Below are 288,358 nucleotides of genomic sequence, written 5' to 3' on the forward strand. Positions count from 1 at the left end.
GGTCATTTCCTGAAGTTTGGGGCTAATTTCGTTAAGAATATCTGAGGTTATTTCCAGATAGTCGTTACATTATCCCAAGTATAAATCATGTGAGATAACACTGCTTTAAAGGCACGTCTTCCTTAATTTCTCAAAACAGAAGTAAGAAAGGTAATCACCATGTGAAGCAGGAAACATCAAAAGAGATTGGGCAGCTGTGTGCCTTCAAGTTAACCATCCCTGCGTCAGAAAAGCCACAGGGCGGTCATGCAAAGCCAAGCCCACAGAGGAGGGAAGAGAAGGCAGGACAGCCATGGGACAGACTTCTACGCCACATCGCCGGTCAGGAGCAGGTGGGCCTCCAGAAAACAAAACCAAATCAAGAAAAACACAAAGTCATGACTCCAAGGGCTAAGCTCTCTATCCAACTCACTAAATAAGAAACACCAAACGACAGTTGAAAAAAATGCATATTTAACACCCGTAATGCTATGAGCATTCTACAAACAGGAAAGACCACCCTAAATGACAGGCAGTGGGGTAGCTTGGACATAGCTAACACACCCGCAAGGAAACGCACAACAGGATTCTGTGTTCCAGCGTCACTTGCCGGTACCATGTAGCACGGCCGGCACAACACCAGCGATTAGTGGAGAATGGAAAGGCTGATAAATCGAGGCAGACATTTGCACATAGTTATCCTCCCATGATTCACTTTTGAAAGCCAACAAACATGAAAGTAAACCACAGGTGGGAGAGACGAGAGCAATTTTGCAAAATTTATGGTCAATCCAGCTCTGTCAGAGATCTCAGAGAGAGGAGTGCTGCATAACGATCACGCAGCATCGCAACCGCTTAATCACAGGGCGGGGTGCGCACTCGGGTCAGCGGAGGGCAGTGTGTGCCTCTGTTTCCCGCTGGGGGAACGGCCCGTCCGCCAGGTCTAGAACACCACCACTTCTGCACATAACACTGCTTTACAGCTTTCGCTTGCCATGACTTGCGCTCAGTTATTCGATACATATGGGTTTGAAGTCTACGACGGGCTCCCCATTGTCCATTCATGCTGTCTATACCTCGTGCCTCTGCTCAACACTGGTTAAGAGCATCTCAGTGGTTTTAACCATACGTATTTGGCAGTCAGTTTTGGGGGGCCAGGGTAGCTCAGTTGGTTAAGTGTGTCCAACTTCAGCTCAGGTCATGATCTCACGGTTCGTGAGTCCGAGCCCTGCGTCCAGCTCTGGACCCCTGTCTCTCTCTCTCTCTCACTCTGCCCCTCACCCCTCTCAAAAGTAAATAAACATTAAAAAAAATAATAAATTAAAAAAACAAATTCAGCTGTAAGTTTTAATGCTTTTATTTTATTTTTTAATGTTTATTTTATCCTTGAGAGAGCGAGTGAGCGGGAGATAGGCAGAGAGAAAGGGAGACACAGAATCCGAAGCAGGCTCCAAGCTCTGAGCTGTCAGCACAGAACCCGATGCGGGGCTCGAACTCACAGGCCGTGAGATCATGACCTGAGCCGAAACCAAGAGTCAGATGCTTCACCGGCTGAGCCACCCAGGCGCCCCTTAATGCTTTTGAAGATCCATGTGAAAGCTATATTTTTCCTACCTGCAGAATACTAAAACTCTGTTTTTGAAGAACATTTAAACATATAGCACCATCTCCGGCTGCAGCGCCGGGTGGGAGTGCAGGGGGCAGGGTCTGGAGGGTGTCCCTGCCCCCCTCTGCAGAAGTACACAGAGACCCCCGCACAGCCTGGAGGAGTGAGGGGCTCATGTCTGCTTCCTCCGAAGCTGTGTCTGTAGTGTATAATTCTCACTGTGTGCATTCCTGTCCAATCAGCACAGACATGCACGACGAAGTCTCTCTCCTCAGCAGCCGCAACACTTGTGCATGTGACATTACACCAGAAACTAGGAAAAAACCCAAGAGCGTTTCCAAAATCAAAACCCAATCCTCTCACCGCCTACTCATTCTCAGCTATGACCATTAAAAACTCATGAGAACGCGCCAAGAACCTTTATTCGCAGTTAACCGTTCCCTGAAATAAAGGCAGAAAAGTACAGAATTCTCAGCTGCAAGCCTTTGGGGTGACTGGAACACGGTTTGGAGAAGCTCGGATCGGGGCACACCCATCCACGAAAGGCCGCCGGGCCTGCTGAGTCCACACGTGACCCACTCAGAGGCTCCCGGGCCTCGGTGGCAAATGCTCACTGCCATGTGGCCCCGTGAGAAGATGCACATCAGGGCTGATGCATTATTAAAAGGCACCTCATTACGATGGAAATGATGACCTTGTCACCAAAGCTATAAATGTCAAGAAATACCACTTTAAAAGACTATATGTTCTCGATTCTAAAAAGAAACCTCTTTGCTTTAAAAGGGGGGGGGGGCGGGACATGCTTTTGTTTTCACTGAAATCTTTTTTGTAAAAAGATTTGTGATGCATCATGGCCACTTTGTAAAGCGTCTTATGACACAGGCTTTCTTGAATAATTGAAAGGGAATTTCTTGTAATTGAAAGGGAAATTACACACACACACACACACACACACACACACAAGAAATTCAAGAAGATATTGGGGAGTCTGAATCTTCCTGAGTGAGTAATTGTCAACAGCATGCATAAATTACAGGACAACCCACTGCATTCCAACTTGTGTTAAAGATCTGTGTTATCTGCATAAAATATCACTCTTTCTCGTACAAAAGAATGCTCCCCAACTTTATCACTTACATGATTTGTAGTGGATTGCAATAACACCTATATTATTAGTTTTTAGTTCCTTAAAACCGATCACTTCTTCAACACCTAAATGCCCACTGCAGCCTCAGGAATGATAGTGGCATAATTGATAAGCTGACGGTCAAATAATATCGGGAAAATCCTGGATTTTATATGCTGGTTCCACATTTTTCCTAATGTATCTGAACTCTGTTTCAAAATCCGAGTCCTGAATCCGAGAAGGAATTAGACTAACATATACGCAGGTTACTGATAAAGAGGGCTTTGCAAAGACCAGCTATCACGTTACACGGGACGACGGAAGTGCCTACCCGTGCTCTCTCTTGCATGTGACAAGAGCCACCAGGGCCCTCCTCACTCCAGCGCTCCGTCAGGGGCAGGCCGATGAGGAAAACAGGCACAGGCCTGCCCTCAGGACAGATGCTCATTCATTAACAGCTCACGTGCACCTGACGGTCAATACCATCCCTCACTTAACACTGATGCTGTTAAGTTTTTATTCGAGGCGCGCCTGGGTGGCTCCGTTGATTAAGCCTCCGACTCTGGCTCAGATCATGACCTCACCGCTGGTGGGTTCGAGCCCCACGTCGGGCTCTGTGCTGACAGCTCAGAGCCTGGAGCCTGCTTCAGGTCCTGTGTCTCTCTCTCTAGCCTTCCCCCACTCTCTCTCTCTCTCTCTCTCTCCCTCAAAAATAAATAAACGTCAAAAAATGATGAAGATTTTATTCAAACATATGCCCTTGATTAGAAAGACAGTAGAAAAGTAATAAGTACCTCACCTTTCTTCTGACTGTCTTGTCTTCGCTCAGACTGCCCTAAAGGAACGCCGTGGACCAACAGGCATATAAACAACAGAAACTCCTTTCTTACCGTCTGGAGGCTGGGAGTCCGGGATCAGGGTGCCACCACGGTGGGGTTCTGTGAGAGCCCTCTTCAGGCTGCAGACTGCTGACCTGTCACACTCTGGTACCCCCAGGCAGAGAGGGGAGGGGAGGCTAGCTGTTCCGGGACTCGTATGGGGCCACCGACCCCATCACGGGGCCCTACCCTCACGAACTCCCGTAATCCTAACGACCTGCCACAGGCCCCTCCTAATGCCATCACATGGGGGTTGGGGGTTTGACATGTGAATCTTAGGGGGGACGTAAACATTCAATCCAGAGCAGCACTGATTCAATATCTGATTTTCGCCTGCGTAGAACAGCACACCTTCGTCGGCTACATGGATTTAATGACACTCTTGCGTCCTTCCTACGCCTAGCGGTATCAGAACAACAGGAGGTGCTAATTGAAAACACGATGGTGCCCCATTTCTGCTGAGCCAGGATCTTGTGGGGAGGAAGATTCACTTTGGACGGTGTCCTAAAAGAGGCCCCAAGTGACTCTGTGATTAGCTCTGTTTAAGATGGTAGTTTTCAGGAGCAGCTGGGTGGCTCAGTCGGTTGAGCATCCAAATTGTGATTTTTGGCTCGGGGCACGATCCCAGGGCCATGAGATTGTGCCCCACGTTGGCCTCTGTGCCGAGCGTGAAGGCTGCTTGGGATTCTCTTTCTCCCTCTGCCCCTCTCCCCACCCTCCCCCCCCCCCGCCCCCGGCACTCTCTCTCTCTCTAAACTAAAAAGAAAAAGAAAATGGTGGTCCCAGGAACAGCTGCATCAGTATCACCTGGGAACTTACTAGAAATGCAAGTTATCAGGCCCCACCCCTACTTACTGAATCAGAAACTCTGGAGCGGGCCCAGCCTGCTCTCCAGGTGATTCTGGTTACATGCTAAAGTTTGACCACTCCTGGTTTAGGGTATACTATAAAACTATACTTAAGCACACAGGATGATTACTGGAGTTGAAGAAATACTACATTTTTTTTCAGATAACATATAAAGCTCTAACACACTAGATCTGAGCTTTGCCACTGGGTGAGAATCACCAGGGATGTCTTTGAGCCTCTGGACGCAGTATGACACTGCAGCCCAATTTATATCAGGAGCTCTGGGAGAAGAACCAGGCATCAATATATATATATTTTAAGGTTTATTTATTTATTTGAGAGAGAGAGAGCTCGTGGTTGTGCGTGTGCCCGCGAGCAGGGAAGGGGTAGAGAGAGGGAAAGAGAATCCCAAGCCAGGAGAATCCCGACCCAGGGATCGAACTCACGAACCACGAGATCATGACCTGAGCTGAAATCAAGAGTCAGATGTTTAATCGACTGAGCCACTCAGGTGCTCTCCAGGCATCAATGATTTTTTAAAAAATATATATTTTCCTAGGTGCTTCACCCAAGTAAAACAATTCTGATGTTTCATTCAAATAAAAAAAAAAAACACAAAATAATACAAATATGTCGCTTTTTCCTCTGGTATCCTTGTCCCAAATGCATAGAACATGAACATCCACTCAAGATGGTTTATGTTTTATTATGAATTACATATGCACCATATCTACATGATATATTTGCAAACCTGTTTAGAAATGGAGAGGATCAAGCTTGCATTTTTGAAATTCGTTCTAAGCCATCTAATCTTGAAGCCATTGAACCGTACTTTTGTGATTACAGAATGTATTTCATTTACACAAACACGCATTTTTGTCAATAGGATATAGGACTTTTATCTTCTCAAAGAGGTCAAACGTTAAGTCAGAAACATCTTTCAAAGGAAATGTGATAAAAGTAACGTCAGATTCAAGCAAGTGATCTATTCCAGAACAAAGCGCCCCATTTTCTCTCTTCAAAGGTTTCTAACAAGTAGGTATTAAACTTCATCTTCACGTTTAACACACAAATTTATTTTTCAAACTGCTGCTTTGAAAGCGAAGCCTGTGAATCTGTAATGTGTGGATTCCACCCTGCGAAGGCTACAGCGGCAGTAACCCCCGAGAGGATTTTACCTGGGCGAGAAGCAAAACGAAACGCCGAAAGTGATCCCACGGTACGTTAATCTCAAGGCTAATTTGTCAAATCTGCATTTCGTTCGTTTCCCTGGTGTGGTAGAAGTTTATTGATAAGCCATTTTTGTCATCTGCCCGGGAATTAGATGCCGATCGATGCAGTTTGCATCCCCGACTCTTTTGTAATTAGCGACCCGTGAGTCTCCCACAGGAAGGGTAAATTCGAGGACCGGGTCTATTGAGCAGCTCTCGGTGTAAACGGTCCGCTTTCTGGCTGGTTCCCGGTTGCCACGTTTTGAGGGTTTATCATTTTTTGCTTATGAATGTGATCGGCCTCCAAACATCATAAAAAGCGACGTCCACCTTTTATTTACTTCATTTCTGTCGATTGTGGTAGGGCCAAGGGATCCTAAGAGATAGAAAACATCTGTTCCTGAGAGATCCTTTTTATGAAGATGGTGTTGAAAGCCAAGAAGGAAACCTCCGCCACCACACCCCTCCTCTGCAAAAATCAAAGCCAAAGCAGTCTTTGAAGGTCAAGAAGCCCGTGCTGAAAGGTGTTCCCAGCCGGAGAAATCCACGGTCGCTCACTTTCCTCTGCACAAGCCCCCCCAGGACTGCAGAGGCAGGCCCACGACCCAGGGGAGAGCCCTCCACGGGGAGAGAATGTCTTCCGCTACGACTCCATCCAGCTCCCCAACCACGGACACGGTCACGGAAAACATGGAGGGCAACACCCTGGCAGTGTGGGTCAAGGACATCAGGGTCAAGCAGCTCCAGATCAAACAGCCCGAGAAGACGTTCAGTGCAGGATACGCTCAAGGTGGCCCCAGCCTCAGGGCCTGGTGGGGGAAAGGGTGCCCTGCGACCACCGCAGACGGGCACGCTTTGTGCGCCACCTTCCACCTTGGCCATCATCTGCCCCGCGTCCAGCTGGCCGGTTCTAAATCTTTTCGTGTTTTCCCACCGTCCAAAATGGAGGAAGAGGAGAAGGAGTTCTGACAGGTCCAACAGCATCCATCCCCGGTGTCACCCAAGCTGTCCTCGCAAACTCTCCAGGGACGCCTCCTCTAACACATCCTGGCGGGGAGCCGCAGAAAGTCTCAGTTCAAAGTCGCTCACCTGCTGTTACGCCTCTAACTTCCCTTGGCGCCAGCCGCCTCCCAACCACCTCGTCCCTCCTCACCCCTCCACGTACCGAGCCCGGAACTCGGACTGGCGTTGGAGTCAGACCAACGTGACGTCGTGTTCTGTGGCTGCAGCGAGGCACTCCCCCTTGAGGAAGTGTCTCGAGCTATAAAATTGGCAGAATGAAATTTATTTGCGGGAACTTTGAGGTAGGAACAGGAAGCACACCGTGCCTGGACACAGACTAGGAGCTCAGGCAACAGTTTCTATTAGTAGACAGAGGAGCTGAAATGGAAACCACGGAGGACCAGAGAACAAACTAATGAATCGTTTTAAACACTTAGATCTGGGGTCATTTTCGAACCTTTGGGCGGGTCCAACTTGCAACTGTTTAGGGCTAATAGTCAGCTGATGAATCCTGGTAGGAGAGGAGGAAGCAGGTTGGGCTCCAGGGACAAACAGGCCGGCGGTGTGACCCTCTCCCAGGCTGGCTGCAGATGGGGAGGGGCTGAGAATCATTTAAAACTCCTCTCACGAAATGACTCAGCCCTTTTGGCACCTTCCTGGGCCTTTTTGGGTCACGTAAGTGGATCGCCTTACTCAAAACAGGGAGCAGTATTCAAAACAGCGCTCTTGGATTAGGTCAAGGGATAGGCAGGGAGGAGGCAGGCGGAGGGGAGAGCCCCCAGCAGAGCAAATGTTGCCTCCTTATCATTTCCCCCTGGAGGCAGCCGGTCTTCTGCTGCCTGCTTGTTGACCCAGGATTGTTTTGTGAAGTCACACACCTGGGCTGGCCCTGCTCACCCAGGAATCCCGGCTGAACCCAGCTTCTGCAGAACATCAGGCTATTTCCTTATCTGCTTTCTCATTCCTGTCTTGCTAAGAGAAGCAAGAAAAGGTAAAAAGGTGAACTATTGAAGACGATTCACGAGTCTGCTTTTCATCGGGCACCCTTTTATCATCAGTGGATCCAGGATCCCAGGACCTGGAGCTCCTAAAGAATCCTCTTGTAAATGCCAAGAATTCGGCCATCTCCTTTCTCCAAATTTCGCACATGAGTAACTGAAGAAACGTTTTCATCATTTAATGCGTGCCATATCATTTTGTAAGGCATTTAATTCTCCATCCCCAACCCCCCACTTTTGTAGGATAACCGCCCTGTGCCGGATACTGGGGACACAAAAACAATTCTAAGATAACACAGCATCTTCCCTCAACAAGCCAAGTGTGTAATGGAAGATAGGATAAATAAACTGATCATTAAACAGTATTTAAAATCCAAAAGACAAAAACAAAAACAAAAACCATTGGTTTAATTCGTGGTAACTGTAAAGCTTGAGATGCACTGTGTATAAGAAACTATGAGAGCATGGGGTGCCTGGGTGGCTCAGTCGGTTGAGCGTCCGACTTCAGCTCAGGTCCTGATCTCACGGTCCGTGAGTTCGAGCCCCGCATCGGGCTCTGGGCTGACAGCTTAGAGCCTGGAGCCTGCTTCAGATCCTGTGTCTCCTTCTTTCTCTGGCTCTTCCCCACTCACTCTGTCTCTGTCTCTCTCTCTCTCAAAAATAAATAAACATTAAAAAAAATGATATTACGAGCGCAATAGGACATTAATAGGAGAGGTGAGGAAGGTTTTTGTAAGAGGCAGAATAATGCCCTTCTAAGATGTCCGTGACCCAATTCCCCAGTTCATGAATATATCAGGTCATGTGGCAAAGGATAAGGAGGAAGGCTGCAGATTGAGTTAAACTGGCTACTCTGCTGACTTTAAAGTAGGAGGATTATCCTGGAGGGTACATGTGGACCCGATGTGATCCCAGGGGTCCTTAAAAGTGAAAGGGGGGAGTCAGAAGAGGAGTTCCGTGTGATGTGATGTAAGAAGGACTCAACCTGTCGTTGCTGGTGGAGGCGGAGGATGACGCTGCGGGCCAAGGACCGTGAGTGGTTTCTAGAAGCTGGAGAATGCAAGAAACAGGCTGTGCCCTGGACCCTCCGGAAAGCAAAGCACACGTGCCGACACCTTGATTTGAGCCCAGTGAGACCGTGTCAGGGTGTCCGACTGTAACCCCCACAAGTGTAAGAGGACGCTTGTAGTGTAAGGGGTTGTCTGGGGCCACCAGGTCCGTGGTCCAGCCTTATAGGAGCAACAATGGGAAACTAGCACAGGTTTCTCCCGAGGAGCAGATACCCGAGCCGAGTTTCTACAGAGGAGGATGGATGCCGTGCTGTGCGGGGGGGGTGATATAGCACATCCCACGGGAAGACAGTCACAACTAGGTTTCTGGCGCTGACACAGAAAGGAGAAGGCAGTGAGAGGCGGAAGGAGCGCTGGAACCGATGGGCAGGGCTGCCCCGGGAAGGTCTGGCACACCCTCCAGCCATTCCCCGCCCCCCCTCCCGGCCCCCTGACCACCATGCCTCCATCAGACGGCGTGACTGCCCTCCCCAAATACCTGTGACCTCTCGGAGCTCTGTGCCTTTCTTCACACCAGCTTTCCACTTAGAGGAACCCTCCTGCCTGTGGCCACTTGTTCGAATCTTACCTTCAGCCTTAAAAGGTGAATTCAAACGTCCTGTGGTCACGTCCACGAAAGTGATCCCACCATCCTGAGAGCTCCTCAGGACTTTATGCTCCAATTATGACTCACGCCACCGCCTTGAAGGGGAGTCATTTGTGTGTCTAACTCACATCACTTACCGTTGGCTTCTTAACACCAGAACAATAACATCTATTCGTTCTGTCCTTCGTGGATTCTCTCGTGGTGCCATGAGGCAGGGGACCCACGGCACGACACCACACACGGCCCTTGACGAAGCGTTTATGAACAAACAAAAGAATAACCCCAAGCACAGTAGATGCCCTCCAGTCTGGAGGAAAGCACCCGTGACTGCTGTATTAATCAAAGCGGCAGGCGGGCAGCTCATCATGTCAAATAATAGCTACGTGCACCTGAGACACGCAGCGTCACACGTAAAACCTCCTTTCCCCAAACTTTTGGGTTTGGGTTTTCCGTCTTGCCTCTTCGCGTCAATTGCCCCATAACACGCCTGTATTGGTCTGTTACGGCCGCTGCAACAAAATAGGACAGGCTGAGTAGCTTAAGCAGGAATCGATGTTCTCACAGCTCTGGAGGCTGGAGGTCCAAGATCAAGGTATCAGCAGGTGTGGTTTACTTCTGCATGTTCTCTTTGGGGCTTGTAGATGGCTGTCCTCTCGCTGCCTCTTCACACGGTCTTCTGTCCGTGTTCACACATCCCTGGTTTTCTCTTCCACTTCTTAGCTGGACGCCAGTCAGATCAGGGCCCTACCCTCTCTACCTCATTTTATCTTAATCACTTTTATGTATTTATTTAGAGAGGAAGGGGGTGGGGGAGGGACAGAGGGAGGGGGAGACAGAGAACCCCAAGCAGTCTCCACGCTCAGTGCAGAACCCAATGCAGGACCCCATCCCACGACTGCGAGATCCTGACCTGAGCCGAAAACAGTCAGACACAGAGGCTTAACTGACTGAGCCACCAAGATGCCCTAGCTTAATCACTTTTTCGACATTGATCTCCAAGGAAGTTGAATTGGGGGGGGCGGGGCAGGGAGGACACATGACAGCCCAGAACAATATCACATATAATTTTCAATTTCATTCGTTTTAATGTTTTTTATAGTTTTTATATTTATCTTGAGAGAGACAGAGATAGCACGAGTGGAAGAGGGATAGAAGGAGAGAGAGACGGAGACACCCAAGCAGGCTCTGAGCTGCCAGCACAGAGCCCAAGCGGGGCCCGAATTCGCGAAACCAAGGGATCATGACCTGAACTGAAATCAAGAGTTGGACGCTCAACCGACTGAGCCACCCAGGCTCCTCTCAATTTCATCTGCTTTAAAAATGGATCAAGAGGGGCGCCTGGGCGGCTCAGTCGGTTGAGCGTCCGACTTCGGTTCAGGTCCTGATCCCACAGTTTGTGAGTTCAAGCCCCACGTCGGGCTCTGGGCTGATGGCTCGGAGCCTGGAGCCTGCTTCGGATCTTCTGTCCCCCTCTCCCTCTGCCCTGCCCCTGCTCATGCTCTCTGTCTCAAAAATAAACAAACATTAAATCAATCAATCAATCAATAAAATAGATCAGGAACTACAATTTGGGTGCAGAATCCTAGATTCTTATGTTTTCTCTCCGTGTCTCATGAGTCGTCTTTTCCGCATCGAATTCAGCAGGCCATTCTTCACCCTTCCCCTCTGGCAATTTTCCAATACAATCTTTTCCATTTCACAGAAATAACAACTCCCTGCTCATACACAGACGTCATTGGTTCACCTTCTAGTTAATTAAGACATGTAGTTACAATAGGAAGTCAAACTTGCATAAACAGGTCTGAGAACAAATAGAGCTGACTCTTTGCAGGCTAACAACCCAACTTTTCAGAAGCCCAGAATGCTAGCAGAGGCCAAGCAGACAAGAACCACTCGATGTTTGGCGTATGGTGAGCCCGTCATGTGTTTCATGGCACAAATGGAGAGCCAGCCAGTGGGTGCATTTGAGAGCTTTTATAGTAGCGAAATCTGGGAATCGGACAAGACCATGGAGTTTCGCTCTCCCAGCTCCTCTGTCAGTAGCATTTCTAGGCTGGGTTTGCAAAGTTCTTTTTAATTCTAAACTCTAATGATTCGTTGTAAATGCCGAACAGTGATTATCTAACATCTGTTGGATTCGGTCCAGCGAGGGAGCTTATCTGCTCACAAGCCAAGCCTTTTCCTTTTCCAGATATTCTAATCAGTGTGAAGTGTCTGCTTCTTTTAAGACTTCTTCTGCGTCCTTGCAACTTCCATCCATCTTAGCCCTCGGGAATTTTACCCCTCTTCCAAATACATAGCTTAACTGTTATTCATCTTCAAACATGTAGAGGTATTTTTCTTAATCTTTTGTAGCGCCCTTGTTCTTTCCCTCATTCCTCATGTGATAAAATCTCCATGCCATTTTCCATCCCGATGGCCTCACTCTGAACACACTTTACTTTGCCTGTGGTCTCAAACTACAGCACCCGGAACTGTCCTTCCACAGATCTGCGCCAACAAACCCAAAATTCACCGAGACCATTTCCATCCTTTAAGGAAGGTGTAAGTATAAGTGGACAATTTTCACTTGACCTAAACTGGACTCTGATCTCCCCCACCCCCCTCACCACTACCACCTACCAAAATCTCTTCTAGAGCCAGTTTTCCCATTCCAGAAGGAGGTCAACTCCATCCTCCCAGCGGCTCAGGCAAAATCAAAAGACAACAAATCAACGTACCTTGGGGTCGTCCTTGACTCCTCCCTGTCTCTCACGAGTCCCGTTGGTCAGAAAATCTTGTTGGCCTTGCCTTCAACATACAGCCAGAATCTAATACTTCTCAAAAGCCAGAGGGATCCTTTCAAAACCTACGTTGGTTTACATCACTCCTCTCCTCAAACTTGTCCAAAGGCTTACATATCACTAAGAATAGATATCTAAGTCCTTCTAATGCCCACCAGAGCCATCATGCAATGCCCACTGCAATTGGCTACTACTTTGCCTCATCGTCTACTATTCTCCTTCCCTCCCGTCTCCTCCCTCCCCCCTCCCCCGCCTCTCTCACTGCTCACCCTACACCGGCAGCTTTTTCACTATTATTCCTCAAATAGGCCAGGCATATGTTCATTTCAAAGATGTTGCCAGGGCTCTGCTTCCTGCTAGAACAATCTTCCCTGAGATATCTTCACAGCTATGTCCCTGATCTCCTTAACATCATTACTCAAATGGCACTTTCTCCCCGACTTTCCCTGACCGCTCAACTTTAAGTTGTAACACCCCCCTCTCCTGTTCCCAATCCTTTTTACCCTGGCTTCCTTCCTTATTTCCTTCTGTAAGACTCATCTTGCTCTAATGTGTTGAGGAATTTACCTATCCACTTTGTCATTTATTTTACCCCCTCGACCAACTAGGATGTAACTCCACCAGGCCACAGGTCTCTGCTCTACTCACGGATATACCCTAAGCACGTAAAACCACCTAGCACATGGCCTGCCCGGTGGTATTCTTCACCTTAGTTGAGCCGAGTGGTTCAACAAGAATCCTGATCTGATTTCTGCCACTTTTGTATCACCCAGAAGACAGCAACACCAACATCACCACTACGAGGAAATACGGACACAGCAAAGAACCTAGATGACCTTGGGCATGGCAATGCCTTTTTTTTTTTAATGTTCATTTATTTATTTTGAGAGAGAGAGAGAGAGAGAGAAAGAGCTCCAGCAGGGAGGGGCAGAGAGAGAGGGAGAGAGAGAATCCCAAGTAGGCTCGACACTCAGCACCGAGCCAGACTCAGGGCTCAATCCCATGAGCTGTGAGATCATGACCTGAGCTGAAATCAAGAGTCGGATGCTTACCCGCCTGAGCCACCCAGGTGCCCCTGCAAGGACTTGTTAGATTACAACACCAAAGTTATCATCTACGAAAGAAATATTTGATGAGCTGGACTTCATTAAAATTAAAACCTCTGCTCTGTGAGGTTCAATGTCAAGAGAATGAAAAGATAAGCTACAGACTGGGAGAAAATTTTTGCAAAAGGCACACAAAGGACTATTGTCCAACATATACAAAACACTTTTACATCTCAACAATAAGGAGACAAACAACCTGGTTTAAAAATGGGCCAAAGGGGGGCGCCTGGGTGGCGCAGTCGGTTAAGCGTCCGACTTCAGCCAGGTCACGATCTCGTGGTCCATGAGTTCGAGCCCCGCGTCGGGCTCTGGGCTGATGGCTCAGAGCCTGGAGCCTGTTTCCGATTCTGTGTCTCCCTCTCTCTCTGCCCCTCCCCTGTTCATGCTCTGTCTCTCTCTGTTCCAAAAATAAATAAACGTTGAAAAAAAAATTTAAAAATAAATAAATAAATAAATAAATAATAAAAATGGGCCAAAGACCTTGACAGATATGTCACCCAAGAAGATATACAGGTGACAAATAAGCCTATGAAAAGCTGCTTCACTTCTTACGTCCTAGGGAAATGCAAATGAAAACAATGAGATCCCACGACACGCACATCAGAAATCCGAAATATTGACAGCACCACTGGTTGGGGACGAGTGGACCTGTCATTCCCAGTGGGAGTGCAACATTCCCGGTTGGTTTCAAACCAACCATCCTCTTACCAAAGATCCAGCAGTAGCTCTCCTAAGTATTTACCCAAAGGTATGGAAAGTGTACGTCCACGTGAAAACCTGCACCACGGACATTTATAGCCGCTTTATTCCTTGTCACCAAAACTTGGCAACAAGCAAGATATCCTTTAGTAGGTGAATGGGGAAATGAACGGTGGCACGGCCAGACAATGGAATATTATTCAGCACTAAAAAGAAGCTATTCAAGCCATGAAAAAGCAAAGGAATCCTAAATGCATGTTACTAAGTGAAAGTCGATCCGAAAAAGGTTACATACTGGATGATTCCAACTTGGTGGCATTCTGGAAAAGGCAGACCTATGGAGACAGTAAAAACATCAGTAGCTGCCAGGAGTTGTTGGGGGTTGGGGGATGAATAGGGGATTTTTAGGGCAGTGAAAATACTCTGTATGATACCATAATAATGGTTAAATGTAATTATACATTTGTCCAAACCCGTAGAACATATAACACTGAGAGTGAATGCTAGAGTAAACTATGGGCTCTGGGTGATAATTATGTATCTGTGTGGGTTCATGCATCCTAACAATTATACCATTCCAGTGGGGGACACTGATGATGAGGAAATGTGTGGGTCCGAGGGGTATATGGGAAATCCTGTAGGTCCTCCTCTATTTTGATATGAATGTAAACTTCTCTAAAGAAATAAAGTCTTAGGGCACACAGGTGGCTCAGTCAGTTAAGCGTTCGACTTCAGCTCAGGTCATGATCTCGTGGTTTGTGAGTTCAAGACCTGCATCGGGCTCTGTGCTGACAGCTCAGAGCCTGGAGCCTGCTTTGGATCTGTGTGTGTGTGTGTGTGTCTGTCTCTCTCTGCCCCTCTCCTGCTCCGTGCTCTCTCTCTCAAAAACAAATAAACATTAAAAGAGTTTTTAAAAATAATAGTCTTAGGAAGAAAGAAAGAAGAAAGAAAGGAGAACGAACAAAGAAGAAAGAAAGAAAGGAAAGGAAAAGAAAGAGAACGAAAGAAAGAAAAAAGGTGCAAAAGGTAGAAAAGAAAGAGGAAAGAAAAGAAAGAAGAAGGAAAGAAGAAAAAGAAAACAGGAAAAGGAGGAAATGAAGGAAAAGAAAGAAAGAAAGAAGAAGAAGAGAAAAAGGAGAAGAAAAGGAAAAAGGAGAAAGAAAGAAAAGAAGAAAAAGGAAGAAAGAAAGAAAAGAAAGATAAAGAAAGAAAGAAAGAAAGAAGAAAGGGAGGAAGAAGACAAGACAGAGAGATCACCTATTTTAGGTACCTCTCTCCAAAAAGCGCAAACCCAGGGTAAACTGACTAAACCTTTTGTCTCCTCTGCTTACCTCAGGCTAAGATAGTTCTTTGAATAAGGTGGTAGGATACAGTACATTCCTGTGATATACAAATATCTTGTTTTTATTATAGAGTTGGCATGAAAATAAATTTTGTTTAGGGCTCCGTATTTTCCTGATAGATATATGGCCAGTGGGTAGCTGTTGACTGGTGCTCAGTGCTAGCGACATAAGGAATAATTTACCAGATGTGAGGATGTGATGTCTCCACTCCACTGTTTCTCTCTCAGATATCTTTAGTTTCACACCTTCCTCACTGGAACAACTCGAGTTTCTCATGTATTACTCATCAACCCAGTAACTCTCTTCAAAGTATGAAGGAATCGGATTAAATTTTCCTCTTGCCTTAGAATATTTTTCTAAAGCCAACAGGAGGATTTCGCTGGAGACCAGCCGTAGAGAATCAGGACACAGGCACAAAATGCAGAATCAAGCATGAAAGTGTGTGTGTTGGTCCCTTTCCGAATCTACAAGCGCCCTCTTATAAATAAAGGAAAATAACTTGAATGAAGGATCGACAACAACAATAAAAACCGTGGCGATTAGCAAACCGCACCCCCGATGTCTGGGAACCATAAATATCCGTCCTTCCTCATGTGGAGGAATAAGCCTGACTGTTTGCAACAACTTACTGTTCTCATCATGGGGATATTGGGTTGGGGACTTACGGTAACTTACAGCTTATCTTGGGTTGGGGACTTACGGTAACTTACAGCTGCACGTTGTTGGCTGGAAGGCCATATGTTTTATGATTCAACCAGATGTAGGCCATAAAACTGTTCTATCTGTTTTGTGGTTTGCTTAGTACTAATAAAATAAACTGCAAATACCTAACTTAGTGGCTGTGCTGATATGGTAGCACTTAGGCAAAGGACAGCTTTGCTGTCTGCTACACTCAAAATGTCCTGAGATCCGAGTATATCTGAGAAGATGTATTCCCGCTCCTAAAGATTTCATAAAGACCCCTTGCAATCTGAATGAATGGTGCTTTGCAATGACTTGTTTTTCTATTGATTTCCAGGCTGATGGACCGTAACCTTCATTGATAGTTCATTTTGGCTTCCTACAGACTGAAAAGGAAATAGCTGTAAGTCTGTTCTCTTCCTTGGAGCCTACATTATTGATATTCTTTAATCATTGAACTGGAACATAAAGCTTCTGTTATGTTGCAATTATTATGTGTCCTTACTAGAACGTAGTTAGGGAAACAAAAATAGACAAGGCAGGGCGACACAGGGCTGTCCCGCTGTTCTCTGCCACACTGAGCACAAAACACACAGCTCAGAGAAAACTCCCCATTCATGCTGATTTTTTGGCAACAGTTGCACAAAAGGAATCTTTCTAAAGTTCTCACAAGTGAAAATATCATCATTTGCATTTTAACCCGATGGGGGTTATGCTGAGGAGCTGAGTCAATTTTCACGGAACAATGTATTTTTGTTTTTTAACTCACTGCTCTCTTTCCCCGGAGACTTTTTGTGGATTTCACAGCATTTTTAAGAACTGGAAGGATGCAAAAAGATTATGAACTTTCGACGCGGAAAAAGCTGACAAAAGTGAGCCAGATTTTTCAACATCTTTTGAGATTTCTTCCACGAGGTTTTATCTGAGTGCCCGCAAACTACGGAAGCAGTGCAGGCAACCTACAGCCACTGAGATTTCTTAAAACACACCCGGTTTAACATTCCTAAGATGCTTCTATGCCTTTTTTTTTTTTTTTGCTTTTGTATTCATTAAAGAAAAACAAGATCTAACGTTCCTGCTTACCAGATATTTACATTTCTGAGAATAACCGTGGCGAAAGGCGGCATATGTTAATTCCAAGTCTGAATGGATGGGGAGGGTGGGCTAACTGGTTTTGTCATCTATGGTTTCCTCCTGTGACAGCAATTACCTGCTGTTTACAGACTCTTTCTGATTTTCTCCCCCTTCCCCGTCCCGAGACCATGTGACCAGCTCTGGCCAATGCCTTGTAAGTGGAAGTAATGGGTCCCCCTGAACTGAGTTTTGAACTCTTAGTGCCAGACCCTCCAGATGTACCCCCACCCCCCACCCCGTCTCTCTCTTGCACGGCAGCTAGGGGCCTACTTCACCTGCCCAGCTTCTGCCCAGGGAGGGGACATAAACCAACCTTTGTTGTTTGAAGGCACTGACATTCTGCGGTTGGCTAATATCAAAGCATAACCTGGGCGACTCTGACAGATCTTTAAAAAGAAATATTTGCAATAGTTGAACCACTTCCACATCTTGCCTTATAAATACGGTTGTCTGCGTTGAAAACAGTGTCGCTTTCAAAGGGCTTCGTATCCCTGGGTTTCTGGGCAGTGATGAATGGACCGTAGGCAGGAAAGGACAGTGGCCCTGAAGGTACTCTTTTTTTTCTAAGTCACGGAGTTCAAAATGCCTGGAGGTCCCGTAGAACAAGAGCTCAGGCTAAGAGTTACCTATCCGCCCCCCACCTTTTTTTTTTTTTTTTACAAGAGAAATCTGGTTAAAATGAACTTCAAAAGTTGCTTTGAAGAGAAAAAAAAAGTGTTTTGGGTGGAGGGAACATAATACACAGTTAGAACCAAGTAAGTAGGCAAAAGTACCTGGTATTTATGTACTCATTATATGTATATGAATTTCAGAACTTTGATTGTTTTTTTTTAAAGTAGCAGCTGTGACTGTACGTTCCCCCACCTATTGCCCGCTGGTCACGGAAACAGATCACAGGACCGAGGGGTGATGGCAGTCTGTTCTACCCTACGGGACTTCAGGAGAAGCAGGTGTGGCCCAAGATGAAAAAGTACGAGGTTCCTTTGCTCTCTCTGTCACCTCCTGGCCTCACAGCTGTAAATGCCGAGCTTTTTACTGTCTCTGCGTTCTGACCACAGAAACACTCACATTTCACTTGCTTGAAATAACGTGGAAGTCATAAGCACAGTGGACTTGATCTTTTGAACTTCCAGAAGACCCTAACTTGAAGCAGGTTATCTTTCATTTTGAGGACACAATGCAATGTAGAACCTTCTATGCACAAGCTCTGTGCCTTCCATTAGCTACTCGGACAGGTTTTCTTTTTCACCCGTGGCAATGTGAAAAGGCATCTCCCTCTCTCTCCTCTCTCTCTCTCTCTCTCTGACAGTATTGTGAACATCTGGTTTGTAGCCTTCTCCACAAAGTTCGTTCTGCAGGACCATTACGTTAAAACATCTGTCATTTATATCAAGCAGTTGACAAAGTGCTCCGTGTTGCACCGCTGCACAGGGCATCACAGCATTAAATATCTTTTTTGGAAACAAATGGAAACACAGCTCATTGTCTCTTCTGCAGGGGAGTGGGTCCCCATCACCAAGGTTGTCTGCGTTCTTTACCAAATGAGAATAGGTATTCAATTTATGCTAGTGACTTCCCATATTCTGTCCCACTGACTACTATATTTAATAACTCTGAATCTCTCCCCACTTAAAGACAACGATGTGCTTCTGAGAGCCCTTTGGACGCTATTGTTTTGTAAATGTGTTCGGCTCTTTAAAAAGCACTGAAAGTTTTCAGCAGCTTTGAACTCGCTGGCTATTCTCACCAGGCCAGATAGATAAGTCATTGCTTAAAATAAGACCCAGTGTGTGGACACTGCAGCCTTGACCCCCCAGAGACCGGAGCGCCTAGCCCTGTCTTCACATTCTCCAGGAGGGGAGAAGAACCCGTAAAACATAAACGAAAAAATGTCATTAGCTGTTTAAGCGTAAAGTGACAACAGAGGAGTATCATTAAGACCCCTGGACCTTTTGAATCCAGCAAGAGGATAAGATTTGATTTGTAAAGAGACTGGCAGATTGCCCCTCGGTGCCTCTGTGCGGCTGAAAAGCTCAGCCATTACGGAGCAGGTAATACATGATTGATTACATATAAAATATCTAGATGGCCTGGTGCCACTCACGAGGCTTTGACGCTGATGTCTTTTTCAAGCAACGGGATACAGCAGCTTTTTGTTTCCAACGGACTAAATGTATTCTTTCTATTCCGTAAGTTTAAGACCGTGTCAGGTATAACGCCTATGAAGGATTAGATAATGTGAGAATGTTTATTATGTTTGAAAAACATGGGGTTTCAGTCAAAGTCTTTAAGCTGATCTTGCTTCTTCCTTTAAAACATTTTTTTAATGTTTATTTTTAAGAGAGAGAGACAGAGACAGAGCGTGAGTCGGGGAGGGACAGGGAGAGGGAGACACAGAATCCAGAGCAGGCTCCAGGCTCCGAGCTGGCAGCACAGAGCCCGACGCGGGGCTCGAACCCATGAACCATGAGATCATGACTTGAGCCAAAGTTGGATGCTTAATCAACTTAGCCACCCAGGCGCCTCAAGTTGACCTTGTTTCTTAAAAACTCTAGTAACCATAAGAAACTCTACCATTTCTGCATCAGATTCTTTTTTGTCTGGGTAAGACACCCTGTGTGTGTGTGTGTGTGTGTGTGTGTGTGCGCGCGCGCGCGCGTGCGCGCGCGCGTGATGGTCCTTAAATTACTTATAATGCCAAGTTCCAAAGCATAAAAAAAGGGAGAAACAAAGTAAGAATAAAGCAGGCACACTGTTTTATCTTCCAGCTCTCTGTATTCCCTCTGTCCCAACCGTGGTGATAAATCCTACCTCGTCCCCTTGTTCTGGGAACTGAATTAGACAATGCAGATAAGGAGACTGGCAGGCAAGTTGCTCAGGAAAAAAGCAGCTATTCCAACCACTTCCAGTAATTTCAGAATATCTGAATAATTTCTGAATATCACTGGATATCAGAAGTTGTATTTCTTTATTGTTCTTGTCAAAGAATATGCGATCTTGGCCCAGGCTTCCTTTCTCTGGGTGGTTTTGAGATTTGGCTCAAAATGACCTTTGGTTTTCCATTATTTATAGGAACTAAGTGTCTTGCTTTTGTTCTTGGCTGGTGGGGTTTTTAATGAAATAGAGAATCAAAGCACCTCCCCAGCTAAAGAGGACAAACCAGGCACATGAAAAGCCTGCATTTTTCAAAGCCTAGAGCCAGCCTGAACCTATCAGGTATGTGGACGCTGTTCCAATCAAAATGTCCTGTTTTGCCCACTCAGAATTAGCGTTGAAATACAACCTGGTTAGGTAGACACTTTTAAATCTTTTTTCTTTTTCTTTAAGTTTTATTCATTTTCTTTTGAGAAAGAGGAAGAAACGAGCAAGGGAGGGGCAGACAGAGAGAAAGTATCCCAAGCAGGCTCCGGGAACCCTGACACCATGAGATCATGACCTGAGCCTAAATCAAGAGTTGTACGTGGGGCAGCTGGGTGCCTGAGTCGGTTAAACATCCGACTTCGGCTCAGGTCATGATCTCGAGGTTCACGGGTTCAAGCCCTGCATCGGGCTCTGGGCCGACAGCTCGGAGCCTGGGGCCTGCTTCGGATTCTGTGTCTCCCCCCTCTCTCTGCCCCTCCCCCACTCGTACTCTGTCTCCCTCTCTCAAAAATAAATACACGTTAAAAACAAAAAGAGTTGGACGTTAACGATTGAGTCACCCACCCAGGTGCCCTAACAAACACACTTTTAAAGCAAACCTCAACGCTGTGATGAGACATGGCAATATTTTGCATCCTACTTTAAAAAAAAACGAACAAACAAACAAAAAAACCCACTAGCTCCGATCCTAAATGGGGGGAATATTGTTTAAATATCAATAGTGTTTAAATATTGTTTAAAATTGTTTAAATATTGTTTAAATACCCACCGAGTAGTACAACAGGTTTCTAGAATTCAGAGATTCCACAAAGAGCAATTTATTACCAAAGGCGTTAGGATGGCCTTACCACCTCTAATAAGCAAGCAGCTTAATTTTTATCCAATGTATGAAATTATGGTCATATCTGTGATTATAGAAATATAGTTTGGGTGTGTGTAGCATTCATAAGCCCTTCCTTAACTTTCCTGGAATAGAATGTGTCCATAAACTAACCAGATAAGACACAGATACAAAACCGGAGTCTGCATTTTAAACTCAACAAGCCTAACTTTCAAACTGTATGCTTCTCCAAGCTAAGGATCAGGAAAACATCACAAAATAGACAGCGTTTTTGCATTGACGCTTGAAATTTTCAAATGAATTCAGCTCTTTTGAGATTTGTGTCCGAGTTGTTTTGGGCAAGATGCCACTTCCTGGAATTGCAGCTAACCTGTTTTTGAGGCCGTTTATTGGAAAGCCTCCCAAGGGGTCCAGGACCTCAGGATGCTTTTCAAGGCAAACAAAAGCCTGAAGAGATGAGTGAAAATTAAGCATCGACCTTCTGCTGGGATTAGCTCCACCTGACCCGAGTGTCCCAGGAACGGCCCTGGCAGGTGTGGCTGCCCGGGTCACCAGCCCGTAACACAAACAAACGAAGGAGAACTCAGTATGTTTTCCTTCGGTCGAGAGAAGAAAAGGCACGAGAGAGGAATTCTGGTTTCCCAAATAACTTCAAAATACTCTTGAGTATTTGAGTCAGGCGGGTTGTTTCTTCACCGCACCTACGTTCATGATGGCAGCTGGAAAACATTTGCCCTACACTCTTCGGATTTCTATAGAGGCTTGGTGGAAAATAGCATATTGTCCAAAGTGCATCAGAAACGAATGCGGAATTATACCCGGTATCCCATCATTACTCTCTGGGCCTGGACTCTGTGTTCATAAATAGTACAGATGTATTGACAATCTGAGACAAATGCGCGACTGTAAACAAATAAATGTAGGTACCGGTGGCTTCTATTTAGTTTAATAGATGTACAAACACAGGAAAACTTGCAAACAGCAAATGAAAGTTACGAAGGGGCTTGCCTAAAGGATAGATAAAACTCTCAATTTTCTTTTCTTTCGTATAGTCATTTTTTCCCCCTGAATTCCCTAAATATATTCAGTGGAAGAGGTGGATAGAGGAGCTGATTTAAAACAAGGTCAGAATTAGATTTAATTTAAAAAAAAACATATGCGGAGAGAAACCTCCACGTTGGGAAAACACACACACACACACACACACACGTAGAAAAATAAAAATACACGAAAGAGGGACGCGTGGGTGGCTCAGTCAGTTAAGTGTCTGACTCTTGATCTCGGCTTGGGTCATGATTTCGTGGTTTCTGAGTTCGAGCCCTACATCTGGCTCTGGGCTGGCAGAGTGTAGCCGGCTTGGGATTCCCTCTCTCCCTCTCTCTCTGCCCCTCCCCTGCTCATGCTCTGTCTCTGTCTCAAAATAAATAAATAAACTTAAAAAAAAAAAGAATGTGATATAGTTGGATGACTATATTTCTTCCGTCCATTTACTTCTCAATAAGATTTTCCTTGGGAGAGACCTCGCTGAGGCTTTTGGGTATGTCTCTATCCGAATATCTTAGCACGACCTCAAACTCGACATGTCCACACCAAGCTATAATTACCTTCCCACAGGCAGACTCGCTCACACACACATACCCTAACTTCACAACTCCTAGGAATAGAGCCACCATTATGCCGCCCTTGCAGATTCTGGAATTATATCTGCTTCTCCCTCCCCCTCACCTTATACAGTGAGATCCCACCACCAGAAACTCTTTTCAGCTCTCCTTTTCCTTTCCATCGCAACTGTCCCAATTCCAAATTCATCGCCCCCCCCCCCCGACTTGAGAATTACAGGGGCCTCCTTGCTCTCGTTCCTTCCACTGTCTGACCCTCCCTCACATTTATGGTTCCCGCTCTTCACCCTTTGACAGCCTCTCAGGCGGTTAATATCGCCAGTCAACAGCTTTGTCCGCCTCGATTTCTAGATCCTTCGCTTTAGGAACCCAACCTGGTCCACCGCCAGTCTGCCACTGCTCCCTTACACATAGACCGTGCTCCAGAGAAACTGGCTGACTCATCGTCCCCCCAGTCACGCCTGGGGCTTCTCACCCAGTATCTGCCCGTTGCTTATGCCCTTCCAGCCTTTAAAATCGCGCGCCCCTTCCATCCCCGCCTTTTGAAATCTCTGCCGTCCCAAAGCTCTGCTGCCCCTGTTGCCTCCTCTGTGCTACCGTGTCACATCCCAATGCAAGTCCCTTGTCTTTGAACCTTCCGCCCCACCCACAGCACTTTGTGATTCCCTCATGACACTTGTCAAAGTCCACCTGCCTTGTGCAATAGTTACCTGCAAACTCATCGTATCAAGCTTCCTTAGACTAAATACTCAGAAAGTGACTCAGACGTCCCCTCTTTGCACTCCTGCTTTGCACAATGCAAGCCCTCTGCCCAGCTTGGTTGGTTTTTTTTTTTTAATGTTTATTTATTTTTGAGACAGAGAGAGAGACAGAGTTTGATTGGGGGAGGGGCAGAGAGAGAGGGAGACACAGAATCCCAAGCAGGCTCCAGGCTCTGAGCCGTCAGCTCAGAGACTGACATGGGGCTCGAACTCACGAACTGTGAGACTGTGACCTGAGCCAAAGTCAGACGCTCAACCGCCACCCAGGTGCCCCCAGCTTGGTTGATTCTAAAATACTGATTGCTGATTGCCATAATACTTGAAGACCCTGAAAAACCGGAGAGGTGGAGGTTTCCATCCATACGTTGGTATGGTGAAGTTCTCGGAACAATGCCAGGCCTGCCACGGGCACCGTATTAGTCCTGTTAGCTCTCGGTCAGTGCTCAGACACAGGCAAGAGCAGGGCTCCAATGCCACGCTGCACTGAATGAATGGAAACTAGGTGGAACCAATGTAAATTCTAAATTCGGAGCCTACCCCACAAATCACAGGGCCAGACACCAGCCCCGAGGGCCCTGCGCAACTGAAACAAAGGTCCCGAAGTCCTCAAGGCAAACAAAAGCCAACCTAGAGCCTGTGGAAGGAAAGGTGACCTGGAACATTCCCTGTAGGGGACATTTCTAACCCCACCTGACCTCTGACCTCCGACTTACGCCTAAGGCTTGGAAGGTCACCCAAGACCCTGTCTCTTATCCAGATTGACCGCTGGGGCCAGCAGCCAAGGGGAGACTGGCCTTTTTACCTGTTTAGAGGGAAACATAAAGGAGGAAGCTAAAATACGTTCCGAAAAGGTGACTCCCGTTCAGGCTCCTTTGCGTGCTTGCCAGAACTTGTGGCCACCACCCAGGAGGAGACGGTGCCTTCCTTCTGGAGACCGGCTGTCGTCCCACGCCCTTATTCTCTGCTGCCTGCAAAAAGGCAGCTAATGAGCCCAGTGGGCCTTAGCCGGCCATGGGGAAGGATCTGCTTGAGAATATGGAAAATTTAATTCCCAGAGGCCATCACTGAGAGTTTTAATTTCAAGAAAGGTGCTTACACATAAATACAATAAATGCTTTTTCATCAGGCAGAGAGAAAACGAAAGTAATCCCACCCTATGTACAAGGTAGCCACCCATTTCTTACAGGAGGGAATTGGTCTCGTGTACCTTATCTGAATCAGAAGTTTAAACACTCATAGAATACTGTGCCTTGTTATGAATCTTAATACCTGTCAGTCTAATATTTATTTATTTATTTTAATGGGTATTTATTTTTGAGACAGAGAGAATCAGAGCATGAGTGAGGGAAGGGGCAGAGAGAGAGGGAGACACAGAATCCGAAGCAGGCTCCGGGCTCCGAGCCGTCAGCGCAGAACCCAACGCGGAGCTTGAACCCACAAACTGCGAGATCATGACCTGAGCCGAAGTAGGAAGCTTAGCCGACTGAGCCATCCAGGCGCCCCTCAGTCTAATATTTATGAGGAAAAGGGATAATCACATTAAAAAAACGCTCATTGTTTCAGAAATCATAACAGAACCTGACCGACAGCAGCAAATAAAGCTCTGAGTTCTGAGAAACAAGGATTCTCAAGAGGAAGTGAAGAGACTGTATCCCAGGACACTGGCCGCTGACCCACCGTCATTTGTACTCAAAACATGGACAAGGTCCCAGGCCATTTGCTCTCCACACGTCATCTGATGTAGTCAGTACAACAATCCTAAAGAGGTAGAATTGTGTGGCATAATAAGTCAATACCTGGAGTTTAAAGTAACGTAACCATTAAAATAAATAAATAAACGAAGTGGAGAAAGACAATATGTTAGAAAACCAGCGAGGGGAGAGGGGAGAGGGTCATCAGTCCCCAGACTATTAACTCATCAAAATCTCAAGATTTCTTTCATTCCTTCCAAGAAATAGTTGCTTTTGTTCATCCAGGAAGGATTTGTCTCAGGACACGGATAAGGGAGAGGTGACCTCATGATAATCAGTATGAGAGGGGGAGGAGGGACCTTGTGTTGATAAGTTACTGAATTTCAGGAAGGCTTTTTACTGATAACATACCTTTTAAAAGGGTCTCAGTATTTGTCCAGTAAAATATTTCGGATGCGCGAAACAGTCAAGTATTCATCCAGGAACATAAAACATTAAGGATCTCTTGATTAATTGAGACTTTAACTTTCTTTTTCGCGCTACAGACAAGACGCATTGTCTGACTATATATAGCAGACTGATCCTTCACCAAAACTCATCCTTTTTCTTGTTATAAAGCTCAGAGTGAAAGCAACCTTGGCCAAGGTCAGGTAGCCTGCATGGAAGGGTGGACCCCGTTAGAAAGCCCCAGATCGTGGTACCTTTCTGTTCTATCTCCCTGATTCGTTTATCTGCAAATAGCAATGATATCATTTCCCCTGGGAGGGTTTTATAAGGAGTAAATGAGATAATGATGTATGTAGAGTATTTGGCATAGTTTATGGGTTGAATTGTGTCCCCTGAAAATTCATATGTTGAAAGGTTAACCCCAGTAGTTCAGAATGTGGCTATATTTGGAGATAATAGCCTTTACCGAGGCAATTAAGCGAAAAAGGAGGTCATAATTCAATCTCACTGGTGTCCTTATAAGAAGGGATTAGGGCACAGACACACACAGAGGGAAGGCCACGGGAAGACACAGGGAGAAGACGGCCACCTACAAGCCAGGGAGAGAAACCACAGAAGAAAGAAGCCTGCCGACACCTTGATCTGGGACTTCCAGCCTCCACAGCTGTGGGAAAATAAATTTCTGTTGGTTAAGCCACGAAGCACGTGGCACACTGGGCTATGGCGCGATCGTGAACTGTTACAACGTATGTTGTGCAGTAAACGTGAATTTCCCTCACGTTGGCAACCTGAGGGCTGACAGCTCCCATAATGAGGTTTCTCCAGTCCAAGACCCAGGCAAACTCTTGACCGCTCTGTATACACATTCTGTGCTGCCAGGATTGTGTCTCATTTCTTGTTTTATGTCCCCTCCCAGGCCCAGAGCCCAGCACTTGGCTGATAGCAAGAATCCTTTAAAAGATGAACAGAAGACGAACTCCGCAAGACCCCTGGCTGGCCGCAGGCCCCCTTGAGAGAGCGTGTGAGCCTCTAAGACCACCGGGCCTTGCGCCCGTTAGCCCCATGGAGTAAAGGAAGCAGTGAGAAAATCCCGTTCATGGATCAGTAATAACAAATATTTAGTGGTTGCTTCTAGAAGAATCATGATTCGAGCCTCTCTTTTTGCAGGTTATCGTGATGGCAATAAAACCGACAGATAACCAGTTTCGTGTGCACGGTGAACCAGATTATTTGCCACACTGATCGGTAACAGGTGAGCACACGCTGTTGGAAGGACCCTGGTCACTCCCTGAAGCACGCAGGAATTATCACACAAATAAGTCACTGACAGTAGGAGTCTGAGGGTGAAATGTTCTTTGGAAACCGCCCCAACTAATGGGAATAACCCTACCTACCCACCCCGGGTGAAAACTGTCCTTCCTTTGTTCCCATTCAATAATCCTTGAAGGCTCACATTCATAACCAAGAGAAAAAAAGACACTGATGTCCTCGTGAGTGGTTATAAACCTACCTTGGGATGTGACAGACGACCAGTGAGGCTACAATCTGCAAGGTGATACGTTTGAATCTTGATTTAAGGAAAAACAAAAACATAAACAAAAACCAATATTTTAAAGCACTGGGATACGCCTAACAGCTTATCATTCTACAGCTTATCAGTTGCTCTGAGAACGAAGAATTGGCTCTTGGTATCTCCTGAGCAGGACAACGCCCTTAGCAACATCACCAACTTTTTGTGTTAACTCTTTACTGGGTCTGGACACTTAGCAGCAGAATATGAAACTGATTTTTCTTTTTTTCCTGATCACATATTCCATCCAGGTATAACGGAATGTAAATGGCTTGTCTAAGAAAATGGTAAAAATTTTATTGAAGCGCAATTTTATTTAAAAATTCATTGTAAGCTGGGGGCGCCTGGGTGGCTCAGTCGGTTAAGCGTCCGACTTCAGCTCAGGCCATGATCTTGCGGTTCGTGGGTTCGAGCCCTGCGTCCGGCTCTGTGCTGACAGCTCAGAGGCTGGAGCCTGCTTCAAATTCTGTCTCCCTCTCTCTTTGCCCCTTCCCCACTCGTGCTCTGTCTCTCTCTGTCTCTTAAAAATGAATAAATGTTAAAAAATTTTTTTTTTTTTTTAATTTCATTTTAAGTTGAATATGTCATTCGTGCACGTAGCGGTTTGGAGCACAGACAGGCCCTGGAGTCAGACCTCACGCTCCTAACTAACAATGCCATATATTCACCAGCTTGGGGAAATTATTCTCCCTCTCCCTGCCTCAGTCTCCCCATTTGGAAATGGGGGATAATGATGGCACCCATGTCAAAGGACTGATGCGAAGGCCAACTGAGCAGAAACATCAGAAAGACTGAGAACTGTTTGTGGCACGCAGGAAGCACTCAAAACCTTTTAGGTGTTGCTTTTCCACATCCTGCCAACGGCAATAATACTAACAGGTTCATAACTTGGAAATCTCTCTCTTGAATGGTTTTCAACGAGATGACCCTAAGGTAGCAATGGAAGCGGTGGGTACAAACACCTTGATGAAGATTCCAGCGCACGGGGGTATAATCGCGTTCATTCAATATAACGATTAAAGAGCTTTGTAGCAATACAGCGAGCCCATCTAGACAGATTCTGATTAACCAACAAGAGGTGTGAGGAAGCGATTACACAGCAGAAATTGGTAAGAAACAGTCAAATAGGTTGTGGAAAGCTGTAAATATTACTTTGTCACCCTAACAAAATATACATAATCATCAAACACACATTAGTGGAAAACAATATAGAACCTGGCATGTAAATGAGGAATTGGAAGAGAAAAGAGAATCACAAGTCGAGAAGAAAAGTCAGCATTTTGTTTCATCTGCGATTTGACCGTCAGGCATTTTTCATTATTATTTAAGGTAAAATTCTTTATAATCACCTGCTACATTTAATTGCAATATTCACATACAGATACATAACTCTAGAACATCTCAAACTTTCACAAAGCCTCTGAATAGAAAAAAAAAAATACTTTGAACCAACACCCACCTGCCCTTTTTATAGCAAGCAGAGAGTCTCAATCCACACACGCACATCTGAGAACACTAGCCTTACACGATGGGTCTTGAGCTCTGTCCTGCAAAATAACAAAGTGACAAGTTCCAGAGGGCGTAGCACCCCACAGTCCAGGGAAAACGCACACAACCCTGAAAGGCTTTGAAGAGTGGCCAGATTCCCCCAGACATTGATTGCTACCACCTAGATTAGGCACTTGGTAGAATTTTTCCAGGAGAAAAAAAAAAAAAAGAGTATGCTTTTCGTAACTACTTTAACACAGCCTAACTGAGAAATAAATATCTTCTCTCCAGATCTCAATTTCTTCAGGGAGGGGGTTAGTATCTGATTATCTCTGAATTACCACCTCAATTCCTACATTCCCGGACTCTTTGGAAGCACGTCATATATCTTGCTCTATAAGAAGCTCTCAATAAATGAGTTTTACGGGTGAATGAATATATGCTATGCTCGTCATTCTCTGTGTAATGTACAAAAGTCTTTCTAAAGTCCAGCACTTAAGCAGGAATCCAACCTTAACTCCTCTTGACAAATCGGGTGGATTTCGCGTCAGAATAAACTTCTCATAAAACAAACTATTAATGTATGTATATATATATATACACACACACACATTCATTTCTTTGCTTTGATCCCTTGAATAAATTGAAGCTTATTTGGTCTAAGCATGGCACAGTCCCTTCAAGCTAACTGTCCATGGGTCAGTCATACTTGGTACATGTCGCCGAAACCGTATTTTATTTTCCTGGGTTCATTTATTTTTTTTTTAAAGGTGTTTAAAACATTTCAAGGTATCTTAAGTTTGCCTCGCATCCAGATGGGCAACTTGCAAAGTTCAGAAATTCACTCTTCTCTGCCTTTGAAGGCAAGAACAAGTTGGCAGGGAACACTTGGCAGCAAAGAAGGAGACGCTGGCCTGCACAGGATGAGAAGTAGATTGAGAGAAGGAGCTATATTGGGCGGTAGGTTTCCATTAAATGGATGTCTTGGGCTTGCCATCTTTCACTGTAATTGCTGGTCCGGGAAGTTGACGGTCTCTGGAGATGAATCTATTTTAAGTTTAATGGATCAGTGGAAGCTATTGAGAGACTGGTACGACTCTTTCTCCTTGACTTTTCCAGTCCAAATGAAGGCATTGCTATCTATAAAGCTGTGCATGGATGTGCCAACACGCCCCCTCATCGCACCCAAAAAGAAACCACCTTCCATGGACTTTACCTATTGAAAATCTTTCATGCTGAAAGCACTAGGTCATTTATATTTATTAGCAATTATATATGTGTTTTCCTGTATGATATACATTTATCGTAGATGATAGATAGATAGATAGATAGATAGATAGACATAGATAGATGATAGATAGATAGATAGATACAGAGAGAGAGAGAAACCCTTCTGATCACTGTGAAATTTTTCGTATTAACAAAATGAATTTATATATATAATGCCCAGGAAAAGCAAAGAAAATTCACATGCATTCAGCCTATATATGTATGTTTTGGCCTCATTGCAGGTAAGTGTGCAAGCTTCACGAACCTTTATTTGGAAGAGCCTTGGCATTCAAAGATGTAACCTTTGTGGATTAATAAAAAGCCCCCTTCAATGTTCATGGCACAGAATCGTTTGTTATTTTCTGAAGGGCAGATATAAATCATGCACTGGTGTGTGCTACAAAGTGACTTAGCTCTTGAGGAACCCAAACGGTTCGCCAGCTTCCACATACTAAAGTCCTGAATGGGTGAGGAGGGGTGTGATGGGTTGAACTGTGTCTCTTTGAAATCCATAGACTGGGGTCCTAATCCCTGGTACCCGTAACATGACGTTACTTGGAAACAGGGTGTTTGCAGATGTATTCAACTTAAAATGAGGTCATAAGGATGATCTCTAATCCAACATGACTGGTGTCTCTATAAACAGAAGGAATTTGGGGGATGGACACACATACAGGGAGAACATGTAGATGTCCATCTAGAAGCCAGCGAGAGGGGCCTGGAGCAGAGTCTCCCTCCATAGCCTCAGAAGGAACCAACACTGTCCACACCTTGACCTCAGAATGCCAGCGTCCAGAACTATGAGATAACACGTCTCTATTGTACAAGTCACCTGATCTGTGGTACTTGGTCACAGCAGCCCTACACAGATATAGGGGTATCAAGAAATATAACCAGAGAGGAATGATGCAGACCAAGTTGAGGATTTTAGGGCTTTCATTCCAGGTGCACTGGGTCCGTCATGGTCCCATCCACATTTGTTATAGGTCCACCCGGCTACTGTGTAGAGAATGGATTAGAAGCTAGAATGGATGGCTGGAGAGAAGTAAGAAGGCAATTCCAGGAATCCGGGTAAGAGGTGACAGAGCTGGGACCGGGGTGGTGGCGGAGAGATGGATGGAAATGGCCTGAATCAGGATGTATTTGGAAGGTAGAACCAACAGGACTCAGTAAAGGACTGGATGTGAACCGATGGGAGGTGGAGATGATAGCTTGGAGAATGGCTCATGGGCCTCTGGCTGGCACAGCTGTGTGGATGGTGTGAGTTCTTCCGAAAGGAAGCAGAAAGGAAGAGGAACACATTTAAGATGATGGGCCAAATATATTTTGGAAAGGAGTTTGGGATACCTGTGAGGGATGTAAATGTGCCTTTCAGCTAGACGGGTAAACATCTAGATTTGGAACTCAGAAAAAATCTAGTCTGAAAATATAAGACGGGGATCTGTTGGCAGAGAAATGGCATTGACAACTGTGGAGACAGTTGAGATCATCTAAGGCCAGAGGTAGAATGAGAAGACAAGAAGGCCCAAAACCAACCCCTGCAGGACGCTGTTAGAATTTCACTCTAGGGTGACATTTCTCAACCTTTGGTCTGCAGACATTTGGGGCCACATAACTCTTGGTGGGCGGGGGGGGGGGGGGCACTGCCCTGTGCATTATAGGATGTTTACCAGCATCCCTGACCTCAACCCACTAGATATTACCATCACCCCCTCAGTTATGACAACCCAAGATGTCTCCAGGCATTACCAAATGTCCCCTGTGAACCAACTTAACCCCTGGTTGAGAACCAATGGTGCTAGACCAAGTGTACATGGTGTAGACCAAACAAGCAAAGTAAAAGTATACGGAGTGACTAGAGATTGAGGAGGAAGAAAAGAAGCAGGGCACAATGTGTCGAAAGCCAAGAGAAGAAACTATCTCAGGAATTAACGTGCAAATCAATGCAAAATAGTCAAGGAATATATGTACTGGGAAGTGCCCAGCAGTTTTAACAACATGGAAATCATCGGGGGCTTTAGCAAGAGGGATTTTGTTAAGCAACAGGAGCACATGGCAAATTGGAGTAGACTGCTATTATATTTTATTTGTACCGTTGACCACATATATCCATGTAACTGGTTTGTAATAATATTTGTGTAGGGGGTGGGGGAGGTTTAATGCCATTAGTCGCCCTGCTCAACAATCCCTCTTTGTTAACAGAACTTTCATTTTTTCATATGCTCTATAGTCTATTCATGGGAAACCACTTTACAATGCCAGTGGTGGTGACCTCATTCTCCTTGACGGGTATTGGTTTAGGACCAGTCATGCAATAGAAATGTAGTCAATGACGACATCACAAGAACTCTGAAGGCTTTGGGTCAATGTTTCCTTGCTGATGCAGACAACCCAGAAGGGACATTGGTCTTCCTCTTCGGGGGATAGCCTCTCAAAATTCCTGGAGGATTTGGGCACTTTTACCACAATTTTCCTCTGCGCCGCATAAGTAGAATTAACCTGAGGGCAAGCTAACCAGTAAGTGCAGCAAGAGGAAAAATGGGAGGGACATGGGTCCTTGAACGAAGTGGTGACAACTTTGAATCAACCAACCTGGAAGCCATCAGTCGCAGATGTCTTAATGGAGTCAACCTAGCTTCCTTCCGCCTCCCATCTGTTTTCAGCAGTTTTAATTTGCTTGTTTATCGTCACCTCAGCATCTTTCCCTTGGGAATCTTCATTCTGTTGCCAACAACCTCTGGAACAATATGATCCTTTGCTTCTGATACTCTGTTCTCTTACTAACCTGAATGGAATTCTGAGTTCCCCATTTCATGGTTTTCCAAAATAAGGCAAATCAACCATTGTCACCTCTTGGCCCCTGAGCTATTGTCTTCCACAACTGGTTTCTTGAAGCCAACTCAGGTAGCTCTTCCCTCCCCGTGTGGCTGTCGCCCACTGGCTTTCCCTGCTTCGGCCACGTGCCTTGAGGGTTTGCACACTTGGTCCGTCACCCCCTTCCCCACCCCACCGGTGCCGTTTATTTTGATGACTCTTGCAAACCCGTAGCTCCACACTTCAGTGACCTCCAGTGACCTTCAGCTACCCCCACCTTTAGCACCCACATTCACGGCCACACCTTGGACCTCATCATTACCTTGAAACTGTTCCACCTCCAAGATCTTAAACTCAGAAATTCTTTCCTCTATTACAACCTCCTACTGCCTCACTCCTGGGAAGCTTCCTGTGCCCTTTGATCCTCAGCCCCTCCCTAATCTTTCACGGGTCCCTTTCTGGATATAAAACCTAATTGGAGGCCCCTTAGGAACTGAAAAGGGCAATCAATTATAACGTATTAGGAGGTTCACTTCATCAGTACACTTTTCAAACAACTCAGCCTGGAACTACATCTGTTTAACTACTTCGATTAAATTTTCACCTGCACTCAAAATTCCTGCATTCTCTAAACCCATCTTATCAGAAGCCAAGTCAAGGATAACCTGCCATGAGTTTTCCCTACTCTTGACTCTCAGTTGTAGAAACTACAAAAGGTAATTAAATGACCACATGTAAGCCAGTATTTCTGCCCCAAATGTCTAAAAAAACACGCATGGGAAGGCCATTTTAAGAATGACAACAGAAGTCTTCCAGCTAGCCGAAGAGGGAAACATCCATAAAGAAGATGCTACAGAATGTGTCTTCTGTTTTCTGTAGGGTCACCTTTCTGTCCATTCAGAGTGAGCTTTAGTTGGGTTCCCAGGTGCTTCTTTTCCCCCTGATTGCCCTTCTTCCCTCTTCCTTCACCCTGGCTGTCCCTTGAGATGCATGGTTAAGGCCATGGAACAGCCACCATTTGGGAAATGACGGCAGGTACTGTGATCAGCGGGCTGTAATAATGCTGAATAGGAGTCGACTTAGGTCCTTCCGATTCTTCAGAATAGAACAGCTTCCCACTCTCCCCAAAAGGCTTTCTTGAGAATGCTGGGCTCTTAACAACGAAACTTTGATGCATTCCGTTGGAGATGCATTATTAAAGCATTTAATTGACACATATTTACTATAACAGCTCGAGGAAATAATAATACAATTTCATACAAAATGATACAACTTTATGCCCACCATTCCACTCACTGAGCCTGGCTGGGCGACGACCATGATGTCCTCACTTGCTCAACCCTAGAAACACTGCTCCCCTTCCATCTCAGAGACTCTTGTGCTTATTGAGAGAAAGTACGGAAGCCACCAATATGGCGTCATCACAAAGGATTTTCAGGAATGAGTTTGACCATCAGCTCTTTTTGCCCCACCAGCTGATTTGACTCTAACCTTGACTTAATTTCTGTCTTCCCTCTACCAGTTTTTTGCTGCCCTAGAAGACTCCTTTTCCACTGGGAGTAAGGATGAGAAGCTTCGGAAACCATATCATCCTGGAGACAAGCTTTTTGACATCAACTGGACCACCCAGATAACTCAGCAGCCACTCGCTCACAGGGAGCTGGCTTGCTCTCTGACTTGCCTCGGTTCCCCCTTCCCATCTTCCCTGGCCCAGAGTCTACTGCCGTCCCTCCATGGTCACCCAGAAATCTCATCTCTTTTAACAGAGAAAACAGTGGTCATTAAGCTCCTCAAATTCCTCTCAGTGCATCCCAAGGAACATTTAAAGTTCTGTTCGTTTTTCACGTCAGGTCTGTTTCAGAGGGTATCTACCTTTCCAACACCAACCATCCCTCCCTATGCTTGTGAAAAAATTGTCTTCATGTACTAAAATATACAACGTAAGATTTGCCGTTTTCACCATTTTTAACTGTACGGTCAGTGGCGTTAAATACATTCACGGTGTTGTGCAACCGTCACCACCACCTGTCTCCAAAACGTATCACCCCAGACAGAACCTGCGTCCCCATTAGACAATAACACCCCACTCCCTGTGCTTTCGAGTGCAGGAAATACTGTGATGCCTTGAATCCCCCCACAAATGTATTTTCCTCAATTTATAAACATTTTGACTCCTCATCTTAGAGACACTTTGCTTGGATTTGCTCTCAAAAACCTACCCCCATTTTTCCTGACAATTCTTTAAGCAGAATTCTTCCATAGCCACTTCTGTCCATCATCTGCCCATCAGGCCACCTGCTCTGCTTACTCCTCGTCTTCATTAAACTGAAAATGCCTTGAGGGCCAAGACGATGCCTTTCACACCTGCATCCTCAGTGCTAGGCAGGGTGTATGATGCAAAGCAGACAATAAATATTTTTGGGACACGTGGCTGGAGGAAAACAATCGCTTCAGTTGTACGAGTACTTGCTGAGTGTGCTGCTGGGCTGTTTGGGTGGATTTTTTTCGTTGTTGCCAAGTTTGACTCCTGAGACTGTGACTCTAGAGACTGCACTCCACCCTTTTTCTGGTCTGCATCTATCTAGTCGATGACATAAATGAACCTACCCCTGATGATAATCGCTACCTTCCAAAATCTTTGCAGGAAAGATACTTAGATTACTAACCAATCTTAGCACTTCCCTAACATGGTCTATCGAGTGTTAAAGGTAAGCACCCTTTGGTGTATCTATGCAGATCGAGTTCAATTTCCTAAATTAGGAGCCAAAGTAGAGAAATAATGGTAGGTGAACTAATGCTGAAGGGAAAACATGGAGGAAAGCTATTATTTCTGTGCATATTTTAAAAATGCGTTTATACATTATGGTAGATTACGTTTATCAGTTTTTTGCTGCCCTTCTTAGGAGAATACATTCCTCCCTCACTGAGATCATGGCCTTGCCAGAGCCAATGAGCAGTATGTCCCAGAGGGTGGCCACTTCTTCAGTCGGGGCTCAACACGAAGGCATACAGAATCTGAGTCAACCTGCAACAAGAGTAAGAAGTAAGTCTTTGTTCCAAGATTTGGGGGCTGTTTGTTACCAAGCAGAACCTAACAATGGCTGACAAATAGACACCTAAATTCATCCCCACTTATATAAAGTCAATGAGAACATAGACAGAATTTAAATGTACCCGTTTAGTTGAGTTACTGATAGTCTAGCTGAATGTAAAATTCCTAGGACATCTAACTTGTGTTTAGTACATGACTTTTAACTTGTTTGAGAAAGACGTGATAAAGGGAAGATTCAAAACCTCAGGCAGAAGCTATGATCTCCAGAAGCTATTGATTTGTAATCAAATGTATTGGTTAAAACAATGTCGATATTCTATGGCTTTTCTTTTTTGCAGGTAAATGGTAAATGTAGTATCTCAAATTCTGTCTTTTCTTCTAACATTCACTCCAAATATTTAGTATTTATGCATTTTTTTGTGTAATAAAATATAGCTTTCATATTGATATCTTTTCCCCTGAGGGTGAAAATTCATTCTCAGTAGGTCATGTGTTATATGTGAAAAACATACAGTCCTCATAAAATGCTTTAAAGCCCAGGTGAATGCCACTGTGAATTGGTCTAGCTTCTTCAGCCTCACTTTTAAAAGGTCTATAAATCTATCTGTGTTGTACCTTTGGCCCTCTCAAAGCTGGTGCTGTGCATGGGCTGACTCATAAATGAGAGACTACGTATGATTTGAAGGGCACCACGGATTTCTCACAAGTTGCTCTGCACCCAGTGCAAGCGTGATCCTCAAGGACTGAAGTGCATCATCTTAAAGCGTTGCATATTTGAGCTAGTAAAGTCAGGAAGGCTGAAAGATCGATTCTTTTTTATTAGACAAAGCAGATTTCAGTGTATCAGATTAGCTGAGTTCTGCAGAGGATATTGGTAAGTTGTTTCCCAGGTGGAAAGGTGGAAAAGGTATTAAAATTCTTCAGTGTCTCCCCAGAGCCTTGAGAAAAAAAAAAATTCTTCTCAAGACAGACTGAAGTCCCCTGAGATCTGGCCTCTGATTTCCTCTCCAGACTCATCTGTCTGACTCTAGCTACACTGAATTATTTAAAGAGGACGCTTTCGAGTCCCTTTCTCCTGGATAACCCTAGATTTCCTGATTTACCATTTGGCCTATATTTTATTTAGGAAAACTAATGTGAGCTATGACAATGGAAATACCCCAAAGACTTTGATGGTTTACACAAAAGACCCAATGTGGGCCTGGTCACCAGCCTCCACATAAAGGAATAAAGGAAGGGAGAGGCATCCTGATCCCATAGCCCATAGCCCGCAGTCCCTAGGCTAGCACTGGTCACAGGACCCCAACCTCACTTCAAGGAAAGCTGGAGGGACAGACATGGGCCTCATACCCAACCACAGCCCGTGCTTTGTCTAGGCCGTAGGGCACACCACGCTGAGCCACCAACATCTGCTTGCCCATCTCTCCTCCTCATTCAATAAGGAGCACTTGAGAGTCATGTCTGCACCTTATTTCTTTGCACTCAGAGCTCCCCGTACCTTCTCTGTCCCACAGCAAGTGTTTAATAAATGTTTATTAAAATAAAGAATAAATGGGTGGGTGGATGGATGGATGAATGGACGGATGGATAGTTGGATGGATGGATGGATCATTAAGAATGAGGAATCATTGTTTGAATATTTGTTAGGCCCGTACCTTTGGAAACTCTTGCTATGATTGGGAAAGTTTCAAAAGTGAGAATCCCGCCTCCCCCAAGTACAGCCCAGAAGACTGGATTTTCTCCAATCTCCTGCACCATGAGATTGAGAGGTCACAGCCATGTTGCCTAGGTTTCTCTGGCCAAATAGACCCACACAGACTCCAAAGCAGATGCAAGCCACACGGGGGAACATCGTTGCAGGGCTGTAGGTAACAGAACTGATTTCATGGCCTCAGCAGAAGCCATAGTGACTTCACCATCGTTGAATGGAGTTCCTGGTGCAGAGGATCAACGGGCGGCGACGGTGTGCGTAGCAGACCAGCAGAGGTGGTTTCTCATTAGCTGCCTCTGTGCTTGTGGTTTTGGGCATTTTTCCATGGGGTTTGGCCTTGGGTCTGGTTTGGTAGCCCTCCCAAGACGTCTGTGATCTACTCAACATTCCCTTAATTAAATATCTTTTTATGTAACTAAAAAGAGTCAGCTTCCATTACTTGCAATTAAGAGCCAGTTAAGATCCAAGAGAAGAGCATGAGGCCACAGGACATTGGAACTGAGAGAGAGAGAGAGTGTGTGTGTGTGCGCGTGTGCGTGTGTGTGCTCCCATACGCGTGTGCATGTGTATGTATGTGTTTGGAATCAAAGGTGAAGAAAGCAGGTGCACAGTGAGGCAGCAATAAAGGCATAAAGGGGAAACCAGAGCGGCAAACAGGCATCACAGGTAAATTTTGCTGACTTCATTCTACATTTCTTTTGCTCAGGCTGGTTCCTTACACTGCAAGAATTCAGGTCGGTGGTCCCGTGACAGCCCTAATATTTGTCTGTTAAATTCATGTCTTGTTCCTTCAATCCACCATTAAACCTAATATCAATTACGTTCATAAAATTGTGCCCTATGTAAAAGCTGTTACGGACAGCTTCAAGTGGTAGGTAACTCCGTGGTCTTGCTAAAAAGTGTACCTTTGAAGGCAAGTTCAGATTAACAGAATTTCTGAGCTAAAAGAAAATGAGGCCCAGAAAGCTCGATTGCCTTTGCTCCAAGTAGCAGAGTTTTGCATAGTCAAAGGGTCTAAAAGGGTTTGGAACAGCAAGAGAGTCTTTGTGATAGAACTGCAAGAACATTCTGAAGCAAAGAGCGCGTCTACCCCATAACACCGTAACATTAGGCGTGTACTAATAAATATCGACTCAAAAGGAGGGACCTGTCATAATCTTGGAAGGAACACTTGAACAAGAGAGAATTTGGAGTTTTGCCCAAGAAATTTTAACTGAATGCGTTTGTTTTCATAAAATATTTATTTCCACTAAAAGTTCATCGAAAGACTATCAAAAGACAGCTTCCTAGGGGACTGCTTTTTCTAGTGGCGATACCTACAACACATTCACGTGTCAGTTGTTTAATTTTGAAAACCGGTATTTCAAGCAACCCACCACGGCTTGCCCATCTGCATCCAAAGGGCCCTCTCTGAAACAAACCAAAAAAGCATTAATGTTCAAAATGCCTTGATTTAGGGTTTTCCAAGTTGGCTCCTTCGTGGACGTGAAGGCAATTGACTTTCTCTTGCAATTATGCTCCCAGTTGAGAGAGGTGTAATTGAGGCTAACATAAGTGCTTCTGGATGTTTTCAAGGTACTGAAAAGACTGGCTGGAAATGAAGGGTTGACCCTTTCTGAAGCCTGAATAACCGAAGGTTTACAGTCATCCGGGACAGCAAAGCCAGCTCTTGTTTTCAAACAAGACCATTTTTCAAGCTGTTGCTGAGATTGCTATAGATCCTGGGGGCAGGACTGAAAACAAGATCATAATTGAGCAGTAGGAGATCTGCTTATCTCCCTCTGCAAAGAGCTGGCCGAGGACAGGGGACCCAGACTGTGTAAATGCAGGGAACAACGCACCTGCTTGGAGCCCTGCATGATTTTAAAGCTTGTTGGAAAAAGGTGAGAAGAAATGGGTCCAAATGCTCTTATGTTTGCTGACTTAAGATTTGGTGTGGGGGTGGAGGCCTGGTGGTGCTACGGGGTAGGCAGAAAAGACATAATTAAAACTATTCATTTCGTTTAAAAAAAAAAATCTGCTCTATCTTCCCAGCGGGCCTTGATCTCTTTGTCACACTGTATTTGGAAAGTTCTATTGAAATGTCATTCAGGAAGTGCCACTCGGTGGCCTAGTAGAAAAAAAAAGAGAAAGGATAGTTAGGGAATAAGAGGCAGTGAAAGATAAAAGCATGCATCTTTTAAAAGAGTAATATTTCATTAGAAGCCTCTTACTAAGTGCCTGCTCGAACCTAAGCACACACTCAAATCATTTCTTATAAAGTGAGATCTTAAAGAATTACTAATTTTATGCAACTACACGTTTGATTTGTTTTCTTCTGAGCTAATTGATGTGAACCTTCAATTTGATTTTCTTATTCCTTTTTCTGCCTCTAAATAACCTCTTTCTGCTGCTAAGATCTCCCGTGGACATCAAAGGGAGGGTCTTGTATACAAGAGGAGACACCAGGGGACAACAGAGGAGAAGGAGGGTTAGGGTTGCGGGGACCACATTTGTTGGAGCTAATTTTGAAAGAATGCGCACACAGTATGAATATATGTTTCGTGTAAATATGTGATTATGCAGGACAAACACGACAACCTCTCCACCCGCCCCCCCATCCCTAAAAGCTGTATCTATCAAAGCTAGGTATTCCAAGAGTGGGGGCAGTAATATCAACACAGGCATTTAAAATTGTCAGTTGTTTTCCTTCTCCGGAACCATGTGAATGCAAAGCCAAAGCAGTTCTGCCAATTCAGAATAATGAGTCAGCTCTTTAGGTTATTAACCAGAATACGGCACATCTTCATTACAACGCGGCAGAGGGGACAGGGGATAGCCGGGGACGGGGTGCGTGGGGAGGGGATGATCGTCTTTTTGTCATGAATTTGAGCTTTATTTTCCAAAGTTTATCTGTGTTCTGCACTCGTGCTGAGACACGGATGCGAGCTCCCAGCCAGATAAATGGCAGCATAACTCACTTGCAACGCTTTCAATTATGATTATAATTAGACACGCGAGTAAATCAAATATCTTGCCTGGAGTCTCTCTGTATTCCACAGAAAGAATAGCATTTCTTTTTCTCAAAGAAACTAATTTTCTGTCATCTAATCAATGCATTTAAGCAGGGAGGAAATTAGAATCATTTCCTTTTCTAACATCGATAATGTTTGTCTGGCTCTAAAGAATGTGACATCGCCTAAAATCGTATTGATTACTAGACGCAAAAAAAAGGCAGAGAAATCATTTTTACCCTTTTACCAGGTAAACAGAGGAAGAATTTGAGCACAACTTCTTAGAACTTTTGCAAAACGTGTTTCTCATTAGCAACAACTGGATGCTTCCTTCAAATAATCAAAAGTGTTATCATGAATTCACTTTTAAAGTGACCGTCGAAGTTCCAAATTTGTTCGGAGAAATAATCCTACTGGCATTTCTATATACAAATGAGCCATACATGTGTATTTCACCTTTGGTTTTGCTTATAAAAAATAAGTATTTAACAATATTTGACCACTTTCTGAGATAGTCTGTTCAGAAAACCCGAAATCTTGGGAAACGTCAAATCCTTGTGTTAAAAGAGAATAGCGTTTTATGTGTTTCTCACATGGGTGCCAAAACACTGCCGGCACTAAAAAATGTAAGCAACTATTTAAGAATGTTCTATACCACAGTGCATGCAGCGCTAGAGCAATTGGAAACAACTTAGTGAGGGAAACAGAGTAAGAAGATGAATAATGATGTCTTGTGTACCTCAAAGATGGCCTCCATTTATAATCTGAAAGGTTTTGTTACAGCAATCAAGTTGCGTAATCCCACTTCGAAATTAAAACCGCTCTCTTATAAGCCCATGCCATTAGAGACTATGATGTGGGGGGAGACGATTCTTTAGAAAGGAAATACCATCTAGTTGTCTAGGAAGACATTTTGCGGAAAGGCATCAAGACAGGGTTTCATTGTAAGTTGTGAATCCTTTCAAAGGGACGGTGCCCTGAATGTTAACATCATCTCATACATTCCCAGGATGTGTGCAATTACCTCAGAGAGAAGAGCTGGGTAGTGAGGTCTCAAGGGTTTAGATAATGACATAAAGTATGTCGCAACGATTATCCGTGTACTTTTCCGGGAGATGCATTATTTAAAACCTACCCGGGACTTCAAGAATGAAAGACAGAGGAACGTCCACTTTATGAAATTGCCATTAAAGTCTTATCTGGAGTTGAAGACAAGGCTAATTATTGGTTTTTAACCGAAGTATCATTCCAGTTTAATATCAGTGCCCGGGTCTTAAATATTGAAGCAAGTCACATTTTTCAGGGACAATTGCCTTTGAATGAAGAATGACAGGGCTCTGGTCTTTGCTGACCCTTACGACTCCTGCCGCGCAATCCATGGCAACTCAGTTACTACAGCAACCCAGGACCACGCACAAGAACAGGATAAGACCGTGAAATCTGATGTCATACTTTCACAGGATAGAAATTGCAAAAGATATTCTGGAGTAGATTTGGTAAGTATGTGATCTACATTACCAACTAGTTGGAAGTGAATATGGAGCTCTCACTGGGGCCGAGAAGGAAGGATCTTGTGTTCAAATGTGGGGCAACATCTCCCGACCGTCTACTATGTGTGACCTACGAAAAGGAACAAGAATGGAGTGTCGAAAAGCTCTTTTCCAGCCTTGTCCTCACCGGTCTCAGCTAGAAGCTCAAACTTAGTTCGCTGCTTTTCTGAGAGGCTTTGGGGCCAAAAATAAAGTGATTTACTTTGAAATGCTTCCATTGGTCGGGTCAACATAAAATCCATAATCAGGTCTTATTAGAAATTATCCAGATATTTGCCATATTTCCAAGTCCCCTTCTGTAATAGAAGTCAGCTCTCCTTTTCTCTTCCCCACCTTGGAAAACTAACTTCAGCACTTAAGACTGGGTCTTGCGGGGCACCTGGGTGGGTCATTCAGTTAAGCGCGTGACTCTTGACTTCAGCTCAGGTCGTGATCTCACGGTTCGTGAGTTCGAGCCACACGTCAGGCTCTGGGCTGACAGCGTGGGGCCTGTCTGGGATTCTCTGTCTCCCTCTCTCCCTGCCCCTCCCTGCTTGTGCTCTCTCTCTCTCTCTCTCTTAAAATTAATAAACTTGAAAAAAATTAAAAAAAAAAATTGGTCTCAGGCCCCATTCTACAAAATAAATCTAATTAATTCTGTCAGAGTTTGGGTTCATGAAGTAGTCGTAGCGACTTTCATCCATGTATTCCTGGCACTTCATCATTAACACATATTTGGACAAAACCAGTGAGAAAGAGAACGATTTTGGCCTCAGGTTATTGGCGTTCTACAATTAGAGTATAAAAAGTCCATTTTCCATGTTCTGCTTAGACACACCATGGAACCTAGAATTGACTTTTGTGTTAGGACTCTGTTAAGGCTTTTTAAATTTTTTTTTTCAACGTTTTTTTATTTATTTTTGGGACAGAGAGAGACAGAGCATGAACGGCGGAGGGGCAGAGAGAGAGGGAGACACAGAATCGGAAACAGGCTCCAGGCTCTGAGCCATCAGCCCAGAGCCTGACGCGGGGCTCAAACTCACGGACCGTGAGATCGTGACCTGGCTGAAGTCGGACGCTTAACCGACTGCGCCACCCAGGCGCCCCTGTTAAGGCTTTTTAAATAAACCCGAGATTTATGTGGCAATAATCGCAATGATGTGTGACCCTAACCCCGCCATTGGCTCTGATTCAACTTGTCTCAACTTCAAGACTCATAGCCAGCCTCAACTTTGTAACGCTGGAGACAAATGTCATAGCCAGTCCTTCAATTTGTAATCTCTACAAAAGGAAACACCAAGACTTTGGGGAAACAGGGGACAGCAAAATTAGCACCCATGAACGACTACACGTGATCATGTCTCCATGCTTGTTCACAGATTCAATGTAGGTAGTTTTAACTGTTGCATTTTCCCCGCAACCCTGAGCCCATTGTTGGCCTGACTAGCATGCACTCCCACCCAAGTACCATCAGACAGAATGCTACAGGCCGAATTGCTCTGCACCAGCCTGTTTCCAAGTCAGGTGACCCGAAACAGCTCCTTCCTCTCCTTTCAGATCTGTCCCATTGCAAGGGGAGCCCTCGTGTCACATATTAAAAGAATAGAAAGGAAAGCATATCTGCACTTCGTAAGAGGTTGGAGGCAGAAAATAATCCTGCCATCCAAGCTCTGGAGGCATTCCTTCGTTTATTGTAAAAATATTTCTGAAGTACCACTTGGCCAAGCGCTGTGTGCCTCGGAGAGACGCGGCTCTCCAACAGACTCAGTTTGCAGAGAGAATCAAATCCCGGCCGTGCTGAGCAACAGTGACCAGAACTGTAATGAAGGGTGCACGGTCTGCCAAGAGAGCGAGAGGCCCCTGACTTCACGTCTGAGGGGAAGAACGGATAAGGCCTCTGACAGCGGGGGCCTGAGTGCTCCTTCGAGGAGGTGGGGGAGTGACCACACGGTGCGGAAGGTATGCAGTGTTGCAAGCAGATAGAAGATGTGCAGTGTGACCAGGGGTTCTGTGCACCTGCAGGAGGGGGAGGCGTGGGCCATACTCTGAAGGGCACACTGAGGAATTTGGTCTTCTTCCCCTCAAAGAACCAGGGAGCCTTTTATAATACTCGTCATCTGCCACCTCTGTGGCCAACGGTCCAGGCCCGCAACACGGCCCCGGCGTAGCCCCAGCTCTGGTATCGTGTTAGTTAGCCATTGCTGTGTAACAAATTACCCCCAAAACTTAGCATCTTGAAGCAACAGTCATTTATTTTTTTTTTATTTTTTTTTTAACGTTTATTTATTTTTGAGACAGAGAGAGACAGAGCATGAACGGGGGAGGGTCAGAGAGAGGGAGACACAGAATCCGAAACAGGCTCCAGGCTCTGAGCTGTCAGCACAGAGCCCGACGCGGGGCTCGAACTCAGGGACCGCGAGATCATGACCTGAGCTGAAATTGAGATTCGGACACTCAACCGACTGAGCCCCACAGGCGCCCTCAACAACCATGTATTACGTCCCACTTCATGTGGCTCAGGAACACAGCGGTGGCTCATCTGGTCACCTGTGGCTCCAGGCTGCAGTCTGGTTGGGACCGAAGGGACAGTGCTAGGAAGTGACGTAAGGATGTGCCCTCCAGCTCAGTCCACGAGTGGAGTCGCTTCCCCCGCGTGACTAACCCAAGGGAGAGCGAGACACACCCCAAGATGGAAGATGCCCAGGCCAGAGCTTCCTACGCTTGCAGCCTATTCGCCAAAGTGATATCCCATCACTTTTGCCACCTTCCGTTTGCTGGAAGTGAGTCACAGGTCCAGCCCACAGTCTAGGGGACAGTAGTCCAAGGGTGTGAATACCCACAAGGCACAGGTCCCTGGAAGCTACCTAATGGGCTGCCTAGCACAGGGATGGTCCCAAGTTTGCCTATGTGGCTGGTGACACAGGGCCACACTGCTGGAACAGAGAGGACAGCAGCACGACGCTTGAAGCACATGCTGGATTCCAGTGACATCCGTCACCCATTGGCTAGAACCCAAGAGGTATGAAGCTCACTGCTTACTCTAATTCTCAGAATGACCATGCAAGACAGGAGGTAACGTGTCCATTTCACAGCTGAGAACGTGTAATTAATTTACCAAAGGAAAGCCCCCCGCAAATGTTAAGAATGTTGCTGGAACTGGGGTTCAGACCTGACTTAAGTCTGTCTGTCTCCCGACCCACCTGTTTATCTGCTGTGCCCACGGCGTCCGGTACCCTATCTCCTTCTGTGAGCTTGTGTTCAGCTGTGGTCCCCCCCCCCCAAGCACTGCGGAACACGCCGTATCATTCATGACGCTCTACAGAGGGAACCACAACATCCCAAAGAAACATGTCAAACAGGACCTTATGACAGATGTTCCAGTGCCCTCAAGACCAGACATGCAGCTCTGATGGTTTTATCATCGCTGAAGAGTGCAGGAAGTTACACATCCACAAACTGAACCTCAGACCTAAAGTACTAACCCTGCAATTCGTGATCTCTTCCGGATTGAAAGCACCATCGTGTTGACTTTCTGTGTCCCAAGTAGCACTGTGAATCCTGCAGAACGTGCGGTGTAGAGAAACGAGTTGTGGACGGATGCCAATTTTCGGGAAAGAAGACCGACAATTAACACACAGAAATTTCATTCAAGATTCTATACGAAAATAGAAGCGGCAACCACATTGAAGACACATGGAAATATGTCGCGTTTCCCCCCAGAAGATCCTAGTTAATGAGCTTAAAGTAACTTAAAAAAAATGAAGGTTGAGTAGTTATGAAAGCACTTAGTAAAAAGCAGAGAGACATTGGCTCCGTCTGATTGCACGGTTCAAAGATGAAACATGTTTAAATATGTTCTGTAATAATAGCTTTTATTTATATTTATTCCAAGGAACTCAAAGTACTTTGCGAAATGATTTCATGCCCAAGAGGTAGTAGGAGATAGGTATTATTATCCTTATTTTGCATGAGGAAGCTAACACTTCTGAGTGTCCTGGGCTGAGTATTCAGTCCCCGGGCAGACTGGCGAGGCACACCCACTCTGTCCCAGGTGCCTGTCTGGACAGCCGGGGCGAGTTAGCCGCTGTCTTTGAGCTTTGAGCGGCTCGCCACCCGAGAGGGGAGACAGGGCTGAATCGCAAAGCTCTGTGGGAACACAGACGTGAGGATGACTAATTCTTCCTGGGCTGTCAGAAAAGGTTGACAAAAAGAGACAAAAATCTAAACTAGACCCCGAAAGATGAGTAGGTGGGAAGGGAAGTCAGGGAAAGGGAACAGGAGGGGCCAAAGCACAGAGGAGGGGAGCAGGTGGGGAGCGCTGATAAAGGACAAGGTCAACAGCGGCTTCTTTCCACTCACCACCACTTCTTTCTACTCCTCTTAGTGCAACATACACGTTGCTGCACTTTGCCTTTTGCTTATTTACTACTGTTGTCTTCCCATTTCGTTTTTAGATGTAAAAACCTCTTGCCTATTAGAACTACACACTGAAGTCCCCCAGAATAGCTATCATATGCGGGCTTTTGGTCAGACAGCTCTCATTTCCCCCAGAAAAGACGTTTTCCAGAATGTTCTCTATTCGGCTTCCTGATACAAGAAGTCCTTCCTGGCCTTCACACCACCACCTTCTGTAATCCTACCAGGAACGATTTCTCCCATGCTGGGTGAGTCCGGAGGGCTCCCTACCTGGACTGCCCACTCACACCCCCCCCCACCCCCCCCCGGGCACCTCCATTACTCCTCGTGCAGGACACAAGACGAGAGGTCTTCAGAGAATACCCCAGAGGAGCAACCTCTTTTTTTTTTTTTAAAGGAGGTTATCTAGGGAAAAGAAAAAAATCCATCAAATACAAGAAACGTTTCTCAGCAAAATGTCTCTTTTCCCTGAAAAAGAAACAGAAACTGGTCTATCGCGAGCCATCCTTCAATCTGGGGTCATTTTGCAATATAGAGCTTCAAATGATTTTCTCTTTCTTAAAACAGGTCTTATCATTAACTTAATGCAAAAAAGAAAAAAGTCTGAAGGACAAAATTAGATCTACTGGTGTGCATCAATGGTCCCCCCCACCCACCCAGTTACGGATTTGCTACATTACCAAAAAAATCACATGAAAGTCAAAGAATTTAGACAATATCAAAAACGTTTCCAAAAGAACTCAACCTGACTTATGTACTAACATGGAAAGTTGCCTACGTTATTCACTCAAAAAGGCAAAAAACAAAACAAAACAAAACCCAGTTAGAGGATTCCATTGCGGTTTAAAAACGTATCGCGTGTCTATGTAAATTTACTTGTTTTAAAATCTGAGGAAAATAGATCTAATTGTTAACAGTGGCCATCTCTGGGGAGGAGGTTATGAGAAAAATCATGCTTCTTTATATTACAAATTTCTCTATTGTTTTAAGCTTTTATCATAAGTATGACGTTTTTAACAATCAGAAACCAAGAAAAAAGAAAACCAAGGTGGGGAAAAAAATCTGTTTTAAGGTTTTGTCTCATAAATAGTTCTTAAAACTTTGGAACCTACTTGCCTTTCTTCGATGTTTCATAAAAATCTGCTTTGTTTGTTAAGCTTCATCTGTGAATATTTTATGTAGTTTTACAAAACACAGCAGGGGGCCTCCTGGGCAGCTCAGTTGGTGAAGCATCTGACTCTTGATTTCAGTTCAGGTCATGAGCTCAGTTTGTGAGTCCAAGCCCTGTGTTGGGCTCTGTGCTGACAGCGTGGAGCCTGCTTGGGATTCTCTCTCTTCCTGTCTTTCCTCCCTCCCTGGCTCGAGAGAGCTCTCTCTTTTTCTCTGTCTCTCAATATAAACTTAAAAAAAAAAACAAAACCCAGTCTGGTTCTTCAGCACCTGACTGTACTTGAGAATGTCCAACCCAATATCCCTAGTAACGTGCCGGGGTCCCTCCCTCTCTGCCCTCGGTGCTCAGCTTGGGGCAAGATGAGGGCAAGATACAGGCTAACAGCATCCTCCCATCGCCACCCCCCCCCCCAGGTGAAATATGTGTGATATTCCTCAGAGGCTCCCACCTACCCACGAACAAAGGAAAAGGGTTAAAGTGTTTGCCATGATGATGTGGGAAACTAAGGCAAATGAAAAATTCAATTCCCTTACTGCCTGCAGCCCATTGCAAGTCCTTGAAACCCGCAGAGTGACCTCCCTCCAGGAGCTCAGCTGCCTCCATGATGACACTTTGCTGGGGGCGAAAGAGAATCTTGGCTTCACCTTATCCCAACCTCGGGGATCCTGTAAGTCTACTTCCTTTATCTAAACTGCCCCAAGATATACGCAGGCAGTCCTACTCCAAGTTTATGGCCCCGATATGCATCTGAAAGGTCTCATGACTGAGGCTTTATTAAACGGTAATAAGTGGCATTTCCCTGGCAACAGCTAGCCCCTTGCTTCCAAAATACCTTAGAGACTTAACTCTATCCCTGACCCCCTTCCAACCTGAGGGTAGATAATGAGTTAACCCGTCAGGACCCAGTGCAGCTCATCCTGCCCACCAGTCCTGTCCCCGAGCTTTAATAGAATCATCTTTTTGCACCAAAGACGTCTTCAAGAATTCTTTCTGGGCCATCGGCTCCGGACCACCCCACCGTCACCCTAAAACTCCATCGCTCTGGTCCCGAGGAACCCAGCAGTCCTGCTTCTGTGCATGTGGTTCCCTCTGCCTGGACTCCCCCTCCACCCTTCCCTCCTCACTTTAGACCCAGGTCAACGTTGGCCTTCTTTGAGACACTTTCTCTGTTCTCCCCCCCCCCAAATACTAGGCCCTCTTCCTAGTATGTGGCACGTGCCTCTCTTTTGGAGACTTTTCACACTGTACACATCTGTACTTACTTTTTCTCTCTCCCTGACTAGATGGTGGCTCCCTCACAAACAGGCACAGCGTCCATTCACCTTTGTCCCCTAGCACCGCAGCCACAAAAGGGTCCATGTGCCTGTAAAGTACTGATCACTAAAGTAATTTCATAATGGGGGAAATGTTGAACCCAACCCTGTCTCTAACCCTAGCTAATCCAAACCCCACCCTACTAGTATCTCATTGGGAACTCAGGAAGAAGAGAGGAAGGGAGGGAGGAAGGAAAAAGTGGGGGGGATGTATCCAAAGCATCTTTCTATGCCTTTTAAAACCTACCCATGTGAAATGACCACTAGAGTTTACTTAGAAGCTTGTGTGATAATGTCCCCTCCCCCCGACCTCCCCGCCAGGGTATTAAGGTCTATTTTGCAAACATTTATGGAACACCCATCCTGTGCCAATTACTATGCCGAGTACGTGGTAGGCCCTGGTCTCATGGACCAACAGACATTGATCAATGGTCACACATGCTTATAAGCTATAATAATTGCCACAAATAAAAAAAATATGGGGGCGCCTGGGTGGCTCAGTAGGTTGAACGTCCGACTTCTGCTCAGGTCACGATCTCACGTCTTGTGGGTTCAAACCCCGCATCCGGGTCTGTGCTGACAGCTCAGAGCCTGGAGCCTGCTTTGGATTCTGTGTCTCCCTCCCTCTCGGCCCCTCCCCTGCTCGTGCTCTCTCTCTCTCCCTCTCTCTCAAAAATAAATAAACATTAAAAAAATTGTTTTAAATATGTATAAGAGGAGGTTGTGGCCTGGACTGGGAGCATGTTGATGGGCCTAACATGAAAGATGAAAGGAGTTTGCCATGCGGCAAGGCTGGGGTGGCCGCATTCAGAGCAGGGAGGACATTGTGTCACAAAGCTTCAGAGTCCCCTGGGCCTGAATGTGGACCCGGAGGTCAGTGTGCCTGGAGAACAAAGATGAAGGGGCCTGAGAAGAAAGCAGGGGCAGATGACCGTGGGCCTGCCTGGCCACCTCAGGGGCAAAGGGAAACCACAGAGGGCTTTGCACCTGAGGGTGACGCCATGAGATGAGTATTTTGAACATCTCCAGCCACTGGGTAAAGGCGCAAAGAAGGCAAATGGGTGCGGCGAAACCATTTCAGGCATCCAGGCAACAGAGGGGGACCGCTTGTGGGGAGAAGAGAAGAAAATAGGTAATTCCTAGAAGCCAAAACCAATAGGACTTGGGGAAGAGTTGGAGGCAGGGAAGTTAGCGGGCAGACAGGCTGAGACTTCTGGTCTGAAAGATGGACAAGTCCTTAGTTCGTTTACTGAGACAAGGGATCCTTGGAGACCCTCCCTGAGTCGTTTGGGACGTGTTGAATCTCAGGGTGTTTCTAGACACCCACGTGGGGTTTGGGTGTCTCTCATAATTACTTGCAGGAACGCAGAGGAACCAAATCCGCCGTTCAGGCCTCGGCAGGTTGAGTCTCAAACCAGGAAAGGTTTGGGAGGAGATTGGAGGAGGAGAAAGGTGTCTTTCTTCAGGCCTCGCACTTGAGCGAAAGCCCGTGTTAGCCTTCTTTGTCTTCTTTGTAAATCACGTCTCTGTGGGAAGTAATACAAACAAGTAACTGCCAAGGCCAGTCGCTGTGAAGATGCAAAGGGTAGAAGCTTCGGAGGTGGGAAAAGCCAAAAATTCACTCGATGCACCAGCCAGCCACCTATCACGCACCCCACCATCACACCTACGTGCGCGATGGCACCCTCGGATCTTGATACTCTATCACACGGTATTATTCAATTTCACTTCTTCCGGTTCTTAGGTATGTCCACTTTTCCTTACCTGAATATACGTTTTTGAGGGTCAAATCCTTCTTTTTAATCCTTACTCCTCACAAGACCTAGAAAAATGCTCCACTTAAGAGTCTCTCAATAAAGAGCTGTGGAGAGAGTTGAAATAGGGACAGCGACATTAGCTAAACATCCGGCGAGAAGGGGCGTTGCGGGGTCCTCCGTGAGTTGTCAGGGTGCGGTCATCAGCGGGTCCGCGCGTGGCCTTTATGGCTCTGCAGGGGTAAACGTTCACGCACTGAGACGCTCATCCCTCCGTCCGACAGGCACTGTACCACGGCCATAGGCAGGACACAGAAGGGGAAAGATGCTTTCTCCCAGGAGTGACCCACGACAGGACCTGCCGGGGGTGCCGGCTTGGCCTGGAGAGTCTCTCCAAACTACACAGAAGCCACAGCTTCTGCTGACCCAAAAGCAAGAAGAAGGCATCGTTCGTCTTTCAAACACCCTCGCTGTTGCTCTGCTTTGCGAAGACCCGGCTCCCTGCCTTGCTGAATGTCAGTATGAGAGATACTTAAACTATGCAGAATGATGGTTTGGGAGGAGAGGCAGCATAAAAGGTGAAATGGACAGGAAGGTTCTTGTCCAAAATTGTTGTGAAACCAAGAAGAGGCATGTGCCCCTCCCTGACTCCTGAGAGCCCTGAGATCCTCTACACGGCCGTTTCGTCATCCTTCTGTGACTAACTCTCTGTCTGGCAACACAACGCCCTCACCGCCACCAGACCTGGTGCGAAGATTCAGACACCCCCCCCCCCACTTTGGGGCAGACTTGGATTCAAGGGGGCTGGGGAGGGTTCCCACAGCAGCCGCAGGGGGAACATCTCTCCTGGATACTTGGGGGACTCCTCCGTGTAGACCACACACCGATCCACAGTGTGCCCTCCCACCCAGACGGCAGAGCTGGTCCTGGCTTAGGACCCCCTGGCCGTGGACCTTGAGCACGGGAGTGATTTCCTCCCTGCTCGGTCTCCTCGGCTGTTCCACAGATCTGGAAGTTTCGCCCAACGCCAGAGGGCTGCGAGGAGAAATAATACAAGGCTATAAAATCCTTCCGAGTATAAGAGCATTTTGTAGTGTATAATAATTTCCATGGTCATTAGCATTATTTCAAAGTTGCGTAGGAAGCAGTGGTCTACCAAAATTTCTGAACTGGGGATAATTAAAGAATAATGAGAGTCTTGCCCCGGGCACCTGGGCATCTGCGTTGGACGCACACTGAGCTAGGTGCCCCTGAAGGTGCTGGTTTACTTTGGAGAAAGACAGACTTGTTTTTCAAGGTGGGACGGTTTGTGGCGATAGACGGCGGAAGTGAGTTCCGCAGTGACGGGGCAACCATTCATCCTTCATCAGCTTGACACTTTGTCTTTCAGGCTGGATGGTTGTTAAAATGAGAGTCCACGCTGGTCCAGGAATGTGGAATTCTTCTCGTGTGTGTATTGTTATTTTTATACTTTTGATTATTTTCTTAATCTACTTTCCAGGCTTCCTTATTTTATCAGCTGAAAAGCTGGAAAATATCCTTGTGACTAAATACTTTGCTGTTTATTATTTTACTTATTTTTTTTAGCCAAACCCTATGATAACATTTTAATTTGATAATGTTCCATTAAACACATTACTAGGAGGTGGAAAAATATAACAATTAAGGAATGTTTTAGCAATGTTTAGTAAAATGCATCCTCGCACATAAAAAAAAATCATATTTAAGTGCATATAAAAATGCATTCCCTAGCATAAAGACATCATCCTTTTTGAGCTTTAGGATCTGTGACAAATGATTTATAGTAACAAGCTATAGGTACGAGTACACACACATTTTGTAAAGCACAAACTAGAAGCAATAACATGTGGACAATGTTCTGGGATGTAGTGTGAAGATTAAAAGCTTTAATGTTTGGTTCTAACACTGTTTGTTATAATCAGCAAATCATTGACCTTCCTTCATTGACTCCATCAAATGCGTAGTGGAAATTATGTTACTATGTTACAGTGATGTCATCACGAGGAACTAAGAAGCGCAAAGGTATCCCATAAATGCTGCAGAGGGGCGCCTGGGTGGCGCGGTCGGTTAAGCGTCCGACTTCAGCCAGGTCACGATCTCGCGGTCCGTGAGTTCGAGCCCCGCGTCGGGCTCTGGGCTGATGGCTCGGAGCCTGGAGCCTGTTTCCGATTCTGTGTCTCCCTCTCTCTCTGCCCCTCCCCCGTTCATGCTCTGTCTCTCTCTGTCCCCAAAATAAATAAAAAACGTTGAAAAAAAAATTTAAATGCTGCAGAAAAATAAGCATTCAGGTAGATCTTGAGTTTAAACACATTTTGTCCAGAAGTCAAGCTAACGTACAGGCCATTTCAGATATAACTTTTAGGATATAGCTAATAAGCAGACTGAATCTCATTAAGTATTAAGATATAATAAATGTTCTCCCAAGAAAGGGAATAATCGTGTTAGAATTTAGGCTCATATCTTCTCGACGGCAAAGATTTCAATAAAGAAAAGAGGGAAATTCAAAGAGGTTATTTGCAAGTGATGTTCACCCATGTAAGGAAATCTTATTAGGAAGATAATCACGTGAATCCATCTCGAACAAGAATCCGTATTTTTGGACTTTACTAAAGTCGGTGGTATTTCTGTTGTAAATCTGTATTTCCTTCTACACGTTTTTCTACTACTCAAGTTTTACATTCAATTTTTAGAAAGTAGTTATGGAAGCAATCAACATCTGTGGTGGTATCTGAAAATAAATATCGAGCAGAAAGCCAAAAAACAATAAGATTAAGTAATATTTACACAATGGGCCTAAATTAACCACATGCACAAATGTCTTAAATTAAAGTAGCAAAAACTTGAAACTAGATGTTGGGATGCTTTAGAAAAGCTTAACATTCCTTTACCCCAGACATTTTTTTTTTTTCCTAAACAAGTTTGTTTAAAATAATTAGAAAAGGAAACAAATCCTTATGAGCCATATATACGAGTACAGACATGCACACACACACACACACACACACACACACATACACACACATTTTAAAAATTTAGCCTCAATTTATTTCTCATGTGGTAGTATGCAATCATTATCCTGCATTATAAAAATTTATTGTGAGCAGAGCTTAAATACATTTTGTTTAATATAATACCAACTGTTATAAAAGTTTCACTTTGCGTTGGGTATGGCCTTGCTTCCTTGCCTTGTTCAGACTAGTAACATACACAATACTGGAAAAGGCACAACTGTGGAGACAGTAAACAGATTGGGTGATTTCAGGGGTTAGGGGAGAAGAAGGGATGAACAGACAGAGCATAGAAGATGTGTAGGAAAATGAAAGTGTTCTGTATGATTCCACAGTATCAGGTACCTGCCTTTGCACATCTGTCCAAACCCCTAGAATGCATATCACCAAGAGTGACCCTCAGGTAAAGTATGGACTCTGAATGATGAGGACACCTCGATGTGTTTTCCTCGGTTGTAACAAATGCACCCTTTGGTGGGGATGTTTGGAATGAGGGGCCTAGGCTAGGTGTGTGGGAGTGCAGGACGTTTATGGGGAATCTCTACCTCGGCTCAATTTTGCTGGGAACCGGAAACCACAAACTGAAGTCTGGTCAAATGTTGAGCTATTACAAGTGTATGTAAGTTACAATCTCTACATATCCGACCTCTAAATCTATATTTCTTTTTTATTAAGGACACAAGTACAAATAACCGTCTAACCGAGAACAGCTGATAATGTTTTTCCTCACGTCTTTTTCCCTACTGACCATTTCAAAAAACTTTTCTTTCTGACGTCAAATATCTTGAAATACTGAATTTTCTGAGCCCTGTGTTCCTGTTGACCGAACTCCCCTTCTTGGTGGGCTTATGTTTGCCGTGGAAGGATTCACCCCCTTTGCACTTGATACGCAAGCTTCTTGGGAAGCTGCTTTCTTCTCTCACTTCCTCCTGGCTGATCCTATCCAGGGTCAGCTTGCATTTCCAAGGGGAGTCAAGCAAGGAGAAAGAAGGACGCACCATGCACCTGTCACGTGCCGGGCACTCACTGAGAGCATATGTGTCGAATGAACGAACAAATACATGAACGAATGAACTGGTTTCTTACCTGTTCACATCCAGTCCTGCACTTCTCGGTTAATCTCTCATGCTGAACTAATCTTGGGCAAGAGTATGAAACAAGCAGCATGAGTAGCATGTTCCACAAACCTCTTCCTTCCCAATGTTCAAGGCCACAGGCGCTGCCTTTCTGCTGCTACTCCAGGTCACAACCATGCTGTGTCAGTGTCCTAGGGCTGCAGTGCCACAAACGGGGTGGCTTAAAACAACAGAGATTTAGTGCCTCGCTGTTCTGAAGGCCAAAGCCAAAACTCAAGGTGTCTGCACGGCCACGGTCCCTCTGGACTCTGGGTGGAACCCTTCCTTGCCCCTTCCAGCTTCCGAGTTTGCTGGCCATCCTCAGTGCTGGTTGGCTGCCAGCTGCACCGCCTCGTCTCTGCCTCTATTGTCACGTGCCACCCTCCCTGTGTGTCCTTGTCTTCACCTGACATTTTGTCTTTTTATTAGGACAACAGTCATACTGGATGAAGGTCCACTCCGATGACCTCCTCTTGACACGTTTATACCTGCAAAGATCCTATTTCCAAATAAGGCCACCCATCCACACGTACCGGGGGTTATTAGGGCTTGGGCGTACCTTACTGGAAGTGCCCATGCCTCAAAATGCTTCCTAAAAAATCACGACGACCACTACGACAGTGGCAGCTGTGCGGACCAACAGAATGAGAACAAACAGCCACGCCTTGGTGATGATTTAGTACAGCTTAATGTCTCCTTATTCCAGAAGTGCTCATTCCGAACAAGTGTGTCGCAAACAATGGGACACACATCTCTACCTCTTGATTTTACCAAAGGTAACAACCACGTCTTACGTAAGCCTCCAATTCCCTAGCGTTAGCCGCCGGCTGCGGAGGAAGTGATCTCATGTTCAATCAGGCTGAAATTTGGGGAAATTGGTGTTTTTGTCCAGTGATGTGAAACGTAGTGGTAAAATGCTCCGTCTTGCAATAGGAGGCTGGAAAAGGGTCTAGGCTACGCGCTCGGCGATCTGCACGGTACGCGTCGGAGGCCATCGTCAGATCTGCCCGTAACCGAGATCCGTTTTTGCAGATCTCACTGGCTGCTCGCCTCCGAGCAGAGCAAAACTCCAGTTTCTCTCTCACTGGGCTCACCAGCTCCAAGTTCCTCAGCAAGTTTAGGGGAGGAGGTAAGACGGCTTTGGGTAGGCTCATTCTAGAAGCTTGGGGTAAATGCCTTACGTAGCTCCCACGAAGACAGACGTTCATCGTTTACAGTGTTCGATGGCATAGTTTCTATAAACTGACAACACAGAGAGAAATAAGACGATGTGTCCGAACCCACCCACGTCTCTGCTGCATCCGACAGTCACAGAGACCTGGTGGATCCCCGTCCCGAGTGACCTCGTCTTAGCTTTTCTGGAGTGCACTGTACACGGAAACTTTCCACATTAGCTGGCTTTTCATCCCCGATGAACAGGGAAATCTAGGAAGAAAACATTTTCTGTTGCTTTAGGAAAATCCTAAACAAACTTAGCATGGCTTTAAAAAGGTATGAGCGTCTACAAGATTGAGAGCCGCATAATGACCTGTAATGAAGTGCCCTTCACCCCCATCTCACTCCAGCCCCGTGAGAGTCAGGAGAAAGGGTCCGCTGGCAGTTGCCGAGTGAGGAATCCCCACCAGGTTTGCTCGAAGGCTCTGGAGTAGCGAGCTCTTGCTTAGGTGAAATCGGGGGCGGGGGGGCGGGGATCGGGGGAATCAGGGGAGTAGATCGCACATGACTATTTCTAAGTTGAAATCGCTTACCGCTTTTGAAGGCGCTGACCATAAACACCAGTGGGTTTTTAAATTTTCGTTTTATTTTGTTTCGTTTTTACCTGTTTCCTCTGCGCAAGGGGAGCACAGGCCGATTAGTGTATGAGAAGTAATGTCCCTGCACCAATTTAATTCATTCACTCATTCATTCCCTTGATGCACATTTAAGGACTGACACACAACGGGCTCCAAAGCTCCAGGCAGGGAGGAGGCGATGGGAACGTGTGCTTCTCAGGGGACACCTCCAGACACTCCAGACATTCCCCCGCATCTCACGATCACAGCCACGTCATGTGGCCATCCCCAGATGCAGGGACGGGCAGGAGAGACAGCTGTTGGCTGCAGCTCCTACGGTCGAGGCGGGAAGCAGATGTCAGGGGTCAGGGAACAGAGCCTAGGACAGAGCACTTCGAAGGGGCAGGTGCCTGAAATAGACCCGGAAGACACGAAGGAAGCAACTGACTAAAGACGGAGAGGAAGAGAGTTCTAGGCAGAAGTCAAAGCAAGGATGCAGCCCTGGCCTGGGACTGAGCTTGGCCAGATCAAGGAATGTGGTGCGGCTGGAGCTCGGTGACTGAGGGGAGAGCCGAAGGCGCCGAGGTTCGGCAGGTGGTCAGAGGCAGATCAGGGAAGGGCTTGCGGGGAATTTTGGATTTTGTTTTTCTCAGTATAATGGGAGACAGGTGGCAGACTTTAAGGATGGGGTAAACTTATCCTCTCTGCATCTGCAGAAGTCATTCTGGGAAGCTGCTGAGTGGGTCGGATTGTCAGGGAGCAAGACAGAGGAGGAGCAAGCGATGAGGGGTCTCTCTCAGGAGGCTGGCAGGAGATGGTAATTCCACGGGCTAGAATAGTAGGGGGAAGGTGCGGAGAGGTAGACGGATTGGGGACTTAATTTAGGGGCAAATCACAGAACTTACTGGTGGGGTGGAGTGTGTAATTTATCATCCAAACAACGATAATTTTGAGAGGGAAGGATTAGCACACCTAAGTGAGTGTCCCAGGCAAACCGGGACATAGGGCAGAGGTGGGGAATAGAGGACCAGCCCCTGATGGGGGCGGGACAATGGCACAGGTGACACGGAGCGGGCAGTGGGCCAGGCTGTGAGCGTCTGAGCTAGGCTGAGTTTGAGGCAGCCATTTGTCAGTCAGGATTCTCCAGAGAACAGAGCAGAAGGAGGGAAATGGATACCTGAACGGATGGATAGATACATAGAGAGGTACATTTATTTTAAGGAATTAAATCCATAGGGCAGGTTAGTGGACTGACAATCCAGGCAGGATTTCTGTGGTACTGTCTGGAACAGAATCCTTTCCTCTGCGGGAATCTTCAGTTTTTGCTCTCAAGCCCTTCAACTGATTGGATGAGGCCCACCCACGGTATTGAAGGGAATTGGTTTCACTTACAGTCACCTGATTTGTAGGTGTTCACCACAACCCCAAAATCATTTACAGACACATCTATGTAAGTGTTTGGTTAAATAACCAGGTACCTTGGGGCACCTGGATGGCTCAGTTGGTTAAGCGACCGACTTCAGCTCAGGTCATGATCCTGAGTTTGTGAGTTCAAGCCCCGTGTCAGGCTCTGTGCTGACTGCTCAGAGCCTAGAGACTGCTTCAGATTCTGTGTCTCTCCCTCTCTTTACTCCCCCCCTGCTCATGCTCTGTGTCTCTCTGTCTCCCAATAATAAATAAACGTTAGAAAAAATTTTTAAATAACCAGGTCCTTTGACATATAAGGCTGCCCCTCAAGTAGTGAGGTCAGTGGGAGAGGTGGATGTGCCAATGAGGAGCTAGGTCACAGACAGAGCCTTGGTGAAAATACCCAACCTCTTCTAAAGCCAGGGAAGAGCATAAGACCCTCGAGAGGCAGGGAGTATGAAAAGAGAAAAGCTTATATGATTACATCCCCCACATTCGATGTTCAAGGCAAGAATCATGAACCAGCAGATTAGACGAAACTAAGACTAAAGCAGAAGGAAAACCAGGAGAGTAAGATTTCATGAAACCAAGGGTAGAAATGGTTTAGAGAAGAAGGTGGTGGACCACTTTGTTAAATGGCACTGAGAGGTTAGTCCAAGTTGGGAAATGGCACCAACCATTGACTTAGCAACCCGGAGGACAGAGAGGGAGGAGTTTGTCTGGAGGGAAACAAAGAAGGACTCAGTTATGGGAAGGGAAAAAAACTGACATCCGTGCCCAGACTCTGAACGAAGTGAGATCTAGAAACAATAGAAACCCAGAGGGATTTTCATGACACGTAACTGATCACACACCTCAGCCCCTGGACAGTGGGGACCCCGGGAGGTACGCTCGCTGTGGACAGATTGGAGTTTTGATTGAATTGCTGTGGTGACCGGGTTAGTATGGACTATGGGGGCGGCAGGCTGGGGGAGGGCCAGTTGAGTTGGGCCTCGATGGCCCGAAGGGGCAGGGGGATACAAACCTGTTTTACAGAGCTAAAATGATTACGTGCCTGCTTGAGTTCAGGCGTAAGGGAAAGAAGAGTGATGGCAATGCCCCTCCAGGAGCTGGGGAGCACAAAACAGAGCCAGCTTTGTTCCTTCGCTTCGCCTCTCTGCCGGGTTGGGGCGGAAGGCTGAAGTGAGTCTGGGCCCTCTTGAATTTGCAGCACCGGTGGGGCGGTTAGATGAAGACGTTTCCAGCAGTTTGTATGGAAATCTGAAGGTCTGGAGAAAGACGTCTCAGCTCAAGTCACGTGCCTCAACAGGACACGTGGTGCCAGCGTGGCCAATGGCTCGTCCAGAATGGTGAGGACACAGCCCTAGCTATTTCTAGGCGGTTCGAAGCCTCACGGGGAGGTTCTGTTTTGCTGCTTAATGGGAAAGGTACCCGTAGGGGAAAGTGATTTCGAATAAGCCAACAGCTCACATTTCTCACTCTTTTCGTCCCCCAAAGCTAGCCAATGTGTGAAGGAAGCATCTTTATTATGGTCCTTTTTTATTTCTGGCCGTGAGTCTTGAGTTACTAGTGACCGCCAGCTGTTTTCTGGAGCAATGTCAAAGCCAAAAGTGTTAGCGGCCGACTATAATGGGTAGAGTGTTGCTAAGACTCATCTATTAGGCAAAGGACAGTGGATCATCGAGTGACGCACTCATTTCATATTGCCAAACTAAGAGCAGCTGGAGAGTTGAAAGACAAACTCAGAGATTTATCAGATGGGGTGTTGTTCACTAGCCTCCACACGGGAGGAAAAATGATTTTTATTAAACTGGCCGGTAGCACTTAAGCCTTGGTTCTCACCAACGTGCATCCCCTCCGCTGCCTGTACAAGCCCACTGAGGAAGCTACATGTGTCCAAGCACGGGGACGCTTTCTTGGCATGGATCCCAGAACCTTCCTGCACCATGTGCCTGGTGGGAAGGTTGGGGAGTGGCTTCGTTTACACGTTGGGAGGAGTGATGTGTATGAAAGGGATGAAATCATTTCTTCACTTGAGCCATGGGTGAATGCATCGGACAGCTCTTGATGTCTGTCACTTCCGTCTCTGGAAGGTAGCTGTGGATTTGGGGGTAAACACAACGCAGTTGGGTGATGAAAGGCGGGTGACCCTGAGGGTACCCCACTTGCCAGCCCCGACTGGGGGGTGAGGTCCTCAAGTGTCAGGCAATGGAAAAAAGGCAGGTGATACATTACAGATAGCGCATAGGAGTGAGTCCCCTGATGACGCCAAGGTGAAAAGTCGAAATCCGGGGAGAAAACCATAGCCGCCTGCTTGGAAAACAACTTCAGGTGGAAACGGCCACACAGAGGAAAGACACTATTACAAAAACATGTGGAATTTCTGCAACTATAATAACCTGTCTTGTATGTTAAAAAAATAAAAACTTCAGGAAGTTACCAAAAAGAACGAAACACATACGGGTAGAGCCACTACTCAGAATCCACAAGAGCCAACACTCGCTGCTTTTGATATTTTTTAAGGAACTAATCGAATGTTTCGATAACGTGACCTCTCCCTTCCCTTTTGCATCCCCAGTCGGATTCACAGCCTCCGCAGAGATGATCGGTTCGGGAATTTGATGTGTGCACTTCCCTCCCGTGTTACACACGCGCACGCACACGTACGTGTACGACTTGGATGGTGTTGCTTTCCTCAGCATACATATATAATATTGTACTGGGCTATGTGATCCCACACCTTGCTGATTTGGGTTCAATAGTATAGGTTGGATATCTCGTTGCAGTGACACACAACCGTCTTATTTCAATTGTTCTGCACCCGTTTCAACCGCGTTACACGAAAGTACCAACTCCAGTTCCGTCGTTTGAACTGTTGTCCATTCCTTTTCATTCCCTTATGTGAATACATTAAAGGTATTTTCATCCATCCCCAGGGCTGTGGTGAGTACCTTTGTTCGCGTCTCCTTCTGAACGTAAGCCTGAGTGTGTATACTCCGCAGAGTAGAATGTTGTCTCTGAAACTTTAACAGCAATTACCGGTTTGCTCTCTAAAATGATTGGATCCATCCGTCTTCCCAACAAAATGCATCAGTATTTTGGGGGGCTCTGTACTCTCTGGAAATTCAAAGGGGTATCCGCTAAACAATAGGCATCGAGTAAGCTCCTACTCCAGTAGTTTACTCAAAGAAAAGTAAACCACGGTGCCCCTCTTCCTGGACCTCAAAACATACATGGGTGGAGTGGATATAAACACACAGAAGACCATCCTGATAAAAAGCGGAGGACAGGTACAGATGGGGAGGATTCCCCGGGTGGCCGTTGTCCTCGGGCAAGGCCGGACAGCAGGTGGCAGGGACCAGCGCCGGAGTTGAGTTCTTTCTCACAGGCTCCGAAACACAGCTCTGGAATTTCAAGACGCAAACAGGTGGCCTGGGGGCCACGGGCACCCCATAGACACGTTTTCGTTGTTTTTGTTTGCTTTTTTGTCTTTGGCCCGCACAATTTCATACATATGAGGCAACGTGAAGTAATAACTGAGAGCACTCCTATGAAAATTCCTGTTTCTGGGAACTCTGAGCATCGCATTGCCGGCGGGGGGCGAGGGGAGGCCCTAGCAGGCTGGGGGGGAGCCGGTGACCGCAGCAAATGGCGTGTGCGCGGTCCCATCCACCAGCATCGGGACTCACAGACGGGACGTTGCACAGGCGGTCACAGCCCTCCCCATTGATCCTTTAGTCAGTCCTCGGGGCCCTTTCTGACCCGCCAGCAGAAGGATACAGTACAGATGTTATCTGGTCCCAGGCTACATAAAAGAAATACCCCACTGGATGCCTTCCACTGGCAGATTTAGTTCCCAAACTGTCAAATGTCACTCAGCCCGCACCTGGCTCCTCGTTCCATCTCTGCGACCCCCTCTGCTACCGCTCTCTTGGCCTAAGCTCTGTTTATGCCTTCCCTTGTCATTCCAATTTGATGCACGATTCCCCTTCTCTCCTCTGTGACCTCAGCTCTCCTCCAGCCTCTGGCTTTCATTTCTTTCCTCCGACTCTTTGATAAAACAAACAACCTTCCCGTCAACACCTGTCCCCGGCCGCCCCCCCCCCGGGGACCCAGGCTCCCATCAACGAGGCCTCAGGCAGGAGGCCGAACCCCCTTTGCCGCCCAAGTTTAATGTGTATGACTTCATTCCTCCTTAATTAACTTACTTATTTAGTATTCTTGTCTATTTGCAGTCGTGTTCTGAAATAAATATTCAGAAGAAACGCGCAAATACGGTAAAACAATCAAAACCAGAAAAAACAGTGTGAAAGTGAACTAACGAAGAGGGTAGGGAATGATCGTGCCATGACACTAAGGCTGACCCGCGTGTATCCCGATGGCACTGTTAACAGTTGTGAGCTTCGTAGAAACAGTGGCAAAGACAAACAAACAACAACAAAATATAGCTACGAATTAATGCGGGTGATGTGCCTTAACTAGCAAACAAAAGAAGCGTATTTGTCCATTTGGAGAAATGAGTTTTCCTGCACAAGAAAAACTGAAAGACTTCAGGAAGAAATAGTTTTTTTACAACCATGAACCTCTTCTCTGAATATTAAAGATAAATAAAGCAGACCCTTCGCTCTAAGGGCCATTTCAGCCCTGCAAGAACGGAGCGTTTGGAGGAAATAAAAAGATGCCTTCCCCTTTACAGCCTGAAACTGTCGTCCGGCGTGGTGACTATCAGCGAGGCTGGAATGTTCCATCCATGGGAACGAACGCTAATCCTGACCCCTTCTGTGGGCTTTGGCATGATCTAATTTCACTGAATGCTACTATAACTTGCTAACTTTAATTACCACTTAGCACCTGAAAATTGATACTTTGAAGGCCAGGAGAGCTTCCAAGCTTTCCTCTGAAGCGACACTCTTTTTCTTGACAGGTCCATTGTGTGAAATAGACTCATCATTTCATGACTCCTGGACATCAGATTGCTGGGAGCCCAAGCTCATCCCCTCTCAGCATGTTCCGGCCTGACAGTTCCCTCACAATGGTTTTGAAATTCCATTATCGCCGGTGACCCCTCTGACCCGCCCTTTGCTGGGCTGACATCTCCCCTCTGCGGGTGTGGGGGCTACCTTAAACCTTTCCCTTTTGGGGCCTTTCAATCTGTTCTTTTAGAAGCCAAACAAGCGTTGGGAGCCAACGAGTGAGGTACGGAGAACATCTTCTTTCAACTTTCTCTAAATTATCCGAGAAGACAGGTCAGCCACCTGGGTCAACGATTCAGCAGGAAGATACAGGTTACAGTCAAAGCGTTTTCCTCCACCCAGGAACCTGTCAGAACTGGATCACGAGAGAAAATGCCAGAGTCTCAGTGGCCTCGGGCACAGGCCAACTTGCCAGCGTGAACATGGGGCTTCATTTGCTGGGCCCCAATTTTTCCATCTGGGCCCGCAGCCTTGGCTGGTAACATCAGCAGAAGCATCGGCCGTGTGGGGAGGCCCCTGGGAGTCCCGGGTGATGATGCAGCTTGGCATTGGTGCTCTGCTCTAGCCAGCCTGTCAGGGGGCATGGGGGGGCCACCTGTCAGCCACCTCAGAAAGGGTGACACAGCCAGATCTGTGAAAAGGGACAGCAGCTAAGTTAACATAAACGAATCAGATCAGGGACAGGGAAGCAGGCAGAGTGGGGGCTCTGACAAGGCCCGAGGTCCCTCAAACTCCCGCCTCCGGGGACAGGCGGAATGTGCAAGAATATAGGATGGCAAGTTCACATCCAACTTGGCTCTAAAAGTTGCAAAGTCACCATTCTGTGCCCCGATCTTGATCTTAAAGGTGGCTCCCTGCACTTGCCCTGTATGTCTGTTTCTGAAATAATCATGTTGCCTCCTTGATAGTTTGGGATCCAGGACAAAATATATTTGAGACTTAAAAACCATTGATGAATTATTTTTTAAAAATTGCCCTGACAGCTGCTGACATGATTCTCCTCAATCTTCTTTTTTACATGTTGCCTTGGAGACACAACAATATGCAGTTCAAGCTCCCCTTTCTCTGGGAAACCGGGAAAGGACTTTTGTCACTTCTTATCAAGCCACGATGGCAGATACAAGTAATCCTCTCATCCCATAGAGGAAACACCTATTCCCTGCAGGTGTGTGGGCAGAATTCACAGGTGCTTCTGGAAATCCAGTCTGGGCACAGGGCTTTATCTCTGCAAAGCACGGAGCCCTTCACTGAAATCCAGTGCCGGTCACGGTCCAGCCCTTGGCAGCTGCCACGGTTAGGGCATAGCCACAACACGAGATTTTACTGAGGAGGGATCACTTTGATAATAATTACTGATCCCATGTCAGGGCGGAAGCCCGTCCTAGAATAATATACGGAGAAACTCATGTTTCTGACTTGGGGCAAACGGGGCTTTTGAAGCCCAGCATTCAGCTCTCAAGGTGATACCTTCTACAGGCTGCCTGCAGAGACAGAGCCCTGGGGAAGGTAGAGGGATCCATCCCGTGATGGGCCGCAATGAGCGTGAAGAAGACGCTGGGCACGGGGCGGGCCTTGCACGGATCAAAGCCATGCATGAGTATTCAGGTCTTCATTTTGCCAACAGACTGAAGAATTTAAGGGGCACCTGAGTGGCTCAGTCGATTGAGTGTCCCAGTTCAGCTCAGGTCATGATCTTGCAGTTTGTGAGTTCGAGCCCCGCGTCAGGTTCCGTGCTTCAGTAAATAAACATTAAAGAAAATTTTAAAAGAACTGAAGAATTCAAAGGTGGAAAGCAGAAAGTTCAAGAGTCGTAGCACTTAAGTTTAAGACCGGCGAGCGCTCTGCGTATTTGAGTAAAGGCCAGATTTTCCCTCCAGGTTCTACATACAAACACGGATTTCATGTTTTCCTTCAGAAAGCCCCAACATGCAGAAAATAAGTCTCTGTTTGATTGATTGGCTTTGAGGTTTGTTTTTATTCTTTGGAAGAGGACAGTGGCACGAGCCTCGCTGGGGTTTACTGGGCGGTCAGGTGGGGGTGCGGGATAGGTGGGGGGGGGGGCAGAGGAGCCCAGACAAGCTGGGGAGACAGAACCGGGGCACCCAGATGAACGGGGAAAGGCAGGAACAGCTTGCCAAGTTTTTAGGACGTCAGACTTGCTAGAACATAGGAAATACCTGAACAAAGGGAAAAATCAAGGAAGAATGTTTTCACTTATTATATGACATTTCGTACATATGCAAAGGTAGAATAGTGCAAGGAGCCCCCAGAGTCAACACAGAGTTTACTAATTATCAAGATTTTGTCATATTTGCTTTGTCTGTACTTTTTTTTTTCTGCGCTCATGTATTTTATACGAAATCCAGAAGAGCACATTGTCGTACTTTTGAGTCTGACAGGCACGCTGATGCCTTATGGGACAACAATGCCATTACGACAGCCCACAAAATAAACAACAGCCTCTTGCGTCATCGACTGCCTCCCTTGTCCATAAACCAGTTTCCCCAACTGTCCCCAAAATGTCCTTTTACAGTGGGGTGGTTCAAATCAAGACCCAAACAAGGTCACTGCATTACATTTGGCTGTTAGGACTCGTCATCACGGGGTTTTTCGTTTGTTTGCCTGCTTTCTTCAAATTCTTGACTCGTGTGGAAATCCCATCACTTTGCCTGTAGAAGGTCCCACATTTCGGACGCGTGTTTGCTTCCCGGTGCTGGTTTTTTTATTACAGTTTTGAGCCTGGATGATTATAAGAATTTTAAAACCACGGGCAGAAATAAGGAAATTTCAAGGAGAATGTTGCAGGACAAAACAGAAGTTCTATTTTGTTTTGTGCTTTAGAAACTTTATTTTTTTTTAAGTAGTTTTGGGGCAGCTGAGTGGTTCAGTCTGTTAAGCGTGTGACTCTTGATTTCGGCTCAGGTCATGATCTCGTGGTTCGTAGGTTCGAGCCCCGCGTCGGGCTCTGTGGCGACAGTGAGGAACCTGCTTGGGAAACTCTTCCTCTCTCTCCACCCCTCCCCTGCTGACGGTGTCTCTGTCTCCCTCTCTGTCTCTCTCTCTCTCAAAATAAATAAATAAATATTTTTTTAAAAAGTAGTTTTAGTTTCAGAGCAAATTTGAGGGCAAGGTGGAGGGACTTCTACAGCGCAGATAACAGTCCATTAGGAGATGTGTCTTTTGCAAAGGTTTGCTCCCAGTCTGTGCCCTGCCTGTTCACACTGCTGACACTGTCCTTCACATAGCAGAACTTTTCCATTTTAGTGTCATCCCCCTTGTCAGTTCTTTCTGTTACGAATTGTACCCTTGGTTCTGTATCTAAAACATCCCGGACAAACCCAAGGTCATCCAGGTTTCCTCCTGTTATCTCTTAGCAGTTCATACTTTTGCATTTTACATTGATGTCTGTGACCCATTCCAAGTCATACTTTTTTTTTTCAACGTTTATTTATTTTTGGGACAGAGAGAGACAGAGCATGAACAGGGGCGGGGCAGAGAGAGAGGGAGACACAGAATCGGAAACAGGCTCCAGGCTCCGAGCCATCAGCCCAGAGCCCGACGCGGGGCTCGAACTCACGGACTGCGAGATCGTGACCTGGCTGAAGTCGGACGCTTAACCGACTGCGCCACCCAGGCGCCCCCCGAGTCATTTTTTTTTAAAAAGGCGTAAGGTCTGTGTCTCGATTCGTTGTCGTGCATGTGAGTGTCCAGCTGTTCCTGTGTTCTTTGGGGAAAGCCTGTCATTTCTCCACCATATTGTCTTTGCTCCGTCAGCGTGCAGTCGGCTGTACTGTATGGGCTGTGTATTCTGTCCCACCGGCCGTTTTGTCTACTCTTTCCCTGACATCCGAGCCTCGATTACTGTGGCTCATAGGGAGCCCTAAAGCCAGGTAGGCTCAGCCCCCCAACTTTGTTCTTGACTACAGCAACAATGAACACAGACAAATAAACAGATAAGGACCCTGCCGCATCTCACCCTATCTTAACGCTGTTGCTGTTCTCAGATGGCTCAGCCCCATGAATATCAGAAAGCAAGAGCTGAGCGGGGCAGGCGCCCCCTCCCCCCTCCCCCGCCCCTTCCAGTTTATTCCCCGCTGTTTGTGCCCAACTTCTTAACATTTTATGAAGTGTTTTGAGGAAAGTCCAACGAAAACACTTGCTTTGAATATGTTAACGTGAATTTGACAAGAAATGGTTAACGCATTATCTTCACAAGCCTCCTTTTTGTCCCCGTCCCCAGAGCAAACCTTTTCATTGAAAAATAAAATTCCTCCGATTTCCAGGGATGCCCATAGTCACGCGGTTTCTGCTGTGCCCTGCGTTGTCGCGCTTCGGGCCCAAGTGTTTCTGTGCCCTCCCAGGATCCGGGGCCCGGTCTCTGACATTTACTGGGCGTCCTTCCTCAAACTCTCTGTGTCCTAAAGGCCCCTGACGCGTGCCGATGTCCTCGTTACGAATACTCTGACACGGATGTTCAGCGCATTTCCGTAGGGCGACCACGGAGGAGTTCAGAAGCGCGTGACAAGCCCCTTCCTTCCAGTCTTGCTCATGTCAGCTCAGTTACCTGCATACAGACAGAGCGGTAAGACCGGCTGGGCCTGTAGCATGTGCTCAGTCCTGTGCCCGGTGCCGAGAGGCGTGGCCTCGAGCTCTCCGCCGAAGTCTCGCGGGGTCTGCTACGACAAGAGCAGAAACTGAGGCTGGTGGGCCGGGAGGGGCTCACCTCTGGTCACAGGGAGCGGTGGTCGAGCCGGGATCCCCGCAGCCAGTCTGACCGCAAAGCCCCTACGCGTCACCAAACGACGCGTCCAGGCCACGCTGTCATATTGCCACCCGGTGACTTTCCTCCTCGTAGTTTCTGACTCGGGGACTGGACTGTTGGCCTCTGCTACATGCATTAGCGGCATCAGTGAAACCTCCCCCCGGAAGCATCATACTACCTTGGGAAAAGCAGGCAAACCCATCGTCTCTCTAGAAGAATGTGTGTCCAGTATTCAGATGACCGTATTTCACGATACTTGGTTTCCCTTGATGACTCAGTTTCAGTATAATTGGTTTTTTTTGTTTGTTTTGGTGTCCTGCATATTTTATTTTATTTTTAATCGTAAGATATTAACTTATTCTATAATTTTACATCATCCTGTTATTTTCAGGTGTATGTCGTGGTGATTCGATATTTTTGTCCTCTGTGTATTTTATGTCATGGGTTTTAAAATACTGTTGTGGGTCAGGCTCCTCAGGCTTCACCGATTGCTGACGGAGTTCTTGGCTCAAAAATTGCTTAGGAATCCCTCCTTCACTGCCTGTCCTGGACCCAGAACTCATGCCTCCTGGGCTATGAAGCAATCTTCTTGAACACGGGGAACCTAGCTTCCCCCTCATGAAGGCGAGTGCCTGTCACAGAGATGAGGCATGGCTTTGCGGCTGGCAATCAGTCGGGTGTCACCTGGGAAGGCGCCCCGCCCGGCCTGAGTCACTGCGCCCAAGGCCGTGGGAACTGACCAGGTAGGGGCACCCACATCCTTTTACAAAGCCCAGACTCCTGGTGCATTTCTCATTCTGACTTCCGGTTCCCAGACTCCACTGGACTCCCTGGCCCTCGTCCCCATTTCTTATTCTCGACTTTCCTTCCTGCTTTGACTCCTCTCCTGGAGCCTGACTCTTGGCCACCAGAACTCCTGTTACCTGCTCTTGATGAAGCCATCTCTCTAGAATGCACCTGTCTGACCAAGCCCACCCAATCTGACAGAGAGGGGCGCTAGAATAAAGGCATCCGGCAACTGAAATTTGCATGTGATAATGAGAATGCTTCTATTCACAATGGAAGGAAATGCTAAGTTTCTTTTTTTTTTTTTACTTGACCCCTTTTACCCATTTCTCCCACCCCCACCCACGGCCTCTGGCAACCCACCAATCTACCCTTTGTATCTATGAACTTGTTTTGTTCTTGCTTTATTTCCCATGTAAGAGAGATCAGACGGTATTTGCCTTTCTCTGACTTATTTCAGGAAATGTAAGTTTCAATTAGACGTTAGTGAAAATAAAGATATAGTTTTTGTTTGGTTTTGTTTTCTTTTTAGGTTCAAGGATCCCCAGATAATATCCATAAAACCACCCGTGGGCCCAGGTGTCGAACTCCAGCCGTGGATGATTAGAAAGGTAACTCATGTTTCTGGGATCGCTAATCTAGGGCAAACAGGTTCCCTGCTCTGCTCACGACTCCGTATTTCTCTAGCATGGCTACCTCCCTCTCAAGCTTCTTTAAACCCCCTGAGTGAGTGTAGAAGTTCTCCAGGATGGTGTGATGTGCATTTAACAAATTCCTCCGGACGACCTGGAGATAGTCACCATTCCCTTCCTTTGCTTCAGCCAATTGTAAAACAGGTTCCCGCTCCTGCTGAGTGACCCAGCGTCCAGCGAGGTCCCCGTCTTGTGACTGTCTTCCCCAGGGTGGGGCCGCTGTGACTGCTGTCTGGGGTGGGCCCGCTGGTGCTATTGGCCCCCAGCACGGAAGGTTCTACCGCTGGTCCCGGTAGCCATCACAGCAGGTGCCAAAGCTGGGAGAGCCTCACGTGGGACCTGAATTGGAGTGAGGCCTTGTGCTCTCACCAGGCAACAGAGATTTCGGTAAAATCGCTCTTCTAATTTGTACATTGCTTTGATTTTCGTTCCTTGTCCAGGCAGGACTCGGATGGGAGCATGTGAACACTAGGCCAGGGGACTCCCTGGGGGCAGAGCGCTCTGGCCTGAATCACCCCTCCCTGGCACCTTGGCACATAGCCTGAATCAAATTGGGGAGCCCTGTGTCTTTCTGGTTTTCCGGAGATCCTTTCCCAGGGACTCCTCAGCTCCTCACAGACGCAAGCCTCGGGCAGGCCAGCGCCCAGGTCCAGCCCCGTTCTGCTCCCGACCTTTCTGTGCCGCCAAGTTCCATTGGCAGCCGTGACCGTGCTTGTGTGTTTAGTTCTGTGGCTAAACGGACTGTCTCTGGGGCCTCCGCATCCCACCTGGTGCCCCCTCTCCTTCTCCCCTGTCCCGGCCACCCATGGAAGCACCATCTGGAGTGCATCCTGGGGGGTGGAGTCTGGGCACAGGCCTACATCCTACCCCACGCGAGAGCGACAAAGAGCCACCCTGAAACTGAGCCTCTAGCTGTCTTCGAGAGAACAGCATTGACTGAGTCTGTGGGGGAGGTCTTCGTAACAGAGGGGGATCTTGCGGTTTCTACAAAATAAAGCCTTGTCGGTGTTCTCTTCATTGGCTTGTTGTGCTAATAATAGATTAGTCGGAAATGGGGTCAGTTGTAAGTAACCGGTAAAGATTATGAAGATAAACCCTGTGGGGGCTGCTAATTTTCTCTTATGCATTATAATTGCAATTTTTAATGGCTGCCCTAAAATGGCTGAGACTTTTAGTCTCGGGTACGGTTTTTAAGAAAGTAAATTCTCGTTGAAAAAACTGTTTGGTGTGGGGGCGCCTGGGTGGCTCAGTCGGTTAAGGAAGCGTCCGATTTGGGCTCAGGTCATGATCTTACGGTTTGTGGGTTCGAGCCCCAGGTCGGGCTCCGGGCTGACAGGTGGGGGCCTGGAGCCTGCTTCGGATTCTGTGTCTCCCTCTCTCTCTGCCCCTCCCCTACTCGTTCTCTCTCTCTCTCTCTCTCTCTCTGAAAAATAAATAAACTTGAAAAAAACTGTTTTGCAATATGTGCAAATGTGGAATCATGACGTTAGATACCCGAAACTGGTTAAATATTACGTGTCAGTCATACCCCAATTAAAATAAATAAAAACTGTATCTTTACGTACATACAAGCTAACGGTCTTGCCACAGACAGTATTGTTTTATGCACTTTATTAGCCCTTCAAACCATCACAACGACTCTATGAGATTTTCACTATTAGTTTCCTCGCTTTTACAGATAGGGAAACTGAGGCCAAGACTGTTAGAAAGCTGTACTCATCGTGAGGCGAGATTTAAAGAAGTATCACCACATGGATCCAAGAACATTCTCGCATGGTTAACTGCTTCAAGACCTTAACTTGATGCCCATATGACCTTGAACTCCTTTGGGGAATCATAAAACTCCTCTTTAGTGACTTTTAGATTGTGGGCTTTGACCCCTAGGAAGTTGGGGGAAAACTGTGAAATAAATGTAATGAGTTAGTTTGTTTCTTTTTTTTTTTTTTTTGAAGTATCCAAAATACCAGAAGACATTGCATACCGTGGTGGTAAATGTTGTTTCAGGAAACTCTTGTATCAGTCGCATGGTGGGGGGGCGGCGGGGGAGGGTGCACTAGGTCACAGTGTGGCACAAAACCGGGTTACATTCAAGAGAACTTGACCAACGGCGTCTCCAGGGTTTGAGCTCTTGCTGCCTTACCTGGACCCTGAAAACTCTCAACAACGTCCTCATCCAGGTCTGAGCTAAGGTGTCCTGTCCCCTTGCCTTTGAAGCACGGTGACAGCTACCTTTCGTGGTGAGAACAAAGGACGTATTATCTTCATGGCATGAGTCAAACACAGACCCCAAGATGTGGAGCCGCACACACCTCGTGATCCACTTAGGAGGATAATCACAGGGCAGCTATGGCAACATGGCCGCCTGGCCCTCCTCCCTCGATGGTTCTTCCCGAGCAGATCTGCACAGGCGTTCCGCCCAGAGTAACCTTGACTCTCCTGGCCGTGAGACAGCGGCTGTGTGCGAGCCTCGGTAGGAGTCACTCACCGAGCAACAGCCCTAACAGGGTCCCCACTCTCCACCCTGCCTTGGGCACCCAAGCAAGCCCACCAAGAAGTTTGAAAGGCTCTTGGTGATTGGCCAAACTACCTTCATCCTGTGTCCCTCCTGCTCCTGGCTTAGTCGTCGGCACAGTTGCAGATCATTGCCTGCTTACTGAATTTGCTTTTGGTGTGTGCAGACCTTTTTTGGAAACACAATTTGAACAGAATCGTTTAAAAAATAAAATTAAGAATTGCTTCCAAGAGATGCATGCAAAGTGTGTAGGTCTTACACAGCGTGCTTTGGGACTTGATGCAGAGATCCGAGCTGAGAAATACAGAGCGACCCTCAAGAAGACAAAACTTCTGGCCTCATGAGCTCTATTGTTTCAGCCTGATGTGGCAATCTGACCCTCAGGCTCATTCTGGACTCAGCAGTTTCCCCGGCTGTGCTGGGTGTGCAGAAGATGGCCTGTCCTCATACCCAACACTTGGCGACAATGGCTTCATGACGGGGCGTTTTTGTTTCCAAGTTAGCATAAAATTCTCAAGTATGAATCATTGGCAGAAAATCTGCAAGGAAATTCCCGGCTCTTATCAGGTTGGGAGACGTGAGAGTGTTGGACCTCTGGCCATGGCATCACTTTTCTGCTCGACAGCCCTCTCTAGACACGAGATGCTGCTACCCAGACACATTCCGGGGGAGGGCAAAGCCTTTCCTCGCTTTGTCACATACGCCCGCAAACTCTGTGTGTCTTCATTCTTGTCTCTGTAATAATGACTGCCTGCATTTACTTAGCTAACGTGTGGGTTAATCATGCTCTTATTAAGCTGCAAATCTCGGGGTGCCAGGGTGGCTCAGTCGGTTGAGCGACCGACTTCGGCTCAGGTCATGATCTCACGCTCGTGAGTTCAAGCCCCGCGTCGGGCTCTGTGCTGACAGCTCAGAGCCTGGAGCCTGCTTCAGCTTCTGTGTCTCCCTCTCTCTCTCTCTCTCTTTCTCTCTGCCCCTCTCCCACTCACCCTGTCTTTCTCTCAAAAATAAATAAAAAAAAAAAAAACATGAAAAAAAAAAAGAAAGTAAGATGCAAATCTTTCGTTGGTATTTCGTTTGATTCTTCTCACACCTCCTGTGGGTACTACCATCATGCCCATTTTCTGGTGGGGAAACTCAGGACTGCAGAGCTCATGGGAGACGCCCAAGGTTGACCAACAATGAAGGTTTCATCTGTCGTGAGGGTCGAGGTCTGTTGAGTTCCAGCTGCTTGTGCTAATCTCTGTGTCACTTTGGCTGCCCCGTTCCCACCCGGCACCCATCAACCCAAGACAAAGGAACGGCCGGCTCCAACGGCCGGCTGCATCAGAACTCTATTACTCCCTGCCTCATACGCCTGGGCTTCTCCGTGTTTCTGTAGGACAACATCATCAGTGTCTTAATCAGCCTGGATAACGTAATCCCCTCCCCCAGGCTTAAAGCACCATTTTCTCAAAATAGATTGAATCATGACTCTGATTATATGAAATCAGATGAAAATGGACACGCATTAAAGATTGTACTCAAGGGGCACCGGGGTGGCTCAGTCGGTTAAGCGTCCAACTCTTGATTTCGGCTCAGGTCATGATCTCATGGTTTGTGAATTTGAGCCCCGAGTCGGGCTCTGCGCTGACAACATGGAGCCTGCTTGGGATTCTCAGTCTCTCTCTCAGTAAATAAATAAATACACTTAAAAAAAAAAAAAAAAGAGTGTACTTAACTCACTAATAAGGGAACCGGTAGGATGCACAAGATCATACAAAAGACAGACACAGTTTTACATCAGGAATATAACGCACGTGCCGACTCAGGCAAAGCCAGCCTCTTCCGCAGCCTAGGAGGAAATTGCACTGAGCCCCTACCTCTACCAGACAGAATGTATTTCCACGTGCTCAGACGGGCTTGCAATGGCGTCAGTCGTCTACACCTTACAGAGTTGCACACCAGTCAGAGGCATGGAGAGGCCGGAACGGGCTAAGCTGAATGATGTGCTCTCCTCCAGGAGTCTGCAGACCCCAGTCATGCTGCTTCTGTAAAGTTTACTGGGAGGGAGCCTCTCCCGTTCATTTACTTGCGGCCCACAGCCACCTTCATGGTACATCGTGAGGACAGCAGAGAGCTCATGGCCAACAAAGCCGTCATGTTACCTGTCTGGCCCTTCACAGAACATGGCTGCCAGCCCCTGGCCGACACCGTGCCTGGTTTCCTGCTGAAGCATCTTTCTCCCTCATACTGGCTGAAGTTCACCGCTTGGGATGTTATAGGAAGCAGGTGACGAGCAGTCTAGGAATGTCTTTCAGACCAATAACTAACGGCAGGAGATATTTGGTGTGTTAGTTGGCGAGCGCTGACGTAACAAAATACCAGAGACGGGGCAGCTAAACAACAGATATGTATTTTCTCACCGTTCCGGAGGCTAGAAGACTGAGGTGAAGGTGTTGGTGAGAGTTGGCTCCTTTCTGAGGACTGAGAGGGAAGGGTTTGTTCCCGGCCTCTGTCCCTGACCTGCAGACGGCTCTCTTTTCTCCACGTCTTCACGTTGTCTTCCCTGCGTGCACGTCTGTGTCCAGATTCCCTCTTCTTATAAGGACCAGTTGTGTTGGATGCGGGCCCGTGCTAATGGTTCCACTTGAAACCGGTCACCTCTGTGAGGACCCTGACTCCAAGTATGGTCACATTCTGTGGTCCTGGGGGTTAGGACTCAACATCCGAATTTGGGCGGGAACACAATTCAGCTGATAGCGTTTAGTTAGAGGGGAATTTGTGCCCTCAGGAAGTATACCGTGGAGATGGTCAGGTCATCTACCAATGTGTGAGAATCGCACTCCTGGGGTTGCGTCCGGAAGCCGTCACCAGCCCACTCATTCTGGGACTCAGTGGCTGTTCGTGAACACCTCCCGTCACCCCGCACTCTCTTCTCTGGCTGCAGCTCCAAATGTAGAATACTAGCGTATGAGCGGGAACCTCAGCAATGATACGTTCGATGCACACCTTTATATTATTATATTTTGACTTAGTGTACAAACCAAGAAAAACAAGATCTTATTTTTGGGTCCGATTCAGTAGCACCTTAATATGAAGCAGATGTTGGCTTAAATAACAGGCATAACCGTGAGGGGCAAAGAAAGTTTGTTCTTTCTTTACTCTGGAAAAACTTTCTAATGGGTTTCCCCTGTGTTTAAGAGACATCTAACTATACTGTACGTATAACGTAATGTTAATATTAACGCTTCACGTGTCCAGTAGGGGGTAAAGATTTAAAAAAAATCAGCAACCTAGAAGGGCGCCTGGGTGGCTCAGTCGGTTAAGCGTCTGACTTCGGCTCAGGTCATGATCTCACGGTTTGTGGGTTCGAGCCCCGCATCGGGCTCTGTGCTGACAGCTCGGAGCCTGGAGCCTGCTTTGGATTCTGTGTCTCTCTCTCTCTCTCTGCACCCCTCTCTCTCTCTCAAAAATAAATAAACATTAAAAAAAATTTTTTTTAAATCAGCACCCCAGGATCAAGCATGGCCATAGTGAAATGTATCACAAAGCCAAGACTTCAGATCAGCTACTTAAAGTACAGAAGCACCGTTCCAAGATCATTATTGAGCGCCTATTATCTTCCAGGACTATTTACGCAGGCTATTTCCACGAAGCTTCACAATAGCTCTTCAAGGTGGGTGTTAATAGACCTCTTTTCATTGATGAAGAAGCAGAGGTTCCAGGAGGTTAAGTGGCTTTCTCAAGAACCTGTAGTGAGTAAGCATCAGGAGTGGATTCCCACCACCACCCGTCGCCAACGCAAATGCACAGTGTCTGCTATCTCTCGTGAAAGCTGTGACGTGACAGCACTGCGTTTTTGAAGGACCCCCTTTACGCATCAAACCCTGCGCGCTTTGGATGGAACAGGAGGGCCACCGCTTGTAGATTTTGCACAGGGAGCAGGACAGATGTGCTGAGCAACATGGCAGGGAGGTGTGTCCCATTAGATTCCCAACTCAGGGTGGGGATAGCTTGGGCCGGCCAAGCCTGCTCTTCCTTGCAATGGGATCTTTCCTAACGTGTTTTGATAATGCTCAGGGGAAACCTTTCGTGGCTCAGATCCATGGAACACAAGCCCCGTGAGCTATTTCCCTGCATGTGGCAATTGGCCAACAAGAAAGGGAAAGAGCCTAACAGGAAACAAGTGGACTCCATCTTCTCTCTTCATGGTCGTCAACCGTTAGCTGTCGATTGTGTCTTTTTGCTGAAATAATTAAAAGCCTCGCCCAGTTTCTCAGTGCCCGTGAGGCGAAAAAAATGAAAGTATTCGTGGCGTGAAAAAGAAGAAGGAAGAAAAGAGAAGCCAATCATGTTTGTCCTTACTGCTCCAGAAAACGACAGCCAAAGCCTGTTCTACATCTGGACAGGGAAGGCATAGGTTGAATGTTACAGAGAAGTTTTTATTGCCAAAAAAATAGTTGTGCATTGACTTGCTATAAGCTGACATTTTATCGGGGAAAACAAGAAAAATGGGCAGTGTCTTCAGGAGGCACGAGTTAAATAAACCAGATGTTTCCTGAGCAAAGCCCTCTAACCTCTAGAACCTGTTCGTCAGATGAGACCGTTGAAATTTGGGGTCTACTAACCAGGAAGCCTGCAGCGGGTGCAGTTCATGCCAGTGGGATGGGATGTAGGGGACCAGCCAGGAGAATGTAAGCTCGGGGGGACCCGGGACACGTCTGGGAGGGCTGGGAGGGAGGAAGAAACAGAGGTGCCCAAAACCCACTCAAAAAACAGCTGCACCCTTTTCTTAAGGGCTCAGGCATTCGCCAGCCCCTCTGTGCAACGCCCCTGATCTGTTGGCTGAATCTCTATTTCTTAACCCTCCGTAATATGTGCGGACAAGTGAGGGTCAGATGGGCATCGTGGAGGCTGAGAGAGCGGGTGTCCATCCATAAATGGAGACTTTCTGAGCCCCATCCAAGACCAGGTGGGAAACCATACGTGCTGCCTGACGTAGGGAGTCCCAGCCCCAAGTTCTAGTCCCGTCTCTAAACGTTCTAAATACTTATCCCAGAAAAACAATGTACTAGAGGCATGTCTCCTCATACCCGTTGCTCCCTCTTATCTGATACATGGAATTATGTTTGAGCATTTACCTCCTTTAACTGGAGAGACTGAGCCCATAAGAGAGAAGACGTCAAGCTGTTATCAGCCATGTATTTGTCAGCAATCTTGCGTGCGTGTTGGGAAAAAGGGATTCTTGGGTCACTGTCCAGTCCTCATGAGATCTGGACCTCTGGCTTTGGGTACAGGAAGTGTTATTTTAAAATGGAGAATCAGGTGCTTGGGTGGCTCAGTTGGTTAAGCATCCAACTCTTGAGTTCAGTCACATGGTGATCTCACAGTTCACGAGTTTGAGCCCCGTATCGAGCTCTGTGCTGACAGTGTGTAGTCTGCTTGGGATTCTCTCTCTCTCTCTCTCTCTCTCTCTCTCAATAAATAAATAAACATTAAAATGGAGAATCAACATTTATGGAACGGCTTATTAGGCAGTTGTAATTCTTAGAACACTTCTTTACCTTCCCCCCAATTTTGTTTTTCTTAAGAAAACAACATTTATTTTCCTAAAAAGAATATGTTCCTTTGGAAAACTAAGATTAAAGTCCCAGGTTGTGATTGCTACACCAATAGAAGCTTTTTATCTTTGAGCTTTTCCGTTTCTCCTTCCAAGCTTCCAGCACATTTTAGGCAAAATGAGGAGTCATTCGAGGGAGTCGGTCCCTCAGTACCCAAAGCCCATCCCTGGCGATTTTTCCATAGAACAATTAATGCCACCTCTGGCTGTTTCCACGTGCACATAGTAAAAACAAAGACAGGTCACAGAGCACACGAAATTCACGAGGGAATTACTGCCCAAATCTTACTAGTTGAAAGTTATATTAGATCCTGGATACTCAGTACAGTTTGCAAGAGAACTGCTAGCAAGTAGCTTATACCACGGTCTCTTCTCTATTGGAAGCAAAATGTAAGTCTACATCGTGATCTCAGCTCAAGACCATGAGTCTGAATGCACGCACACCCTGGGCCCCGAATTAGTTTCGAATACGCTAATGAGCACTGATGTATATATATACACCATCTCTCCTCCCCTCCCCCTCTCTCTATCTCTATCTCTCTTTCTGACATTTTTCATTCCCAAAGCCTGGCACCAAAGCAATACAGTGGCTTAACAATTGCTACTTAAAGAGATGGTATTTTCTTAAAAAATTTTTTTAAAAATATTTATTTATTCTTGAGAGAGAGCAGGAGAGGGACAGAGAGGGAGGAAGACTAAGAATCTGAAGCAGTCTCCAGACTACACTATCAGCACAGAGCCCAACATGGGGCTCGAACTCATGAACCGCGAGATCATGACCTGAGCCGAGGTCGGACGCTCAACTGGAAGAGATGGTACTAACCTTTTTCATCGCATTTGCCTCTTGTAGCTTTTAAAGGACATCACAGAGCAAAAAACGCAAACAAACTGGAGAAGAGAGGCCGTGGAGTGGAGCGGTTATATATTTAAACCAGAAAAAAATTAAAAAAGGGGGAGAGAGAAAATTGGAAGGTAGTCCAGGTGTACCTATCAAAACTCCAGATGTGCAATCTCTTTTATACAGCAACTCCACCACTAAAAATGTTCCTTTCTGGGGAAAATACCGTAAGATGTTAAGCACATATAAAGTAGGGTCGTAGGCACATGCTGGGGCAACAGACGAGCCTGCAAATCTCCTGTCATAACGTGTGAATTTCAGTTCTCTCTCTAGAGCCCAGAAAGTAGCACAGATCAGTGGGGGCCTCTGCTCCCCTCAGTCATTCTGGACCCAGGCTGACGGAGCTCCCACCGTGTTTGAGCTCTGTCCTCTGGAATTTAACCACAAGTGAGGCTGGGGAAAATAGGAGAGCGCGTAAATTATCTGATGAGCTCCACTGTAAATACTCAAGATGTATTGCGTGTAGGAGCCTAAAAACCAAACTTGGCTAGCGGGTGATGATTTAAATGAACTGTGGTATATTATGTTTTTTTTTTTTTAAAGTAAATTCGAATGTGCCAATGAGGAAAAATCTCCAAGATGTATTATTTATTTTTATTAAAAAAATTTTTTAATGCTTTTTATTTTTGAGAGAAAGAGAAAGAGAGAGAGAGAGCAGGGAGGGAAAAAGAGAGAAGGAGTCACAGAATCCAAAGCAGGCTCCAGGCTCTGAGCTGTCAGCACAGAGCCCAACTCGAACCCACGGACTGCGGGATCGACCTGAGATGAAGTCGGACGCTTAACCGACTGAGCCACACAGGCACCCCAAAGATGTATTATTTATTTTAAAAGCATGATGGAGACTAATGTGTATAGTGTAATCTCTATAGAGATAATTTTTTAAAAACATGCATTTATATGCAAGTACGTGCAAACAATGGTTTTCTGAACAGATAGACAAGATTCTGTTTATGACGGTCACTTTGAGGAGTGGAGAAGGGGCTGGGAAAGGAAATAACCTTTTTCAATTTTTACTTTATTATTTTTTTCTAGGACACATACTTTTTACCAGATGCAAGTACAGTACCGTTTTCATCCAAAATAAAAAAAAAGCTAAAAAAGATACAGGTAACAGACTAGCTGATTATATGATGAAATTCTTGTTAATTGCCCCAAGATCAATAAAGGCATTATGGTTCCTTGAGGCGGATTCCTTTATCTCAGATGCTAAGATGCGAGAAGGAGGTGTCATGGGGTCTGTGACTCCCTTCAAATACCTCAGCTAAAGAACCACGCATGTCAGGGAGTGTGTGCGTGTGTCTATGTGTCCACAGAGCATGCCCACATGTGCAAAACATTGGCCGTCGAATCTCCATAGTAGATAAACGGGAGTTGGCTGTTCCGGTCTGTCAACTTTTCCGTGTAGCTTTTCCCAAGTAAAAAGCGAAGGAAAATAAAATGAAGGAAAGCGATAAAAAACATCCCGCCTAAGAACAGAGAGCTTCACAGATCTCCCGTCTTCCTACCTTGGGGCTGATGTAGATGAAGTCCAGAGGTACTCACATTAAAATGTCAGAAATCAGACATCAAAAATCTGAAGTCAAGACACATGACAGAGAACAGCGGTGACAATGGTCTGTCAGAGAACAAGTTCTTGAAAAGGATTTCTGTTCGGGCCTATAAAAAGCCGGGCGACCTTATTAAGCATAACCAGACTCTTTAAACTGCTTAATGACTGTCGTAATCACGGTACCTGCCTGGCTGGCTTAAAAAATTCCGCTGCCACATTTGAAACACTTTTCCAAACTCTGTTCTCCAAGTTAGCGTAAGTGAGGCTCTTAAAAACAATGCACAGGGGGACGCAAAGCCATCTGACTTTAATCCATTCTCTTGCGAGCCTGTGAGGTGGTGGTGACTCAGGGAGAAAGTATGTCCCTACAGGTCATTCTTCAGGAGGTGAGGTACGCTGCCATTTCGGTGGACGGCCGCCTCTCCCTGTGTCGTTAATGGTCACCGCACACAGAGGTTTATGAGTCCTGCTCCCTGCATTATACACAGCCTCCGATCCGTTTCCCACGCTCTGGCAACTGTCTGCAACCAGACCCCAGTCCCCACGGGGGGGAGGGGGAGTCACGGCGCTGGAGTGAAAGGGCCCATCGAGGTGTATTTTCCATTGTGGGACAAGGTAGGTCATAGCTTCTTTGGAAACGGGGAAGGGTGCCTCGGCCACGTCCAGGAGATGCCTTTAACAGACCCGTGTCTGTCTGCGACATACACGGCGAACCTCGGACACACACGCTCTCGGCGAATGGCGTGTTCTAGTCTTTTCCTGACCCTTAGGCCACAGTGTGGAGGAATGCCTTGGGTGCGGTGAAGGCGAGACTAGCACCGTCCTTATTTTTCTCGGAAATATTGAAGGGAGCCGGCGGGAGCTTATCTGTCCTCTTCCCTTCGCAAGGGGGACCCTTGAAAGGCAGAGACCCAGGTTCCTGCAGGAGCAGCCCCGCGTCTGCGCGTCTGAACCGCGTATGTTCCATGTACCTTCTAGGTCACTCTGGCAAACATCCCAGACGCTCAGACTTCATATTTTCCCCCTGCTGCTTCCGCGCTCCGTGCTAACTACCGTTAGCAGACATAAAGCTCCCTGCGATTCTTTCCTCAGAACGAGCTAGAGGAAAACTACCAATTATAGCCAAGAAGCAGTCCTTCAAACACACGTACACATTGCAGTGTGGGCTGGAAACCAATTGGAAATGTTTTGATTTGCCCTTTAAGGCCAGAGGCAGGCACTTAAGGCAAACTCCTGAGATGTTTGGAGGAACAGTTATACTAAATTTAGCATCCTAACCAGCCAGTTGGCATAGATGTAATGAAAGATTTAAAAGGAAAGAAATTTAACCCGCGGGAACATAAAGAAATTTAACCCGCAGGTGATGAAAAGAAGTCTACTAACAGACTAATACTTTTTTTTTTTTTAAGAAGATGCTCCAGGAATACAACCCCCAGGGGTTGTAACTGTCACTCCTTCCCTTCGGATGGCGTGTGAGATTCCTAATTGTTATTCACGGAAGATTTGGGTTGCCTACTGGGCTCTGAGCTCCCCATTGGGAGGGATTTCCTCTTTCATGTTGCCCCTCCTTACGTGAAGTGCTACGTAGATGCGTGTGGGATAAGCAAATAAATTGTGCGTGTCTGTTCACTGGACAGAAGCTTCTAGAGTAGATGAGCGTGAGTCTGCTTGCCCACGTGGGCTCCCGGGTAGTGTCTTGGGCCAGTCTGATGAAAGGTTGGTCCCACTGAGGCTGGTGGCCCCCGGTGCTCTTTCTGTCCCTCCGTCATCATTCTCTCCCAACCTGTGGGTGTTCGTTGCTGATGAGCTCCAGGGATACTGTTTCTTGACCTGTTGTGTTTTATAAGCTGCACTCCCAAACCAGGCACGTATAATTGAGCTGAAGCATGGGCAGTCCCCCAACGGCGTCCAGAGGAACCCACATCCCAAGGGTCGGCCTCGGTGGAGGAGAGAGGCTGTGCCTGGGTTCCCGCAGGGAGCCAGGAGTTCCAGACAGAGGCGTCCCAGCGGACACGGCTTCGGGGTCCCATGGCACTTCAGCCAAAGGATATAACGCAATCCAAACTGCATTAAAACTACACACGGAAGACACAGAAATCGGGAGTTATGTTTACGGAAACCTGTCGCATCTTCCTTAGCGGCTTGAGTAACACACAGACTCACCAGATGGGGAAGAACCGGGAGACCAGATACTTACCCAAGTGGAGGGCGTGGGAAGCCACGACCAGCTCCTTCTGTAGCGTTTTGTTGGCTTTTGTTTCATTTTAGTTTTCTCCCCTTGGTGGATCTTAGAGCCAGACGTTAATTTCCACCACTCTCTTGGGTCTCCCTTTCAGGTTGCATTATTGACGCCCTTGTATACAAATGAATGATATACCTGAAGGGCAGTCTTGTTGGGTTTTGCTTAAGATTTCAGTTGATTTTAAGCGATTGTCTTTGATGACATTTATCCCCCCCCTACTGTCCTTGGACTTTTTAAGATAGAGTCCCCATGGCTCTGAAAACAAAACACACACATAGAAAACTCTTGTCATGTATGAAGTACCAATGGTGCTTGGGAAAGAATGGCTCTATTATCAACTAAAAGATGTTTCTTCAGTCATACAATTCTTTGCCCTAGATAACAGAAGCGGAGGTATAAACAATAGAGGAGGTATACCTAACAGGGATGTGCTCCGGGTCCAGCATGGAAAGAATCAAATAGTAAGCGAGTGAGTCTGAAGTCTACGAGGAAATGGAGCAAGGCTGGTGGAAGAGACTGCCACCAACACTGCTGCTTGGCCCGAGGTGGGTCCCCACGAAGTATGCACGTATATACTTGAAAGTTTATTTATTTTGAGAGAGTGTGCGCACATGCGTGTGAGCGGGGGAGGGGCAGAGAGAGAGAGGATCCCAAGCAGGCTCCACACTCAGCGCAGAGCCCGATGTGGGTCTCCATCCCGTGAAGCGTGAGATCACGACCGGAGCGGAAATCAAGAGTGGACGCTCAACCGACTGAGCCGCCCAGGCGCCCCTCCCACGAAGTATTTAAATAGAAGCTGGGGGGGGGCCTGCTTGCAGTGACCTGAAAACGTGTGTAAATGAAGAAGAAAAGATCTAGTTAACAATTATGAGTAAAAGGCTGCAAACCCAGGAGCATAGCGACCAGCGTGCATCCACTGCCAGTTAGTGTCTCTATTTGAATTTTCCTTCCTCGCCAGGAAGGGGCAGGGGACAGCAGGGCCCTGAGCCCCGTGTGGGATCCTGTTGGAGGGGGTGGGAGGATGGTCAAGGGCAGCCCAAAGTGGGCGGGGTGCGACTGTGAACCCCCGTAGTTCTTCAGAGCTTTGCCCCAGGGATGCCGGGAGAAGGAGCAGTTTACATCAAGGCACTTTTGTTCAGCTGAAAGGCGGGCGGCTTGACTGCAAATCGTGCAGAAGTTACAAGTGACCTTCAGCGCATGGGAGTCCCACCCTCTCGCTTTGCAGGTGAGGCGGCTGCGCACAGAACGTGTTGGGACGCTCTGGAAGACCGAGGAAGCATCAGTGGCAGAAACACAGCCGCAAGCGAGGTCTCCCCTTTCCCGCATTTAACGCGTGTATCGACCATCTATGACGATTGCTCATAAACTGTGTTGGTATTATTATTTCCCTCATACTGTGTACGTCTACAGATGGGCAGTCTTCTCATGAGGGTGTTGGTTGTTTTTTAAAATGTAATTAATGTCAAGAATTGTTTTGAAGAGATTTTGTTAATGTATCACAGCATAAAAATCTTAGAGTGGCACGATCCTTCGCTTCTGGGGTGCGGTTTAATCACTCAAAACTTGATTCCTCCTCCTGGTATGCTATGTTTTATTACAAATAAATACAGTATCTCAATATCCTCCCCATCACTGATGAATACTTCTCTACCTAGAAAAATAATCAGTAGGATAGGCAAGACTCTGCCATTACAATGCTGAAAATTTGCCTTCAAGGGGCGCCTAGGTGGCTCAGTCGGTTAAGCATCCAAATTCGGTTCAGGTCATGACCTCGCAGTCTGTGGGTTCAAGCCCCGCGTAGGGCTCTGTGCTGACAGCTCAGAGCCTGAAGGCTGCTTCGGATTCTTTGTCTCCCTCTTTCTCTGCCCCTCCCCCACTCACCCTCCGTCTCTCAAACGTAAAAAAAATCGCCTTCAAGTACATCTATAGCATAAATACCACAAACATTATCCGAAACCAACTGGAAACCAAAACCAGCGGAACACACAGGTTAATGTCCTTTGCACAACAGCAGCAAGTATGTTTCCTTTTGAGGCATCTGACGCCGTATTTGCTTCCCAAGGAAAGAGTAGGGTGATCATCCTTTTATTACACACTTTAGAGAAAGGACTTTTACTTCTCTGGGTTGTTTTTTAACTTTCACTGATTCTTCTCTGGGTTAGGATCAGAGACTGACAGCAAGGTGCACAGCAGTTACCTGGTGACTGATAGTTTGATTTTTTTCTGATTTCCACCGGGCACCTTTATCACAGTGTTCGAAGGGGCAACTGTTGTGCCAAAAAGGAACCTGACAATTGAAGAGTGGGATGGAAAAGTGGCGGGTGTGGAGAGCACAGGGAGTTTACAGCAGCCTGCGTACCTTTCAGACAGAACTAAGAGCACCTGATTGTGACAACCTCCGGGAGAAGTTTCTGTAAGTGTCCTTCCCGCCAGTTAGAAAGAATACAAGTGGGTGCATTTCACTTCTTAGTGGAGTTCGGCTTGCCCAATTTGGGAAACACAGTTTCGAAAAGAGGGTGGAAACAATGAGGTGGGGTGTTTGGTAATTTAAGCTGTAATCTCGCAAAGGCCACGATGTAAGTTGCAAACGCAGTACTTACTTGGCTGTTGTTCTTTCATTTTACCCAGACCGCTCATTAGTGATACTGGCATGTAGGGTGGAACTTTCTGCTTAGTCACTTGGCTGTAAGTTGTGCCCTGGAACTTGGATTTGCCGTGAAGGGGCAGGTAGGCGCCGCGGAGGAAAATGACGGAGTGGATGGAACTATTATTCCAGCGCCACCTGAAATCGTGGGCTCCTGGAGAAGCCCGGGGCGGGGAGGAGGGGGAAGGAAAGCATTTATGCCACAAACATTTCTTTAGTACAGGTACGCTAGGAAGATGCTGCTGAGATCGCTGCCTCTAAAACCAGCCTTTCGTGAGGTGTTCTTGGGGGGAGGGTGGGGCTTTTCAAACACTGGAATTCTTCACTTGGCTGGGGCTGTGATCTGTGGCTAGACAGTCTGGAGCATCGGGCTCCTCTGTGCTGGGGCCTTCCCCATCCGGACGCACCCCCCCCCCCAAGGTAAGGAGGGGCCCGAGGTAACGCAGCCAGAGATCTGAGCACTTTCTGGTCACCGGTAGCTGCTTCTGCCCTGACTGCCGCTCTGCCCTCCACACCTGCGGGTGAGGAAGGTCTCCCCAGAGGGTGGGGAGTCTGCAGATCAGTCTTAAGACCCCAAGCCCACCAGCGCAGGGGAAGACATCCCCAACCCCCGGCCATCTTCCCCAGGAAGGCCAGCATTGAAAACGCGGTTAAAGTCACCACTGGCCTCTGGCTTGCTTCAATCTGGTGTCACAAAGCATCAGCGCTAACGTCGTACAAAGAACATTGGACTCCTTCCTTCCTTCCGGGATCCTGCTGTGAGGAAAAATGAAGGCTTCGACAGCAAACTGCTTTGCTCGAGTGGAAACTAGATTTGGAATTAGGCGTTGAGATAACTAAAGTCCATTTGCCTGCCTCCCTTTCCTCTGGTCACTTACTTAGGTCACTACTCGAGACTGGGGGATCCAGGGAGACTAGGGAGGTTTTCTGTTCAGGGTGGTTAGGACTTTACAAAACTTTATGATCAGATGATTTTGTGAAATGTGAGCTCGAGTTTTATGGGGAAACCAATGGGCTCCCTCGTGGCCCTCTGCAAGGTTCACATTCACGTTATGCGAGTGTCCTGATTGGGAAAAAATGGGCACACAGGTGCCCATGGGCAGGAGGCTCTGGATAACTGTTAATTATAGAGAAACAGAGCAGAAAGCAAATTAAAATAAGTGAAAAAAAGAAAGAAAAAAAGAAAAGAAAAAGGAAGGAAAGGAAAATACTTTGAAGGCGCTTTTTCCATAGGAAAAAAATATTTTATTTTTTTAAGAACAAATTCAGTTTGAAACAGACGTGGAATGGGACCTCACGGATTCCGTTTCTGGGGGCTGACTGCAATGTGGAAGGAGGCTGGAAACCTAGGACAGGCCATTAAAATAAAATGAAGAAAGAACAAAAATATTTATAACTCAAGCATAATACTGTGTTACTTACAAATTGGACAACGAAATCTTAAATAAATATCCATGGTACATAATTACGGCACAAATATGCAGCAATTTGGCAACCTTTTATACCGTTTTTCTTTTCCTCATTACAGTGCAAAGGGGGGAAAGACACTGCCGTTTAACAAGCTGTAGCTAAATACATTGCAAAATTCAGATTTTATACAAAACATCTTGCTTAGACTTTATAAAAAACCAACATTGCTCTATGTACACAATCTGGGTAAGAAAAGCCATTTCTGTCTTGTTTTCATGTGTATTTTTATTAAAAAGGTGAATAAGGCTACTGTAACACCCCGAATCCATATACAGTAAAATCTGAACCCTATTTACAGCATCTTCAGTTAAACGTTATGGTGCAAATTCCAAAGTCAGGTGACTAGGGATGAGAATACAAGCAAGGCATTTACAGTAACTTTCCAAAGCGGCACCAACTTCAAATAAAGGGAGAGTTGGTAGATTGTCATATTCTGCACCAGACACAAAACAGACGCACAGAACACTTTTCCATTGGTTGCAGGTAACTCTTCATCGAATTCATCTGATTTTTCACAGTTTAGCATATAACCAAAAGGTAGCCAACCGATGAGACACATTTGATTTCATTAAAATCAGACTATTTCCCATGTTTCCCCTTCTTGCCCCTCTCCCCCATCCGAAAGGTAATTTTTGATGGCTTACAAGAAAATCTTGTACGAATGCACGTAAAGGAGAGGGTGGGGTGATGGAAAGAATTACATATGTACTGTGGCTGGTCACCATGGCAACCCTCCACAGAACTATGATATAGATATATATAATATATATTGTAGATATATATTATACATATATGTACACATGTATACCACTCACCCACTCACACACACACACACGCACTTTGGACCAACATCATTTTCAGGTTCAGGAAATAGAGAAGGAATAATTTCTGTGACAACTCATTTTTGCAGGCATTCACTGGAGGTCTGAGAACCTTAAAATGCTGTTGCTACATTTTTTTTTTCTCCCAATTCAGAAAGCAAAGTGTTACCATAGTAACGGGACTATGTTAAAGATGTCTATTTTGCATAGCACATAAAAAGTAGGTTTCCTGTTTACTCGTTTTGTTTCCCAAAAGGGAGGGGGTGGGGAGGGGGTGGGGGAAGGGGGCCGGAGCTAAACTTTCAGCCCTAAGCCCCCTCTGAGGGGACCCGGTGGATTTTAGCGAACACTTCAGCCATAAGGCAAGGGAATACACAACACAGAAATGAAATGCCGGAACATCTTGCCACTGTTAAATATACGATGCGGTAACATCCATTTCCTGGTATGCAGGGCTTGTATTTCCTAGTCTACGGTTACGTGAGATGCCTTCAGAGGACTGGGTTATTTTTGTATTTACTCCCGTTATTGTTATTTTTGGAGTGATGTTGTTTTTCCCAGATGGAGCTGTCCAATTTTTCTTTTTTTTAAGCACTGAGCGTTGGGACCACATAATTGCCACAAGTGAATTTCACGTCTTTCTGGTGTGATTTGTGTGCAATCTTAAAATATATATTAGTACAAATCTGTCAGTTTCTATCCCTTGTGTTCTATATACCTGTTATAAATACGTGCCATCTTCCTCCCCCCTCGACATCATGATTTATTTCCGTCTTAAGGACTCAAAGAAGTTCGCAGTATGCGTCACCTGGACACAGCCTGCGGGCTGTGGCCTCGCTCAGTACCTCCGCGTCCGCCCTTGCAGCCGGACAGGACAGCACCGCCATAAACCAAAGTGTCGTGAGGCTCAAGTGGGGGTGCGGGGGGAGGGCACTGAGGGGGGGGGTGGGGAATCTGACCTACCTTTCACATAGGAGAATGCCTCAATAACATGGATGATGATGGAATCACAGCCTGTTTGACCTTTGGCTTGTAAACTTCTAGGTCAGATCCGGCTCTCTGCTGTTCTCCTAAATGCTTTCCCTGTGTTTCATAAAATGTGATCAGTATAGCAGCTGAGTCTGCTTCAGACATCATCCAAAGCCGACCGACTCTCCTACAGCGCCGAGGCCGTGCGCCTTATTGCCAGTACGACAACAGTCCTGCCCAGATCTGTCATAGGCGGCCCTCCCGGCCCGCCCCTCTACGACAATGCCCCTTTGTCCTACCCAGCGGAGAGAGACTGTGCTCCTCCTGCGCGTTGCCATTTGATCGGCGGATCCCTTCCAAGGCGCCCCACCCCACCGCGTGCGTGGTGTCTCCTACTTGCCTCTTAAAACCTCAGCCAACCAAAGTGCTGTGCTACCTAATTGGGGTTCCCCCTCGACTTTCTGCTCCCGACGCACCAGCAGCAGCGTTGAACTGCATTTGCAGACAGCCCTCCCCACCCCCACCCCCCATCCCCCATCCCGGCCCGCCCCCTTCCATGAGCTCCTGGTCTTTCTGGTCTTCCGCAGCTGAAGGCTCCTTAGTAGCAGACGCAATTTCTAGAAGTGTAGGACCCATCGGCTCCAGCTGCCGTGGCGCGGGGGCAGGAGACTCCCAAGGTGAGTGTGCCAGCAGTGATGCGGGGTGTGGAGTGAGGGGCTCGCGCTGCGGGGCCCCGGAGGTCGGCAGGGGTGTGTGCAACGGTGAGGACTGGGCGCGGGACCTCTGAAAGCCTCCCCCAGCCAGAGGTCTGTGTGACAAGTCCGGACGCTCCTCAGGAGGGACGCCCAAGGCAGAAGGCGGCGTTTCCAGGCCCCGCGGCCCCCGGGGGACACCTGCCCGGGATGCTCACGGCTCGCCCAGTCCCCCCCACGCCCGCTGCCGCTCTGTCGCCCTCGGCTTCCTGCAGGCCCAGGTGACCGCGGCACATGGCTTGGAGGTGGAGGGGGGAGGCGGGCGCTGCGGTCCCATCGGGCACCTTCCACGCCAGTCTCCCGGCCGGCGGTGGGCGTCTGTCTTCACCGCGGTCCGGGCGCTACAGACTAGGTAAGCTGTCCAACTCAACAGGGCTCTTCCGAGAAGGAGTGCTCCCTCTCCCCCGCCGTGCTCCGGTCCATTCGAGACACGGGGGGGTCATCAAACCCTCCTCGGGGCGGTGGTGGGACAGTGGGCTTCCTCCGGGAAAGCGAAGGCACTGCCGCGTCTCAGACCTTGTAGTAAATGTTCGCCGGGCTCTGGGGAGGCATCTCCTGGACTATGTACACGGGGTGCCCGTAGTCCCCGCTGACCTTCTCATAGTGGGGGCAGAACACACTGTCCGCAGTCCTCAGCGGGATGATAATGTCACTGGGCTCCGAGCCGCTGTTGTTGCCGCTGCGCTTGGGGGTGGCCAGCGTGCTGAGCGACAGCGTGGCCGTGTGCTGCGGCGAGTGCTTCCTGTGTCTCCTCCGGTACTTGAGCAGGAGCACCACCAGCGTGATGATGATGACGATGAAGATGATGCATCCTGAAGCAATCCCTGCGAATAAGGCCACTTCGGAACCGAGGATGTTGTTCCCCGAATGCCCGGCACTGCTGCCGTCTGTGCTGGAACCTGCGGCCGGGGACGGAAAGGAGCAGCCCAGTTACTGCTGTCCCTGCTCGGATGGCAGCCCCCCAGCCTCGGTTCCCGGCCGCGCACACCCGGCAGGACGCGGCGATCGCCCCAAAAGGGGACGCGGACGGGACCCGGGCTCGCCGGCCGCTCTCAACCACAGGTGTCCCCATCCGTCCACCCTTGGGGACAGGAGGGGACAGGCTCCCACGCTTCCGCCCCAGGTCCTAAACCGCCGCCAGCCACAGCAGGTGGACACAAAGGAAGCGGCCACCTCTGGGGCCAGGGCTGACTGCCGTGCGCTGCCCCCCTTGCCCCTCTGGGCGCCGGCCTTCCCGAGCATCTCCCGCCGCCTGCTTTCTATAGACAAGCCCTGCCTGCTGCGCGCTGAGGGGACCCTGGGGCCCTGGGAACACATGCCGCTCGTAACTCGCTTGTATTATTTGGTTTACACCTAAAATATATTGGGAAGGCAGCAGAAACACTCACGCTGAACACGCTGCCAACCCAAATGGGAAGCACTAAAAACTTGCCTGGCATCATTAGAGTATCCATTTATCGGAGTGTCACAAGAATTTGACACATCTTGCCATTGAAAATTAGAAACAACAGCCTCCCTCCATGATGCTTGTAAAGCGGGGGAAGTGGCCTGCAGATGCTGACTGCACACGCCACCAACAGGCACGCTGGTCCCTCACACGAGACTGCTGACGTCGGGGAGCAGCTACCGTACAGAAATGTCATTAGCGTGGAAATAAATACGTAGCTATCTGCTCAAGGACCGGTACGAAAATGAAATTCAATGGCGGTCAACTTTATCCTGTATTCTAAACTTCAGCCAGTGATCCGACTGGTATTTTATTTTACGCTGAAAATGTGAAACAAAAATGTCAACAGTAACCACTCGAAGAACACGGCATTATGCGATATTTTAAGATGCCACCACCTAAAATGTAGAGGAGGATCAATCAGGCTCTTTGTGGATCAGACATAATTAGGCGAGGGATTAGAACATTAATTACATACATGTGAATATCGGCTCTACGCTACTGTTGTAACAGGCACGATTAAGTGTCTCCAATAAAAATAACTTTGGTCTGAGTGAGTAGTGCTCATAATTGGCACTTGCATCTGATAAATTCTACTCTTCTGAATGGGAAACTTCCGTGGGAAGGCGCAATTCTGTTCTTATCGAGCCGTTAATAACAAGTACCTGTGAGCAAAGGTTACTGACTTGGGGAACTACAAGTTAATCCCACTAGTATCCAAGGGCTTGGACTCTGTTCTGCCTCTTGCTCACGGGACCCACGGACGCATCCACACACACTCACGCTGCCATACCTGGATTTGGTTTGACAAAGGGACTTGTCGTTGAACTTCTTCCATTTGTACCGGCTTCTAGTTCTGGGCGTCGTGTCGGATCATTATGCCTGGTTGACCCAGCGGAACTCGCATCTATACGAGGAACAAATGATTACTTATAGCCCAGACACCTAATGAGATCTAGCTCTAAGAACTGCCGCGTGTCAATCTCAAGAGGCACAGACAGCAATGAACGTGAGATTCTTTATGCAAAGTGCTGTGACATACAATAGAGTTCTCCTTTTAAAATGGAACGGTGGTACTACTTATGTCAGAGGTTCAGATCGTGAGGCCATCTGTGGAAACTATAGGGATTCTTGCATTTGGCACGCAGAGCATTGCAGATGACATTTCAATTTAAATGAGCAAGTTGACTGACTACTATAACAATTTCTAATTAGAAGAATAAATCTTTCTGCACAATAGGTTATCTGTGTGGGAAAAGGCTCAGTGAACTAGTCTTCTGTACTCGAGATGCAGAAATGGGCCAAGTGGCAGAAACCTAAGTTTTCACTCCGGGTAGTGTAATTTTTTTGAACCAAAGAGGTGTTTTGTTTTTAATAAGAAAAAAAAAAAAAGTGTGTATAGAGATACACGTACACACATATATGGCGATGGACGTTGTACCTGGCTGACCTTAACTGTGAGAAGAAACTCCAATAAAAGAAGTTTGTTACACCAACTTGAGGAAATCTGTCAGTGGCTCAAGGTGCAGAGAAAGATGTGCTTTCGAAACTAGGCTACGAGTGCGTGAAGGTGGGCGTTCACGGCATTGGTGCCACACTCGTTGGGGACTCAACCAGATTATGGTGGCTTCATGGAGCAGACGGTCTTTACCTTGTCCAACTTTCATGAGGATCTTCATGGCTCTTGTCTGGCACACCCCTCCCTCCTGGTTATCCAGGCCCTCCAAAGACCCATTTGATGTAGCTGATTAAAAATAAAATGGACAAAACAAAAAAATAAAGAAAAATCAGGAAATCAATAAGCCAAGTTTACATGAACATGAAATGTCTGAAAACAATTTGAAAAATAAGAATTCACTCTTAGTCACAAGTTTTCGGAAAGTATGGGATGCTGAAAGCCAAAAAATAAAAAATAAAGAAAATAAAGAAAAATGGATCCTGTCAACACCGCTGCACGTGTGCTATCTGGTTTCAAGTTTACTTAAGCGCTTTCTCCTTCCTTCAGAATCAACTGATTTAGGGTCAGTCCATACATAAAAGGGACAGGACCTTCCAAAAAGCTTACTATTTCAGGGTCGGCCTCAAAAGAGCAAAGTAGTTAATACAGTAACTTTAAAATGTGGTAATCATCGCACAACACCTGTTTCCTCTACTACAGATTTCCTGCTTCGAGAACAATTAGCTCGATGCTCCCTGTTTGCCAAGCATCCAAGTTCGGTAAACACTAAAAGAGGAGACTCCCACACCCCCTCCTTTTCTTTCCCCGCCTTATGTGAGATGAAGAAGTATGTTAGGATTCAGGTCTTCCACTTCTGAAGTTTTCTCTCCATCATTTTGCACTGGACTGGAAATAATAAGTGTGTTATCATTATCAAGACCGACCTTAGACTCTTCAACCAAGCTACCTGCTGGAGCACAGCTTGACCGACAGAGGGGACCACACGCGCCCTCTGCTCTGTCAGGGCCCTGGGGCAACCCTGGGGTATGAGGGGAGATTGTGCAGTACCCACTTGCCTCCTGTTTAGCTCGATTCCCTTCCCATTTCAAGAGGGAGGAGGAAGGACAGGACATTTGACCACTGTCAGTACTTTTAAACAAACAGCCTATGCTCCACTGTGTGTAAACACGTTGCTGTTGCGTCTCCTTAGGACGGTGAGTTCTCTGAATAGCGTTGTGACTAAAGCTGTAAAAAGACTGCCAGGTACTTTGCTAAGGAAGAGGACTTAAAATGCAGGTCAAGTTCCAGAAGAAAAAGAAGGTGGAGGGTGCTAGACGTTTCCATTCTTCCAAAGTTCAAGGGGCAAGGAACAGAAGTGTTTCATATACATTTCTGTGCGGTAAATCATTCTCTACTTTGATTATCAAAGGCTGGTCTACTAACACTGTACTTTTCAAGGCACGGAAACAGGGACAGAGTTTCTGGTAAAAATACATCCAAAGGCACTCTTTCAATGGGTTGTTTGTTTTCCAAATGGTGGACCGGCCAGCAAGGTCTACATGCACACATAGAAATACGTGGGCTACAGAGTTACAACTTTTACTTTCACTGCTTTGAAAAACAATGGCTGCTTCTTGTGTGTATAAATATCTCTGTGCTTATCTGAGTGCTTCCTTAAAGTTTACAGTCTTACAATCAGACCTCACTCCTCCGCTGACACTGGTGCCGAGTTCCTCCTGGGAAAATGGGCAAAATGGCCATAATCATTCTGGGGGTAAAAAGTAGACAGTCTCCTCTTGTAGATTATTGAGAAAATGTTTGGCAGAGAAGTTAAAACAAATACCTAAAAACTTTATATGCCTCTGTGAATCTAATAAAAAAAAAAAATCGTTTTTTCCTTCCCCATTTCTCCACCCGCTTTCTCTTTTCCCTCCTCCAGACAGTTTCCTAAATATCGAAGTGTCCTTTCCTCCCAAAGCCATGAAACAGTGTGGCTGTCTACGTGCAGGCACTGTTTGAGGGCAGGTGCAGAACAATGCTATCATCTCTATTTAATCTTTCTCAAAAATTAGGATATGTTTTCATGTAGAAACCCTGGAAAGCTGAGGTCTAGCCAATGGCTTCAGAAGTTTACTTAATTCAAATGGAGTCTCAATGTTTTCTATGCTGTAGGCACATAAATGCACTTTCATGCAAAAGTGCACCCAAATGCACAGCGAAATGACCTCTTTCTGACTAACGGCTTAACAAATATGTTAAAAATACGATCTGAAGGGTGGTGCACAGAAGAGGCAGGGGTGGGGTGGGGTGGGTAGAGCTTTGTTTGTTTGAACCTGGAGGTCAAAAGGTCAAAGATTCAGATCTGAAGGAGAAAACACAATGAATACCAGAATGGGTAAGACAAGACGTGGTAGAGAAGAGTCACCCTGGAACAGAATTCAAACCTGCGTCCTCCAAGATAAAAGCTTCTGACTGCTTCTACCAAGTCCATTTGGAAGCAGGAGGGCTGCACCTCATTTGGGTGATTTTTTCTTTTGATTTTAATTTGTAGGTCACCGCCCTTTCTGAATACCAATGCTTCCGTGCAGAGTGCTTGTGGGTGTGCCCTGAATGCTGTCCAAGTGACCCCCAAATGTAGAGAGCTCCAAGAATTCAAATTAAACTGCAATCTGTAATTTAGCATCCACAGACTGTAAGATGGTAGGAGGAAAACCGTGTAGCCGGAGAATGAATCTGCTCTCCATTTTTAACAGTCGAAACTTTTTTTTAATTCCTTGAGGGAGGAAGAGCCTTCAAGCCCTGAGCTGCACAGAGGGAAATGGGAGCTTGTGCCTTTGCCTGGTTCTTGGAGATCAGAGGCCGATGCTGGTTTGGCGGCGGGGCAGGGGGGCTGGGGGTGAAGGGGGAGGATGGGCCAAGAGGGAGAACACTGTGATGTGCATTCCAGACGCTTGCTTTGTTCCCCTTTAAGTCAACTTGCAAGTTGCAAAGGTGACTGGAAGATATTGGAAAATTCATTACTAACGTTAACACAGCATCCCAGATACCTGGTTGTTTAAAAAGGGAATGAACTATAAAATACAGCTGGATGTTTGCTGTGAAGGAGTTTTGCCCTGCCGTATGGTAGCCATGACCAGAGCGGTCCCAGAAAGCCTGGTTGGAAGATGTCAGCAACCAACTGAAGCTTCAGAAGGTTAGCTTTCTAGCAAGCATAGAATAATTTAGAGTGACTTGAACTTACTTTATATTTGATTCTGTAATGAAAATTACCCTCACTCTTCCCTATGACCTCCTCAGCAGGAAGTGTAGGGAGCATCATTCTCATTCTAGTGGTCCTCCTGTCCCTTGCCTTGAGCAAGGACACTGACAAGTGTCCTGTCCTGCTAGCACCTCCTTATGGCAGTCAGCTCTGAAATAAAGCCACAAGATTAATCCTCTGAAGGCATAGTAGTGGCTCACTCTGAAAGACAAGAAAGTGCTAATGCTTGGGGAGAAAATCTAATTCCATTTCAGGAGACAATTTGGCAATATTTTTTATTGTTGATCTGAATGTATTAGGAATTTTTGACTTAGAGAGAGGGTAAAAATAAATTGCTACCTCATTATCCTTCGCTTTTCTTTGTATCTACCAACATTATCTAATGCTGCCACAATTATAGTATTCCTAAATAGATGAAATTGCATTTAATCATTTGGAGACAGAAAAAATAACCCTGTTATACCTAAGCTTTTAGTGCCCATTTTTTTGTTCTTGGTCTAGAGAAAATATAGACTTTATAAAATTAAAAATTACTAAGCAAAGTTTCTCCATCCAGTTAGAAAATGGGCTTAATAAAGATACATGGGCATTTTATAGCCTGCTTTTAAAGGCTTCTGCTTCAGGGATCTAATTGCATGTAGTAAGTATACTGAAATTACCAGATTGTTCCCCTGGGGCCTGATTTCCAGTGGGTGGAGATCATTACTCAGCAAAAAAGTACCCCGAGTTCTCACTGCCTAAAAGTTCTTCACATCTGAAAACTGCACTGCCCCACATCTGTGGCTTCCCATGAATTTGCACAGGGACCTATATCTGCAGCTCCTACTCCCTGAGAATGGTACACTGGTTATCCAGGGAGAAAAAAGAGAACCGGTGAATAAAACAGACTAAAGGGGCAAGAATCTTTCTGGCCGTGTCTTCTAGACTGTGCCCACAAAGAGGAAGTAAGAGTGCATTTTAACATGTCTTCATCTGATGGCCACTGCCCCACGCCCCGGGAGGCTCCACTCTGTGGCACTGGCTTTGGGCGGTTTTCAGTCTATCACTTCGGTAACCTTGTGCTAATCAGATGGAGGAGTCACTGCTGGGTTGGTACCGTTATATGGGTCTCATTCACAAGGAGGTCAGGAAGGAGGGCAACACAAAAAAAGTCTGCAGGATAATATAACATCACTAGGAAGGAATTCTTGGCTATTCTGGAAAGGATGAAAAAACACACTCATACTATGCAGGTGATTTCAAACTATTCTCAAATGTAGCTTCCTGGGATGGGGCAGGGAATGGACGGACACTCAAAAGCAAACCTTTTTATCCACTTTATCAAAGCAGTCTACCAAAGGAGAGATAGATAATAAGCGCAGAGGATCAGGAAAGCCACAGAGATCAGTTTCCTAATAAGAATAGAAACTATAATGTATATAAAGCTGCACATATTTGCTCTTACTTGATGATGAAACAAATAGCACTTTGTGACAACTCTCTATCAATATCATCCTCTTTGCACGACTCTCTTCCATGCATGTCATGATACGCTGGCCCTGGTAATTCTGATTTCTTAGGGCCGGTCTTCCTGCACGTGGGTCTTTCTCCTTAAGCTCAACACAGACTCAGAAGAACCAGAAGCCTATCACCTGACAATCCGAGGAACCCAAAGCAGCAGAATCAAGTAGGAAACAGAGAAAGCCATGACCTTCAAATAAACATGATACACAAACAAGCTTACTGTCTTCTACCAGGGCTTGCAATTCTTGGAACGTCTAAAGGCTAAAAAAGCTGGAGTGAGATGTGTAGGTTGAAAACTAAGGAACCCGATAAAAATGTAATCGATGACTGTGAACATATAAACCCGGGAAACTTAGAGCATTGTCCTTAACACCCTGACAGCAATTCAAAGTCAGAATGTCTAGTATCAAAACAGTGATTTAATTTCTAGATCTCAAGGTAGTTCGATGCCTTGGATATCACAAGGGTCCTTTCAGATACTGAGGAGAAAGATTCTAAACATGGACATGATAGAGTTCAGTGAGTGCCAAAAATAAATGCCTTTTTCTGTAATTAATAAAAACTTCTGAAACAGAAACAACTGTATAATGTGCCAAAAGGAAGGAGAAAACATCCCTTTTTCTAGCTTCTTTTCACGTGTTTTTCTTTGTGGATTTATAGTGTAAGAAATGAGGAATGTGTCATCATCATTTTCCGAGGGCTTCGTTATTTCTCCTTGCCAGAACGTTCAAGAAAATTCAGCATGATTTCAAGGCAAATGGCATTTCATCCCATAATACCAAATTTGCCTTATCTTTGCTATATAAATAAATGCTTCTTAAAATGGCCTCAATTTGAAGAAAAAAAAATACAAAGGAAGATATTTTCAAAGTGAAATATACATCCACAAAAAAGGTTGCTTTTTTTTTTTTTTTTTTTTTTTTTTTAATCTCTACTTGATGTGACAGCTCTCACGGGCATTTGATTAGCTGATTTTTAGTGTGTGGGGAACAGTTCACAGTTCAAACACTGTATAAGCTACTAGTGAGGTAGGATGTGTGTGTTTCTCCCCCAAGGAAACATTGTTCCAGTATGATAAGAAGAATCACTTGAATTAAAACCACATCACTGTGGTTGTGTTTTGAAATTTTAAGGCAGTAAATCATGCATTAAGAATTAATAACTGGCTTAGCCCCAGTGACTTCTACCCAACACAATTAATTAGTTTCTCTGCTAGACAGAACGATTTGGAAAAATGAATTTAAAAAAGGAGTCACAACTTAGACCCTCCCTCTTGTATTCTAGCATTAAAATAGGAGTGAAGATACCAGGTATCAAATTTAAATGGATGCTCTTGAATAAAACAGTATAATTTTATTTCCTTAGTTTCAAATGTTCATCATGAACAATGATAGGATATTCTATTGACAGCTCAGGAAAAAGAGGTGGTTTTAAAAATGTGTTAACAACCTTGAAACAGCTTAGTAAACTTTGTGCGTTCACTAGAAGATTTAATGACCGATATTGCCACTTTATATTAATTTGGGGGGAAGAGGGGAGGTAAGAGGTTACTACGTAAACTGAGTATGAAGGTGCCAGTGTATTTATTATATCTCGTATCTCATATACCGCATGAGACTTGGACACTGAGGGAGGTCAACCTATTGAGAGAATCGTAACAGCATAGAGTCATCATATCTAGAACATAAGAAATCCTATCACAGCTTACTCAGAAAATCTTTTAACCATCAAGAACTGTATACAAAGATCAAGTTAGTGGCAATCATGAAAGATGCTAAGAGCCAGTTAGTTACCTTTGAGAACACAGTCCCGAAGAGTCACTGATTACATATGACCAGACTGAAAAGGAGAAGCAGCGACCATGTGTGAGTGTGCGTGTGGGTGCGTGCATGTGTGTGCGAGTGCATACATAAGGGGTATATGTTAGTGAAAGGAATACCCTCCGGGTTCCAGCAGTGTACTGACGTTTTTCTGACAAAGATCAAACAGTCCCAGCAATAAATTAAGTGTCCGTATTTTTACTAAAGGCCCACTAACCACATGAGACTGACTATGGGGTTGTTTACTCTGTTTCCCCTTAAAAATACTGCCTCCAACACCTTAGTGCCTTGATTTTTAATGGAGAATTCCGTGGAGAGAAAACACCCCTTTCTAGGTCTAGGATTTTATGGCTAAAAGCTAGGATGATTTATGTATGGAATCTTTCATTAGGTAAAAAAAAAGTTTCAATAAGATCTCAGAAAACAAGTTTTCATTTAGGTATGCTTTAAGGGGATTTATCTTATTGTCACAACAATTCAGACAAAGTTAACTTTCTAAGGATGTGTCAGTCAACAGTAAAATTACCTTTATACACGAGAGTCAACCTGAATATGGGCCAAAACCCACTAAAAGGAATTATGTCTTATTTATTTTTTAAAAGTTTATTGATTTATTTGAGGGGGGAAGGGCACCAAGAGGGAGAGAGAGAGAGAGAGAGAGAGAGAGAGAGAGAATCCCAAGAAGGCTCTGCACTGCCAGCACAGAGCCTGACACATGGCTTGGAACTCACAAACTGTGAGATCATGACCTACGCGAAATCAAGAGTCAGATGCTCAAATGACTGAGCCACCCAAGCACCCTAGGAATTGTTTTAAAAATAGGTGGCCAGGGGGCACCTGGGTGGCTCAGTTGGTTGAGTGTCTGACTCTTGATTTTGGCTCAGGTCATGACCTCACGGTTTGATAGTGTGACCCCACATCAGACTCTATGCTGAAAGTGTGGAGCTGCTTGGGATTCTCTTCTTCCTCTCTTTGCCCCTCCCCTACTCACTCTCTCTCTCTCTCTTTCAAAATACATAAAATAAACTTTAAAAAAAAAAAAGTGGCCAGATACCCATTTCAATAGACTGACCAAAACTCAAATTAAAAAAAAAAAAAAAATGGCAAGAATGATATAAGAGTTCAAAAGATAAAACATTATTCCCGGTTGCCTACATTAGCCTTACTTAAGCACTCAGATTTGTAAAACTGAGAACTCCCGGTCAAGACACTGTGATATCATCTCATCCAAACATTCTGAACCGTGGAGACGCATGTGTTTGAGTGAATTATTTCTAGCCCACAATCCGCTGCCCACTCCTGGGTTTTTGACAGTCTTAATCATTAAGGTATCTGTGTGGAGATATGGAAATGTCTAGATCGCAAAGGGTCGGAGTACAGAGTTCATGGTGGGGAGGGCGCACCTCCCCCCAACTTCTTGCTCATTCTACTGTCACTAATCGGATGCAATGATATTAATGGCCCAGTAATTGGGAGTCTGCAGCACTGAAGTGGAAAACATCCATCTGAGGCAGAGTTCATCTCTGGGTGGTAAGACTTCACTAGTGACTGAATTAATGTTTGCTGACAGTTTAGAATATAGCCCTGCGGATGAGAGAATGTGCCCCTCTCCATGGCACACGCGTTTAGATGGACGTGATGTTATTTGCTTTGACCATCTAGAGACCGCTGGTAACCCCAATAAAGTGCCCTGTCTGAATCTGCCCTACACCTGAACCTTATTCCATTCAGGGAACACGTTCTATACTCTGGGAATCCAGAGCAATTTTCCACATGTTTGCTTCAATAAAAGAACACCTTCGTCTCTTGGTTCAACATCAGGAACAATGAGACTAGGCTACTTCACTGATGCAAAAAGCTGTTTTCAAAGCAGAGCTGTTGTTAGTAACACACAGCCTGGCTCCCTCCGTAATGTAATCAATTATGTTTCTTCCAGAGGTGCTGCACACCCACCCATCCACCCACCCTCCATCCGTCTGTCCGTCCGTCCATCCATCCACACTGCAGCACTTGTACTTGACTAAGGAAATTTAAAGTCTCATTGCCTCTATTTGTATATTTGAGAAATTAAAAAATTTTGTAATTTTACTATTTAGCAATTTTCCATTGAGGGGCACAGCGGCAAAGTCTGATTTGATTAACAAACGGAACTGACGGGGTGCCTGGGTGGCTCAGTCGGTTAAGCGTCCCACTCTTGATTTTGGCTCAGGTCATGGTCTCACGGTCTGTGGGATCGAGCCCCGTGTCGGGCTCTGTGCTGACAGCGCAGAACCTGCTCGGGGCTCTCTCTCTCCCTCTCTCTGACCCTACCGTACTCAACGCGCATGCACTTGTGCTCTCAAAAGAAATAAACTTCTTAAAGAAAAGGAATGGAGTTGATTAAAAGATCTACAAACAAAGAGGCCACGTGGAAGAATTGACACACTGTTATTACAGCCGCCTTTTCTCACTGGCCCTTTTTCCTTTCCTATTGCTCATGGGATGGTCTTTGTTCAACTCTGGGGCCTATGATGGAAGTTAGTTCTAGTCACACGACAGACCACAGGGCACAGGCCCTACACGTTTGAACAAGCACAGAGATCGTTCGGTATCTGGATCGTGCGAGCTTCTTGGTACCGCTATGTGCCATGTGCACACATGCCCTCTCTCTACTGTCCCTGTGTATGTGGCGTGCACACAGGCATAGTCTCTTTACAGTGCGTGTGATGGCACGCGTACGTGTAAGACCTTTCCTCTCACTAGGCGAGAGACCCAGGAGCACCGTCGCGGACCAATGACGCTGGTCTAAGGCCCCCCAGCCCTGGTCTGAGTTTGGACTCTGGCATTTCATGGCCTTGGGAACTGCCCATACCATTGAGAAAGTACTCATACTTTCCAACCTCTGGTTTTCTCATGGCGATAAACATTTCTCTGCCGCGTTGTTTCTGAGACTGCAAAGTGACACAGTATGTGAAGCCACAACGCTTTCCTTTATGCGACCAAACACCTGGCCAGGGATCTCAGAATTCGGGGAACATTGTACGACTCATAGGAACTGCACAGGTTTTCTCAAAGTGATTTTTTTTTTTTTTAATGCCTGTCTAAGCCTCTTGGCTATTTTTAAAAGTGCTTTAGTTTGCTTTAAATTTTGATCTTCAAGGTGAATATTTAAAGGCTGTTAAGAAACTCGTTCTCTCTCATGCTTGTATTAGGTCTCCAGTATTACTCAGTTATTTATAAGGCTAAGTGAACTTTCAAAAAGCTATAAATACAGGTGTTAGATATTAACATGCATTTTATGAAACTGTAAAGGCAGTTTTATTCTGAGCGATTCCTAAAGAATTCCACTTTTCACATGGAATCTTCTCATCTGCTCTTGTTCTGCTTATTTTGCACATGAGGTTTTTCAGCGTCTACCACCCCCCCACCCCCACCCCCTTCAACGCCTTCCCATTGCTTTAAGAGTCGGTTGTCTTTTTCTTTCCTTAGTGGTTTTTGGGGGTAAGGAATAGTGTTCACAGGACTCTCTCTGTCTAGCTTAAATGAGATAACCTGTCACGCCTGCCCAGGTGACACCATTGGATGTGAACGGAGTCCCATTCCATGCTAGCCCTGTCCTTCTGCACCCTGGGGGATCCATCGGGATAATTATCCCAACGGCCATGACTCCATCAGGCCCATGAGCCCAAAGTTTCTCAGCACAATGTCCAGTTAAGCAGAAGCTGAGACTTTATTCCTCAAGTGCAAAGAACGTGAGCTTTGTTCGTCTGAAATCCAACAAGGAGTCTTACTGATACATTCTGGAAGAGCCTTCAGTACAGTCAGAAGACGATTTCACATTATGTTAAAAAATAATAGAAACAACACTTCTAATTATCCGGCTAATGAAATACCTTTCGCAGCCTGTCTCAGTGACAAGGCAGCCCTGACACCCTTCTCTCTAGGAGGATACTTATACCACGTTAGAATGTTGCCGAAATTATCAATAAAAACACAGCGTTTCCTTTGTGTGGCAGGGAACTGAGACAAAGCCCTGGCAAGGTTGGGGAAATGCAAGTAGAGAAACGATTCCATGGACAGAACAGTCCTCCCGCTCTGTCTCTTCTGGGTCTTACAGAGGATCTGCTAACAAGCTCAGGCAATTCCACCAACAGAAAGATACAGAAATGCATGTTTCTTCGGAAAGGAAGCCCAGAGACAAAAGAACTTTTATGACACTCCAACAAGACGAAGAGAAGAGATCTTATAATTAAGTTACGCAGCATTCCTGAAACTTGTAAACTCTCTGGAGTTTCATTTTATGGATGGTTTGCAAATAACTTATACTTTGTTAGCACATCTTCCCCACCCGCTAGCTTGCAGGAAAGCCTGGCTTCGCCCTTGGGCTCCTGCCTCACACACTCTGCTCCAAGGGGACCCCATGGGTTGTACTTACTGGGAGCCAACCTTGGAAATGAGCACTTTATATAGATCATGCATTTCAATTCCTGTGACCCTGCGCAGGCAGATACAGTCAGCATCCCCAGTGCACAGATGAAGAGACTAGGGCAGAGGGTGGTTAAGTTACCCGCTGAAGGGCATTCAAGAACCCACATCTGTCTGACTCCAGACGCACACCCACCAAGCTGATCTGTCGCTCTACGTGGCATGTGTAGATAATCCTCCAGACACCCAAGGGTCTGATGGACAGTCTATCACAAAGATGACAGTTGTAGGGGCGCCTGGGTGGCTCAGTCGGTTGGGCGTCCAACTTCGGCTCAGGTCATGATCTCACAGTTCGTGGGTTCGAGCCCCGCGTCGGGCTCTGTGCTGATGGCTCAGAGCGTGGAGCCTACTTCGGATTCTGTGTCTCCCCCTCTCTCTGCCCTTCCCCTGCTCACGCTCTGTGTCTCTCTGCCTCTCAATAATAAATATTAAAAAAAAAATTAAAAAAAAAAACAAAAAACAAAAATGACAGTTGTAGGTTAGAAATAAACGTGTTTAAATGCTGGAATTTGGCAATTATATACAAGGTATAAAGATAAATCCTCACCCCAAAGTCAGGGGCTTGAGTGACAGGCTGATACGATCATGTCACTGAACTTGATGGAAGCATAGCTTTTGCTACGTTTATCATATAAAATAATTCATGAAAGAAAACCCATAATCATTTTACACAGACCACACATTCTCACAGAGCTGAAAAGAAATCTACATGTACAAGGATATTCGAAAGTTCCCACAACTTTTGTGCTGGCGAAAGGTTACAGTACACCCAGTATATTTTAGTGTCAGCTGCCAGACCTACTATTCCCCGAAATAAAGAAGTATGTCGAAAACCCAAAGGGAAAACAAACCCAAAAGGAAGACAAATATAATGAATATAAATACAAATGTAATAAATGCAGGAAATGGAATCTGCTGTTCCCCTGCTTTGATTTCTTTAAGGACAGTATTCTGTTATATTTGTATGTAAGCATTTTGATTTATTTTGCAATTTTGCTCAGAAGTGAAGTCTATGCCTAAAAAATAGCAAGCAAAGCTGACTGTGGAACCTTCCAATTTTATATGCTCTGATTTAAAAAAAAAAAAAATTGCTTTAGAGAACTAAACCAATGGCCTAGGAAATGGTGACTCCTTCAGACTTGTCTACTGCTCCCTAAGGAAGACCTTCCCAAGGCAAAGAAAGGGAGAGGCAGCTTTGGGAAGGACCGCTGTGAGTACGGCAGGGTGGACGTTAAAGAACGACCTTTGATCAAACCATCGTTGGAAATGACGACTTTCAGACTATTCCACAAGTCCAAATCTTGGCTACGGATGTGAAGTAAAACATCGTGAAAGTTACATAAGGCCAAACTGGGGCAGGGGTGGGGGTGGGGGGGGCTCGCACACGTGGTCTTTGTCACACGGCTCTGCTGCGGCCACTGTTCACTTAAAAAGTATTAACACAGCGGCACTCACTCGTCATTCATGTCTGACTCACATAATTTTGGAGGTGGGGTGAGAACCTCTTTGTAGGTATTTTGCAAGGTCCTGTGCTGAGCCTGGATAACCAACCTGCGGAACCTTCGTGAAGTCGGATGTGGCCTAGGGCCAGAAAACTGCTGACTCATTCGGCTCTGGGTTGTCATCTCTAAAAAGAAATTGGAAGCCAAGCACAGAGAGTATCTACAAGAAAAGTCTAGAACACAAATATGGATGAAGGCTGAGAATACAGTCAGGGAGGTTTTCCTTCTGCATTAATTGGACTGTTTACCAACAAGATAGAGCTTCCCTTAAAAATGCACACTTGAGAACAGATGGTTATTACACAAACTTTAAAAAATGTTAAAGGCAAAATAAAAGTATAGGTTACACAAAATAACGCGTACTATGCTTTTAAGGCAATTGAGACTCGGAATGTAACTGGGGTGCCTGGGGGGTTTGGTCGGTGACGGGGGTCCAACTTCAGCTCAGGCCATGATCTCTCAGTTTTTGAGTTTGAGCCCTATGTCAGGATCTGTGCTGACGGTTTGGAGCCTGGAGCCTGCTTCGGATTCCGTGTCTCCCTTTCTCCCCTCCCCCATTTGTGGTCTCTCTCTCTCTCTCTCTCTCTCTCTCTCAAATTGAATAAAAAAAGAATATGAATGTGATAAAGAATAGGGGGCTTTTTCAGACCAAGTGGCAATAACACCCCCCTTTTGAGTCATTTAAGATTAGGAGATTTTTTGATGCAAATTAGGCCCTAGGCTAATTACTGAAATAGGTCACTTGAAAAAGTCAATTCTAAACATTTAGAAAACCCACATATATCATTTTGCCACATGTCAAAGCAAATAATCATCTATGAGAAGAACTAATGAGGAAGCGTATCATTTTGTCACTTCCTAAGGGAATTTAGTGGATACTTGGTAGGTTTAAAAATACACATCCAATTAAGAATTAATATTTACTTCTAAAACTCCAAAGGGTGGTGACTACATTCTATATCCGGTAACACTGTAAATCAAATTAAGTGTCTTTAAAGAATTCATAGCAGATCCCGTCCATTTCTGTTGGAGGAAAGGCACGTGGACAAGAGACCCTACCCTGGATGTGTGTTTCCAGCCCTAAGATGGTTTGGAACTGCAGCCCTCCATCATGGGCCATAACAACAACAATAAAGGAACATTCTAGAAAACAAATCAAAATTCAAAGAAATAAAGGGACTTTCTCCTTAAGCACAGGTGGCAGGACTGGAACCCAGGTCTCTGGGCTGCTGGTGCAGTGCTCCTGGAATCAGTTTACCTAGGGAATTAGCCAATACCTCAGGACCCCACGGGCAATCTGGACCCGTCCCCTCTGCGGTAACTCGACTCCCAACTATCCCTTTCCTTTTCCTTCCCCTGAAAAGGAACCACACACAACGGTGATGGTGTTAACACTACTACTCTTAGTTATGAAGGTTCTGAGACACTAAGATTTGGAGCTGAACACACTGTCCACATGACAGCATCCTCCACACCAACATTATTCACTGTCTCAAAGTGAACCAATGACCTGAAGTGTCAAAAATACATTTGTAAAGCTGAGTACTTTCCAGCCCGCTATCTTGACTGGTGCTATTTTAAGTCGAGTGGGACTCCTGGGTGTGTGTGAGTGATCGTTGGAGGTGGAAATCAGTGACTTCTAAAAATCCTGAAATTCTTGAAGAAGCCATGGAAAGTCAGCACAAACTTTTTAAACTATTTTAAAATGTGTGCCTCTCATCTCTCACCTTCTTTCCTGGGAAAGCTGTCTATCCATGACCTCTGCTGTGGGGGTGGGATAAGAAATGAGCTTCTGGCTTTTCCCAAGTCTCTGCAGTGCCTTTCTGTGTGTGCGACTTGACAGGAGTCCCTCAGCTGCCTAGTGAGGGACAGTCCCCCAGGTTGGCCTCTCAGCCCCAGGCCCTTTCCCCAGGACCCCCCACAACCACCCAGTGCCAGCGCTCAAACAGCCTCTCACGGGTTCCCACTGGAAACCCTTCACTCTATTTTAAGAAAGATTCTTTTATCCCAGGCTACCACGTGGTTTTATACAGCGAAACTTAACTCTGAGGCGAGTCCTGGAGGCCAGTGTAGCTCAGCTACCTGCTACTGAAGTTAATGATGAGTTTTTATCAAAAGAAAAACAGTAAGAGATACCATGGTTGCATAGATTAATAGTATAATTTTAAATTAAACTGTGCTTCTAATGTTTGTTTTTGAGAGAGAGAGAGAGAGAGAGAGAGAGAGAGAGAGAGCGCGCGCAAGCAAACATGAGCTGGGGAGGGGCAGAGAGAGAGGGAGACACAGAATCCGAAGCAAGCTCCAGGCTCTGAGCTGTCAGCACAGAGCCCAACGCAGGGCTTGAACTCACAAACTGTGAGATCATGACCTGAGCCCCCAGGAGCCCCTAGACTGCTTCTAAATACACACCTGTCATGTGTTGATGCCAATACCAAGCATGCAGTGTTTGTGTTCCCGCCTCGGACCTCAGACTGAAGGCTAAATCCCACCATGTGTGCTGAAATCCCACCTGTGCTCAGGGGGGGACGCAGAATGTACAGAGCCATCTTTATGAAGTCATCATTGAAAATAAGGGGGCAAAATCTGGGTCTGTTGGCTTATCTCCATGGAAGAGCCAGCTCATGGACTTGGGCTGCACACACAGTTCTAGTGACAACTCAGGAGCAGTGGGCACTCAACGGTGCCCCCTCTCAGGCACTGCACCTGCCCTCTCCCACCTCCTCTGGGCACCAGCCTTCTGTGTGAATTCATCTGAGGTATGTTTCGGTTCCCTGCACTAAAACATTAGGGTCCTTGGTAAACAGTCTTTAAAAGTATTTTTTTTTTAAATTTTTGAAAGCTTATTTATGTATTAGTTTGAGAGAGAGAGAGAGTGCAAGTGGGGAGGGGCAGAGAGAGAGAGAGAGAGAGAGAGAATCTCAAGCAGGCCCCATGCTGTCAGCACAGAGCCCGATGCAGGACTTGAACTCATGAACTGTGAGATCATGACCTGAGCTGAAGTTGGACGCCTAACGAAGCCACCCAGGTGCCCCGTGAAAAAGTCTTTAAAATAAATAAATAAATAAATAAATAAATAAATAAATAAATAAATACGTAAACTGCTAGACTTCCAATAGCTCCATTTATGTTACCTAATAACTTTTATATTTTCAAAGATTTCTCTATTGTTTTGTATCATTTACCACCCCACCTGCTTGTTTCTTCCATCGGAATGCTTTTATTTTCATTTTATGATAATCATTCTTTGAAATCTATAATTTACCCCCTTTCCTTTCTTCATGGTACTTACTATTGCTAAGCTACTCTCTGGGTGTCACATTGGCTTAAAGATAGGCTTTTAGTCTCTAGTGTTTCAGGTTTGCACAAAGGACAGGATAATTAGACGGCTATGACCATCTTCATTTTAATAACTAACGTGGTAAAAACTAGTGTACTCTTGAGTACCAAGTAAGTCAGGGAGTTACTGACTTTGCACACTAAAGAGTGAGTGGCTGGCAGGTTGAGAAAGCCAGTTTCAATGGGATCGAGAGAAGACGGTGGGCGTGCCCAGCGGAGAGCAGTTCTGCATTCCCTGACGGACTGAAGCGTGGTGACAAGCGAGCAGACGTGCGACCCAGCTCTGAGCAGAGCTTTAAACCAAAGAAATTAAGAAAAACATATTTCATTGCTTGAGTGATGTAACCAGCTAACTAACCTCAGTCACCCAGATTGCACTATGACAAAATCCTGGGCCGGGAACAATCCTGCCTTTGTGCCAACATGCAATCTGCCCCTAGGGGGCATGTGTTTGGATGTGTGCCGCCTCGGCCTTCACAGCTTCATGAAGGGAGTGCTAGTTCAGATGCGACCCAAAGGATACACAGTATGTTTCCTGAAACAATGTCATTTTACTATGTAGATAGAAAAAACCAAACCAAAACAAAACTAATTCATTGAAAAAACCCAAGTTTTTGTCTTATTCTTCTAATCGTGGTTTGCCTAAAACACCCTTCCTTTGAATCTGGGAGTCCCATGCGGAAAGGGTACCATCATCCCACCTTGTTTATTGTTGAATCCCTAGTGCTATGCAGTTTCTGGTGCAGAGTAAATACTAAATGCATGAATGAACAGATGAATGGATGGTTGGATGGATGGATGGATGGATGGATGGATGGATGGGTGGATGAAGAGAAAAGTCATTGCACAAGATTTACCTATCAGATCTCACCAATGGTCCTTAAAAATGTTTTTGTCAGTAGAGATGCTGAGAATATTCATATATATCCATTTATTTCAATACTATAAAAAGTCTAGGAGGTTTTTTCCTCTTTGGGTATTTATATTATCGAGTACTAGGAGTATAGGGTCCCTCATTCAATTAAGGTTTCTTTAAAAATGGACAATTTTCAGCAAAGATTCTCACCAAATTATTTGCCATAATAACACTTAAAAAAATTGATACAAACCTATTTAGCTTATCCTATATTCTGTAAAATAAATGAATACAATTATACTTACATATAATGTAATAATCTCTGTTCTTCTGAAATTCTAGACCCCAGAGGTTAGGGCTGAACTCTTGAAACTTGATGGTGAATTTTACATCTTGGTCTGGTCTGGCACAGTTGAGAAGAGGGGTATTTTCCTTCTTAATAGTGCATCGATCTGCTTGCTCTTTATCAACCATATAAACTTTATAATATTCATACTGGCCAACAGTTTTAGAGTCCACTTTGGGGCAAATAATATCCAATTTGTCTCCTATCTGTGGGTATAGTACCAGTCCTTGTCCAGGTAGAAATCTAAAAGCATTAAAAAGAAAAAAAAAAAAAAAGCCACTGAGTTGATAAACATGAACAGTATTCACAATAATTACAATACAGCCACGCAAGGCCAGTAATTCCAAAGCATACTTTTATAAATCCACATTTGTATTCATCCAAAGTATCTTAGTTCAGATCATCACGGGGTGAATGTATTTAGGAACCAAGCTTTAAAGAAAAACAGTCAAAAAGAAACCACTCTCCTTACTCCCGAGTAGGATCAGTCAACCTCCTGACACTTCTTTTTACCACCTCCTCGCTTGTAATATTTCAGGACTCCTTTGTATAACTTCACAATAACTTTTCCTCGGTGGTGAGTCACACCTTCACACCTGTTTGTTATTTTTTAAACCATCGGCAGCTTTAGTTTATTGGGCATGCCACAGAAAGATGGCAGGGATTCCAGGGAACAGTGGGTGCACTCACACTCTGTTGTCCTGTTAGTTTCCATTTGCTGTTGATGTTAATTAACAGACAAGTTTCATCAAGAATGTTTCAAATTACTTATCGTAATTAGTGAGCCACTGATCAAACAATGGGGTTTTTATTACACCGAACAAAAGAACTGTCTTACAAACCCATAAAAGATAACCAGAAGTAATTCCCTCGAGTATTGATTCAGCTGCAAGATGAAGAGTCCCCAAATTACAAGGACAGCCACTACGGTCCCTGCTTCACAGACCTTTTTTTCTGCCTTGAGATGTATTTGCTCCAATTAATTCTTAGAAGCAAATCTTCAGAACTAAGATGACTGAGACAATATCCCCCTGGTGCTTACAGCTGAAAGCTTACAGCTTCTCTCCTCTTTTCTCCCTCTTGCTTGCCATGCTGCTGAAAGATCTTTCTTAATGGGGAGTTTCTCTGAGAAGCGGACACAAGAGCTTTCTAACGAACATCCACCTACAAGTGCTAACACTAACAACACACTTAGAAACCCCATCTCGTTCCTCCCTCCAAGCAGCCAAGCCTGTAGGCTCATTAAAATACTCAAGCCCAAGAACAAAGCATCACGTCTGAATCCTTCCAATCCAACCCTTTATTTAACCAGGGAAGCCCACCAGCCATGACAATGAACAGGTCATAATTCACAGAAAGAGAGAGAGAGCGAGCGAGCGCATGCATACCTGGATGATGAGGCACCCCAATTTCAAATACACAGGATACAGGTTATGATTTATGCTAATGAATGGTATTAATTTTTCTGAAAGGCACATGAGGTTGTTATGAAGCATCAAAGAACATAAGAAATTGTGGTATAGATTTATATTAAAAACCAATACTCTTTATGGCAGGAAAAACGCACGCTGCACACGGTTTATCACCTTCCTCGGGAATGTGTTATTTACAATCCCTAAGAGAGTGTGTGTGGTTCCTCCTCCCTTTCTTTCCCCCAGACTCCTTTAGCAAGGACATGGCATTCATAGAAAGAAAGAAAGAGAATCTAACAAAATCTTTCTCAAAATGAGTATTTTTTAGAACAATGACAAACTTCAAACAACCATGTGTGCACCTTGAAGAATTTCTACAACTTCTGACAAATGAGGGTCACCACTAGTCAAGAGCCTCTCTGTGACTTTTTTGGCCATTTGTACGGTTTTCTGGGGAGATGCTTTGAAAATTCAAGTCCCAGGCTATTGCCCCCGCCTCCTAAGTGCCAGTGTGCTCTCTTCTCAGCAATTCTGTCTTTCTTGTGGGTAAAACACAACTCTGGGTTCTGGGGGGCGGACTGAAGGGCTGAACCAGAATTTACTCCTGCCTCTCACAGCGATTCTCGTGTATTCTTGTGGTCACGCAGTGGGGGCAGGATGCCTGGCAGTCGGTACGAACGAAATGTGCTTGCCTTCCTGACACATCCTTTTCCTCCTCTTTTATTCCTTGACCTTCTTAGGAAATCTTCTCTGTGTCCAAGAACCAGGGGCCAATTCCTGCCTGGGGGTGCCCACCGCACTCCAAACTTTTTCTGTCCTAGGTCTGCTCCTCGGGGAGCTGGCAGAGAGAGAGAGCAGCACATGTTAGCTGTGTTAGAAGTATTCCTAAACCACAGCTAAGGCCTGCAGCCTGCAGGCCTGGGTCTGCCTCCTCTCAAAGCACTGGTCTTCACCATCAGCTGTGACCTGGGACTATCTCCCCAGGGACTCGCCTGGGGCTTTAGAGACCAGGATCCTTCGCGGCCAGATGGACCCACCTTCTTGTGCATCCAGTCAATTACCTCCAGGAAATGGTTGGCTCTGCCCCCTCCCCCCCAGCCTCGGATCATGGCCACTTATCAGAACTTGCCTGCATCACACCCCGTATGTCACTAAGCTCTCTCTTCATTCAAAATGCTCCCTAGATTGTGTATCCTTCATGAGAGGGCTTTTTTTTTTTTTTCCTGGCTTCACTAAAGAATCACTGCAGGTTTCCTCCCTGCCATGTAAGTAACTGCTTATGATGGTCTCTTCACACTCCCCAAATGCGAGTTCCAGCTTGGGCTGTGGCTGACGGGCCGAGGCCACGAACCTACGACACACGGGCCGGTCTGGCTGTGAGGACCAGCATGTTTTAGACTGTATTCTCAGAAGGCACAAATCACCTAGAAACTGGAAACTGTCAGTGATGAGGGAGTGACGTACGGGGAGGGTTAAGCCATGGGATGGCCTGGCAAAATGAAAGAGAAGGGCAGAAATCTCGAATTTCAATAAGCCTATCTGATATGCTCATAAAAACTAAATCCCGATGAAGCACCCTATTGCAAACACTTTGCAAAGTGTCTGTTTGCTTTTCAGAACACATTGTGGCAAAAAGTAAGGCGACGATTTGATCCTTTTCCCTTTCAAGAATCCCTTAAACGAAAAAAAAAAAAAAAAAAGAATCCCTTAAAGAAAAAAAAAAAAAAAGAATCCTTTAAAGAAAGGCCCAGCACTTCAGTGTTTTAAAGGTATACTTATTATATATATATATATATATATATATATATATACACACACACACACACAAATACATATTTGCACGTAAACTGGTTTATATAACATGATTTATATACAATATAGTGTATGTAACATAAAAAACATATAATGTATATAAATACACGCATACATACTGATGAGACTATGGTTTCTCAGCAGAAACTGAGAGCCTGAATCATACATTTCTTGCCTACATTACCCACTGTGCACCGTCAAACCTCAGAAGCTCCTTTGCTTCCCAGGAACCCTCAGTTTCTAAGGCAACACGAGAGCAAAAAGAGAGTCAAGTGAGTGTAACAACTAAAGCAACCTATTTTGTGCCAGATACGCCGAGCGACAAAAGTGTAAGGCTCTCCTCACCAGCAGGGCACAGTCTAGCTAGCTCCCTGAGGGCAGGCAGGTCCCGTGTGTCTGAATACTGAATGCCCGAGGGCCACATATGGTAAATGCTCAATAAATTACGTATTCATTGACAAAATACGTAAGAACTAGTGGAAGCTAAGAAAATGCACAAAGAAGTTCAAGTCCAATTACGTGCCATTGTCTATTTGTGGATCACAGGCATGGAAGAATTCTGTAGACAGGACCCCCGGGTGTTGGGACAGGGATGGACTGAGATGAGAGCAGGGATGGGATTTCCAAGACCTCATTCCAGGCCTGGCGGTCTTTCTGGAGAGCACGGAGCAGTGCAGACTGAGCCTGTGATCCATTCTTTCTGGAAGGATCTGTCAGCATGGCAGTCTTGTACAATCCCTTCCCATCTAAAATGCAGGGCACTTAGCCCCTCCAGAGCCACTAACAACAAAAACGCCACTGCTTTGGAGAACTTATTCTCGGCTATGCACCGATCAAAGCCCTTTACATCACATTATCTTCATTTAGTCACTGCACACGTACATGACATGCCAAACAGATGAAGACTCGCTGTGCCAAACACGCGACACGACAGGAAAAGCCCCCTTCCTTTGCACACTTTTCAGTTCTCGCTGCATCACATTACAGCATAAATCTGGTTTTGCGAGCCGCAAGTTTTTCTAAATTGAGGTTTGCATAGATAAGCCACGAGGCTAAGCAAAATGAAGAGAGAGTCAACGGGACACACAGGCTTGCAAGAGCCACGTGGGGCCTAACTCCATGCCAGGCATGTGCCTGAAGCCTGTTCCAGATGTGGTCAGCTGAGACCACGGCTCACAAAGGCAGCCATCTGGTAACCCTACCTGGCCCAGGAGGCTGTGAGCAAACAGGTGGGGAAGAAACCGACCAACTCTATGAAATCTGTGTTTTGATTAGAATGCCACGGACGGTCTCCTGACAATTCATGAGAATCCAAAATGTAAATGAAAACAAAATGGGGTGAATTTCTTAATACCACTTTTGAGTGGAAAACAATGCGTCCCATGTGTTAACATCAAGTCGGTAACCGTAGAGTTCTGCTTTTGAAGCTGGGTCATTTATATTTGGATTTTACTACCCCAAGATTGAGAGACCTTAACAATAAGTCAGACTACACAGCATACACAATGCCCTGAATATTTCGTAATATTTAGTAATACATTTCTCCTATTTTGACTTAGGAAGTGTTCAAAAAAACCCACAGAATGATGGGGGTGGCAATGGGCTAATTTCAAATCACTAACCTGGCTCTCCACGGTGGGGATCAGATACAGATTTCTTTTTGTGTGATGAAATAACCTTTACCTTCTAACCAAAAGGAGCACAGAGGAAAAGCCCCAGAGGTACAAGCCATACCACGCAGGGGAGGCGGTTTTTATTAAACTATACGCAAACAAAAGTAGGTATAGGTGTCACTTAATAAAGTCTGCCGATTTCTAATCCCAAACAGAAAACAAAGACCTACAGGGTTTCGTGTCTTAGATAGGACAGAGACGGCTCCCTCTCTGAGCCAGGCTACTCTTCTTGTTGGGAAGAAGTCACATCTCCTGTCCATCAGGAGACCTGGGGCTCAGGGCTGCTTCCTGGAGTGGCGCGGGCTGGGCGTGTCAGTGGAGGGTTCCCCAGAAGGCTCTAAGAGGGGAAGGCTGGGCATAAACAGGCAGCTTCCATGGTTTTCCCCAGTGAGTCATTTCCAAGCAAGACAATAGACGTGATGGCTTTGAATCAAATATAGAGACAATAACGGAATAAAACAGAAACCCTACATAGGGTTTCCAAAGTTAAGCTGCATGAAATGAAAAGGTCTGATAGCAGAATGTTTTTTATCTTCTGATTACCTATCAAATATAATCCAAGTTTTTTTTTTTTTTAAAGTTATTCAGCAAACCAGACTCTAGTATTTCCCATAGGGAATACTTTGAATCAATCTAATAACTGAAATTAGACATTAATATTTAGTAATCTAAATTAGATCTCTAATAATCTAAATTAGACATTTCAAGTTCATATTCATTATTGTAGAAACTATTTATAATACAGCTCTCATGTGACATGATATTCCTTAATGTATTAATAATCCACACTGGGGGCACCTGGGTGGCTCAGTCAGTTAAGCGTCTGACTTCAGTTCAGGTCGTGATCTCACGGTTTGTGAGTTCAAGCCCCATGTCAGGCTCTGTGCTAACAGCTCAGAGCCTGGAGCCTGCTTCAAATTCTGTGCCTCCCTCTCTCTCTCTCTCTCAAAAATAAATACAATGTAAGAAAAAAAATGTATTAATCCACACTAGGTATCCATGCTTAAAAAACCAAAACAACAAACAAAACAACAAACAAAAACCCCAAGCATAATACATTTGAAGTATAAACCAGCTATTTCAGAGTTCAAGGGTCACAACATGCAATTTTCTCTGACAGACCAGAACATCACACATGAGACCTCAAGTCTGGATTCCTCTGTTGACCCCTGTTATGTTACCAGGACTCAGAGGTGCCTGGGAAATAATCGGATGGAGGCAGGGGGCGCCCCATCAACTTCAAACCCTGGCCAGATGGAATGCGAGGATCCATGGGAAGCCAGGAGCGGAGATACTTAGGGATAGCTGTGTCGGGGAACCACAACTGCACCCCTAACCCCACGACAAATGCCCCATTTCCTCCCCTATCTGGTCCCGTATTTGTCCCTGACCATGACACCCACACCTCAGGACAAACATTCAATGACTTCCTACACTTTTCTTTGGAGTAACCCACCCAAAATTAACCTAGAAGAACGGCCAAGTTGTGGGATGGCCCCTTGATGCTGCTACAGTCTGTGAGAATCTCCATGAAAACCAGAAGGCCTGGTTCTCCTGGGGGAAGCAATCCTGGGAAGGTCGACCGAAGACTATGCCAAACTGCCGTATAAACAAGGGCAACTCAGTACATGGGAGCCGAATGCAAAAGTACCACGCTGACACGGAATAACAGAGATCAGAATAAGATGTAGACAGGACTGACCAGTTTCTGTGTCCAAATAACTGGGTCGGGCAAACCCCCTCCAGCCAGACACGATGACAGTGCTTCTAATGTAAAAAAGTCTCAGTCCCGGTCCAGAGTCGCTTGTATTTGCTACTATGTACCTAAGAATCTATTTAAACATCTGATCTTTCTGCATAAGTAGGGCAGGTATCATCCACCTGAGAACAGGAACCCTGTCAAATCCTGCCAATGGGCAAACTGGGAGACTGGGGACCCACCCATGATGTGCTTGCTACCTCAGGAGCACGCGACTGAGCGAAATAAGATTCATAAATGAACAGAGGTTACTTTTTTTCACGGAGGACTGATCTTTCCTTTCGTTTCAAAGTTACCTCAGAGTATATGGTCGCGGCCAATTTCAGCTGCAAACATGCACGCTTACACAACGTGCCTTACACCATTCTGCTTACTCTGCTGACGACACAGAAAACATACACCGATGATCCAACTGAGGGCCTTTACCTGAGACTGCTTTGAGCTACTGGGTGGTAGATTTAGGGTGATTTTCAGCTTTCTGCATTTTTCACAATTTTCTGCAGTAAACATTAAGTGCTTTTGTGATCAGACCTGGGACATCACATTCAGCGTACAGAGAACAAACTGTAGCCTGTTCCTGATCAGTCTTTCCAAATGCTGGTTTTAAAAATAAGCACTTAAAATATTTAAAGCCTGCAGACGTTTTAACCTTTTTGGTGCACTTCCTTAGAAAATAAAGTTATTATGGGGGGAAGTGTGGTCTATTTAAGAAGTCAGTTCCTGAGTCCACAAAAGCTTAGTAATTAGTGCACAACCAGTGTATTCACATGAATGAAAAATACGGGATGGGTATGGTTTATGCTGAATCATTGCGCTGCAGAACTCTGTCAGTTGGCTAACATTTGAGGGAATCTGAGTTCCAGCTTCAGAAGCAGGTTTGGCCCAGGAGCTGGCACCAAAAATCACATCCGATCGCGGAATGGGTTTATTTGCACGCCAGAGTTCTTGATTAAGTACGCTTTGCATTTACTACATTTTGGAAAACGTGCCCTTTTCCCAGAAGATGCTCCTATTTTTAATTAAACGTCAAAGACTGCAGAGAAAAGGAGCGGGTCTGTTTGTAAATTAGTCCCTTTTGAAATCTGAATGAGAAGGAGCCCTCTGTAGCTTGGCTGGCCCCTGGTGGGGCTTTCTGGTCACCCCTGACAAACGGCTCTGGGTTAGCCCAGACCCACGCGTGACCCAGAACGTCACTGTGCCCTGGGGGCCTCCCACGTCCACATGGGCTATTAGAGCATGGACACAGCAGCCCAAGAAGATCCCGTTCAGAAACACTCTGTGCACCAGAGGATAGAAATCCTGCAGAAGCAGGACTTCAGTTCGTATGTGGATTTCATCAGCGAGCAGGATATACTCCTCTTGTATCACTTTGTTTAATGCTAGATTGCTGCCACGGTTTAATAAGACCAGCTCTCTGAGTGCCCCGCACACAAGTGTTTCTTACAAAGGGAATAAATAAAAGCTGGGCCCATGGCAGACAGAGGCAACATGGACCCGGAGAGATACTTGGAAAAAGTTTCCTTTTTGTGGATAGCCCTTTACTGCCCCCTTTAGCACTTTCACATCAGAACAAGATTCTGCACAAACTTTCTCCGAAACCAGAGAGAGTGGGGTGTAGCTGTGGGGGTGTCAGCTTTATCCAGAATTAGGTCACCAGATACCATGGCTTGGAGTAGCAGGTTAAAGGGCGAGTGCACCACGATCGTGTCAGTGGCTCTAAACCTCCACGAAATAAGGCAGTCATTGGAGGTCTTAATTGACATTTTCTGCTTTAATTCGAAAGTGTATGGGTGCTGGGACAATGGCTTGTTTTCACAGGTGCCCCTTCTTTCACACTTTTCTCACACAAATATCATCTGCAACATGAACCTGATTTATTCAAGGAAAAGAAAAGGGGAATAAAAGCAGGCTGTACAATCTGGGACCATTAAAGTGTTATAAATCTAAAAGCTGAGTTGGGGGGGAGGTGAGGGGAGGGGTGCCTTTCAAGCTTCACACCAATGACAAGCAAAATCTTTTCCAGAAAAAGAAAGATGAGAAGCAGAGAAATCGCAATGCGCTGTGAGCCGGTGGATGAGCAAACCAGTTTACCAACTTTTCAAGGTGAGGAGTGTGCCTCTTTGTCTCTGTACACGCTGGAGAAAAAGCATTCAACTAGAGTCTAAAGGAGAAGTTTTCTTTCTAAAATCCTAATATGCAAAGCCAGAGGCCTCACTCTGGCCAATGACCTCAACTGGTGCTGCTGAGTGCTTTTATTTCAACTTAATCCACTTCCCTGTCGTCCTACAATTACTGTACGAGTCAAAATAATATTAAGTTTCACAGCCTGCAATGCTGCACAATTGAATGAAAACAGACTCCTTTTGATGTTAATCTTGTTTTTTATTTGTGACATAGTGCTCAAACATTGGTGGCTAAGGTGAATTTTATTTTAGAATGTTCAAATATTCTCATGGTTTAGGTTTCCATTCAGGAAAATAGCGCAAGTTATTTATTTAAGTTTTATCTGTCCCACTGTAATAAAAACTTCCAAGTCAGAGGCCAGTCTACAGCAAGCTGGGGTTGAAAAAGATATCTTCGCACACTTATGATGAGCAGCGAGTACTACAGACAACTGTTGAATCACTCTGTTATACACCTGACACTAACGTAACACCATGTTAACTATACTGGAATTAAAATAAAAAACTCAATAAAAAAAGAGAAAAAGATAGCTTTGTCTCTGTAAGTCAGACGTTGAGCGTGTCACTGTTTTCCTTTCCCAGGTTCACAGAGAGGAGCTGATCTCTGCAATGGAATTAAAAACAAAGATCGGCCACTTGCAACAACAGCAACAAAACAATAGAGGTTTTTATTTATGGAACAGATCTAAGCTCCCCCGTTCTCTCAAAACTTTCAGAAAAGCCACCCCATGAAGTCTGTAGCTCGAGAAGGCAAAACTGGGGTGGCTGGGAGGCGCAGTGGGAAAGCAAGAGGGAAGTGAGTCACCCAGGCCAACTCTGTCCTGCTGGCTCATCCACTGGTCCCATTGGCGAAACAGGTATTTCAGAACCCTCAGAGGCAAGAGACGCTGCGAGCGTCTTTCCCAACTGGGATCTGTTTGCACCTGTAAGGTCTTGTTCCAAACGTGCTATTAGCAAGAGTCTATAAAGGAAGGTGGGACTCCTGCTATTTATAGGTGAGGCACCAGAAAGAAAAGTGGCTTTCACATCCATACAGAAAGAAATTCAAGGGGCATTTCCAGATGGTTCTCTGTTGTTTTAGAGAGAAGTGTGTGCATCCCCTTGCTCATCTACTTGAGTGGGAACATCGCAGACATGAAAGGCACATGTAAATCACAGAAGGGAGTGGTTTGGCATTTTAAAAACTGGAAGGAATGGGATTAAGATCTCCACGCACAGCAACATCACAGTCTAGAGTGTGGGTGTCTCTTCCTTCCATCTCTTTCTTCCCCATCATCACAGTTTTTTTTTTAAATTCCAAAGAATCTTGCCTATTTAGAAAAGCAATTCACCCATGTTTCACGGGTGAATGAAAAACCTCTCCCGTTTGGTGGGGAAACGGCACTAAAAGAAAGAGGCACACCAAGAGGGTCCAATTCCTGCTCTTCAGGCTGGGGTGTGACCCCAAGAGTGAGCCTGTTGTGTTTACTGAGGGATGCCCAGCCCTCCACCCCACGGCCTTGCACAGAGTGGGCTGCTCAGAATGAACACTTGGATAAGTAAGGTTTAAGAAGAGACAAAACTCGCTTCTCTCCTGATAGAAGCCTGCCAACACAGCTTACAAGGCTGTGTGCCATCGCTTTACAACCAACCACCTAAACGCCTGCCTCCTGTGCCCTTCCTTCTTCCCGGGCTCCGGAGGAGGGTCAGGGACAGGTGTGCTGGGGGCACTGGGCAGGACACAGCCCAGAGTGGGGGAGGGGGGAGGGAAGGAGGAAAGCAGGTCCCAAGGCGGGCAGGTGGGTCCTGCTGACATCACACAGGAGTCAAACCTGACCGGCTGGAGACTTGCATGCAGATCCCCCCGAACGGTATTTTATGAAAATGTCCTCGGCGCCCTGCTCTAACTGTGCGCAATACATTTCCTGCTCTGTCGCCACAAGCAGCTCGGATGCGGCTTCACCAAAACACAAAAGTGCACAGGAATTCAATACTCTTAAGCTATTCAAGCAGGCCGCGTGACTGAGTTAAACCGAAGGACACGGGACACGGACAAACGAGGAGGACGCCCTGGGCCCTGAACTCTGGCCTGGCTGAGACCTGTAGCCGGCTGCGGGGTCCGCAGGTGAGCAGACGCCGAGGTCAGGTCCTGGGGAAGTTGAGGAACCTCCTTCTGGAGGCAGGAGAGGCCCAGGCTGCCTGGCTTCCTAAAACAAACTGCTCCGAACTCGCAGAACATCAAAAGCCAGATGGGATATACTGAATGGATCCACAGGCAAGAAGCCAGAATCCCAGTTTGCTGTAGAAATAGGCCTGGACTTGATTTGAGTCTTCTCAGCTCTGACAAGCTGGAAGCTGGCCCGGGTCCCAAAATCCAAAATAAAATGGCATTTAATTGTGACTAGACTCTAAAAAAGATGTCATCCTATCTCCTTAGCCTGACACACACCCGCGGCACCTTACCAAATGCAGCCCTCCTCGGGAAGCCGACCTCTTCTCCCAGCAAAGAAATGATCAAATATTTAAAATTTTTAAAAGGAAATGTTAATAGTCAAAGGAATAGTACTCGATAAATGCATTAATATTACATACTTTCATAACGGTCTAGTTTCCATTGGGTAGGACCATGTTATCAAAGATTCAAAGGATCCATTTAGAATTGTAATAGCCATCATGGGAAAGGTTATAAATCAAGATCGACATGGAAAGGATTATACCTCAAACTTTTTTGTTTTTTTTTTAAACCCACCATGCATGCACTGTTTTTGGTAAACGTAGGCTTAATTTAGTTACACGATTTCTAACTACTCCGTGCCATCACATGAGAGAGAGAGAGAGAGAGAGAGAGGCAGAGAATTAAGAGAAAGGGTCCCGGAAGCAGAGGAACCAGAGGAACCAGGTTCAAACGCAGACGGTACCACTTATTAGCCGTATGACTTTGGGCGAGTTAATTAATGTGCCTTGGTTTCCCCACCGATATCACAGGAGTCATCAAAGCACCTCCCTCAGACAGTTACTGTGAAGGTTTAATGAGTCAGTATTTGTCAGCTGTTGGAGTAGCATCTGGCACATGGAAGGAGCTCTGTACCACTGTGGTTAACACCAACTGTGTCCACCAGGTGAGTAGGTTTCTAAAGAAGTAACATGTAACATTAATGCAAAAAAAATGCTACTCTTCTGCCCATCCCTACAGGTTGCATTCACGTATGTGTTCAACAACACGATCTCTTACTCCATCCTGTACTAGGATCCACAAAGCGGATTCGGCCCAGGCTCTGCTCAGTCCATGGTGGAGAAACTGATTTCTTCAGTGTTATAAATGTTACAACAAAGCATCAGGGGTCGGGTCGGGGAAGAGAGGAGAGAGCGCCTACTTTACGGTAGAGAGGAAATAACGTGCTTCATATAACAAAAAAGTCTTGAAGAATGAGTAGAAGTCTGGCAGGTGAACCCAATACAACACAACAAACCTTGAAAGGTGAACATGGCATTTTGTAATCTTTATTCACATGTCATTTTTACGTATTCTGCATTTGTATACGGTAGGCAAAGTAAACCATAGCCAGGCGCACAGATATTCAATTAGTTTTTATTAACAATAGTTGACATTTATGGCTTCATTGTGCCAAGCACAGAGCTAAGCTCTTTTAATCCTGACCACAATTTTATTACTCTTTTATTCAGCACTATTAGATTACCGCCTCCATTTTAGAGACGGGACACGGAGGTTACTCCCCTAGTTACACAGTAAAAAAACAGCTGCACTGGGACCGGCCCCAAACAGCCAGATTCCGAAGCGTGTACTCTTAGCTCTTAACTTGGTGAAAACAGCACTTGCCTGGTTGTCTTTGCTAAATCAAATCGCCAGACCTTTCCGCTACCATCACATGCGTCTTGAACCAGGAGGCACTGCTAATTGTCCTATTAGGAAAGGTAGCTGAAATCACTGTTGGCATCCCCCCATTTGCCTCATTTGTAGGGTCCGTCTGAGCTACGCTCACATGTATGAAGTGCTGTGGGTGCTTCACGGATGTACCCTTGACGGACACACACACTCTTGAGCTGTGGTGTTACTGCTCTGACTTGCTTCCTGCGTATTTCAGAGATCTCCTGGGACGACACCTCCACCACGGCTTCCCTCTCCTTGCCTCAGAATTTAAGTCTCTTGAGGGTAGAGACAGTCCTTTCTCTCATCAGTAACGGGGCCTCAGAGTTAACAAATGCCTGCTGACTACATCAATGCTTTATCCACTGGGGATGACCGAGATGATCCCTATGGCCTCCAGCAAGGCAAGGACCACAGATTTCTTCGAAGATTCCAAAACAACCTTAGAAAATGATGAGCTAATGTTGAGCTGTTTCCAAAAAAAAAGAAAAAAAAGAAAGAAAGAAAAAAGGTGATTGAGGGCAGTGGTTCTCAAGGTGTGGTCTCAGAGTGGCATCAGCATCAGCTGAGAGCTGGTAAGAAATGTAAATTTCAAGCCCTGCCCAGACCTTGGGAAGGTAGAACTCCCGGGGTGGGGTCCAGCAAAACCCTGTTTTTTTTTTAACGTTTATTTATTTTTGAGACAGAGAGAGGCAGAGCATGAACGGGGGAGGGTCAGAGAGAGAGGGAGACACAGAATCGGAAGCAGGCTCCAGGCTCCGGGCCATCATCAGCCCAGAGCCCGACGCGGGGCTCGAACTCACGGACCGCGAGATCGTGACCTGAGCTGAAGTCGGACGCTTAACCGACTGAGCCACCCAGGCGCCCCGCAAAACCCTGTTTTAACAAGCCTTCCAGGTGACTGTGCCACTAGGGCCACTGCTCTGGAGGGTAGATCTCTAGTAATAGGTGCCATTTCAACACAACACGAGCAGCCATAAACACACATCTGGGTTGTGTCTGGCCATCAGACTAATTCTTATTGGATGTCACCGCTAGCTAGTAGTAGGTGGGGGGATTGCCAAAATGAAACAGCTCTTGCTCCCACCTCTTAGGGATAGAGAGGGCCCTAACGGGGATTAAGGCTTGCAGTATGAATCATGACAGCACAGTGTACAAGGTTTTCTATACCCTAGTTATTTAACTAAAGTGCTGTGGGATTATGGAGAGAAGATTTAAAGAAATTATGTCTGATCTGTCATAAAGAGGGCACTCATCTAGGGGAATCTGTAAGCTCTATTAGACAGTCCATTATAACGAAGATCCATCTATAGGAAGGAAGATCCTTCCTATAGGCAAGGGGAATTCGGGGCTAACAAGAGCTTGTTTTTATCTAAGATGTACCCCCAATTTAGTTCTGGTAGTTAGATAAAAACTGGCATTTTCTAACTTCTTTGGCAGGGAAGTTACATTCTGAGCTGGCCCTGAACACGACCGGCCTGGGCCCACTCATTCATAAGACAGTTGTGACTCAAGGCAAATGTTTCAGGCCACTGTGAGCCAGCTCAACTAGTGGAAAGAGCAAAGGACCATGATTCAGAGGCATTTCATCAGGTGGTGGAACCACGCTGTGCCTCAGGTCACCCGTGGGAACCATACAGACTGCAGAGAAGCTGGAAACTCTGATACGCCAGAGGTGAGGCGTCCTGAAGGGAGTGTGGCTGGGGAGTAATAGAGTGGGCAGACGGCAGGGTGTTGCACCTGACACACACACACACACACACACACACACACACACACACAGGCGTTGCATTACAAGCACACACCCCGTAAGTACCACCCAAGCCAAAGGCCTGTCCACCATCACTTTCCTCCAATACAAACACGTTGCCTCTACTGGTGTCAACAATGAAGAGTGGCACTCATTATTCTGGGGTGACATGGGAGGAATCCGTACACTCTCAGCAAGTACTGGAAGACCTCTACAAGGACTGGAATTAAAACTGGACGTAAATGAGCTTACATTGGGAAAATAAACTGGACCATTCCGTGGTTTCACACAGAAAGCACGAAGCCTCAATAGCACTGGAGAAACCAGAGCTTTCAAAGCAAAGCACGTCACCCGTGGTTCATTCCGAGCGTCCTGAACGTCTGCCCGCCACTGAGCTCTTGGAACCTTTACCTATCCGTGCTTTTAGAGAAAGAACATAGTAAACTATTAATACTTCACTGCAGCCATTTCCCCCTTCATATTCTGGGTAGAGAATTACTAAGGGCTTGTTTTTCCTTAATGGAGTGTTCTCCTACCAGTTTTTTTTTTTTTTTCCTTTTTTTAATTCAGCAGGCACGCACTCACCAGCCACAAAATGCTTTGAACTAGAATTACACGTTTGAGTTTATACAGGAAAAAGGAAAATAAAGAGGCCCTGCCAATTCTCTACAGGAGCAGCAGGAAGAGGTTCACCTGGCACTCAGCGTGCGTGGAAAACGTGTCATAACTGATTACCTCCTTTTTTTCACCAGCACACCAGATCCAACCATCCTTATCTCTAGGATTGCTGAAATACGCTCATGCAGGTAGAAGGAGCGGCCTGAACGCACCACATGTCGGTCAGCGGACAGAGGCAGGGCTCCCCGGTTCCATGTAATCACTTTAACCCCCAGTTCCTAGCAGAAAGCCCGAGGCCAGGGCAATTCAGCTTCTCCTTTTGTCATTTGCCTGCCATAAATATGCACCAGTCTGCATATGAAAAGCTGAAGGAGGCCGCAAGCTTGCTGGACATTTATCATGCTCTGTTCCCTGTTAACAAGCAAATACTTTAGCTGAATGGGCCATTAGCAATCATTGTCAAACGTAGAATGCAAGGTGCTTGGATGTGACCAGCTTGTAAATTAGGGGGTGTCCCTTCTCTTTGGCGAATCTAGACAAGTGCAAAGGATCTTTTGATATGGATTACTGAATTAGACTGGAAAGGAAGGTAAAGTCCGCAGGCACTGGACCTGGGCGAGTTCAGGTGCAATAATTTTTAAATTGTTTGTGACCTATGAAAGCTACATAGTAATGACCAGAACAAACAGGCGACAAATCCCAGCGCCAAGCAGAGGGTCGGGTCGGCTGAGCATTAGGAACCAAATCAACCCAATGGGTCTGGAATAGAGTATTTAAGATTTGATGCAGATCTCAGACGCTCACAGGAGGAGTTAGTTAGTCTAGAAGGGCCCCATGTTGCTGTTAAAGGGAACAGCATGGAACCCTCTTCATCCACTCCATCAAGAAAGGCACTGGGGGTGTTTGTAGCTTTTGGGATTGTCAACGTCTTAAGGGTTCAGACTCTCCTAAAGAAATGCTGAGACTCTTCTAAAACGCCAAACAGGAGGCAATAAAGCAAATATTTCCTCTCTGGCCCGACCCGACTGGCGGATGTCACTCCGCTTGTAACCCAATCATTGTTTTGTGTTTTGTTTAAGGACTAAAATGGAAAGTGTGGAAGGCAAAAACAAAAGTCCAGTTTACTCCCAAGATTGTTCAAGACAGAAGGCAGTAAGACCCTACAGCACAGCGATTCTTTTTGTGTTTGTTTTTAACTTTCAAGCGGAGCAGTGCTAACACTTTACAATCCTATCCTTAGGTGAAGGGCAACCATCCCATTCAACTCTAAGGTGAAAACTCACATCCATGAGTAAAACATCCTCTAGATAGAGCCCATTGGTTTGGTCCTATTGGATTACTGCTGATTTGAATGAAAACGCCCCCCACCCTGGTACTTATTGTATTACATATTCTTTTCCAGGGTGGGAAGGACCAACCTTGGAGGAGAGCTCTCTGGCTGAGGGAGAGGGACAATATGGAAAGTTTACCTCTGCTTCTCCCATGCAGGGGGATGTGGCACCGGGTCTGAAACATGGCTACAATCCAAAGGTCTCCCTTTCTTTGCGGGTAGCACCAGCCTTACCTTCCCCTCTGGTTTCTGAGCCTTCCCAGCATGGCCCTGCCTCAAGCCCAGACAGATGTAGGCAAGGACCGCCGATGGCAGTTAATCCTACAGAATGGCTGCCGCTGTCAGGCCAGGAGTTAAAAGGGAAAATCTTGCAGGCTTTCACCGCGGCGCTGATCCGAAGTTTTAATCAGCCCCGTATCTCAACCGCTAGGAAAAAGGGCGGCCAATGAAATCTACCTTGGCCATATTATCCACCATCAATGAGCAAGAACTGAGCAGCTTTTCTTTGCTGCTTGAACCATCCCGGGCCACAAGTAGGGCTTTCATACTTTCTAATCCGAGTTTCCAAGTCTGTGTGGTTCTCACATAATAGCCAACAGCCTGGAGCAAGGGCCTGCGCTTCGACACCCTTTTCAGGGACGTGTCATTTCCAACATCAAGCTAATCTATATGTTGCCATGGCTTCACCCTTTATCTGCCTTTACATCTTATGAACTGCATGGATTTACCACATTATTTTTATCTGAAAGACAGAAAATGGTGGTTTTATTGCCATACAATCAGATTACTGCCGCTGGTTTCTCTATGCCTTTTTACCATACTTCAATCAAAAGGGATCAGTTTCTTTATACTCTGCCCTTGATTTACATTACATCTGTAAAGACCTAGTCTGGGTTGTAATCCCCTTATTAACTATGACCAGGGTTGATTTGCCTAAAAATAAAAGCAAATTGTGTCAGACCCTTTCACTTTGTTTTTGATTCGGAACTACAAAATGGATTACTGAAGAAATCTTCAGAGTTCACACGGCTAGCATAGCACTGAATTTAAAACAAGAATTAAACAAGTTAAACAGGGGGCCGTGTCAACGGTTTACATTTTCCATCATGGGAGAAGGACTGAGTTCCTTATGTCTTTGTATTCTCTGGCTTTACAGAGACAATGAAGCCACAGGAGTTTTCCCAAGCTGTTCGGAACACTGTCCCCTTCGCCATCCTTCTCTTCGCTTTTCTTCTATCCCTCTCCCAGCCCCATTCTAATCCCATCCCTAAAAAAAAAAAAAAAAAAAGGTTGGGGAGGGGGGAGCTCTTCCCTGAAAGAGCTAATTCCTGCCTAGAAGCTTATAGCTCTATGGGTTCTGCATATTTTAATCAAAATATTTTAAACAGTTGAACACTCCTATTTAAGGCTCTCCTCCACTGCACAAAGGCTGAGCTCATAAGCAAATCTATGTAGATGTATGATAAGTGACCTGAAAAACAGGCCCTTTATGTCAGCAGCCAACGAAAGCAGAGATTAGACAGACAGAAGTGCCATTTTCATCACTATTTTTCTTACAAGAGCCCTGCTTTTTGTCTACTTTGTGAAGGAACGGTTTAAGAATAAAGTTTTCATAAGACGGTAAGGAAATATCCTTCCTACAACAACAACAACAACAACAAAAATATCCTTTTTTGCCGAGGGTCCACAGTCTGTATTTCCTTTCCCTGCCACTCCCATTCCTATGACGCATGGCTGCAGTCACGCTGGGATCTCAGATAGTCCCCATTAGGCAGACGCTCTGGGAAACATCACACTAAGGTAGATGTCACCCTCAGCCTCCTGCGAGCCACCCAAAGCGTTTCAGGGGAAGGCAAGGTGGCAGGGATTGACTTGCACCCGCTGCTGCAGTGTCCCTCTGAGGATAATTACTGCACTGATCCACCAAGCAAAGGATTTCTCTCAGGAAATTTACAGACAAGAGGTTTTACAATAAGTAATCGAAATGCACTGATGACTCTTCAGCCAACTCCACATGGAGAAACCCTGCCCATCTATAGTTTTCAGCTGGTCCGGGGGATGGTGGCTAATCCACCTGTCCTTCTCCTTCTGCCCAGGACTCAGAAACGTTCGAGAAATTTGCAGTCATTTGCATTTCTTTACATCCATAGGACAAGTGTCAACAGCTACGCTTTGTGAAAGATTTAGAACCGAGTGCTTAACAAATCATCTTAACCTCCAGCTCCCGTTTCTGAGGCTTGAAGCTGTAATTGGCGAGGTTAAAAAGTGCAGTCCCTAGACACACGATTCCCAAATAAATTCTCTTCTCGCCTGAAAAGGAGGCGACCAGGCATGTGGTGAGATATCGCTTTAGCTCCGTCTTTGTGCTCGCCCTGGCTCAGTTGTCCTGTGGAACAACGACAGTCCATTACCTATAGTTTATCATCCTGACAAAACGTGAGGAATGTGGATGGTAAAGCACTAACAATTTCACCCCTGGTGTTTTGTGCTTTTTTCTCTCTATATTAAAACCGACAAGATTAACCCAAACGCAAACTGTGGAGCATAGTTCAAGGGGCTATTCAATCCGTGTTGAATGTGCATTTGTTTATCTACAAAAATAAGAATTTCAGACACAATGGAAGGCAGGCTGGCTTATATATGGTATTGAATGGACTGTTTAAACAGCACTATCCTTTGTAGTTTATTTTATCAATCTCTGACAGGTCCGTATTTATTCAGAGCCTGACTGTGGTGGGGCCCACGTATCATAGGTTATCTGGATATTATCCAGCCATTCTTTTGTATCAAGTCAATCAATACCAGGAATTCAGCATTCTGCAGGGAAAAATGACATGGGAAAAGAAAAATGCTTTGCTAACTAACCAGTATATGGTGCACAGGGAACAGTCCCCCTAGCCAAAAGAAATTAATGCTCGGCTGAAATCTTCAACAAAGTCAGTGCAATTCATTGTAGAATGCCACACCAATACAGCCTTGCCTCTGACGTGGGCATCCTTTTAGAAGAGGCAACTATTTGATTCTGGCAAAAACATCACGCTCCTTAAAGCTGTTCTGCTGAAATGTTAATTGTAAATGAAAGCTAGGCTTTGCTATTCTCTGCCGAGTTGGGGTGGGGGGTGGGGGTGGCGGAGAGGCTGAAACAACCTGATGGGCAAAAACTGAGGCAAGCCTACCAGTGCCTGTGCATGAGATGTGGGTGACCCACCTCGCAGGGCGGCCGCTAATGTTTCAGCATACAGAACTTCTTTTGATTGCTGTATAAACTCTCGGGGATGGGAGCAGCAGACAGTGTGATTCAAGTAGTTATGGAGACAGTGAACTTACAAAGGATTTTCTGGACCCTGCATCCAAACAGCTGCTCACACTCCCTATGTCGACCACCTGCTAAAAAAGCTGACCTCCGAATGAAACAAATCTAATTACTGATGGCTGCTTCATTACAAATGAATTGTTCCACAGTTCATACGAACTGATGTGAAACTTCCATGCATTTGATTACCTTCCTGCCACATCGCATCTACTGACTGAAACTTTTCCCTGGAAATAAATACGCAACTTCCCCAAATAAAGCATCCCCTTGGCACGAGGGGTTTTTATTCATTCTCCAACTGAGAAAAGGCTCTTTCATATCATTCCTCCAGGAAGAAATCTTTCTGACCTCTCAAGCTAGCATTCACAGTTGCATACTTTCTTAAGTAGACCTTTTCCAGGGACAAATTATCCAGTCCTCCAGGCAAGGCATTATCATGACAATTTTAAAAGAAATTCTACTCTTAAGGACCGGAGCCGTCATAGCCAACAGAAACCTCATCAGGGCAGGGAGGCAGGCTTCTCCAAAATGCAGGCCTCCAGCAGGTCTCCACATCTGTGGCCAAAGCACAGAAAAACAGTAATCCTCATCATCCGGACGGTGGGTAAAATACCAGTCGCCTGCCCCCACCCCAAATACAGCAGGAAAAGAAGATATTGATGTCCATGGTGGGGAATAATCATGGTTCTACATTTTTTTCCAAGAAGGTTATTTCTAATCTTCCTCCGGGATACACACCAAGGAGTAAACACGGAGACACATAGATACTGAGCTGAGCAATGGACGGCTTAATGGGAGTTTCTTCCGACGAGATTTAAATGTAAATACTAAATCCTGGTGGAGGGGAGCGGGGGAGGGGAAGCAGCCTCCCCAAACAATCCGTCAGTGAAAGTGCAAAGTGGAGCGGAGCAGACAGCCCGGGGGAAGAGGTGAGGGCTGGCGCCGGCAGCATTGCGCGTGGAAGAGTGACCTCTGTAGGCGCAAAGCGAACACTGGCTGGCCTCTTCCCTGCTCGCCCAGCCCCGGCTCCCGGACCGCCTGGCCCGGACGCCGGCTGCTGCACGCGGGGCTGAGCCCGGCGCCTCCCCGCACCACCCGCTGCCTCACCACTCCGGATCTGCGCGAAGATGTCACCGCGACTACTTTCTCAACAAATACAAATCTTATGTTAAGGGAAAATAGCAGTCCCTACAAGACCAGGCGGATGGAAGGGGACCGCACGGAGTAACTTTTAACGGGGAGCAGTGTTGCAAAGTGCCATCTAGCATCATGCAAGAATGTGTTTAATCCGATTTATCGCTGTGACGTTTCTTGCCTTTATAATGGGGAACTCTTGGTAAACATGTTGGCAGATTTGAAATTTATCACTTTTAAAAGAGTGGATGCAATTCTTTAATTAAAATGTGGTTTGTAAATCAATCCCTCTTCTCTTTACTCCTAAACCCATGGCCAACTTGCCTGTCTTCAATTAGGCCATTGGTTTTCCTTCTGATCTCAAAGACTTACTCCAGGAACCGGCCAATGTTTCCACACTTTCCCCAAGTTTCCCAAGGCTAAAATCCCATGATTGTGTAAGACATTTCTGGATCTGATTCGAAATGTATCCCAAGGAGGAGCTAATACGCAGAACTGAATGTACAGGTAACTAATTAGGAGTCACCGCCGGGTATATTTAGGGAAGAATCGCCTTTTCTAAATTCTAAATATGTCGTATGCTGGTAGCTCCCACTGAAAGTTAATCTTCACGAGGCCTAGCTTTCTCCTAGCTACACTGCTTGATAAAACCAAGTCGGATCCAAGGACCCCATTTCTACACAGGCTTCCCAAGCGCCAAGGCTTCAGGGGCCGTGTCGACTGGGCAGGGCCTTAAGCTTTTGCAGAAAGCGCCCTTAAAAATCAAGTCAACTAACAGGACCGCGCAGAGTTCGGGGCCACTGGTTTAGCAACGGAGGGAGAAGCCGACGTACAGAGAGCTCTCCGGGAGAAGCCTAAGGCACGTCTCCCCGGCGGGGAGGAGAGGGCTCGCCGCCCGAGTTCTCCGGTGGAGCTGGCGAGCTCCCCGCGCACCCTCGGGCAGGCGGCGGGGGGCCGAGGCGCGCGGGCTCCGGGGCGCAGAGGGCGGCGGGGGACCGCAGGCTCCGTCCCCGGGGGCGCGCTCCTCTGGCCCGGGCTCATCGCCGCCGCCCGCCTGCGGGGATCTGACCGCGCTCCGGCGCTCCCGGAGAGCGCAGCATCCCCTCCTCTCCCCGCAGCCCGCCAGCGCCTGCGCGCCGGCCAGCCCGGTTTGTGGCCATGTTCTCCGTCCTCGAAAAGAAGTGAGGGTCAGGTACCGCCATCGGATACTTTCCCGGACGTGACAGCCTAGCCGCCGAGGGCTTTTTAGCTCACCCCCCCCCCCCGCGGGAGCTCATGGGGGAAGGAAGGCGGGGAGGGCGCCCCTTAGAACCAGAGCTCCGGCTGGAAAGCCGAACGAAGAGTTCCACCAAGTAAAATGTGGCGAGGGTGGGGGCCAGGGAACTTGGGGTGCGGGGAACCGGGGTTCCAGACACAGGCTCCGAGGCTCCGCGGCTCAGCCCTTCCTCCCGCCCGGAACGGCGCAACGCGGCGAACCCCCAGGCGGGGACCGAGGGGGGATCGCGGACGCCACTTACTTGGAGTTCGAGGAATTCCAATAGATGGGCTCTAAAACTATCGACCTGGAAATGGCAGTTCTGCATAAAACCATCAAAACTCCCCAGCAGTACTTCCACACGGAGTCCCTCCTCGCGGCCATGGCCAAGCCGCTCCCAGCTCCGCGCACTCCGGACGACGGAGGGAATGGGCGCAGGCCGGAGCCCCAATCCTCGGGGCACACAAGGGGGAGACGGCAGGCAGCTCCGGGGCGCGCCGAGCAGCTCCAGGCGTCGCCGAGGTCGGGGGGCGCTCCGCTCGGGGCCCTCAGGGCGCGGGGCGGGAGCGCACGCGCGGGGCGCGGCGGCGCGGCGGGCTCGGGGCTCCGGGGCGCCGCGCCGGACGCAGCTCGGACGGCAGGCTCCCGTGTGGCTCCAGGGTGCCGGGCGCGGGGCGGCAGGGAGGGCGCGCGGCCGGGACACAAAGGCGGAGAGACGACTCGCGCTGGCGGCGGACGCTGCGCTCCGAGCGGGCCGCCTCGCACTATAGATCCAGGGGGGTGGGCAGCGGCCCGAGCGCGCGGGCGCCGCGTCGGCGCGGTTCCATGTCCCGGAGCGCGGAGCGGCGAGAGGCGCCTGCGGGCGCGCGGGAGCCTCCTCGGTCTTCGCGGCTCCCGGCCCGCGGAGCAAGCAGGAGGGCCTCGGTCCCCGCCGCGGGCGCCGGACGCGCGCGGGCCTTTGTGTGCGGGGAGGGCGCCGGGACCGCTGTGCGCGCGGCTCCTAGCTCCCGCCGGCGCCGCCGTCCCCGCCGAGGAGAGTCAGCGCGGCCGGCGCGCTGTCAGAGCACTATAAACGCGGAGCCCCGCCCCGCGCCGCGCAGCCCATTGGCCTGCGGCCCGGCAGCCGCGCGCCGGTTGGGTGGCCGACCCGTCCGTCATCCACCCCCGCCCGACATTGGGCGCCGCGAGGCGGGGCGCCGGCTGACAGGTGAGCCCCGCCTCCGGCTCCGGGCGGTGGCGCAAGAGGAGCGCAGCCGGGCCCGCCAAAGACCCGGCCCTGACGCTTGCACCGGCGCCCCTCCAAGCGGCGGGGTGGGGACGCTGTTCGGGACGGTAGAGAGGGGAGAGGGGACAGCACGGGGACACCTGTCCCCGCGCCCAGCACGCGCCTTCATTTGCCGGGCAAGCATTCTAACTTCAACAGAGAGACAACGTCGAGGGCGAAACTTTCCCTGCGGAATGGAAGGCTTTTCCCGCGGGTCTCCGTGTTTTACACGGAGTGTGCCCTCTGCGGGTCCGGCTCACACCCTGTACGCGCTTCCCTTCGCTGCCCCCAGCAGCCGTCCGAGCGTTGTGTTTCACACCTGACTTCGGTACCTAACGTCAGCTCAGGCCCGACCAAAGTCAACGGGGGCCAGGGATGCAAACGACTCCTGGGGACGTGGCGCCAGCGGGGCGGCCGACGATGGGTCCTGGCCCCGCACCCTCCGCACCTCGCTCTGGGAGTTCCCTGCAAGTGTCGCTGGCCCGGCCACGGGACCTTCTCCTTAACTAGTCTCTGGGACACACTCACGCCTCCCCAAGGTGACCGAGAATTTAGGGTGACGGTGACAAATAACGCCCAAATGGAGAGGTGGCAGGAATTCTTTGGTTCTCGGCAAGTGCTTTCCCAAAGAACGCCTTGGACGCGCGCCACCGCGCCGACGGCTTCCACGGACCCACAGCGCCCACTAGCGACCGGCCTGACTTCCCTGCGGGCGAGAGCGCGACGGCCCGCCCACCCGGAACCAGACCGCCGGGACTCAACCGCGGAGAGTCCGCGCCGGCAGCTCCTGAGGAGACGGACAGCAGGGAGGACTCGGCAGAAAGAAGGCATAGTACCCACGTACAATTGTTTGAATAAGAGGAAGATACGCCGTATGCCCCCAACATGCTTTAAAAAATTCTGTGTACTCCAGGATTTCTTTAATGTTTCAGACGCAACGAACCGGACGGTATTCCTGCAAGATCAGTTTCTTTAGCTAAATTATCTACACTACATTTAAAAATATACATGGTAAAACATCTTGTTTGGATATTTACCAGTATTTCCTTCACTCTTCTTTATGACCACGTTTGAGAATGTTTACGCCTTAGTAAGTATTCCTTTTTGGCAATACTAAACAAAAGTTGATGTACGTTTCCACTGGGAATGTAAAAGTTTTGTTAAGACTAGTTTGTTAAGATCGAAAACACTATGGCACGCGAGGTACCGAATACATTCATTCATAGTATTCCGGGTAAATCTTTGAGACGAAAACTATTTTATTTTCTCTAATTGCTAGTTTTAAAATAAGCCTCCAATTTGAGGATTTTTTTTTTTTTTTTAAATGCTCAAATACTGCACACCGATTTGAAGTCACGGACTGATTCCCTTGAAGACTAAAAAACCAGGAAGGGGCAGATAGTATTATTCATAACTTTATCACAAGGGTTAAAAAAGGAGTGGTTTTAACAAATGTCCTAAAACATTTACGGAATTCGTTTGAAATTTAATGTAAAGCTCGTGATTTTCTAAAAGAACTAAAACCGAAACAGTACCATCCGTTTCATATTTAGCAAAGTTATTTTGTGAAATTTAAATGGTGACCTCTTCGCTCCCACATCCTCTCTCCAAGTAAACTAGAGGAAATAAAGGAAATTTGCATGGTCTGAAAATAACCCTGGCTTCCATTTTTAGTAAATCAGATATTCACACGTCCAAAGCATTTTACCTTGGGTAAAATGTAACGTAAAACTTGTTTTTAAACAAAGTGAGTATTTGATCAAAAAAATAAAATCCTACACAAAGATTACCACTGTGTAACTAGGGTGTGAATATTTATCAATTTATTTTCAGTAAACACGGATTATCTGTAGACTAGGTGAAAAACATCAACAGTAACAATTTCAAGGTGAAAATGTTCCTCTACTGTTTACCATAATTTCAGTTCCATTAACCTGTGAAGGAGGAGAGGGTCGGGAGCCCCTGCCCCCCCATCAAAAATCCTTGTGTAACTTTGGACTTCCCAAAAACTTAACTACCAATAGTCTTGTTACAGAACCCTTACCAATAACATAAAATCAGTCACCACATATTTTGTTGTTATATGTATATTCTGTATTCTTATAGCAAGCTAATGTTAAGAAAAATCTAAGGAAAACACATGGAGACCACTGTATTTATTGAAAAAAATCCCTGTAAATGGAACCACGATTTCAAACCCAAGTTGTCCAAGGGGCAACTGTAATTAAAAGCATCATCTCAAGCCATTTGTGTCTGTATCTGTACATATATGCCAGGCAGAAACTGTTACATCAGCATGTTACAAGACAAAGTTCAAACTTTAATGGATGCCAAACCAAAAAGAACCTAATCACATCAATTTGATACATGTTTGTGTTTGGATTTCACTTTATGATTAAAATTGTAGGAAGAAACAGTTATTCCTGAAAATCCATAATTTTACCAGCACATATTTAACCCCACCAAAAAAAAAAAAAAAAAATGGAAGTTTTATTTCAGCTGAGGAAGTAACTTCAACTACTTCCAAAGTTAAAGAAGAAATTTCTAAAAGTCAGGTTAAAACTTGGGGCATTTCAGATAGTCAATTATAAAAGTCAATAGAAATACAAATTTGAATATGTAACGAGGTAGCAAGTGTAAATTTCAGTTTAGAAGATTAAGTTGGCAATCAAGTTTGCCCAAGTAAATGCACCTTGGTAAAGTCATGTTCCTGCCCCCTTGAATTCCTAAACATGCTTTGGTCTTTAGACCTTATGGATGTTTCTTATATATTCCTTGTATAGTAATCCATCAATTTTCAGATGTACTTCAAAAGACATCTTTAACATAACTTCTATAAAAACAAAGAACAAAAGCCTTATCTAAATGTAACATTACAGAGAAATTACTGAAATTTGATATACATGTTGATTAAACGTCGTCCAAGCCATGAACTTCCCGTGTAGCTGTGAGCCTCTACTACTGTTTCCTGGCATTGCATGCGGTTTATTTCATAAAGGTCACTGAAATTTTTAGGACTCTTCTGCAAATGATACAGCTCAAATTACTCAAAGGGAAGACCTTTCAAAACAAGAGTAAAATAAAAGTCTTTTCTTAGTAAACTTTGCATACACTCCTGTGTCATCTTTCTGCTTCTAAAATTCAGTTTACACACATTGAAGCATCTTAAATTAGCATCTACTTATGAGTTTGGTAGGCAAAAGTATTAATTATTACACTGGGCTCTTGGGCCCAAAGAACATTTTTCCCAAGTTTAGTGACAACTGACCTTATAGACTAGAACAATATATTCCTTATGGAACTAAAATACTTCTTTCTTGACTACAGTAGTCATTTCAATTTCTAGTTTATAATCTATCACTGGTTTCATATTATTAATGCAAAAGCAGCTTATGTGGAAAGAGTACCATTATGGCTCCAACTAACTTGGGCACTTGGCATGAAATCTCATTTCCTTATTTGCAAACCAACAGGTTTAGAAAGCCAGCCAAACTCCTGTCAACCTTCCAAGTTGGTTTAGGAGTTTGGTGGAGACAGATAGGTAGCAGCTGTGCTGTTTTGGTCTTACCACTCACAAACACTAATACTTTAACCTCTCCAAAGAGGATTCCCACTTCATGGACTGATACAGATGTACTGTATATTACAAGTTAAATTCTGCTCTAAACACAGAAGTGGTATTACTGACAGCAATCATAAGGAGATTAACATCTACTGTGGCTCCATAAGATCATTTTTGCTCCCTCCCTAACCCACTTTACAGTAAGATGTTCAACAGCACTTAGAAGAGGCTGCATTATATATTCCTTTGTTAATTCCTTGCTACTTGCTTTTCAACCCATAGTGCAGTTCCAGAAGCCTGGAAAATGAGGAAGGAAACAATCATTATCCAAATGTATATAAAACCACAAACCTATTTTATTCTAACGCTCAAGGACCAGGTTTAGTAATCAATTGTTGTACAGACCCTCTTACACGCACCCACAGCTGCACCCCTTAGGAATTCCTGAGCGACAGTGAAAGCTGCTGACCACTGAAAATTTTACTCCTTAACTTACTGGTTTCACATTAATACATCTGAAGAAAATATATGTGAAAAATACAACTGTTCGACATCCTCTGGTCCAACCACTGGAGGCTCTGGAAAAGAACACTCTTCGGCCTATCAGTTATATACAATATATAGATCAAGACCATGGGATCTAGTCCTCTGAAAACCAGTGACCAATCTGCTTCAAAATGTATTGTGCAGGCCAGGAGCAAGGAAGTGCAGATCTTCTGGATTACTGCACCAGTAGCAGCTCTATGATCATGCAAAACTGAATGCTAAAATAACACAAGAGTAAACACAAAACAGAAATAACAAGTATGATAAAGACAAGTAGGCAGGAAAATGGCAATTCAACAAATGAAAACGTAGGCCCTATTCTTTGGGCTTCAACACCCATTCGAGATTCCTAGATTGAGGCCCTTCTCCCTTTAGTAGTCCTTTCACTAATTAATAACATTCTGGTATTTGAGTGTTCATAAGACTCCTTCCTGGAGCAAGTGGCAAGTCTCAAAAATTAAGATATCCTATCTTCAGAAATTCTCATGGCCAGTAATCCAAAACAGATGGACGGTTCTGGGTGTAAAAGAACAGAAAATTAAGGTAACTGAAATGAGAAACTCTAGTTAATAACAATAACAGCTTTGGAGAAATTTTAGTTAAGGGGCAAGTGGAGGTGCTTAATATAAAATGAGGGATCAGAAATGATACGTAAGAGTTCAGCAAGCCAGGAGCCTATGCTTATTTTACTTTGGAAAACAAGAGGTGCAACATTACTGAAAAAGTTTAAAATCCTGGTGGCCATACAAAATAGCTGTGGGCATCTATGAGGCATGACTACATGGCTGGGTCGTTACCTTGAGCCGACTTCGCTACGACTTTGTAAGGGAAGCTGGAACAGTCCATCTTTAACTAAAAACCCCTTTCCCCTCTTTGCAAGCATTAAAGAGTCCTCACACCAAGCTAATTTAAAGGTTTCGTTTATACAATTGATAATTCTGCAAACTCCACAATAAAAATTGCAATAACTACATATTTTAAATACTGTAATAAAAGTAAACAGTCATTAGTTACTGCTATAATGCATTAATAATAACCTAAAAAACAAATTATGAATAAAGGCGTGTTTAATAAATTAGGGAACATCTGAACTGCTAATTGGGAGAAAATTTGAACTTTTATAATACGCACACAAAGGCAGTGGAAACAAATGAAGAAAACAAATTAGTACACATTGTTGCAGCACAGAAAAGATTGGGTGTATTTTATTAACAATCACATCCTCTTTCCTGTAGCCTGGCACAGGAACAATTTCAATATCTGATGCGAATCTCCCACAGCCGGCAGATATGGCGGGGTGTCACTAAGCAACTTACTGTGATTTCACACCATATGTGGCAGTAAGAGATTTTCAAAAAATTAAAAGGCACGCATAAGCTAATTTAAAAATGTTAAGTCCAGGCTACTCTCTTAGATACAATGTTTATAACACTTGTAGAGCAAAACAATTTTTAAATAAACATTTCCCAAAACTTGAATATACAACCTAAGAACAATGGATCTGCACCAAAAAAAAAAAAAAAAAGTTACATTAAAAAAAAAAATCATGAAATAGAGCTAACCTATATTTAAAGGTTAAAAAAGGATTCATAAATCAACCTATATTCTTTAGGTAAATAAAGTGAATGTTTTAGAGTAATAGGTATCATAAGTCAGTTCTCACTACAGTTCATGCCTACTTAAAATTCTATCTTTAAAGATATTTAAACTGATAATATTGTTCCTTACCACAACAGACTCACTGAAGAGCTCAAACTAAAGCAATAGCATTTTTCTTAGCATGCACACACAAAATAATCTACCATTTAGGCATCTCATTAACTTCTGTTTTCACTTTGAAAGACTGATCAAACGGTCTCAAAAATATTGGAGAACATGTTCTCTACTTTGAAGACATGTTTATGCAGCTCAGGTAGCATTTTTAGATCCATATCCTTGTCTTGAATAAATGTTTTAATACCAGTAGACTTAAACATACGTAGATAACTGAGGCAGATTCTAGTGTATTAAGAGTCATCCGTAAGGTATCACATGCAAAAACAAAAACTTATAAGAAGTTTAAATGTGTTTGTCCCAAAAATAAACGTGCAGGCACCCTACATCAAAGAGGATTTGACTACCTTAGCCTTTAGTCAAGGTACAAAGCTAAGTTCTTTCTGATGGCCCACTTTGAAAATAATCTAAGGTTCTATACATTTTTAGAAGCATTTTTCTTGCCTTCATTAAGTATAATTTGTGATCGTAGCATTTTATATCCTAAAACAGAGGCACAGGATTGAGAATTTAAATCTTTTTCTGGGTGCTTACTCTTTCTTAAAGGTAATACTGACGTCTTAATTGCCGTAGCAGCATAAGTTAGGTATTTGTAAAAATAGCCATTAAATACTAATACGTGAGGATATTTAATGTACATATAAATCCTATTTTAAAAGTATGAGGAAATATAGCATGGTTCTAGGATTCCTAAATTGTTGACCATCAAAAAGTAAACCACCCTCTTTAAGACTTAACAGAACTTTAAAAAAAATTGCTTCAACATATGAATTTAAGACTTTACTTTATTCAGCAAAATCATTTATTTACACAATGGGGAATGCTGGTTTGATTTTGTCAATGAAATAAAAACAAACTGAACAGAGACAATACTGAACTGTATATATAGTTTGTGCCAGAGCTGACCAACTGTTTCCTTACCTGTATCAGGAGCATCAAGGACACTGGTTTAACAATACACCACACAGGTCCAGTAACACCCTGGGAGCTTCCAATGCAATTACCAACTTTTTCTTTTTTTATAAATATATAAAAAAACAAAAAGTCAGCAAAACCAGCATTATGACGTAATAGACAGAGTAGAACTCTGAAGTCAATGGGTCAGTAAAAACCTTATCAGACCATCCAGTTTACCAAGTGATCTGCTCTCCTTCAGACCATACTACAGAATCCAAACAGATGAAAAATAGATCCCTCTTTAGAAGACAGTAATGATCTGATAAGGATTTGACTTAATGGAAGTTAAGGGGGTAAAAGGAATGCAGAGCAGAGCCCCTATTAGAACAAGCTAACTTTTCCAGATTTTCCAAATTAAAAAAAAAACAAAAAACAAAAACAAAACAAAACAAAAACCACTTCAACATGAAGCTACCATACAAAGTTTTTCCATTTTTCTTTGTAAAAAGTTCAGAGTTTGCAATTTAATCCTGTGTTTTTAGTGAGAAGGACAGTTTGGGCCTGGACTTCCCTTTGCCCAGGATAATTTTTTGTTCTTCTTTTTGTTGACGTTGTCGCTCTTGTTCTAGTTTCATCCTTTCCTCATGAATCTTTCTTTGCTCTTCAACAATTCTCAACTGTTCCTCAGCCTGAAAGTTAAAAGTAAACATTAAAACTTCCAAGAATTTCAGGTCTTCCATTAGTAATATTGGGAAATCAGGTGACACAGGAACATACGTACTACAGTATGCTTAATAAAACTCACACAAAAAGTGATAAAGGAAAAATTATAGCGCAATTAGAAAAGAACTCCTTATTAATTCTGCCTATTCTTTCTTTTTATGAAAAATATATTTAAAAATTGTAGAAAAGCACTTGCACATTTTGAAAATGGAAATTTCTAAAAATCGTATCTCGAAACCAGTATAGATTTTGTCCTAGTACCTATTTTTATCCACATCTTCAGTGAATCAGATTAACAGATTGTCAAATTATGAACAAAGGCACCGATTTCTTCAAACAGTTAAGTTCTCTACCAATTACTAGAACTAGATTTGTAGTTAGAAAGACATATAAAAAAGTTACACGAGGGACACCTGGGTGGCTTAGTCAGTTAGGCATCTGTCTCTTGATTTCAGCTCAGGTCATAATCTCATGGTAGTTGAGTTCTTGGCTGAAAGCTCAGAGCCTGCTTGGAATCCCCCCACTCCCACCTCTCCCCTGTTTGCATGCTTGCTCTCTCTCAAAAAAAATAAATAAATAAACTTAAAAAACAAGTTATAGGAGGGGTGCCTGGGTGACTCAGTTGGTTAAGCATCCCACTCTTGGTTTCAGCTCAGGTCATCATCTTGCAGTTTGAGTTTAGGCGTCGAGTTAGGCTCTGTGCTGACAGTGCGGAGCCTGCTTGGAATTCTCTCTCAAAAGAAATAAATAAGCTCAAAAAAAAAAAAAAAAAGTTACAGGAAAAAAAAAAAAAAAACCTCTACTGGGGCTACATTATATTGTCAATATGCAATCAAGAAATACTAAAGACCCCTTTCTCTGGAGTGAAAAAAATTAAATACCCTTTTCACCCGCTGATTATAACATGCTTTTCGGTTTCAAATGGACACTGGAATAATTAACTTTTGTGGTGACTTCAACTCCTTCAGTCTTAAGTAACCAACTCCCTTCCTGTGTTGTCTATACGTTTCCCCTCTTTACCAAAAAATTCCAGCCATTCCAATTCTCCCTCCTCATGGTCTCTCTCCTTCAGGCCTACTTCCTTACTCCCCCCCACCCCCCCAGGTGCAAGTCCACCCCTCCAGCACAAGGGACATTAGACCATGTGTGCTGGTGACTCTGGTGGTCACGAATGGGAGAGTGGCTCCTGGCATTTAGTGGGCAGAGGACAGGCATGCTGGTAAACATCCTACCACGCACAGGTCAGCCCCCCACAACAATTATCCACTCCCAAATGTTAATGTGGCCAAGGTTGAGAAAACCTGCTCTAACCCTTTGACTTTTTAAATCTCAGTGATCACTGTGGTCCCTTCTTTCCTATTTGATCTTCATCCTAAAACACTCACTGCATCCTGTGAATGCTTTCCTATTTCCAAAGTCAAGTCTTAAAGTCACTACTTCTATCTCCATTATTCTACTAAAATTATTTTCTAGATGGTCAGAAACTCCAATTCTCAATGACTTCCTTATTCATTCTTCTGTTCACTTGAAGTCTTTTAAAATATTTTTCTCTTCCTACATATTCTTTCATACAAAATACAGTGGTTCAAAACATACATTAAGGCTCCGGGTGTCTGTGGCTCAGTTAAGCGTTTGACTCTTGATTTTGGCTCAGGTCAAGATCTCCTGGTTCCTGAGATAGGGCTCTGCACTGACAGCACGGGGCCGGCTTGGGATTCTCTCCCTCTCTGCCCCACGCACGTGCACGCTCTCTCCCTCTCTTTCCAACTGAACATTTTTTTTTTAAAAAACAAAATATTTAAGGCTCTCCACCCTGATCAGTTCTGTCTCCACTGATAGGTTTTTTTTTTATCCTGAAATAGTAACATTCAATGTGACTGAATTACAGGCTTTTCAGCAGAAGACCGGAAAGATGATGGACTCTGGTATGCAGCATAGAATGTTTAAAAACAAAAACAAAAACAAAACCCTGACATTTAAATACATAAGTAACACAAAGAGGTTTGTTTTACTTTAAGATGGTATGGGTGTAGACTAAAAGGCAGAAGATAGATGGTGGGACAAATCCACTGAAATCAAGTGAAGGGCAAATGGGAGGAAGATCAGAATTAAAAGGTGGGAATTTGGGGACACCTGGGTGGCTCAGTCAGTTAAGCGTCTGACTTCAGCTCAAGTCACGATCTCACAGTTTGTGGGTTCAAGCCCCGCATCGGGCTCTGTGCTCACAGCTCGGAGCCTGGAGCCTGCTTCAGATTCTGTGCCTCCCTCCCTCTCTGCCCCTCCCCGGTTTGCACTCTCTCTCTAAAATAAACATTAAAAAAATAAAAAATAAATTAAAAAGTGGGAATTGGGTCAGTAGGCAAGATGGAAAATCCAATGGAGAGGTGAAATAGATGTCTCTCTCAGACCTTTTCCCTAAGCTCCGTTTCTTAAGCTACAGCACACTACAGGACAGAGACAGAGCTCTTCAACATGTCCAAGATTTAGAATCCTTGGGGCGCCTGGGTGGCTCAGTCGGTTAAGCGTCCGACTTCAGCTCAGGTCACGATCTCACGGTCCGTGAGTTCGAGCCCCGCGTCGGGCTCTGGGCTGATGGCTCAGAGCCTGGAGCCTGCTTCCGATTCTGTGTCTCCTTCTCTCTCTGCCCCTCCCCCGTTCATGCTCTGTCTCTGTCTCAAAAATAAATAAACGTTAAAAAAAAAAAATTTTAGAATCCTCAAAACTAACCCTAAAATAAATCAGCCTTCTCTACTACCTTCTCTATTGCAACCCATATTCTGTAGCTTTATCCTGTCTTCCCCGACACAAGCAAATAGCCAACCAGTTTGTTAATCCTCCCCTTATATTCTTTTCCATTACGTTCTCTCATCTAGAGCCTGTCCTCCATTTCCACTGCCACCACACCAGCACAGGGCCCCACATCTTCTTAGAGACCTGAAATGGTTTCCTCATTCTCAGTCTTTGCCCTTCATCCACCATCCACCCTACAGTACACTACCAGTTTTGGGAACATCTTTCTGTTCTCTCATGCTACCAAGTGATCTCCACCAGGTGTGGAATATGGCCTAACTTCCCCAATTAGCACACTATTTAAGACGTTCTATAATCTGGCTCCAACTGTGTGTCTCTGCTAGTATCTCAAATTATGCTTGCTTTCTATCTTGCCTCCGTTTCTCCTACACTCCTGCCATTCTCTCCTCCTACTGAAGTCCCACCTGTACATCCATCTCAAATCTCCACTTTCGTGCTTAGACTTTCACTGATGATTACAAGAGAAAAGAATTACCTACTTCTGTTCATCATCAGTAATAAATTCATATGCCAATTACTTTGCCCAATTTTAACAAATCATCACACATTTGGGGTAAGAGCCTGGCAAGTACAATTCAATCAAAGAACAGTAAAGAATCTTACTTTGTGTCCATGTGCTTGGGAAACCCTTACCAATATAAACACCCAGATTCACTGCTGCCTATGGTTCTAACTCAGCCCTCAACGAAGTAGATTAGATCCTTAAAGAGCGAAGAGTTTGAACATCACAGCTTCACCCTTAAGAGAAATCTAATTAAAATTACACACTATTTTTCACTGTATCATACTGACAAACTCAAAAGTGAAATACGAAATACTAGCTTATGAAGAGTACTATGGCACTACTTACCAAAATTTTACCTTCATAATACTTTTACCCAGAAAATTAATTTTCTGGAATATCCTATAAATAACACTTGCAAACATGCTAAATTGAACAAGGTTTTTTAATGCAACATAGCTTGCTCAAGACTGGAGAAATCCAAAATTCCCAAATATGGGACTATTAAATTATGCAAAATCTATGTAATAGACACTGTGCACGGGCACCTGGGTGGCTCAGTCAGCTAAGTGTCAAATTCCTGATTTTGTCTCAGGTCATGATCTCACAGTCATGAGATCAAGCCCAGGCTCTGAGATGGGGTGGGAGCCTGCTTAAGATTCTCTCTCCCTCTGTCCCTCCCCCACTCACGAGAGCACATGCGCACTCTCAAAAAAAATACTGTGTGGTTAACAAAAAAACACAAAAATAGGAATCCCTACATACTGAAATGGAAAACCCCCCAAGTTATACTGTTAAGTAAGAACAGCAAAGTCCCAAATAGTTATGTATAGTATGCTATTTCTCTGCAAAAAGGGGAGAATAAAAATACATGTGTTTGTATCTGCCAAAATATGCATTTTAAACTCTGGAAAAATAGACAAAAACCGTAATTGAATATATATTTTGGAGATGGGAATGAAAAGTAGGTGGATGGGGAAAAAAAGAGACAGAACCATTTATTTTTCTAAAAAATAAATCTGAATGATGTGATCACATACCTAAATTAAAATGAACAAGATTTTTAAACTAGTTTCCTTCATTAACAGGAAATACTGATTCTGCACTGAAATTGACTTTATTTTTTAATGTTAATTTATTCTTGAGAGAAAGAGAGACAGAGCACAAGTCGGGGAGGGGCAGAGAGAGAGGGAGACACAGAATCCGAAGCAGGCTCCAGGCTCCGAGCCGTGAGCACAGAGCCCTACCTGGGGCTCGAACTCATGAGCCACGAGATCATGACCTGAACCAAAATCCAAGACTGTGCCACCACCCAGGCACCAATGAAATTAGACTGGGTAAAGAAAGTTTCAATGTCATCCAGGTTTACAAATACAGGAGACGGAAGTGCATGTGTGCAGAAGAGGGGCTGCAGTCTCTCTGGTTCTCCCTTAGTGCTGAGCATATAGTGCCTACTGGAAGTACCTGATAATGAAATGACTTTTAAAAATGAAGTGAGCAGGTGAATATCCTGTCTTTACATTCAAATGTTTACACTTTGTTCCACTATAGCTTTAAACTAAGCATAAATGTTATTCAATTACACCAGAGCAAAACAAAACAAAACAAAAAACAAAAACAAACAAAAAAAAACACCAAAACCAAAAAAACTAGTCGAACAAAACCCAAAACCATCAATTTTAACATAGTGGTTCTCAAATGATGAAAAACTGGTTTCCTACCCCATCCATCTGTGAGGTTTGGCCCTACACCTTATTTGCTAGGTATTCTAAACCCTAGCCCCCTCTGCAATCTGATACGCCATTTCCTTCCCAATGCCCCTGGAATATCCACTCCTCCTCCACCCTTCTGTTGTTTCAAATGCATGCAAAAGAAAGAACTATTCCAGGGGGGCGGGGGGATGTACTCGTGTATTCATACAGAAAAACAATACCGAGCTCTCCTACAAGGATTACACATGGACATCATGGAGGCCCAAGAGAAAGCCAACATCCACCATACTAGAGCCATGAAAAGAGGGTGGGCCTTCTTAGCCATTAAGTCCAGGACCCTCACAAAGGTGGCTTTCAACCCTGTACCTCACTGGGAAGAGTGACGGGTGAGATAAAATACATAAAAGCAAAGTATACCATTCTAGAAGAGTCTATTTACCCCTTCCAGTACCTTTTGTTCCCCCCTCTTCTACCCAGAGGTCCCAGTTTCCTTATTACAATTGCACCTTTCTAAGCATCCCCCACCTACATGGTCTCTAACTGTACATTGGGGTGATCCCTAGCAGCAGTTTCTCAGCAAATAAGGATGCTGAAATCTACTAAAAATACATATGAGATTTTACAAAATCTTAAAATTACAAAGAGAGAATTACTTGTTATCAGCAGTGATTACGGGAATGACAGGCAAGAATGAAAAAATATTACAATTAGGAAATCATGCCACCACTCAGAAATGTGGATTTCTGCATTTTAAACTTCCCAGACACACATCCTGTTAAACTCTGCCATTTGTAACTTTAATTCTTTGACTCATCTTCCCCCCTGTAACAAGTGTAATAATGTTTATCCCACTTTAGATAAACAATGCATAAAAAAAATATTAAAAAGAAATTTGAAGTAATTAATTCCGACCCTTAACAAATTACGGATCAGTAAAGTTTTCCGAAATTATTGACGTACAAGGTTAAAAAAAATAACATACCAGGATTTTTTAAAAAAAGTAATCCCCCCCCCCACCAATGGCAATTTGGTTATTCTGTTACCTAATGTTTACAGTGTATGCTGTAGGATATTGTTAGCTACCATATAAAGAGAATTCGTATCACTCCTTCTAGCCCCTTTCCTTTGCAATTCCTCAGTTGCTACACCTTTATAATCTTCAATATATTTTTGGAACGTCAACATTACAGAACATCTCCCAAGATCCCGTATTACTTAAAAGTGGACACAACTGCTTCAAGAGGGAACTGACAGCCGAGACTGGTATGGGATACTCGACACAAAAATCAGTGTCCTCCAGGGCTCAGCAGAGACCACTCTAAGAATACTGCCCAAACACCAATCTTGTACCTTCAGGATTTTAGTATTTGTGTCCTAACGTGAACTCATCCAGATGTGGTTCTTTTAATCTTCTATACCCTAAGTTCTCTTTTCTTTCAAGTCAGTGCTTCTGTCTGCCTTGGTCACTCATTCCCTTTTGTGGAGGTTTTCTCAAGTGCCTGCTGATACCTGGCTGTCAGCATGAGATCTTCTCTGGTTCCCACACCACATTTTCTCCTCTTCCTCCCTCCGGGCACTTTTATCGCTCAACCAGGTTTACTCTCTTTACAGTTTCTCCTGCCACCTTACCAATTCCAGCCCCATCTTCTGACAGGCTTTCAGTGGGTTTCTGGTTGACTTTCTGTCCTTCACTCACACTATATAAGGCCAATTCAGTAATATCCAGAACATTTTCCAAATACTGTTGCCCAAAATACACTAACACACTCTTAAATGAGCTTTTTACCTTATCAGTTGAAAACAAGCCTCTCCCTGACTAAACATTCTTCCATTAACTCCCCATCACTTCGTTACAAATTAAAATATTTAATTGACATTTACATTTGGCGCCATGCCGTCCCTGTCTCTCTTAAAACGTGTAAATACATCACTATTAACTGAATATATCACTCAGTCCTGTGCTCTCTCAACTTAGATGTGCTCACTCTACTTACTATAAATGCCCCATTCCTTTTCCATTTGTATTAGTTTCCTGTAACCACTGTAACAAATTACCACAAACTGGATAGCTTAAGAGAACAGAAATTTACTCTGGGAGCAAAGGAGTCCAAAGTCAGTGTCACTGGAACTAAAGGTGTGGACAGGGCCACCTTCCTTCTGTAGGCTCTCGGAGGGAATCTGTTCCTGGCCTCTTCAAGCCTCTTCAAGGCTGCCAGGGTTTCTTGGCTTGTCTATGCACTGCTCCAATCTTCAAATTTCTCTCTGTGCTGTCCTCAAGTCACCTTCTCCTATACGAGTGGAGTCTGCTGGGAGTCTGCGAGCCCTTCATCACGGTGTCCTCCCCATGTCCTTTTCGGTCCAAGTTGGCAGTGTTTCTGCTGACACAGCATCCTCACAAACCCTGCGGGTCTCCCAAATCTGGCAGGCCATTGGACAAGATGCTCCCCAACAGATCTTTCCTGGATAATCTCATTTACTCCTGGTGTTTGCTACTAAAGTGCCTGAAGGAACTTATGAGTCACAGGCATAATCTCTTCAGCCCTAGCAAATGGTTGTCCAGCCACAGCCTTGGCTTTGTTTGCAGTTTTTTAACAGGAAGCCTCCTGACTTTATAGCATCTTTTGTAATCTAGATGGGCTGAAATTTTCTCCAAACATCAACTGCTCATTCCATTTTACTTATCTGTTCTTTCCTCTATCTGTTCTTGAACTTTACTATCAACAGCCAGGGGAAGAAACCAAACTGTACCTTCAACACTTCACTCAGAAATACCTTAGTTAAATATGCCAGTTCAATACGGAGAAGTTCCACCTTCCACACAATTGTAGGACACTACCAGGTTTCCTACCACTATACAGCGAGGACCTCCTTCCCTCTAGTTTAAAGTAAACTCTTCCTCTGCTTCTGAGCCTTAACCAGAAGCACCTTTAAAGTCCCTATTTCTACCAACGGTCTTTTTTAAGGCCGTCCAGGCATTTTCTATCATGTGCCTCAGAATTCTTCCAAACTTTAACTGTCCAACTCCAAAACTACTTCCATATTTTTAGTAATCAACTGGGTAGGTCCAGACAACATAAAACTATTCTGGAGGCCAGAAGTTCGAAATCAGTATCACTGGTCCAAAATCAAAGTGTCAGCAAGGCCCACTCCGTTAGGAGGCTCTAGATTGAGAGTCTATTCCTTGCTTCTTCCAGCTCCTGGTGGCTGCCAGGATTCCCTGTCTCCTGACCACATCACTCCAATCTTCAAGGCCAGAATCTTCAAAGCTCTCTCTGCTCTGTCTTCAGCTTCTCCTGTGTGTACTGTGGTAAAAGCCCCCTCTGCCTTCCTCTTACAATGGTTATGTGGAATGGCTTTTAGGGCATAGTGGATAAACTCCCCAAGATTTTTAACTTTATCATATCCACAAAGACTCTTTTTTTGGGACCACACAAGGTAACTAGTGTTACTAAAGTAACAGGAGATCAGGACACAGAATACACAAATAGCTTTGTGTATGTGGTGGGGGGGGGGGGGGGGGGAGGAGCGCAGGGAGGTATTTTCCAGAGATATCTCTTAATTGCAAAGCGAGCTCTGGTTTACTTTAAGTATGTGGAACACATTTCACATATAATCAACTTCCAAACATGGTACAATTTTTTCATTTCTCAAAAGAGAGAGGTACAAAGCGTTAAGCATGATGAACATGGTAAATCTCCTTATTTGGCAAGTGGGTAAGGAAAAACTGTTTTTTTCTTTGTTAATTTGAGAAAGAGATCGAGTAAGTGCGCGTGCAAAGGGGAGGAGCAGAGAGAGAATTCCAAGCAGGCTCCATGGTCAGCATGCAGCCAGATGCAGGGCTCAATCCCACCACCCTGGGATCATGACCAGAGCCGAAATCAAGAGTCAGACACTCAATCAACTGAGCCACCCAAGCGCCACAAAGAAACTGTTTTTAATATTAAAGAGAGGAAATACACTGTAGATCTCAAACTTATGATTTGCATATATTTTAAAAATTCCAAACAATGTTTCCCAGTTAAAATCAATTTTTCCTTTTTATCAGCATGTTTATAATTTTATTAGAAACTGTCCGTCTGACTCTTATTATAGTTTCAGTATTTACTCACAAATTAACCAGATTACATTTGACTACCACTTTCATTCACCCACGGATAGTCTGAGAGTCATGTTTTTCCTACTGCTCTAGCCTCCTGCAGGGACACTGAATTCCACAGCAACATCTATCGCTTTTCTTAGTATATTATTTCCCTTTCTAAATAAGTAGGATTCATACACATTTCAGAATAATATCTGGGCTTTTCCCAGGCACATCACAAAAAACTTTTGTGAAGAGTAAAAAGAAATTTTTTTAGTACTATTTTTAACATTTTTAAAAAACATTAAAAATCTCCATTGTACTAACAATACCCTTTCAAATATCTGAAGACAGTGGTGCACTGCCAATAGTCAGGCAGAACTAGATACCAATCTGCCAAAAAGCCAAGTCCAGGCAAGCCAAGACACGTGTCAATTCTTCCTTGATTTTATTCATCAAGCATGTCTGTTGGTTAATATGCTTTTGCCTCCTTTTGGACAGATAAAATCAAATATCTTGACAAACAATTTGGAACGGACGTGAGCAAAAACTACTGGTCTAGAGTACCTAACATGAATTCTACATGAGAGAACCCATGGGGCTAAGCTAATACATTCCTTATTACAGTCATTACTGTGATCAATCTTTGAACTTTTGTCATAAGGACCTACTTAAACGTTAGTCAAAGTGTGGCTTAAATTTACTTTCTCTACTAATTATTTTTATGTGATCATGAAAGTGATGTATGTTAGTTGTAGAAAATATAGAAACTAGAGAAAAGTATAAAGTTACATGTAAGTGTACCAATTACAGATAACGATTCTTAGCATTTTTTTCCCATCTACTAAACCGTGCAAATATACTTTTCAAATTAGCAGGATCATAATGTACACGTAAATTCTGCATTTAGCTACTTCCCCTGGATTAACAAATACTTTGACTAAAGAAAAACCAACTATATAAGGGACATAAAAACCTGTGAAATTTTCACTATTCTAAATAATAAAGGGAAAAGTTTTTTTTCTTTATTAGTTTACTTGTATCTGAGTCACTTTTCTCAAGATAAAATTCTTAGACACAGAATTAAAGGCTCCTGATATTTACTGATTCACTGTTATTTTCTAAAATGGTCACAGCCATTTAAACTCCCCAAATCACCACATAAAAAGGTCCCTTTATACCTTATCCTTGCCAATAGTTGGTGCTAATGAGGGAAAAAAAAGTCTTTTTCTACTGGTATTTAGCATTAGAGGAAAAGAAAGGGGGGGAGGGGAGTCCTTTGTTTTGCTACATTGTCAAGAATTTATGAAGGCACTTTTCCATTCCACTTGTGTGAGTGAATTCTCTTTTAAGTCTCTTCTTTTTCTATTAGGGAGTTGGTCTTCTTTACTGACTTCTAAGAAATCCTTGTATTATTCTTTCAAGATTACAATGTTTAAGAAATACCCTCTGGGGAACCTTCTCTCCCCACCCTCCTTTAATCTGCTTTCGAACCTCATCTACCATCACTTACCTCACCACCTTCTTGACTACACAAAAAGCTGGTTCACTGCTCCGGCCCATCCCACTATCCCAAGAGCACCTACACACTCTTGCCTTTATTCTAAGGCCCCAAAAGGCCTTTTCCCTGCTTCATTTCCTCACACTCCTGTCCCCATCGTAAGTGCAATTTCTAACTATCCACGGAGGCCCAGCTCACACGATCTCTTCCAGGAAGGTTCCCAGGTCTCCCTAGAGACCTGGGCAATGATGTCAATTATCACACATCACCCGTTGCACTACTTAGTATTTTCATATTATTAACTTTTCTTGGAATTGTCCTTGTCTCCACAATAAGTACATTAAATACTTTAAGAGAACTTAACATCTTATCAATTGCTTTTTACACCTAACAAATTCTCAATATGGATTATGGATTGGCTGCTCCCTCTTCTCCCCTTGCCTTCTAGAAGCTAAGAAGGCATCCCATTCTTCTTGCTATACCATGAACCGGTCCACATTTCTAGCATATTTATTAGGTCATAAAAACAAACAGAACTGTTGCTTCAACAAGATAAACCAGAACTACTGACACACTCAGGAAAAGTCCCGTGCTATCTACAACATGGGCATATTTCCCTAAGTATCTATTCTTTTAAAAAGAATATATTCCAGTAGTATCTCCCAATAAATGTGTGAAAAGATGAAAGAACTTGCTGAAAACTGAGAGGATGAGGAATGGACAAGAACGAAAGTCTCCGTACGCTCCTGGCATCTTTATGCAGTAACATTCTGTCTTTTCCTACACAAAGGATGTGCTAGTTTCCCTGCAATAGATGATGCCCAACAGAAACAAAAATTTTCTCCAACACTGACAATTATTTCTCGAGCTTCCAACATTATCATGCACAGGAAACAAATGAGTTATGTGCAAATTCTTACCAAACAGTCTCAAATGCAAACTCTTTTTTTCTCCAAGATATCTTTTCACAAAAGTTGTACTGATAACATGCAATGCACAGTCTATTCTGCCAAATCCCAATGTTCCAGAACAGTACTGGTCTAGGTATGATCCATGAATCAGCAATAGTCTGCAAACCATAATGGATCCATAACAAGATATGTAGAAACCAGGAGTATTTTAGAAGCTTTTATAGCCACTTGATGTCATTTTTCTAGTAATTCATCTTAATTGTATTTTGCAAACATAGTCTGAGACAAATTAGGATTAAAAGACAAAAACAAAAACTGGCCAATTACCACCACTTGAGAAGCACTGCTCTAGAATAAGCTTGCTGATCTTTTCCCAGTAAGGACACACCGAAAGTTATGTTTTTATGGTTTGTGTGCGGGTAAACAAAGAAAACTGCCAAAAGAAATATAAAGCGCCAAGTTTCCCTAGGCACCAGACAGCTACCTCGGGATCAGAAGGGGTCCTGGCAGGGCATAAGCGGAGGAACTCTGTTCTAGGAGTCATAATCCGGCATTCCAGGCCACCCAAAACCGAAGTCACCATGCTATCCAATCTCTTACCACGGTCTAAGAGGGATTCCCCCCACTTCGTGATGCCGGTACATTTTCAATACCAGCTATACTGTTCCACCCTTCTGGAAACATCCAGGCCCTACAAACCACACTATATTTACCTTTCAAAAAAGCTCAACGTTCAAGACTCAAATGAAGGTTCATACTTTCCATCTTCCTTCTTCCTACCTGAACTGAGACTTTCTTCTTAGCATCACTAAAAAAGCACGATCACGTACTCATTAATGAGCAGGTAGGGACAGACCTCAGAATGACTCCTCATCCATTTCACTTTCATAGTGCTTGCTCTACCTTAACAGATTTTAAGGCCTTTTCATTGGGAAAGGCAGGATTAAGTCCCTCCCTTTCACTATGACCTTTACAATAACCAGGATGGCGATGTGCATGAAGAATCCTGGTGTCATCCTCATTAAGTTGCTTAGTTACTTACTTAAGTTGCATTAAGTTACTGATATTTCTAGTACTGGCTTTTATCTGGGGCATACCACCTCTTAAAAGATTATGCCTTAGAACCAACTGGACCATAGTTTTAACTTTTTACATTCTTATCAATTACGGGACACATTACTTATGATCCTCCTTCACCCCTACTCTCATTGGGATCCACTGTCAATTAATTACTTAGACCAACTCAGATCTTTTTGTGCCTTTATAAACAGTCACAAAATTTGTTTTTTCTAAACCACTTAACGAGAGCTTACAACTTGCTTTTATCCTTCATGTGACAGTATGACTTCGCAGCAAATGTCTTCTCAACACATTTCTAAGTAAACAAAACTTTTCTAAGATGTCTAGAAGCAAGAGTCCCTCCTGGGTCATGTCTCCATTCCTGGGCACGAACTAGCACTCATTCTCCGTTCATCCTAAGTAACTTCCCTTCCACCTGATTTAGATTCTTACTTCAAAGAAGAATTCCTATATGCCACTTTCATGAGGCAAAGAAAGTTTTTCCTTTAATGCCTGTCTCTTCCTTTTGTTTCCTGGATTTTTTTGTATCCACAGTCATTTCATTCTGTTTTCTTCCTCATACTGAGACTGCTTCAGAATATACATTTTTAATGGAAATCCCTAGGCCACCCAAAACTTTATCCTACTTCTTTATTCTACTTTAAGTGCCAGTCTGTGCTAAAAATAAAGAAACATAACAAACAAAACCTCTGGATTTTTGTACTAAAAGAAAAAAAAAAAGAATTGGAAGGAAAAGCAGAAACAATCACAGATTAGTATTTTTCTATTTTCAAAAGATGACCTCAATGTTCTTACACTGGCTTCTTCACTAGTATTTCCAAATTGTTCCTCACCCCCGTTTAGATCCGTATGTCATGATTACTTAAGTCTCTGTATTCCTTGCTGGATTACAAACTTGGAATAGGAAAAATAGCTTACGAGTCTGGCACACTATCAAATACAGACTCCCTACATACTATACCCAGTAACTGGGTGGGAACAAGGTCACTCATGTGAAGTGAAATGCTGCGTTTGAGTTTAAATACTTCCAAGCTTTTGTTTTTACTATCCAGGCAGAAAAATGTAAATGAGGTGAAGAGAGAAAAACTCTGGGACTGGGGATAGTACAATTCTCCCAGGAGCCCTGTTTTAAATGCAAATTTCAGAATGTTCTCCAGAGTTACTAGAATCTCTGGATTGCCCCCAAATGGATTCCTCTGGAAGACACTAGCTAAAATCTCATGAACCATTCCTGCTCTTGCCTCAAATCCCTGCAAACAGCCCTGAAGACTAAAAAAATGTGTCCATGATAAAGCACAAAATCATCCCACAAAATCTGAAGCAGCAAAGCAAATAAAAAATGCTTTTCATACATACCAGTTTGGCTTGTGCTTCTGCAATTTTTCGGTTATTCTCTTCCAGTATTCGCTCTAGCTCCTCACGTTTTGCACGTTCTTCCTCCTAAAGGGGAGGACATGTTAAGATGTTAGAAAAACAAAATGTTTATTTTTACTGATAAATATTTACTAATCTTCCTCTGAACTTTTTTGAGCTGACTTAGAGGGCAGCTTTATAGCTACCTTCTGTCTGACAAATGATAAACTGTGCAGCCACTAAAATTTGTTTCTAGCACTAAATTTAAATCATCCCTCCCAGTCCAAACAGCAACCGACTAAACCCTCCCTAATGATAGTTTCCTGGCAATTATTACTAATACTTTAATATCACACAAATCAACAAGGACAACTACAAAACTGGATAGTATTTACCAAATTAAAAAAATAATATATAAAATATAAATAAAGTGAATATTTGTCTCACCAATTATGTATACCTACGTATTCTTTACCTATACTCCTTTAATCAGCATTAAAAGTTGAATATTTACTGTCTTGTCCAGTGTCCTGCAGAGTGTGCTCCTCGGCTGCCATACGCGCCAGCTTCCTCTTTAAAATGATTTGTACTGTTAGCTTGGCAATACCTGCATCAGCAGCTCAACCATTTATAAAGAAACAACATACAAGGAAGGCTGAGCTGAGGAATGCAGATGTTTATGGTAAGAAGGAACAAAAAATGTAATTCATCATTCCTAAGGCAAACAATTAATAAGAAAAATACATTTACTGTTAGTGAAAAATACAAATGGTAATCCATACTTCATGGAACTAAGGGCTTCTTCCATGGGGAAAATGGACTTAACATTCAGATGTTGACAATTTCTAAAGGCAGCTTATCTTGTCATCTACAGTCTGAACTGAAATTCAGGAATCCAGGGGGTGCATGGTCCGGAAATAAAATTCTGTAATTTATTTTTTATTGGAGAATTTAATGAGATTTTATAATGCAAACTATATGAAGATTGCTTGATGGTTTGGGCAGTGTTCAGATCACAGCATACATATTCAAATGATTTTAATATTTGGAAAGACTGTCAGAGGGTTGTGTCCGTGTAAAAAAAATTGTTAATACGAAACAAAAAGCAAATGAAGAGAAAAAAAATCTTCCTATGATTAATAACTCGCTACAAGACAGCACCATTACTCCAAAATTATCTCCATTATTAAAAGCACTGATATAAGTAAAATTTCATACATTCAATTGCACAGTCTGTGATAGCTACCAAATATAGACACGTGTATCTAAAGACAGCACAAGGGAGAATGCACTTGAAAAGCTAAGCTTACTGGAAAACAAGAGAGATTTAGTATGATGCCAACTTGCCCATACTAATGCCAAGATTAACAATGATATGAAACATATTATTTTGAGTCAAATATTTAAGTTCGAGAAAATAGAACCACAGGATTTTCTATGGCACGCACCAATGGAATTCGTATTCATTACACAAACTATGTCAAGGGACACTCAGCACTGTAAAGTAATTTGCCTTGAGTGTTTCAGTGACTTTCAACAAGTTTTAGGAACCTGGAGTAATCAGTGCAAATAAGCCATAAAGCTTCAGTAGCAAATTACTGTCTCACAGAAAGACATTTTCAACTTCTGCTCCAGCTGCTGATAAAACAAATCATGTGTTTAGCTTGACTCCAGACAAGGACAACCTGTTCCTTCATAACTCTCTAGAGAAAAAAAGGAGTTGTTAGTAGATACTAAAAAAAGTGGATGAATACTCTGGACATTTTTCCTAAAAAGATTCTTTGAAACACATTAGGAAAATGGAGGGAGGGCCTTATGATCAGAATGCCAGAATTAGTCCATTGTGTTGAAGCAGGATTTGGGGGAGGGGGTGAGGGATAAAAGAAGGAAAAAAAGAAGAGCAAGAAAACCTATTTATCAAAAGCAGGTGCTGTCACTCAATGTTAGGCCCTGCTCTTTGTAATCTGACTGAAGGCAAAAAGCCTCTCACAGTCTAGGCAGTAAGAATGATAAACAGAAAAGAAGAATACGTAACCACAGGTGGATTTTTAACCTTTTCCCTTTACCACTCCCTGTCTCCCGCCACCCTCCCAAAAAAGAATGTAAGTCCTGCAGCCATGGCAAAAGTTTCAAACACTTCTCAAATATGTAAGCCAGTTCCGTTAAATCAAAAAGTATCCTTGAATACGTTTTATGAAAGTAACTTTTAGATGTCAGTCAGCACTTCTGAACAGGCTAAAAAATTAACTTTCGCAGCAATGTTAAGTTTAGATGAGAAAGGAATTAGTCTGTATTCCATCTCTTTCTGAACTGAGCAGGAGGCACACCCAACACTGAAAGTTTTGCCATGGACTGTCTCTACTTTCCAAACGACCGAGCGTTACCTCTCTGGCTTTTTGTGCTGCAAGCTCAGCTTGTCTCTGTCGCTCGAGTTCTTCGAGCAACTGCTTTTCCATGATGCGCTTGGCTTCCTCCACCCTTCGGAGAACTTCTCGCTCAATTTCATCCTTCCTTTTCTCCAATTCTTCCTCTACCCTTTTGGCCACTAATTCTTCCACTCTTCGTGCTGTTTCTTCCTCGATGAGTTTTTCTTCTATTTCCTGCTGCCGACTAGCACACAAAGTAGAAAAAAGTGACTTAGATGACAGAAGTAAACGTAAGAATTAAAACTAGTTATACGTCTGTAAAACATTCAGCCTGATTCTATGATTTTATAATTCATCTGAGTGCAACACTCAAGGAAATACTAGATACCAAGATGTTCAGGGATACAGAAACTCGAACAAATATGAAATCATGTTTTTGTTAGCTTTCACTTTCTAAATCCAAAATGACTCAACGAAGAGCTTAATTCATTAGTTTTAATTTAAGAACTGTTAAGAAATCTGAAACAAGAAGTCTACTTTTTGTTACCAACTTTATAACGAAAGGACAAAGTGCATGGATTTACTCATTTGCCAATGCACTCAGTCTAAGGGTTGAGCTTCAAGAGAAGTCAGGAGAAAATACTATGTAGCAAGCAATTCAGACTAAGTTCATCCCCTGCCCCCCACTAGCAAAATCAGAAGAAATACAGACTCAAAGAGATTCAGACTGTGAAGGCAATGAAGCTTTTTCTGAAAATACAGACCAACTTAATTGAGGTTCTGAACCTTTCAGCATACCTTCTTTCTTTGGTTTTTAATTAAAAGCTCTTCAAGATGTGGGAGGGTAGATGAAAATATATTGCCAATTCTAATAAAAAAGTTTAATGACGCATGATACGGTTTAAATTATTTTAATCCCATCTAGATATTATAAACCAACTTATTTACTCAAAATCAAATTCTGCACTGAAAATACTGACATTTATCAAGGCACTGTAGTGGACACCATGTACATTTTATACCAATGACCTCCAATATGGTCTACTGGGAATGACATCCCAGTATAAAATTGGTCATTTTATACCAATGACATCCAATATGGGCTACTGGAAAATTTCATTGTACATATGTAGCTCACTGTATTGAGACAATAATTTGTACTGAATTAATAATAAATTCAGAGGCTCTGGAAGTATATCTAAATCCTAAGAGGCCAATTTATTATTATTAATGCTTCAACTTTCTCACAGCCCATAAAATTAAATACAACCTGTAACCTTTATATCTTTTGATGACTCATAAATATGTATGAGCCAGTCATTCAATTTACGTGTTTAGTAAAGACTTTATAGTGTCTAAGTGACCTTTAAACACCCCAATCCACTTCAACTAAACTGTATTTTGGGGGTGGGGGGGGTAATTCAATTCCCACTCAAGTGCTTTTATTCTCAACTCCTGTTACTTATTCACAGTGATACCATACTAACACCAATGTATCTTTTAACATTCTGATTCATTTCAGTTTCTGCATTTATAACCTCTTATGTTTTTCTGACCAGGAGATAGTAACTACTTGAAAAAGCACAATTATTTATTCTAGGTTCCAGACATATGCATCCCATTCTGAAGACTCTGTTGCCTGTTTCTTAAATATTTCCTCCCAACACTAAATTACTGATTTTTATTTAAAAAGATACAAAAGCCTAACATATACTCTAAACAATGCTCCTTTTCCTATTCAATAACTTCGAATAAAATACAGTTTAAGGTAGTTTCAATAAGCCTTTACCTATAGCAGCTCAATAAAAGAGAATAGTTATCTATCCTAACACTAAAATGAATTGCCAGACATACCTCAAGGAAACCAGGCAGGGATTTTAGTGGAAATTAAACTACATTTCAAATATAAAAATTTTGTTTCTTTACCTCATCCAAAGAGAAAAATATTAGGCTGAAATAAGCCTGATAACTGTCAAACCTAGATGATGGGTGTATTAACGTCATAATATTCTTTCCACTTTTACAGAAGTTGGAAAGTTTACACAATGCAAAGTTTTAAAAGTACACACCACTCACCACAAACAAACTTTTGCTAGTAAATGTAAAGGAGCCTAAGAAGAAGTTCTCTTTTAAGATGTCAAAAATGGTGCAATTCAACTCTAAGGACAACGTAAAACAGTTTCAATTAAAACAGTCCAAAGTAAAAAGCAGAGAGAAGAATGGAATAAGGCTTTAGGTTAGCTCATCACTAGAAAAGTCGCCAAATAACTTAGGAATTTTGGAAAGATGGAAGAGACCTGATACATATTCAGGGTTTTTTGTCAAGCAGTCTGTAAGTAATAGCAATAGCACAATGGCTAATGGGGTCACATTTCTGGATTTAGTACGGAGAAAATAAGCCTAAATAAATTCAGTTTATTACTTACAGCAAAAGCCAGATCAGCACAGTGTCAGCTGTTTCTGGTCCCACTCATGGACACCAAACCAGAGGGGACAGGTGACATGCAATACAGGCATAGGCAGTGGGCTGTTTTGCTGCTAAGGAGTCAATTCTAAGGGCAGCTCAGCGGTTTTATAGCCCAGAGGGGAGGGCAAGTGGAAAGTCCCAAGCTCAAATGAAACTGAGAGGATGAGAAAAGGCCTCGTGGAGTTTCTCACAAGGCTGCTTATCTCCCTTTGTTCCTGGAGGAAGCACAGGACACACCACTGTGACTGTAATTAAGCCTTGCTGCTGTGTTCCACGTGGAGACAGGCAAGGTCAGGGCACCACAGCAGAACTGTTCCCCTACAAGAATTATCAACAATATAATTTTTTGTTGTTGCTGCTATTCTTAGTAGCAACAATCAGAAAAAAAAAAAAATTTAAGTGATTTTTCAGATTTAGCACTGAAAAAATTACTCTCAATGACGCTTCAATTCCCCTCTCCCCACATTGAATTCAGAAAAACAATGGGCACATGTACAATTGAATTAAGCAGTTCATCTTTACTGATGACAAGTTTATTATCATTATCAATGATAAAGAGGTAGAAGGCTAACTTTCACCAGGGGCACTGAAACTTTCTTGGGGAAAAAAAACCAAATACTTTTGCTCATTAGTATCTTATAAAAAACATTTCATGTCACTGCCTTTCCACTCCTTAAAACTTTAAGTTTTTATTTATTTGAGAGAGAGAGAGAGAGAGAGAGAGAAGAGGAGGGAGGGAGAGAGAGAATATGGGTGTGTGAGCAGGGGAGGGGCAGAGAGAGGGGGGGGAGAGGGGGGGATGAGAGAGAGAGAGAGAGAGAGAGAGAGAGAGAGGAGAGAGAGACAGACAGACGACACACAGAGAGAGAAAATCCCAAATCCCAAGCAAACTCTGCGCTGCCAGAAACAGCCCATCGTGGGGCCTGAACCCAAGAACCATGACCTGGGCCGAATCAAGAGTCAGATGCTTAAATGACTGAGCCACCCAGGTGCCCTACTCCTTAAAACTTTTGCCATAGGAGTTGTCACTTTCCTGATGTTCTTTAGTGGCTCTAATCTCTTCCTCGGGCTCCTCTGCTCAATGTATTCCCTTGCCAAGAATTTGTGCCAATGTTGAAAGGGCTGAATCACAATCTTCAAGATTTCGATGGTAGTATGTATAACACTAGGTCCCCATTTTCTCCATGCCTCCATGCTTTCAGGTATTTTAAAAACTCCAGTCACCACCAACTTTAAAACGGTAACTATTAGAACAGTAAGGACCCAGCAATACAGCACTGTTAAACCAGAGTATGACTCTGAACATGGCAAATGGCAATATTATTTAAAATATTATACGGAAATATTTTAATGTGTATGAACTCAACCCTAGGAGTTTCCTTCTAGGAAGTGCTTCATAACATCACAGCAAACAGCATTAATTCAGTACTGAATAGGCACCAAATACTGGGCCAACAGCTTTATACACCATGTCATCAGTTACACCTCTGATGATTCCCAAGGCATAGGAATACTTTACTAGCTGGGCTCCAGGTCACTGCATTTTGCTAAGAGAGGACTTCCTAACCTAGGTAGACTCCAAAGCTCATGATCTAAGCCCTATAGTACCCTACAAAGGCAAAGGCATGCAATAAAATTTACCCAAATCATTTAAAAAATTTATAAATTTCTTATCAACATCAGCTAGATCTTATGCCCTTATCCTTTGTCTTAAAGCCCTAAGTGTCCCCGAAATACAGTTCCACATACTGAATTTGCTCATAAAAGCTGTTCTCTACTCTCACAGTGAGCTCGTCAAGTACTCTAAGGATCACTCATATAGATCCCAGTTCAGCTTTAGATACTTTAATTCAGAAGGCTCTCAAACCTGTCATGCAATTGACACTAAGCATATTGAAACCTAGATTATAACAGGCTACAGTAAATTATTATAGCATTAACATTTTCCGGATTTGCTGCAAGTTATTTTACAACTGCCTATTTTTTCAACATGCACAGTGAATACAACATGCACAAAGCCATTTCAAAAGAATACATATGAAAATGATAAGGAGAGAGAACCACACTAAATGGTTGGGACACAGGGAAGAGGTAGAACTTCTGAATTCAATTTTGAAACATGTGAACTAGCTATTCAGAAATGAGAAAAAAATTAATGCTAAGGTCTACCTTTACTATATTAATATAACTCGTAAGAGCACTTCATAAACTCACCAGGCTCAATCTGGCTGCATTTCGTAAATTATATTACATTATGTACGGAGGCCCATTATATGCCAAGTATGTCTAGATACTTTAAATGTGCCATTTTTTTTTTTTTAATGTTTCATTTTGAGAGAGGAGAGAGGAGAAGAGAGAGTATGAGCGGGGGAGAGGCAGAGAGACAGGGAGACACAGACTCTGAAGCAGGCTTCGGGCCCGGAGCTGTCAGCACAGAGCTGGATGCAGGGCTCAAACCCGTGAACTGTGAGATCATGACCTGAGCCGAAGTCGGACGCTTAACGACTGAGCCACCCAGGCGCCTCATAAATGTGCGATTTCTAATCTTCATAACGAAGACCAGTATCTTCATTTCACAAATAAGAAATCAAGCTTACAGGTACGTGATTTATTCAAGGCTTCACAATTGTAAACAGCAAAGCAATCTGGTTTCCATTATTACCACAAAATTAGTTAAGCCCAACAGAGTATTCAAATTTTGCAGTCTCTCCCCTCCCACGGACCCTTTTCCAGGTACAGGGACACTATGCTCTGTTGTCTTCTCTGCTTCCAGCAAGCACTGGTTTCTTCCAACAACATTCCCTAAGGTCCTCTCAGTCCCGTAAGCCAACTGCTTTTTTGCCTTCACACGCTACCTGGGTCGTTCTAATTACTCTCAAGGTTTCCTCCTCAAGGCTTCAGTCTCCCATATCAAACTCGCATAAACTCACTATACCCAAGTGTTAAAGTGCCTACAGTGGAAGTGCCAGTTGAAACTCCCCTCGACCGTTCCCTGTCCGCTATCTATCAGGTTTCTGCCGTTTTAACCACCGTCTGCCACACAAATAGTTCCTTAAACATTTGGTGCAATAGCTACAATATAAACACGAGAACCAATATTAATGCTTTACTTCCCTTATGCTCCAATCCAGTTTTATTTGCACTGTTTCCTAAATCTGTCCTTTCCCATTCCAACAACCGCCCCCTCACTACTCCTGTGTGGTCTTACTGTAACTAGTTATCTATCCTACACAGCATTCAGTGCTGTTTTGGGGGGGGGGGTGGGGGGGGAGAGAAAAAAAAAGCTCATCCCATTTACCTCCTCAAAACGTTTCCTGTTTCTAGGATGAAATCCAAGCTCCTTAACATGACTCCTTTATAAGATTCTCAGCCTCTGTTTACCTCCCCTGACTAAAGAGACTCCATGATGTTAGTACTTATAGAACTTCCCGTGTTTTACCTCACTTGTAAGCCATTCAGCCCCCCTCCCTCCCTTTTACTCTGGCAAGGGCTGAAGGGACTCTGTTTTGGTCCACATGTACCTTCCTATGCCTTGCCGGACAATCTCATTTCTATCTACCACCCATTCCTTAGGAGGACGAAGGTGTTTACCCATCTGAGATGCTTCCTTCTTAAAGTCACATCACTATCACTGAATTACCACACTATTGTTACGTACCCCTTAGCAGTCTTTAAGCTTCTTGGAGAGGGGTCAATTATCTTTATCTCAGCAGCACCTAGCACAGTGCCTGGCACTTATTAATTGCTCGAACCGTATTAGCTGAATGAGACCTGTAGACACACAACTACTTAGGCCCATTTCCAAGGCTCTAAAACCTAGGTCTTTCCATGGTTTCCTTTGTGTTCTAAGACATTACACCGTACTGAGGAGTACCTACTGCATGGCACACAGAATTCAGTGTACAGGTGGCTGCTCGCTTTGCCCCTCTTCCCTTCATAAATGCTAACGGTAATCTGCTGCTTCTGCCAACTTGGAACTATATGGCTCTCCTATTTTCTCTTTTAATCCCCGGTTTCTGTCCCTGCTATTCATGTGCAGCTTGCTAAACACCTCTAATTATTCTCTGCATACCAAGTTCCCTTTTATTTTTCCTACAAGTCATAGCTTTTTAGAGAATGGCAAATAACTTCTCTTTGGACACCTGTTTTCACGTGGGAAAATTATCTGAGACATGACTTAATTTTTAAAATGTTCATCTGTTGACATTTATTTGAGAGTTCATTTTTACAGTTAAGGATCTTGTTATATACCAGAAAAACCCGGATTCTATATAATCAAGGTTTGTTGCAAAACAATTACTTGTATGTATCTGATGTTAATGTATGTTATCACCGACAGCTCTACATAAAGGAAAAATAAAGAGACACAGCAAATAGCTCTCCAGGTACTGCTTCCTCTGTAATATTAGTCAGTGCCCCAGTCCCGTAAATCTTAAAAACTTTGCTCCTTAGAAACACACTCTGCTGGAAAAATCTACATAACGCAAAGCCAACTGCAGAAAAATTTAAAGCCCCTAAACAATCAGTACATATATCTGTCTCAGAAAATTCAGGTAATTCTCCTACCTCGTGTGCACTTTCTAAACACTGACGGGCTGAGGAAGATGGCCGGTTAAACACAGACAGTTCACATCTAACACTACCTTTCCAACTGGCTTTGAGAAATGAATACCTAGAGCATCAGGGTACTATGGTCTTAAACCAAAACCAAACCCAAACCCTACATTTTAAAAACAAAAGATGATCAATTTGGAATTATTTGTACCTACTCTTGGATCTAAAGATACTTGAGAGGTGACTCTCAGAGATACTTTTACCCCAACAGTATTTCAAGTTGGGGACCTCACTGTGATCCTGATTTTCCCTACATTAAGTTCCATACGTGAGCAATGCAAAAATAAAAGCAAATATTCAAGTGTCCTCTACCACAAGGGAAAACAAAACGCAGGATTGCACCTACTTTTGCTGCAGAGGAATATAAAGCCATATAAATGAGAAGTATAAGGACGGAAGCAACTTTGATAGGGATGGATGGTTATGCAGGCGAATTCAAGTATCAAAATTCATCGTACTGCAGGCTCAAGGTTTGTGCACTTTATTTTTGAAGCTCCAAAAATAACAAACAAACAAAACCCGAACAGGCTCGGAAAAAAAAAAAAAAAAGAAAAGCAACCGCGACATCTTTAACAAAAGGAACTCACTAACATAAAATGCATCTTTGGCTGTACTGTTGGGACCACCAACAGGGTCTCATTTCCCGAGAAGCCCTGTCAAATCGAAGCCCCGGTACTAGAATGCTCTGGCCAGCTGCAATTTGCATCCCAAGGGTTAATTCTTTCCGGTTGCCCCCCCCCCCACCAGCGGGCCCCAAACGCTCTCCATCCCTTCTACGGGCTCCCTTATCCCACGCCCTCACTGGCCGAAGCAGCGCCTCTACCCCACTCTGAACTCCACCCCCTACTTCCGGCACTCCGCTCCGCTCTCGCGCCAAAATCGCTTTCTCTGCTCCAAGCCCTTCCTGCGCAAGCCCCGGTATTTCCCAGCCCAGCCAACTCGTGGGTCCGTCCGGCCCCAGGCTCTCCACTCGCGCGGGGCTGCAGCCCTCGGGCGGGTTCCTGCGACCCCTCGACCCCCCGCCCCCCCCGCCCACGATCCCCCCACTCGGCCCACCCAGCCCCGCCGGCCCCACCCGCCAGCTCCCCGCCCCTCCCCCCCGTGGCCGCTCACATTTTTCGCTGCCGCTCGAACTCCGCTTTCTTCTCCTCCTCCTCTCGCTTCTGCTTCTCGTCCAGGCTGCTGCGCTTGCTCACCGTGCGCCCGAAGATGTCGATGCGGTCGGGCGGGGACGAGGCGCGCTCCCGGTCCCGCTCGCGCCGGGACACGGCCGTGTTGGTGGAGCGCGAGCGGGACCGCGACTCCCGCCGCCGGTTCCGTTTACTCTCCCGGGACTTGGAGCGCTTCCGCACGCGCTCCTTGTCCCGAGACCGCGACCGCGACCGGCTCCGCTTCTTGTTGTGTTTGCTGCTCTTGGTGTGTTTGGAGCGGGACGAGCTCCGGCTCCGAGACCGGCCCATCCTTCCGGGCGACGCTGTGACTAACCGCTGGCCTGGGGCCCCGCACGCGTCCCACTGCCCTCGCTTCCGCCTCTGGACGCGGGCTGGCCGTCCTATCGAGGCCGGAGGAAGGAAGGCCGTCGGCCAGCTGACTTTATACCGCTCTCTGAGGTGAACGGCCGCCACGAAGGCCGCCTCCGACGACCAGGCCGCAACGCCAGGAGTTGCTAAGATGGCAGCCGCGGCTGCACCGGCCGCCCTTCCCACAATGCCCCGCGCGGAACGCGCCGCTGCGCGAGCCCCGCCCCCTGACGATTGTTGCCGAAGGCGTAGCGAGCGCTTCCGAGCTCACTCGGCTCCTTCCGCCTGCCCCGCGCCGGCCCGACGTTCTCGGGAGCCGTCGTCCCCCAGCTCGCTTTAGTGCCCTTCTGCTTTCCGGTAAGAGGCCAATGCCATAAGAATGAACCTGTCGCGTTTTGGTGAGCAGGAAGTCGTGCCTCAGCAGAAACCACTGATTGCATTATTTTCTAGGAGCTGGTTTTGTCAGGCAGCCCTACATTGTATCAGAGTGACTCTGAGCAGATGCCTTGCTTCTCTGAGCTTAGCTTCCTCGTTTGTACAGTGAATGTACCCACACTTCACCAAGTGGTTGTGAGGCTTACGGGAGATGACGTGGGCTTTGATGCGTGAAAGCCAGTGCTTGATACGGGGCTCCGTGTGCTTTGCGTTTTGTGAACTGGTGGTCCATTCTCATTTTCGGGGTGGGGACGCTGAGGTCCATCAGGTAAAGACCTTAGCTGCCCAGACGGCACAGCTAGCAGGTGGCAGAGCAGGTGTGTGTGTGCGTGCGTGCGTGTGTGTGTGTGGTGCGAAGCCCTTGCACATCACGGGTAAGACCCACGGTGGCAACAACAACAAAAAGTACTTAAGAATAAACATTAACAAGTTACAAGATCCTCCTGCTGAAATCCCTCAACTTTTGCTGAAAGGCAGAAACAAGACCTGAGTAAACGAACAACATATGCCATATCTTTGGATGACAAGTCAGTCTCAAAAGCATGCCAATTCTTTCCAAGTTAAATTACAAAATTAGCGCAATTCCCGTCAGAGTCCCAAGTACTCTTGGGAATGTGTTAGAACTAACTAAATAATTTCAAATTTTATACAGAAGATCACCTAGTTGTGAGTTATGAGGAAGCCCTTTAAAAAAAGAGTAGTAAGCATTTGCCCTATAAAAGATTAAAATAAACGGAACGCCAAGGTATTGGCACAGCAATAGGAAAATAATCAGAATAGAAGGGAAGATTTATTATTTTTCTTGAGATACATTGGAGTAAAAACACTTAATAATCTAGATTGTATAGAATTACCCGTTGTAAAGTAGATATTCCTGTCAATCTAGTCTGTACACACACACACACACACACACCTGAGATGATGCCCATCTAATGCTAAAGATAGTTATTTCTTTTTTTTTAATTTTTTTTTTACATTTATTTATTTTTGATAGAGAGACAGAGCACAAGTGGGGGAGGGGTAGAGAGAGAAGGAGACACAGAATCCGAAGCAGGTTCCAGACTCTGTCAGCACAGAGCCTGATGCCGGGCTCGAACTCACAAACCGCGAGATCATGGCCTGAGGTGAAGTTGGACACCCAACCGAGTGAGCCACCCAAGTGCCCCAAAGATAGTTATTTCTGATTCATTGATACATTGGTTTTGTAGAGCACCACAAACTCATGGCATGAAACAAAAGAAACTTATTCACTTACAGTGCTGGGGTCCAAGAGTCCAAAATCAAGGTATTTGGCAAGCTTGGTTCTTTTGAGATCTCTGGAGGAGAATCTGTTCTGTGCTTCTCAACTCCAGGGGTTACTGGCAAAACGTGGCATGCCTTGGCTTCCGATCATTGTTGCTGTCTTCACATGGTATTGACTGTGTGTCTGTCTTCTTATAAGGGCACCAATGATTGAGTTTGGACCTATCCTAATCCAGTATGACCTCATCTTAATTATAACTACAAAGACCCTATTTCCAAGTAAGACCCCGTGTCTGGGGGGGACATGAATTTTGGGGGACCCTAGTCAACGTACTACAGGTTGGATTTTTTTTTTAATTTTTTTTTAACGTTTTTATTTATTTTTGAGACAGAGAGAGACAGAGCATGAACGGGGGAGGGGCAGAGAGAGAGGGAGACACAGAATCGGAAGCAGGCTCCAGGCTCTGAACCATCAGCCCAGAGCCCGACGCGGGGCTCAAACTCACTGACCGTTAGATCGTGACCTGAGCCGAAGTTGGACGCTTAACCGACTGAGCCACCCAGGCGCCCCCAGGTTGGATTTTTAAAAACTTCTCCTAAGTGTTTTTCTACATGTTGTGAATTCTTTATAAATACATAATATTTTAGAAAAAAAATGTAAGATGTTTCTTTCAAAAACTACAGGAATGTGAGAAACTCTACAGTAAATGATAAAGACGATGTTTTAGTGGAAAAAGAATGGTTTATTAAATGCTGTTCCTATGATGAAAGTAGAGACACTTAAAAATAAGATACAGTTGGGGCACCTGGGTGGCTCAGTCAGTTAAACATCTGACTTTGGCTTAGGTCACGATCTCACAGTTTGTGAGTTCAAGGCCCGCCTCAGGTTTTGTGCTGACAGCTCAGAGCCTGGAGCTCGCTTTGGATTCTGTGTCTCTCTCTTTCTACCCCTACTCTGCTTCTGTGCGCTCTCTCTCTCTCTCAAAAAATAAATAAATGAACATTAAAAAAAATAGAGACAGTTAATTAAAAAATTTGTGGCATCATAACAGGAACAAAAGTAAATTTAAGATGGATTGAAATCTATATTCAAAAGCATATGCTTTTTTTATAATCATGTAAGACATAAAAATAAGAGACCCTGAGCCAGTGGTTATACCACTTGGAGATTTGATAAGACACGCAAAATCCTGTGTCATGCCAGAAATTCTCGTACAGTGCTTGGGCCCCAGAACCCCCATTTTTAAATGGGACTCCATGTGATTCTCTTGTAGGTGTTCCACCAACCACAGTTTGAGAAGCACTGGTACAAACGAGCAGGTTAATATATTTGTCTATGTAAATAAAAGACAAAACTTTGGGAGAAAATATTTGCAATATTTAGCATGCAAGGCATTAATATCTCTACTATAGAAAGAGTTTCTAAAAAAAAGGGGGGTTTCTAATCATAAGAGAAAGACAACCCAATAGAAAAATGAGCAAAGAATATACATCTGCAATTCACAAAGGAAATACAACTGATTGAAAAAAAAAAATGGAAGAAAGAATCTAAACCTCACTAATAAACTAGGAAATGCATATTTAAATAATAATCATTTGTGTGTGTATTTTCCTTTTAGATTAACAATTATTTTAAAAATTACTGATAAAGTGTTATGGCAAAGGGTTGATTTGGCCTTGCCTATCAGCATTTTAAGTTTTTACATCCCGTAAACTGGCAATCTCACTTCCGAGAATTTGTCTTACAGATACAACAGCACAGTATATATGATATGATGATGTATAAGAATACTCACTGGGGCATTGTTTGGATGTCAGACAATTGACAACAATCAAACATTAAAGGTTGAAAAGTCTGTGGCATCCACAAACGTAGCACAACACAGATTTATGTGGACTGACTTGCAAATGTGTTCTCGGTATACTTATGGCTGGTGAGTGAAAAAGAAAGTTGTAGAAGAATGTGCAGGTTGCCATCTCATTTTTTTCCCCCAAACACAGTTGTGTGCTTATATTTCTCTGTGTGAATGATAGCTACAAATTACATAGAAGGGTCTGGAATTGGAGGAGTAATCTGGGAATTTAGGCTGGTTGCTTGCAAAGCACATTATCTATTTTGTTTAGATGACATGTATTCTGGGGTTGGCTTAAAGGTAACTTCTGGAACTTTTAAAGGAAGATGATATATATCCTCACTCAAGCCATGTCTTTTGCTGCCCCTGTGGGAGAAAAAAAAAAAACCCTAGAAACAAAAGTGCATCAAAGACCGCCCTCCCTGCCCCAAATCACTAGGGATTTTCTCTGAGGGTGCAGCAAAGAAATGAGGGACACATATATTTCACCCCTCACTTTATAGTATAATTATCAAAGTCGCAGTGTTTCAAGCTCCCAGAACTTACTTTGTTTTCTTATATACTTACTTATTGATTGATTCTCTCCTGCACTGGAATCCAAATTCTAGGGCCGTTTGCCATTTTGGTGTTCAGTGACACCCACGGGTTAGCATGCTAACGCAATAAATGTACACAAATACATGTGAAATGACGAAGATTTGAGTGGTTTTTACTTTGAGTGTGATTTTGTTTTTGTGTTTTGCTTTCGCATTCCTTGTTTAACTTTCCAGATGCCCAGCCCCTTCTCCATTCCCTTCTCCCAAAATGTTTCCTCAGTTCATCTTGGAATAATTACAATAGCCAATGTAAATAACAGATCCTTCCAAAAACAGATCATTCTGAAGCACAATCTCCTAGTTTAAACAAAAAATACCAAGGAGATGCCTGAATATATCTCTCCTCCTAATTCTTTATTTTTATTTTGTTTAATGTTTATTTTGAGAGAGAGAGAAGAAGAGAGGGAGAGAGGAGAGAAAGAAGGGAAGGGATAGAGAGGGAGGGAGACATAGAATCCGAAGCAGGCTTCTGGCTCTGAGCTGTCAGCATAGAGCCCAACGCAGGGCTCGAACCCACAAACAGTGAGATAACGACCTGAGCCAAAGTCAGACGCTTAACCCACTAAACTACCCAGGTTCCCTAATTCTTAAATGAAGAATCCTCAATTTCTTTTGATAGCTTTTAAAATTTGAGGTGTATCCTGTAATGTGCCGATGACGATCATTTATTCACGCCGTAAATATGGAGTATTTAGTTCACGCCAAATACTGTACTAGTTGCTCATAGATTCATACCCATGCTTACCGTATAGGTGGAGCCCTTGGGCACCAGGTGCGAATGTCTCCATAGCTCACTTAACAACAAAGTGGTTTTCTTTGCCTGGAGCTGTCTGACACCCCAGCCATACTCATCCCTCCCTGCCCCACTCAACTCCTTACCCCTTGGCGGGTTAGTTCTCCTTGACAGAACTTGTCAGATTTGTAATATAAAAGTGATTTAGTGAGCTTCTCAGGAGGGAACCATGTCTGATTTGTTTGCTGCTGTTTTCTTGTTGTGGCCATACTACCTGTCATATGGGAGGCATTTAACAAAACATAATCTGAATGACTAAATAAACATGGGATATGCATTGTCTGGTTTTCCTGGCAACCTTAAAACATGGCCTCTTTTAAAACTGCTTGAGACATCCAAAATTACAGGATATTCCATAATTTGAATGTAGAGCAAGCCGATTTCATCACAGCCCTGATAATAAAATCAGCAATACTCACTTCCAAAAACTATTTTTTGATTTAATTAAATATGTTCAGTTCTCTACAATACATACAACCTTTTTTTTCCCTAGCAAATGTTACTCTCATTCTCCACCTCAAAGTATTGCCAGGAGGCCCTATGCTAGGCAAGGTTAATTGTAAAATTTTAAGCGCGCTTCTGTGAAAAAAAGAAAATCCAATGTTTGCCTAAGAAACAGGTAAGGAATTTTTTACTCAGAAAGAAAGAAAAAAAAAAAACCCTTCAGACTGTTAGAGTACATACAGATAGAGCACAGCAACAGATGCAGAGATCTGTGTCTTTTGGTTCAAATGCGTGAAGAGCAAGACAGCCAAAGCTCTTGGTGTTGTAAGCACAGAAGAGCAAAGGGAGCCTCTTCCAGAAACTTGCTCAGACTGGACGGGACTAGAGCTGATCTCTTAGGGATGGGAGAGTGAGCTTGGCAGGCTCTGATGTGGAGCCAGTGCAAAGCAGAAGCCAAATTTCATGTCGAATTAGAAACAGGTCTGGACTTAAGAGAGACTTTATTCAAAACGATTATCGCAAGGGGTAGGGTGTCGCATGAGGGGGATGAAGCTGTTGCAATAGGGGGATGGAGACTATGGAAATGGGGACACTGTCATGACCATAACATCTGCAAGTGTCTCCAGAATGGTTGTCTTTGATAAAGAGGGGTAAACAAGGTGAGAAAGATCCAGGTGTGGGGGAGTGAATGAAAGGGGGAGCATGATAGGATAGTACATCAGGGAATGTTTTCCTCTGAGGTCAGCCTAGTTCTCAGGAGGGGTTGTCAATGGGCTCAGGCTGAGGGTGGGCCAATGTTCAAGCACCTGGGGACAGGAGAGAAGCTCAACCAAAGTTTAATAAACAAGCATTTTGTTCCCGTTGATCAGTGGGGACAAAATAATTCAGCTCATTTATGAGGCAAAGAATGGGAATTTGGAGGGTCTGTGTCTGGAGTCATCCTGGGTAATCAAAAGGGAGTTCCTGTGAGTCTTACCTAAGTCATAAGTGGAGGAGGGGTTCTTTGCAGTGTCATCTTCCAGAAGTTAAAGTACGGGTGGGATATCTCTTATTCTTGCTGTTTCCAGGAGCATGGGGTTCAGTTCAAATTCAACACTGTTGGCAGGAAGAGCTCTGAGGACAACCTCAGAGTCTTCATTTATTCCTTCTCTGACTCTTTACATAGATCTGAGTTTTCTGATCCCTTTATCCTTTTTATCCTTCTCTTTGGAAGAACTTTTCCCATTCTTTCAGTGTGGGGTCTACCAGTGACAACTGCCCTCAGGTTTTTATCTGAGAAAGTCTTTATTTTTCCTTTATGTAACTGGAAGGATAATTTTGCTGGGTACAAAATTCTGGGTTGGTGTTTTTGTTTTGTTTTGTTTTTCCTTTCAAAATTCTGAATGTTTCTTTCCACTCTCTTGCTTACATGGTTACTGATGAGAAATCTGATGTAATACTTGTCCTATATGTAAGGTATCTTTTTTTTTTCCTCTCTCTTCTTTCAAAATTTTGTCTCAGTCTTTGGTTTTCTGCAGTGTGAGTACAATGTGCCTACATGTAGATTTTTTGGTATTTATCAGACTTGGTATTTTTTTGAGCTTCTAGAATCCATGGTTTAATTTCTTTCAGTAATATTGGAAAATTCTAAGTCAGTGTTATTTTCAAATATTTTTCTGCTTTCCCCTCTCATGCTTCTCCTTCTGGAATTCCCATTAACTTATGTTACATCTGTTGTAATTGTCCCACAGTTATTAAATATTCTGTTCAATTTTTTTCATTCTTTTTTCTCTTTCATTTCACTGGGAAGTTTCTATTGACAGATCTTCAAGCTCACTGATTCTTCTTCACCTGTACCTAGTCTACTTCTGGGCCTGTTAGAAACATTTTTAGGGTACCTGAGTGGCTCAGTTGGTTAAGCATCTGACTTCCACTCAGGTCATGATCTCACAGCTTGTGGGTTTAAGCCCCGTGTCGGGCTCTGTGCTGACAGCTCGGAGCCTGGAGCCTGTCTCTGTCTCCCTCTGTCCCTCTCTTGCTTGTGCTTTGTGTCTCTCTTTCAAAAAATAAAAGAAAGTATTTTTTAAAAAGCATTTTTCATTTGTTGCACTTGTTTTGATTTTTCAGGTTACCTTTGAGTTTTTCAAGTTCCATCTCTCTGCTTCCATTACTCATCTGTTCTTGAATGTTATCTACTTTTTTTTTTTATCAGAATGTTTAGCATCTTTATTGTGATTATTTTAAATTCTCAATATGATAATTCCAACATCTCTGCCATATCTGATTCTGGTTCTGATACTTGCCTTATTTCTTCAGATTTTGGGCTTTTCTTGCCTTTTGGCAGGCCTTGTAATATTTTGTTAAAATGTAGATATGGGGCACCTGGGTGCCTCAGTTGGTTAAGTGTCCAACTTTGGCTCAGGTCATGATCTTGCAGTTTGTGAGTTCGAGCTCTGCATCAGGCCCTGTGCTGACAGTTCAGAGTCTGGAGCCTGCTTCAGATTCTGTGTCTCCCTCTCTCTCTGCTTCTTCCTAGCTTGTGCTCTTTCTCTCAAAAATAAACATTTAAAAAAAATAAAAATAAATAAAGTTAGATGTGTTGTATTGGGTGATAGGAATTGAGTAGATCGGCCTTTGGTGTGAAGGTTATTTTTATGTGGCTGAGAGTCAGGCTGTGTTTACTGTGCTTAGGTATCAGAGACTTCAGTTTACGTGAGTGTCCTGGTTTTTGTCTCTCCATTTTCTTTGGGTTTCCCTAGGAGCTCCTTCCTGGGTAAAGTCTTGCAGTTCTTTTAGCTGTAACCCTCTTATTATACAAGGAGCCTATTGATTTGGTGGTAAGGGAGTGGGAGGGGAATCATTGTATAATCCTGTAATTAGGTCCTTAGTGTTTTAGTGAGTCCTACCCCTGGGCCATGACCTTCATAAGAGTTTCTCAGCTTATTTTCCTTCCCCTGAGGTAAGGCAGGAAGGCTAGAGGGGGCTGGAGTTGGCTAACATTCCTTTCCCCTGGAAGGCTCTAGGGAAGTTTTTTCTCTTGCTGCGTAGGTGTTTGTGACGCATTTCAAAATGGCTGCTCTCCCCAGCCCCCACCCCCAGCCAGACAGGAAGGGATTTTTCTCCTATCTTCACCGTAAGAACCTACTGGGGGTCCCGAAGGTAGAACTCTGTGAAAATGTGGGGGATCCTTACTTACGCTGGGCCTTCAGGAGCTCTTAACTCTCAGGTTAATCTATCCTCAGCTTCCAGCAGTTTCTGAGGCACGGGCATGTCCCTGCCTGTTCTGGCTTCAGCGGCTTCTGGTTCAGGTCAGCTGTTTTGCGGTCTCTGTCTTCACCTGTCCCTCTAGTTTTCGGGGTAGTGGTTTATCCCGTGACCTCGTTTCTCTGGTAAATGTAAGAAAAGTCATTGTTCTGAGGGAGAGAGACATGACTTCCAAGCTTTTGGGGTTTTTTTGTTTGTTTGTTTGTTTGTTTACACATTTAAATAATTTTTTAAATTCTCACAAGAATTGCATACCAGTAATCTCCAAATTCACTGTTTCTTTCAGATAACACAATCTTAGAAATGTATCTGCACTCTCTCCCCTCTCCGGATTTCTTTCTCCCATTTAATGTGAACAATATACTTTTTATGTTTATTTTTCAGAGAGAGAGAAAATGAGTGTGAGCGGGGGAGGGACAGAGAGAGAGGGAGAGAGAATCTCAAGCAGGCTACACGCTGTTAGCACAGAGCGTGACACAGGGTCACGAACCCATGAAATCATGACCTGGGCTGAGATTAAGAGTTGGAAACTTAACCAATGGAGCCACCCAGGTGCCCACGTGGGGCTCGAACTCACGAGCTATGATGACATCATGACACGAGCCAAAACCAAGACCCGGACGCTTAACCAACTGAGCCACACAGGTGCCCCAGGACCCTATTTCCAAATAAGGTCACATTCATGGGTACCAGGGGTCAGGACTTGAGCACGTCTTTGGGAAACACAGTTCACCCCACAGCAGTGTCCTAAACAGAGATCTAAACAGAGGGCTGTGGTTGTGGGGATGGCAAGATAATTAACCGTGGGACATCCCTTTGCTACCTCTTTTGTCGTCTGAAGAACTTGGATTCAAATACTCACTGGCTGCAAAGCTGGTACAAGAGCTCTGTCACCCCTCAGTCTCAGAGTACTTATCTGTACGTGGACATTAACTGGGACAAGTGTGGCCCCACACAAGCAGCCTGGGCATCACCTCATGAAAAATGCTAAAGTCAGGCCCCAGCCCAGACCACTTGAGCTGGAGTTTGCATTTAAACCAAATCTCTAGATGACTCAGAAGCACAGTGACGTGTGAGGGGCACTTAGCACGGTCCTTGGGGCATAATAATCTGCCAATAAATGCTAACTGCCCCCCCCCCCGCCCCCGACACTATAAAGGGCCTTCAGTAAAACAGCTGAGTTTACATTTAATTGCACAACTTTAGATGGAAACAAGAGAGAAGGGACAAGAGTAGGCCATTTTTAAACTACCCCAAAAGAAACTGGTTAACTAGCAATAGGCTGGTAGTAAAATGTTAACTCTTAGGGCACATGGAATATCTCAAAAAAAATTTTTTTTAATTGAAGAAAATATTGTTCAGGGCACCTTGGTGGCTCCATTGTTAAGCTTCCAAGCTTGAGGTCATTTCTACTAGAAACTAGTAGAAACAATACAACACCTCGGTGTTCCATGTTTCTGAATGGATGGTCGTCGGGAAGGTTTGGTGGCTGCTGAGAACACTTAAAAAAAATTTTTTTTAAAGTTTTTATTTTTGAGACAGAGAGAGACAGAGCATGAATGGGGGAGGGTCAGAGAGAGAGGGAGACACAGAATCTGAAACAGGCTCCAGGCTCTGAGCTGTCAGCACAGAGCCTGACGCGGGGCTTGAACTCACGGACCGCGAGATCAAGACCCGAGCTGAAGTCGGACGCTCACCTGACTGAGCCACCCAGGCACCCCATGCTGAGAACACTTTAGACCTTCTCCAGCCCTTGTCCTACTTTGCTGTTCATTTTGCTTGAGAGAATCCGAAAAAAAGATAATGGCATTTACATCATGAAAGTGAATCAGCTATATTGTATGTTAGAGCAGAGAAGCCCCTGGTTTGCTTTTCTCCTCAAATACTTTTCAAAGCAAAGCTGTATTTTCCAAGCCCGACAAAATCTTCTCCACAGGAAGAGTCTTGTCCACGTGTAGTTAATTGCCTAGATATTTACTTGAGAACTGGATCAAGTGTTTATCATCTGACGACGTTGTGACAGTTAAAAAAGACAAATCTTCGGGTTTGTTTCTATTTGTTCCCCCAAAGAGTCTGAGCTGCAGGAAGTTAAAATTCAACGCCAGGTTTTATTTCATGATCTTCCCAAAACAAATACAGCATTTTGGCTTTATCTGGCCTCTAGCGAAGATCAAGGAGACCGGGAACGAGTTTTCCTTCTTCACTCCCCTCTAAAAATTGTTAGTAGTAGGAAAAAAAATGTGGGTGCTGGTGGCTGCCTGGAAGCTGTCGGCTGTATCACCTACATGTGGTCTCTTCGTGTGGCCCAGGCTTCCTCACAACATGGCGGCCTCATGCCAGCTCGGTGCCCCAACGGGAGCGATCCAAGAATGAAGGGCGAAGCCAGCCAGCCTTTTCTCTCCTGCCTTCATAAGCTGTGCTGCACACCAAATGCCACATGCTGTTGGTTACAAGTCACCCAGGGCGGCCCAGATGTAAGGTGAGGAGACGATTCTCCCCCTCTTGACAAGGGTCTGAAGAGTGGGCAGGTATCTCGTACAAATTGTCGCAATACCCTTTACGAGTAACCCACGTTTCACACAACGTGCAATGAAATTGGCTCTGCATTTTAGCTGAGGACGTTCAGCACAGTTTCTGCCTGAGTGGCGCCAAGACACCGCGCCTGCCAGGCGCTTGCGTTCCTCAGTCCTCAACTCTGCAAGGAAGGGCCCCAGAGGCCGCCACCCCTTCGCAGAGCTGTGATTTTCTGCTTCTTCCTGCAGCTTCACCATTGAAACCTTAGAGGTCGTGGTTTGAATTCCTCAGACGTTCCTCTGGGAGGAGGCTGTTGTTCCGCCGCCTAGAGCCGTCCAGGGCAGAAAGAGGCAGAAAACATGTCTGATCTGATCTCAGTCCTTCTACCCACTTCTTTCCTATTGTGATTACTAGCAGACAAAGCTGCCGGGTACTGCGAGTGCTGGACGCCGCTTCTTGGCCTCCTTTGCTCTTCATGCAGCAACCGTAGCCACGGAATCTCCTTAGACTCCCTTTGAGGGGTCTGCTCAGGCCCACCCCTCACCGTGGAGGCCTCTTTCTGCTAGAGGTCTAAGGCTGTGAGCCCATGAAGCAGAGTTGGTGTGGTTATCAAACTAGAAAGCGGTCAGGGCTGGGGGGGAGGCCTGACTCACCGAAGTGCTACATGAAGCATATTGGCACAGACAGACCTCCAACCGGACAAACTGGGAGGATGTCACAAATACAGTAAGACCTGGGATCGCGAGTAACTTGTTCTGCGAGACGAGCAAACATTTCTAATACATTTTAACTTGATAAACGAGGGATGTCTTGCAATAGGAGTCGTACGTGACGTCGAAAGTCACATGATCATAACTGAGCCCGTGGTTCTCTCTCTCTCTCTCTCTCTCTCTCTCCGGGATTGTGGGTGATCGTCTCTCATGCTCGGTCTCAGGCCACAGCGTTTGGCAGAAATTAGTGATTTTTCAGGACGTTCGAAGGTGTCCACACCTGGCACTGGTGTATTTTTGGTCACTTCAGAGCACCTAGGGACAGTTCTTTGCTTTTCCATGCAAGAATGAGCTTGGGAATGCTTTGCTCTGTTCTAGGTCAGGCTGCCCTTTCCTCTGCTGCCTTATTGCCACTTACATTAAATATAGTACATGACAATGGTTTGTGAATACCGTACTGTAGCATATACAATGGCCCCCATGCAGAAAAAGATTCCATGGGCCAATTGACAGCAGTGATTCCATTAGTGATAGTGAAAGCCTCTCTACACAATAACCCTCCTCTCTCTTGTCTCCCTCGCACCAGCCATAAGGGTTTTCAAAGGGAAGTGCCACTTAATTTGTTTATTTTTCTTTATATTTTGTATTCTCTTTATTATTGTATATTACGGTATTGTAATCATTTTTTAAAAATTTTTTAATGTTTATTTTTTTTTATTTTTATTTTTTTTTAATTTTTTTTTCAACGTTTATTTATTTTTGGGACAGAGAGAGACAGAGCATGAACGGGGAGGGGCAGAGAGAGAGAGAGACACAGAATCGGAAACAGGCTCCAGGCTCTGAGCCATCAGCCCAGAGCCCGACGCGGGGCTCGAACTCCCGGACCGCGAGATCGTGACCTGGCTGAAGTCGGACGCTTAACCGACTGCGCCACCCAGGCGCCCCTTAATGTTTATTTTTGAGACAGAGAGAGAGAGAGCGCGAGTGGGAGAGGGGCACAGAGAGAGGGAGACACAGAATCTGTAGCAGGCTTCAGGCTCCAGGCTGTCAGCACAGAGCCTGAAGTGGGCCTCGAACTCAGGAACTGTGAGATCATGACCTGAGCCGAAGTCGGACACTTAATGGACTAAGCCACCAGCCCTAGTATTGTAATCATTTTTACATGAATATTTTTGGGTTGTGGAATGAATCATCTGAGTGTTCCATTATTTCTTATAGGGAAATCTGCTTTGATATACAAATGCTTTGTATTACAAGCATGCTTCTGGAATGAATTAGGCTTGCAACCCAGGGTTTTACTATACTAAAAAAAATACGTTGTTTATCTGAAATTCAGATTTAACAGGATGACCTGTATTTTTATTTCCTAAATCTCCTAACACTAACGACATAGCCTTCCTGTTTTTCTTGCACGCCAAGGTAGTTCTTGCCACAGCCCTGAACTGTGGGGGCCTCCTGATTATACTTTAGGGACAGCACAGAAATCCCTTTGGATTTGCCAAAGTGGCCTCCTCCGCCTGGGACATTGGGATCATCCCACCAGCTCTGCAAGACAATCCCTTTCCCGCATGGCATATCGCAAAAGTCGGGAATCTGTTTGCTGTTTGGTGGGAAAATGTACATCTCGGTATAATTTTAATAGTTCTTGTTCTCATGGGTGAGGGTGAGCATTCTTTCGTATGTATAAGGGTTGTTCGCATATGATGAGCACTCTGTGAGCAGTCTATATCCTGTGTGTGTGTGTGTGTGTGTGTGTGTGTGTGTGTGTGTAAGTCAAGTTTTTGTTTCTTCCCTCAATTTCTAGGAACTCTTTCATATCAGAAAGCTTAGTCCTTCCTTCATCCCAGACTGATTGAAAATACTTCCTCCCAGTTTATTGACACTACTGTATCTTTTGTTTATTGATGGCTATTGTTGTCTCCTGAATCTGTTATCTGCTTACAGGTGAATTAAAATCTCTCCCTGTGAATATTGCTGCTGGGTATTTAATGTCCTTCATGTTATTTCTAATGGTTTGGGGGCAGGATTCTCCTCTGTGTCACATATCAGGGTTTTTTTTGTGTTTTTTTTTGTTGTTGTTGTTGTTGTTTTTTCTGGATTTGCTTCGTTGTACTTTGCTTATCTCTTTACCTGAACTGAACCACTTTTATGGGATGTGCCTTTTGTGCACAGCATAGAGTTGGATTTTGCTTTGTGATAAAATAGGAAGATCTTTCTCTTTAATAAGTGATTTAATCCTATTTTCATTTAATGATTAAGAGATACGTTTGGTATTATCTCTGTCCCTTTACTTTATGTTGTACTCCAGTTTCTAGTGTATTTTTTAAAAGTCTTTCGCTATGTGATTTGTTTTCTTTGCTTTTTGTATATAGAGTCTTTGTATTTAAGGTATATAGTCCCATTTTATTGGCTACTTTTATAAATATAACGTTACCTATACTTTTACTCCTTCATTTTTTAGGCGGCATAGATGACATTAGAATCTTCCCCCTCCCTCTTTTTTTTCTATAATCTGATTGTGGCAATCATTATGTATTTTTCAGTATTTACATTTGAGCAGTATGGTCTGCTTATGCAGACTCCCAGTGATCCTCCAGGGATTCATTCCCTCTCCTTCCACTTCTGATCCCTCCTGGCCTGTGGTCCTTTGACCTCCCCATCCGTGTGCAAGGCATGCACATTCCTGTCCTCACCCTTTATCACCGCGGCCACCTACAGAGCCAGCCTTGCGGCAATGCTTTGGGTGGACTGAAGTTCATCCTCTGAGAGTTCCTCAGAACGTCTCGTGGGACTCATGGTCTCTGAGTCTGTGTACTTCAAAAATGCCTGTCGCTTATGTCTTTGAAAGACAGCTTGGTTGGAGATAAAATCCTTGTGTCCTGGGCTGTTTTTGTTGTTCCTCTATTTTTAATCTCAGAGTTACTTCCACATTGTTTTCTGGGGTTGACCATTGCTGGAAAGAAATCAAAAGCCACACTGATCGTTTTACCAACCCGCCGCCCAAGGAATCTGACTTCATCCTTAAGGCTGGGTCACCTCGCTAGGATGTGTATGTTCCTTGAAGATTCTCATCAATTTCTCAGACGTAGTGGATGCTTTTCTCATTTGGAATTGTGCATTCTTTTACGTTGGAAAAATTTTTTTTATTATGTATTGAAATATATGTCTCATTTTACGGTTGCTGTTATTATTGTCATTATGAATAGGGAGAGTCTAGCCGCTCAGATGTTGTTTTCTGTTGTAGTTTTTCATCTCTTATCTTCTCTCTGATCCTTCTAAACCTTTAATTTCCATTCTTTGTTCACTTTTCTCCTTCCTATCTCTGTTTCTCTACGTTTTTATTATCTCTTGTCCCTTGTTTGCCTTTCAAGTGATCTTCATTTCTGTATGATTCATTTATTTGTGTTTTTGTTTAGTCTTGCCATTACTTACAGTCTTGTGTTTCTCTTATGGGGTCTTTCTTCATAGAGACTTTTCCCTTTGTTTAAGAATGAGAATGTTCCTGGGGCGCCTGGGTGGCGCAGTCGGTTGAGCGTCCGACTTCAGCCAGGTCACGATCTTGCGGTCCGTGAGTTCGAGCCCCGCATCGGGCTCTGTGCTGACTGCTCAGAGCCTGGAGCCTGTTTCCGATTCTGTGTCTCCCTCTCTCTCTGCCCCTCCCCCGTTCATGCTCTGTCTCTCTCTGTCCCAAAAAATAAATAAACGTTGAAAAAAAAAATTAAAAAAAAAAAAAAAGAATGAGAATGTTCCTTAGTTACTGGTATTAAATAATCTCTGATATATTTTCAGTGAAAAAAAAAAGCCAACAGGCGGAGCTCTATGTCACTGATTGTATAAAAAAGGGAAAAAAGAAGAAATGTAAATGTGTTTGTGTATGTATATAACATATTTCTGAAATAACATTCGAGAGATGGTGACATCGTGGGCCTTTGGCAAAAGGGAGACTTTTTGTCATTGGTATGCCTCTTGTAACGTTTGTAGTTTGAACCATATGAATGTATGATCACTTCAGATGAAATGAACTTGATACAAATAAAAATAAAACTGAGGTCAGCTGGAAATACATGTGTTTGTTTTTAAAGTGTTTTTTAAAAATTTTCAAAATGTTTTTATTTTTGAGAGTGACAGTAACAGAGTGCAATCAGGGGAAGGGCAGAGAGAGAGGGAGACAGAGAATTGTAAGCAGGCTCCAGGCTCCAAGCTGTCAGCACAGAGCCCCACACGGGGTTCGACCACGAACTGTGAGAACATGACATGCATGAGCTGAAGTTGGATGCTCAACCGACTGAGCCACCCAGGCGCCCCTGTATGTGTTAGTTTTTAAAATAAGGACTAAAGGGGCACCTGGGTGGCTCAGTCAGTTAAGTGTCTGACTCTTGGTTCAGCTCAGGTCATGATCTCACGGCTCATGAGTTTGAGCCCTACGTTGGGCTCTGCACTGACTGTGTGGAGTCTGCTTGGGATTCTCATCCTCTCTCACTGCCCCTCCCCTGGGCAACGTGCTGGGAAACTCATGCTTTCTCTCTCTCACTCAAAATAAATAAACAACAAAAAAAATTTTTTTAATAAAATAAGGACTAAAAATAACATTAGCAAGATGTCCCCTGCTCTATCAGACATTCAGATGTTCCATCGAATTCTAGAACTAAGTGGGTTTAGGCCAACGTGAGAGCCACAGGTGAATGGGGTAGAATAGAAAAGGAAGACGTGTCCTTGCCCTGCACAGAGCTCAGCCCCAGATGGGACCAGATCCTATTCTCTCATTCCTGCCTCATCCCCTGTCATCCACTTGGTTAATTTCTTCTTTCTCCCGGGTTAGTTCATCAGTGTACAAACATGATGAATTAACCCCCATTAAAGACAAACAAAGCTCCTGACTCTAGGGATGTACTTCTCCAGGCACTTCTGCAGATGCCTGTTTTCACTATTTCTGGTGTCTTCACCCCTATTCTCTTCAACTGAGAACTCCTCCACAGCAACACCACCTCCGTGCTGCCACTGACTCGAACCCTTCTGCAGCAGCTTTGAAAGAGCTGACCTCCCCTCCTTCCTAAAACACTCTCCCTTCTGGGCCTCAGGGCACTGCACCCGGGCCTCCAGCACTGGCCTGTCCTCTGCCTTTCCCTTCCCTTCCCCACCCTCTGAGCTAACTTCTCATTTACGCTTTCTCCCCTGGAGGCCCTGGAGACCGCATGAATGCTAATGACCCTCCCAAACTTGTATTTCCAGCTGGAACTTTCCTCCTGAGGGAGGTCCTACGCCCACTTAATGCCACCACTTGACAGGTAGAAAGAATTTCTTATTTAAAACAAACATATTTAAAAGAAGGCTCTGGCTGTTCCTACCTGGAACTTTGCGCATCACCAGTTTTTACCACCTCAGTTACCATCTCTCTTCTCTTGTGGCCTGTGAATCACCAAGTCCTGTAAGCTTGAACGTGGCTACACGCCTTGAGTCTGATCCCTTCCAATCCTCCTGGGAACGGCCGCCTCCCTCTCTCTTGGATGACTCCTCACTGGCCTGTTTCAGTCCTCCACACACTGCTCCACAAGCAATGGAAATCCGACCACCCTCCCTAGCTACAAATCTTCATTCCGTGGCCTGCACAGACCCCCATCTAAATCTCTGAACTTCTGCTCACTTATTTCTGTCCAGCTGCTTTGGCCTTTTTGCTCCCCCCACCCAAATACCAAGCCTATTCCTGCCCCAGTGCCTTTGCGTTTGCTGTGTTCTACCCCCAGACTTTCACAGGTTCTTTTCTGTACTACATGTGGGCACCCCTTGCATTATTCATGTTCCTTTTGCATCTCTCAGGTGTCTGCTCAATTATCATTCTTCACACAGGCCTGCTCTGACCACTTTTGCTGAGAAAGCTGTCCTGTCTTCTTCTCCACGTGGTTGCTCTACTGCATTATTTGGCATTGTTCCTCTTCTTCCTACTTATCACAATTTGTTCATGGCCTGTGCCTATTACTTGAACAGAAGCCAGAAAAGGCAGGGATCTCATCCATTTCATGCAGTGATGTATCACTTGTGCCTAAAACAGAGCCTAGAATATAGTATTTGCTCAATAAAGATTAGTTGAATGAATACGGGAAAGAATGAGTGAATGAACACTCAGATGTGAACTTGTTTATGTAAAAAATTAGTATATAATGAAAGTAGCAGTATAAAACAGTAGATAGAACATTGCTATTTATTAATACCAGGATAATTAACTAACCATATGGGGAATAAATAAATCTCATGTCTTACCTGTGTGCATATAAATTATGTATGATTCTAGGAGAATTAAAGTTTTTAATTTATGTTTAAAATTCATGTTTTTATGCATCCTGGTATACATTTTCCTCTTTTTTAATTTATATTTTAAATATTTAAAGGTAAAAATCAAAACTATGCTCGTGCTTTAAGAATTTATATTTTATTACATGTGTATTTTAGGTGATTGTTTAGTCATGACCCTAAGGAAAAACCAATACAGGAACATGTTAATTTTAATAAGTAAGACCTTAAAGCTTCATCTTTTTTTTTAAATTTATTTTAGTGTTCACCTATTTTTGAGGGGGGGGGGAGGGGCAGAGAGAGGGAGACACCAAATCCGAAGCAGACTCCAGGCTCTGAGCTATCGGCACAGAGCCCAACATGGGGCTCCAACCCACGAACCAAGAGATCATGACCTGAGCTGAAGTCGGAAGCTTAACCAACCGAGCCACCCAGGCACTCCACGAGCTTAAAGCTTCTTAGTGTGAGAAATAAGCCCACTGACCCAATCAAGGGAGGGACAAGGACACTCCGAACACAGTGGAGTACCTTCATTAATGTTCTTGGAAGAGCAGGTGTCTGAAGAACAGGCACTCTGGGGGCAGTAACAGCAGACAATTTATCTCCTAGCGTGCAAGTCCCTCCCCTGGTTCCTCATTGGCTGAGTGCTACAGAGGTTACAGCCTGGCCCAGATGTCGCCTATGCCCATGGAAGGCAAAAAGTAGTCTGACTGAAGGAGCGTACATTCCTCAAGGTGATGCAGAGACTTTCATTCCCTCCTCCCTTTATTCTATGGCACATGCTCATTGCAAAGCCTGAGAAAATAAGCCCACCAAATGGAGAGGGGAAGAAGAACAAGGAAGTGAAGTGTCTAAAGGTTTGGGACTCCATTGTGTGTGTGTGTGGGGGGGGGGGGCTTTGTACATATTTCCAGTAGGTTGTAAACCTACTGTTAACTGGACAGCACAGCTTTTATTTAGTATTTCTGAAAATGAATCATGTCTCTTCTCACACTTATGACAAAAAAAAGTTTAGAGACAGTGTGTATAATGGGCTGGTAAAAAATATTTCAATATATGTTGCAAAGATCTAATAACCTTAGTATATAAAGAGAGCTTATAAATCAATAAGAAAGATGAATACCCAGTAGGTAAAATGAATACCCATGAACAGGTACTGCACTACAGAATTAAAGACAAACATTAACATTTTTTACTTATAGTTAAAGAATGATAGGGGCGCCTGGGTGGCGCAGTCGGTTAAGCGTCCGACTTCAACCAGGTCACGATCTCGCGGTCCGTGAGTTCGAGCCCCGCATCAGGCTCTGGGCTGATGGCTCAGAGCCTGGAGCCTGTTTCCGATTCTGTGTCTCCCTCTCTCTCTGCCCCTCCCCCGTTCATGCTCTGTCTCTCTCTGTCCCAAAAATAAATAAACATTGAAAAAAAAAAATTTAAAAAAAAAAAAAAAAAAGAATGATACTTAAAACAATGTGATTCTATTTCTCTCTTATTGTATAGCAAAGATTTTTTTTTTTAAATACTAAAATGATTCCTTGTATTGGCAGGGGGAAATGAATTCCTGTATACTACAAATTTAAATTAGCGCAATTTTTCTGGATAGTAACTGGCACTACTACAGCTCTTTTAAAAACGTGAACTAATCAAACCCAAATTTATACGTCTTAAAATTGTTATTTTTAAAATTGGAATATAACATACATATCTAAAAATAGGGGGTTGTAGGATTTTAATATACCCATGCAAAAGAATAGAATCAAGTCATTATGAATACTGATATAGAGGTAAGATACTTACATGGAAAAATCTAACAGTTAATTAAAAAGTATGCAGATTGAAAATAGTAAGTTCAACTTTTGTTAATAAGGATGTGTTTATTACATGAGATCAAAATGTAAAAATTAGACATGTTACTTGTTACAGTAAAAATATGTTATCAAGAACAAATGGGAATTACTAAAAATTAATATTAAAAAGGTAAAGTAAAAAAATATGAAAAGCAAGCGGAAATTGAAAAGATGAATAAAAATATGAAAACTTACCACAAGTACATAAAACATAAAAACATCAGTTGGCAATTGGAAACATTTGCTTTAATTTATTTTAAGGTTTATTTATTTTGAGTGGGAGAGAGAGAGAGAGAGAGAGAAAGAGAGAGAGAGAGAGAGAAGGGCAGAGAGGGAGAGACAATCCCAAGCAGGCTCCACGCTGTCAGCACAGAGCTTAACACGGGGCTCAAATGAACCCCAGGATCATGACTGAACTGAAATGGAGAGTCAGACGCTTAACCGACTGAACTATCCAGGCGCCCCAACATTTGCTTTATTTTTTATCTACACAAGTTATACATGAATGAGCTCTTGTTGGAAATATTCAGGAAGTATTGATGAAACATGGTCCCCTTGGTCATTCTGTCTCCCAGAGGTAACATCTATTATACTTGATGCATAGTCCTCTAGGCTTTTTCTCGTATGTATTAAATATATTATTTTGTTTAACTTTTTAACTTAACCGTATGTCTTAGAGTCTTTGCCTGTCAGTGCATGTAGATTTAACCCATTTTTTTCAATGCTACGTACTATTTCAGAGTATATACACAGCCTTGTGACTGAGCTCTTTTCCCTTTACTTGTCTATTTATTCACCCAACGACAATGTATATGCCTTGCAGAGTTCCATTCTGGGGCTAGAGTTGGAGGAGCCCAGAGTCCTTGTTCAAGTCCATCATCTTAAAAAAAAAAAAAAATTGAAGTTTTTGCCCTCCCCACCCCCAAACCAATGCTGTGGGCTCACCTCCACTTTCTGTGTCGCTGAGTGGGGTGTGCATTCGCAGAGGGAGTGGGGGACGGGGGGAAGGAAGGTATGAGGTGTCTCAGTAAGAGTGGTGGCCCCAGCAGCTTTGGAACGCTGACAGTCATTCGCCTCACCCTTTGAGAGCCTGACATATGGCAGAAAATAATTGCTTTAAAGATTCACCTGCAGGAAATACTGCTTTAAAGATAACATCTGCATGATGTCTGAAGGCTGGTGCAAAACCAGATGCTATCAGAAATTTAAGTCTATGGTTTTCTTATTTGTTCGGATGAGTAGGGACTCAGCTCAGTTTTAAATAACTTGACTCTCCTTTCCATTGCTTAAGTTTATTTAATAAAAGTTGGTTCCACCCAGTAGTGGCGGGATTAAAATGCAAAGTCATGCGTGCTTAGAGTCAATTTATATCTGTGTGGAAAGTTATTATTATTTTTGCCTAAACAGGCTATATATCATGCTGGGCACTCCTACTGCCAAGAATCTGAGATCATTTTATTTGAGATGTGGTTCGCCTTGGTTGGTCTCAGAAGCTCTGCAGGGCATTGGGGTGGGGGTGGGGGGGGGAGATGTGCCCGTCCATGTTTTTGTGTGCATCTATTGTGAAAAACTTAGACATTGGAATAAAAACAAAACTTCATCTCAGATGAGAGGGAATAAGGTTCTTATTACTGTTACCTGGGCCCCTTTGTCATTTCCACAATTATAACTTATTTTAGAGACTTGCGTTTGGGTGCGCAGGAGTTGGCATAGGTAATTAACAATCCCCGCTTTCCCAAAGTCCAACAGAATGGCAGAAAAGTCACTTTAGCGCAAAGGCATAAACAATAAACACGGAAACAAAAAGGATAGGAGGAGGGACTGTGTCAGGTGAGGGATTAATTGGGAGCATTTTTACAAGTGGGAAAATGGACCCAAAATGGTAACTAGTTGAATTAGGAGAAGGGGCAGAATCTGGAATCTTAGAATTTCTAGCAGGGGACGTCAAGAAGCAGCCAGCCAGTGGAAGCAGCAGGTGTGGCCGAGACCGGTCCGGGCTGAGAAAGGAGGAATAGTTGACCCTAGGAACAGTCACCCTTCTGGTTTCTTCTCTTGCCGCAGACTCTTCAGGAGACACAGCCCAGCAGGAGGTGGGGACGTGGAAACATGACAGATGCAGACACATAGCTTATGACAGAAATACGAATAAATTAGGTTATATTACAAACCAATGTAATTTTGTCCACAAGATAACTTACTTTGGATCAAGGAATTACTTTATGCATATGATTGGTGTTGTGTGTGTGTGTGTTGCATGTGTGGTGTATTGTGTGGTTTATGTGAGTGTATGTGTTGTGCATGTTGTATGTTGCGTGTGTTGTGTCTATTGCGTGTACTTGTGTGTGTGTTATGTTTGGTGTTTGTTGTGTATTGTGGGGGGGGTATGTTGTGTGTGTGTTGTGAGTGATGTGTGTGGTGTGTGGGGTGAGTGTGTTGTGTGTATTGCGTGTGGGGTGTGTGGTGTGGATGGCTTGTGTGTTGTGTATGTGGTATGTGTATATTGTGCGTGGGGTGAGTGTCGTATATACTGTGTGTGTGGTGTGTGGTATATGTATGTTGTATGTGTTGTGTGTGTTGTGTAGATTGTGTGTAGTGTGTGGTGTGTATGTTGTGTGTAGTGTATATGTGTTGTGTATGTTGTGTGGGGTGAGTGTGTGTATGTATGGTGTGTGTGTTGTGTTTGTAGTGTGTGTTGTGTGTGTGTTGTGCATGTTGTGTGTGATGTGTATGTGGTGTGTGTACTGTGTGGGGTGAGTGTGTGATATGTATGGTGTGTGTGTTGCTTATGGCGTGTGTAGCATGTGTTGTGTGCGTGTTGGGGGCGGGGGATGTAGCATCTAAACGTTGCCACCCTTAACCCCTCACAGCTCTTCTCCAAGAGCATTCTTTTGTCTCTTCTAAATTTTGAGGAGGGTACCTTTTGGGATGAGCACTGGGTGTTGTATGGAAACCAATTTGACAATAAATTTCATATTAAAAAAAAATAAACAAATAAACACAAGATCCACGTTTCCGCTCTTTCTTCCTCTAACTTCCCTGCCGTGGAAGTCAGGCTCACGCCTGCCGTCTCTGCGACGCCCATCCACCTTGACCTTATCAGTCCTTTGTCCTCTGCCCCTGTGGCCCGAACTGCCCTGGCATTTAGAGTGGGTGGTCTCGGATTGTTGTTTTACTCTCAATTGTTTTCTGTTCAACTAGCACTTGTGTCCTACCATAAAAGTTTTGTTTTATTTTCTCTCACTTCCATGTTAAAAGGTGAGGCATATGTACTTTACCTCATTCTGTAACAGCATGACTGTAGAACAGGGGGGCGGCCGTAGTTTTTAGCAGGCAGAGGCTGACCCAGATCATAGACTGCAGTTTGCTTTTGTGGACTCAGAGTGTAGCCCTGCATATGCGTGTGTTGATCAAGATTTCACTTGCTGGAGTTCGTATGCTTTTTTAGTAAAGTCCTCAACAGATCAGTTCTTTTTCTGCAGTGGTTGTATTTTTATTTATTTATTTATTTATTTATTTATTTATTTATTTATTTATTTTACATTTATTTTTTATTTTTGAGAAACAGAGTGAGACAAAGCGTGAGCGGGGGAGGGGCAGAGAGAGGACACATAGAATCTGAAGCAGGCTCCAGGCTCTGAGCAAGCAGTCAGCACAGAGCCTGATGCGGGGCTCGAACCCACAAACTGTGAGATCATGACCTGAGCCGAAGTCGGACGCTCAATCGACTGAGCCACCCAGGTGCCCCTGCAGTGGTTTTATTTTAACATAATTTTAGATTTACCTAAAAGTTGCGCAGAGTACTGAAGTATCTTTTTAGATAATACAGAAATATATGTGTTTTTGATTTAAAGTCAATACATTTAAAGTCAATGAATTTTACATCTGATTCCTTCCACTGCCAATCACCTTAGTTCCTCCCAAGTCAGAATCAAAATCTTCGAAATAGCCCTTTACAAAAGAATTTTTGTTCAGCCCACAGTTGTCACTATCAGTCCACAATTCTTTTGATCTCCACTTGAATACGGGCATACTTCAGAAATTCCCCACCTGTAGTCTTCGGGACTATACTTTCTTACTTTAGGACCACGTGTAGGGTCAGAGTAGATGGATGTGCCTGGTGCTCAACTTCAGACACCCTCTTAACATGAATGAGTTCAGATCATACTTACCCCTGAGCGATCATGCCCTAGAACTGTACAGATTGTTGGGGTACGCCAGTACTGAGATTTACACAATGTGACTGTTAGGTGTTTCACATAGTTTATAGCAGATCTGTGTCCTGCAGTTCTTTCTCTTGGATCCAACACACAGTCCTGTGAGTAAAGGAAACCACACAAATACTCTACGAGGTGTTTCCTCTACGAGGAAAAGCTCCATCGGGATAGACCTCAACAATACGTAAATATATTTTTAACTAAAATGGAACAAAATTGTTTTGCAACTTTCCTTCCTTTATTCTAAAATATATGTGGATATTGTTATGTCAGGAAATACATACCTATATGATAATTCTCTTTTTTTTAAATTTTTTAAACATTTTTATTCATTTTTGAGAGACAGAGACAGAGGGGTTGTGAGCAGGGGAGGGGCAGAGAGAGAGGGAGACACAGAATCTGAAGCAGGCTCCAGGCTCTGAGCTGTCAGCACAGAGCCGGATGCGGGGCTCGAACTCACAAACTGTGAGATCATGACCTGAGCCAAAGTTGGACTCTCAATCGACTGAGCCACCCAGGTGCCCCTCTATGATAATTCTTAATGTCTGCAGAGAAATTACAAATGGACCATAATTTGTATAACAGATTCCTTATTTAAGCTGTGTAGACCTGTATGCTATTTATAATTTTTTTTTCTATTTAACGAAATGTAGTGATGCTAATGTCGTTAAATAATTTGTATATTTCCCTGTGCATTTTCTTGGTGACGATTTCTAGGAGTTACCGAGTTCAGGGGTAAAGCATTTTTAAAGACGTCCCACGCCCTTGCCAGGTTACCCCGCAAAGCTTTTGTCTTCACACCAGCTGCACATGAAAGTGTTTGTTTCATTTGACTCCTGACCACATTGGACATTATCTTTTTCATGTTTTCACACTGGTTGCCAAAAACTGTGTTTTTCCTTTTCCACTGATTTGTATATATTTGGTGACTAGTGAGAGTGAACACTTTTTGTTTTGTTTTGGTTTGGTTTTTTTTGTAAATGTTCAGTAACTTCCTATCAGATGTTAAGTAAATGAAACCCTCAAACCTTGGTGAGTGACAGAATGCTAGGTGTAGAAAGTGTCACAGAATGACCTGCAGGGCAGTGGGAAGCCTGGGGCTCTGGCAAATGGGATCTCAAGAAGCAAGAGTAGAAAAATGCATGAGCAGACTTTGGGAAACATTAAAAATGAAGAGCCTCCTTCCGGGCCAGCCTGAGCTTGAGGTGCTCAGAGGACACGTGGATGGAGATTTCCGGGGGCAGTTTGATATGCCCTCTGACCCTGGTTGACCAGCTCTCCAGCAATTCTGCCCCTTCACCTGTCTGACATTATGTGTCATCTGGGAAAATTATATACTGGATGGGAGGGTTTCAGTGAAAATTCATGACCACAAGCCCCACCTGGGCGACTCCGTACTCATGGTTCCACTACACTCTCTGAAATGGTTCCCACTTTTTCAACTCTTCTTGAAATTCATTAAAAAATTTGTGCGTGTGTGTTTATTTATTTTGAGAGAGAGAGAGAGAGAGAGAGAGAGAGAGAGAGAGAGACAGAGCACAAGCAGAGAAGGGGCAGAGAGAGAAGGAGAGGGAGAACCCCAAGCACTGCCAGTGCAGAGCCTGATGTGGGGCTCCATCCTGCAGACTGCGAGATCCTGACCTGTGCCGAAATCAAGAGCTCAACCAACTGCGCCACCCAGGTGCCCCTCGAGATTCTTAGATCTCTTCCTCTCCACGTCCCTCTCTTTTCGCTGTCAACCTTGACTTCCAAGCAACTCGATGGGCAAACCCTCATCTCTCCTTCTCACCCACCTTTAAAAAGACCTTTTAGGCTAGTATGCAGGTGGAAGAGATTTGTCATCAAAAAATTAAAAATAGAGCTACCCTACGACCCAGGATTTGCACTGCTGGGTATTCATCCAAAAGATATAAAAATGCTGATTCTAAGGGGCACGGGCACCCCAATGTTTATAGCAGCCCTATCAACAATAGCCAAATTATGGAAAGAGCCCAAATGTCCATTGACTGACGAATGGATAAAGAAGATGTGGATACTACTCGATGATGAAAAAGAATGAAATCTTGCCATTTGCAACAACGTGGATGAAGTGGAGGGTATTATGCTAAGTGAAATAAGTCAGCCGGAGAAAGAGGAATATCATATGATTTCACTCATTTGTGGAACTGAAGAAACAAAACGGATGACCATAGGGGAAGGGAAGGAAAAATATGGTAAAAACAGAGAAGGAGGCAAACCATAAGACACTCTTAAATACAGAGAACAAACTGAGGGCTGCTGGACGGTAGGTGGGTGGGTGGATCAGATGGGTGATGGGCATTAAGTAGGGCACTTGTTGGGATGAGCACTGGGGGTTATATGGAAGTGGTGAATCCCTGGGTTCTACTCCTGAAATCATTATTATGCTATATGTTAACTAACTTGGATTTAAATAAAAATTTTAAAACATTATATAAAAAAATACTCTTGTAGCTACAATACCATTTCTCTGCTGTTTCCAGGCAAAGCTTCCTGAAACATGTCCACATGTGTTACTGTAGTCTTCTCCATCGCTTTTTAAAATGTGAGGTATAATGTAAAAAAATAAAGAAATAAAATGTGAGCTATAATGTAAAATATAACAGGCATGTAAGAGTACATAAAACACAACTGTATTTGTTTATATATAAATGTATGTGCTAGTTATATAAATATGTGTTTAGAGATTGATGTCTAGACTACAACATCACCCGCACCTTAGAAACCCCCTTAGAAATTCCTGAGTCGCACATCCTTGCCCCCATGGAAATGACCACTTTTTTGAGCCTTGGGCTAATCATCTCTTTCTTTATGGTTTTCCCAGCTTTGTATGTCTCCCTAAACTACATTATATATTTTCTAGTTTGTCTGTTATATGGGACATACCATTGTATGCATCCTAAACTGGTTTGTTTTTTGTTTTGGGGCCTTTTCTTTTGGTTTGGTTTGGTTTTTGCTCAACATTATTGAATTTCTATTGTGCTGATGTGGGTAGCTGAATTGTGTTCAAAGTAGAGTATGACATTACATGGATATATCCAGACTATGTATCTTTTGTACACTTGAAGGACATTGATGTTGTTTCCAGTCTTTCTCTCTTTTGTTAACACGAAACATGCTGCTGTGAATAGTGTTGTAGGTAACTTACTACAAGAGATTATCTAGGGATTTAAGTGGTGGGTAGTAAGTTTGTACATTCTCAGGCTAACTGGATATGGCCAATTTTTCTTGAAGGTCGTTATACAAAGTACGTTGCCCAAAGCATTCTGTGAGTATTTCCACTGCTCCATACTCTTGGCAACCTTAGCATCAGCAGGCTTCTTAATTTTCCAGCTGTTCAATATGAAATGCTGATTCACTATGGTTCTTTTTTTTTTTTTTTTCAACGTTTATTTATTTTTGGGACAGAGAGAGACAGAGCATGAACGGGGGAGGGGCAGAGAGAGAGGGAGACACAGAATCGGAAACAGGCTCCAGGCTCTGAGCCGTCAGCCCAGAGCCCGACGCGGGGCTCGAACTCACGGACCGCGAGATCGTGACCTGGCTGAAGTCGGACGCTTAACCGACTGCGCCACCCAGGCGCCCCTGATTCACTATGGTTCTAATGTGTATTTCCCATATTGCTAATAAGGTTAATCGTCTTTCTAAAAAATGTTTATTTATTTATTGAGAGAGAGAGAGAGAGAGAGAGAGAGAGAATGAGTGTGCTCAGAGGAGGGGCAGAGACAGAAAGGGAGGGAACCCCAATCAGGCTCCACACTCAGCAACAAGCCCAAGCCCAAGGTGTGGGCACTTGATCTCCCACCCCTGAGATCATGACTTGAACCCAAATCCAGAGTCAGATGCTTAACCGCAGGTGCCCCAAGGCTAATCATCTTTTCAAATGTTTATTGACCATCTAAGTTTGTTCTTTTGTAAAATTCCTTGTTTGCATCTTCTTGGTTGTTTGTCTTTTCTTATTGAATAATGCGAGTTCCTTTTATCCAATAGTATCCATAATATTATATATATTGTATATATACCCTGAGCCACTTTATGTCTTATATTTTTTTTTTAATTTTTTTTTTCAACGTTTATTTATTTTTGGGACAGAGAGAGACAGAGCATGAACGGGGGAGGGGCAGAGAGAGAGGGAGACACAGAGGGAAACAGGCTCCAGGCTCTGAGCCATCAGCCCAGAGCCTGACGCGGGGCTCGAACTCCCGGACCGCGAGATCGTGACCTGGCCGAAGTCGGACGCTTAACCGACTGCGCCACCCAGGCGCCCCTATGTCTTATATTTTTACATTCTTTGTGGCATCTTTTTATGAGCAAGTTGTCATTGATTTAAATATAGTCCAATTTATCAATCTTATATTTTATGATAAATGCTTTTTGTGTCTTGTTTAAAAATGTTTTTTTTTTTTTTTTACATTTGTTTATATTTGAGAGGGAGAGAGAGAGACAGGGCATGAGTGAGGGAGGGGCATAGAGAGAGGGAGACACAGAATCCGAAGTGGGCTCCAGGCTCTGAGCTGTCAGCACAGAGCCCTACGTGGGGCTCCAACCCATGAACCGTGAGATCATGACCTGGGCCGAAGTCAGACGCTCAACCGACTGAACCACCCAGACACCCCTCGTGTCTTGTTTAAGAAAAAAAAAAAAAATCGTTGCTTACCTCAGGGTCATAAATACCTTCCATATTTCTCTCAGTGTTTCAAAATTGTGCCTTTTACAACTAAGCTGAGATTTCTCAAATACAAAGGAGGCAAATGGTCCAGTTGCAATGCAAAGATTGGGCTTTTACAAGTTCCGTTATGTGCTGAAATGGTCAAGGTCTACAATTAATCAGTAACTTGATTGTACAGCTAGAAAGTGCAAGGACTCAGAAGACTGCATCTCTTCCCCACTGCACCGTGACTGTCGTCTCATGGTACCAGTTCTTCTAATCGCTTATTTACTACCATTTTGCTCTTCATTTCTTCTTTCCTCTCAAATGTTCCATCTGGATCGCTTTTTTCTGCCTTTATGCATTTCTGTAGGAGTGGACCGTCAGTGGCAACTTCTCGGTCCTTGAAAATATTTCTACTTTGCCCTTGTTCTTGAAAGGTATTTTCGCTGGTCTACAATTTTACGGCGATGGTCGTTTTGTGACGGTTCCATTCTGTTGTCCTCTGGCCTCCATGGTTCCTGTTGAGAAACCATTGAAACCCTAACTTTAGGGTTTTGCATCTTTTATTAAGGACAATCTGTTTTCTTCCAGTTCCTCTCTTTTTAACCTGTTTTTCTCTCTGTCATTGATGTCCTTTAGTTTTTGTACAATATGGCCAGGTATAGATGTCTTTTTATTTATGGGGTTTTTATGTACTAAATATTCCTGTGTGTGTGTGTGTGTGTGTGTGTGTGTGTGTGTGTATTAGTATATATTTGTATATATATTTAATATATGTTAGTATGTATATTAATATATATATATATTTCTCTTTCTTCTCTTTACTTCTCTTTCATATTTTACAGGAAATGGTAACAGGCATAGATGGAGCAAGGTGGCAAGGTATAAGAGTGTTTCGGAGCGAAGAGTATGTGGTTAGTCCAGCAAAGCCGAGTGGAGGCTTGCGTGGCCCATGCTCACAGAGTGAAGGGGCAGGTGCGAGATGAAGCAGAGACATGGGCGGGGACAGGATGTTCAGGGTCTGTAGCCAAAAAGCAGTGGGAACCACTGGAGGGTTTACAGCGATGGTGAGAGGATCAGATCTGTGTATGGAGAAACTCTTTTAGCTTTTGGAAGAGAGAATAGAGTGGAAGGAGCCCAGATGAGAGGTCAGGAGACTAATTAAGAGGCTACTGTAGTGTCCAGGCAAGGAACGCCAGCTTGTTCTAAGGTGCCGGGAGTCAAGATGAAGAGAACGAAATAGAACCAGAGATATCTAGGAGACAAAACTCAACACAGGTCTGCGTTTTGGAAGTTCTGGCCAGAGGATGAGGACGAAACAGAAATCAAGCTCATGCTATGACACAGAAAGAATATGAGAAGTCATTATTTTCAGACCGTATCCCTAGGGAATCTCAAATCAACTAAAAATCTATTTGCCTTAGGGAAGTTATTTATGAGACCGAATTTTCCCTGTGTACCTCACTCTCTGGGCGGCTGTCTCCCCTCTGTTCCCTCCTCGGACCTTTTGTCTCTTGCCCAGACTCTTGTCAACCTCACCATCCACTCATGACCGTGCTAAAAGCAACCAGGAGGGGAAATGCACATGCCGCCCTCACCACACCTGCTCACTCCCTCATGGTCCATCTTTCCCCGTTTCTGCAGATGAACTGTCCACACCAGGACCACACCCTCCAGCTGTGCCCTGGCTTCTATTCCCTTTGCCCCCTCAAATCCCTTTCTCTCCGCATCATCATTTTCCCACCCTATCAGAACATCCCCATCAGTATAGAAATACGATGTGATTTTTCTCATTTAAAACAGACCCTCGGAGCCCACGTGCCTACCCAGCCACAACTCTACTTCTCTTCTGTTTGCAGTTGTACTTCTCAAGAGAGTTGTCCATGGCCACTGCCTATGGTTTTGCCCTTCCCGTTCTCCCTTGAATACACTTACTAGGCCTCTGCTTCCTACTCCAACCACCACTGGACCTGCCGTCATTAAAGTCCAAAGTGGTAGTCATGTTGCTAAATCCGTGTGGACCGTGGCCAGTGACTGAATGAGTGGCCCGGGGGTATAAATGGCTGTCCCTGCCTCAAAGTAGGATGAACTCTGTGTGCAAGCTCCACTTCCAAGCCTCCGGGTGGAACCATACTAGAGCCCATCTCTAGGAAACCACATTCGCGCTTGACCTTCCTCCTGCTCTGTCCCGCTTTCGTGCTCCCCTTGTCTGAGAATCACTACGTACACCTCTTGAACCCGGATCCTCCCTCAGGTTCTGCTTCCAGCAGCCCAGTGTAAGACAGTTCCTCTGTGCCTCATCCCCGGATGTCCAGGGAAGGCTTTCCACATCTGTGTCAAATATTAAATGCTCCTAACTATCGTAATTAACCTCGGCCAAGATGCTGGTCTATCTCGTGTCTGAAATTTTTAGTTAAGTTCTGCCTAAGTCCTTCCATCTCCCTGACCTAGTTTTACTCAGATGAGGATATCTTACTATTAAAATTTTAAGTAGCCTCCAGCACTGCTCCCCGTAATTAACACAGATCTGGCACATGGAAGGCATTCAATACATATTTTGAATGAAGGAATTATTTCACTCAACCCTCTGATGGGCTGTACCCATTTGCCTCACAGTGCCCATATTTTGGTTCGTCTTCTACTTCCTAAGATCTATAGCCTTGAATAGATGCTGGTTTCTGCTTCTTCAGAAGTGGGGCAGAAACCAAAAAGACAAATCTTCTCTTGTTCTGAAAGATAAGCTCCTTGAGAATACGGAAGGGGTTTAGCACAGATGTCTTCTTACAAGGCTTTCGTGGTTGGGAGGAGACTTAATGGCCCTTGATGCCAGCCACTTCTTGTTCTAATCTTTCCATCACGTGATGTGGCCACACAGGCGTGGACCCGACGCGGGCATGCAGTGAGATAATAAATATTAGTGTTCCAAGCCACCAAATTTTGAGGTCATGCCTTACTCAGCATGGATACTAACAGTCTTACAGTGACCTAGTAAGACGCTTGCGTCTGCTCTCAGGGAAGCCTTTGGATTTCAGAGATGTAAGATCCGAAGTCATTCTGAACAGAAAGTTCAGGAATGGGAAAGAGCAGAGATCCAAGGGGACACTGATTAAAAACCAAAGTCAGATTGGAAACTAGTTTTAGGCAAACAAGAGCTACTCCAATGTTGATAAAAAAAAAAAAAAAAATCAGCCCTGGGGCACCTGGGTGGCTCAGTCGGTTGAGCCTCAGACTTCCGCTCAGGTCATGATCTCGAGGTTCGAGCCCCACGTTGGGCTCTGTGCTGACAGCTCGGAGCCTGGTGCCTGCTTCCCATTCTATGTCTCCCTCTCTCTCTGCCCCTCCCCCTCTCATGTTCTGTCTCTCTCTCTTTCTGTCAAAAATAAACATTAAAAAAAAAATCAGCCCTTTCATAGTCAAGCGACCTTCATACCACATATTCTAAGTTAAAAAACTAACAATGAGATCCTTGTGTTTTGCTTCCCTAGATAAGCACTGTTGTGATTTGTTTGTAGAACCTAAATGTTTTCCTGAACAGACACTGTAACCTTTCAAAAATGCGTATTTCTAATACTCTATAAAATGCCTCCCCCCCCCCCCCAAGCGTGTACTAACTTTTGACTACAGCTGCATTTTCTCCTATCTGCTAGGGTCAGGATGTCCCATCTTTCCTGTTTGTGTGAAATCCCTCCTTTTTCTGATGATGGGTGGGTGGGGGAGAAGTCTTGGAGGGGTGTCGTAGTCTGTGGTCTTTTTTCCCAAAAGGGTATAAAATAAGACGATGAGGGAAATACCCTTAATTGAAATGGATACGTTGATAACATGTCAGGGCACGTTAGAGACTGACACTCTTGAAGTGAAAAAATGAGGAAGTGTGTAATCTTACAAGTAAGCTCAGCTTTATTATTTGTAAGTATAGGGACAAAATAATTTCTTTATATATGGGTCAGGGGTGGTAACAGTATCACAGAAAAACAAATCTCCTTTTTGCAGCCCATCTCATAGAGCGTGACTTCGGGCTGAATTCTGGATGAGATGTTTGGAAATTGTGCAGGACTCAGACCTATCTTCCGTTTGCAAACTGGGTATCCGGCATCACTGCCTCCTGCCTGCTAAATGCCAGTAGCTCCCCTTTAATAGTTGTAGAAATCAGAAAATACTCCGACAAATATTCCACTCTGGAAATCACTGCTCTGTTACTGTCTCTGAAATTCATCGTCAAGCCCTGCCATTCCTTACGTGTGATGAGTCCTTGAGCAAGACTCCCCCCTCAGCTCAGGAAAAGAGAAGACTTACCGAAGTCAATCAGTGCATTGTATTCTCTGATGACAATGGTTGCTTTAGGGTACCTGAGTCACGTGGAGCCTATGACGCCTGAGTTTTAGCTTACCATCTTCAGAAGGAGACTCTGGTCTTCCCGGGCCACTTGAATGAGAGGTTGTAGGCTGTGGGGCTGCCAGAGTCATTTTGCACCTTTTGGAGCCCAGTAAAAATCAACCCAGGGGAATGCACAGTGACTCTGGGCTACCTATAGATGGTTCTTTCCATGCAATAACTCCTGCTAGCCTGGAGGAGGAGGACACTATATTTCTACTTTACGGTTGGGTTGGAGGGTGCCTCACAGCACGGTCCAGGAAGAAGTTGTATATGCAGTCTGTGGTCCCAGTACTTTCATAGACTATTTTTATTGTGCTGCCTTTATCCCTGAGCCAGTTATGTGTCCCCAAGGCTACATCCTGTACCCTTATGGGAGGGAAGGAAAAGCAGGGTGAACACACAGGTGCACAAAAACACTTTCCCAGTCCTAATTATCTTGTTGGTTGTCTGTTTCCCCCCTCTAGAATCTAATGTCCATAAAGGACAAGAATTTTCACTTGTTTTGCTCGCCGCTGTATTCCTGGTGCCTAGCACAGTGCCACAGAGCGAGAGGGAAAGGTAAGTCTTGGTTTCCTGCTTTTCTGTATTTGCCATCTAAATGGTATTGATATTTACTCATATTCACTCCCTTTCTGTTTTTTAACTTTTTACCGTAGCATATTTCAAGTATCTATAATGCAGAGGAAATATAAATCCTATAATTCCTGTTTACCTGTCTCCACTCTCCCTTTCTGCCCCTCTCACTAGGTTATGTTAAGTAAAATCCCAGAGACTTGCACACACTCCTTGTAGCAACTTCTCTGGTTTCTGGGATACTAGTTTATTTCTCTTTTCTTTCTAGCCACCCCTTCTTAGTCTCTGATCTTATGGGGAGCTCTGTCCTTGGATGGCTTGCTGGAGTTGTCTCACCTTGGGGCAGGGACGTGGGTCTTGATTATTTCTCTGCACTCCTGGACGTCATGGAGTCACGGCTGTTCTGGGGGCAGGGGTCCGGGGAAACATGCACTTGGGCGACGCCGTCTTCAGCGGACGTAGGGTGACTATATGGCTCACAGCGCCCATGACAGTCTACTCCTCATGCTAGTGTATGCATTACCTTCAGGGACTAGTTCTGGGCACAGCCTCCTCAAGACTTTGCCTGGCCCCTTTTCTTAGAAGTCGTAAGAGGGAGGTTGGTAGGACGTGTCTTTGTCCATTCAGACTGCTACAGCCCAATCTCATAGACTGGGGGCCTAATGTGCAGCAGAATTCTATTTCTCACAGTTCTGGAGGCTGGGAGTCCGAGACCAAGGCTCCAGCGGATGTCTGGTTCAGGGACGTGGCCGTCTTCTCGCTGTGCCCCGTGGTGGGAGGGGCGAGGGAGCTCGGTGAGGTCTCTCTTAGAAGGCACTAATCCTATTCAGCAGGGTGCCACCATCGCGACCCAATCACCCCTCAAAGGCCTCATGTCCTAACACCATCACACTGAAGGGTAGGTTTCAACATGTGAATTTGGGGGACACAGACTTTCAGTCCCCAGCGGGATCACACACAGACTCTGCAGCAGATCTCGAAATTGCGAGTGCCAGTCATTGTCTCCTCCTCTGTTACCGGTTCTGGCGGGGCTCCCCGTCAACCCGCACCTCTGCCCGGACACGTAGCTTGCCTGGTGAAGTGACCTGCATTTCTGAGAGGGTCACGGCCCCCTTCTTAGGCTGTGGTTTAGTATACTAAAGGTATACTTACCTTTAATACCTTTAGTATTGGTCATGAGAGCACTGAGAGCCACCCAGTGGATTACGCGGGCACCAAATTTATTCTTCGTAGCGCCCCCCTGTGTCAAAGCAGGGCACTGCCTCTTTATGATCAGGGGCAAGGCTCAATCCCTGTGCCAGGATGATCGCACATCCTGTCTTCTTGCCTGACGGATTTAGGGCATGATGAGATTAAAGTGCCCAGGCGTGGGGCAGCTGGGTGGCTCAGTTAGGCATCTGGTTTTTGGTTTTGGCTCAGGTCATGATCTCGAGGTTCGTGAGTTCGAGCTCCACAACGGGTTCTGCACTGGCGGTGCAGAGCCTGCTTGGGATTTTCTCTCTCTCTCTCTCTCAAAATAAGTAAATAAACTTTAAAAATAAATAAATAAAAGCATGTAAAGTGCCCAGGCACTTCTGTTCTTGAATATCCCACTTTTCCGGTACATGCTTTCTGTAGAGCTCCTTGGCAAAGGATGATGGCAATCGTTACTGTATTTACTTGCCATGGGGACTCCTGAGGACCTGACCTCCCATTAATTAGCGGGTTCTGGGTCAGAAGACTGGCTCAGGGATTGAGATATATTTCATCACTTCTTCCACCTCCAGTGCCAACAGTTCTGGCATTTCAGCCTTACTTAGTGTGGACCATAATTTTCTCCAAAGCTCCAGGAGTCATCCCATCAGCATGACGCAGCCATTTCCTGGGGTCCTTGCCAGGGTGGCCAGCCACGTGTTGCAGTACACAGCTCCTGTATAAACCAACTCTCCCCATCCAACCTCTTCTCCCGCCCCTTTTGATCCATCACCCTCAAGATCCAGCCCCGTAAACAGTCTCCAGCTTGGCTGGTCCACGTGGGCTGGACCCTTGGGGCTTAGTCCCTCTCCTCCCCCAGTGTGTCCTACCCTGTGTTGTCTGCCCCCAACTCCAGGTATCGGTCCCGTGGGAGGGGGGAGTGGGGGTAGATCCTGTGTTGTCTTGCAGTGTGGAGACCTCTCTGCCTCATGTTCCAACAAGGGATGAGTGCAGCCTCAACAGGGAGGACAGGGAGGACGGGGCCATCTGGATCCCACCCCCCACCCCCGCCACCCCCACCCCGCCTCCCGCACGGCTCTGCATGGGGTTTCCAGGTTTAGCCATCAGCATTAACTCTGATGTCTCCATTCAAATCGTAGGGTCCCACTCATCCCAGCAAGGCCCATGGCACTGATTAGCAGATCCACCAGGACTGAGCATTCAGATTATTTGGAGCATTGCTGTCCTCATAATCAGGTCCTGCTCTGGCTATAGGAGATAAGGATCTCTTCAGATTCTACCCTCGAGGCTCTCTAACTTTCACGCCTTGCTTCCTGTGGTGATTCACAGCCCCCGGGGCCTCACAGGGGTGTTCTCTGGCAGGTCAGTGACTCAGCAAAAGCCACTGGTTACATCGTTCTCCTGAGTCTTTTCAAAGCCTGAGTGTTACACCTGCCAGTGCATGCTGCCCTCCTCGCATCCACCCCAGTTCATCACCAGTCAACACCAGTGACCATCGTGCTCCTCCAGAGAGCCAGCCAGTGTCTGGGCTTCACTGCCCACCACGGCTGGGTCTTCATTTCCAGTCGGCAGGTGGATGATCCAGCTCTCCAGTTCGATTTTAGAGTCTACACTGGGGCCACCAGCCTCTCTTCCTGAACTCCTCTTGGTCCCAAGCCCTATATCCATACTGTGCCTTAACTGCCTGCCCAGCCCCGCATGCTACAGACTCGGGCTTCTGTCCTCCTGTCTCCCTGCTCTGTTATGACAGCCCGTCTGGGAGTGCACATGGGCCACCTTCCTGTGGGTTTCCTACTTTTTGTCTCAGTATCCCATTTTTCTCTCTCCTTCCACCTCCGGAACACGGTCCATCATCGTCACTGCTGCCGAGGATGCTTTTCTCAAGTACAGATCTTTATTCTCGCGGGGACACTTACTGAGCACTTGCAGTGCCCCTGCCTAGATTATTTTCTAGACGTAGCGTGGTGACCAAAACAGATAAAGTCCCCGCTCCCATGGAACTTGACATTTTAGTGGGGGAGAGACAGGCAGTAACCATGAAGAAATAGGGAAGCGAATAGGTAAAAATAAATATTAGCGAGTGATCATTGCTGTGGCAAGGATTAGCAGAGTATAATGGAGTGCTGACATGGCTGCTGTGTAGTAATATCCACCGCCCCACTGAATACCACCACCGGCTTCCCATTGTCCTCTGCGTGTGGTTCAGACTCTGGCTTGGCACGAAAGAATGCTGTGGGGACGAGTCCCCAGCCCCTAGTGAGGATCCAATGGGGGTTCTTCTGGTTCCCTGGGTTCCAGCATTCCTGTGGGAGGCTTTTCCTGGAGGGTGAGGCTGTGTGTCCTGTGTCCCCCCTTCCCCCTCTTCTCTTCCTTCCCTCACCCTCCCGGGATCCCCGGTGCCAGAACAATATTGCTTATGAGCCGAAGCAACAAAAGCCAGCTGCCTCAGCAGGTTTATTCTTATCAGTGACTGAACCCAGACAATTAACAATCCATTTCAGTGGTGACTTTGGCCATTCTTTTTGGGAAATGCTGAATGGGACGTGGCTTTTGGGAGGAGAGATTCTTTTTCAAACAGGGAGATGCCATGCTCATTTCTACTGACCCCTGTTGTCATCAGGGAGTGGTTTTGTCGCCCTGTATTTAGCATTGGCCCCTCCTAGCCCAGCACCCCTCTCTAATCTGCATCACTGGGGTTATGCTAGGAGCGTGAAAACTAAATGGAACCAGAATGCAACCAAGCATGTTATCAGTGGGCCCCATGTCATGGCTCATGATGCCTGGATGACCCCAGTTCTCACCAGGAACCGTGCCTTCATTTCCCTGCACTCAGGGCTGGTGAGCGCCTCCGCAGAAGGGAGCAGAATTTCCCCTTCCCTCAGAAAGGGAAGCTTCTGGCAATCCTGCCTGGGCAGGTGCCTACCTTTGCTAGTTTATCAGGGCCCCTAGTCACTAGTCTGCAGACATTGGCGACTGATTCCCTAAATACCCCCGATGTCCAGCCAGAGCGCGTCTTTTCCTCCAGCCTCCTCTTTCCCCTTTTGTTCCTGCGTTATTTCTCCCTCACCTTTCCTGCAAGGCCCCCTTCTCCCTCCCTGCCTTCTTCCTCCCGCAGTCTCTCGGCACTGATCGGCTCCGCCTCCCCCTAGCGGCGGGTCCGGGAAATCACTCGCTGCAGCCGGCTTACCTGCGCTGCGGGTGCAGAGGGCAGAGACCCCAAAGCAGAAACAAGCATGCATCACCCAGCGGAGGTTCATCTGTCATTTTAACCACAACAGACAGCCCCATCGCGAATAGTGAGATGTCTGTCCTTCCTTATGGGATTTCAATACACACGCAAAAACTTACAACTCTATAAATCAGACTTTGTAACATGTACCATAAAGCCTTAGGTATTTTTCTCTTATTATACATAAAGTATAGAGACTCTTTTTGAACATTTTTTAAAAATGTTTTCATTTATTTTTGAGGGAGAGAAAGAAAGTGTGAGCGGGGAGGGACAGAGGGAGACACAGAATCTGGAGCAGGTTCCAGGCTCTGAGCTGCCAGCACAGAGCCCTGCCGCCCCCCAATTCATGAACGCTGAGATCATGACCTGAACCGAAGCCGAAGCCGGATGTTTCACCTACTGAGCCACCCAAGCGCCCCAAGAACAGACTGAGGGTTGCTGGAGGGGAGGTGGGTGGGGGATGGGCATCAGGGAGGGCACTTGTTGGGATGAGCACTGGGTGTTCATCTGTAAGTGACCAATCACTGAATTCTACTCCTGAAACCAATATTACACTGTATGTTAACTAACTTGGATTTGAGTAAAATTAAAAAAAAAATAAGTAAATTAAAAATGTATAAAAGTATGATCGATGAAACGTAAAAAGGTTTAATGTGAATATTTATATCTGAATTGCATTGTTAAACGAAATAGATCCTGTAGGATTGACCTTGGTCATATTGATTGCCCTTTGAGTGGACTTACCATGCTTTACTGAAAAAACTGGGTAACACTAGACCTTATGTCTGTATATCTGAGGCTGACAAAAGTCTTAAGAAAGACAGGGTGAGCCACACGATCTAAAAAAGGCTAGGAAGACCCGGCTATGCCTGAAAATTTTACCCCGTGTCACTCAGCAAGAAATGATAGAATCACCTGGGACTAAAATCAAATGTTCATATTGATGGGCAGATGTCCTTAAAGTCAATTAACTATCAGCTTCTTCTCCTTTGCATGGTTAAACCTCTGACAGACAGACGGACTCCAAGCCCCTGGAAAGTGATGGGAAAACGGTACCATAAGGAGCTGGGTCAATGCTCACACCACGGGACCCTAAAAGACAGAATGATAAGTCAGGGCTGAGCGTGGGGGCACCTTCTAGGAGGCAGAACAAGAGTGTGAATAGCTTTACCTCCAGCTCCCCCTGGGCACAGCTTCGGAAAGTTGGTATTTCATGAGTCCTTAAGAAAATTTCTCTCCCCCAAATGCCATTGGTGTGGCTCAGGAGCTGAAAGAAAGACCTTCGTTTCTTATTTTAGCTCCCTGTGAACTCCTCAGCCCTCCAAACAGCATGGTGAGGTGGGCGCTCTTATACTACTCGTGGCTCAGATAAACTGAGACACAGAGAAGTTAAGGGACTTGCTCGTTAGAGTCACTTAGCCGGTGGGCAAGAGGGCAGATTCCAGCCCTCAATCTGGCCAGCACTCTTGCGCCCCAGCACGCAGTGGGTCTTCCATTGCAGGGGCGTGTGGCCACACCCAAGCATGAGCTTTTGTGACTGCGGGACATGAAGCCAGATGCCTCAAGTAGGTTGCAGTGGATCTTACCAAGATCTTTTAGGCGACGCTGGCTATGAGTGCTATTAGGTCTGAAAGAAGATGGTTCCGGACTGACGCTTAATTTAGCACACAATTCAATCTTATCCTTCAGGAGTCTAAGCCGGATTCTATACCAAAGAGTTGGAATCTGGCTGGCCTCAATTTCTATGGGTTTGCATGGTCCCCCTCACCGATGGGCACCAATTTCATTAATTGCTTTATGGAAAACAAAGACAATAAGATTTCTTTTTATTTTTTTAACTTCTATTTATTTTTGAGAGATAGAGAGAGGCAGAGCATGAATGAGGGAGGAGCAGAGAGAGAGGGAGACACAGAATCCCAAGCAGGCTCCAGGCTCTGAGATGTCAGCACAGAGCCCGACGCAGGGCTCAAACCCACAAACTGTGAGATCATGACCTGAGCCGAAGTTGGACGCTTAAGAGACTGAGCTACCCAGGTGCTCCCACAATAAGATTTATTTAAGCTAGTCTTTTCACGGTGGGTTAAGTGTTTCAAAAATGATCAGTTTAAAAATTTGACAGCAGCAGAAGTTGGGAGAACTCATAGTTTGTGGCCTTGACCGTATTTCAGTATGCAGCTTATTATTCTGGTGTGGCCGATGAAAGATGGAGAAAAAAAACATTCTAACGCTGAAACCCAAACTTCCTTTGCACATGCAGGCAATCCATGGAATTAAAACAACAATTAAAAAGAGCTCAAACTCACTCTAGTTATAGTGATTTTTTTATGCTTTTTTTTTTCCCCCAACTGTGATTTTATCTGTTAGCATAAAGCCGAGTGGTTACATGGTTACCAAGGGTAAGAGATCTAATTCCAGATCAACCAGCGAAAACTGGGGAGATTTAACCACTGACATCTGCAAGGCCCAAATAAGACCCATGTTGCTTCGATGATGCAACATCCCCTACCGTATTTCTGAAAATGTGCTCCATTGTCACATAGTAAAAGTAAACATTGGGTTAGTTCCCAGGGATGTTGGTTCTCTGGAAAAAATGATTCCAGCTCCTCTGTTCTTTACAAACAACTTAAGTAAACCTATGAAATGAGACTCTAGCCCTTTCGATTCTGATTACTGGTTCTTCTAAGATTTCGTCCATTCGGAATGGATGAGGAGATCAATGATATCTTTGGAAAGACTGTAAGCCCGGACCAGGGGGGGCAGGTCAGTTTTATGTCTTTGTGCTGTAGACGCTTTTTGCTCACGGAGCCAGCTGGTAGACAGAATTGCTCTCCTTAATTCTGGAAGCTGTTCATGAGGAGCATGAGCTGGATACGCTGACAGAGATCAATGTTCTCAGTGGATCGTTCACCGAAAACAGAACCCTGATTTGCCGCCGAGGAGGGTTTTTCTGTTCCTTCAGGGACCAGTTTTCAAGAATGGCTTTAAGGAAGGCATGAATTGGAAACGAAATCTGAAATCACAGGATAAGTAACATCTTCCCGTATACTTGCCCCTTTGGGCGGATGGTTAGTTTCTGGTCGTTTAGCAGGACTGTTAGAACGAATCACCGTCTGAAATAAACTCCTCAGACTTCGTAGGTGTGCTCCAGCACCTCTGCTTAGCACCCCAGGATTAGATTTTTGTCAAAGTTTGAAACAAAGAATAACTAAGATTTGCGTTGCAAAGAGGAAACTAAGGGAGCCGGTATATGATCTTTGTGAACGATCCAGAATAACATTGTGCTTAATATGGTATACGACTGGCATTTTGCGTTATGTGTCCACATACAGAAATTCACGTATGTGGCATTTCCCCTTCCAGAAGTAATTAGGGCATTCAGGTAAAACCAATTTTTTTGGTGAACACTTTGTTATATAAAAGAGTTCTCTGTGTTGAGCCACACACTGGGAGACGGTAAATCAGTGGGTCCTTCCAGGGTGTGTTACGTTTGATTACACTGAGATTCCATAATATTTTACCCTTTTCATTTTGTGCTCATACTTTCAGTGGTTTATGAAGTAACAGTCTCTAGATTTCATTCCAAATGGAAAGTTGGCATGAAAACTCTCAATCCAATTATTCCTGTACACATTTTGAAACAAATCATTTTGGCTTTTTTGAAAAAATTTACAGGAGGTGATAAAAATAGGAAATTTCGGGTTTCAGATGTTTTATAGCATTCTTGTAGCATAATAACTGCTTCATTAAAAATAATTTTGCAATACAATGTGAACTTTGTGAGATGTCTAAAACACATTTGCTGGCTTTCCTTTTAAAGCTTTGTTTGCAAGAAAGTTGTATTATTTTATATTTTGTGTTTCATATTATTCTGCTAAGGCTTTGCGAGATATCGAATGACTACCCTTCCCCCCCCCCCCGCCCCCGCCCGATGCATGGCCATAAGGAGTAAGGCATCTGGAACGGGGTCCTACTCTTGAGGGGGGAGGGCTCGATTCCCAGCTGGGGTCCCCAACACAGGAGAAGATGCCAGGATTGGTTTCAGTGCTCAGTGCTCATTTCAATCTCCTGACCTCCACACCGTCAGCTCGTGGGACGGGCTGGAGGTAGCTGTGGGAAGCTCTTCTCTAGGGCACTTGAATACGACACAGCTTTTTTGATCAGCCATTAAAGGAGACCGTGAAGGGGAAAGCAAAGCCATCCTTCTCTGCTCCGAATTTGGGAAATGGTTGTTTCACAGACTGAACAGATTTTAGGAGGGTGGAAAGAAATCTCAAACTCACTTGATGCAGATGTACTTTGGCTACTCGATTCTCCTCTCCGAATTCCCCCTTCCCAACAATGCTCACATCTCTCCAGCGATGGGAAATTAGTCTCCAAAAGCAGGCAACGCCTTCCGCTAGTGAAACAACCCCAGTGTAACAGAGTTCTTCCTGCTATCGATCTGAAATCTGTCTTCCTGTCGTTTCCACCCATTGTTCCCGGTCCCATGCCTCAGACCCAGAGAGAAACAGGCCTGTTTTCCTTTCTTTGACAGCAGTTCAGCTCTCAGAAGGGAGGCAAGGGGCAGAGTGAGAAGGATTCGTGGGCAGACAGGGTCCTGTTCTCTCTGACCCTCAGTCCCCACTGGTGCACAACTGCGATTCTAAAACCTGACTTACAGGGTGGTGGTGAAGGTTTGAGAACATGTGTACAAGCACCTGGTACAGCTCCTGACGTAGAGTAGCTACTGAATAACAGATTCTCGTTATTATTACCATTGAAGGCGCCTGGTGATTTCCTTTTCTTTGGGTTACTGGCCTCCGTTCCTCATCTGTCTTTCCCATTTGCAGTGTAGGGTCTCTTCTCAGTCATTCTGGTTTTGCCCAGGACATTTCCATCCTTGGTTAGACATGGTGCTTGCTGCAGAATGGATTGGAAACCCTGCCCAGGCGCCCTGCCACTGGCCACTGATGCCCTACTGATGTTCACAAAAGGCGCTTTCTTCTTTTTTTTTTTTAATTTTTAAAAAATTAATTTATTTATTTTGAGACAGACAGAGAGGGTGGGCGGGGGGTGGGGGGAAGAAAGAGAACAAGCAGGGCAGGGGCAGACAGAAGGAGAGACAGAATCCCAAGCAGGCTCTGCGCCATGACCCCCATTTGGGGCTCAAACTCACAAACCGTGAGATCATGGCCTGAGCTAAGATCGAGGGCACCTTTTGGGGTGAGCACTGGGTGTTGTATGGAAACCAATTTGACAATAAATTTCATATGTTGAAAAAAAATGATAATAATAATAAAGAGTTGGATGCTTAAACCGACTGTGCCACCCAAGGGCCCCTAGGGCGCTTAATTCTAACCGGTTCATTCAGAGACCAAGTACCAGCAAATGTTTGTTAGGGAATCACAGGCATTTTGTGGAACAGGAACAATAAAGAGTTGGTAACTGAAATTCACGCTCTCCGATGTTACGCTAATAAATGACAGCATGCCTCTCTTGTGTGTGTCTTTGTGCCAGATTCAGGCACGTTTCTTATCTTAACTCACTCCTCACATCCGTCCAGTGATGTGGGTACAGTCTCTGCCCTCCTAAGAGGCGCAAGCAGCTCCGACCCCTCCCTTCCCCATCCGCCGCCAAACTTCTCACGGTTTCCATCTGCTTCTCTTGACTGTTTCCCCAGTACAGCATGGAGCTCCCCGATCCCGAAAGGGAACCTCGTAAGACAAACAGAATTACCATCTCTTGGTTAAGAGTACTGTAGTTGCAGTTTTCTGTGGACCCTTTTTACATTGCTCTGAGGGGACGCTTTCAAGTCGCTTGAGAAATATTAAAATTAAAGAATGTAGTAGAGCCTCAATCTAGGGTTAAATGCTTAATAGTATGTAAAAAGGAAGCAGTTATAATGGGGAAAAAATACGCCTGTAGCCAATGTTCCCTGTAAAACAGACTCCCAAGCAAGTTCTGAATGTTAGCCTGGAAAAGCCAGGGTGGAGGCATCCAGCTTCTCCTAAAATTCTTCTTCTCATGTTGCCTCTTTTCCAGATCATACGAAAACAAGTACAGTAATGTATCTGGCCTATAGGTGCCAAACCTTGTATTGTTCACTTCCAGACACTTTTCTTGATTATGTTTGGGAACAAAAGTCTGGCTCTGGTGTGGCGGAGAGAGTGTTGGGTGGAGACAAGAGAAGAGAACAGATCCGGACGCGGGGCACTGCCTCGCGGGAATTCACAGGAGACCCAGGCTTTGCTTGGCCCTGGGCTGGCGTGGGGTGGCCCTTGCGGCCACGCAGCTCTGTCGTCTGGGAGAAGCCCTCGTGCCAGTCAGCGTCCCGCCAGGAAACCGCTGGCGTTTCCAATTAGGAGGATTCGGGGAGGGTGAATAAGAAGCTGTTTTCAGAGGTGTGGGCATGCCGTTGGAAAGCCCCAACGAGCAGAGCAGTAACCAGCCCAAGTGACACAGCTGTCACCACCCCTGGGCCACGGCGGGGGGTGGGGTGTGATCACGTAGCGAGGACCACCTGTGGAGGATGCAGAGACACAAGGGCTCCGGGAGACCCCACTGGGAGGGGAGGGCCCCTCCCCGGCCAAGCCTGACAGGACTTCAGAGGACAGAGGAGCCCCCTGCACCGCACACAGGCTAGCCTCTCCTGGCGGGGAGCAAGGTGGGGTTGGGGACAGGCTGTGGGTCCAGAAGGGCAAATGGGCACTTTCTGCCTCAGCCCTGAGGACCGCAGCGTAATGTGCAGCTAGATATGTCCCATTGGGCCATCAGCCTTTGGTTGGGCATTGTGTGGTCTTAACCAAGGTGCTGCTCTTGCTGAATCACATGCAATGTTCTTTCACCCCTGAGTGGGGAGTTCAAGTGCACCATGGCCAAAAATTGTTGCTTGTTTTTCGAGGGTGTGGCAGGTTGGAAGACTGGACCATGGCATGAAGGACAAGCGCGCCTGATATTTTCTTCTCTTGAATGGGGGTCGGGGGGGGGGGGCGTGGAAGGCAGCGAGATGGGGCTCAGCACAGCGTTCCTGGAATTGGGCCCGCACATTCCCACACGTGGTGTTACTTAAAACTGAATAAGCCAGACTTGGGGTATTGCTCTGTGAATTATTGTCATTGTTTGGGTCAGGCTTTCTGTGTTAGACACTGGAGGGTGGGACGTGGGATACACCCTGAAGGAAATAGCTGTGGCTACTCTCCTTGAGATGAGCCAGGGGCTGGGAGACCACCTCTCGGGGACCAGGAGGAAGTTCGGTTTGGAGGCAGAGGGTGGGGGCCACCACGATTCCCACTGAGGGGGATAGTTGTGGCCTCCCCAGGTGGGCGCCCTGGGTGGGGGAGGCTGGGCAGGGAGGCCGCGGTCTGGTTCGGATCGGACCGCGCCCCTTCCCGCAATACTGTGACGTCTTTCTACTGGCCGTCAGCCTTCCAGACGCTCCAGCCGCAGGTCACAGTTGCTGCCATCGTGCGGGGGTGGGGAGGGGGGAACGGTGATCAGCGAGCTGAATCCCTTCTTCAGGATGGTGTAGGGTAGCAGGGGCATTCATTTTTAGGACCTGCGGTATCCAGAAGAGAAAACTCAGCAGCATGTCTACAGGGAGAGGTCAGGAAGGAGAAGCCATACCCAAGGCGGGACATGTAGGCCCGGAGGCTCGGCCATCATTTCTTGGGTGTTAGAAAAGACCGTGGTCTCATTTCACGGTCACAGGCTAATTAAGCCACTATATGGGTGAGTTACACGTGAACAAAGCCCCACCTCTTCTCCTCCAGTCTCGAGAACTCGTTGGTCCTGCCAACTACTTGCTGTACTTCATAGATACTCTTCATGGATGGGTGACTCAGCTTAGTGTAGAAAATGCATGAGTAGGCAAACTCTCTTTTAACTGGGGTGATAGTGGGGGCATGCCAGGCATATATACCCTGAGCCTAGAAATCTAGGGAGACATACAGAGTCAAGTGGCAACATTGGCCCAGAAATGTAGGCTTGAAACCATAGTTTGCCCTTGAAAGCGTGGGCACGCAGTGCCATGGTGGGACACTGGCTTCGTGGTCTGGCCAAGTCGGGGGTTCAGCCCATCCCGAAAAGTGACTGTCCAGCTTGGTGGCCTGGGACACATGATCTGATCTCTGTCTATAGTTTCTTCATCTGAAGGGCATAGCGAGATAAAATGATCTGCTGCGTGTCAAGAACTTAGAAAGCTATCTGGAACTTACCAAGTTTTTGGTCCGTTCGCTCACTTGCCACTCAAGGAATATTTACTGAGCCCTGCGGCGGGAATGGTTTCAGGCAATGAATAACACGGGTGAAAGTCTTTCCGGCATGGAGTTTGCCCTTAGGAGCATGGAGCCATGACGATCGTTAGAGCTTCATCCTTTTCTTTGCATTGCACACTTCTCGTAGGCTGGCAATGTGGGCGGGTTACGGGATGTCTATGCCACCCTATCTTGGCTTCTCTGAGGCATGGCTGAGACAGAAGGTGGAAACGCATTCCTGCCGAAGTTGTTCGTTCTTTCAGAATTGCTAATGCTTCCTTGAGGACTTAGGGCTTCAACACAGCTGAGCTGGGGAGTGGGGGTTGGATTCCATGGCTGGCCCGTTTTGCCACCATACTGTCAGGAAATGCCCAGCCCGTGAGGGAACGGAGTTAGGCATTAAGCAAGAACTTCCAACTTTTGAACTTTGCAGTAGGATGGAGTTAAAATTGAGAGTTGGTTTAAACATGGAAGTTTTCTAGAGGCTTAAAAAAGCATTTTTACTTTGGGGGGTCGGGGAAGGGCCTTACGGCAAGGGCCTGCAGCTCCCAATTCAATTAAAAACCATGAAGAATCTCTCCACGGCTCCATGCCACATGGCTCCAATCCACACCAACATATGCTCTTTGCCATCGTGTCCTGGCTTAGATGTTTAGGGCTGTCTCTCAGAGCTCAGCTCTCATATATTTTAGTTGGATTCGCTGATTCCAGGAAGAGGAATGGGTAATGAGACTTGCAAAAAGCAAAGAAAGTGGGGCGCCTGGGTGGCTTGGTCGGTTAAACGTCGGGCTTCGGCTCGGGTCATGATCTCATGGTTTGTGAGTTCGAGCCCCGCGTCAGGCTCTGTGATGACAGCTCAGAGCCTGGAGCCTGCTTCAGATGCTATGTCTCCCTCTTTCTCTGCCCCTCCCCTGTTCACTCTCTCTCAAAAATAAACATTGAAGGGGCACCTGGTTGGCTCACTCGGTTGGGTGTCCAAGCTCAGGTCATGATCTCATGGTTCATGGGTTCGAGCCCCGCATTGGGCTCTGTGCTGACAGCTCGGAGCCTGGAGCCTGCTTTGGATTCTGTGTCTCCCTCTCTTTGCCCCTACCCTGCTCGCACTCTCTCTCTCTCTCTCTCTTTCTCGCTCTCAAAAATAAATATTTTTTAAAAACTAAGAAAACAAAAGCATAGAAAGAAAACCAGCAACATTTTCTCACCTTTAATTACGGAATGTGGCGTGGGGGGAACTCAGCTTTTTCCTTCCTGTTTATCATACAAGGTGTATTCATTCATTCATTCATTCAACAAACGCTTTTTGAAAGTCTGACTTTTGGCAGGAATTGATGTCGGAGATAACAGTGAGCAGAATGGCAACAACAACACCAAGAAGTTGTGGTCCTGGCCCTTGTGGAGCTCACTTCCGGTTTAGTGGGGGAGACAGATATGAATAGAATCCACTGTGGTGATAAATGGAACGATAACAACGAGGTGTTCCAAAGAAGAGGTTCATGGCTCTCTAAGAATGAATAATAGGAGAACTTGCCCCATCAGGGAGTCAGGGTAGGTTTCCAGTGGAGGTTAATTACAGCGGAGCTCTGAAGGAAGAGTCAAGTTTACCTTGGCAAAGGAGAGCCGGGAAACGGGATTCCAGGAGAGGGAGCGCACGTGCAAACGCCCTGTGGTGCATGTAACTCCCAGGCAGAGATGGGCAGGGAGGGAGATGTAGGGCCAATAGGTGGCAACGAGGCTGGAGGGCATGCCAGACCCTGCCATGCTTCATGGCACACATTAAGGATTTTGATCATCATCCTCACCGAGAGCCACTGACATGTTTTATGAGGAGATGGGAGAAATGTGGTTAGGTTCCTAGAGGGTACCAGTGTGCAAGGCTGGACGGGGAAGCCTCCGGACTGCAGTGCAGACCTGTTATGTATGTAGGGAAAGAGGGGAGCAAGCAGGACTGGGCGGGAGAAGCTCAGACCTTGATGGAGATGTGACAGAATCGTCAGATGACTCCGTGGGAGCTCTCCTAGTCAGCTGGGGCTGCTCCAACACGTAATGTGGACTGAGGGCTTTAACAGCGGACGTGTACATCTCTGAGTTCTGGAGACCGGGGGTCTGAGCTCAGAGTGCAGGTATGGTCAGATTCTGGTGACAGCCCTTGCCCTGGTCGTGGTCCTCACATGTGCAAGCATGCGGAGCAGGGGGTGGGGGGAGATGGAGAGGAAGGGAGAGAGAAAGTGAGGGAGGAGAGAGGGAAAGATGGAAAGGGAGGGAGGGGGAGGAAGGGAGAGAGAGACAAGGAGATCTCGTTTCTGAACGGGATGCGAATCCCGTCTTAGGGACACCACCCTCACGACCTCATCTAAACCTAATGACTTCTCAAAGGCCTCACCTCCAAATACTACCAGGCTGGGGGCGAGGGCTTCAATATATCAGTTTTGGGAGGATGCAAACATTCAGTGCGAACGCCTGCCATGTGCCAAGAGCCGCACCCCTGCCTTGAAAACAGGTGACTAGACAGCCATGGTCCTGCTTTCATGGAGTTTACAACCTCGTGGTAAGAAAGCAGTGAAAACCTGCCAGCAGGTACGGAGCCCGGAGCAAAGATTGCTTGCTAGAGGACTCCCATACTGGGCGGAGGCTGCCAGGCCCTGGGGCCCCTGTTGGGCTCGCCCCCGGGTTGGTAGCCACCGGCAGAATGGGGTGGCGGTCAAAGCTGGGGGGGTTCCTGCAGGTGGTGCAGCCATACGCTGCTGACCACACCCCAAAGCCTACCCAGGCGGGTCTTTCTGGAAGGCCCACTGAGCCACACACCTTCGGGGCACCATTGGGATCGACTGTAGAGAGCCCTTCCTGTGACGACAGAAAAACCACACCTGCTAAAACATCAGATGGAAACGGCCTTTCTTGTCAAGAAAACGCCGTACACATGGGGCGCCTGGGTGGCTCAGTCGGCTGAGCGTCCGACTTCAGCTCAGGCCATGATCTTGAGGTTCGTGGGTTCGAGCCCTGCGTTGGGCTCTGTGCTGACAGTTCGGAGCCTGGAGCCTGCTTCGGGTTCTGTGTCTCCCTCTCTGTCCCTCCCCCACTCACACTCTGTCTCTGTCTCTCTCTTTCCCTCTCAAAAATAAATAAATCTTTAAAAAAAAAAAAGAAAAGAAAATGCAGTACATACAAACCTTTCTCTCAAAAATATACCAAATAATAACCTGATGCAACCAAAAATTTCAGTAATAGATTTAATGTAGTAATTTGAGTAATAAATGTCACATTGGAGTTGCCAAACTTAGCATAATAATCAGATGCTTTTTGCTTATTTATTTTATATGTTGTTTTCTAGTAAATAGAATCACTTATACATATATATATTTTTTAAAATTTTTAATGTTTATTTATTTTTGAGACAGAGAGACAGAGAGCACGAGTTGGGGAGGGGCAGAGAGAGAGAGGGAGACACAGAATCCGAAGCAGGCTCCAGGCTCCGAGCTGTCAGCACAGAGCCCAACGTGGGGCTCGAACTCATGAACCGTGAGATCATGACCTGAGCCAAAGTCGGATGCTTGACCAACTGAGCCACGCAGGCGCCTCAGAATCATTTGTATATTTTGAATGATAGTAGAGAGAAATGAAATTTAAAATGTTGTTAGTAGGGAAAAGTGAAAAATGATGGTTGTGACAACTTCTATTTACTGTGTAATTTAATAAAACTTCATTTGTGGAGAGTAAAATTATTAATAAAACAATAAACTATACATTTTCTCCTGTGGTGCTTAAAGTAGATAACCTAGTTCATCCCCTAAGATAAAGTCTGGAACGAAAGAGACCACACGGTACGTGCTTCAGATTCACTGGAAAGTAATATTTTAAGAAGGGGTTAGCATATTAATGCAAGATTTAGAGTCCTTTATTTTGTACTTTTCTGGACTATTCATGGACTGTTGGAGTTTAAAACACACACTGACAAGTATTGATAATGTATCATGTTATTCAAAAGCAAAAACACAGGTTGAAATTTTCTACTTGATCGCCTGGCTAATGAAGTAAAGGCTAACAGAAATGAGTCACTGAGAGACGAGTCACTGAGAAATGAGTCCCTGAGATGGCCATAAAACCAACCGGAGCCCCAGATCAGAGGACTCTGTCCATCTCTGTGAAAGGCCTCTCTCTCTAACACCAGCTATTAGAAGCCCATCTGGTTCCACCTGTTTGGCCTCCCAGAACCTTTCTCCCCTCCTCGGCTTTGGTGTTTGCCCCAATCTACCCAACCAAAGAAGCCAGAAACCTGGGAGGTACCTCGGTTTCCTTCCCGCCTCATTTTCCACTCGTCCCCAGACTACCTCTCGAAGTCGCTCAGACCCAGCCGTGCCTCTGTACCCACTGATCCTGCCCTAGCTCAAGGCCTGATCTAGGAGCCTCTCCTCTGGCCTCCCAACCTGCAGAGTCACCACTGACACTTGCTGTGGCTCTCAAAGCCAGATGGCAAGACCGCCAGCAGCTGGCAACTGGTTAGAAATGCAGATGCTGGGCCTTGCTCCACACCTACTAAATTAGAAACTCCAGAGGCGGGCCCTGCAGCCTGTGTTTGAATAAACCTTCCAGAGTAAATTCTGCCAATTGTGAAGTTTGAGAACCACTGCCCTAGTCCATCCTCCATGGTGAGTTGTTCTTCGCATCCAAAGCTGATGTTGTCTCTTCTCTGTTTGAAACAATTAACTGCCTCCTGTTACCAGATAATACATTGAGTGTGATTTTTTTCCAAGCTCTTCGTCATCTGGCCCCTGCCCCCACCCATATACAGCTAGGGTTCTACGGCCACACTCCCCTTGCCCACATTTGCTCTCCAGTTAGCAGAAACAAATAGCTTTTCAAGCTTCTGTGGCTCTTGCATCTGCCTCCAAAGGTTGACCACACTATTATCTCCATTTCCCACCTTCCACTTTTGGCCTAGAAATTCTTTCATTCTTTATATTTCTCCCATGTGGTTTCCCCTGAACCCCTTGATTGAGTGGTCACTCCCTCCAGAGACTTCCACAGAACCACATGCATACTTCCCTCCTGTGGGAAGGAGCTCCCCTCTTACTGGAGAGCAGGGAGAAACCCATCTCCATTCTACTTCCGTGCCCTTGTGTTTTAGCACAGGGTCTAACGATTACTTGATTCTCAGTAAATGTTTGTTGAGCCAATTGAACTGAGCTGAGTGGTGTCCTCTGTCACCCTATTCCACTGGCAATTCCATCTTTGACTTTGGCAAACCTTTGCGTTTGGACTGGCACTGGAGAAGTCACCACATTCTCAATGGAAAGTCTCAGTATCTGGTTTGTCAATCTCGTAGGATTTTTGAGTGTCAAATGAAAAGGTTCAGCTGAATTATACCCCCTTGGATACAGACACTGGCTTGAGTCAAGTCTGAGTTTTCTCTGCCTTTCTGAATGCTATAGTTTGGACAACTCACAACCTGATGGCCAGCCCTGGGTTGAGCAGCTGTGGTCATGCCTGGACCTGCTGTCACCTGCTTCACCAAGATCAGTTCCTGGGAAAGTGCTAATTCCCATTGATGGTAAAAAGGGAGGGGCAGAATGATGAGGAAATGCCGAGGGCCCTATTCAGTGGTGAGCTCTAGAATGGCCAAGGAAGAGGTCAGCAAAGGACAGGAGCAGAGTGTGTGGCACGGAGGAAAGAGGGAGACTGCAGTAGCTAAGAACAGGGCCAGCTGTCATGGAGCCCTCACAGGCACTCAGCTCTACCTGGGCTCTGTCATCCTGTCCTCGCACTGCTCTCTGAGATGGGGACTGTGTTTATTTCCCAAGATGAAACAGAGGCTCAACTCGGCGGTTGAAAACTTTCCCCAAAGTCCCACAATTAAGAAGTGTCGGAGCCAGGATTTGATCCCAACGGTCTGTACTCACACCCACTGAATGGTCTTCCCCCATCTGACGGTTTTGCCGTAGCTTAGACTGCCAGACGATAAGAGCAGAGCCAGCAACGCGGTGTGCTTCAGAGCTGGTGACTTCTGGCCAGAAAGACAACCACTCATGCCTCATTCAGCCCTCCAGTTCACATTTATGAGAACCAGTATGGTGTCGTGGCTTAACAGATTGTGGATTGTAGAGTTCACATGCTGAAGTCTTAACCTAATACATCAGAGTGTGACCTTGTCTAGAGACAGGTCTTTGCAGAGGTAATCAAGGAAAAATGGGGTCATCGGGGCAGACTAATTCAAGATGACTAGTGTCCTTATTAAGAGGGAAACTCCGACACAGAGACATGTAGAGAGGGGAGACCATGTGAAGAGACAGGGAGAAGATGGCCCTCCAAAGGAACCACCTGCTGACGCTTTCATTTCAGACTTCCGGCCTCCAGAACCGTGAGACAATACATTTCTGTTGCGGGAGCCACGAAGTGTGTTACAGCAGCTACAGGCAACTAATACAGCGGTTAAAAGCATGAATTCCAGAATCAGAATGGCTGGCCACAAATCTCCCAGCTTGGTGACGGTAAGCAAGCTATTCAATTTCTCTGTGCGTTGGTTTTCGCTTCTATAGGATGGGGCTGGATGTACCTCATAAGCCTGTTAGAAAGATTAAATGTGCGTGTGCACAGCGAGTGTGGAGGTCGCGCTTGGTGCGGCAAAGACGTTGGCCATTTCTACCAATGATCTGCAGCAGGCGACATGACTGCCTGCTCCCCCCCCCACCGCCCCCCTCTGCCACAGGACCACACGAAGGCACCATGGGGCTCGTGTTCGCTGTGGAGATGCCCCGGGACAACGGGGGACGCTGTTGATTTCTCCACCTTCACACAAGTGGGGAACATGGCAGGTTGTCCACCAGAGAAGTGTGTGAGATTGGGGCCTCCCTCAGGTTGGGGAAGGGACAGAAGGCGGGGGACAGAGTACACAGTTACTGAGAATATACCGGGGAGTGTTAGTTTCCTAGGGCTGCCGTAAACCAATTGCAAACTGAGAAATTTATTCTCCTATTGTGCTGGTGGCTAAAAGTCCAAAATCAAGGTGTCAGCAGAGCTCAATTCCCTAGGAAGGTTCCAGGAAGCAACCCGTTCCTTGCCTCATCCAGCCTCTGGTGGCCCCAGGTGCTCCTTGGCTTGTGGCCTCATGACTCTGATCCCTGCAATCGTCTTCCCATGACCTCTCCTCCTGTCGGTGTCTTCTCCTCTCCTGCCTCTAATAAGGACATTTGTCATTGGATTTAGGGCCTGTCCGAGTAATCCAGGATGACCTCATCTCAAGATTTTTAACTTAATTACATCCATAAAGTACCCCCCCTTTTTTTTAATTTGAGAGGGGGGGGAGAAAAAAAAGAGAGCGTATGACGGGAAGAGGGGCAGAGAGAGAGAGACAGAGAGAGGAAGAATCTTAAGCAGGCTCCACACTCAGCGCACAGCCCTACGTGAGGCTCAATCCCACCACCCTGGGATCATGACCTGAGCCAAAATCAAGAGTTGGACTGAGCCACCCAGGCGCAGTCCAGTCACAGGTTAGAGGGGTCAGAAGTAGACGCAGAACTTGGGAACGGCCACCATTCAATCGAGGACAGAGGACAGCGGGTGGTTTTACACAAAGTATCTAACTTAGTCTTTCTACCAACTGTGTGATGTCTCCATTTTATGGATAAGGGTACTTAGAAAAAGAAAGGGACTTGCTTTACCCCCGAGTGGCAGAGCTAGGATGCAGACACCGATATTTATGACCTGCTGGCCCCCATCCTGCCATCTACCCACGCTCTGAGTTAAGCAAACTGTTTAAAACCTTCTAGCGAGTATCATCTTGCTTGAGGCCAAAGGGAACTCAACACAAGGGTCACATATGAGAACGAAGGAAAGAATGGGACTCGTGCTTTTCTGTCGTAAGATACCAGCTGCACAAGAAATACAATCTTCTTTGAAACTGACAGTTTTATGTCCTTGCGTTTCTGTTTGTATTCACAATGAGGACATTCACGTCTAATATCTAACTTACGGCTGGTAGGAAATATCTTTGAACTATTCTTAAGGTCTGTGCCAAAAGTTTTAAGATTCAAAGGCAGACAAAAAAAAAAAAAGTGTCCCTTTTCGTAACAGCCCTTTGCCTCTTGCATTATTGCCTGGTTTATTCACACGTGCCTTAGAAGGAAGATATTGGAACAGAACTAGATTTTCTGGTTTTCCCTGGGAAGCTCTCATTTCTCATCATTCATATTGAAGAAGAAGGAGGAGGGGGAAAGGGGAGGAGGGGGAGGTGAGGGAGGATGAAGGGGAGGGGGGAGGGGGGAGGGGAGAAGGGGGAGGGAAAGGGGAAGACGGGGAGGAGGGCAAGGGGGAGGGGGGAAGAGGAGAAGGAGGAGGGGGATGGGGAAGAGGGGGAAGAGTGAGGGGGGAGGAGGGGGAAGAACAACCTCAAACTAGTGCATACAGTCTTCAGTGTAATTCCTTTGAGTTTTCCCCTCACGCACTGACGTGCTTTAATCAAGATGCCAAAATTCCTCTCTTCTTGCCTCAGCTGGGGAATTCTGAAAAAACTAGAAAGAAAAAACCAAAACACTAAATTTTCAGTTAGGAGTTTGAAAATACGGTTCTTCCATTTGTTAGCTCTGTGACTCGCACGATCGTGTCTCTGTTTCCTCACCTGCGAAATGAAGTTTTTGGTACCTCGTGGGATTCTCCTAGAGTGCAGGAAGACCCCGCATTTACATCGACTTGGATGCTGCCGGACATCGTGCTCACTTAATCCGTATACACTCCCTCCCCCCTCGTCCTGCGTGTCTTCGTTTGGTTACTGAGTTTTCCATTGTTGGCAAAGGAGCCACCTTCCAAGCTGTTTTGAATTCTACGACGATCATTGTTATTTGGTCTCGGGTTTTGTACTTTTTAGAACAGTCAGCCCTTTTCTTTTGACTTTCTGCCCTCTAAAATTTCTGTCTTGGCATCCGTGCAGTTTCACCAACACCACAACGTGTTTCTGGAATAAAGCTTGTGTGTAAACACCAGGCAGTTTAGATCACAGAGTCTGTTTCACTGCGGAAGCAGGAGGGGCCGTGGACGGCCAGCGACTTTCAGTGGGGTTTTCAGATGTTCGAGTCAAACGTTTCTCCTTCTGGTTTCAAAGGATATTACAAAGTAAAAGCCTGGGATCGGCCCAGTTTTACCCTTTTGGAAAATGCTCCACTTACCTTTGTCCCTCTTGGGGTGGGAGCAGCTGGGGAGGAGAGCAAATCCAGGGCCACTGGGTGGGTGAGGGGAGACCTCAGAAGGCGAGGCGGCTTCCAGATTTGACTGCCTGAAGGGAGGGAAGCCTGTGTATCCTTACAGACTCTCTGTAAACTCTGTCCTTGAAGTAATCCAGACACCCAGAGAGCTGTGTTGGCTCCACAACGGCTTCGGACGAGGTCTTCATTTCCTAGGGCTTCTGTAACCAACTACCAGGAATCGGGTGGCTTAGGACAGCAGACGTGTGTTTTCTCTGTGTCCGTACAGCCCTGTCGCAGCTTCTGGTGGTGGCCGGCAGCCCTTGGTGCCCTTTGCTGGTGGGGACATCATCCCCACCTCTGCCTTCGTCACGTGGTAGGTGCTCTGTGTGTGTCTTCAGATGACACTCTCCCCTCTGTGTTGTCTCTGTGTCTCTTCATATAAGGACACCAGTCATACGGGATTAACCACCCATCCTATTCGAGTATGACTTCAACTTCAGGTCCCTCTTAATTGCATCTGCAAAGACCCTATTTCCAAACAAGGTCACATTCACAGGTACCACGGGGCTGGGACTCCAACAAGTCTGTGTTAGAGGATTCAATTCACCTCCCAACAGCCACGTGTAGAGTTGAGTTTACCAGCCCTGGGAGTGAGCAGCACAGAAGGTCACCTGCATGGCCACTCCCCATGGGAGGGACGGCTGGTGGAGGTGGGGGGCCTGGATCTAAGGAACACACCTGCCGCTCAGTAGCCATGTGGTTTGGCCTCACAGGTTCCATATCTGTGAAGGGGAGTGATGGTGTATCTCCCATCTAGATGAGGTATTTGTTGCGCGGTCAGATCACGTTTCTTTGTATCGTGTTCAAGTCTCCATAAGTTGGCTCCAAAGCACTTTATCACGCCATCTTGAATTTCATCCTTCTCTTTATGATGTGGGTGCCTGTCCCGAAATACACCACGTGACAGACGTCTGCACCTCCCGGCTCTTGCAGCCCCCTTGGTGTTAATGCTCTCAGCCCCACACCTTCCTCCTGTGACGTTTCCTCTCATCTCCCCCTACTTGCCCCTAATTGCTTCCCCAGCAAAAGCTCTGCACTGGACCTAAAATAGGCATATTTTCATCCAGCCCAGCAGTCACAGCCACAGACCCGGTGTCTCTGCAGTGCTGTCAGGACTGGGGCTGGGTGAGTCCTCTGCCTCCTGTCACCCCTGCTTGGTGGCTTGGTAAAGCTGTGCTGCACTGACATTTGCTCAAACAAAACTGTGCATACGTAAATGCACCCTAAGCAGCAGAACAGAAGAGAAAATGATGATTCTTATCACCAGACTGGATAGCTGGAGGGGACACTGAAAAGGCCACCTGATGAAAATGATCTCTCACTAGTCTGCGCCAGCACCCTGAGATTCTGCTGTGGGTGCACCTCTTACGACCTTCTGGAGACTTGACTTTTACCTGGACTGTCCACGAGTTTCCTGGGAAGGAGAGCACTTTGTCATTCATCGTCCCCCAGCGGAGGGCGGTTTCTGAGAGAAGGGGAGTGAAGAAAGTCGAGTTGGACAGACTCAGAAAGTATCAGAAGTCATTTGGGATCAGAAAGTAGCCCAGATGAAGGGGGACTCGGGCCTGTGCGGCACTGGGAATGAGTAGGCATCTGTTCTGGTCGGGAGTGCGAGCCCAGTGGGTGGTTGGCATCCCCCGTGTGTGTGCTCTGTCGAGACATGAGGGCACTTTCCACGAAGAGGAAAGAATTGACCTCCAGGCACACCATCCTCCTCTGTCATGTCCAGCCCCTTCTTGGGGAGCCCCCACGGAGCTGCCCTGTTACTATGACGATTTTGGTCCTGATGGTGCAGTTACCCATCAGGGGCTTTGACGTATACTGAGTACTCAGCGTCTGATCAAAGGAAAACCTTTTGGGGCTGGAACCACCTGGGAATGGGCACTGCATCCATTCTCCTCTAGCCTCACACTGACTTTCCTCTCCAGCAGGTGCACCAGGAGGGCACGAACTGAGGACCCAACGGTGGGATTCCTTTCATCCCAACCGGAGGACAAAATACCTGTTTTTCTCCTCTCAGCCTAATGCAGGGATTTATGTGACCTCCTCACTGGAGCCCAGGACACAACATGTCTTTACATAGAAATAAACTTCACTTCCATGAATTCTCAGTGGCCTAGGGATATCACGAAGGGGTATCTCTCCTTTCTGAATCCTGATGCCTCGTCTGCTTACTCAACAGCCAGCCAAATTCACAACACCGGCCCGCCCCCCTCTTCCCTGGCCACCAGCTTCCTCGATAAAAGATCTGTTACTGTAAGGTTTTTAGTGTGTGTGGCTCGTGTAGGTTGTGTGAAAATTAGAATTTCATGTGAAAGCATTCAGAATCATTTTCTGTTTAAATTGTCGCGTGCTTTTGCCTAGGTGAAAATAGTCTACTTCTTCAAAAAATTAACGTGCAAACTAAAAATGAATATGCTCCCTGATCCTAACGCTTTGCTTACTCAGAAATCAACAGTAGAAAAATGCAATTGCCATCGATGTAGGTGCAAATTTTCCCCTCCATCTTTTTGATTTCTTTAACACATGGTGCACGGCCTTCGCTATATTACGGCAGAGTGAATGAAGTTTTAGGCTTTTAGCCTAAATCACATTGCCTGCTTGTTAGGTGTTACTAGAATTGTTTTTTGTTTTTGTTTTTGTTTTTGTTTTGTGGTGGTGGTGGTTGCTTTATGCCTCTATAGCAATTTAAACTGCATTCAAAACAACGGCCAAATTTAATATCACTTATGGTAATAATAAGATATTATTACTGGTTAAGATAATAACCAGATATTAAAATTCCATGTTGACTTAAAGAAACCAAAAGCTGTATGTGAATTTTATTTTCTGTAGTATCTTAATCTCTCCCTGACATGATTATTGTGGGTATTTAATAAGGCAAATATATATATATATACATATATATATATGTATATATATATATGTATATATATATATGTATGTGTGTGTATCTGTCAATAGTAGAGGAAATAAGTCAACAGAGTTAATTGCTTCATTGAGAGTATGGTCAGAGACTACAAGTCCAGGCCTATTAAGATCAACGTGAGAGCTCAGGGCAACAGTGTGGGGATGGCAGACGATGGCTTTTCAGCCTGTGATCCTGCTGCATTTTGCGATGTGGCTTTGGCACCAGCATCACATATAATTCTTGTTTCTCTCTGCCGTGTCCCTCCATCGACTAATGCGCGATTGCAGATCCGGCGGACTCTGTCTCTTGGCACCTGCTTTGCCTTTCTGCATGCCCCAGCCAGGAACGCTGAAGATCATGTTTCCTTAACCCCCTTGCTGCGAGACTTCCACGAGTCCTTTAAGTGCCACCAAGCAGCTGCCCTTCCGTGAGACCTGGAGGTTGACGTGCCCCAGGGAGGTCAAATCTCTGGATGCCGGCGGGGGGGAGGAGGGGGGTTGTGATTATCCTGCATTATCCAGATTGGCCCCTTCTCATCACATGAGTCCTTGAAATTGGAGAGACTTCCCAGGTAGGATTAGAGAGACGAGACAGGAGGGGGAAAGATTTGAAACGTCAGTGGGACGCAACCCGCCATGACTGCTTTGCAGGTGGAGGAAGAGACTGTGAGCCCGGAACGCAGGTGGCAAAGGCGAGAAGACAGCTTCCACCCGAGCCCCCGGCAAGGAGCCAGCACACGTAGATTTTAACCCAGTGAGACTCGTGTCGCACCTCTGAGCTCCAGAATGTCAGATAATACATTGGGTTGGTTAAGATACTCCGCGTGTGGTCGTGTGTTAGCACTCTCATAGAAAACCAGCACAGGGGCTCCTCATTGAGCATCTGACCCTTGGCTTTGGCTCAGGTCATGATCTCACGGTTCGTGGGTTCACCCCCCCCACCTTGGACTCTGTGCTGGCAGGGCGGAGCCTGCTTGGGATTCTCTGTTTCCCTCTCTCTGCCTCTCCCCCCACTCATACTCTCTCTCTCTCTCAAAATAAATAAATAAACTTAAAAGAAAAAAAAAAAAGGAAAGAAAGCCAGCACACCTGTGTTGGAGCTCTAACACTTAGTATCTGGAGCCCCTGCTGCCAAGTGTCTAGCTGTGGAGACAGAGGGTTTCCGTGGGGCGGTCTGTGTAGCTTGGAATATTCTAGCGGACAGGCTACCTAATTTGCCGGGCCCTTGTTCAAACTGTTGCGAAACAGTGCTAAGGTATTACCATGTAAAACCTTTCCTTTTTTTATGCCTTCTGTCTCCCAACTTGCCGCGATGTTTTCTTATTTGCTATTTTATATCCGTGTAAGTAGAAACAAAAGGTTAAGCTTCACTGGCCTGAATTTTACCATTATCATCATCTTGTACCATGCCAGTTTTAAGGGGAAGTACAACAGCGTTTAACAAGTACGCAGAATCACCGAAGCCCATCCTAGTGTGTGTTTCCTCGCTCGTACATGCGTGTGTATCTTGAACTTCCCAGAACAGTGGGAAGTTCTGGCACAACCCGACTCAACTCTTTCTATTTCGCTTCTTGATAAGCGCGCTTTGCACCTGCACACTTGAGCTCCAGCGACTCGTGAGTGACGGATGACCGCGCGGAAAGAGTTGCCCCGTCTTTCCCTTTCCTTTCGGGTGGTCAGTCGGCAGTGGAGTGGTTGGCCTTCACGGCAAAGGGGAAGGGAGGATACGACAGGTCTCCTCCTTACTTGCTTGGCCCTTCACTGTCTGTGGGAAGCAAGTTCTACTTCAGAGGGGAAGTGCGGCCTGAGCTGGGCTCACTCATCACAGATTTAACACTCACTTTGCCCTTGTTTGGAGCCTCCCTGAGCCACCAGGCACGGGGGGGTCCACCCGAATTCTGTGCCGGTAAGGCGCCAGGGATGCTAAATGCAAACGAGGCCACTAAGAATGGAGCGAGGACATGTGTCCCCCACACGTGCACATTCTATCTGGACCTTCCTTACAAAACGCAAGCTCAGAGATCAGACCATCACAGTTGCAGGACAGTGAGAGCAAGGCATTCACCCAAATGCAGGGGCCCTGCTGAGCGCTGGCGCACTGTGACGGCCCGGGTCCATGGCCCTGGTACCAGCCCTTTTCCCACTAGATTGGTTTCCGTTGCATAGCATCCAGGCCTGGCTCTTTGCTCACTCAGAGGTTTTGAGAGTTACCTGACGTTTTTAAATAAATTTGTTTCTGTTTAAAAATAGCTAGAGGGGATTCTTTCATTGGCCCTAAGAACCAAGACCGATTCGATCAAGCCTTGGTTAACTTGTCTTGGGCTAACTGGTGTCCCCACAAAGAGGTACTGACCTCAGTACCTCAGAATGTGAACTTACTTGGAAATAGGCCATTAGTTTCGACCCTAATCCAATATGACCGGTGTCCTTATAAAAAGGGACACTGGGACACAGAGAGAGGACACCATGGAGGTGAAGGCAGACACTAGGCTGATGCACTACAAGGGAAGCATTGGAAACAAGCCGCCAGAAGCTGGGGAGAGGCTGGAGCAGATGCTCCCTCAGCCTCAGCCGGCTGCTGACCCTTTGGGGTTCTGCCTCTAGAATTGTGAGACCAGAAAGGTCTCTTGTTTAAGCCCCCTCGATTGTGGTTCCTTGTTACGGCTACCCTAGGAAGGGAGTATACACTCGATAGAGACCCTGTTATGTTCAGGGAATAGATTGGGGCAAAGTTTGTGACCGAGTTCAGATGCCCGCTGCCTGGAAGTACCGCACATCTGCATAGGACGAGGTGGACACTAGTAAACATTGGGCCTTGTGAGTTAGTGAATGAATGGGGTTGAAAGTCCTGGAAGTCTTAGGGGCACCTGGGTGGCTCAGTCAGCTAAGCGTCCGACTTCGGCTCAGGTCATGATCTCGCGGTCCGTGAGTTCGAGCCCCACATTGGGCTCTGTGCTGATGGCTCGGAACCTGCTTCGGATTCTGTGTCTCCCTCTCACTGTCCCTCTCCCGCTCGTGCTGGGTCTCTCTCTTTCTCATAAGTAAACATTAAAAAGTGTTTTAAAAATAAAAATTGAAAATTTTATCAGTTATATATTTAGGATTTTATTCCTTGGCCTTTAGTTCAACTCATGCCAGATGTTGCATATCTCATTTAATTGAGATGATTCTATTTTTTATTTTTATATTCATATTTGTATTATTCATTATTTAAAAATATATTTTAATTATTTTATTATTCATATTTTACCATGAACAATTTTGCCAACAATTTAACTTTTCATTGACCTTTGCTACTAATCATTTTCATTTTGAGTTGGATGATAGACCCATTTTTTTATTTCTTCAAAAATTATCTTTTATTTAAGAAAAGAAAACAAAAAGAAACATGTAAAAACAACATGGAGATCGCTCTTGTTGATATTTCAAAAATGCATGCGCTTAGCTGGAAAGTTCAAATACTAGAGAAGGATGCAAGGTAAAAGGAAAATCTCCACTTTCCACCCTCCTCTGTCCATGTCTTCAGAGACGACCACTTCAAGTTTTTTCTATACCATCCAAAATGTTTTCAGAAAAATCACGTTTTTCTTAACTTGTGTTTTTAGAAAATTTTGAACAATTATGTGAGCAAAATGACAAAGAAAACTGAAGAGTCGTGTGTAGAAACATACATAGAGGGACTCAAGACTCACTACATATACATTTATAATGTCTTACAGTGGGGTCTCCGTGTTTCACATTGAAACTGACAGGTCTGTGCATTCTCCGTCATAACCGTGAAATACCGTATTGTGTGAAACCTTAGAGGTCATTCAGATTTTAAAATGTGGGGGAAAATACTCTTGACATCTAAGATCCTTTGTTCCTGAAATTATGCTTCTAGGAACCTGGGGAAATGTTTGGAAGCACAGAGATTTACAAATAGCGACACGTATGGCAGTGTTAATATAAGTGGGAAATGACCCAGATGTCCATCTTGGGTAATTAACATAAAGCATATCCATATAAGGAAACATTATGTAGCCATTACAATGTCACTTATCAATTGATAATGGTCCCAAAACAAAAGTGGAGTATAAAATCGTGTATAAAGACTGGTTCCTCAAGCATGAAGAAGACACAGACAAATAAGACTAGCATAAATTATGCCCATATATTAAAAGTAGTTATCTCTGGGGCGCCTGGGTGGCGCAGTCGGTTAAGCGTCCGACTTCAGCCAGGTCACGATCTCGCGGTTCGTGAGTTCGAGCCCCGCGTCAGGCTCTGGGCTGATGGCTCAGAGCCTGGAGCCTGTTTCCGATTCTGTGTCTCCCTCTCTCTCTGCCCCTCCCCCGTTCATGCTCTGTCTCTCTCTGTCCCAAAAATAAATAAACGTTGAAAAAAAAAAAAAAAAAAAAATTTTTAAAAAAAAAAAAAAAAAAAAAAAATAAAAGTAGTTATCTCTGAGGGGCTGGATGATGTATTTTCTAATTATTCTACTGTACATAATGGGTTAACATTTAATTAAAATCAATGCATAACTTTAAAAAGATTACTGTTACATTTCTCTGCAAAGCCAAGCGGACTACTGGTAATCATGGGGAAAGATATCTGAAGATCAGGGCTGAAGCTTGCTGGGCTTGAAGAGGTATAGGGAGTCGCCAGGTTTAAAACAGTCAAATGACACCATAAAAATTCAGGTCAGGTGCTAATCTATCAAGCTGTTTTCCTGACATACTGAATCTCTAATTCAAAATCTAAACAATAATAAAAATGGGTATGAATTCCCTCCATGACCCACATCTCTTCAGAACTCAATCACGATCAGCGGCCCCTCGGGAGAAAAATGAAATAAAAAAGCACATTTCCTTGCATTTTAAGAGATTCTCTAGATGCTGAAGGGCACCACTTCGTTGTGTGTGCAGCGTCCACGAGCGGGCGGAAGTCAGGTGCACTGACCACGAGTGAGTGGGAGGTCAAGGTGATCAGTACCCCAGACATCCAGTGAGAAGACAGCTTTCTGTTGAGACAGGAGTGAGGAGGCCTACCCAGTAAGCCTCCTTTTAAAGCGGAGTCCGGAGCAAGCACAGATCCCAAGGTTACCACCGGTTCGCTAACAGTCCTCACATCAGGGACTCGGCCTTCCTCTTCCACTTTCTACGTAAAGAAGCGATGAAAAAGTCACCATCTTGAGTTTGCTTCATTTTCCTCAGCAGAGGTATATGAACACTAGGTTATTGTAGTCCGTGCAGTCCCTCCAATCAGCAGAAAGGGAAAAGGAAAAGCTGAGTAGCTGAAGAAATTCTACCAAACAGACTTGTTTTTCTTATTTAAGTTCTGATTTCTGGGAAGGATTCATGTTTATGTTAAGGTCTATTTTCAGAAATGGGCCCTCTTGTAAATGGGCTGCTTGTGCTGCAAATGATATATAGGACTGTCCCCGGTGCTGGGAGAAGCAGGTCCAGGGTTGGAAAGAAGAGATGTAATTTAAAAAACAAACAAAGCAAACTTTTATTATTTTGAAATAGTAAGATTCAAATTTTTCAATGCCTTTTCTTCCTCAAAGGCTAAATACTAGCTTAATTATTTATAAGAGTTGTGATACACTGATATTTTAAAATTCTCTTTCTTTGACTGCTATTAGAATCAATTAATTCTTTTTTTTTTTAACCTTTAAATTCATGGGCATGTTCACGACTGGAGGAGTTTGGGACATCTAACCGTGCAGAGTAATGTTTGAATGAACTGAGCCTGTGTGTGTTTGGGTCTTTATGCAACGCATTAAAAAGGCAGGATGATTTATTTCTGGTTACAGTTTTTTCTTTTAATTTTTTTTAATGTTTATTTATTTTCAAGAGAGAGAGAGACAGAGCATGAGTGGGGGGAGGGGCAGACAGAGAGGGAGACACAGAATCAGAAGCAGGCTCCAGGCTCTGAGCCGTCAGCCCAGAGCCCGACACGGAGCTCAAACTCACGAACCATGAGATCATGACCTGAATTGAATGAAGCGGACACTTCACCCAGGGTCCCCACAGGTTTTTTTTTTTTTTTTATGTTTATTTTAGAGAGAGAGAGAGAGAAAGAGAGAGAGAGTGAGCGAGCAGGGGAGGGCCAGAAAGAGAGGGAGACACAGAATCCGAAGCAGACTCCAGGTTCTGAACTGTTGGCACAGAGCCCAACGTGGGACTCGAACTCATGAACCGTGAGATCATGACCTGAGCCAAAGTCAGAGGTTTAACCGACTGAGCCACCCAGGTGACCCTGTGGTTATAGTTTTTATTGACTCCTTAGGTCAATGTATTTATGTAATATGCACATATGTGACTATATGTAAATATATACATTTCTGTCCACTCCTTAGACATAGTCAAGTTGGGAATATTTACGTCAGAGTTCCATATGTGTCATAATAACGACAAAATGCCCATTGTGTTGTTATTCTTTTCTCCATGAATATATAACCGTTCTACAGTCCGCCAGGCGTTTTCACATTTTTATAGTGTTTAATATTTTTAGTGTTGCTGCATAATTGCTGTCAGCCTCACTTTTTCTAATGGGAAAACCAAGGCCGGTCAGTTGAAGTGACTTACCCACAATCATCCGGACAGGAAGTGAAAGCTTTGGGATCCCGATCAGACTCCACGAAAGCAGGCTATTCTCACCAGGCCCATTCAGCTGGCTGGAAGGGCTCAGCGCAAAGGGTTGGGGCAGGATGGCGTCTTCGGGATTGCTTCAGAAAATGAGGTTTTGTGCTTCAAACGCAGAGGGAAGATCAGTTCTAAAAGGCGGCATTTAATGTGGTCAGACTCGACAGGACTGGCAGAGTGGCGGATGGGGGCAGCCTCAGGCCAGCGCTGGGACGCGTTGAGACTCAGGGAGGCATCATCTCCCAAGACGGCACGCGACTAGGAGGTGGCACTGTGTGTCCCTTTCAAAGACAGTGGGGGCCTCCAGCAGCACAGAGACGCCTCACAGCCCCTCCGACCAGGCGGCTGCTGGAGTGCAGGCCTGTCGCCCCCGGGGTCACCTGTGATCCCCGTCCCCTGCCCTCTGCCACCTGCCCCCGCGGAGCTGACCCAGCCTGGGCATGGCTGCTGGTTCTTCCTGTAATGCTTTTCCTGCTCTCTTACCACCCAGGCTCAGGCCTCCCTACCTCACTCCTCATCACAAAGAGCCCCTAACTGACTTTCCTTTTCCATCCACGCTCCATCCCAACCCATAACACCATCTAATTAATTTTCCCGAAACACTTTGATCGTGTAACCACTCTGACCTCAAAACATTAATAACTCCTCCGGCCTGTTGGACAAAACAAAACTTTTTTTTCTTTAAGCATTGCTTCCAGCTTACTTGCTGAGCTTCTGGACAAAGTATTTGCTAGAAATGCCCTGACATTTTTGCCTCTGAATTTTGTTCCTACCCTTTCATGCAGAAAACCGCCCCCCCCCCCCAAAAGAAGTCCTCTCTTTTCCTCTCTGTCATGTCAATGAGACCACCGTTTCAAAGCCAAACTGAAATTTACCTTCATCATCAAGCTGCCCCTTAAGGCTCGGGTGCTTAAGCAATCCAGTTGGAAAACACCTCCATGAGGTCATGCGCAGCAGCCAAAGCCCAAGGTCGTCTTGTCTTGTCTCAGCATCAGCAGGAACCAGAGAGAGGGCTTGATGTAGATCTCTATGGTGGGGAGATGTTGAAGAAAGCAGGGCGGTGCTGTGAACAAAATGTGACAATGGAGTGTTTTGTAAGATGGGTGGCGTGGGGAACAGCAGGGAAGGGGATGAGGTCAGGATTGAGGACAGGGAAGGAGAGGGAGAGCTGTGAGCAGCTATGGGATCCATTTGAGTGGATTGTCTTAGGTAGCACTGGAGCCCTTGCTACCTAGTCCCCACGACAGTTGTCAGCGATGGGGAGTCATATAGTCCTTGAGGTTGTGGTGTGAAGTTTCCAAGGAAAGGGTTATTCTGGAGCCCCAAAGCATCCAAAATGCCTTTCAAAACTGGAGGCTTTGAGCAGGAAACACTACCCTTCTTGTAATTGTGTCATAACCATTCTTCCCGAGGTGGCTCTTACATCCCCTTGGAGGGACCTACCCACGCTTATCCACACCACCGTTCTCACAAAGCACTCGGTGGAGACTTTAATCAAATCCCCACAGTCCAACCTTATCATCAGTAGCTTTTTACAACATGTAGATATCACATGTCATGTGTTGATCGCAGTCTGCCTCTGGGATTGCGAGTCCTGGAATGTGGGTTTATAATTTTGAACTTTCAGGACCACATGTAATATCAAGGAGAGGGCTTTCTGACTAAACAATATATTGGAAGAAATTCATGGTAATGGCATTTGGCTGGAGTTGAAAGCTTAGCTTCTCATGCTCATGAAGATCTGAAAGAACTTCGGTTTTTGTTTTCTCCAAAGGTCCTTCTCAGTTAACTGCACAATATCCAATTATGCATCTTAGAAGAATTTAGGGTTGAGAAAACCCAGCTACTATTGGAATCTTTGATTCTACAGAATATGCATTCCCCAAACCAGTGCTTATACAACTAAACTCTTCCCTCTGGGATCCAGTTGGTTATCATAACTTTTCAGCTTGCCTCGCAAAGCCACAGACTCTTTACAATAAAATGCTACAGTTTAAAGTGTTTTCAAAACCTAGCGTTGTAGCTGATTTTGTTCGTTATTTGATCAGGAAAGGAAAAAAAAATGTTTTTTTCCCCTGATGTCTTAAATGAACTGAGGTTTTAATATTTACTTTTTTTTAAGATTGTAGCACTTTAAGCACATCGTTTTTATAGGTGTGGGAATCACAAGTTGTTAAAATATTTTGATCTTAAAGATGGAAAAGAACTATCATTATCATTTACTGCAAGTAAGCAGGGGGGCATAAGGAGGGCTTTGTTTAGTCTGACCCTTCTTGGTGGTGAGAGGAATGGCAAATCACCCTCCCCGCCATGTCTCCGGAACAAATTCCCTGTGGCCACAGGTGTTCTGCTCATGTAAAAAGGCGTAAGTCGTATGTCTGGTTCTGCAGAAACACTAGGGCAGTAGGAATTTATAAATATAGTTTCCTTTAATTCGATGAAGACGGCATACGGATAGAGCTCTCCCTAGGTCAAAAACAAGAATTGGGTTCCTTTTCCTCTTATTGGAAGAATTACATGCTCCATTTAGTGATTCATGGGTTAAGGGTTTATTATTCGTTGTGTCAGGCACTCAGAGACGTGAATTTCGATTCTCTAGATCAGTGTTTCTCAACCTCGGCACTACTCATAGCTGGGCCCGGTAGTTCTTCTCTCTGGAGCTGTCTGGTACATTGTAGGAATTTTTTGTAGCGTCTCTGCCCTCTGCCCTCTGCTCTCTGCCCACTAGAAGCCAGCAAGAAGAGGAAGCCAGCTCCTTCCCCCTGAGTTGTAATGATGAAAAATCTCCTCCAGTTGGCAATCACTGCTCTAGATTTACTTTATTTTTTTAGGGGAGGGGGAGTACTCTGTAAACCTCCTTGAGTGTTAACCAGGAACCAGGCAGTGGGATTTACAAAACAGCAAGAGTAACTTGCTTCCCCATAAGAGTGGGTGTGGTGAGTGGGCACCAAAGGAATTGTCATAACTTCTAGAATGGACCTTGGTAGCCATGTTTCTACAGAGAGTGGAGCTGGAGGCACTGGTGTCTTTTGTAAGATTTTAGGGAACCTGAGATAGTCACATTTCCCAGAAGACACAGTTTACTTTCCTGTGGGTACATCCCTTAGCTTCAGGAATAAATCCCCGTAAAAAATTCAGCAACATGTATGTTGGAAAACCAAGGATGGCAAAGAGTGTGTTGCCACTTCCTATCCCCCTTTCCATGACAGACATCACTAATCAATCATTGCACTCCGATGCTGAATCTGATGTCTGCCTCAAAATCGTTCTCAACACAGGACTCCGGCATCACTACAAGTATCCGGGACTCAGAGCTCAAGTTGACACCTATCCGTAACCATTGCTTTTACATTTTTGCCAGTTATTTTAAGAACAGTGGTGGCCATTGATGAAGTATGCTGTTTATAATGTAACCTACAAACAGAGCCTCAAAGTCTAGCACAAAGAATATAAACACACCACCAAGGAAAAGCATCTGGTGAACTGAGAAGTCAAGGTAAAGTTGATTTGTGTCTTTGGCACCTTGTGGCTGGAGATTTCTTCTCTCGAGGTCAAGCAGTCAGTCAGGTTTAAGTGAGAAATTCTGAAACGTTGGGCATCTGGGGGTCTGAACTTCGCTCTGGTGTTTGGGGCTGCCCACCGGGAGTCATCCTGTGCGCAGCCCTGGAAACTGGGAAGAAGTGCGAGAAAATTTTGGAACGCTCCTGCGGATGCTTGAAAAGGAAACCCTTCAGAGATGCCTGGGTGGCTCAGTTGGTTAAGCGTCAGACTCTTGGTTTTGGCTCAGGTCATGATCTCACCATGGTAAGTTCGAGCCCTGCATGGGGCTCTGTGCTGACAGTGTGGAGCCTGCTTGGGATGCTCTCTCTCTCTCTCTCTCTCTCCTTCCCCCTGCCCTCCTCTCAGAATAAATAAATAAACTTAAAAAATAAAAAAAAAAAAAAGCCCTCCAACATCTGTAGGTGTGTGGGCTGCTGAACCAAGTAAGGAAACTCACCCCAAAGTGAGAGTTTGCTGAGAAAACAGGAAGTGACTGAAGCTGGCATTGACAGTCACTGAGTTTTCGGGAGCCACCCACTGTGTTTCCTTAAGTACGCCGACCATCTGGAAAGCTTACCAAACTGCCCCGATGGAGCTAGAAGGAGAGGGATTCCGATTGGTTTGGGGGGCCTAGTTCCTGAATCAGAAACTCAGCCACGCCATCATCAAACAACCTCCCGCCACCTCTCCACCTGCTTCTGAGGCCCGGTAACTCGAGAAAACCCAGATGGAAAGCATGTTTGTTCAACTTTGACTTGTCTACCCCGCCCTCCCAACCTGTTAAAGAGCAGGAGGTGTGGGGTGGGATCCGAGGGTCTACGTTTGATCTAGGGCCTTGGGCTTTAAACAAGTGTCTGAAGTTGATGAGAAGAACTGGAATTTGTCTGAGGGAAAGCTGTCTTTACCCTGGAGGCACCTGGCCGAATGTCTGTGCCGTAGAGGGGGAAGCACAGGAGGGCAGCCCAGGCAGGGCGAAGCCAGCAGGGCCAGCATGACACAGCCTCATTGGCCCCTGAACTAGAATGTCAGCTGGTGTCTATTTAGCAAGGGACAGGAGCGCTTGCTTTCCCCAGCCTCCTACCGTTGGAATTGTCATCCGACTTCCCACCGCTGCCAGGCCTGGTGTGGCGTGGAGAATCCCAGTCTCACGGAGCCCGTCGGGGCCTTGTCCCTGCTTGGCCTCGCGTTCTTCAAGTGCTTTCACTCACAAGGAATTTCTATGAAATCATCTTGGACCAACAAAGCTATTACCCAAGTTTCTCAGCGGGCTGGGTTCAGGATGACTTTTAGCTATTTCCAGAAATGAAAATCACCCTCCGAGGAGGAAGTTCTGCTACCACGGAGTCTGCTGGAAAAAATGAGACACGCTCTTTGAAGGTGGTTCCAAGTTCCAAGTGGCGGGAGATGTGCTGGGGGCTGACTCCTGGGAAGGGCTCGCCATCAGGGCTCGCCGTCATTGGGGTGTACAAGCTCTGGCATGTGAACATTGCTTTTGTTTGGTACTTCGTGGCCATCTCTCGCTTACCTTGGTATAAATGAATGGCCTCAGAGGTGGTTTTGGGGGGTGGAAGAGGATGGGAGGGTGTAGGGCACCTCACGAGGAGAGGAGGGGACAGTGAGACTCGGGGCTCTGGAGGAACAACCTCCTTTGCAGTTTTATTGAAAGCCAACCCTTCAGCCTTGCCCACCAAGGGAGGCCAGGAGCGGGGAGATACCACTGTGGTTCAGTGAGTCAGCTGCCCTCCACAGCAGGCAACCAGACTCCGTGAAATGTTAATTATCTGTTAGAAAAAAGCAACAGCAACAGTTTATTTTACACAATTTCAAAAACGAAAATCCAATTCCTGGGCAGGCTCTGTTGGTCAGCTCCCTCGACCTACATGTATACACAACAAATGTACGTGGAAAAGCACAAAGTGGTCTTTTCAAAGGTGACAACGTCTATCCTTTACTCTACACCCTAACACATACACACGTAGTGATTGAGTTACAGTCAGAAGCGCGCTGCAAAATGACATTTCCTCCCCTGGTTTTAGTTCTGGAGAATAACATTAACCTTCAACACAAGAATGACCTGTCCATTCCGGCAATGATCACGTGGTTTGCGTAGTTTCTTTGGGTATTTTATCAGCTCAGCCCCCATTGTTTCTCCAGTGATAAATTACACTTTCATTATTTCTTTATTTTATGGAGTGGAGACTCATAGCAATTTCCTTGTCCCAGTCCCATTAACTTCCTGGTGGCATTGTTTGAAGTCTCCAGACCCTGATGTGTAATCCAACTGTTTCCCTAATATGTGGGAAGCAGCACAGGGCTCGTTTACGTCAAAAACAATTCTTGCTACGGTTTTCCTTTTTCGCCACGTCTTTTCCCATGGAAATTCTGGCAGGAGCCCTGGTTGAGGATTCCAGAGGGTAGCGTGAACCTGGTAGATGCTGAGCATTCCAGGGATGTTGGGTGATTGAATGGAGTCGCTAGGACTGGCCTGGACCATAACACTGAGCCCACCAGGTTGAGCTGAAAAATTTGGAAGTGGTATCACAGCGGGGTGATGTTGGTGTTCGGGTCTTGTCGGGTTCCTTGGCGTCTCTAGCAATTTGTTCGGTTTCCACTTCCCTCGAGTTCTCCATTCAGGGTGCGGTCCACGTCAGAGTTCCTCCACCGCGATCCTGTCTCCCTCTCAACCCGAAATTTTGCAGAGGGCGTGGCGTTTCTTTCCAGAGGCAAGCGGGTCGCCTGTGCCTGCAATCTCATCCCGTGGTCTGCCCTCACTTTACACCTTTGGTCCCTCTTTCTAGCTGCTGCTTCTTTTATCTGTTTACGATGACATCATCTGTAAACGAAGGTTGAACTCAAATCTATGTTTTCATGAACAAAACAAAATGGAAATGCTCCTTCGCTTTCTGCGATTTCTTTCACGATGACACGTTTCCTTTCCGGAAAAGTCACCTCTGTGTTTTGTCTTTATCTCTTCTCCGTTTTCAAACCCGGCGAAAGTCTCATCGGGCCCCCAAACTCCTCCATAAATGTTCAGAGCTAAGATTTTGGCTTATTAATAATCAGGAGGCAGTGTGGAGGTGGAAAGCAGCAGAGAAAACCTGGAGGAGGGAAACCAGTTAGCGCCAACCATAAGCCAAAGGAAGCCAGTGGCCGTGAGGATCCACGTGGTGTTGTGGCAGAGGTCAGAACAGGAGAGCTCCGGCGAGAAAACTCTGTGAGCAGCACCCCTCTGGGAGCGTGCTGCTCACGGCCCCCCTGCATTTCAAGCCTGCGTGCTTGAAAAAAGATGCAACATTTACAAATACAGGGACCACAGGAGGAGAACGTGATGGCGGGGGGTGGGGGGTGCAGCTGAGGAGTTAATTTTAGACATGTTGAATTTGTGGGATCAGGCAGTTGATGGGGGATGAACATCAGACACCTGGGTGTCAGGTTTGAGGAAGATAGGGGAGTCAAAGATACAGACTTTCAGGTCAACCGCAGACCGAAGGGAGTCTCTAAAGTGTGGCTCTGAGCCTGCTGAAGAAGGATGCACAGAGGGACAGAGTTAAGGAGGACCTAGGACAGAGCTTTAGAGAAATTCTCCATCTCAGGGACAGGCCAACTGGCCCCAAATGAGAAGGAGAAGAAGACCAGAACCCTCACAACCAGGACTCGTGTCTTTTTTTTTTCTTTAATGTTTGTTTTTGAAAGGGAGAGAGAGACAGCATGAGTAGGGGAGGAGCAGAGAGAGAGGGAGGCACAGAATCCAAAGCAGGCTCCAGGTTCCGAGCTGTCAGCACAGAGCCTGACGCGGGGCTCGAACTCACGAGCCATGAGATCATGACCTGAGCTGAAGTCAGACGCTTAACCACTTAACCACCTGAGCCCGCCAGGCACCCCTGGGGCTAGTTTCCCAAAGGGAGTGCTGGAGGAGGCAGAGCAGGGATGTGACTATCCTCTGACCAGACACCTCCTGTGCATTGAGCGCTGTTTTAGGAACACTTGGAGATCCCCTAAGGGACAACAAACACTGTCCCGCCCTTCAGGGAGCCTGCTTTCTATGGATGGTGGCAGCAAATTAACTGAGAATTACAGTCCAAGCTGTTGAGTGCTGTGGCAAGGAGCGTGTAGGTTGCCCTTGTCTCCAATATCAGGGGGGTGCACCTGGGGACCTGTCAGCCCTCCCCTGACACAGGGGAGGGCTCTGGAACCCCGCTGCCTGAATCTCTGCTATGGCTTGACTGCTTCGCAGCTGGGTGATCCCCACTCCTGGCTTCAGTTTCCTCAATGATGGTAAAACAGACTGATAATAACCGGATCTGCTGCGGAGGTTTATGGTGAGGATGAAATCCGTTAAAACATGTGACACATTGGGGCGCCTGGGTGGTGCAGTCGGTTAAGCGTCCGACTTCAGCCAGGTCACGATCTCGCGGTCCGGGAGTTCGAGCCCCACGTCGGGCTCTGGGCTGATGATGGCTCAGAGCCTGGAGCCTGTTTCCGATTCTGTGTCTCCCTCTCTCTCTGCCCCTCCCCCGTTCATGCTCTGTCTCTCTCTGTCCCAAAAATGAATAAACGTTAAAAAAAAAAATTTAAAAAAAAAACATGTGACACATTGAGGCAGACTGACACATAAGAAGTCCTGGATTAAGCACTGCCAAATTTCCCTGGCGCTCACTCTGGGCCAGACGCAGAAACAGCCTTAGAAAGCAGGTAATACTGTCATCGGCGCATTTACAGTGAGGAAACAGAAGCACAGTGAGGTGGGGTGGCCTCCTCAGTCACACGGCTAAAGGTGGTTACTTTCTTTTTCTCCTCTCTACTCTGTCAGTGAAGGAGGGATTTCTACTCTCAAGTTATGGGGATGGCCCACACGATGCTGGACAGATGGACACACAGCAGTTTATTTGTCAGTGCTTCTCACGGCTCCAGGGTAGAGGACACCGCTTGCCTTGCGGGACCACAGGGGTGTTTTTAGGACAGAGGGGACGGGCGGGGTTTGTAGTAACAAGAGGGCGTGGTGCCCCCTGGTTCCCGTGGGGGGACGCGGCTGGCTTGTTTGAGTTGTTCCGTGAGCTGGCAGGGAACTGAACCCCACCGCCCTGGGACAAGCAGGCGTTCTGTCTGTTCCCGTGATAAGAAGTGATGTTTGGCTGGGGAACCTTATCTGCAAGAGTAACTTGGGGAAGAGAGTGTGTGGTTAGGCCGTTTGAAGCCCTCCGGATTGTATCAAATGTCAAGGCGGCACTTAATACTGAACCCCAATTTCAGGCCTTATGGCACAGTGATCTGGTGGGCTTTAGGACCCAGGCAGTGTGGATCTAGGACCATGTGGGTCTATACTGCTCTGCATTACCTAAACCTGAAACAGAATGGTTGTTCCCTCATCATCTTTGTGCTGTTATTCACGCCCGCATCTCTGCCTGGAATTTCCTCTTGATTCTCAAGCACCTCCTATTGAAATCCTCTCTGTTCCCCCAAGCCCACCTCAAATGCCACTCACTATAGGAAGTTCTTTCTCTTATCCAGATACGGCCCCTCCTTCATTTCCAGGTAGCGCTGTAGAGCGGAAGGGACATAGTCTTTGAAACCAGAAAAATCATGGCTGAGTCTCTGGCTTTGCTACTTATTTTGCTACATGATCTGGGGGAACAAACTGGACTGAGTTAGCCTTGGTTTGTCCATTTCTCAAATGAGGGTGATAACTCTCGTTGAAATGGTACTGTGAGATTATCCGTGAAAGTGGGTACAAAATGCTGAGTATTTAGAAGGCACATGATAAATACGAATTTCCTTCTCTTGAATCATTTCGTATTTCTACCAATGCCTGGATTATTGTGCCTCCTACTCCAACTATTTGCATATTTGTTTTGCTTACTCCCTACCAGACCATATGCTTGGAGACGGTTGATAATTTCCACTTTTCTCCTTTTTGTCCTTGTCCAGACTCTTCAGGGCTCACCATCACTCTCCACATGGTGGATATTTTTTATCAACAGTAGAAGGAACTCTCAGCATATTCTGCTCTAGAAATCAGCAGGCCTGTCTAGGACAATACTGGGCTGTGCTTCTAAGGAAACACAGTTGCTTGAACTGCTAATAAAGCCTTTTTCCTGAAGTAAACATAGTTGGCGGAGATAGCACAATGATATCAATTTATATTGCATGAAAGTGATATATACAATCCCGACGTGAGGTTGAATGAGGGGTACAGTTTTCAAAACCTGAAGAGGGACAGGATGTCAAGAAAGAGAAAAAAACAGGTGTCAAAAGATGACAATTGGAGCTTCTAAGGCAAATGTTGCTTTTTTATAATTTTTAGCATATAGATTTGGAAATGGGGAGGAAATAAATATTTGTGCCGTTTGCCTGTAAAATGTGTAAGGAAGAGAGACGAAATTGCTGTGGGAAAGAAATGTGTCAGTTTCCTAAGCATTTCACAAGAATTGTGCCTCCTTGTCTGTTCCTCCTGAATGTATTTGATGGAGTACTGGATGTATGGATTGGTAAGGACAATGGAAGGTGGAAGTCAGTGGTTTACTATTTCTTTTTCTGACTCATCCCAGATAAATTGACTTGGTGTAAACAAGGCATCTCACTTTTGTTTGTTTGTTTGTTTTTTAGGGTTTTTAGTTTGTTTCTTTTTTGATGAATAAAATGAGAGGGACAGTGTTGGCCTCTGTCACAAAGAATCTAAGAAGTTTGACCAAAGTGAGCACCTAGTTTTCAGGTCATCGAATGCTTGTTTCCAAATAGGCCCCAAGGGAGAAGGAAATCTTTTTCTGTGATTCTAGACCTTCTGGCGTAGGGGGAAGTGAGCATCACCTGGGCAGCTACATTTCTTGGTCAGCAATGCACTGGCTCCCTGTTATGTGACGCTAACCGTTTTGGAGCCATAAGAAATCTCAGCTGTCAAGAAAACTCCACAATTGCAAGTAAGTACGGAAGTCTGAAGGAACTGAAACCATTTCCAGAGTCCATTGACTCCTGTCCAGCCAGGGTATCGTTTCTACCGTGTGAGACGTGCATTTGCTCTGTGTATGGGCTTTGGGTGTAATCTGTCCAGTTTTTCTATGCAACACTTATATAGGTTATCAGTTACAGATTCCTCTAAAAAAACTGAATATACTTTAGAAATTGCTGAAGCCACCTGAAACCTTTTTTTTGAAACAAATTAAACAAATGTTCTACTAAATAAATGCATAAATGATACTGTCTACAGTATCGTAATTTGCTACCTGTTGAGTTATTATCCTTTCAGTGATTAGCAATCTGTTTTTTCACTTGTTCTATTCTGTCTTGCTAGTGACAAGAAAGGAGCTGGAGACATTTGAATTAATTGTGCAGATGCGTTAGTATTAATCTTTATGTAACTTGGAATGTGCCTGAATATCAGGAAAGCTATTTCCATTGCTATTTGTGGAGGGAGAAGAGTTGGCAGGAAAATTGAATAAGAAAATAGACTAAGAAAAAATATATTTGAATGATAGCAAATGAAATTTAAGCTCAGCTTAACACAGGATTTCCCTCTGGTAGGTAAGACCCGCGCAGCTTTAAATCTTACTTACGCCTCAGCCAGATTGTGAATAGAAGTGGGAAAGAGGGACTAGGGTGGGGGTGAAGAGTTTCAGTGAATTTCCAACCTGCAAAATGGAGGTACCTTCTATCTGGACTGTAAGTGGAATTTTGAGGAGGTTTTTCAAGAGTCTTCAAAATCATTTTTCTGGAACCATCTTTGAGATGACGATCGGCAGGCATCTCGTCTGACTGATGTAATCAGGAGAAGAGGGTTTCAGGCGTGACAGAAGGAAATGATCTGCATTTATATGCTAGGCTGGGTGATGGTGCAGGATTCCTGTGCATAAAATAATCATTTGGACAACAGTCCTCATTTCCAGACTGAGGAGAGGATAGCAGAAAAGCCTGCAAACTATATGCTTGGAAATCCTCTCGGCTGAAAAGCCTCTAATGGAATATAACCTTTACGATAAGTCTCTCCTCCAAGTTTAGTATCTTTTTGTTATTACCACTGCTTGGGAAGATGTGGTTAGTTTAATGTTCTGATTAACAACAATAATGAGTTTGCCAATTTTCACATAGGGAAACAGCATTCGTAATAGAGTATGAATATCGTGTGCCGAGCATTTTAATGACCGTTCATCATAAACGTAGTTACATGTTCAGAAGGAGAAACGTTGAAAAGGGACGTAGTCATAATTGTCAAACCGATGTTTTTCTGGCATACAGCTGAATCAAATGCTTACGTGGTTAATTTCTGTGCACTAAACCAAATTTGACTGGTGTTTGAGGCCCTGCCGTGAGGTAGGGGCTGTATCTGTCCCATCTTTGCGTCCCGGGGTCTTGTACCGTGTTGGCAAGTAGCAAGGGCTCCATCAATGATTGCTAAGCAGCGTAAATAATTTGAAACCATTGAAAACCCCAAGCCTGATGCTAGCCAGTAATTCCAACCACATTTCCTACAAAATCTTTTATTCATGCGCTCGATACCTGTTTCAATCGACTAGTTGGCATTTTCTCTCTTTTTGACTCCGTATTTATGAAGGCTTTGAATCAATTATTTTGTTCTTGAAATTATTTTTGGTGCCAATATACTTGACAGAGGCCCAAAAGCAGTATCCAAGGAGCAGTCTGTGAGTGAATATGTCTACATGCCAAATTCAAAGGATACAACATCCCAACCCTCCAAGGCTACAAACCCGCAGGGGTACCATGCAAACTTGTATGCGGGTTGAAGCTGCCACCTACCCGGGTTGATCCCCAACTGGCATTGCCGGGGGCCTAAAAAGACACCTGTTTCCTTGAGTTGCTCATGGGTCCACGGTGAGTCTTCTGAGGTCATTACTAATAACAAAGCCCAGAAAGACTCCTTCCTGCTGACAGTCTCGGCCATGTGTAGGTGAGAGCCCAAGTATCTTACATGAGTCCTGTGGTTCACATTCTTTATTTCAAAGGAGAAAAAGGTGATCTGATGACTGAAGTGGGTGTCCACGCCAATATAACCGAACACCCAACACCAAAAAAAAAAAAAACAACTCTACTTAAACAAACAAACCAAAACCAAAACCAACACCTTCCTGAGATCTTAGTTTGTAATAAAGGCATCATCTTTATTTGCCCGTTTTTAGTAGCGAGGTGAGGCAGTATAAGTTCTGGGAATGCCGGGATCCTTTGTATTTTGCTCATGTTCTCAGTGGTAACAGAGTGCCGGACACACAGTGGGTGCTCAAGCAGTATTTGTCGAATGAATGGTCGACGGGGTGAGAGAAATGTGAAGACAGCTCTGGGTATATGGCTTTATAGCCAACACTCAGATATTTTTTCCTTCTTTTCGTGGATATGTTTTCTCTCATCTTTCAAGCCTCTTTTTGGCATATTGTGTATGCCCCATGGTAGACACTAGGGGACACACGACAAAGACTGAGAAGATTAGCAGTCATTGGACGAGTCCCTCGTTAGTCTTCGTTCACTGACTTCTTTATTCACTTAACAATCATTTGTTCTTTTTACAAAATATGGCTTTACCATTGGATGCTGTTTCTGAAACGAGTCCTGTTTCCAATGTTATCCTCTAATGCACCTTGCAGTTTAGAAGCAAAGACCGAACAGTTAAAGATAGGGAGAAGAATCTAAACTGATCAAAAAGGTGTAATAATATGGACCATTAATCCCTAAAAGTAGAGTATTCCACTGTGGAGTATTAAATTAGAGAAAGGCCAGGTCTAATAAATATCAGCTTAGATACTGTCAAAGAAAAATTGCTGAAACCAACTTGGCTAAAGGAAGATTTAGCCATAAGATTTTTTGAGAATAAAAAGTTTGAGGAGACAATATAAAAATGGAACCGTTAACTGAGTTCATTCATTGCTGCAGTTAATATAAACAGTTATTACGCTGCGTGACCTCAAGCCCAGGAAAACAGAATCTTTTAGATTTGCAGTTTCAGATTACCTTTATGCCTAATCCATTTAAAAGCATAACACATTTCAATTAACCAACATCAAATACTCCTTAATGAATATAAACCATTCAGGAAGAAAATATGAGTCCTAATATATTCCAGTTGGAAATGGGAAGGCATGTTGAAGTCATTTTGTCCAAATCTCCTATCTTCTAGACAGGAAATTGAGGTGAAGACAGGTCAAGTGACTGATTCAGTGTCACACAATTAGGGCACATAACTTCTACTATAGTATTCTTCACACTATATAGTTATACTTCCATTGAACATCAATAAATTATCTTCCTGGCACAAGGCGATCTGGTCAGATTTTTGAAGGGTTTAGGTTAACTCTGTGTGTTGAGCATATACCCATACAGACCCTCAAGACCGAGGCTCCCCCAAATCACAATCAACTGGAATCTACCTGAACCCTACCTCCAGACAGTGTTTGTTTGAATACAACAAATGTGATCAGTTTGATAACTGTCTGAATTTAAATTTGGATGGCTTGAAGACTGACTTATGTCCCTGTAGTACACGATTGATAGCAAATCAGTAAGAGAGAATCAGTAAGTAGAAAACAGTAAGAGAAACCAAATGCTTCTCATCCTTGAGAAGGCGTATTATTCTCCTTTGTTTATTTACTGCCATTGAAGGGTGTTACAGATGAGGAAACTGAAGCCCAAGGAAGGTCTTGAAATCATTTAAGTGACACAGCTGTCATTCAAGTCTAGTGTGTGGTCTCCTCCCATGATGGTCAATTTTATGTATCACCTTGGCTAGGCTACAGTGACCCGTTGTTTGGTCAAACACCAGCCTCGATGTTGCCATGAAGGTATTTTTTAGATGTGATAGATTTGTAAATGAGACTTTGGAGAAAGCAGATTACCTACTGTGGTGTGGGTGGGCCTCATTAGTTCTAGCTGAAGTCCTTAAGAGCAAAGACTGAGGGGCACGGCTTAGTCGGTTAAGTGTCCGATTCCTGATTTTGGCTCAGGTCATGAGCTCATGGGTTTATGAGTTCGAGCCTTGTGTTGGGCTTTGTGCTGACAGTTCAGAGCCTGCTTGCGATTCTCTCTCTCTCTCTCTCTCTCTCTCTCTCTCTCTCAAAATAAATAAACTAAAAATAAATAAATAAAATAAAATAAAAGAGCAAAGACAGAGGTTTCCGAAAGAAGAAAAGACTTCTTCTCAAGACTGTAACATAGATGACTACCTCAATGTCCAGACTGCTGCCTTACAGAATCTGGATTCAAGGCTGCAACATTAACTCTCCCCTGCAATTCTGGCCTGATGACCCCATGTATGGATTTTGGACTGGCCAGGTCCTACACTAATGTGGGCCAGTTCCCCAAAAATCTATCTATCATCTATCTCTGGAAAAACCTGACTAATAAACTTCCTTACGTGCATCCTGTTGCCTGAAAGCTGGATTTTTTGTTGTTGTTAAAATTTTTCTTTCTTTCTTTTTCTAATATTTATTTTTGAGAAAGAGAGAGAGAGAGAGAGAGAGAGAGAGAGAATGATTAGGGGAGGGGCAGAGAGAAAGACACAGAATCCGAAGCAGGCTCCAGGCTCTGAGATGTCAGCACAGAACCCGACGTGGGGCTCAAACTCCCAAACCGAGAGATCATAACCTGAGCTGAAGTCGAACGCTCAGCCTACTGAGCCACCCAGGTGTCCCCAAAAGCTGGACTTGTGAGTGAGCAGTGAGCTGTCCAATCCATTTGAGACACGGGTATTCAGACAGGCCATACATTATGTAGTGGTCAAGGGGGCCTGGCCTCGGAGTCCCGTAGGTCCGTGACCAATGCAGCTGCTGAGGGTCCTGGGAGAGAAATCATAGGCCCTCCACAAAGGCTTCAAGGGAATAAATAGGATTCAGAGCCAGAACATCAGTCTCCACAAAGGGCGTTTTCAAGGAAGCAGTTCCACATGTGTGTATAATTAAAAAAGAAAATGCAGAGGAAGATATCTTGCAGGACGCCTTTTAAGAAGGACGAAAAATATATATTCTTCTTAGCCTCGTAAAACATCAACACCTTCTTGAATATGAAGAAATTTACATTCTGAAGTAAATGCTTTATCGAGGGACAGATAATAAGTGTGAATTGAAACTAATTGGTGTTTCAGATCACTGAGCTGGTTGAAAAACCATTTGTGATGAGGTCTGTATAAGTTAACAGTCGCTTTTAAATGCCTAATTAAACATCCTTTGGTCCCTAGTGAGAATTAAAAAAAAAGTATTGTCGTCCACTGCATTATTCTTAACCGATTAAATCTGGACAGATTTCATTTTTGTGGGTGGAAGAAGCTCTTTCTTCCCCAGAGTAGGCTGTCAATAGGTCGACCTTGGACAGGGTAGCCCATGGTGCCCGGGTGTAATGGGCCGATGTGAGAAAAGCCACAAGGTTCTGGTTGAACCAAAAGGAAAAATAAAGAAGCAAGGTGAGCGGAGGCTCGATCATGGTGGATTTTTTTTTTTTTTTCTATCCTGAGAATAATAAGTAAAAGAGTATCATTAAGAGGGTTTTAAAAAGTATGCTGTCAGGGCTGTAAGCATTAAGGGCGGAAGTGTTTGCCGTGAATCATATTTGGGGGAGATCAAGGTTTCCTCCTTGTAATTGCGTTTTACTGTTGGCTGAAGCGTCCAGGAGTTTGATGCGAGGGCCGGAAGAGCGCAATGGGGCAGGTGGGATCTTGAGGAGGCCTGGGCTGATTCTCAGGCTACCACCTGCAGACTCACTGTCTGGGTTTAGGGAACGAGGAGCTCTTCTGGAAACTGAGTACTTTCTTTTTTTTTTTTAAAGTTTTTTTTTTTTTAATTTTTTTTTTAACATTTATTTATTTTTGAGACAGAGAGAGACAGCATGAATGGGGGGAGGGCCAGAGAGAGAGGGAGACACAGAATCTGAAGCAGGCTCCAGGCTCTGAGCTGTCAGCACAGAGCCTGATGCGGGGCTCGAACTCACGGACCGTGAGATCGTGACCTGAGCGAAGTCGGACGCTCAACCAACTGAGCCACCCAGGCGCCCCATTACTTTCTTAAGGAACGAGTTCAGGAGGCAGTGTCGACAAGGTGACAAAGATCTGAGGAGACATAGGCTTCTCCTTTCACACTCCTGGCCGGCTCCCCCTCTCCCCCTTCCTTGATGCCTCTCCTACTCCGTTCCTCCCTGGGTGCCCTCCCCCCTTCCCCTCTCCCTCCCTCCATCCTTTCTCCCTCTCTCCCTCCCTCCCTCCATCCATCCTTCCTCCCTCCTTCCACCCTCTCTCCTTCCCTTCTTCCCTCCCTCCCTCCTTCTTCCCTCTCTCCCTCCCTCCCTCCTTCCTTCTTCTCTCCCTCCCTCCTTCCTTCCTCTCTACCTCCCTCCTTCCTTCCTCTCGGATAAGCACGGAAGGAGGGAGACGGACAGCCCTCCCGTGCAAAAGACGCAAGCAAGTTGCGCCCAACAATAGAGAAGTCCCTGCCGTAAGGCCGGCCGTAATGCACCTAGATAAATCCCTACTACCCCACCTCCGTGCAACTGTCACGCCGGCACACACGCCCACAACTGTCCTCCCCTCCCTCCTTCCACCCTCTCTCCTTTCCTCCCTCCTCCCCCCTTCCTCCCTCCCAACCATTGCAGTTTAATGCCTCAGGGTAAAGCAAGCAGTTGCTATCTGGTTTTACACCAATAGCTGCACAATAGTTCAAGACAAAGAAATGTTATTTCTATAATTAACTTCCTAAATCTTTGCAAGGTAGTTGATTTGAGGACTTGAGCCTCAGGTAAGGGAAAGGTTTTTTTGTTCCGTAATTCCAAAAACAAACAACAGACTAAAAACAACGCCATCTATATTAAGGGGGGAAAAAGAGAATTATTTAGATTATATATCTGGGGAAAAGACCTCTCAGGTTCCTTGTGTGACTCTTTATTTTACACGGAAACATCATTTGATGATGCATGTGCTAACCAGTTACTTCTCTGGTGGGGCCTGGAAAGCAGGGGCAGGGGGCAGGAGCCCACTGGAAAGGGCCTGGATGAGGGGAGAAAAACACAAGGAAGACTGAATCCCTTGGGTGAAATTGCACACTTCAGTCATGTTGCACTTTGCTCTTCCTCCCCACTCACTGAAAACCAAAGTAGAGGCAACAGGTCAGAGCACGCAGGATTGAGATATAACATTTAGGTACCCCGTGTCTATAATATATTTACTCAGGCTTATATTTTTTGTCTTCTATGATCTTGTCTCTTTCTGCTTATTTAGCTCATGTAGCTCTGATCATACTTTAGAAATGCGGAATTCTGGGGGAGCCTGGGTGGCCTAGTCGGTTAAGCGTCTGACTCTTGGTTTCGGCTCAGGTCATGATCTCACAGTTTGTGAGTTCGAGCCCCATGTCAGGCTCTGTGCTGACAGCTGCGGAGCCTGCTTGGGATTCTCTCTCTCCCTCATTCTCTGCCACTCCTGTGCTCGCCATCTCTCTCTCTCTCAAAATAAAATAAAACATTAAAAAAAAAAGAAATGCAGAATTCTGTATTGTAGCCAATACACTTGTTGTTGTGGTTGTTTTGATCTACGTAGGATTGGAAACTACTTAATGGCATTGGCTCTCCTTACTCTCTAAGCAAGCGTTGGCCTCCAGCAGAGTTCTTGGTTTCTTATACACTCTTCGCACTGGTATCTGTGAGTGGAACTCCGGGTTCTAAGACCACATTTTCTCACCCTCTACCTCAAAAGGTAGCGATTTATTTTCTTTCAGAATTAGATTATGGCGTGGGCACCTTGGCCATTTCTACCTTCTTGACCGTGGCTGGGTCAACCCAGCTGCTTGAAGCCGATGCGCTCGCCTCCTTGGGCATCGAGTGTACTGTGCTCTGTGAGAAGGGTCAAGTCCTTCTGCCTTAAGCCCACGTTGCTTGATTCAGATCCCCCCCCCCCCCCCAAAACACTGTTGGAACAGACTCTCACAACAGACACTTCCATTGAATTCACTCTGAAACTCGATTTCCATCCTCCTTCCACACCCTAACTTACACTGAAAGTCCCCAGAGAAGGAAGCAGAAGAAAGGTCTAGTGAAGGTGGTTTCTCCCACTGTCCCACGCCCAGGAGAGCTGGATCTGCTCAGACAACTCAGGCTGGGCATGAGCGAGGGACAAGAAACAGGGGTCTTGTGAGACAGAACGCCCCAGCCGTCCGCAAGGACCATTCTCACCGTCTACATATTGCTCTCCAGAAATGCCGGGTTGTACAGACTCTGATCTCCCTCTGTCTCAGATCTCAGGCTTCCCAGCACTGGTCAGACCTCACTGCCATTTTCCTGAAGTTTAAAACAGTCCATAGAGATACGATTATCTCCCCAAACAGCTTTAAAACACTTGTAGACAGAAAAGAACAAGGCTTCGCTGACAGGAGCTACAATGAAAGAAGAGGCCACAGGGTCAGCTCGACTACCTTGGGGGTGAAAGACTGCAAGAAACGTCGGTTTTATTCCTCTTATATTTTACACACCAAGTGAGAGGCGCAAAGGGTTTCAATATTTCCTGTTCACTCAGGGAAATGGATCCCACAGTGACCAGCTCACCTATCCTCACCCAAGGATGATTCCTGCTTTCAAGAGCACATCTCTTTACGTAAGCCTCTCACCTTCTTGTCTCATGCTATCCTGGATTCTCCCAGCTACTCATGTTCTCTAAGGATTGCACCTCTCCTTCCGGTTTCAGTGTTAGAAATGCTCGCGGGATTTCCCTGCCTCGGTCATGCATACCCCGTGGTGTCTTGCTCCCCACCGGATGAAGAGTGGGGCAGGTTTTGTAAATCATGAAAATGTCAAAAATGTGTGAGGCAAGTATGCCACCATTTGACCATAGGATTATAGCTGCCCAGCTTGAGGCATGAGGAAAGGGCTAAGGAGGTCATGCCAGGTAAAAGCCTTTGTAGCGCCTTTAATCTCTTTATAATAATTTTGTTTTTCCAGAACAGGTAGATGATGAAGCAGATTTGGGAGAGTTCCCAGTTACCAAGAAGTAATAAAAATTACTTCTTGCATATTTTGTCTATAATGTTTGAACACCTTTAATTCTGTAATACCTGGAGTTCATGATTTTCATTATAATCTCTAAGCATGCGAAATTCCTCCACATGAAGTCGCAAATCTCCAAACGTGACAGATTCGCTATTCCAACCTATAGTGATCACTTCATTTATTTATTTTTAAAGTTTATTTATTTATTTTGAGAGAGAGAGAGAGAGAGAGAGGGAACCCCAAGCAGACTAGCCACTGTCAGCTCAGAGCCCTATACGGGGCTTGAACTCACGAGCCGTGAGATCGTGACCTGGGCCGAAACCAAGAGTCGATGCTTAACCGACTGAGCCACCCAGGCTCCCCTATAAATGATCACTTTAGACATATTTATCTGAGAAAGAGAAACCTAAAATATATAGTAACAATACTTAGAATTTCAATATTCTAGAAAATCTCTCATCTTTTTAAGGATGTTAGAGATAAAGGGCCAAGATGGCATTTTAAGCCGTAACATAAAATAAACTACAAACCCCCTCTATGATTGTCAATGTCTTACCCTGCTGGTTTTAATAATGCGAAGCAGATTTCATGATAATAAAGTCCATATGAAGAGCATTTTAAAAAATGAAAAAAATCAAGACAAATCAATTCAGCCTATTCACCCTTTAATGTATCCTACAGTACTTAGGCTGCTTAAAAAATGGAACAGTAGGGTAGACGTTCTTATAAAATGGAAAATAATTCCCATCCACTACCAGCTGTTCCTTAGCAAATAATTTAGAATTTTAGAATTTCAATATCAGTAAATCAAAGTGATAAGAATTGGAGTGGGCATCATGAGGCTACGTAAAAATTATTCTTATTTTTTGAGGTTTCAATTCATGTGGGGAGAGCTGAGATTCACACATGAAAGCTTCACATACAAAAGTAATGGGGCAGGCTGCTTTATCCCTGGTTGTGTTCAAGGAAACAATCAAGCAGGCTCTGGGCAAAGTACTTGATTTAGCATAAATAGACACTAATACGATCGAAAACTTGCCACTGACCAGCCCAAGGTATGAAACTGCATTTCTTCCTTTGTATAGCTTGTTGTGGTTCTGACCTTCTTCCTCAAGGCTGGAAACCAGAACATTTCTTTGTTTTTGTTTTTTTTAATGTCTATTCATTTTTGAGAGAGACAGAGTACTAGTGAGGGAGGGGCAGAGAGAGAGAGAGGGAGACAGAATCTGAAACAGGCTCCAGGCTCCGAGCTGTCAGCCCAGAGCCCGACACGGGGCTCAAACCCACAAACCGTGAGGTCATGACCTGAGTTCACGTCAGATGCTCAACCGACTGAGCCACCTGGGCGCCCCGAACCAGAACGTTTCTATTCAAGCATGACATATATCCCCCATGTAAGGAGGGAGGCTTCCCTGTCCCTTGGTATAACTTTAAAATTTCTGTAATTTTCCTTTTTTCAATGTTTATTTATTTTTGAGAGAAAGAGAGTGAGTGGAGGAGGGGCAGAGAAAGAGGGGGGACTGAGGATCCAAAGCAGGCTCCACACTGACAAGAGCCAGATGCGGGGCTCAAACTCACAAACCACAAGATCATGACCTGAACCGAAGTCAGATGCTTAACTGACTGAGCCACCCAGGTGCCCCTCTGTACCTTTCTTTATACTTTATTAGTTATTTCATGATTTGAGTAACTTTGGTGAATGCCATTTTTCTTCCATGATATTTTCTAATTGGCTTATTCCTGGGAAATGATGGATTTTTATACATTTGTGTTGTCTCATGTATCTGGTCTGCCTTTCATTTTGGCCCGAGTCCGTCAGTTTGATGAGAAAGGTGGGTTTAAACTGACTTGTAAACCGATTGGTAAGTGCGTATTTCTCCCCTCGTTGTCATCTCTGACCTAGGGCTGCAGAGAAAGCTTCTCCACAAGGCACGTGAGAGAACATCACGTGAACATGAATGAACGAGTTTTGTGTTTCCTATTCTTCCTTTCTCCCTCCTCATTTGCCAGGCCAGAATGTGTATATGTGGCATTCCTGGCCGTGCTGTTCTGTGCTCGCGAGTCAGGGAAGTTGTGTACCGGGGCCCGGTAACCGTCCTGATTTGGTCCAAATGTTTTTATATTTTCCTAACTGTGTTGTGAATTTGAATCCTTCTCAGTTTTCTTATTATGACAGAGATTGATTGTGGTAGGCAGGTAATGGTACCCAAAGATGGCCTGTTCTCTGACCCCTGGAACCTGGGGGTGTGTTGCCAAAAGGCAAAGGGGACTTTGCAGATGTGATTAAACGTATGGAATTCGAAATAGGGAGATTATCCTGGACACTCAGGGTGGGCCCATCGAGTCACACAAATCCTTAAAAGGGCAGGACCTTTCTGGTGGTGGTCCGGGAGAGATGTGACAATTCGAAGCAAGGTCACAGAGATGCATTGTTTCTGGCTTTGAACATGGAGGAAGAGGGCAGGAACCAAGGAAGCAGGGTATCTTTAGAAACTGGGAAGGAGCACCCAAGAGAAATACAGCCCTGCTGACCATTGATTTTGGCCCAGTGAGACTCGAATCACACTTCTGACCTCTGGGAGTGTAAGATTATACATTTGTACTATGTCAAGCCCTCAAGTTTGTGGCAGTTTGTAATGGCAGGAATGGAAAATACATTGATGTATTAGCCAGCTCAGGCCGCCCTACAGATCAGACAGCTTAAATAGCAGAAATGTATGTTCTCATAGTTCTGGAGACCGGGAGTCCAGGGTCAAGGTCCGGGCGGGTAGGGTCTGGTGAGATCCTGCTTTCTGGCTTGCAGCCTTCGCACTGTGTCTGCACATGGCAGAGAGAGAGAGAGAGAGAGAGAGAGTTCTCTGGTGGTCTTCTCAGCAGGATAGGACCCTATCAGACCAGGACTCCACCCTTATGACCTCATTAGCCTTAATTACCTTCTAAAGGCCCCACCTTCAAGTACAGCCACATTGGGGATTAGGACTTCAACAGGAGAGTTTTGGAGGAACACAGTTTTGTCCATAGCAATTGATTTTACAAGTTTTATACCTCTTTATTTCAGGGATGTGCTTAACGGGGGGAATAAGAGTATTAGTACTTATAATATCTCCCTTTAAAATGTCCCTCCTTTAGGGACCCCTGGGTGGCTCAGTCAGTTAAGTGCCTAACTCTTGATTTCAGCTCAGGTCATGACATCATGGTGCGTGAGATCGAGCCCCGCACCAGGCTCTGTGCTGACAGTGTGAAGCCTGCTCGGGATTCCCTCTCCCTCTCTCTCTGCTGTCAACATAAACAAACATTTAAAAAATAAAATAAAATGGGCTTCCTTAAAAAATGTTTACAGTTTACATGTTTTATACTTTTTATTTTAAAATAATTTTAGACTTACAGCAAATTTCTAGAAACAGTCCAAAGAGTTTCCTAATGCTCTTTACCCGGCTTCTCTAGCATCCTCTATGTCAACACTTTACACAACCACAGGACAATGACCGGACTCAGGAAACAAATGAGGATACAATACCATTAGCGAAATTACAGGCCATGTTAGAATTGCACCAATTTTTCAAGCAATGCCTGTTTTCTGCTCCAGGGTCAATCCAGGGCTCCGTGTTGCATTTAGTGTCCCCATTCATTGGTCTTCTTAACCTGTTGCCATGTCTCAGTTTCCTTGTCCCTGGCACTTTGGAGGAGTACCGGCAGGTTATTTTGTTGAATTTGGGTTTGTGGTTCCTTTTGTTTTTAAGGGAAGTCTCTCCCGCTGTTTATGCTACTTTCTGATTTGACTTTCAGTTATACGCATGTCCAATTATAAGCCACTGAAAGCCTGATGTTCCTTCTGCTTCAAGGGGGCATTTTGTATTTCTAAAGACTTCTGGACTGAGTGACACCAAGATCTGTAGACTTTTGCTTTTTACAGGTAGGATTCTCATGTGGGGGTCCCTGGTAATTCTACTGCTCTTTCGAAATGTCTCTAAGCAAATCCGAAACAGCTGGAAATAACCGCATGCCGAAGAGTGAGAAAATTTGCCCCAGTGAGTCAACCAAACCTGGGTCTGATTAGTGCGTGCATGCCTCCTGGAGACAGTGAGCTGGGAGTGGGGGCACAATAATAATAGCTAATAATAGCAAGCATTATTTAGTAATTACTGTGTGCCACGGGTTGTGCTAAATGCCTCACATGAATGATATAATTATTCCTCGCAACCCACCCCTTGAGGTAGAAAGGAAATTGAAGACCTGAGCAGTTAAATAATTTGGTTATGATCATGTAGCGTGAAGGTTACTGCGGGCTGAAACAGAGAGAGTTCGGTGATTAACGAACAGGAGCAAAAAGTCCAATCTAAGCCAGGTTATCAGATAGGATAGACTGGAGGGTGGACTTAGGTGGCAGATATATGGTGCGAGGGACTGAAAAAAAGTCTGGAGGAAGTCAGATACTCTTGGAGTGGCAAGATTCCCCGGCTGTGATCAGATTAATAAATTTCCCACTTACGATATCCCTGTATTATTCTTCTACCAGGGAAATAACCGCCTTTACTTAATTCTCTACCAGACAGCTCATTCTAGTTTTGGACAACCATGACTGTGGAAGTCTGCTCCTTCCTGGGCTGAAACCTGCTTGGTCCTAGTTAAGCCATCTGAAGTTAACGAGATCAGTATCATGTCACTTTCACTTGGCAATCCTTTGGATACTTGAAGATCAAAATAATGTTCCGCTTCCCTCTTTTTGTTTCTAGTTGCATGTGCTTCACCTAATATGATTAACAGACCTCTCACCACACAGGTCTCTCTTATTTGTTTAGAGGTAGGCAAATACTAGAAGCCTATTCAAATTTGAATTTGACATGAAAAGCAAATGAAAGCCATTGTATAATTAAGGTGACTTGGATGTCAGGAACAGGAAACTGTAGGGCCGGCACTGAGTGGCCAGTCGAGGGCGAGAACCTAAACCACAGGAAAATCTTGTGTCTACAGGAACAGTCTGGAAAAGCTCAGGGTAATATCATTTCAATAATTATGCCTTTTAAGATTTCTCTTAGAAGAACACGTAACTTAGACTTCCTGAGGACATAATCTGGAGCACATCTGAACATTTATAACCCGGGTTCTGCCTGGCACTTAAAATGTTTTCCTATTTAGGAGATGTGATTGGCAAATGAGACTTTTATCTTTTGATGCTATCAACTGAGATCTGTAGCAAGAGTTGGATGATGGATTTCTCTTGGAACACATGATCCTTCTGTAATTTCACCGCTCTCTCCTTCCCCTCTTCCTTTACTTGTAACTAAGCCCTGAAATAGAACTTAATCTGTCAGATGTACTCTCCGTTTGCTCTTTTTTACACAGCAAACACTATTATTGCCGTTGCCGAGTTATAAATTCTTCTTGAAATTAAACATAGTAGTTGAAAGAAGAAAATAGCTTTTGCAAATGTATTTTAAAATCTTTGGTGCTCACTACACTATTTTATTTTATTTTTTTCAATGTTTCTTCATTGTTGAGGATGGGGAGGGACAGAGAGAGAGGGGGACAGAGGACCCGAAGCAGACTCCGCACTGACATCAGAGAGCCGACGCGGGGCTCGAACTCAACGAGCCTCGAGATCATGGCCTGAGTCGAAGTCAGCCGCTTAACCGACTGGGCCAGCCAGGTGCCCCTCACTCTACTATCTTAAAACAGTATCTTTTAGTAGGAAAAACAAAACATGCCAATTAACGTCTTCTTTTCCCCTTGCCTAATGCTAACGAAATAATCAGTAAACCTCAATACTGAATACTATCGAGGTGCTGAGTCAACTGGAAATCAAACTGAGTCATGCATGATTCTCTTCTCACCTTGAATTCTCTTTACAGTTATTCTGCAGTGTCCTGAAATGCTAGTCGTGGTATTAATGGGTGACTATCCCGTTTCTCAAGGGCATTATTTGGAAGTTAAAAAAATTTTTTTCTACTGTTTACAAAACAATGAGTTATGCCCATCTTTAGAAAGGTGAGGCAAGTGATTGGAGATGTTTTGAAGATTTTAGGAGTCAGTGTAAAAAGAGAGCAGTTAGATCTTCCAGTGTCCTTAAAATGCGTTTGCTATTGAACAGAAATAGGAATTGATTTGATAATTTCAAGTCTAATAATGAACACTTCACTCCATTTATGTTTGAAAATGTAGAGATATCTGTGTTTTCTAATGGAATTTTCTCTTTACTTACTGGCAGAAATTCTCAACTTGTTCCCTGTGAAATGTGTAGATGTCAAAATTTTTTTATCAGTCTACAGTTAAAATGAAGAGCTCATCTTCATTTTAGAGTAATAATATGGTGCAAAAAAAATGAGCATTGGCTGCTATATGAAGCCTTTGAAAGGTTTATGAAAAACAAGACACGCTCGAGACTTCATTTTTCTGGTGTATTTGTGGCAAGATCAGGTGTCATGGCATTTAAATGAAAAATTTGCTCTATGTAATTACTCATTGATCAAAGAAACAACTTGGGTTTGGGGGTGAAAGTAGTGAATTCAGTTAAAATGTTCTGCTAAAATACTTCTGAAATTATTTTTTAAGGTCTTCGTTAAGGCATAGGACCATCATTCTTGAATACTATGATTTCTCAGTGTGTCGTTTGAGTAATTCAGTTCTATGAGTTTGAAAAAAGTCAGGAAATATTCCTGAAGTGAATTTTCTCCCAAGCGTCTCTATGTCACCAGTGGGCTGCTTTCAACAGTAAGAGCAGGGGTGCCTGGGTGGCTCAGTCGGTAAGCGTCCAACGTCGGCTTAGGTCACGATCTTGCTGTTTGTGAGTTCGAGCCCGAGTTAGGCTCTGTGCTGACAGCTCAGAGCCTGGAGCCTGCTTCGGATTCTGTGTCTCCTTCTCTCTCTGCCCCTCCCCTGCTCATGTTCTGTCTCTCTCTCTCTCTGTCTCGAAAATAAACGAACATGAAAAAATAAAATAAACAGTAAGAGCATAATGTGTTCCACAGCTTTGGGCCAGCCCTGCCTGGGGCCATGCAGCCACGTCAGCGTCTACATGGGCATCATATGCATCCGTGTGATGCCCAGTAGCTGATTGGGGTGTGGGAGGAAACTGTTGGAATATGTAATTTTAGTTTTTACTTACAAAAAATGAAAGAAATCGAGCATATTAAATATTAAACACACAGGTTGAACTGATTGCTTCCCTTTCTAACACGGCGCTTCTTACGTTTAGCCCCAAATGTGTTGCGAAGGCAGGGTGGGCTCTTTCCCATTTACTCTTCCAGCAGAATCTGTAGGGCAGATGCGAATAGCCTGCTTGTTTCTGACCTGAAATCAATTCTGTTTCCTGCTCGACAGGAATTTGGGACCATGGAGATGGGCTGTCCAGTAAGTGAGCATTATTTACTTTTCAAACGACACCCCAGGACTTGATACATGAAATAGTAAGCATGACTTTGTGTGAGCAAAAGCCGACTTTTGGTATTTAAAATCTCTCCATAAAACTTGACTGTTCTTCCTATTTTTTAGATAAAAATGTTACCAATGTCAAGGAAATACATTTCCACTTTACAAGTGAATGAATTCTATTCTGTAGTTGTCCAACTGGCCGTTTTTTGGTGTTGTTTTTAACTTGGTCTTTGACCAGTTAAGTTTTCTCTGCCTTTTCTAGTCACTGTCCCTCTTTTCTCTTTTTTGATTCTGCTTTTCTCTCTTTTGATTCTTCGTATCGGGTGAGTTGAAGTGCCGTATTGGACCAAGTATCAGACACTCCGTCGATGTGTATTTTACGTGCAATGCACATGTGCTGTTTTGGCTTGGGCGGCCCTTTTGCCCCCTTTCTTCTGGGAACTGAGCTCCTCTTTAACATCTCGCCTCCCTCTTATTACTGATAGGGCAGTTCATCACACATCCCCCAAACTTCCATCAAAGACATGGTGACCTGAGCTAGGCCGCAGACTCAGACCGGGACATCACGGGACATAACAAGAGAGAGGAGCCCTCTATTTGCTGACATCTCAGACTGTGAGGACCAGGGAAACTTGGGGCCTTCAGCCCATGTGAGGAGGGCTTGCCAGCAATGAAGCCAATACAAGGATTGCCCAGATAAGGAGAGTGAGAGAGAGAGAGATGGGCCTCCATGTTTGAGCCTCTGATGGGTCTCCACCTAACACCAGCCACGCTGAGGGATTCTCAGTCCCTCCCGTAATTAGATTTCCTAGTTGTGCTTTGGCTAGTTTGTGACCTTGTGTGGCTACACTGTTTCTGAATAAGATGACACTGTGTTGAGAAAACCATATGCACTTTTCAATTCTACTACCAAAATGACAAATTCATAAGGTTCCACCCAGCGTAATAGGATCCAGCTGGTCAGGAGACTCTAAACTCCCATCTCCACCCATCACTTTGTGTTCTTGACCTCTCTGAGCCTCAGTGTCCTTTGTATTGAAAAGAGAGGGAGGAACCATCTGCCTGACCTTCACACAGAGAGCGGGAAGCCGATAAAGCCTATGAAAACCCTTTGTAAGCTGTCGGCCTCTATAAAAAGGTAACCTGCTGTTCCCGATGGGAAGGTCTGATTCCCTGGGCTGTGTTACAGTTTATTAGGATGATCTTTCCCGTGGTACTTAGGTAGACCTCCGGAATTGCTGGTACCTGTGAGGCTGTGACGATATCAAAGTTTCCTCGGGAATGTGACGAAGGCCTGACTCACGGCAGAGAATCTTCTTTTCCTTCAGTTGCGTCTCAGAGGGCTCACGAGTACCTGACTTTCGGTGCCGTTGGTAAGAGCTGATCAACATAACGCTTTCTTACTTTGGGATGCTTTCCAGTTCGTGGGAAAACTAAGGGAGGACCCTGTTAATGAGGATGTTCTTAGAAGTCAGGGAGACGCCGTTGGGGCCAAGAAGGAGCTCGTGTTTACTGTGTGCTTGCTCTGTCTTGCTCTCGGCCAGGACAGTCAGTCTCACAGCAACCTCAGAAGATGGGTGTTCTCACTCTAACAGACGATCAACAAACACTGAGTGACTCTAACAAGATCACAGCAAGTTACGGAGGCAAGGTCCCAACCCCACACTGCCAGGCTCTGTCCCCATGTTGCTATTTATAAAGAGAAGGCCAAGGCCACCTCGTTCGCCTAGTTCTTCTGGGGAAGATCCACAAAGTCAGCAGGTAGATTGCCGAGCGGGCTGCGTTTGGCTGTAGTATTTCCAGTCACGTGGGGGGAGTCCCTTTGCGTGTCAGAAGTCTCCCTAAATTCGTACGAGTAGTTAAAGGGGAGCAAAGCTTCTAAAAGTGTAACCGCTATCTTTTAAAGAGACCATTTTGAGGCCATGTATGTGTGTGTACGTACATACCTCCAAACTTACCCACTAAAGTGGAAACACAGCAAATCTAAGTTTCATAATTAGGAGTACATGATACATAACTCAATAATTAGGATATAAAGTACCCTGAAAAATAAAAAATGGTAGAAAACATGGAAAACATTGCTTTAAAGAGACATAATGAGCCCCATTTGGGAGGGAGAAAAACAGACAATAAATCAGTTGAATAAATACAGACCAAAATCTGGATAGAATTATCTCAAATGAGTTAATAGCCTAATTCAAAATAATATTTTAGGCTTCCAGCCACAGGCTTACAGATTCACTAAGTCTGTCCTCAGCATCAGTTTTCTGAATCTGTTCTGTATTTATTTTAGTGGAAATGAGTGAAGAATTAAGACATAACTAAATTACTTTTCCATGATGCATATGTTACATTGGTGCCATAAAAACATAGTTTCCTCAAAGTTTAATTTATCAAGTGGAGTGTAAGATTAAAATAAAGATACTCCCTTGACATATACAAATATACACATATGTACACAGATCTACATTTACTTCTCATGAAGCTCTCCCTGGTACTCTGGGCAGAGAACAAATTATGTCACCAAGAACAGGATTTGTTTTATAAAATGATTTCTAAGATAAGTAGTTGCTGGAGAATATTCTACTGGCATTCTACATTTCACACTCAGACTTAGCAGACATAGAATCTGCTTTCTATTGTAGAAATCAATTTTAGCAACATGCATAAAAACAAAAGGATGTCAAGATATGAACATTAAAGACTGTTACGTCTTTTGATAACATTCAGGAGTATATACACCGTAACATTTTAGATAATCGTGGGTAACCTTATGCTCAGCCCTGAAAAGAAGGAAATTCTTTATCCAAAGACAAGCTATTTCTAGATATTTTTATAAGTTACCTATCATAACCACTGGCTTTTCTTAATATTAATTGGAAACCAGACTGGAGAAGATATTCACAGCATGTGAGAAAACAGGAATGTGCACTCATCCCTGGGCATTGCGAATTTACCATCACCTCTTGGACGGGAAACTGACAAACTGGAGGAAAGTTGAAGGCGTCAGCAACTTCACTTCTACATGTCTTGTTCTAAAATGTGCAAGACGGCGTGTGAAATGATAATCATTGCAGCCCTGCCCAGAGCAGTAAAGAGTAGAAACAACTTTCACATCCTTTCTTGGTGTGATGAATAAAGAAACGGAGGTTTAATCATAGGATGAGATAGTACACAATGTGTGTAGACCTAGATCCACGTATAACTATACGGATAAAGTGGGAAAATATTATTGAGTCTAAAAGCAAGCTACAGGGGTGCCTGCGTGGCTCAGTTGTTAAGCGTCAGACTCGATTTCAGCTCAGGTCGTGATCTCGTGGTTTCACGGGTTCAAGCCCCGCGTCAGGCCCTGCACTGAGAGTGTGGAGTTTGCTTGAGATTCTCTCTCTCCCCCTCTCTCTGCCCCTCCTCTTCTCATGCTGTCTCTGTCTCTCTCAAAAATAAATACATAGACTTAAAAAAAAATTAAAAGCAAGCTACAAAGCTACTGAACAGCACAAAAACCTTTATAAAAAATTTAAGACACGGAAGCAAAGGCAGATATATTTTGTATATTCATCCTTACACAGGTAAGTCACAAAAACAAGAATGGGAATAACACACACAGCTATTAGATTAGAAGCCACCTTCGTGGAGAAGGATGAGTCAGAGAGAGGACAAAGGACATTGTTTAATTTAAAATATTTAACTTAATCTCTTCAAACTAGAAATATTTGAAGCAAATATGCAAAATAATAGTATTTGTTTAATGTCTATGGGAAGTCAGTAGGTGTGTGTTACATTTTGTGGCACCTGCCTACAGGTTTGAAATACTAACAATTAAATGATTAAAAATGTTACTAATTGAATATGACTTCAACTTGAATGTACTAAAATATACTGCCTTGCCTCTTTTCTTCAGCTTCCCCACTATACTTGTTTTTCCCCAAAGTAAATCCTGAGCAAATCTCATTTTATATGATTTATATAAGTGAAGTCTTTGCTGCCATTGAGTGAATGCATTGAGGTGGGTTCGATCTTCTGGGACTCCCTTAGAAAGCTCCAGATCTGTCCCTATATGTCAAGTACGAAGGGAGTTCCAAAGTGCTAAGTCAAGTGACATGTCTGCAGATCCTAGGTGGGAGACATCTGTCTGAGGAAAGGTCCTTTAGCGGTGTGTCAGAAGGGGATGCGGGTGAGAACATGTGTGTAAGGTGAAGGGGCTTGACCTCAGGGTTCTGCACGACGTATGGGGTCAGGGGTCAAGCCGATGTAGGCACAGTGCACCTCAGTCCAGGTTGGAGACATTGGGGAGCCTCTTCATCAGCCTCTTGTTCTGCAGAGTCTGGTACCCAGATCTGTAAACAGCCCTGCACTGGGATGAGGGAACATCACCTCCATCAAGGATGGCCTGGAGGAAGAGCGTACTCCCAAAGCACGGAGAGAACTCTCTCAGGACTGAAAGATGAGAGGTGTTTATGGGGGTAAGAGAGCTGCAGTTGATAGAGGGTATATATTTTTTGAGCAAACTCTGTCCACTGCTCCCAACCCTGCCACCAACCTCGCAGTCTCCTTCTTGCCCGTCAGGAAGCACAGAAATGCGCTGGCATGCCATGGTTCTAGCAGTTTCATGGTGGAGGCTCAAAGAGGAATCCTGAGTTCTGATGGAGGTGGGCTGGGTCAGTTGACATTTCTTGGGTTGATAGCCCAAAGCAATACCAGCCATTACCTCGGGAGAGGAAACACCTTTAAGTCGGTGTGCGCAATGTCACGAGTGTGTGAGATGTCCAGAAGTACCGGTTCTGCCTTTGTTGTGATTTCATAAGGCCGGAAGTGGGTGCCCCACAACAAAAAGGGAGATGGACGTAGGTGTGGAAAATGGCCGAGAGGTCGCGTTTTCTCAAAACACGTTTGGCGTGGAAAAGACACACCCCTGCATTTGCTTGCCTTACGTGTTTATGAAACAATAAGGACTGAATTTGGGAAATGCTTCAGGATAGGTCACCCCTTCCTAGTATATGTTTGCTTCGGCTTTTTTCCACGGTACGGTTTTTCATTTTCTCTATGCCCAGGTGGCTGTTGAGTTTTTTGCAGACCTGCGTAAACTGTTCGTGATATTGCTCCTTTAAAGCTGAGGCCTTGGTGTCCTCTTTCAGCCACATATCAAAAGGTAAACAAGTAGAGAAACTTCTCCTTTGAAGATTCGACATGAGTCTGTTACTGGTTAAATTTCCCTTGCAGAAATCAAACAGGGTTTCCTGTTGCGTGTTTACCAAACTCTCTTTCCCCATAAAATACAGAATACAGTGCTGCAATTTTCCCATTTGTTAATTTTCCCCAGTGAACTCATGCCTTCCCTTTAAATATCTTCTTTCTTGTAGTCTACCTCGTTTAGCGGTAAATGCAGAGGATTACAAGCATTCTTGTTAGATATAAAACATTCCAGGAAATTTAATTTCTTTAGTCATGGATTTTCGTCGTAATGATACTTCGCATTTGTATAACATCTCTGCTCTGAGAAATTCAAACCCCTTATTCATTATCTGGAGACAAGCATTATTATTGTAATTTTGCATCCTGTGTAACTGAGTCACCGGAAATGAACCAGAAATAAATCATACCTGGAGTGTAACTTGCAAAAGAATGTGACAGCAAGGAGAGACGATTGGAAACCTTCACAGCAGACCACAATTCTGCTGGCTCACCCTTTAGGGAGGAGGGGGACTTGATTTGGTCTGGGGTGAGAGTAGACCACAGGGGGATGGTGGGCGGGGTGGGGGGCAGAGACACTGAGGAATGCTTATGGTCAGTGCTGTCACAAATGCTGGATAATGCTACCTAAAAGCTTCCTCTCCCTGACCTTTCTACGATGTACCCCAGCCTGTCCGGGCAGCACGGGGCCACCCTTTCCTGGGCCTGGAAGCCTGGCTGGGCGCTGAGCCAGGGTACAGATCCTTCTCTGGGCCTGGCTCCTGGGCCATGAGAACCAGTGTGGTCCTGATCTCAGCTGGATTGCTCATGGCCCTTTGGGCCTGACAGGTCTTCTGTCAACATGCCCAGAATCTCTAGGGGTCGGAGCCTTCACCCGAAGTGGTTTTCCTCCGATCAAACCAGTTTCCCAAAATAGATGTGACGTTTTTGACAAAAAGGAGCTAAGAAGAAGCCGTGAGGGGCAGGGTGGTCCCTTTCTTCCTCCTTGTGAGGTTGACGTGGGCCCTGAGTTTCTTAGTCTCCTGGAGGTTCCTTTCCCACTGAGGGCTTAGTGCAGGGGTCTTTGCTACATTTTGCCCCACTTACCAGGCCCAGCAACACTTGGGGTCCCCGGGATAAATACGGAATGGGTAGGAGCTGCGAAGGAGGGAGGGTCAAATGAGTCTCCTCCTCCCAACCTGGAGAGCACATCTCCCATCCTCCACTGCGGTCGGTGGAGGCTCCATATTCTGGCAGTTTCCAGTTGCTTCCATTTGTATTCCGCATTTCAATGTAGAAATCGAGGAACGGGTTCCGTTACAGCGAAGAATGCACACTAACCAACTCTTGAAATCGAAATAATCATCACAAGCAGAGAGAATGCTATCTGACCAGTAAATTATATAATTGAGGGAGTGCATGAACGAACTGGAAAGGCCAGACACTGGAGTAAGCTCCTTCATTAAAACAAAACAAAACAAAACAAAAAACAAAAAACAAACAACAACAACAACAAAAAAAAGGAAAGCCAAATGGGGGAGCCCGGGTGGCTCAGTCAGTTGAGCATCCCACTTCTGCCCAGGTCGTGGTCTCGTGGTTCCTGAGTTGAAGCCCCCCGTCCAGCTCTGTGCTGACAGCTCGGAGCCTAGAGCCTGCTTTGGGTTCTGTGTCTCCCTCTCTCTCTGCCCCTCCCCCGCTCATGCTCTGTCTCCTTCTCTCTCAAAAATGAACATTAAAGAGGATTCTGGGAAGATGGCGGCGTAGGAGGACGCTGGGCTCACCGCGCGTCCTGCTGATCACTTAGATTCCACCTACACCTGCCTAAATAACCCAGAAAACCGCCAGAGGATTAGCAGAACAGAGTCACCGGACCCAAGTGCAGACGAGAGGCCCACGGAAGAGGGTAGGAAGGGCGGCGAGGCGGTGCGCGCTCCACGGACTGGCGGGAGGGAGCCGGGGCGGAGGGGCGGCTCGCCGGCCAAGCAGAGCCCCCGAGTCCGGCTTGCAAAAGCGGAGGGGCCTGACGGACTGTGTTCAGACAGCAAGCGCGACTTAGCAAGCGCGACTTAGCGTCTGGGAGGTCATAAGTTAACAGCTCTGCTCGGAAAGCGGGAAGGCTGGAGGACAAAGGGAGGGTGAGCTGCGGAGCCCCCGGACGACAGAGCTCAGTTTGGCGGGGAACAAAGGCGCTCGCCAGCGCCATCTCCCCCGCCCATCCCCCAGCCAAAATCCCAAAGGGAACCGGCTCCGGCCAGGGAAATTGCTCGCTCCGCGCGAACACCCAACTCTGTGCTTCTGCGGAGCCAAACCTCCGGCAGCGATTTGACTCCCTCCGGCTGCCACAGGGCCCCTCCTGAAGTGGATCACCTAAGGAGAAGCGAGCTAAGCCTGCCCCCCCTCCCGCCGTGCACCTTGCCTTCCCACCCCAGCTAATACGCCAGATCCCCAGCATCACAAGCCTGGCAGTGTGCAAGTAGCCCAGACGGGCCACGCCACCCCACAGTGAATCCCGCCCCTAGGAGAGGGGAAGAGAAGGCACACACCAGTCTGACTGTGGCCCCAGCGGTGGGCTGGGGGCAGACATCAGGTCGGACTGCGGCCCCGCCCACCAACTCCAGTTATACACCACAGCACAGGGGAAGTGCCCTGCAGGCCCTCACCACACCAGGGACTATCCAAAATGACCAAGCGGAAGAATTCCCCTCAGAAGAATCTCCAGGAAATAACAACAGCTAATGAGCTGATCAAAAAGGATTTAAATAATATAACAGAAAGTGAATTTAGAATAATAGTCATAAAATTAATCGCTGGGCTGGAAAACAGCATACAGGACAGCAGAGAATCTCTTGCTACAGACATCAGGGGACTAAGGAACAGTCATGAGGAGCTGAAAAACGCTTTAAAGGAAATGGAAAACAAAATGCAAACCACCACGGCTCGGATGGAAGAGGCAGAGGAGAGAATAGGTGAACTAGAAGATAAAGTTATGGAAAAAGAGGAAGCTGAGAAAAAGAGAGATAAAAAAATCCAGGAGTATGAGGGGAAAATTAGAGAACTAAGTGATACACTAAAAAGAAATAATATACGCATAATTGGTATCCCAGAGGAGGAAGAGAGAGGGAAAGGTGCTGAAGGGGTACTTGAAGAAATAATAGCTGAGAACTTCCCTGAACTGGGGAAGGAAAAAGGCATTGAAATCCAAGAGGCACAGAGAACTCCCTTCAGACGTAACTTGAATCGATCTTCTGCACGACATATCATAGTGAAACTGGCAAAATACAAGGATAAAGAGAAAATTCTGAAAGCAGCAAGGGGTAAACGTGCCCTCACATATAAAGGGAGACCTATAAGACTCGTGACTGATCTCTCTTTTGAAACTTGGCAGGCCAGAAAGAATTGGCACGAGATTTTCAGGGTGCTAGATAGCAAAAATATGCAGCCGAGAATCCTTTATCCAGCAAGTCTGTCATTTAGAATAGAAGGAGAGATAAAGGTCTTCCCAAACAAACAAAAACTGAAGGAATTTGTCACCACTAAACCAGCCCTACAAGAGATCCTAAGGGGGACCCTGTGAGACAAAGTACCAGAGACATCACTACAAGCATAAAACATACAGACATCACAATGACTCTAAACCCGTATCTTTCTATAATAACACTGAATGTAAACGGATTAAATGCGCCAACCAAAAGACATAGGGTATCAGAATGGATAAAAAAACAAGACCCATCTATTTGCTGTCTACAAGAGACTCATTTTAGACCTGAGGACACCTTTAGATTCAGAGTGAGGGGATGGAGAACTATTTATCATGCTACTGGAAGCCAGAAGAAAGCTGGAGTAGCCATACTTATATCAGACAAACTAGACTTTAAATTAAAGGCTGTAACAAGAGATGAAGAAGGACATTATATAATAGTTACAGGGTCTATCCATCAGGAAGAGCTAACAATTATAAATGTCTATGCGCCGAATACCGGAGCCCCCAAATATATAAAACAATTACTCATAAACAGAAGCAACCTTATTGATAAGAATGTGGTAATTGCAGGGGACTTTAACACCCCACTTACAGAAATGGATAGATCATCTAGACACACAGTCAATAAAGAAACAAGGGCCCTGAATGAGACACTGGATCAGATGGACTTGACAGATATATTTAGAACTCTGCATCCCAAAGCAACAGAATATACTTTCTTCTCGAGTGCACATGGAACATTCTCCAAGATAGATCATATACTGGGTCACAAAACAGCCCTTCATAAGTTTACAAGAATTGAAATTATACCATGCATACTTTCAGACCACAATGCTATGAAGCTTGAAATCAACCACAGGAAAAAGTCTGGAAAACCTCCAAAAGCATGGAGGTTAAAGAACACCCTACTAACGAATGAGTGGGTCAACCAGGCAATTAGAGAAGAAATCAAAAATATATGGAAACAAATGAAAATGAAAATACAACAATCCAAACGCTTTGGGACGCAGCGAAGGCAGTCCTGAGAGGAAAATACATTGCAATCCAGGCCTATCTCAAGAAACAAGAAAAATCCCAAATACAAAATCTAACAGCACACCTAAAGGAAATAGAAGCAGAACAGCAAAGGCAGCCTAAACCCAGCAGAAGAAGAGAAATAATAAAGATCAGAGCAGAAATAAACAATATAGAATCTAAAAAAACTGTAGAGCAGATCAACGAAACCAAGAGTTGGTTTTTTGAAAAAATAAACAAAATTGACAAACCTCTAGCCAGGCTTCTCAAAAAGAAAAGGGAGATGACCCAAATAGATAAAATCATGAATGAAAATGGAATTATTACAACCAATCCCTCAGAGATACAAACAATTATCAGGGAATACTATGAAAAATTATATGCCAACAAATTGGACAACCTGGAAGAAATGGACAAATTCCTAAACACCCACACTCTTCCAAAACTCAATCAGGAGGAAAGAGAAAGCTTGAACAGACCCATAACCAGCGAAGAAATTGAATCGGTTATCAAAAATCTCCCAACAAATAAGAGTCCAGGACCAGATGGCTTCCCAGGGGAGTTCTACCAGACGTTTAAAGCAGAGATAATACCTATCCTTCTCAAGCTATTCCAAGAAATAGAAAGGGAAGGAAAACTTCCAGACTCATTCTATGAAGCCAGTATTACTTTGATTCCTAAACCAGACAGAGACCCAGTAAAAAAAGAGAACTACAGGCCAATATCCCTGATGAATATGGATGCAAAAATTCTCAATAAGATACTAGCAAATCGAATTCAACAGCATATAAAAAGAATTATTCACCATGATCAAGTGGGATTCATTCCTGGGATGCAGGGCTGGTTCAACATTCGCAAATCAATCAACGTGATACATCACATTAACAAAAAAAAAGAGAAGAACCATATGATCCTGTCAATCGATGCAGAAAAGGCCTTTGACAAAATCCAGCACCCTTTCTTAATAAAAACCCTTGAGAAAGTCGGGATAGAAGGAACATACTTAAAGATCATAAAAGCCATTTATGAAAAGCCCACAGCTAACATCATCCTCAACGGGGAAAAACTGAGAGCTTTTTCCCTGAGATCAGGAACACGACAGGGATGCCCACTCTCACCGTTGTTGTTTAACATAGTGCTGGAAGTTCTAGCATCAGCAATCAGACAACAAAAGGAAATCAAAGGCATCAAAATTGGCAAAGATGAAGTCAAGCTTTCGCTTTTTGCAGATGACATGATATTATACATGGAAAATCCGATAGACTCCACCAAAAGTCTGCTAGAACTGATACATGAATTCAGCAAAGTTGCAGGATACAAAATCAATGTCCAGAAATCAGTTGCATTCTTATACACTAACAATGAAGCAACAGAAAGACAAATAAAGAAACTGATCCCATTTACAATTGCACCAAGAAGCATAAAATACCTAGGAATAAATCTAACCAAAGATGTAAAGGATCTGTATGCTGAAAACTATAGAAAGCTTATGAAGGCAATTGAAGAAGATTTAAAGAAATGGAAAGACATTCCCTGCTCATGGATTGGAAAAATAAATATTGTCAAAATGTCAATACTACCCAAAGCTATCTACACATTCAATGCAATCCCAATCAAAATTGCACCAGCATTCTTCTCGAAACTAGAACAAGCAATCCTAAAATTCATATGGAACCACAAAAGGCCCCGAATAGCCAAAGGAATTTTGAAGAAGAAGACCAAAGCAGGAGGCATCACAATCCCAGACTTTAGCCTCTACTACAAAGCTGTCATCATCAAGACAGCATGGTATTGGCACAAAAACAGACACACAGACCAATGGAATAGAATAGAAACCCCAGAACTAGACCCACAAACATATGGCCAACTCATCTTTGACAAAGCAGGAAAGAACATCCAATGGAAAAAAGACAGCCTCTTTAACAAATGGTGCTGGGAGAACTGGACAGCAACATGCAGAAGGTTGAAACTAGACCACTTTCTCACACCATTTACAAAAATAAACTCAAAATGGATAAAGGACCTAAATGTGAGACAGGAAACCATCAGAACCTTAGAGGAGAGAGCAGGAAAAGACCTCTCTGACCTCAGCCGTAGCAATCTCTTACTCGACACATCCCCAAAGGCAAGGGAATTAAAAGCAAAAGTGAATTACTGGGACCTTATGAAGATAAAAAGCTTCTGCACAGCAAAGGAAACAACCAACAAAACTAAAAGGCAACCAACGGAATGGGAAAAGATATTTGCAAATGACATATCGGACAAAGGGCTAGTATCTAAAATCTATAAAGAGCTCACCAAACTCCACACCCGAAAAACAAATAACCCAGTGAAGAAATGGGCAGAAAACATGAATAGACACTTCTCTAAAGAAGACATCCAGATGGCCAACAGGCACATGAAAAGATGTTCAGCGTCGCTCCTTATCAGGGAAATACAAATCAAAACCACACTCAGGTATCACCTCACGCCAGTCAGAGTGGCCAAAATGAACAAATCAGGAGACTATAGATGCTGGAGAGGATGTGGAGAAACGGGAACCCTCTTGCACTGTTGGTGGGAATGCAAATTGGTGCAGCCGCTCTGGAAAGCAGTGTGGAGGTTCCTCAGAAAATTAAAAATAGACCTACCCTATGACCCAGCAATAGCACTGCTAGGAATCTACCCAAGGGATACAGGAGTACTGATGCATAGGGGCACTTGTACCCCAATGTTCATAGCAGCACTCTCAACAATAGCCAAATTATGGAAAGAGCCTAAATGTCCATCAACTGATGAATGGATAAAGAAATTGTGGTTTATATACACAATGGAATACTACGTGGCAATGAGAAAAAATGAAATATGGCCTTTTGTAGCAACGTGGATGGAACTGGAGAGTGTGATGCTAAGTGAAATAAGCCATACAGAGAAAGACAGATACCATATGGTTTCACTCTTATGTGGATCCTGAGAAACTTAACAGGAACCCATGGGGGAGGGGAAGGAAAAAAAAAAAAAAAAAAAAAGGACGTTAGAGTGGGAGAGAGCCAAAGCATAAGAGACTGTTAAAAACTGAGAACAAACTGAGGGTTGATGGGGGGTGGGAGGGAGGGGCGGGTGGGTGATGGGTATTGAGGAGGGCACCTTTTGGGATGAGCACTGGGTGTTGTATGGAAACCAATTTGTCAATAAACTTCATATAAAAAAAAAAAAAAAAAAAAAAAAAAAAAAAAAAAAGTTGTGATTAACATGGATGGGTGAGAATCTATGCAGAAAACGAATAGAAAATAAACACAACTGTGTATTTAAAAAAAAAAAAAAAAAAAAAAAAGAACATTAAAAATAATACTAAAAAAAAAAAAAGCAAAAGGTAACCTCCTTGGCACACTCACAAAGGAACTATTGCCATGATGCCATAGTGGATTCATGTACCATGAATTTAGAGCAAGTTACTGGAATTTTGAGGGGCTTTCTAATTTGGCACCCTGGCGTTTTATACAATTAGCAGTAGCATTGGCTGGTTAGGCTTTGACAAAGAAGGCAAGCAAAACAGAACCAGGAAAAGAAGAACCTGCAAATGTGTTGCCTTTTTTTTTTTTTTTTAATTTTATTTTGGGTGTCTATCGAACATAGTACAAGAAACTCTCATGAGAACTTCAGGAAAGGAAACATACCATGTCTGTCACTAAAAGGGAAAAAATGTCATTGGGCCAGTGAGCATTGATTAGAACAATAAGAACTTCCTGGTGCCAAGAGTCAGAACAAATGTGTGAAAGGGGACCAAGGGACATTACCATACTGCGCCTTTCACAGGAAAATGCTAAATAAACCAAGGGATTCATGTCAATATTTGTGTAAGGAACCACGGCTCTGTCCAAGTCTAAGGCACGCTACAAAAAAAAAAAAAAAATTCTTGAGAAACTTTGTACAGTATTCCAAATAACAACAAAAATAATACACTTGGAGTTGGGGGTGGCCATTCTCATGGTAATGAAATGTGTTTCAACACTGATCCCTTATTGTGGGCTTTGGGGCGACAAGTCTCTGGGGCTCTAGTCAAAGGGAGGCAGGGCCCTGGCCCCACATTGTGTCGCCCTGTGCCTTTGTGTGTGTCAGCTGGGAGATTCTCAGGTCCTCAATGGACGGGCAGGGCACACTAAATTAGGAAAGATTGCAACTTCATTTACCCACAACACAGTTTATAAACAGCAAGTTCTCACTTGCTGCACATTTTATTTGTTAGGGTCACTGCTAGCAAAAGTCGAGCACACGGACCCACAGATAGGGCAGCTATGCCTACAGTTGACCCAGTGGGAAGAAAATTGCAAACATCATTGAAATGAAATCGGACGGTGCCCGCTATCAAGGAACACAGACCCCCATGTGTGTGCCCTGAACCCCCTTTTGGGGAAGTTGCTTGTATCTTTTCAGTCTTGCTGAGAGGCCCCTCCTCGCCACTACTATCCTCCTTTAAAAATAGGCATTTGGGTTTGGAAGGAAAATTCAATTATCCGCATCTTTGGTGTCAGGTTTTGAGAGGGAATCCCAGGTTTTGGGAATCCAAAAAGGAAAGGAGAGAAATCCAAAGGAAAGAAACAACAACAACAAAAAAGCTTTCTCCTTTCTCTTTAGCAATAACAGAGAGAGAGAGAGAGCGAGAGAGAGAGAGGAGGGAATAAGATTCTTCTATTTTAACACTTTAGTGTATAATGGCATATGAATAATATCATTTTTCTGCCATTTATTCAGATGTGAAGGAACTCAGTGAATAATAATAGCTCCTGTCAAAGGTATTTATATTTAAAAGGTCTTTATGTAAAAAAAAAATTTTTTTTTTTTGTCAGGGCTGATTTGTCTCCAAGAGAATCCCACCATCTCCTAGCAACCAACCTGACCATCTTTTTGAATAGATGCTGCATTTACAGTGGGTGCATAACCTTTATGGGGAGGCATTTGCAAATTTAGCAGTCGGGACTCATATGCATTCAAAGCAAGTTGTTAAACTGATCCCAGAGCCAGACTGGTGATAGAAGTCTCAGGGGGTGCCTCTCTCTCTCTCTCTCTCTCTCTCAGCAAAACCACACACACATGATGTATACAACGTCCCCTTCCTCCACTGCCTGGGGCTCCCATGTACTGAAAATGGAAAACGGCCCCTTCAATAGCCTGTCCACAGAACTTTTATATATTTAAGAAGAAAAACAAGGAACTACAAAGGTTTTGCTTTGCAAATTACCCCACTAATGGAAAGATTATCACTCAAGAAAGAAGACGTCCAGCAGGAGCTCATTTATTAAAAAAAAATGTTTTTGAGAAAGAGTGATGGAAACCTTTGGAATTCAATCATCTCTTTTGCTACTGGGTTTTGATTATTTATAATATATTAATGTCATTTTCATTCCTTCTGAATCTTACAGTGGGGACTTTCTGACTATTCGAAAAACATTGGCTAAGGCTCCTAATCTCTCTCTGAGATAAATATTGTAATAACCAAATTATACATGACTCATCTGAGACACAAAAATTCATAGAATGAGAGGAGATAGGAACAGAAAAGGTTTCCTGTGACTTCCAGGTCTAAGAGGTGTGGAACAGCAGAAAAGATATTATCACTTCAATGAAAGGCAATATTTGTTTCATGTAAATATTGCACCCTCTGAGGATGATGGCTTTAAAAGAACATTTCCCTAACTGAAAATTCTTTTAAAATGCATTGGCCAGAACCAAAAAGCACAAAGCTCTCTATTGCTGGTGGAGGCTTTGGAAAGGAGCAACCCCACACTCCCGTGTCCTCGCTCCGCCCAGGGCCAAAGACTTCAGCGAGGTTGTGACATTCCCCATCCCATCATCACGACCTCCTCTTTCCTCTTCGCGCACTTTCTCCTCCTGTCTTTTCAGGTTTCTGGCTCTCTTCAGCAGCCAGGCTGGAAACACTCAGATGACCGGACAGGATTCTTGTTTTATACTGAATCGTTTTATCGTGGATTCTGTTTATTCGCCTTCCATGTAGCTGTGCGTTTTAAGTCTTCTCTTTCGTTGCTCCGAAAGAACCTTGTTCCCTTTATTAAAAGATTTTCAGGAATCTATCACAACAGCCCTTGCAATTTCTGGCATGCATCGCAGCTCCAAAGGGGCTTTGTCTTTGTCTCATTGATCTCCACATGACATTGGAGAGGTATAGGTTATATTTTATTGCCACCACCATTTTTATACCTAAGGAAACTGTGCTTTGGAGGGTTGACCTTACTCAAGCTCGTGAAACTAGTAGCAGATGGTGTACCAGATTATAGGACGACCCTGTAGAAGTTGTTTGCTGTTGCCCCTAGATCAAAATACTTTGCAAAGAGAGGTTGGAAAGAAAGGTACTTCTGGAGGCAGACATTAGGTGAAAAGTTGGACAGGACGTGAAGAGATAGGAACCTTCTCGTGCACTGTTGGTGGGAATGCAACCCAGTGCAGCCACTGTGGAGAACAGGATAGAGTTTCCTCAAAAAGTTAAAAATACAGCTACCTGTGGTCCAGTAACGGCACTACTCAGCATTTACCCCCAAAATGCAAAAACACTAATTCGAAGAGAGACGGGCCCCCCTGTGTTTATCGCAGTATTACTTACAGGACCCAAATTATGGAAGCGGCCAATTTATATGTAATGGAATATTACTCAGCCACAAAAAGGAATGAAATCTTGCCATTTGCAACAACATGGATGGAGTTAGAGAGCATAATGCTAAGTGAAATAAGCCAGCCAGAGAAAGACAAATACCATATGATCTCACGTATATGTGGAATTTAAGAAACCAAGCAAATGAGCAAAGGGGAGTGGGGGGGGGGCGGTGGTGGGGAAGGAGAGAGAGACAAACCAGGAAACAGACTTTTAACTATAGAGAACACACTGATGGGTCATCAGAGGGGAGGGTGGTGGGGGGATGGGGGAAGTAGGTGATGGGGATTAAGGAGGACACTTGCCGTGATGAGCACAGAGAAATGTATAGAACTGGTGAATCACTATATTGTACAAGTGAAACCATTATAACACTGCATGTGAACTGTTCTGGAGTTCAGAAAAAAGACAAAAGTACATGGTATATCGTTGGCCTGGGTTTGTCAAGGAACCCTGATGTAGTCCTTTGGAAGTCACCGAGAAGGCAGGGAGGAAGGACAAATCAAATGTCCCCCTTCTAGATGCTGCTTATGTGGGGACACTGACTGAGGACCCCCTCAGGGTGGAGGAGGCTAGGAGGTCCTGGGGTCTGTCCCCCTGTACCTAGACCAGCCTTCTCAGCATGACCTGTAGGCTCAGAAGTGCACCATTAACCTCACTCCGGACCAGCTACACCAGAAGCTCTGGGGACTGTTGCCCAGACATCTGTTTTCACAAGCCCTCCGGCCCACTCTTGTGCTCAAGTTTGAGCACTCCCTGCTCTCAACTCCTGCCCCCTATTGCATCTGACTAGGAGGGCACCCTCATTCTCACCGTCTGAAATCTTAACCCTAAAAAAAGACTCTCCCTGTCCTTAGCTCCGAGACCGCCCCGCCCCATGAGTATGTAGCTGCTCTTCCGGGAGAATATGGTTTTGCTCATACTTCAGACTGATGATCTCCTCTTCACTAACTTCCTAAAATCCACTTGTTTTACTCCCAAAGTCTTTTTCTCGCCAATGTGAAATTTCTAACCATGTGTCGAAATGTAACCAGTTCCCAGGTTGCTGCAAGGTGCTTCGTTTACCTTCTCGGAATAGAGGGGGAAAGAGAAAGGAGAACGGTTCTGGAATAAAAAAGAATTACATAGGGGCGCCTGGGTGGCTCAGTCAGTTAAGCGTCCGACTTCAGCTCGGGTCACGATCTCACAGTCCGTGAGTTCGAGCCCCGCGTCGGGCTCTGGGCCGATGGCTCAGAGCCTGGAGCCTGCTTCCGATTCTGTGTCTCCCTCTCTCTCTGCCCCTCCCCCGTTCATGCTCTGTCTCTCTCTGTCTCAAAAATAAATAAATGTTAAAAAAAAAATTAAAAAAAAAAAGAATTACATAAAACGAATCAGAAAAGAATAAAAAAGAATTATGTAAAATAAATTAGAAAGGAAAATGTTTTGAAATGTGTGTGAGATGGCGATATTGACTCGTTCTGGGAGTGTCTCCGCAGAGCTGACATAGGACACAAATAGATGGCCTGTATGAGGCTATCATAACCGCAGAGCTGACTCCAGCTGCCTTCCGGTAAATATGAGACAGTGGATCAATTCAATTAAGAATCTAGTTGATGCAGAGAGAAAAATAGGATGGGCTGTTTGTGGTTGTTAGGTTAACCTTCCCACTCACTCGCCTAACTGCACAAGACAATCTCTCTTAATGAACTGTTTTGCAATCCTAGAAAAGATTGAAAAATTATGTCATTGTAAATGACATTATCCGCTGTCCCAGTCATGACGGTGTTTAGAAGGCGTTGTTCCGTACATCCGTGCACACACGCTCAGATGAACTGCCCTTTTGAGTAACTGTGTCACACATCTATCTATCACATCAGTTTCTTCCCACTCGAAAGCTTTTCCATGATACATTTGCACGGGGCCAAACCAGACGGGAGAGGTGGGCTAAGGGAGAGCAACTTCACGGATCGTGCGCTCAGCGAAGATTTCCGGAGGAAAGGGTCACTCCAATAACGTTTCTGATTTCCGTCCAGACGTCCTCAACTCAGATAAAAAAAAAAACTGTGGGTGGAGGAGCAAATCTGAATACGGTTTTCTGTGTTAATCAAAAGGCATATAATTGAAGATTGAATTCGGGCTATAGCTTAATGTACTATTTCTGTGTTGTGCTATTTTAATGGCTCCATCTGGAGACAATAAAGCGACAAGACAAATAGTCTGTTGGTGAGTTTCAGGGCCTCTCTCTGATCCCCATTCATTCTCTCTCTCGTCAGGTTACCAATCCCATCCTCCGATTTTCCCCCAATTTACAGAACTTGAACAAATACATTTTTCATTTATACCTAACTGGCAGCCTGACTGAAAATAGCACAGCCACCATTAAGAACTTTTTCTTCAGTAGCTTTTCTTTTGCAGAGAAGAGGGAATAGTAACTCAACTGGGTTAGGAAGACCCAGAACTTAGTTACCTTTTTTTTTTTTTAACGTTTATTTATTTATTTTGAGAGAGACAGCACAAGCGGGGAAGAGGCAGAGAGAGAGAGAGAGGGTGAGAGAGAATCCCAAGCAGGCTCTGTACTCTTGGTGCAGAGCGCAACAGGGGGCTTGAACCCACGAACCGTGAGATCGTGACCTGAGCCGAAACCAAGAGTCACATGCTCAACCGCCTGAGCCACCCAGGCGCCCCAGAACTTTGTTACCTTTAAGTGATACTTTTAATTTACTCCTTCTCAGGGTCATGTCAACTTTATTTTTAGTTTGCAGACAAGTATCTTTCTTTAGCTTCCTCTTGACCTCACTGCTGTCTTTTGGTTTCTTAAAATGCAGGCAGTTTTCTGGGTATTTCATGAAGGAAAGTTATATCCTGATTTTCAAATGTTCTGATACTTTAAAAAAAGAAGAAAGAATTCAAAGTACTTAAGTGGAATGCATTCATTGTGGTATTTGATCTGATTACTTATCATCATCAAGACTATTTATAGTTTTTACTTTTCTTCATTAATGTGCTTCCCGGCAATGCAAAATTGCTAAATTCATGGTTTCAGTTCCTCAGAAGATGATTCTGGATAGGAAGAAAACTATTCTGGAATGAATTAGAATGAAAATGAGATGCTTCAACAATCCAAAGGCCGCATCAAGGGTCTCTGCCATCCTGTCATTGTGAAGTTGTTAAGTCGAACAGTCTGGAAAAGAAATAAAAAAACAAAAACAAAAACAAAAACGGTGTTCTGACAGCTGGACAGAACCCTCCTTCACCATCCAACAACACCTGTGGTTTTGTAGTCCACCTCGTAGAATTCTCGGGAAGGAATCTCTGCAGCTTCTTTGTTCTCCTAATTGTCTTCCTTAGTAGATTCCTAGAAGCGGGATACAGATGTCACGGTCCCCATCAGGATTTATCATTTTTCTAACGTAACGGAAGCTGATTCCTGTGTTATTTCTTTGTGGGTGCAGAGTAATCAAGGGCCAGAATTGGTGCTACTGTAAGGATTACTTACAGGCACCTTGCCCCACACTGTCTTCCTGAGCTCAGTCAATAACTCAGTAGGATCATTTGAGAATCATTCTGGATGCTTTCTTCTCCCTCCCTATGCACTCCTAAACCACCCCCGAGTCCTCCGTACTTTTCTGGGCAGCTTTCCAATCTTTCCCCCTCATTCCCCTCCCCATTCTCGCTGCCCTTAGCAAAAGCCATTTCAGTCCTACCTCCTTCTTGATCTCAATGGACCGGCCTGTCTTCTCGTCCTAAAACTCATCATCGGCTTCCCTTTGGATGAACTCCAGGTCCCGGAACAGGTGTAAATGGCCCTCTACATGTTGTTCTGACCTCATCTCTACCTACAGAACAGGACTTTGCGCCTCCCGTGGGGTCCTAGCCTCTCCTTCCACCGTAACAACTGGTTCTTGTTTTGTCCCTGCTCACTTACCTGCAGCCTGTCCAGATGCGGTCAGACACACCATGTCTTATTTGATAGTGTGTTCTCAGTACTTGTCATCCCATCCATAGTAAATACCCCCAACCCATCTAATGATTGGTAGAAAAGAACGGTCATTTTAGGCTGGGAGTGACGATGGATGGCTTCAAGAATGGTCTGGGACCTCATGCATGATCCGTTTCAGCATCGTCGACTAGGCTTAAATGATACTTGTTTGGATTAGTCTGATGTTTTTCCTTCGTTCCCTGATGTAACTGGTATTCTACTCTTCTCTCGTCGCTACTCATCCCGTGGGACAGCAGGCAGCGAAAATGCAGGCTGGGCATTATTCCTGCCTCCCGAAGACAAGTCACACAAGAATGTCGTCCACACCGGAGTGAAGCATTGCTAAAGCATGAGGAAAACGGAGCTCTGCATCTCCCGCGACTAAAGCTAGGACCTCCTTTGTCTTTTGTAAGTTTATTTATTTATTTGGAGGGTAGGGAGGGGCAGAGAGAGAGGAAGAGGGGATCCCAAACACACTCCACACTATCAGTGCAGGGCCCGATGTGGGGGTCAAACCCAGGAACTGCGAGATCATGACCTGAACTGAAATCAAGAGTTGGACGGACGCTCAACTGACTTAGCCACCCGGGAGCCCTGCTAGAATCTTCTTTGAATTCATAATTTATGTGACTCAATAATGTTCATTAAGTTGTACAGTACCTATCCCAGACCTGGAGGTGGTGGGATGCTGGGGGTCGGTGAGGGTTTTCCGGTGGAAGTAATGGTGAGGCTGAACTGTGGAGGAGGAGGAGCAGGGTTCGATCTACGTAGCGATCGGGTGTGGGTCAAGACAGCTGGCGTCCTAGGCAGGTGGAATGTTATGTGGGATGGACGGTATAAGGGAAGATGTGCTCTAGAAACCAGAGGAAGTTCGTGTACAGAGTTAACAGTGATAGACGAGGACAGAGAAAACAGATGTTAGGTTACACAGGGCTGTATAAGCCACTTTAAAGAGTTTTACATGGTGTATTTGAATGACAAGGAGCGGCTGAGGGATTTTAAGCAGCAGAGGGCAAAGCCACACTTGTGTCGTAGAAAGATAATTCTGGAAAGCAGAATAGAAATGGGCAAGAAGGGAGGTTGGAAGAGCAATTAGGACACTTGTAGAATTCTGGAGAGAAGGTAGTGAGCATAAGCCCACGACTGGGTGGAGGCGAGAGTCACTTAGCAAACAGAATAGATGCGACTTGTTGATTGGTTTGTAGGCAGATGGGAAGGAATAGCAAAGAATCAAGGTACTGCCCTCGTTCCCAGCAAGGGCAGCTGAGTCGATACTTACATCACTCACTGAGCTGTAACAAGTTCCAGACCTTGTTGATCGTAAGTGCAGGTAGGCTCTCCCAGGAGAGATGTCCATTGGGCAGTTGGCTCTATAGGTGTGAAGTTTGGGAGATTCACATGAGATAGTCATTGGCAGAGAGAGAGAGTTATGAAAATTCTTGGAATGAATGGGACCAGCCAGTGTGAGTCTTAGGGTGAGAAGGGAAAACACGTTAGGACATTTACTGGGGAGATTTTAATATTCAAAGAGCCGGCTGAAGCACACTCAGAAGGAACAGTCAGAGAGGCAGGAAGAAAGCAGAGTTGATGGCGGGGCAAGAAAACCTTGAGAAGAGAGAGTGGCCAGCCACATCAGAGCACAGCAATGGTGGCAAAGGGCAAACCAGATTTTTGTGACCATCATCTCAGCAAAGAGATCAGGTCAAAGGCAGATTTTAGGAGACTGAGGACTACGTGGAAGGCGAGGAAGATGACTAGACAAATATAGACCATGTTTCCAGAAAGTTCGTGTATGAGAAAAAGGAATTCGCTAGGGAAGGCGACGGTTTTGAGGCTAGGTCTTCTTAATTTTCTACCTTTCTTTGTGTTTCTTAAAACGAGCTGGCATGGACCCAGAAGAACAGTGGGGTTTGAAGGAACAGAATAACATGCTGATGACACTGGGGGGAGGGCAGGGCCGTGTGGGGAGGGTTCACCCTGGCGATGAGATTCAGCCTTGGTGTGGCACCAAGAGGGGTCGTCCAGACGAAGCGGTGCCTTCTCATGATTAGCTTTTCGCAGAGATGACCAAAGGTGCCTAGCAGGCTTCTGGCGAAGGGAATGGCCGTTAGTAAGTGGCTGAATGAGGCGAGGTCTTGGAGACACAGAGAGGACCAAAGTCTGCAGGGTTGGAGGACAAGGGACTCTTAGAAGTGGGAGCCATCTTATCCAGCCATGTTCTCTGTGAAGGAGGAGGGGGGGTCATCTACTGAGAGAATGGGTCAGGGGAGGTCTGTGGAAAATTGAAGCTCTGGAAACAGCCTCCCTGGTGACCGGGGAAGGGAGGCGCCATGTTCTCGCTGTGCTGGTGTTCACAGCCGACACAAGACCACACTACCACGCAGACAGACCCTCACACGCTTTTCTCATGAAAATGGCGTGTGGGCAGGAAGGGACGTCGTCTCTGGAATGAAGCGTGTGTGAAATGTTTGCTGAGCCTCTTCAGGGGGATCGGTCAGACCGCCACATACTCAGGACTGTTTCTCTTTGCCTCTTATCTCTGCGTCACAAGCCTGAAGGCTCCGAGGGCAGCGGCCCCTGGTTCTGAGGGCGCACTTGCTTCCTGTTTACCACCACGGGACACGACTATTTTCCGAGCCATTCTAATGAGATACAATGCGTCTTGGGAAAACACGAGGAAACTGGGGATTTAAAAACAAGAAGGTCGGGTGACATGAGAACTCTCTCGGTGATGGATTCTGAGAAAGTGACAACGCTAGCAGTGAGTTCACCAAAGGGCCCAGGAGCCAGGAGAGAAGTCCTCAGAAGGACCCCTTGGCACGGGGCGGCCCGTGCATAGGGCATCCAGAGCTTTGCAGCCTCACATCCTCACCCATCTCCTTGCTTCAAGTTACGACTGGTCTATTTTTTTTTCACGATGATGGCAAATGTGTGGGCAGACAATCTCCAATCAAGCTTCCGACCCCTCATTAATTTGTAATAGAGTCGATCGTGGTCACTAAATATAAAACAATTTACCTGCACTTAGAAAGGAATCGGCTCAGTACGCTGGGTGACCACAGGGCATTTGTCTATTCCACTTCCCCCAGGCTGTCTTTTCTTCCAAAGCCTTCCCACTAGCACGCATACAGACAGGACCACAAGCAAAGCTCCCAGCGCCCCCAAGCAGCCCCAAGCTGTCCACGGAGGTTGGTCTAGTATTAGCTGTTTGCTTTCATCCATGGCCCATTTTACTCCTCCCCGCCCTCTGCACCACTTAGGAGACACCGAAGGAACAACCTTATTCATGGCCCTCAAGCTACTGCTGTCTCAGGAACAATATATTCTTAAGCACTACATGCATCCGAGATTTGTCTCGATGTGGTCCGTTTATTTTAATTTGGGACTGTCAGTGGGAAAAAAAAAAGTAATTAAGCTCGTGACTGGCACAGCAAACGATTTCAGTCCTGACGTTACGGCCTTATCCCGACTCGTTTCACTATATTTCTTCCACCTGTCAGATCAAAGTCTCAACTCCTAAAACTCAGCCATGCTTTCCTTAATTACTTCACACGATGAATTTGCAAAGGATAGTTCTATGTGATTTATGTCATTTTTAGCTTTGGTCAGTTTTTGCAGGGGGCACTCTCTTCACTGAGAAAGCGTGTTTTAAAAGTTGCATTACGGTGTTTTGTGCTTAGAAAAGCGTTACACATAAAGGTTTTCAATAATATGTTGCCTCTTAACTAGAATGTGGCAGAAACCTGTTATTCTGTTTGGAGATCACATTTGAAGATCATAGATTTCCTTGTTGCTCTCCGCAGATTCTCTGAGCTGTGCCCCACTTTTCCTCCTATGCCTCAGTTTCTCTCCTGTGCCTGAATAATTCACACGTGGTGTCTACAGCATCACTTCCAAGTTTCTCTTCCCTCCTTCTTGCCTCCTGTTTCCTGTTGAGATAAGTGAGTGTAAATTTATTTGACATTATTAAATTTGTTTTCTCCAAAATTAAAGTTGGGGGTTGACTTAGACAATTTGCAGTCATTGTTTAAAGGCATTTTTGTTTTTTTCTTCTACCTTCCTCATCCTTTCCTGTTTACTTTTCTTCCTTTAAAAAAAATTTTTTTTTATTATATTTGTTTATTTTTGAGAGACAGAGTGAGACAGAGCACGAGTGGGGGAGGGGCAGAGAGAGGGGGAGACACAGAATCCGAAGCAGCTCCAGGCTCCGAGCCGTCAGCACGGAGCCCGACACAGGCCTCGAACCCATGAACCGTGAGATCATGACCTGGGCCGAAGTCAGACACTTAACCAACTGAGCCACCCAGACGTCCCCATCTTTTTTCTTTTCTTTATTTTTTTATACAATGACTGGATGGAATGTCTCTCAGAAAAAGCTCACCAGAATTTGCTGTATATACTTTTGAATACAAGGTACAAAACGGCCCCTCCCTACTTCCACAGCCCAGATCCTTCACTGAAACTGGAAAAACCATCTGTCTATCACCTCAATCCTTGCTCTGGGAATGTGGTTTCAGGTTGGGGCTGACAGCCTCTTGGCCCCTGTGCTCTGAAAATATTTACTTAGTAGGGTCTCTGCTTCTGTCCCAAGGAGTCTGGGGTCTTGATTTTCAAAGAGCTGAGGGGGTTTCATGGAGGAGGCAGCCGCCTCAGAGACTGGTGATTTGGCAAAGTAGAAATGGAAAAAAACCCTGAAAGTAAAGATCTTTCAAGAGATTGTCAACTGCTAGCCAAGCAGATTCAGAACACATTTACAACAACTCACTAAGGTACAAATTTATAAATGGAATAAACCAAGGAACTTGGGTCTCAAAATAAATATGTCAGCACACGTAGTCTTGCATTCATTAAAAAAAATCCCACAACTGTGATATAAAGATCATAAATATTAATATTCTCCCTTTTTATTCAAAATTATAGTCATGACAGAATTGTCCATATGGCCGAAAGAGAATAATATTGCCAAAAATCTTTAATAAAATCTTCTTTATTATGAAAGGGATACAAACCATATTATAGCTTATACAGAAAATAGATGGAAATAATCAACTATAATTGCACCTGCCTTATAAAACTACTCTGTTTTTCTGAGTGCCTTTCTTTCCAGGTAATTTTACTGAGGTACAATTTAAGTAGGAATGGAATAAAACATTTACATTGTAATCAGAGTTTAAATATGCTTTCGTGCATTATTTAGTTCCTTCTATAACATGCTTTGTATTCTAGTCTGCATATTATTTCTTTAAGTAAATACACTCTAATTTACCTATTTCACTATTTGGGGATATTTTTTCCTGGGTTTTTTTTTTAAATTTTTTCGTTTTCTTGCATTTTGTTTTTAGTATTATACATAATACTAGAATGAACAACCTGGGGCATGCAAGCATTTTAGATTAGTTTTCTAGGCTAGATTCCCATTAATGCAATTCCTGCAACAAAGTTCTTAATATATCTACTGCCAAATTATTTTTCTTTTAAAGGGTTGGTTGTATCAATTTACAATGTCAAAAGCAATACATAGAATGCCAACCTTGCTATACTTCAGGTGGCATCATGCTATTATAACTTTTTTTTTTTTCAACGTTTATTTATTTTTGGGACAGAGAGAGACAGAGCATGAACGGGGGAGGGGCAGAGAGAGAGGGAGACACAGAATCGGAAACAGGCTCCAGGCTCTGAGCCATCAGCCCAGAGCCCGACGCGGGGCTCGAACTCCCGGACCGCGAGATCGTGACCTGGCTGAAGTCGGACGCTTAGCCGACTGCGCCACCCAGGCGCCCCTATTATAACTGTTTTTAATTCAAGTATAATTAACACATCCAGTGTTACATTAGTTTTGAGTATACAATATGATGATTCAACAATCCTATAGATTTCTCAGTGCTCATCACCTAGTTCACCCCTCCTCTCCCCCGCTCCCCCACCCTGCCCTCCGGTGACCCCCAGTTTGTTCTCTATATTTAAGAGTCTGGGGTTTTTTTTGTTTATTTTTTTGTTTCTGTCTCTCTTTTCTTTCTTTGTTTTGTTTCTTAAATTCCACATACGAGCGAAGTCATATGGTATTTGTTTTGTTATTATAACTTTAAAAACTGATTTACTAATCTACTGGCGAAAGCGCTTCTCATTGACATTTACATCTTTGATTAATTGCGAGGGTCTGTATGTTTCCTATGTAGCTTACTAGTTGTAGCTCTGCCTTGCTGGATTATCTATTCATTTAGCTCTACATTTCCAGATGTGTTTTAGTCATCTCCTCTCTTCCCATTTAGATGATTGATTTTCTTTTTTTTTTTTTTTAAATGTTTTTTTTTTTTTTGAGACAGAGAGAGACAGAGCATGAGCAGGGGAGGGGCAGAGAGAGAGGGAGACACAGAATCGGAAACAGGCTCCAGGCTCTGAGCCATCAGCCCAGAGCCTGACGCAGGGCTCGAACTCACGGACCGCGAGATCGTGACCTGGCTGAAGTCGGATGGTTAACCGACTGCGCCACCCAGGCGCCCCTAGATGATTGACTTTCAACTCTCATCTTACTGACGTGCTTGATTACTCCTCTTTCTTGAACCATTTTCTCCATTTGGCCACTCTCACACCACCCTCTCTTGTTTTCTTCTCTCACTGGCACTTTCTCTTCTGTTTCTTTTTCGGGCATCCCTTCGTCTCTTGCACCTCAAATATTTGGGGTTTCTTTGTTCTGCACACTCTTCTCACTTGCCGCCCTCTTGCTGGATGATTTCATCCATCCCCATGGCTATAAATATAATTCATGTATAGATGACTTATGTATTCAGCCAGATAGTTCCTCTGACTCATATTTCTAATTATCTACAGTACATCTCTAACTAAACATCTCAAAGTTAACATATCTGCGGCTGAACTCCGAATTTTCCCCCAAATCTGTTCCTCCCCGTCATCCCCATCTCGGTGATGGCATCCCACCCACCAGGTGGCTAGGATGAGAAACTCTGGAACCTTCTTGCCTTCCCTTCTGCTCCTTCGGCAAGCCCCACAACCCTTCTCTGCATCTATTTCCTTCTGTCACCTTCATAGTCTGGGCTGTTGTCACTGGCCTGACCCATTCTAATAATTTTTGCTAAGTTCCACATTTCATTGGTCACCACGCAGCCAGAAGTTTGTGTCAAAAACAAAACTAGATTGTGTCTCCCTTGTTGATTGTGCTTCAAAAGCTTTCCATTGCACGTATTATAAAATCCAAATTCCTAGAAGACCTAGAAGTGGCCTAGAAGACCACACAGGATCTTCCCCTGCCTACTTTAGCAGCCTTTCCTCTTGCCACCGTTCATCTTGCTGTCCAGCCGCATCGACCTCCTTGCCCTTCTTTTGCCATGCCGAGCACTGTCCTGAATCAGGGACTTCGATGCTCCTGGATCATGTGTTCCCTGAGTCCTCACCTGGATCTTAATTCTGCTTTGCTTTATTTATTGTTTTAAAAAATTTTCATGTATATTTATTTCTGAGAGAGGGAAAGAGCAAGCACGAGTGAGGAAGGGGCAGAGAGAGGGGGACAGAGGGTCCAAAGCAATTTCTGTGCTGTGAGGGCAGAGCCCAATGCAGGGCTCACACTCACAAACCGTGAGATCATGACCCAAGCCAAAATCAAGAGTCGGCCGCTTAACCGCCTGGGCCACCCAGGCACCCCCATTCCACTTTGCTTTAATGCTTCCTTTTCAGAGAGAAGGTTCCTCGCCTCCCTATCCAAATTTCCCCCCCTCCTTTTAATTTCTGTAGTAGGATTTGTTTCCTTGGTAACCCTCATCACAGTCTGAAGCTAAACCATTTGTCACTTTACCTGCTCTTCAATTGTCTCTCACTCTGATTATAAACTCCACGGGGCAAGGATCATGTCTGTTTATTCCATTGTGCCCTGCACCGACACAGCGCCTGTCACAGTGCAGCACCCAGAGCATTGAGTAGATGTGCACCAACAGCATTTTATGTTGTCTTTTGACAGTACAGACTCACTGAAAGATTTTCATGGCTGGATTGGGGTTGGGGAAGATCCTTGGGCAGAAGCCTGGAGGTCGGATTACAGACGTAGGAAGTTGGAAACCACGTGACCCAGTTAGGTAGCTGTTGTGGCCTTGTGTCTAGAGATGAAGGGTCTACTCTACGGACATAAGACATCTAATATACTAAGTAGAGTGCTGAGTGCAGACACCCGAGTCCAGCCAGGTGACAGCCAGCAAACTCTGCCTTGTGAAAGAATTGCGGCGGGGCAGTAGGGACAGAAGATAATTGCTTAAGGTGGCGGACAGAACAAGAGAGCTGAGGCAAGCAGGGCTGAATATTCTCTTAGGTGCTTGGCTACGAAGGAATGAAGAGAGAGGGTGGGACAGAGAGGGGTGTGTGGGCTTGAAGGGAAGACTTGTAACTTTAAAGGAAGTGGCTTGAACATGGGCTCTGGTTCCATAGGGAGCACAGATGGCATAGACAAGGAGAGGTCAGATGTACAGTAGAGAAAGGCCCACGGGGAGCAAGCCCAGTTTGTTCGGATGATGTGTGGCGTGCAGGTGGGGGCGGCGTCAGTCTCGAAGACGAGAAAGGAGACACTTCTTTCTCTCTGAAACAAGTAAACAAGGTGACGGGGGGTGCAGAAATAGCTACGTCGGCAGTATTGTCATTAGCATTGTCCTCATCCTTGTAGTTTTGATGAAAGCTCATCGAGGGTGGGACAGATGTTACCTTTTGTTGGCCTCTTGCCAAATGCAGACCTAATTTTGGAGCGCAGAGAAGTCCACACATCAGACGTTCCTATGCAAGGTGGGGATTTTATCCCACAAGGCATATTCACCCCAATGCATTCTAACTCTGAAAGCCACTGACAGGCCACAGGCAGACGTCTTTAAGCAAAGAGCCAGCCTCTCAGCTTGTGATTTGTCCGATTTCTCCTCTGTTGTCATTCTGCGTGTTCCACAGCTGGGCAGGAACTGTTCTTTGCCACATCAAAACACTTCTGCAACCTGTTGCCCGTACTTCTCGGGAGAGATGGGCTTACCCTCCTTCGTGCTCACTTATTGAATTAGGAAAACCAACGGTGGGGACTAGTGGCTTTGTTTCTCTTACACCGATGACAATGATGTACGACCGTACCCGCAGATCTGCTGCCCACCCAGACATTTCCACGTTGTTTTGTTGGTCCTTTCGGCTTTGTGGGCACAGAATACCAGGCAGGGGAGCAGGGGAGAGCCACGACAAAGCCGGGAGAGTCAAAGCTTCCCATGTCTTCACAGCCAGCTGCACAAATGAGCCCCAAGTTCTGAAAAGACAGTCAGGCCACGGGTATCCTACCATTAGCGGGCAGGATGGCGCATGGTAGCAGGCCACCCTAGGCCTCTTAATCCTCAGGGCTGTCAGCCACCTCTCCCCGTGACACTTGTTAACGTGGGAGAAACACAAACAACAGAGAGTCTCGGCCTAACTCTTGCTCCGCGCTTCCTTTGCTCTAGCTTCCTGCTGAAGCCCGGCTGATTTTGTTCTCAGTGTGAAAGTCATTTTAGATCCCGTCTACGGAATTGTGTAGTGGCCTCTAGTTAATCCTGGTGGGATGTTATTACTGACCGGACAAGTTCAGGGAGGAAATTGCAGCTTCAGGAAGGAAGGTTCTCTACATGATGAATTTCAGCAAAAAATAGGAGTGTCTGTGTATATGCATATATATACATATATACATACTTAAGATATACTTAATATATCTTATATATACTACTATAAACTGAATATATATATATATGTATGCACTAGTTCCTTATATCTCTTAAACTCAGAAGAAAATTCTCCTCTTGCTTGTGTACAGCTGGGCTTTTCTGGAAGTTGGAATGGGGGGGCACGAAAACACTCAACGTGCAGAGGTTATGAGTGTCAGCTGATCCTCAGACATAGGGGTCTTTTGAATGGGTGACATACCTCCAAAGGTTTGACATATCATTGACTCTCAGAAGTTATAGCTGTACACGTTCACATACGCATGGAATTCATGTGCATGTATTGGGAATGCAGTGTTGATTCACGTGTGCTCATTGGCCTCCACGTATAACTTGCATAAATATGTTAAAAGTCGTTCAATGGGCTCCACTAACATAGATTCTGCTTCTAGACTTTTGGAAATGTCTGCGTATGCCTGCTTACCCTTCCGCACTAACATGACACCAGTAAATGGGTAGCTGCAAGTGACCAGTGAGCCGAAAGCACAGAGGGTGAATATTTCACCAAGGGTCCTGGCACGGGTGAATGCCACCTCTGTGTGTCTGCCTTGTATGTCGGGTCTGTAGATTTGCAGCCAGCATTCCATGGGGCTCAGAATTACGTAGGCTCTCTCAGCAGGATGATGCGATCAGTGTCTGAATGACCTCGCTGCCCTCCCCCACTAGTGGTCACCCAGTCTGCTGGAACAGGTTCGTCAACGCCCACTGTAATTTACAGGGATTGTAAGAAACAAAGTTAACCTAGGGAATAACTACTGTGCATGTTTCACCTATTTCCTCCCAGGAATTTATTATGTGTATACTACATGGGAAACATAAGGTGCCTGGTTGTATCTCTTTTTTTCCCCACCTAGTGTTACACCATAGGCGTATCTCCTGCTCAGGAAGGGGACTTTGTAATGCCTCTGTGCCTTCGTCCACCGTCTGTACCAATGTCCCAATAATGTAATTATCCACTCTCCTGACGTTCGCCATGAACAAGTGTCCATTTTGGCCACTATAAATAATACCGTTACAGATATGCTGTAATAACTGAATGTGCCCATCTCTATTTCCTTAAGATAGATTCTGCGCAGCGGAATCAATTTTAGTGTTTTAATCCACATTCATCGAATACTCCTAGGAAGCATGTGCCAAATAATAGACCTAATATGCTTCTTTTGCTAAAAAAGGGAGATTATTCTCACCATTATCATTGTCAAACATTTTTTAAAAAACCTTTTGTTAATTTGATAGGAACTAAATGGTATCCCATTGTTCGAAACCATCTCTCTCTGCTTGCCAGTGAGAGTAATCATTTTCCATCATCCACTTGAAATTTTTCTGTGATTCATTTACTGAGGCTCAAATTTTTTTTTTTTTTAAGTTAAAACGATGTTCTAAAATTTCCCTTATCTCTCAGTCACCCTCAGCCTTGGCTGCATAGTAGAATCGTCTGGGGCTTTCATAAAGGTACTACCCATGCCAGAATCCTCCCCAGGGATTCCAGTTCAGTTGGCCTGGGTTGCGGTTACTAGCTTTGGCATTTTTTTCAGCTTCCCAGATGATTCTGTTGCCAGAGTTGAGGTCCACTGATCTAGACTCTCCAGATATTAACTGGCTCTCTTGTTACACTTTTCTGTTTACTTTTTAGATATTTTTCACAGATGTTTGCATTCTTTAAATAAAGTCCAGGCACGGATTCCAGAGAGTGTAAAGTATGTAATCAGAAGTCAGACTACCTGGGTTAGATCCTGTCTTTGTCCTTCGTAAGCGACGGCATCTTGAGTAAATCACGTCCTCCCTTATTGTCTCAGTTTTCTCGGCTGCAAAGTGGGGTTAATTTAGAGTATACCTCATACATTTGATAGAGAGATTAGTATTTATGAAGTGCATATGACAGTATCTGATACATGCAAGCATCAGATAAGTCTAAACAGTGTTTTTCT

At 45.0% G+C, this 288,358-nt stretch overlaps 2 protein-coding genes, 2 long non-coding RNA genes and 1 other non-coding gene across 5 annotated transcripts; 1 reads left to right on the forward strand and 4 right to left on the reverse strand.

Annotated features, from left to right (window-relative positions):
* Window positions 1-88,411: 88,411 nt before the first annotated feature.
* Window positions 88,412-131,216, reverse strand: EFNB2 (ephrin B2). The gene is made up of 5 exons (XM_030313870.1): window positions 130,964-131,216; window positions 108,557-108,840; window positions 91,725-91,817; window positions 90,867-90,980; window positions 88,412-89,525 (listed from the first exon to the last, which is right to left on the reverse strand). Exons 1-5 carry the CDS (start codon window positions 131,083-131,085, stop codon window positions 89,137-89,139), a joined length of 1,002 nt encoding a protein of 333 aa, XP_030169730.1. The 5' UTR covers window positions 131,086-131,216; the 3' UTR covers window positions 88,412-89,136.
* A 7,397-nt stretch (window positions 131,217-138,613) lies between these two features.
* On the reverse strand, window positions 138,614-164,564 carry ARGLU1 (arginine and glutamate rich 1). Its single transcript, XM_030313855.1, has 4 exons — window positions 163,975-164,564; window positions 155,799-156,024; window positions 153,418-153,501; window positions 138,614-139,432 (listed from the first exon to the last, which is right to left on the reverse strand). Exons 1-4 carry the CDS (start codon window positions 164,319-164,321, stop codon window positions 139,268-139,270), a joined length of 822 nt encoding a protein of 273 aa, XP_030169715.1. The 5' UTR covers window positions 164,322-164,564; the 3' UTR covers window positions 138,614-139,267.
* A 119-nt stretch (window positions 164,565-164,683) lies between these two features.
* Window positions 164,684-222,313, forward strand: LOC115512641. Its single transcript, XR_003968445.1, has 4 exons — window positions 164,684-164,738; window positions 198,062-198,155; window positions 217,158-217,306; window positions 221,983-222,313. It is a non-coding gene; the product is annotated as an uncharacterized LOC115512641 (long non-coding RNA).
* LOC115526918 lies at window positions 188,613-188,733 on the reverse strand. The gene has a single exon (XR_003972803.1). It is a non-coding gene; the product is annotated as a small nucleolar RNA SNORA18 (small nucleolar RNA).
* Window positions 222,314-229,539: 7,226 nt separating the features above from the next.
* LOC115512646 lies at window positions 229,540-234,353 on the reverse strand. The gene is made up of 4 exons (XR_004344121.1): window positions 234,212-234,353; window positions 233,113-233,260; window positions 230,466-230,653; window positions 229,540-229,721 (listed from the first exon to the last, which is right to left on the reverse strand). It is a non-coding gene; the product is annotated as an uncharacterized LOC115512646 (long non-coding RNA).
* Between the last annotated feature and the right edge of the window lie 54,005 nt (window positions 234,354-288,358).

The sequence above is a fragment of the Lynx canadensis genome, chromosome A1 (assembly GCF_007474595.2).
Source record: "Lynx canadensis isolate LIC74 chromosome A1, mLynCan4.pri.v2, whole genome shotgun sequence".
NCBI classification, from domain to species: domain Eukaryota; kingdom Metazoa; phylum Chordata; class Mammalia; order Carnivora; family Felidae; genus Lynx; species Lynx canadensis.

Bases quoted from the DNA above. Each gene is read 5' to 3' on its own strand.
- EFNB2 (XM_030313870.1), bottom strand. From the start codon at position 131,085: ATGGCCGCGAGGAGGGACTCCGTGTGGAAGTACTGCTGGGGAGTTTTG. The intron at 108,841-130,963 runs GTAAGTGGCGTC...TAATGCTTTTAG, and splicing joins TGGAATTCCTCGAACTCCAA to ATTTCTACCTGGACAAGGAC. The intron at 90,981-91,724 runs GTAAAGACCGTC...TTCCTCGTATAG, and splicing joins CCTCATGAAAGTTGGACAAG to ATGCGAGTTCCGCTGGGTCA.
- ARGLU1 (XM_030313855.1), bottom strand. From the start codon at position 164,321: ATGGGCCGGTCTCGGAGCCGGAGCTCGTCCCGCTCCAAACACACCAAG. The intron at 153,502-155,798 runs GTAACGCTCGGT...CCTCCCCTTTAG, and splicing joins CAGCACAAAAAGCCAGAGAG to GAGGAAGAACGTGCAAAACG. The intron at 139,433-153,417 runs GTATGTATGAAA...TTTAACTTTCAG, and splicing joins CAGAAGCACAAGCCAAACTG to GCTGAGGAACAGTTGAGAAT.